The sequence below is a fragment of the Lagenorhynchus albirostris genome, chromosome 5 (genome assembly GCF_949774975.1).
Source record: "Lagenorhynchus albirostris chromosome 5, mLagAlb1.1, whole genome shotgun sequence".
NCBI classification, from domain to species: Eukaryota; Metazoa; Chordata; class Mammalia; order Artiodactyla; family Delphinidae; genus Lagenorhynchus; species Lagenorhynchus albirostris.
Window position 1 is genome coordinate 49,520,845 of NC_083099.1, and position 221,182 is coordinate 49,742,026.

At 38.7% G+C, this 221,182-nt stretch overlaps 3 protein-coding genes, 1 long non-coding RNA gene, 2 other non-coding genes and 1 pseudogene across 17 annotated transcripts; 4 read left to right on the plus strand and 3 right to left on the minus strand.

Annotated features, from left to right (window-relative positions):
* Positions 1 to 3,995: 3,995 nt before the first annotated feature.
* SEC62 (SEC62 homolog, preprotein translocation factor) lies at positions 3,996 to 33,321 on the plus strand. Of its 2 annotated transcripts, none has more exons than XR_009540677.1 (9): positions 3,996 to 4,122; positions 12,951 to 13,059; positions 14,083 to 14,188; positions 20,095 to 20,299; positions 20,545 to 20,637; positions 23,685 to 23,745; positions 27,937 to 28,056; positions 32,098 to 32,755; positions 33,156 to 33,321. XR_009540677.1 is itself a non-coding variant. In XM_060149969.1 (9 exons), exons 1-8 carry the CDS (start codon positions 4,087 to 4,089, stop codon positions 32,565 to 32,567), a joined length of 1,200 nt encoding a protein of 399 aa, XP_060005952.1. In that variant the 5' UTR covers positions 3,996 to 4,086; the 3' UTR covers positions 32,568 to 32,601; positions 33,156 to 33,321. The 2 variants fall into 2 exon arrangements, 1 of the variants encoding a protein (XP_060005952.1); XM_060149969.1 differs by having other exon boundaries at positions 32,098 to 32,601.
* Positions 33,322 to 38,801: 5,480 nt separating this feature from the next.
* LOC132520476 (DNA-directed RNA polymerases I, II, and III subunit RPABC5-like) lies at positions 38,802 to 38,978 on the plus strand (annotated as a pseudogene).
* A 43,609-nt stretch (positions 38,979 to 82,587) lies between these two features.
* On the plus strand, positions 82,588 to 114,121 carry GPR160 (G protein-coupled receptor 160). 5 transcript variants are annotated; one of them, XM_060149989.1, is made up of 5 exons: positions 82,588 to 82,843; positions 83,564 to 83,704; positions 86,906 to 87,060; positions 107,085 to 107,199; positions 112,170 to 114,121. In XM_060149989.1, exon 5 carries the CDS (start codon positions 112,239 to 112,241, stop codon positions 113,253 to 113,255), a length of 1,017 nt encoding a protein of 338 aa, XP_060005972.1. In that variant the 5' UTR covers positions 82,588 to 82,843; positions 83,564 to 83,704; positions 86,906 to 87,060; positions 107,085 to 107,199; positions 112,170 to 112,238; the 3' UTR covers positions 113,256 to 114,121. The 5 variants fall into 5 exon arrangements, with proteins under 5 accessions (XP_060005972.1, XP_060005971.1, XP_060005970.1 ...); XM_060149988.1 differs by lacking the exon at positions 86,906 to 87,060; XM_060149991.1 differs by lacking the exons at positions 82,588 to 82,843; positions 83,564 to 83,704 and adding an exon at positions 105,195 to 105,228 and having other exon boundaries at positions 87,042 to 87,060.
* On the minus strand, positions 103,686 to 103,810 carry LOC132521421 (small nucleolar RNA SNORA40). Its single transcript, XR_009540871.1, has one exon. It is a non-coding gene; the product is annotated as a small nucleolar RNA SNORA40 (small nucleolar RNA).
* PHC3 (polyhomeotic homolog 3) lies at positions 113,989 to 200,058 on the minus strand. 7 transcript variants are annotated; one of them, XM_060149971.1, is made up of 18 exons: positions 200,036 to 200,058; positions 197,323 to 197,488; positions 192,955 to 193,110; positions 191,757 to 191,834; positions 175,763 to 175,921; positions 173,594 to 173,692; positions 166,944 to 167,190; positions 159,817 to 160,688; positions 159,472 to 159,519; positions 155,123 to 155,276; positions 149,609 to 149,859; positions 138,882 to 139,041; positions 133,219 to 133,333; positions 129,845 to 129,977; positions 129,522 to 129,753; positions 123,575 to 123,784; positions 116,595 to 116,735; positions 113,989 to 114,576 (listed from the first exon to the last, which is right to left on the minus strand). In XM_060149971.1, exons 1-16 carry the CDS (start codon positions 200,047 to 200,049, stop codon positions 123,630 to 123,632), a joined length of 3,039 nt encoding a protein of 1,012 aa, XP_060005954.1. In that variant the 5' UTR covers positions 200,050 to 200,058; the 3' UTR covers positions 113,989 to 114,576; positions 116,595 to 116,735; positions 123,575 to 123,629. The 7 variants fall into 7 exon arrangements, with proteins under 7 accessions (XP_060005954.1, XP_060005953.1, XP_060005957.1 ...); XM_060149970.1 differs by lacking the exon at positions 113,989 to 114,576 and adding an exon at positions 114,882 to 115,563; XM_060149974.1 differs by lacking the exons at positions 113,989 to 114,576; positions 175,763 to 175,921 and adding an exon at positions 114,882 to 115,563.
* Positions 130,631 to 130,737, minus strand: LOC132521454 (U6 spliceosomal RNA). The gene has a single exon (XR_009540901.1). It is a non-coding gene; the product is annotated as a U6 spliceosomal RNA (small nuclear RNA).
* Positions 199,674 to 213,052, plus strand: LOC132520994 (uncharacterized). The gene is made up of 5 exons (XR_009540678.1): positions 199,674 to 199,849; positions 205,445 to 205,691; positions 207,087 to 207,260; positions 212,403 to 212,512; positions 212,915 to 213,052. It is a non-coding gene; the product is annotated as an uncharacterized LOC132520994 (long non-coding RNA).
* The last annotated feature ends 8,130 nt before the right edge of the window (positions 213,053 to 221,182 follow it).

Below are 221,182 nucleotides of genomic sequence, written 5' to 3' on the forward strand. Positions count from 1 at the left end.
AGTACGAAAGATGAAGCAGGAAAGGAGTGACTCAGGTGATTCTAAGGAAGAAGATGATGGTTGGATATGGTCAGCTGGCACATGGCAAAGGATAGAAAGCTAAAGTCTTCATTTCTCAGACTCCCTTGCAGCTAGAGTCTGGTTCTAATTCAATGCACTGGTTGTATATCGGAAGGACAAAAGTGATGAGGAAGCCATCTTTCTGCTGCTGGCTGGCTTTCACTTTGCTGGCAGGCAAGGTCATGGAGACACAGGGTTCTTCTACAGCTCCTGTTCAGCCTTGATTGTGGGAGTTGAGGCAGCTGCAGCAGTGCTGGCAACAACTTCTGATGCTGGCTTCCCAACAGGTTGATCACAGCTATCTGGTAATTTCTTGAACTCAGCGTGGCTATCGTGGACTCCTCACTCCTCCAAAGTAGAGATTCCCCTGAGTGGTTAGTTCTGCAGGGTCTGACAGGCCCAGGCTTGATCCTGCTTTTGCAAACTTTCAATGATTTTGGAAGCATCTAATTCCCCTAATTAAGTCTTTACAAACAGCAACATTAGTAGTACAATCTTCATTCACATACACGGTACTCATGATTTCCTTATCTTTGTTCTATTAGTTAGGGTTCAGTGCAAAAAAAGAGAAACTAATCTCTGTATTTTAACAAGGACTTAATTAGGGGAATGACAAAACAATTACCATTTCGGTTAAAAAGTTAAAGTGACTTTTAAAAATGTTCTTAGTCTAATATTAGCGTACTAAAAATCATGTATTGTGCTTTTTTCAAAACAAAATATTTATGCTCATTTTTCAATAATACATATTCGTTGTCTTATTTATGCTGTTTCCTGAGTGGAAGTCTAAAGAATCAACTCAATTTAAAACATTAACTGAAATTTTAAATAAAATTAGGTTTACTGTATTTTATTTTATATTAAACATATGTATATTAAATTTTTTTTTCTTTGTGATAACAGCATTAAGTCACTGACATTGTCAATTAACATATTTTAAAGTGCTTTTATAAAAATAATGCCCCAAAAGGCCTGGGCGTTATTTGCTATACTTCCCTACAATTTTTTTCTTTTCAATTTAGTCACACATATATATTTAACATACAAGATGGACCCAGAGAAAGTGTTATTTAAAACAAAAACCTAAATGTATCAGTTTCCAGTTTGGATAAGTCTGATCAAGGGAAATACATTTCTATGTACTATTCCATTCCACTTACTGGGATGGTAGATCCCAGGAAACTGACTTTTTCAAGTCCGCACCTAATCATCAGTCCTCAAGAGAGGGGAACCTGATCAGAGAACACTTTGTTTAGCAGAGCATGGTAATGAGTTTTTATATATTTATGCATCCCAAGGAATCCAGTAAAGAGTAAAGACCTCAAATTCTCTATATAGCAAGAAAAATTCTGAGTTTCAGCCCCAGGGAGAAGAAGTGACAGAGTCCAGGGATAAACAGAAGTTTTGCGTTGGCAAAAGAAAGGGAGAGGGGTAATGTGCCTCCTTTGGGTGAGAAATAAAAGTCAAGTCACGGGAATGAGATTGCAAATTCATAAGGAAATCAGAGCAAGAAGTGGCCAGGAGAAACTCCCCACTACCACCATCAAAGATATAAATGGGGTGATGATAAGAGTGCTTGAGCTATTTTTATATAAATATTAAATGGAGGTAGGACCCAGAAACGTGCCATTTGGGTTATAGGTGCAAACATTAGCCATCCTTAATGTTGCTGTACACGCTGGGGAGCAATGGTGCCTGGCAGGTGGTTAACAAGGGAGTGGAGGATGGTCTGGAGTGTAGAGAGGGTAGAGTTGGGGCGGAACGATTAGCAGGCTTTTGCAACAACATTTCAGGTAGGAAATGATAAAAACCTAATCAAAGCAATGGCAATAGGAATGATGAGGAAGGGAAGGATTCCAAACATCTCAGTTGCAGAGTCAACAGGATTGCTTACTGATTGGCATGGTTGAGATACCTCCAAGGTTTCTAGCATGAGTGACTAAGTAAACAGTGATGCAGTTACCAGAGTTTAAAAATACAGTAAAAGAGACAGGTTTTGTGGGGGGGAATGGTGATTTCTAGTTGGACATTCAGTGGAGATATCCAGAAGACAACTAGAAATAAACAGTAATGCAGTATTTTGGAATTAAGCTGTAAACATGAATAAGAATCCCCAGAATGCATGGAGAAAAGGGAAGAAGATGAGAATGGAAACGTGGTGGCCAGGAACATTGAAGAGCTAGGTAAAGAGAGAGGAGCCAAAGAGAAATCAGAAGGAACAACCTGATATCATGAATGCCAAAGAAGGAGAACAAATTAAGTGCATGGTCAATATTGTCAAATCCTTAATAAGATGCTACAATTGGACATGAATTATTAATGGATGGTAGAGGTAGAAACCAAATTGTTGTAGTCTAAGGAGTGAATGTCAGTGAGACATGGGGAGAGTAAATTAAACCTCTTCTGAAGAAAAAGGTGGTAGGGCAGTAGTAGCTAGAGAGGTAGTTATTTTCCATGAAGGGCTTTCATTCCCCATCATAGTCCTAACCTAGGATTTTGCATCTAGTAGGCACTCAACATCTATTAAATACAATAATATTTTCATTTATAAACTAGCTTTCCTATGAAGAGAATCCAGTGTTCTCCAAATAAAACAGTACAAAACAGATCTACCCTCATTTTGGATGGGGAGGACTGAAGGAAATAAACACATTTCATATTCTGTGTTATGTTTTGGGTTAATTGGTAAGAATCATCATTTTTTCTCACCCCTCTCTGACTACACACACCCTGATTGTAGATTATAGAAGGAAAAGGAACCAAATGACTTGCTGATCCAGTCCCCAGACTGCAGAATTGCATAGTCCAAAAATGAACTTTAGCTATGTTACTTTATAAAAGACTAGGCATCAAGATGCCACTATTTGCCTTAATTACATATTTAATTGCTATTAGGTTACTTACAGGGAATGAAGAATTTTTTAAAGATATATGCTCAGCATAACATTAAGTGAAAAAGGCATTTATGCAATATGATCTCAATTAGGGGGAAAGGGGGAAATATATGCACACAAAGTATGAATAAATACTAGAAGAAAATAAACTGTTAACAGATCTTTGGACGGTAGCGTTAGGGATTTTTATTTCCTTCATCTTACTCTTCTGTAAATTCCTAATTTTCTATTATTTAAAATCTCCATCTAAAAACACTTACTAGCAATTTAAGCCCATTCTCTTTGATCTAAGTAGCTCTAAAATAACAATAGTTATAATAGTAATTCACCAGACTCCAAGTACCCTGCAGTCTTCTTAATTCCAACTTCTTAGAATCTCTCTCCTTACTCATCGTATTAGTTGCTTGTACTTCCCTGAGTTCTCTGACTCGGATTCTAAAGGTGCGTTTCGAGAAGCAACGTGGAAAATGGAATGGGGAATCCAAAGTTTGTTTCACATAAGCCCGACTACCCCCTACATTGTACGGGGAGATAATTTGGCTTAGGTCTCGTCTGTGCCATCTACCAACTGTGGAGCCTTAGATAAATCTGTTCATATCGCTGCACCTCAGCTGTCTCGGCTTTCCCATCTTCAAAATGGGATTAGGAGAATTTACACGTGGGGAATAGATGATGCAGGGCTCACTGGCAAGAAAAGAAGTGCCACACTTAGAGACGTCTAGAATTCCATAGGTCTCAGGAAATCCTCTGTAAAAGGTTCCACCCCAAACCTACTGACTCCGAGGAGCATGGGGCCCCAGGAATCTGTATTTTAATAGCTTCCCAGGTGACTCAGATGCCCAGTCAGGTTTGAGAACCAAGGACTCTTTCCAGTCCTCCTGTTCTTTGATCCACTTCTCAACTTCCTTCTGGTCCCAGCGATTTCCAGTTCCTGCAACAAAAGGAGCCAAGGAAAGAGGGGAGAGAAAGCGCAGCCAAGACCCGCCGAGCCCGCCTAGTACCGGCCTCTCGCCAGCCTCCCCGCTCCGGCGCCAGCCGGTAGATTACATAACAGCCCCGAGGCGCGCTATCGCGATATTTCCACCGCCCCCGCCTACTTCCACGTCAGAGGGAACCGGGCGGAGCGGCCAACATGGCGGAACGCAGGCGACACAAGAAGCGGATTCAGGTAGCAAAGCCGAGCCCTGGGATAGGGGACTCTCGGAAGTGGAAGACGCAGGGAAAGCTCCCGGGAAGGGTGGGCGAAATCGAGGACGAGGTGGGGTGGGGTTCCCCCGCGAGGTCGCCGGTTGCGGGCTGAGTCGTTTTGAGGGGCCTGAGGAAGGGCGGTGTTGGCGACGGCGGAGACCGAGGCGGAGGTGCTGGGGCAGCGGCGGAAGGCGGGAGGCGCGGCCGTCAGCCCAGGGTGGCGGTGGCGGCGGCGGCGGCGTTGTCGTTGTCGTTGTCGTTGCCGGCCTGGGCCTGTGCTGGGAGGTCCGCGTCCTCCGAGCTCAGACACCGACCCTCCCCGGGCTCCTCCCCTTCCTTCTCCACGCCATCCTTTCGCCTTAGCTGTCCCGAAATTAAGGCCGCGATAATTAGGGTAGAAGGAGGCGGAGGACTGACCTAAAGCTGCCCGTTCTTTGTGCGCAGATAGAAGGACCGTAGGAGGGGGCAGTGATCGGGGTTTGGTCAGCTGCCCCAGGGGCCCAGGCGGCGATCTGCGTATCCAGATGTTCGTTTGCGTGCAGCCTCCTTTTTCCTCACAGTTATTAACTTAAACGTCCAACTGAAGCTTTCCGGCTTTCTTTCAGCGACACAGTGTAAATAAACAAAACTCCCTTGGTACTGCAAAGAGCGGGTCCCGCCCAGAAACCTTTCACATGCCAGTGTGTCATCCTCATAACCTACATAGCATCCCTCCCTCATTCCACATGCATGTCATCTGTGTATTTCTTCCTTGCAGTTTTCCCCCTGTTGTTCTTGCTCTTTGCCGAGAGGATTAAATATGGGGAACATCTTAGACTCAGGATGTTTTGTTGTCTCCTTATTAGCTCCTGTGCTTAGAAACCTTCATATGTCGTCATAAATTGATGGCGTGTTGTAAACTGTTAATATACTAATCACAAATTGTTACACTCGTCATTGTCTTTTTGTTCCTTACTATTTCATTACTTAGATGAATGTTTCTAATGTTTTTTCCCCCATTTTTATCACTTAACTGACTTACACCACAGGTGATTTGAGCTATGCAAGTTAAAATTCTCCTGAAAACTTTGAAGTACTAGGGAAAAAAAGATGCCAGTGATCAGTAAATTTAGAATTTTAGAATTAGTCAGAAATAAGAAAGTAGTTTCAAAAAGAGTACAGAAGGGGACCAGAGACAATTGCCCCCCAAGTTCAGACAGGTCATAAAACCAAGGCTTAAGGTTATTATGGAAGAAGTTTCTAATTATACTGTTTCTAGTCTTTAAAAATTTAGTGTTATTGGCCAGGTATGGATACAAAATATACTTTTATTAGAATTTGTATTGAAGTTATCAAATTAGGACTTACTGGACTTATATTTACACACATGGTATATTTTATGGCCTTAAATAAACATTGTTTTTACAGTTTCAACTGTTGTTTAATATTGTTGTAAAGGTGATCCTAATTCACTTTGAATACCTGCTCTATTTCAATTGTGATCTCATATTAAGCAGAAAGATAGATTTAAAAACCTGTATAGTAGTGGTAGTGACTGGGAGCTAAAACTTGTGCCTGTTTGTACCCCAGTGTCAATAATTATTGGCCGTGTAACTTTGGTCAAGTTACTTAACTTTTTTCCTCTATTTCCAAATCCATAAGAAGGAATATTTACCTTAAAAAAATATCCTCATTGGGTTGTTGTGGAAAAAATAGGTGCGTGGGTGACTTGTTATTAAAGGTTATAAAAGCTATTGAAAGAGTGCTTAGCACATAACTCCTTTTTCCCCTTCCCCAGGGATGAAGGCTTTAGGATAATTTGTTTTGGTTTTTGTTAAGCACGCTGATATGCTGAAGAAAAATTAACAGTTATCTATTCAGTAAATAAACCTTTGAGTTGTGAGTTCCATAAAGAATGGCTATTTACTTACTGTTGTTTAGTTGGGGATTAGATAAGTGTGTGAGGATCTGATTGTTAAAAATCAAGTTGGTATACTGCTAAGTGAAAATAAATAACATTTTTCACCTCCTCCAAGTTTTCTACATAGCTGTGCTATGTAAAATGTTGTGGAGATCTTGGGAGTGCTACCTGGAGTACTACTGTGCAGTGTCAACAGATTAATAAAAGTGTACAATACCTTATAAAACTCCTTGGTTTTTTTCCCTCCAGAGAATCAGAAACTCTATAATATTGGCATTACTTTAGACAAAAAGATCAAACGTAATGACCAAATTCAGAGTTGAAGTTACAGAAAAAATTCTATTGTGAGACTCTGGGCAAAAAGATCTGTAATATTAACTCAGTTTCCTGTTGCTACTTGATGTTTCATGTTTAGAAAAGATTTTTATGTTTAGTAGATTTACTGACCTTGAATTGTAATTTGTATATTGGGGGAAATGATTGATACAAACAAGTTCAGGGTTTTAAAAAGTAGTTAATTTGTATGCTTTTTCTTTTTTTAAAAATTTATTTTATTTATTTTTGGCTGCATTGGGTCTTTCGTTGCTGCACGCGCACTTTCTGTAGCGGTGAGCGGGGGCTACTCTTCATTGTGGTGCACGGGCTTCTCATTGTGGTGGCTTCTCGTTGCAGAGCATGGACTCTAGGTGTGCAGGCTTCAGTAGTTGTGGCTCACAGGCTCAGTAGTTGTGGCACGCGAACTTAGTTGCTCCGCGGCATGTGGGATCTTCCCGGCCCAGGGCTCGAACCCATGTCCCCTGCGTCGGCAGGCGGATTCTCAACCACTGCACCACCAGGGAAGCCCTGTATGCTTTTTCTAATGTAGCCTAATTTTAGATTCTGGTATTCCATCAAAGTTGGAAGCAAGAAGACTATTTTGTCACATTTCCTTCTTGGACTTACTTTACTGGTCACTGAAAACCAAAAGTGAGCTGCGTGTTCACTGACGTTATATTGCAAAGTTTTCATGATTGAGATTCTCAAGTGAGAGTGATCTCAATTCAAATTAATAAAACATTTGAAAGTAAATAATTGTAAGTTTTCTAAGAAATGCAATTATGTAAGTTTTTAAGAACATTAAAATCAGTGCTTATAGGTTAACAAAGTGCTGCTTACTAGAAGGGTTAATTGAGAATCCTAGTACCATGAAATTTTAGAGTTGAAAACGACTTTCAAGCAGTAGGGGTTTTTGGAATCTTTTTGCACAAATGCAGCTCTTATGTAAAAGCAGAGGGGTGGGCCCAAAGCCCTATCACCTCAGTACCCCACTACTTCACTACCATTATCCCTCATCCTTAAGCTACTTTTAGGACCTAGATCTAAAAGCATTACTAGGTATAAAACATATTGATCTAAACCGTTATCATTTTACAGATACACTGAGGTTCAGTGAGGATATGTGGCTTGACCCAGGGTCACTCATCAAGATAGTAAAACCAGATTTAGACCAAGTCTTCTAATTCCAGTTGAATGTTCATTCCACTGCACCATTGATAAAATAAAAAATAAATTGTTTTGACATACTTTAATCTTGCCATCTTTATATTAAATTGTACAACAAAGACTTAACGAGACTTGTCCCTGCTAAAGAGGCTCATCCCGTTTAGTGTTCTGCTTATGTGTAAAGTTTCTAGTTGAGTTTTGGGACATTGAAATGGCTTATTCATTCCTAGAAATTTTATAATACCTGCATCTCAGTTAACTTTGTTGCACCCATCTGTCTCCCTGTCAGTAAAACCCTGACATATCACGAACCAATATGCTAAATTTCAGAAAAGGCCAAGTTTAGGAGTATGCGCTCTGACTCTGGGACTTTCTGAAGAAAAGAGATGGAACCCAGGAAGCCAGTCCTAAGTGGAAAAACTCCCCCCAGAGGCTTAATGAAGGGCTTACAATGGCAGGGGCTGGGTGATGTTAGAAGGGCACTGCCAAAGTCAAGATACAGAGACTCTTGTAAAGCTCTGTTAGTAACATACTGTGTGACTTTAAGCAAAGGATTTATCTAAGATCTCCTCCAGCTTTCAGATTTTAACCTGTTAACCTATTTACATTTTCACGAATATTTTATACTGTTTGTATAAAGATACAAATTGACAGTTGGTGAACTAATCTTTTTCTTTTGCTCAGTTCATTCAACAAGCTTATTTATTACCTAAGCTTATTTCTATTGAATATAACAATTTTTAAAAATTCTAGTCGTTTTGGGGATGGGAGGATGGGGAAAACAAATTCTAAGTCAAAAATTCTGTGAGATTGAAGTCCATGGCTTACTGACTCTTGATCTAATATTTTTTTTCTCAAAAAGATTATCTTAAGTACCAAAAATAATATATAGTTAGAAATGGTAACCCCAGTTTCATTGTAGTATTTGAGTGTTGAAGTATTCTAAAATAAAAATATTTGTTAAGTAATTTAAAAAGAATGTTCTACCCAAACTTTCAATTTTTGTAATTTTGGATTAAGGGTTGCAACACCCGGCATCTTGGTGTTTGGGTTGGCAGTCCAGCCTCAGAACGTACTGGTTCTTTGCTTCCTCATTCTAAGACATTTGAGCTCATTCACTGAGCTACAAAGTTCTCTTCATTCAAGGCTCGATGAGCTGGTTTCTCTTGGTTAGTGGGTGATGTTATTCGCAAAAGGCCTTCACTTTTTGTCAGAGGGTTTCTAGAAAAGTTAGGAAAATATTCTGAATATTTCTTCACATCAAAAGGGAACAAAGAGGGGAAGTACTTTAGTCTAATGTATAAACAGGAAGAGGATAAGACTGTTTTAGCCTGCAGCAGGGGAGCAGTGAGAATGAAGATTCCATGGCAGGCTCTTCTATATTACTAGCTTCCCAAGGTCATATTCTCTTGCTGCTCTTCTGTAGCAGTCTTTCTTTCTGACTTTAAAGCCCCAGCAGATGGCACAAATTCTATACTGTTAGAGACAGTCTACAGTATGTATAACTTATATGTGGTATAATGAATATTTCATAATATTTCACAGAGGATAATAGAAACTTTTTAAGGATTTGAACTTGAAGGAGGAGCAAGGAAGGAATCAGTTCTGTTGTACCAATATGTTGATAGAATTCACTACTTTTCTAGTCAGATGTTTAAGGGAAGTTAACTGATACTTTAAGAAAGTATCAATGAATAAGTAACTGTGTCTGGTTGGGAGAGATTATCCAAGTCCATGTTTTCTGGGTCTGTTCACTTCATTCTTGCTTTGTAGTGCCTTTACCAAGGAGGGGGAAGGGAATGCAAAGAGAATACTTGAGTCTGTTTTTGCAGTTGTGGAAAAGAGTTTGGTGAACTTGAAGTTAATTGTTAAAATGAGGTTTTAAAATGTGGATTCATGTATTATCAGATTCCCTATTATATAATAATAGAATGGACTTTTCAGTTTCTTGGGTATTCTAATAGATTTTACGTCTGATGCCTCTTATCAACAATCAGTAGATTAGTACCTGTATGCCTGTGTTCAGTAAATGGTTTGAGTGTTAGTATGAGTGTAGACTTGTCATGCCTAAAGTTGATGTGATTGTTTTTCCCCCAGAATCACCTTCCTCCCAAATTTCTGTTAATTGAAAAACTGTCCTTTCAGTTGATCAAATTAGAAGTCTGACATCTTTTACTAAGCCATTTCATTCATCTTTTATCATTGAGTCCTATCTGTTGTACATTTGAAATGTTTCAAATGTCAAAATCCTTCCCATTCCTAGTCTAGTATCACATCACATCTTACTTGAATACTAAGTAGTTTTCCTGCCTTGTGCTTTTTTCCCCCAGTTCATTCTACATACAGGCTCCAAAATAGTGTCTAAGTCATTTTTTTTTCTCATTTTGTCCTCCTTCTATTCAAAACCTAGTTTCTGTGACTTAAGGAGTAAATTTGAAATTTCTTAGACTGCCTTGAATACTGTTTAGCCCTATTATACATACTTAACCTCACAATTCTTCCTAACTTGTCTCTACTAGAGCCAAATTTTATGCTCATTTTTAGCCACAGTATGTTTATGCTATTCATTCAGCTTATCCCAAATTTGTTCATCTTTCAAAATCCAGGTCCCTCTTCCAAGAGGTCTTTCATAGCTGTTCTCATCCACATTGATAATCTCACTCCTTTTGTACTCCTAAAATATTTTTTCTACCACTCATTTTGGAAAATAACAGTAGTTGTTTTGGAAGGTTGTAACAAAGTGGAGGTATCATGCCTTAACAAATTTTTGGTATTAACAGTAGCACCCAGAGTTATTATAGGGTAAACACTCAGTAAGTATGCATTTGAACAATTTATGTTTATTGAGACTTCTCCCCCACATACCATTTTTAATCAGGCATATCCCAGTAACAAGTTATCAGTTAATTGGATAAACCTTTAAATTGGCAACAGTTGTATCAACTGAGGGAAAATTGAACATATATGGGTGTGATTATAAAATAGAATTGGTTTCTATAAAGCCAATTATAGTATCTCATTATTTCCATCTATTTATATAGTATTACTTTTTAGGCTGTACGTGACTATATAGGATATTATTTATTAATAGATGAGCCTCCTAGAAATGCAGTGCGTTACACAGACATAATTAAATGCTATCGTTTAACATATACTAACATGTATGTTAATAATTTTAGTGTGATTTCAAAAACCGAAATATAGAATTTTTAGTTTGTCAGAAACTATATTTTGTGACTAGGACCCAGATTAAATAATTATGAACATTGTAGATGTTACTGAACTTGGAGTGTTAAATTTTGAATTTACAGTTTTTTAAGATTCTATTTTTTTGTGATATGTGTTTTTATATATAAAACTAAAGGTCTTTTAATCACATAAATATTTGGTTTTTACTATAGTTTTCATTTGGATTGAATGGTTTGGGCTTTTTTTCTTTTTTAAAATTTTTATTGTATATTGGAGTATAGTTGATATACAGTGTTGTGCAGGCTTTTAATTTTTACTGTCACAAATAGTAACCCACAAGTGGGGTAATACGAGAGTATAAGAATCATGCATTGTTAATTGGCTGTTGGAAGTAGAGGAGTTGGGAAGTGCAAAGAAGGAAATACGAGAAGTAGCTGCCAGGTGATCCAGCAACCACGGCACAGATTTTCGCTTCATCTCACAAATTACTCCTCTTCAGGATAAAATTAAAGTTGAAACTTTTATTTGTTAGTTGTTCCTTATTTTCAACAAACATAACTGAATGCAAACTAACTTGAAATCTGTGGGAAAACTGACGTAAAGATAGATGATTTAGAGAGTTTATTTTTCCTGTTTTGTGTTATTAGAATGTCTTGCCTAAAACATAACTGTCTTCAGCATTAATTTTTCTCGGCATACTAGATTCTTGGCAGATAATTCTTTACTATTATTTGGCACTTTATTCATCTTAAGAAATAGCCTTTCCTGAAATCATTCACATTTAAATTGTATATTGCTAGAAATATTGCTTGAGTGCTCTGTGTACTGTGCTTAAACATGTAATTAAAGACTACTTTTATTATGATAGCTTACAGCAATAAGACAACTAAAAGTATATATATAAAAGATATATGCAAACATAGACTGACCTAATTTTCTTCAGTATATGAGTGGGGAGAATAAGTAGACAGGAACATAAGTTCAGAATGTAAGGAAATAAAAGCAAGATGGGGAATGATAAACAATGAAGCTGGTAGAAAGTTTGGAGGAGGGAATGGAAAAAAGAAAACAGGGAAGGATTGAAGCAGCCTTTCCAAAACTCTTTGTGCCCTTCCATTAATCAGTTCTTAAATGAGATTGTAATTTATTTGTCTGTTGCTTTTTTTTTTTTTTTGCTGTACATGGGCCTGTCACTGTTGTGGCCTCTCCCGTTGCGGAGCACAGGCTCCGGACGCGCAGCATCAGTGGCCATAGCTCACGGGCCTAGCCGCTCCGCGGTATGTGGGATCTTCCCGGACCGGGGCACGAACCCGTGTCCCCAGCATCGGCAGGTGGACTCTCAACCACTGCGCCACCAGGGAAGCCCTGCATCTTTATTTTTGCTTTACCCCGTTCAGAAAGAAAAGAAGAAAGGCAAGGTGAGAAAAGATTCCCTGACAGTATCTAGAATCTGTAACCACAGGGGAAAGGGAAGAGAATACAAATCTTCAGCATCTCTGATAGTAGTTTGTATCTGGGACCACACTGGGACAGCTGTCTTTGGTTAATTTGAGAACTCCTCCTGCAATCTGTTGTCCGTTGTTCAAGGTACATGGCTTTGGCTGTTATTTAACATTTATTTATGGCACCTGTTTCTACTTACTTTGACATTTGGGCACTCACTATTGACAACCTCTTAATATTTTGAATTATTGCATTACAGCTTTTAAAAAGAGACCAGGCAAGAGTGAAGGTGAACTGGTACAAAATGATTACCATACTGGAAAAACAACTCAAAATAAATGCCTTGTAGCTGAGGCCAAGAGGCAGACAGGTTTGGGCCCTATCAACTTGTATTTGAAAAACATGATTTTAAAAATCTCCATTCCAGGGGCTTCTCTGGTGGCACAGTGGTTGAGAGTCTGCCTGCCGATGCAGGGGACACGGGTTCTGCCCCTGTCCGGGAGGATCCCACATGCCGCGGAGCGGCTGGGCCCGTGAGCCATGGCCGCTGAGCCTGCGCATCCGGAGCCTGTGCTCCGTAACGGGAGAGGCCACCACAGTGAGAGGCCCACGTACCGCAAAAAAAATCTCCATTCTGTCTTCTGTATACATTACCAGGTCTGCTCCAGCAAAAGCTTGAAAGAAAGGCCTGTACTAAACTTAAAAAGATTTTCGGAAGAGATCTGTAAATTATTCTTCAGTATATCAATGTCATAAGTAAATGATTACATTAAATTAATATTCTTACTTTGCAGGAAGTTGGTGAACCATCTAAAGAAGAGAAGGCTGTAGCCAAGTTTCTTCGATTTAACTGTCCAACAAAGTCCACCAATATGATGGGTCACCGGGTTGATTATTTTATTGGTAGGATTACATCAATAAAATTATATTTGTGTGCATATCTTATGAAGATACCTAATTTGGGGATAGGTAGATATTTTAAAAATGCTCTCCAAGCATGATTGGTGAAGCTAGATGATGAGCATATGACAATTGATTATCCTGTTCTTTCATTTCATGATTGAAAATGTAAATAAAAATAAAAGAAAGTGCTTTTTAATAACGTTTCTTGGAAATTTTTAAAATAGGATTTATTTTCAGTACTAACACTAACTTCTATTCAGATAGTACATGTACTTAACGATACTCTTTTTGTAAAACTCTGGCATAGAATTCAGTGTGAAACAAGTGTGTCAGAACCAACTTAGGAGTGTTTGTTATTCACATAATCTAAACAACTTCATAATAAGCTAATATTATCTGTAATATTGTCCCATAGCTTATAAATCAATAGTTGTTGAGTTTGCCTGTCTGATCAATTAAGGTTGAATTACCTATTATTGGGAAGAAATTTATTTATCATCTCTTCAGTGTTATGATTAATGATTTTGATAGTCCTTAAAAGTTTATAAAAATAGATATGCTGGTTTTTTCACGTCTCATATATTTAGCTTCTTCCAATGACAGTAGATTGTTTCAGAGCTTATTCCTCAGTGGGTTACAATAAAGCTTGGTGACAGAATTTCTGTTACTGTGGTAGAGGAAGATTTTTGGTTTGTTTATCCCATATTATGATTATTTGATGAGTGTTATTTACATTTATTTTGAATTTTTTAAAGAACATTTTCTCATTAATTTATCTTTAGTTAGTATTTTTGAATGTCATTTATTTCAGAGCATTACTTTAAGAAAGGTGCTTAATCAGTATGTTTCACAAATTGAGGTTTTGAGGAACTATTTGTCATCATTATGTCAGACTTAAATTTTCTGTTGAACTTGGTTTTATTTTCGGATGCCAGAATGTTGAAATTTGCCTTATAGAATATTGTTTAGATAGGCACAAATCCTGCTGTATACTAAATTTAAAATAATAAATTTCTTCTTTAGCTTCAAAAGCAGTGGATTGCCTTTTGGATTCAAAGTGGGCGAAGGCCAAGAAAGGAGAGGAAGCTTTATTTACAACGAGGGAGTCTGTGGTTGACTACTGCAACAGGTAGTTTTTATTTCTTAGTGAAGGATAATATAAATAGTAATTTAAAAATATTCTCCATGGTCCTGAAGCTCCTTCCCTATTTCATCATTAAGTATAGTGCTATTACAGCATAGCTCAAGTATAGCTTTTACATGTAACCTGGATTTCTTCAGTACTTCTGGAAATGAATTTATTTGGTGTTAGGCTATCATATTTTTATAACTTTTATTTGTGTTCTGTTACATTTGTACATTTGCCAGGCTGACTGAACTGAAGGATCAGCAATAAAAATCATATACCAGTGCCTGTCGTGAACAAAAAAGTTCTTTCTTTTCTAGAGCAAAAGTTGGGGAATCTTTTCCAAAACTTTGTCAGAGATTCCTAATAGACCTGTTGTCCCTGTTTTGTTTTGTTTTTTCAGCGCCTACTGAGCCATTAGCCAGGTACCCTTCCCTATTTTGTTTGTGATTACTAATATATTCCTTGTGAAATCAAGGCAGCTGAAACATCTGTCTTTTCTTCATTCCAAGATGAAGTATAGACAGTTCAGTAACATATCCATGTTTTTTATAGTAAGTACTTCTCCTTTGGGAAAAACTTTTCATGGTGAATGGTGTACAAAAAAAAATCACTTTTCTGGGGAATTCCCTGGCGGTCCAGTGGTTAGGACTTCTCGCTTCCACTGCAGGGAGCACAGGTTCAATCCTTGGTTAGGGAACTAAGATTCCATATGCTGCGTGGCGCAGCCCAAAAAAAATCACTTTTCTCTTGGAAAGAAGTATGCTGGGTTTTTTTTTTGTTTTTCCAACTTTTCCCTTGGTTTATTTACTACTTAAACATATTTATTAAGATGTTAGTATATCAAATTTTGTTTTTGTGACACTAAATTTTGTAATTGGTGGGAATTTGACATTTTAGATTATTTTATATGCTTAGCAGGGAGATACACATAGCATTTACTAATATATTGCTTAATGGCATTTAAAGTATCAGCCACATGAGACCCCTCTTAAAAACCACTATTTTACAACCTGGTTTCTAAAACTGTAAAGTTGAAGAATTATTAACTAGTTCTTAAAATTCTTAGCTGCCGGGGACTTGCCTGGCAGTCCAGTGGTTAAGACTCCACACTTGCACTGCCACGGTCCCAGGTTTGATCCCTGGTCGGGGAATTAAGATCCCACAAGCCACATTGCACAGCCAAAAAAAAAAATTCCTAGCTGCCAAAATCTAGAGTCACTAATGGACCTTTCAGAAACAATGGAAATTTTATTGTCGGGGCAGGGATTAGCTAACAGTGGTGTAGTCGGTATTTTCCTTTACAGCCATCTGTGTATTAGAACTCCAAAGTGCAAATTTCCCTGCCTGCCTCAAAACAGACTTATTTTTTATATATATAGTGTAAAAATTAAAAGATGCTATAAATGCAGAAACAGAGAAGTTAAATCACTTACCCAAGGTCACACAGCTAGTAAGTGGCTGAGCCAGAATTCTAAATCCAACAATCTGACTTCATAGTCCATGCTCTTAACCACTGCACTATACTGTCTCCTCCAAAATGATGATGGATTTAATGAAGCAAAAATTAAAATGAAGGATTAACCTGTCAATACTATTTGAATATTAAATCTGAGCCCAAATCTCTGAGGAGAGCAGCCAGTATTAATACACTTCACTTGGCCTTTTAGGAGACTTGATACTTCGTTATATGAAAAGCAAAAAAAACCTTAGTACAGAGATTGTCCTAGCAATACACTCACTTTTTGTTGTATATGTTATTCCCATTCATATCAAGCTTTTTGTGTCCTTTTTGCACTAAGAGAGAGAAGCATAACTACCTAAAGTTTTCAAAACCACTTCTAATAATAACCATGGTGACCTCATGATAGCCAGCCCTCATGGGTTCCTGCCTGACTACAGGCAAAACCACAAAGGGACACTTGTCCTGTCTCATTTTCTGAAGTCTTGAGGGAGTCTAAGGAAAAACAAAGGAAAACAGGAAACTGTAGGATGTGCCTCTTTATGGCCTATTTCAAGTACAGACTCTTCAGCCTTTTAGCTAGCATCATCCTAACCCTCCTAGTGACTTTGCATCTCCAACCCCCCAGTCCAGTAGTGTCCTTCTCACTCTCATTCATATACCATACTCATTCTCTCTTCTGGGCTTTCTTTGATAATAACTTGCCATTTTCTGCAAACAGTTCTTCCTCTGTCCTGCCTGCCTCTCAATATAAATATCTCTCAAATTCCATCTCTACCATCTAGTATTCCCCAGATCCTCTGGCCCACATTAAACTAATGTTCTACAGAATTTATAAAGGTAATAGCATACAGTTTAGTCCTTAACTATTTAAATAGAATTGTTGCATGTGTGTTAGTTTTTCTAAATTTCTTGCCTGCTAAATCTGAAGGCAATTGGAGGACTGTTTTATACTTCATTGTAACTCCACAGCAATTAGCACAATGTGGGCATTCACCATTGTCAGATAAGTGAAGGTCCTAAACATATGTCTGGCATTTAATAAACATTTATTAAACCTGGTAAAAAAAATTAAGAGGTGAAGAAGAATAATAAGCAATTTAATAACTTTTTACAAGCTGCTTTTAATCCATTCATTTATTCTAGAAATACTTATCAAATATCTATTATAGGCCAGGCCTCAGGAATACAGAGAGAATTGTGACTTGGTTTCTGCCTCCAAAGCACATATTTTCATCTGTTAGAGAAGATTTGTGACTAATTACAATACAGTGTGTTCTGTAAGAAAGACAGAAATGGGGAAACTTCAAGAATGGCCTCTCAGGGAATACGTTTTAATCAAATTTTGAAACAGAAATAGGTGATTACCCAGCAAACAATAGGAGAGTGGACATTTGATCCTGGCAGAGGGCACAGAACATACTGAGATAGGAAAGTATGAGTAGTCTGTGAAAATGTCAGAGTTTATGTAGATGATCTGTACTATACAGTGTGTTTAAAGCTAAATAAATGGAGGCACTGATTTTATTACAATAGTAAATGTCATCTCATTTTTTGAGGCATAGAGTGAATTGAAGTAGGCATTCTCTAAGGAACTATCAAGGAATAAGTGAATGATTCTACTTATTAATGAATGGAATGAGGGTATAATGTAACTATTTATAAAACCAAATGTGTTTGTGTTTTCCATAACTATCAATATTAAATGAAATTCAAGATTTTGCTACAGCAGTAGTAATGGCTAACATTGAGAACATGCATGCCAGGCACCACACTAAACAATCTACATGCTTCTCATTTATACCCCATTTTAGAAATACACTAAAATTAAGTAACTTACCCAATACTACATAGCTCGTTATGTGGTAGAGGTGATATCTGAACCCATCTACTTGAATGTGAACTTCTCAAGACCAATTTGATTGGTTAATAGTCTTCTTTTCTCTCAAGGGGTTGGGGCAGCTGTACAGGAGGAGTAACAGAAGCAGGTGTACCTGCTGATTCTGTGCTCTTCTGTATCTGCTTGTCAAGGGAAGGATTTTTTTTTTCTCCTAAAGTTCTATGGTTTATATTTTTTAATTGTTTATTTCTTTATTAAGAACAATTTTTTTCACTAAAGTAAATTTGAGAAAATTTTGAAAATGATACAGAAGAAAATCCAAATTACCAATAATGTTGCTTCATGGATAATTATATTACCATTTGAGACTATATACTCAAGTATCTGTGTTTGTGTGTACATGTACTCTTACTATATGGAGAGCTATAATATGAACTGTAGTATGAAATGCTGGTTTTCAATTAACATACAATGAATAAGATGTATTTTTGTTTTCATATTAACACATTATTGACTGGGGTGGGGGGTTTTGCAGAAACTAGTGCTGTGGTGTTAGTACATCTGCGGTCAGTAATGTGTGAAGTTGTAATGAATGATCCTGATAGAAAATCTGGAAATCATCTAAGTGCAAAAATAGAGATTAGAATATTTTCATTATAAATTTTTGTAAGAAGTTCTGAAGTAGTAAAAATTAAAGATCCCCCTTCATATTCAAATACCCACCACTACTCTTTAAGTCTCACTTTCTACTCATAAGTAGTTAATTATTAAGGGTCTCATTTCAGATTTTTGCTTGTTTATGTATATAGGTATATGTGTAGCAGATATTAATGATGGATTCTTTGGGGGCATTTCAGACAGTGGCATAATTGTATATGCCATATAGATCTTCTGAACAAGTAAAAGTCCAAATGAGGAGACCTAGAAGTTAGCTTTGTGAAGATGTTCATGGGGTGGACCTAACTGAGCAGCAGAAAGAAGCCCAGCCAAGCAGGTCAAAACACAGGTGGGCACAAGATAATGATCAGAAATAAGTTGTCTTTAGGCAAGAAGGAGGCATCTAGTTAGCAAGTGGTATGATGTGCTGGAGTAGGCACCAGTGAAGGTACTAAATAGAAAGGTGGATAGTTACCATTAACAGGCACAGACGGTGGCAGTGGGACCTAGCTTCTAGTTGTGTTTTGATAGTTGTACTTTATCAAGGCAGGAATAAAGAAATCAGGAACTCTGAAACTGGAACATAAGATTTGAAAAGATGGCTTTTAGATGACAAAGGTAAGGTTAAACCAGTTTCTTGAGTAGGATTAGAAAAGATTGAGGCAGCCAAGGTTGACTTAATTTGGGGTCAGCTGAGCTTCTAAATTCATCAGATAAAGAAGTGAATAAAGCAAGGATCTTACTCTTAAGAAGTTTACAGTCTAGTGAAGGCAAACAAGCATGTTATAAATTGTATATTAAACTAAAAGAATAAATGCTGTGGATAGGATAACAGGAAACAGGAGGAAGGATGGGGGATAGATTTATAATTTTAAACAGGGTAGGCTTAGTAGAGAGGGTAACATTTGAGGGAAGACTTGAAAGAAGTGAGGAAGTAGACCAAAAGGACATGCTTATTTGGGAGAAGAGCATTCTAGATAAAGGGAATAGCCAGTGGAAATGCCCTGAAGTAGGAATATTAAAAAAAACAACAACAACAAAATAACCCCTGCTAAATAGAAGAAAGATCAGTTTATTGAGAGAAATTAGTGAAGCAAGGAACACATGGTGTTGTTCTGCTACATATATTGTACAGTTTTCAACTTGATACTGTGTTGTTTTCAGAGTCCAGAAATCTCACCTTAGCATATTTAATTATTCCTTAGTTAATTGGAGATACTTAATTATAGTGACAGGCTGAATAGTGAAGTACATGGAGGGAAGAAAAATACATCAAGAAGGACAGGTGAAGACACGATTTGGATCAGTCAGATCATGGGCACATTTTTTTTTTTTTTTTTTTTTGTGGTACGCGGGCCTCTCACTGTTGTGGTCTCTCCCGTTGCGGAGCACAGGCTCCGGATGCGCAGGCTCAGCGGCCATGGCTCACGGGCCCAGCCGCTCCGCGGCATGTGGGATCTTCCCAGACCGGGGCACGAACACGCGTCCCCTGCATCGGCAGGCGGACTCTCACCCACTGCGCCACCAGGGAAGCCTGGGCACATTTTTAATCTGCTAACATTTCTTAAACTGTTACATTTATTTTCCCCATATATTTATATACTACTTATGTCTGCTCTTGAATTTGAGACTTAACTTTAAATAAAGCAGTCTTGATTACTCCTAATGAACCTAGAGAAAAACTTGAGGATAATTCCAAACCTATAATCTCATTAAATTATACAGTTAAAAAATGAAAATTAGGTTGACAACTTTCATATAATCAAATTGGCTACACAGGTTTTCAGTTAGACATTTTTGATTGTTCTTCAATGGGCTTACTAGCTGTAATTTCTTTTGTGAGTTGCCAGTGTGTCTTCCTTTGCTCATTTTATTCAGGTCTTGAAATTTTTGCTTTTCAGTCTGTATATAATTTATAGGGAATGTAATGTCATATCTTTGTTTCCAAAGGCTTTTAAAGAAACAGTTTTTTCATCGGGCACTAAAAGTAATGAAAATGAAGTATGAGAAAGACATAAAAAAAGAAAAAGAGAAAGGAAAAGCTGAAAGTGGAAAAGAAGAAGATAAAAAGAGCAAGAAAGAAAATCTAAAGGATGAAAAGACAAAAAAGGAAAAAGAAAAAAAGAAAGATGGTGAAAAGGAAGAATCCAAAAAGGTGATTTCAACTAAAATTAAGTAAAAATCAAAAAATTATTACTTGCACATTAGCACTACTGGTGTATCAGCACTTTAAAATATTGCGCAACGACCACTTAAACCACATTAGGATTCTTACAAATACTGTGGTTGAGAATTTTGATTTCTGTGTCTCATATAGTGAAACTTTGACTATATGGATGTTACATTGCTTTTTGCTTCTTTGCAAACGTGTTTTCTTCTATTCAACTTGTTTTTTAATAGGAGGAAACTCCTGGAACTCCCAAAAAGAAGGAAACTAAGAAAAAATTCAAGCTTGAGCCACATGATGATCAAGTTTTTCTGGATGGAAATGAGGTGAGAGTATCTAGCTTATAAGTAGAAATCCAATTTTCCATAGGAGTTTTTAGAATTATCTTTGATGCCTTCACTAAGAAAAGAAGTAATTCAGATAAATTTAACCATGTAGATACAAAATCTACTTTTTAAAAGTGAATGTCTCTGAATTTAGATTTATAAAAATTTTTTTAAATCAATCTGAATCGGGTTCAGCTGTCTATGATAGATAGGAAACATGAAATAACAGTGGCTTAAAACAGATACTTGTTTCTCTCTCATTAATGAAATCGGAAGGTAAGCAGATATGGCAGCTCCAGGGTGGATCTGAACTTTTCCGCCTGTGTGAGGCAGTTAGTAAAGATTACCTCATGGTGCAAAATGACTGCCAGCCTTATATCTGCATCCAGAGGAGGGAAGGAGAATGAGGGACATGCTTCCTTTTTAAGGATACTTTCCAGGAAGCTGGCGATTTTATTTCTGCATGTATTCCATTGGCCGGAACCTACTCATATGGTCATGCCTACCTGCAGTAAAGTCTTAGAAATATGCTTTTTATACTGGATGGTCATTTGCCCAGTAAAGTATAAGATTCCCATTAGAATCAAAGGAAAAAAAGTACAATGGTTAAGGAGGGACACCTACAGGTTTCTGCCTCTTATAGTTAGACACACGACTATCAGGGTCTAAAATTTTCTATATTACTTGATGCTTTACTCAAGGAGATCATTTTTATTTATTTAATTTAGTGGCTTATTTTTATGGTTGTAGCCTTCCATGAAGACCACTTAATTTAGTCATTTAACCAATACAAAAACATTTACTTATATACTGGCCATTGAGTTGTTGTGAATTTCTTGCTATACCTAATACAAAAGTAGTATAAATAGAAAGCAGTGGTTCCTGGAGCTATGAGCTTGAATATCTGGGAAGGCTTTTCACAAAACATGTGCACTAGGCTCATTCCAGGCATACTTGCATGAGGATCTCTAGGGTGGAATCTATAGTAAGTGAGTGTGTATATGGATGTGTGTGTGTGTTTTGTATAATGTATCCCTGGGTGATTCTGGTGAACCCCTGCTTAAGAACCAATGTAATAGAAGACCACAGGTCTTTCTTAATGTGAAAGCGCAAATACCTTCAGTTAAACATCAGGCATTGGCTATATGCGAAGTCGTTTTTATAGTTGTTGGGAATAACATGATAAATAGGATAAAATTATCTTCTTGGAAGCTCTTATAGTCTAGCAAGCATACAAGCGTTTAAACATGGTATGGGCATACCTCATTTTATTGTACTTCTGTTTATTGTGCTTCAGAGATAAAGTTTTTTGTTTGTTTTTTTGTTTTCAGCAAATTGAAGGTTTACAGCAACCCTGCATTAAGTCTATCAACTCCGTTTTTCCAACAGCATTTGATCACTTTGTGTCTGTCCCATTTTGGTATTTTTCACAATATTTCAAACCCTCCTCCAGCAAAAAAATTAAGACTCACCAAAGGCTCAGGTGATGGTTAACATTTTTTAGCAATAAATTATTTTTTACTTAGGGTATTTACATTGTTTTCTTAGACTTAATACTATTGCACACTTAATAGACTATAGTATAGTGTAAACATAACTTTTACATGCACTGGGAAACCCCAAAAAAATGCATTATTGCGGTGATCTGGAGCTGAACTGGAAATACCTCTGAGGTACACTGTATATATTATATAGTACAGTATAATATAGTCCATGCCTGTACTATATTACAGCATGGTGAGTATTATGATGGGAGAATACCAATTAGGGATAGGTAATTTAATCAAGAGAGGATAAGAAGCGTCTGGAGATTCTGGACACTTGACCTGAGCCTTGAAGGATGACTGGTAGATTGCCAGGTACACTGCAAAGGAGTTATAGGTCTGTTAGACAAAGGAAGCTTTTTCCTGAGCAAAAGCATGGGTGCTTGCATTCCCAAAAAGGCTAAGATTTTATTCTGTAGAAAGAAGCAGGCTTTGAAACTTTTGAAGATGGGAAACATCTTTAAAAACTTGTTTCTTTAGAATGCTAAATGGCAGAAGTGATGTCTGTGGATCCGATTTCCAGGATAAATGTGCAGCATTAAAAAAGAGAAATGTTAGAAAAAGAAGCAAATCAAAAAGCAGTAACCAAGAGCGCTAGTCAAAATAGAACCAGGAGGGTTTCCCTGGTGGCGCAGTGGTTAAGAGTCCGCCTGCCGATGCAGGGGACATGGGTTCGTGCCCCGGTCCAGGAAGATCCCACATGCTGCGGGGCGGCTAGGCCCGTGAGCCATGGCCGCTGAGCCTGCGCGTCCGGAGCCTGTGCTCTGCAATGGGAGAGGCCACAACAGTGAGAGGCCGGCGTACTGCAAAAAAAAAAAAAAAAAAAAAAATAGAACCAGGAAATGGAAGAGTACTGTTATTTATAGAAACTGAGAGATAAAACTAAGAGTTTTATGGATGATGAACAGAGTTCTGATTATTCTAAATGAAGTAAATTTCTGTTTTCTAAAGTAAGCTTTAAAAGCAGTGGTTCCCAGCTTTGCAGCTACAGACCCTCCGTGGGGAGCTGGCAATGAACTTATTGCAGGGAGTCATAGAATCTTTATGTTCACTGAGCAAGATCTTTAATAATGGTTCTTTGCTTCTCATCAGTTGGGTGGAATTGAGAGCTGCTGGATCTTTAATAGGGCCTGACTGGAATCTATCATAACTGTGCTCTTAGACGGGTTGGTTCTACTCTACTCAATGCCAGTATACATCATTACATTAGGGGCAAAAAGGCTGTACAATTGCTGGTAATTAGGTTAAGTAATTGTTTGCACACAGGAGTAAACTGTTAAAAGCATGCAAGTACATAGAAATGTACTTAACTGTGTTACGTAATTTATAGTTTTTAAAATAATTTTCTAACTGAATGGATACCAAAAGAAACACTGCTACTAAAGGAATAGTCTTTGGAATTTGTTTACCTTTAAAAGTAGTTCTTATATGTTAAGAGGTTGGAAGTAACTGTTCTAATGTAACCTTAGAACTTTAAGCACTGAGGTTTCTTGATTCTTCTAGGTATTTGTGTGGATCTATGACCCAGTTCACTTTAAAACATTTGTCATGGGATTAATCCTTGGTAAGTACAATCTCTAAAATTTAGAAAGGGATATAAACAACGCAGAAGCCAGAAAGAAAATATTTAACATAAAATAGTTATTTTTTTAAAGTACATTTTAAATAAAGCCAGAAGATAAATGATAAACTGAGGAGAATATTTGCACTACATCTTTAAGAGATTAGCAACCTGCTAGAAAAATGGTAAAGGTAACTCACAGATAAAGAAATACAGTGACTGGACTTCCCTGGTGGCTCAGTGGTTAAGAATCCGCCTGCCAGTGCAGGGAACACGGGTTCGAGCCCTGGTCTGGGAAGATCCCACATGCTACAGAGCAACTAAGCCTGTGTGCCACAACTCCTGAGCCTGTTCTCTGGAGCCTGTGAGCCACAACTACTGAGCCCACACGCCTAGAGCCTATGCTCCACAAGAGAAGCCACCGCAATGAGAAGCCCACGCACCCCAACGAAGAGTAGCCCCTGCTCACCACAACTAGAGAAAGCCCGCATGCAGCAACGAAGACCCTACGCAGCCAAAAATAAAATATAAATAAATAAATAAATTTATTTTAAAAAAGAAAGAAATACAGTGACCAATAATTGTGAGTGATACTTAATCACACTCATATTAAATACGAATTAAAGTAACAGTGATTATCAAGAGAATTACAAAGTTTAATAGTACCTACTCTTAGTGAAGGTCCAACACTTAAGAAAAACCAGTACTCTCCAATAATTGATGATATGTCCGTTATTTTATTTTTTATGGAGGGCAGTTTGGCAATATCTTCCAAATTTTAAATGTATACACATGGACTCAACTATTCTACTTCTAGGAATTTATGTCATGGCTGTTCCTAATATAGTTGCACAAAGTATCTATTCAGAAATATACATTGACACTTTATTCTAATCCAAATCCCTCAGACTATATTTAGGAGGGCCATTAGCAAATATCTTTCAAGTTTTTATTTTTAATTTTTAAATTTTATTTATTTTTTTATACAGCAGGTTACTAGTCATCCATTTTATACACATCAGTGTATACATGTCAATCCCAATTGCCCAATTCAGCACACCACCATCCCCACCCCCCCGCGGCTTTCCCCCCTTGGTGTCCATACATTTGTTCTCTACATCTGTGTCTCAATTTCTGCCCTGCAAACCGGTTCATCTGTACCATTTTTCTAGGTTCCACGTACATGAGTTAATATACGATATTTGTTTTTCTCTTTCTGACTTACTTCACTCTGTATGACAGTCTCTAGATCCATCCACATCTCAACAAATGACTCAATTTCGTTCCTTTTTATGGCTAATATTCCATTGTATACATGTGCCACAACTTCTATATCCATTCGTCTGTCAGTGGGCATTAGGTTGCTTCCATGACCTGGCTATTGTAAATAGTGCTGCAGTGAACATTGGGGTGCATGTGTCTTTTTGAATTATGGTTTTCTCTGGGTATATGCCCAGTAGTGGGATTGCTGGATCATATGGTAATTCTGTTTTTAGTTTTTTAAGGAACATGCAGCTGTTCTCCATAGTGGCTGTATCAGTTTATGTTCCCAGCCAACAGTGCAAGAGGGTTCCCTTTTCTCCACACCCTCTCCCGCATTTGTTGTTTGTAGATTTTCTGATGATGGCCATCCTAACTGGTGTGAGGTGATACCTCATTGTAGTTTTGATTTGTGTTTTTCTAACAATTAGTGATGTTGAGCAGCTTTTCATGTGCTTCTTGGCCATCTGTATGTCTTCTTTGGAGAAATGTCTATTTAGGTCTTCTGCCCATTTTTGGATTGGGTTGTTTGTTTCTTTAATATTGAGCTGCATGAGCTGTTTATTATAGTTTGGAGGTTAATCCTTTGTCCGTTGATTCGTTTGCAAATATTTTCTCCCATTCTGAGGGTTGTCTTTTCGTCTTGCTTATGGTTTCCTTTGCTGTGCAAAAGCTTTGAAGTTTCATTAGGTCCCATTTGTTTATTTTTATTTCCATTGCTCTAGTAGGAGGTGGATCAAAAAAGATCTTGCTGTGATTTGTGTCCAAGAGTGTTCTTCTATGTTTTCCTCTAAGAGTTTTATAATGTCCGGTCTTACATTTAGGTCTCGAATCCATTTTGAGTTTATTTTTGTGTATGGTGTTAGGGAGTGTTCTAATTTCATTCTTTTATATGTAGCTGTCCAGTTTTCCCAGCACCACTTATTGAAGAAACTGTCTTTTCTCCATTGTATATCCTTGTCATAGATTAGTTGACCATAGGTGTGTGGGTTTATCTCTGGGCTTTCTATCTTGTTCCATTGATCTATGTTTCTGCTTTTGTGCCAGTACCATATTGTCTTGATTACTGTAGCTTTGTAGTATAGTTTGAAGTCAGGGAGTCTGATTCCTCCAGCTCCGTTTTTTTTCCCTCAAGACTGCTTTGGCTATTCGGGGTCTTTTGTGTCTCCATACAAATTTTAAGATTTTTTGTTCTAGTTCCATAAAAAATGCCATTGGTAATTTGATTGCATTGAATCTGTAGATTGCTTTGGGTAGTATAGTCATTTTCACAATATTGATTCTTCCAATCCAAGAACATGGTATATCTCTCTATCTGTTGGTATCATCTTTAACTTCTTTCATCAGTGTCTTATAGTTTTCTGCATACAGGTCCTTTGTCTCCCTAGGTAGGTTTATTCCTAGGTATTTTATGCTTTTTGTTACACTGGTAAATGGGAGTGTTTCCTTAATTTCTCTTTCAGATTTTTCATCATTAGTATATAGGAAAGCAAGAGATTTCTGTGCATTAATTTTGTATCCTGCTACTTTACCAAATTCATTGATTAGCTCTAGTAGTTTTCTGGTGACATTTTTAGGATTCTCTGTATAGTATCATATCATCTGCAAACATCTTTCAAGTTTTAAATGCCTTTACCCTTTGACCTAATAGTTACACTTCAAGGAATTTATCCTGTGCTGTAATCACAGTTGCACACATGTACATGTACATTGGTATTTGTTGCTCTCTTGTCTGTAATAGGATAAAACTGGAAACAGATCAGGTCCCTCAGTAGGAGGATGGTGAAATAAATTTCAGTGCAACTGTGTGCCAGAATATCATGCAGCTTTTAAAGAATTAGATAAGACTAATTCTTATTAGTACTCACGAAAAGATATCTAGAATAGATTAAATGAACACTGTAAAAGAGTAAGAGTGTTATAAGCTCATTTTTGTAAAAAAAAAAAAATTCTGTGTAGCTAGTTTTAATTGTATATAGGCAGTTTCTGGGAATACAAATAAATCATAGTAATTAACCTCTGGGGAATGGACCAAGAATTGGATGAAGACTTCACATTATACCTTTTGGTTTGTTTTTTATTGTTTCTTCTTTTACTGTTTTGGGTTTTTTGTTTGTTTGTTTGTTTTGGGTTTTTTTTGCTTCTTTTGTTACCATAGGTATGTGTTATTCCTGTAAATTTAGTGGGGCGGGTATAGGAGTAGAGGGAGGGAATGATTTAACAAGTAGAAAAAAATAGCAGTTAAGCAAGTTTGATCAATATGATCATAGGATCCCATTCAAAATAATAAATCCAATCCTTAGCTTATAAATGAAATAGCTAGAATTTGAATTTGAATCCTGATCTCTTTTGCTATAAATACCTAAAAACCAGATCTTTCTTTTGATTGTTCCATATGGTTCCACTGTACTTAGAAAAAAACTGGAGATGCTTGTATACAGCTTCCCTAACTACCAAAAATGATCTGTATCAGAATTTCCTGGTGAGCTTTTCATTTGGTAGATGTCAGAGCTTCACCCCAGAACCAATCTCCAGGGAGGGATCTTTGGAATCATTTTTGGTTAGTTCTGTTGTTTGGTTGCTGTTTCTTTAAGCTTCCCTATTTGATAGACAGATATCTTATAGTCAAAAAGTTAACAGCAGCAGCAGTTGATCATTTAAGGAGCTAACAGTCTCACATTTTTAGACAATACTTTTTTCTAATTATATATAATTTATACTAGAAAAATCCTAATCTAATTTAAAAATAGTAGTTAAACTATGAAATGGTTGATAATCCACCATTTTTTACCTATAAAAATGGCAATTTTATATGTTTCAATATGGTTTTGTTTTATTTCTCCCCCTAGGAGTATATTCACTGTTATGGCAACTAAGCCATTTAAAATTTTAATCTAAAGGTTATGTATGTAACTTTTTCATTTCTTGTTCCAGTGATTGCAGTGATAGCAGCCACCCTCTTCCCTCTTTGGCCAGCAGAAATGAGAGTAGGTGTTTATTACCTCAGTGTGGGTGCAGGCTGTTTTGTAGCCAGCATTCTTCTCCTTGCTGTTGGTAAGTATTGTTATTGATAAGACTGACCTCGGTAAGAGGTAGATATTGAGCAGTTTGGACTATAATCTGGAGCTTCAGTAAAGTTTAACAGCAAAATTAATGTAAGTGAATCAAGAAATATATGGGCCTACTTTTTGGGTCATATCCCAAAACTGACTCAGGCTTGAAGTAGTATATGTGCTTGATTAGATTTGGTCTGTTGTGTTGAAAGGGTTTAATATGTCTCAGTCTGCAAATAGTTATGCTTTAAGATTTAACTACCACAAGGACTTCAATATTTTTACAGTGGTTGATCATTTATTAGGCATAATCTTTTCAGTAAACACTTTTTTTTTACTTAAGGCAAGTGAAACTTATTTTAAACATTTACATTTTATACAATAAATGATTGTAAACAATTGATATGCCATTTTTAGTAAAAATCAGTTTGTACCATGTACCAAGGTAAATTCTTGATGCATTAACAGGTTGTAGAATGCTGTTTAAAAATCAACAAGAAAATGTAAATAATGTTATTTTATGTTTCTGGATGATTGGGGTCTTTCATGGCTAAAATAACAATATAAAAATAACCCAATTCGAAAGAGGAAATTCAAAACAATTGATTAATAAATATATGAAAAATACTCATCACTAGTTATCAAATGATAAAATTAGGATAATGTGGTATTTTTTGCTTATATAATTAGGAACTTAAAAAATTTTTTTTGTTTTGTTTGAAATGGAAATGGTGCCAAGGAGGGTTTGACTATAAGGAAGTATGCCTAGGGCTTCCCTGGTGGCGCAGTGGTTGAGAGTCCGCCTGCCGATGCAGGGGACACGGGTTCGTGCCCCGGTCCGGGAAGATCCCACATGCCGCGGAGCGGCTGGGCCCGTGAGCTATGGCCACTGATGCTGTGCGTCCGGAGCCTGTGCTCCGCAATGGGAGAGGCCACAACAGTGAGAGGCCCACGTACCACAAAAAAAAAAAAAAAAAAAAAAAGGAAGTATGCCTAAATATAAATGGTGGTGGTAGTTTTGAATGATTTTAATGTTCTTCTTTACACTTGTCTGTATTTTTTACAATGAACATGTTACTATGAGAAAAAACAAGTATTATTTTGCTTAAAATTCTAGTCTTTGAAGATTTTCCTGTATAGGGTAAACTGGTCTAATTTAGTTTTTCATTTTGGGAAAGAAATAGGAATTTTTTTATGCTTGTCTAAAGCTCTTTAGTGATTTTTTTTTTAACCTTATATATAATTCTTTGAACCATCGAGAGCTTATGTTGGTATATGGTACTAAGTTCTGATTATTTTCCTCAAATGACAAATAAGCTTTTCCACCAGAACATATGGGAGTACTTCTTTATAGAAATGTTTTTAAATATCCACATTAATGATTTAATATCTGTTTTTAGAGGACATGATTTGGCCAAGATTATCTGAGGAGGGTGTGTGTTACTCTGAGATTCTATGATATGTAATGTAATAGATTCTTATGTTTATAAAGCATTACTGCTATAGCCCTAAGCAGTTTCCCTCTGCACATCCCTTCACCCTGGACATCAAAGTGTCCTGAGTTGGCGCCACCAGCCATGGACCTAGGAATTCATTGAGTATTTTCATTCAGTTCATCTTGTTTATGGGCCTCCATTTTTTTCTGGGATCTCTGACTGTGTGTGAGGCCTTTTTCATCCACCTTTCAGTTTTTCCTTCCTCTAGCTTAGTCACCTTGAAAATAGCCCTTGAAGTTTTTGCATGTAACAGCACACTTGTAGGCCAAGAAATAATATCTAAGAGTGTGAAGCAGGTAATTCGTGGTAGTGTACTACCTGCATCAAGAATTAGAAGCCATAAACTTTTATCTGCCATTAGATATACTAATCAAGTTGGTGTCTTCTGGTTCCCAAATCTCTGAAAATTTAGAAGCTCTTTGAAATTTTTCAGCAAAGGTTTAACTCCACTGAATAGAAATAACCCACTTGGTTATCTTTTATTTAAACCAATATTTGAAATAATTTATGGTTATTATCTTGTTTTGCTTTTTAAAGTATTGTTTGTTCAGTAATGTTTTCTATAATTTTTCATTTTAAATACAGTATGGATTTAAGTAGCATTGTGCATTAAGTAGTCTTATGAATCAAATCAGAAAATAAACCCAATGTTTTCATTGCTTCTCTTAGAAAATGTTGTTTCTCTTGGAAAATTCCAAATATACTTTCAAATGGTTTTGATCTGTACCCCACTTATAAATTGGAGATTTTTTTAATATTATCTCATGAAGTATTATATATTGGTCAAAGTTATATTTGGTGCTACTTTGAATACATATTCTTAGTATTGCCATTTAAGATAAGATCTTTGCCGATTTTCTAAATATGTCACTTTTAGTATAGAAGTGGTATGACAATACATATCACAGCGGTTTTCTCATGATTCCTCTCCTTTTGCCCCTGATAATAATCTACTGCCACATAGAGAAAAACTGTAAAAAATGTTAGAATTCTGCTATACCCAGTTTATATATGGCATTAGAATTTGGATTTTATTTGCCATTTCGATATTGCTCTTTCTTGGATTTGAGGCAAGATTTCATATTATGAACTGTCTGTCTTAACAACCCTTCAAAGCCTATCATAACATCATAATTCTATTTGGAGAGAAAAATAAGCAGCCTCCTTAAGAGATGTTCATTATTTTTTTCAGTGGGGTTTATTCACTGATTATTCCATAATTTCAAAGCATATTTGCCTTTTCTGTTTGTACCACAAAAGATACTGATGTATACACACACAGTCTTTCAGAATATTTATGTTCTTTTGTGAAAATAGAAATTACTGCTTTATAAAAGTCAGGGCAGCTATAACCATTTTATTTGTCCAAAGCAATGTAATGGAAGAAACATAGATGAGCTTTTCTCAGGTCTTATTTGAAAACAATGATATAATTATCAGTAAAGAAAACAAAAAGTAAAATAAAACCAAAAACCTGTCATAATTGATAAGTCCATAACATTCACATAATCATGACCTTAAAAAAAAAAAAGAAAAACCAGGCAAATCACTCACTCAGCTCTTCAATATGTTTGGTAAATTAAGAGAAAACTATATGAAATATTGGGGTTTGTGTTTGTGATAGCTCATTACTATAAACTTTAAAATTCTCAATTTCTTCCATTATCTAAACCGCAGTTTTGTCATATATTGCTCTAAAAGAGTAACTTCAAACCTATTTGTTGAAGCCATCTGGCTTTCATTAGCATTGTATGTTTCCTAATATTGGGAGAAGGTTGGTCCTTAAAATAAACAAATTATATACTTATTTAAGAAACTCGTAACTTCTGGTAAGACATTATCTTATTGTTCAAAAGTATTTTTTCTTAGAAGACTTATCCTTTAGGCAGGGTAGGCACATGCCTTGAACTCAAGATACATTTAGGGGCCCATGGAAATTGTTTCATTTTCATTTCTTTTAAAATCAAAAGTAATAATATATACACATATATCATAGTGAACCTGTGCAGGATTATATTTGTATTTGTACCAGTATGGTCGGAAAAGCAGAATTTTTAATATTTTTTAATGAAGGAATTGCCTTACAAAGGCAAAAGTGTCTGGGGTCTAGGGAAGTCATGGTGCAGCCCTGCTTTCTCCTTTTTAAGGCTGCTTAAGGTATCCTTCATCCTGCATTTATTTCCTTTTTCTTCTACCATGATCTCATGTACTTCAGGGTCCAACTGGCAGCTGTGCTTATTGAACTATAACATAGCAAAGTGCATAAATCATAAGTATATCCATGAAACAGCACCCGAATTAAAAAATTATAAAAGCAATTTTTTAATGGCATTGTAGCGTTATGCCCTCAAGTTCAGAGAAGAATGCTCTGTGCCTAGAATACTGTTGATAGCTGCTAAACTAGGATTTAATTGTTTATACTTAAGGTGCATGTAATATGCAAATAATAAAACTCTGAATGTTTTCCCACTTTTGCATTAACAAATACTCTGTGCTTTCTGAGTCAATGCTTGAATTATTCAATTAGAGAAATTTTTCTCCCACAGCTCGTTGCATTCTATTTCTCATCATTTGGCTCATAACTGGAGGAAGGCACCATTTTTGGTTCTTGCCAAATCTGACTGCTGACGTGGGCTTCATTGACTCCTTCAGGCCTCTGTACACACATGAATATAAAGGACCAAAAGCAGACTTAAAGAAAGATGAGAAGTCTGAAACCAAAAAGCAGCAGAAGTCCGACAGTGAGGAAAAGTCAGACAGTGAGAAAAAGGAAGATGAGGAAGGAAAAGTAGGACCAGGAAATCATGGAACAGAAGGCTCAGGTGGAGAACGGCATTCAGACACAGACAGTGACAGGCGAGAAGATGACCGATCCCAACACAGTAGTGGAAATGGGAATGATTTTGAAATGATCACAAAAGAGGAACTGGAACAGCAAACAGATGGGGATTGTGAAGAGGAGGAAGAAGAAGACAATGACGGAGAAACAACTAAATCTTCACATGAAAAATCATAATCTGACTAATTTGGGGACTAAATAAGTGCAAGAGGTTGGATTTTCTAGGTTGGCTGATCATCATAATGTACACGTGACATTTGTAGCATTCTTTAAATCCATTTACTGAAGTGGATTTGTCATCCAAGCAGTTATATTCAGCCCCTCATTTCATGTAATACTATTATTGGTACAGTCTAAAGCCATTTGTAAGTTTTATCTATTTGATAATTTTACAGTAAAATTTAGGTCTCATTTATTTTGATAGTTATCAAAGGTGCACTTTCCACAGTGACATTTACATTAATGACATTTTTTGATAGTTGTATGGCTTTTTACTGTTAGACTAATCAAAATAACTAAAAGGGATAAAAACAAACACCAACATTTCAGATTATGCATAGTTCTGTAGCCATTTCACAGTTTCTTTAAGGTGAAATGCTTAAATTATTGTTCTTGATAGTTTAGCTTTTGTTGATTATAAAATTATACCAGAAAATTTCCAAGATTCTGAGTTAGCAAGGTTCAAAAGCATTTTGTGGAAACAAGCCAACTAGTAATAATGCAGCAACACTTAGTTTAACTACAAATTCTCCTTTTCCAACTTAGGAAATCCAAATTGATTTGTACGACTGATTCAGAGTAAGGTGGTCATCTCCAACAGAGGAAGCAAGAAGCATTGGCTGGAAGGTGATGGCTCTTCTTCCCATTTCCTTGTCGTAAAGTAAAATGTATTCTGTACATAATTTACAAATAAACATTTTATTTTAATTGACTTCTTATTTAGACATTTTCTCAGAACTTAAATTTGTAAAATTAAGACCATTTAAGCATATGTTTTTAGAGAAACGGAAGTTTCAGTAACCCACAAAACATCTGTGATCTTTCTGCAGCAGCTTCAGTTTTGTGCCAACATTCCATGTATTTGAATATGAATTAAAACGATCCTTATTAAATAAGAGCAGACTTAAAGTAGCTGTTTGTACGCCTTAATGTTCATTTTGATTTATCTTAAATCTCTACATTCAGAAATGGGGTGCTGTATTATCAGACCAGGAGGACTGCTATGAAAGATAATTTACTGTTCTAAAATATCAATTTAAAATAAAGAACATAAAAGCAAACATAAGAGAACCATTGGACTCTAATTGCTTTAAACTAGTTTCGCAGTTTGATTTCATGTCTTGCAAACCTTAGTTACAAAAAAAATCTTTAGGAAAAATCATGTGTTTACTTATGAGCATAATCATTCCCTGGAGTTACACTCTTATAAAATGATAATGAATATTAAATTATTTTCCTTCAGTCACAGTGAGAGCATTTTGCTTTGTAGTTGAAATAGGTGGTGTGTATAGGTCTTCATTTTTCTTAGGCAGTTTCCCACCTAAGTGTTAGACTAAAGGTGTTAAATTTTTCTAATTGTGAAAAAGTACACTTTCTGTATACTGACACACTTCGTTAAACATGGCTTGTTTGCTTCTTTATAGTATTCCTTGTTAAGTGGACAGAAATGTGGCTGTTGGATGTTAATGCAACTCTATCAAGGATGCAGTCAATCAGTTTAAGTTTCCTCCTAGCCAATGTTCATTGATTTAAGTGCCTGGGTGTTTTCCCCTCACATTTTCAGAGCTCTTCTGCTTTATTTCCCTAAAAGGGATGCATAATTATAACTTCTGAGCTTCTTAATCACCAGTAGCATTAATACCTATTTTGGGATATGATAATGGTACCAAAAGTGTCTTTCAGAAATAAAAATGATTTAACCTTTACTGTTGTGATAATGCCCAGGCACTCAATATTTATCCTTAAGCTCTTTATAATATATGTACTGTGTCTAACCTTTAAGACATTTGGAGCATGGCAGGAAAGTCAGCTTCTTATTGATATGTGTGGATTCTTAAAGAATGTTAGTACAAATTTTTATAAATATTTGGTGGTCCCTGGGGGAAAATGTCATTCTTACTATGGTTAGAAAGCAAGTTAGAAATTTCAGCTCTTTTACTATTCAAGGTTGTATACTTTAAACAGAAAATCAAAAGACTGCCACTGTTACATTTCTCAGAATAATAGATGGCTGTCTTTGTTGACTAACATTAAATATTCTTATGCCAGAGCATGGAAAATTGTTTACATTAGTCATTGGAATCGTGATTTAAAAAAAAAAACTTCAAGTTTGCTATGCTACTGTAAATAGAAGCATGAAGCTTTTGGATAATGTAGGATTTATTGTGGAGTGGGTATAAATTGACTTAACTAATAAGCAGGATTGAATTAATGAACTGAGTCCAGATAATAATAATAATGCATTTGTGATTGTAAAGTCAATGTATTAAATAGGTTGTTTCTCCTTTTCCCTCCCACTGATTTCTTTAATTTTCAAACTATATGGCCTTCTAGATGACTTTAATTGAAATAATTTGGATTTAGCCAAATACTATCAAAAAGTAATAAATTTTAATATGTCACATTAAAATTACGCAGTGGTGATGGGTTTTAATGTTTTCCCCCCTTCTGGTTTTACATTATGAGTACCAATTAGCTGCTAACTATAGAAAAATCATCTTGTATCTTTTATAAATTGAATTTTCTTTTTTGAATCTTTATGAGGAATTGGAAAACAATAAGTACAGTTGATCATCATTATTCGTGTAGTTAGGTTCTGTAAAGTCACCACCAACACGGAATTAACAAATACTGAATCATTGCTCCTAGGGGAAATACTGGGGTTATTGTGTGAGCTTCTGGCCACATTTTCACCAGCTAATCAATACATAAATTTGTTTTAGGTGTCTTTCTGTTTTGTTGAGTTAAGTAACATTGAACTCATGGTCAACAGCACCATAACTTCATGCCCGACCCAAGCTTATCTAACACACGTGCTTTCTCCATATGGTCTATTACAGCCTTCTAGTACTTAGGAACACTAGACAGCATTTCAGCACTACATTTGGGGACCATTTTAAACAGTAAAATCACCAGTAAAAAAGCACAAAAATGCTAAAAACAATGCACTAAATAGAGCAAACGATGCTTGTTTAAGAGAGCTGAACCAAGGGCACAGCATGTCAACTTGTCACCCTCAACTGGGAACATATGCATTGGGCAAGTCAAATTTTTCACCTCTATGCATGATTGTGAAAGCACCACAGAAGTTTTAAACAACAGGCAAATTTACAAATACAGAATCCACAAATAAGGAACAATTGTACTTAACTGTATTATAAAGCTGTGACATATCTGTCTGATCTACAGAATAGGATTTATTGCTGAATCATGCTCTAGTATTTCCGTAACATTTTAAATATCCATTCTGTCTGAAAGTAAATATTTAGTTCCTACTTGTATGTAGTAGTTTCCTTTTACTCTTTGTTTTAGCAGTATTTCAGTTCTTTGTCCATTTGTTCAGTAATACCAAACACAGCGTGTCAGAATTTTAGGTGTAGCCATGAATTTTTTTTTTTTCTTTCTTAGCGGTACGCGGGCCTCTCACTGTCGTGGCCTCTCCCGTTGCGGAGCACAGGCTCCGGACGCGCAGGCTCAGCGGCCATGGCTCACGGGCCCAGCCGCTCCGCGGCACGTGGGATCTTCCCGGACCGGGGCACGAACCCGTGTCCCCTGCATCGGCAGGCGGACTCTCAACCACTGCGCCACCAGGGAAACCCTAGCCATGAATTTTATAAAAAGTTTTGTGGGGCTTCCCTGGTGGTGCAGTGGTTGAGAGTCCGCCACCAGGGAAACCCTAGCCATGAATTTTATAAAAAGTTTTGTGGGGCTTCCCTGGTGGTGCAGTGGTTGAGAGTCCGCCTGCCGATGCAGGGGACACGGGTGCGTGCCCCGGTCCGGGAAGATCCCACGTGCCGCAGAGCGGCTGGGCCCGTGAGCCATGGCCGCTGAGCCTGCGCGTCCGGAGCCTGTGCTCCGCAACGGGAGAGGCCACGACAGTGAGAGGCCCGTGTACCGCTAAGAAAGAAAAAAAAAAAAAGTTTTGCCCTCTTGGACCATCAGGTAGTGTGAAAAGTGCTATGGTAGGGATTTGCCAAATGTGCTGGATATCTCTGCCTTTCCAGTTCCACTCTGCTCTCTGCCCTCAAGAGACTTATGAGTGGACCACAGCAGTGGGCTGCCTCGCCTCCTGGCTTCTGGGTGGGTGTGGCTAAGGAGTGTCCTAGCTGGAGATCTGAGGATGGTCAGGGTAACCTCTTCTCTCTGCTCTCCCACTATGGGCTCCCTCAATAGTCAAAGGTTACCACTTCCTCTAAACTTCTCTTCACTCCTTTCCTTCAAGTTGCCACTTCCTGTTCTCTTCCCTTCTGGCCAAGGGGTGATGTCAGCTCTGCTGATACTGGCCTGGAGTTGTTGAAGCTATTGTGCCTCCTCTTGTGGCTCCCCTACACCCCACATCTTTGTTAGTATCTCCTCAAAGTATCTTAATTTAAGAATCATCTGCTTCCTATTGGGAACCAAGACCAAGTAAACCAGAGAAATTCCTAGAGAACAATTCTGATGAAGAGTTTACCTCTTTGACGGGTCCTTGTCCCCAAACATTATTAGAAAGTATCTCACAACCTTACAGAGCATGCCCTAAGAGTTTCGTTTTGTTTTTATTTTTGTTTTCTGGGGAGGTTTTTTGAATTTTATTTATTTTTTATACAACAGGTTCTCATTAGTTATCTATTTTATACATATTAGTATATATATGTCAATCCCAATCTCCCAATTCATCCCACTCCCCCTTTCCCCCCTTGGTGTCCATATGTTTGTTCTCTACGTCTGTATCTCTATTTCTGCCTTGCAAACAGGTTCATCTGTACCATTTTTCTAGATTCCACATATATGCATTAACATGTGATATTTGTTTTTCTCTTTCTGACTTACTTCACTCTGTATGACAGTCTCTAGGTCCATCCACGTCTCTACAAATGACCCAATTTCGTTCCTTTTTATGGCTGAGTAATATTCCATTGTATATATGTGCCACATCTTCTTTATCCATTCATCTGTCGATGGGCATTTAGGTTGCTTCCATGACCTGGCTATTGTAAACAGTGCTGCAATGAACATTGGGGTGCATGTGTCTTTTTGAATTATTGTTTTCTCTGGGTAAATGCCCAGTAGTGGGATTGCTGGGTCATATGGTAATTCTGTTTTTAGTTTTTTAAGGAACCTCCATACTGTTCTCCATAGTGGCTGTATCAATTTACATTCCCACCAACAGTGCAAGAGGGTTCCCTTTTCTCCACACGCTCTCCAGCATTTGTTGTTTGTAGATTTTCTGCCCGAAGAGTTTTGATAACCAAAATCCTATTCTGGTAGATACCTATGCAGATAACCACACAAAGAAACAAATTTGTCTTCTTTAGCAAACTCCTAAGCCAATGTTTGCAGCATTTAGTTATAAGTTTTTGAGTAGGTCCAAATGCATTTACTCCACTCTTCTAACCTAGCCCAGAGACCCTCTGAAACTAAAGTAAATCACACATAGATAGGTCTGTAGTTTTTGGATTGTCCAAAGGCTCGTCATCTCTATTTCAGCATGGCATTAGAAAGAGTAGAGTGGGCTAAGGTTCTCTGGAGTCAAATCATCACACTTTGGTCTCATCTTGTTTTAAGTGAATACCTAGATCACTTCAGCGTTTTGTGCCATGGATCCTTTCTCAGAATAATGTTTTTAAATGCAGAAAATAAAATGCATAGCGTTACAAAACCAATTATGTTGAAGTGTAAGTTATCAAAATATGTACGTGTGTGATACAGTAATATATGTTCATTTAATAACCAGATCTAGCAGAGTTTAATAACTGCTATGACATTGAAGTAGCATGAACAATATATTGAGATCTCTGCAACTGTAATGTGATATGAAAAGACCTGATTTCTGTTAGTGACGAAGTCACGTTACTGCCTAAAACAGCTCTGCATTGTTGTATGCATTTATAATCAAAGGAAATACTAAATTTCCGTTACAGTCTATTGAAAAAAAAGTAATTTTTTTCCCATCCAAGTTCACATATCCTCTGAATTCTATCAAATCCCTTAGAGGTCTGTGGACTCCAAGGTAAGACCCCTTTACCTAGCTAATCAGATACACCAATATCAAGTGAAACTATAACATTATATTCAAAGGCTAGTGATACTTAATTTAGCATAATTTAGTATTTAATGTGATTCACAGCTCATGTCTACTTCATTAACACATATTTAGCAAGTTCCATGGTGGGACAGCCTACGGGACCAGCCAGATGCTGTGCTGTTGCCATGATCATACCTGTGCACTGCTTCACGTGTAGCAAGATCGCCAGCAACAAGTGGGAGGGGTGCCTGGGGCTACTGCAAGCTGAGTACACCTAGAAGGACTCCCTGCAGCACTGCATGCCGCTGGCCCACATGGACCTGACCGAGAAGCTGCTCAATTATGCACCCCTGCAGAAGTGATGCTTCTGGAGCCCAGTCATGGTTTGCCTAAAATATCTTCCTTTGGGGAACATTCCTTCCTCTTCTGTAGTCTCCTCATTCCATTCTAGGGTGACTGGCCCTATGGAAGAGCACATGACCCAACCCAGACCAATCCAAGTCCTCTCTTCAGGATCTAGAGTTCTAAGGACCAAGTGGGCCTGGAGACACCAATGGCTGTGTTTCCTTCAGGTGGACCAAGCCTGCCTAGAAATAAAACCAACGTGAAAAAAGCAGAACCAGGAAAGACAAGAAATAATGCCATCTTGGAACTCCTAGATCTAGCCCTGCCTGGATTTTTCAGTTACATGAGTGAACGGATTCCTTATTTTTGCTTAAGCTATTTTGTGAGGCTTCTGTCCCTTGGAACTGAAAGGTGACCGACTTACACGGGATAATGATGAACAGTGACACTGAAGTACCTTTGGAGGGAATTAACAAGTGGGGAAGTGCCACAATCAAATTTGCATCTTAGACTATACTAACCACATGGAAATGGGCTCATGAGGGGCAAGTCTAGAGGGAAGGAGAAGATGTGGCTCTTGGAGCGACCATCAGATTCTCTGAATATTTCTAATAGTTCTTAAATTTATGTGTTCTAACCCAAACTTCCCTCTTGTTTTAAAATAGAGATTATTTTCGTATTACAGAAAACTAAGAAAATACTTAAAAGCAAAAATAAGGAAACAGAAAATCCCCAAATCTACCCTGCAGGGACAACCACTGTTAAAACTTAACGTTTATACTTCTAAACACTTAGCTGTGTAACTGTGTTCACTGAGGTGGGAAAATGTATTAAATAAGTGCAAGTACCTTGCACTTAGAATATGCAAAAATTGCTGATCTGGAAAAAGAACATGTGCGAAACTACAGACTTAACATTTTTTCCAGAAGAACAAATCATTGACCAGCTTATGATTTTAAATTGTATTTCTGTTCATCAACTTCAAGCTTCAAATTGTGAACTTAATGTTAACCTGAGACTAAGTATATGCCAAATGCATGTTACAAAGATTTCACATTAGGATGTGTTTGATGATCAACATAAGAGGGATTTAGATAAGGAAGATTTAATGGTTAACTTACCCATATCTTTACCTCTTACAATTTTAGCAGTTTGTACTGCAAAGAAAAAGTAAAGATTACTAACAAACAAATTAGTCTACAACTGAAGAAAGTAGCAATGAGTATGTAGAGACTGGTCTGCATTTATTGAATATATAGTCTATACAATATCTGTCAGACTTCACGACTAGAAAGAGCTGTTAGATGCTACACAAGTAAGAGATCACATCTCCATCCCTGCTCTCTAGTTGCATATACTCTGCAAGGTTTACAAGATTGAAACTCTTATTCTTAATAACTTTGTTCTCACTGTTTAATAGAACCCTCAGAGTTCTCCACTTCTCAAACTCCTATACATTTGCTTCTACCTCTCCTTCCAGCCTGCCTCCAATTCAGTCTCTTTTCTAAGGACAGATTGTAAATTTTATTTCTTAAAAACAGCATATGCAAGGACTCTGAAGATGTCTAGTGATTCCCTCAGGCTCCAACCAAAGTGACTTATTAAATAACAGTACTGGAAGGCAGCATGGAATGTTTGTTTTAAAGTTTCCATCAATACCAAGGCACAATTATAAACAGTTTCCCTATAGCAAGGGGACAAATTCCTGGGAAATAAGCTCAGATTTTCAGCCCCATTGCCTACTCACATTCTTTTTTTTTTTTCGGCCATGCCGCATGGCTTGCAAGATCTTAGTTCCCCTACCAGGCAATGAAAGTGCTGAGTCCTAACCACTGGACCGCCAGGGAATTCCCCCAACTCACAGTCTTTATTCCACCCTATACAGATTAAGAGGAGTGTGGTGACCAGTAGGGACAGAAGGAATGCCATTCAGACTCCCAATATAGACCATAGACTGCTTTTCCACGAGGCAATTACAGTTTTCTGCAGCGCTCAGGAAGTTGGTCATCTGGAGAATCTTGAAACTGGGAGACCCGATCCACCTTCCCTTCTTTCCTTCGTTCGGCCAACCGAGCCCCTGCTATGTACCAAACAAGGAAGATACAACATGAGGAACCTGTAGTCCCTGCCCCCAAGCAGCTCACAGTCCAGGGAAGGAGCATGCAGCAAGCCTCTGCCCATGCAAGAGCAAACACGGTGCAGAAGGAGATCCATCCTCTACCCTAAGAGCACAGTCTCTGCCACCTGAAAGTTTCCAGCCTTGTGGGGGAAGATAATGCAAATACAGAGTCAAACCCTATGTGCCATAGAGACAAAACATTGGTGCTGCGGGGCTTAGATCATGAAGGAAAGACTGGGGAGGCAAAAAAGGAAGATGGTTGGGGTAGCGCTTCTGTGACAAGCAAGGGTTTTACCGCTGCAATCACTCATTCCCTGTGCTTCCTTTTTACCATCAACAGATGTTTTCCAGAATTGGGAATATTGCCCTCCAGGAGTTTACAGATCCAAGTGAAAAATAACCGTGAACTGTTGGAGTAGAAAGGAAAGGAACAAAAGAATAACTCCTTGGGCCTCTGTGATGGGGGCTTCCAGTACACAGCCTTAACATCTGGGACAATGTCAAACAAGCATTCCACTTACTTCTTAAGTATCTTGTGCTTATCATAGTTAAACCTGCTTAAAATAAAATCCACCAGGATGCTCATTTTGTTTACCTTATGCTGCACTACAAAGAGGAAGCAACCCAAGACATTGTTCTGTGCTGCTGAGAACAATTCCATTTCCTTCCTGTTGGCTGATTTTATTTTTCTTGATACAACATGTAATTATGGGAATTCTTTTCAAACAGATTTGTACTATAAAATTCAGTCTCTTGGGCGTCCCTGGTGGCGCAGTGGTTGAGAATCCGCCTGCCGATGCAGGGAACACGGGTGCGTGCCCCGGTCCGGGAAGATCCCACATGCCGCGGAGCGGCTGGGCCCGTGAGCCATGGCCGCTGAACCTGCGTGTCCGGAGCCTGTGCTCCGCAACGGGAGAGGCCACGACAGTGAGAGGCCCGCGTACCGCAAAAAAAAAAAAAAAAAATCTCTCTCTTAACTTTGCATCTGCCCAGTTTCTCCTCCCACTCCACCCCCTCCCCTATAAATATCCTTCCAGAGTTTCTTTATGCATATATAATAAAGTATGAATAAAAGTTCTTATTTTCACTCCCTCCCACCCTTTGTTTCTACCCTAAAGGCACATACTATATCCTTTCTTCTGTATCTTACTTTTTGCCACTTAACAAACATGTGCTGGTAAAACTTTGCATATCATTGGATAGTAGAGAGCTGCCTTATATTTTTAATTTTTATTTTATGTAGGAGTATAGTTGATTTACAACGTTATATTAGCTTCAGGTATACAGCAAAGTGATTCAGTTATACATATACATGTATCTATTCTTTTTCAGATTCTTTTCCCATATAGGTTATTACAGAGTATTGAGCAGAGTTCCCTGTGCTATACTGTAGGTCCTGGTTGGTCTTTTATATACAGTAGTGTGTATGTGTGAATCCCAATCTCCCATTTTATCCCTCCCTCAACCTTTCCCCTTTCGTAACCGTAAGCTTGTTTTCTAAGTCTGTGAGTCTTTCTGTTTTGTAAATAAGTTCGTTTGTATCAATTTTTTTAGATTCCCCATATAAGTGATATCATATATTTATCTTTCTCTGTCTGAATTACTTCACTTAGTATGATAATCTCCAGGTCCACCCATGTTGCTACAAACTGCATTATTTCATTCTTTTTAATGGCTAATATTCCATTGTATATACATACCACATCTTTATCCATTCATCTGTCAGTGGACATTTAGGTTGTTTCCATGTCTTGGCTATTGTAAACAGTGCTGCAATGAACATTGGGGTGCATGTATCTTTAATGAATTTATTTATTTATTTATGGCTGTGTTGGGTCTTCGTTGCTGCAGGTGGGCTTTCTCTAGTTGTGGCGAGCAGGGGCTACTCTTCGTTGTGGTGCGCAGGCTTCTCATTGCGGTGGCTTCTCGTTGTGGAGCACGGGCTCTAGGCACGCGGGCTTCAGTAGTTGCAGCACGTGGGCTCAGTAGTTGTGGCTTGTGGGCTCTAGAGCTCAGGCTCAGGAGTTGTGGCACACAGGCTTAGTTGCTCCGCGGCATATGGGATCTTCCCAGACCAGGGCTCGAGCCCATGCCCCCTGCACTGGGAGACGTATTCTTAACCACTGCGCCACCAGGGAAGTCCCATGCATGTATCTTTTTGAATTATGGTTTTCTCCGGATATATGCCCAGGAGTGGGATTGCTGGATCATATGGTAAGAGAGTTGCCTTATTTTAAGAGTATTTTCCTAACGTGCTGGTGTCATAAATGCCTGGAAAGTTTATTATATGTGTCTTTTCATTCAGTCTGGTTGAATTGCCCATCAACCATAATATTTAGGCACTACATTTTTTTAATTGAAGTATAGTTGATTTACAATGTTGTGTTAATTTCTGCTCTACAGCAAAGTGATTCAGTTATTTATATATATATATATTTATATATACACGTTCTTTCTTATATTCTTTTCCATTATGCTTTATCACAGGATATTGAATATAGTTTCCTGTACTATACAGTAGGACCTTGTTGTGTATCCATTCTATATATAATAGTTTGCATCTGCTAACCCCAAATTCCCAGTCCATCCCTCCCCCACCCCCCCTTCCCCTTGGCAACCACAAGTCTGTTCTCTGTATCTGTGAGTCTGTTTCTGTTTTGTAGGTAAGTTCATTTGTGAATACTTCAGATTCCACATACAAGTGATATCATATGGTATTTGTCTTTGTCTGACTTACTTCACTTAGTATGACAATCTCTAGATCCATCCATGTTGCTGCAGAGGGCATCATTTCATTTTTTTTATGGCTGAGTAATGTTTCATTGTGTAATATATATGTGCCACATCTTCTTTATCCATTCATCTGTCAATGGACATTTAGGTTGTTTCCATGTCTTGGCTATTGTGAATAGTGCTGCTATGAACATAGGGGTTCATGTATCTTTTTGAATTATAACTTTGTCCAGGTATGTGCACAGGATTGGGACCACTGGATCATGTTGGCAACTCTATTTTTAGTTTTTTGAGGAACCTCTATACTGTCTTCCATAGTGCCTGTACCAATTTACATTCCCACCAACAAGTAGGAGGGTTACTTTTTCTCCACACCCTCTCCAGCATTTGTTATTTGTAGACTTTTTAATGATGGCCATTCTGACTGGTGTGAGGTGATACCTCATTGTAACTTTGATTTGCATTTCTCTAATAATTAGCGATATTGAGCATCTTTTCATGTGCCTGTTGTCCATCTGTATGTCATCTTTGGGGAAATGTTTATTTAGGTCTTCTGCCTATTTTCCTATTGGTTGTTTGTTTTTTTATTGTTGAGTTGTATGAGCTATTTGTATATTTTGGAAATTAAGTCCTTGTCGGTTGCATCCTTTGCAAATATTTTCTCCCATTCTGTAAGTTGTCTTTTCATTTTGTTTATGGTTTCCTTTGCTGTATAAAAGCTTGTAAGTTTGATTAGGTCCCATTTGTTTATTGTTGCTTTTATTTCTATTGCCTTTGGAGACTGACCTAAGAAAACATTGGTATGATTTATGTCAGAGAATGTCTTGCCTATGTTCTCTTCTAGGAGTTTTATGGTGTCATGTCTTACGTTTAAGTCTTTAAGCCATTTTGAGTTTATTTTTGCACATGGTGTGAGGGTGTGTTCTAACCTCATTGATTTACTGCAGCTGTCCAGCTTTCCCAGCACCTCTTGCTGAAGAGATGTCTTTTCTCCATTGTATATTCTTTAGGTGCTTCGTTTTTTGAGTACAGCAGGTTTGAGAGCAATTTGCTAGAAATATTAACCAGTTCTCACCTTTTCTCTATTCTAAATCAGCTATAAGAATAACTGAAATTTAAACACACATCAAAGATTATTACTCCACATGAGAAAGCAGGATGCTGCCACTTTTCAGAATAAATGCCTGCTGGGGGTAGAGTAGCAAAAGTGTAGAAAAATCTGTTTGGGGGTTAACAGCAGGAAATCAGCAGACCTACAGAACTGATAGTGGTCAGAAACTTGGGAGTTTGGAGGACTGGGATGGAATGGCTGATTCAGGTGTAGCAAAAGGAAAATGTCACCATTGGCTAAAGGCAAATGCAAAGGTGGATCTGGTGTCCTCCAGAAGTGCAGAGCTGAGCTCTAGACATTAACTCTCTCTCACTTCCTAGACTGATGACTTGAAGTGATTGACTTGAAATATAATAAGCAAACTACAAATAGAAGAAAAATTTCTAAATCTGATAAAGAGTACCTACAAAAATCTATTACAAACATCACATTTAAAGATGAATTACTGAAAACTTTGCCACTAAGACTGGGAATGAAACAAGAGGGCCTCCTATTCAATATCATACTAGAAGTACCAGCTGATGCAATAAGGAAAGAAAAAGGAATAAAGGGCATAAGAATTGGAAATAAAGAAATTGTATGACATGATTATATACAAAGAAAATACAAAAGAATTTACAGACAAGCCACTGGAACTAGGAAAGCTACTGGATAAAGGTTAACATAGACGAAAAACTCAATGGAATTTCTATATACAAACAACAAACAAGTAGAAATTGATTTAAATGATACCATTTACAATAGCATCAAAAAATGTAAATTACCTAGGATTAAATCTAACAAAATGTGCACAGAATGTTATTGTGCTGAAGTAACACTTCTCTACCCTGAAAGCTGAAAATATTAAGATGAACTAAGACATATTAAGAAGACACAAATAAATGGATTAATATATAACATGTTCCTGAATTATGAGAATACTATAAAGATTTCAGTTCTCCTCAAATTGATTTATGTGTTAAATTAAGTTCTAATCAGTATCCCAACAGGGATTTTTTAAATAGAAATTGATAGGCTGATTCTAAAATGTAGATGGAAATATAAGGGCCAAAAATAACCAAGACATCCTTGAAAAAGATTAATACTCACATGTTTATATTCACTTGATTTACAATAAAGATGATACTTCAGTCTGGTGGGGAGTGAATGTGAGTCAACTGGATATCTATATAGAAAAAAATATATTGACCCCCTACATCATGTCATACACAAAAATGAATTCCAGATGACTAAAGGTCTAAATATGAAAAGTAGAATAATAAAGGTTTATGAAGAAAGGAGAGGAGTATATCTTCATGACCTTGGGTATGTAAAAATTTCTTAAACAGGTCACCAAAAGCATACAGATCATAAAGGGAAAAAAATAAATAAATTTAACTACAGTAAAAGTAAAAACTTCTATTTATCAAAAAATACTATTAAGAAGGTGAAAAAATAAGACACAGAGTAAGTGAAGATATATATAGTACTTATATCTGACTTGTATCCAGAAGATATAAGGAACTCTTATGAATCAGTAAGAAAAAAGCAGATAACCCAAATAAAAAGTAAGCAAAAGATTTGAGCAAGCATTTCTCAAGTAAGCACCTGAAATGTTTCTCAAATAAACATGTGCAAACATCCTCAATATCAGTAGTCATCAAATTAAAACCACAGTGTGACACCACTACATAACCACTAGAATGGCTAAAATAAAAGATAGAAAATTCAAGTGCTGGTGAAGATGTGAAGCAAATGGAATTTTCATGCCTTGTCAGCAGGAGAATAAATAGATATAATAATTTCAGAAAGCTGTTTGGCAATATCTTCTAAAGCTGAACACATGCCAACTCTACGACCTAACCATTCCAGTCCTAGGAATATACCAAACAGAAATACATCAAAAGATGTTTACAAATTCTTTTTTAAGATGAATCAAAGCAACATTATTTGTGATAGCTAAAAACTGGAACCAATACAAATGCCCATCAACAGTGGATTGGATATACACATTGTGAGATATTCACACAATGGAATACTGTGCAGCAGTGAGAATGAATGAACTAAAAGTACAGGCAACAATATGGATAAATCTCATGAACATAATGGTTGAGCAAAAGAAACCAGACACAAAAGGATACATATTATACAATTCCATTCATAAGTATCCAAAACCAGCAACACTAAGGTACACTGTTAGAGGTCAGAATAGTGGTACCCTTGATGAGGGGACAGTGACTGAAAGGGCGGGGGGCTCAAGGAGGTCTTCTTTGGTGCTGATGGTGTTCTGTTTTTCAATCTGTGTGCTGGTTACCCTAGTGTAATCAGTTTCTGAAAATTCATTGAGCTGTACATTTATGATATGTGCACTTTTCTATATGCAGATTATACTTCAATAAAAAGTAAAGCAAAAACACAAATTGTGGAGTGTTAGAGAATATGAGAAAAGAAGTCTTTTTTTTTAATTGAAGTGTAGTTGATTTACAATGTTATGTTAGTTTCTGCTGTACAGTAAAGTGATTGAGTTTTATATATATATATATATATATATATAAATTCTTTTTTATATTCTTTTCCATTATGGTTTATCATAGGATGCTAAATATGTTTCTCTGTGTTATGCAGTAGGATCTTGTTGTTTATCCATCTCTAGCTGCATCCATGTTGCTGCAAATGGCATTATTTTGTTCTTTTTTATGACTGAGTAGTATTCCATTGTATATATGTACCACATCTTCTTTATCCACTCATCTGTTGATGGACATTTAGGTTTTTTTCACGTCTTGGCTATTGTGAATAGTGCTGCAGTGAACATAGGGGTGCATGTATCTGAGAAAAGAAGTCTTTAGTCAAAGATACTATGGGCTATTTACTTTGATATCTTTTATGTACTTTGAGATAATTGAGAAAAGAATGGACTGTTCCTTCCTTGAAGGTACTGGGCTCTAGATCATGCATCAGGCACTGGTAGAAGAAGACATATTCCTCCTTATCCTTAAAGATACTCTTGCCTATGGCTTAGACCAGTGTGCTACTCAAAGTGTGGTCTGAGGAGTGGTGCTGGACTGTGACAGTTTTATTACTAGACCACAATAACAAAGAAAGCTTGTGTAAGAATGTAGTCAACATACTGCTTATTTCATCAAGAAAGTCTTGATCTGAAAAAAAGTCAGGTACTAAACAATGTGCTTAGTGATACAGTTGATTTATATTCTGTTGCAAACCTCATCTGATTGCAGACCAATAGCAGCAACAACAAAAAAGCCATAATATTATTTGAAAGTACACTGTGTTAAGATCTATAAGATCTATATTGTAAACTTTAGGGCATCCACCAAAAAATTTTTTTAATGCATGATTAGTAAGTCTAGTGAAGGTTAAATAAAAACATAATAAATACTCAATTGATCAAATTAAAAGGCAGGGAAAGAAGGGGAAATGAATTAAGAACAGATCAGATGAACAGAAAGCAACTAGAAAGATGGTAGGTTTAAGGCTAACACTAAGAGTAAGTGGTCTAAGTACCCCCACCAAGTAAAAGGCAGAGGTTGCCAGCTTGGATAAAAATAAAGGTATAGATAGGCTAAAAAGAAAAGGATGGAAAAAGATATACCATGCGAATGAAAATCAAAAGAAAGCTGTAGTGGCTTTATTATAACAGTGGACAACAAGAAAGAGGGACATTACATGATGATAAAGGCATTAATTCATCAAGAAAATGTAATCCCAACTAAGTATGCACCTAAGAACACCGTTTCAAAATACAAGAAGCAAAAACTATTAGAACTGATAGGAGAATTGTGTTCTACACAATTGTGTTCTACAAACACAATTAGAGACTTTAACACTATTGTCTCAGGACAAGTAGACAGAAAAATCAAAAAAGATATAAAACTGAATTACACTATCAACACTTTTGACCTAATTTCCATTTATAGAACATGCTACCCAATCACAACAGAGTACATATTCTTTTCAAGTGCACATGAAACATTCACCAAGATACACCATATCCTAGGCCATAAAAAATGTTTTAAAGAATTGAAATTGTACAAAATTTTCTGATCACAACAGTTAAAACATAAATATAAAATAGAAGGTATCTGATAAATCCCCAAATGTTTGGAAATTAAACAACATGCTTCTAAATAACCCATGGGCCTAAGAGGGTGTCAAATAGACAATCAGAAAATATTTTGAATCAAATGAAAATAAATACAAAACATATGGGAATTTTGGGCATATAGCCAAAGCAGTGCTTAGAGAGAAATTTGTAGCCCTAAATGTTTACATTAGAAAAAGAGAAGGTTTTCAAATTAAGAACCTAAGATTCTACCTTAAGAAACTAGAAACAAATAAACTAAGTCCAAATCAAGCAGAAAGAAACCATAAATAGAAAAAGTAATATCAATGAAAAGGACAGAGCAAAATCGATGAAACCAAAGTTCTCTGAAAATATTTTAAAAGGGTATACTTCTAGCCATACTCATCAAGAAACAGAAAAAAGACACAAATTACAAATATGAGAGCCTACAGACATTAAACAGATAGTAATTTTTTAATTGTTTTATATAAAAATTGGATAAATTAGATGAAATGGACAGATTCCTTGAAAGAATCAAATGATCAAAGCCCACTCAAAAAGAAATAGATAGGGAGGAGTCAAGAAGGCGGTGTGGGAAGACGTGGAGTTAGCATCTCCCCACAACTAGGGTACCTGCCGCCTGCTGGTGGGGAACTCTGACCACCAAGGATCAGTGCCCCTGAGGGAGGAGAGATCAGGAGAGCAGGTGGGAGCGACTCTCTGGGAAGAGCAGGAAAGGAGTGGAGGGTGGTCGCCTGGCCCACTTGGGCCGGGGAGCCTGCTGAGCTCCCAAGCTGGTCCCCTGCCCTCCAAGGTGCCCCCTCCCACCCCACCCCACGCCCTGGGGGCATAGGAGAGAGGCCAGGGAGATCAGGAGAGGGAGAAGGGAGGGGCCCTCCCAGACCCCAGGCCCAAGGAGCAGGAGAGGAGGGTGTTTGCCCCACCCACTCAAGCCCAGGAAGCCTGCTGGCTCCCAGGTGAGGTCCCCTGCCCTCTGAAACCAGGGGTGGGGGGCACACCTGGGCTCCTCTGTTCCTTGAGCCTAAGCCCCAGCCCCCACAGCCCCCAGGGCCTTTTCCAGCCCTGTGGGTCCTGAGCACTGGCCCAGCCCACCGCCCAAACCTTGCCCTTGCTTAGGCCCCGCTCTCCACAGCCAAGGCCTTCCCTCCCACCCCATTTGTTTTTCCTTCCTCTTTTTTACTACTGTGGCACCAATGTAACTTCCAGTTGTTGATTCACCTATATTTTTATATTTACATTCTTTCTAACATATCTGTTAGTTTCCTAATCTAATTTTATTTTTATTTTGTTTTTTTTTTGCCACCTCATGTGGCTTGTGGGATCTTGATTTGCAATCTCAGGGTCACGTGGAAGCTCCTGCAGTGGGAGCTCTGAGTCTGAACAACTGGACTAACAGAGAACCTCAGACCCCAGGGAATATTCATCAGAGTGAGGTCTCACAGAGTTCCTCATCTCAGCACCAAGATCCAGCTCTACCCAATAGTCTACAAACTCCAGTGTTGGAAGCCTCAGGCCAAACAAGCAGTAAAACAGGAACACATTCCCATTCATTAAAAAAAAAAAAAAATGAGACAGCAAAAAATATGTCACAGGTGAAGGAGCAAGGTAAAAACCTACAAGACCAAATAAATGAAGAGGAAATAGGCAATCTTCCTGAAAAAGAATTCAGAGGAATGATAGTAAAGATGATCCAGAATCTCAGAAATAGAATGGAGGCACAGGCTGAGGAAATAAAAGAAATGTTTAACAGAGATCTAGAAGAACTAAAGAACAAACAAACAGAAGTGAACAACTTAATAACTGAAATGAAAAATACACTAGAAGGAATCAATAATAGAATAATGGAGGCAGAAGAACGAATAAGTGAGCTGGAAGACAAAATGGCGGAAATAACTGCCGAGAAGCAGAATAAAGAAAAAAGAATGAAAAGAAGACAATCTCAGAGACCTCTGGGACAACACTAAATGCACCAACATTCAAATTATAGGGGTCCCAGAAGAAGAAGAGAACAAGAAAGGGTCTGAGAAAATATTTGAAGAGATTATGGTGGCAAACTTCCCTAACATGGAAAAGGAAATTGTCACCCACGTCCAGGAAGCACAGAATCCCATACAGGATAAACCCTAGGAAAAATACACCAAGACACATATTAATCAAACTAACAAAAATTAAAATCAAAGAAAAAATATTAAAAGCAGCAAGGGAAAAACAAAAAATAACATACAAAGGAATCCCCATAAGGTTATCAGCTGATTTTTCAGTGGAAACTCTGCAGGCCAGAAGGCAGTGGCAGTATATACTTAAAGTGATGAAAGAGAAAAACCTACAACCAAGATTACCCAGCAAGGATCTCATTCAGATTCAATGGAGAAGACAAAAGCTTTTCAGACAAACAAAAGCTAAGAGAATTCAGCACCACCAAACCAGCTTTAAAACAGATGCTAAAGAAACTTCTCTAAGCGGGGAAACACAAGAGAAGAAAAAGACACACAATCACAAACCCAAAACAATTAAGACGATGGTAATAGGAACATACATATCGATAATAACCTTGAATGTAAATGGATTAAATGCCCCAACCAAAAGGCACAGACTGGCTAAACGGATAAAAACAAGGCCCATATATATGCTGTCTACAAGAGACCCACTTCAGACCTAGGGACACATACAGACTGAAAGGGAAGGGATGGAAAAAGATATTCCATGCAAATGGAAATCAAAAAAAAGCTGGAGTAGCAATACTCATATCAGATAAAATAGACTTTAAAATAAGGACTGTTTCAAGAGATAAGGAGGGACACTACATAATGATCAAAGAATCAATCCAAGAAGAAGATATAACAATTATAAATGTTTATGCACCCAGCATAGGAGCACCTCAATACATAAGGCAAATACTAACAACCATGAAAGGTGAAATCGACAGTAACACAATAATAGTAGGGGACTTTAAAACACCCCTCTTACACCAATGGGCAGATCATCCAAACAGAAAATAAATAAGGAAACACAAGCTTTAAATGACACAATAGGTCAGATAGATCTAATTGATATTTATAGAACATTCCACCCAAAAGTGGCAGAATACACTTTCTTCTCAAGTGCACATGGAACATTCTCCAGGATAGATCACATCTTGGGTCACAAATCAAGCCTCTGAAAACTTAAGAAAATTGAAATAATATCAAGCATCTTTTCTGACCACAACGCTATGAGGTTGGAAATCAATTACAGGAAAAAAACTGTAAAACCCAAAAATGTATGGAGGCTAAACAGTGCACTACTAAATAACCAAGAGATCACTGAAGAAATCAAAAGAGAAATTTAAAAATGCATAGAAACAAATGACAATGAAAATATGATGACCCAAAACCTATGGGATGCAGCAAAAGCAGTTCTAAGAGGGAAGTTTATAACAATTCAATCTCACCTCAAGAAACAAGAAAAATCTCAAATAAACAATCTAACCCAACACTTAAAACAACTAGAAAAGAAGAACAAAACCCAAAGTCAGTAGAAGGAAAGAAATCATAAAGATCAGAGCAGAAGTAAATGAAATAGAAACAAAGAAAACAATAGCAAAGATCAATAAAACTAAAAGGTGGTTCTTTGAGAAGATAAACAAAATTGATAAACACTTAGCCAGACTCATCAAGAAAAAAGGAGAGGATGCAAATCAATAAAATTAGAAATGAAAAAGGAGAAATAACAACTGACCCTGCAGAAATACAAAGGATTATAAGAGACTAGTACAAACAACTATATGACAATAAAATGGACAACCACGAAGAAATGAACAAATTCTTGGAAAGGTACAATTTTCCGAGACTGAACCAGGAAGAAGTAGAAAATATAAACAGACCTATCACAAGTAATGAAATTGACACCATATTTTAAAATCTTCCAATAATCAAAAGTCCAGGACTAGACGGCTTCACAGGCGAATTCTATCAAACATTTAGAGAAGAGCTAACACCGATCCTTCTCAAACTCTTCCAAAAAATTGCAGAGGGAGAAACACTCCCAAATTCATTCTACATAGCAACCATCACCCTGATACCAAAACCAGAAAAAGATTTCACAAAAAAATTTATAGACCAATATCACTGATGAACATAGATGCAAAAATCCTCAACAAAATACTAGCAAACAGGGCTTCCCTGCTGGCTCAGTGGTTGAGAGTCCACCTGCCGATGCAGGGGACACAGGTTCATGCCCCAGTCTGGGAAGATCCCACATGCCACGGAGTGGCTGGGCCCATGAGCCATGGCCGCTGAGCCTGCATGTCCGGAGCCTGTGCTCCGCAACGGGAGAGGCCACAACAGTGAGAGGCCCACGTACTGCAAAAAAAAAAAAAAAAAAAAAGCAAAAAACTAGCAAACAGAATCCAACAGCACATTAAAAGGATCATACACCAATGATCAAGTGGGATTTATCCCAGGGATGCAAACATTCTTCAGTATACACAAATCAATAAATGTGATACACCACGTTAACAAATCAAGGAATAAAAACCATACGATCATCTCAATAGATGCAGAAAAAGCTTTTGACAAAATTCAACACAAATTTATGATAAAAACTCTACAGAAAATGGGCATAGAGGGAACCTACCTCAACATAATAAAGGCCATATATGACAAACCCACAGCAAGCATCATACTCAATGGTGAAAAACTGAAATCATTTCCACTAGGATCAGGAACAAGACAAGGATGTCCACTCTCACCATTCTTATTCAACATAGTTTTGGAAGTTTAAGCCACAGCAATCAGAGAAGAAAAAGGAATGAAAGGAATACAAATTGGAAAAGAAGTAAAGCTGTCACTATTTGCCAATGACATGATACTATACATAGAAAATCCTAAAGATGCCACCAGAAAACTACTAGAAGTAATCAATGAATTTCGTTAGGTTGCAGGATTCAAAATTAATGCACAGAAATCTCTGGCATGCCTATACACCAACAACGAAAAATCAGAAAAAGAAATTAAGGAAACACTCCCATTTACCATTGCAACAAAAAGAATAAAATACTTAGGAATTAACCTGCCTAAGGAGGCGAAAGACTTGTACTCAGAAAACTATAAAACACTGATGAAAGAAATCAAAGATGACATAAACAGATGGAGAAATATACCATGTTCTTGGATTGGAAATATCAATATTGTGAAAAATGACTACACTACAATAGCCAGGACATGGAAACAACCTAAGTGTCCATCAACAGATGAATAGATAAAGAAGATGTGGCGCATATATACAATGGAATATTATTCAGCCATAAAAAGAAATGAAATTAAGTTATTTGTAGTGAGGTGGATGGACCTAGAATCTGTCATACAAAGTGAAGTAAGTCAGAAAGAGAAAAACGAATACCGTATGCTAACGTATATATATGGAATGTAACAACAACAAAAAAATGGTATTGATGAACCTAGTTGCAGGGCAGGAATAAAGAGGTAGGCACAGAGAATGGACATGATGACATGGGGTGGGAGGGCAAAGCTGGGGCGAAGTGAGAGTAGCATTGACATATATACACTACCCAATGTGAAATAGTTGGCTGGTGGGAAGCAGCAGCACAGCACAGGGAGATCGGCTCGGTGCTTTGCGATGACCTAGAGGGATGGGATAGGGAGGATGGGAGGGAGGCTCAAGAAGGAGGGGTATGGGGACATGTGTATGCATATGGCTGATTCACTTTGTTGTGCAGCAGAAACTAAATGGTATTTTGAAGCAATTATACTGCAATAAAGATCTATTTTTAAAAAAAGAAGAAATAGATAACCTGAGTACTGTTATATCCATTTTTAAAAACTAAATTTGTATTTTAAAACCTTCTCACAAAGAAAATTCCAGGTTCAGATGGTTTCGCTGGTAAATTTGAAAATGTTATCTACATAATGATTCCATTTATGTGATATTCTCAAAATGCAAAACTACAGAAATGGAGAATGGTTTAATGGTTACCAGGAGACAGGGATGGTGGTTGAATATAAAAGGGTAGCACAAGGGAGTTCTTTTGTGGTGATGAAACAGTTTTACATCTTTATTGTGGTGGTGGTTACATGAATCTATGCATAAGATAAAATACATAGAACTATACACACAAACACAAATGATTGTATGTTAAAAATGGTGACGGGGCTTCCCTGGTGGCGCAGTGGTCGAGAGTCCGCCTGCCGATGCAGGGGACACGGGTTCGTGCCCTGGTCCAGGAAGATCCCACATGCCGCGGAGCGGCTGGGCCCGTGAGCCGTGGCCGCTGAGCCTGCGCGTCCGGAACCTGTGCTCCACAACGGGAAAGGCCACAACAGTGAGAGGCCCGCGTACCGCAAAAAAAAAAAAAAAAAAAAAAAAGGTGAAAACGAAACCTTATCTGTATTTTAACAGATACAGATAATTGGTAAATTAACAGAATTGTACCAATGTTACTTTCTGGGATTTGATACTGCTCTACAGTTATACCAGTGGGAGAAACTGGAAGAAGAGTACAAGGAACTCTATGTATGTTTTTGCAACTTCCCATGAGACTATACTTATTTTAAAATAATTTTTTAAGAAAGAACTGAGCACTAGCAAGCTGTGGAACAACCTCAACTTTTAAGATGCTAAGTGAGTAGATCTTAAAAGTTCTTATCACAAGAAAAAAAGTGTGGCTATGTATGATGATGGACATTAACTAGACTTATTGTAGTGATCATTTCACAATATATACAAATATCAAATCATTATTTTGTACACCTGAAACTAATGTAATGATACATGTCAAATATACCTTAATTAAAAAAAAGAGGGGCTTCCCTGGTGGCGCAGTGGTTGAGAGTCCGCCTGCCGATGCAGGGGACACGGGTTCGTGCCCAGGTGTGAGAAGATCCCACATGCCACAGAACGGCTGGGCCCGTGAGCCATGGCCGCTGAGCCTGCGTGCGTGTCCAGAGCCTGTGCTCCGCAATGGGAGAGGCCACAACGGTGAGAGGCCCGCGTTACCAAAAAAAAAAAAAAAAAGAAACAATGCTAATGAAAAGACAGTAGGGCAACATCTTTAAAATACTGAATTAAAACACTGTCAACTTAGAATTGTACTACCCCAGTGAAAATATTTTTCAAAAACTAAGACAAAGTACACTTTTTCAAATATACAAAAAGTTGAAAGGATTCATGACCAATAAACCCACATTGCAAGAAATGTAAAAGGAAGTTATTATTCACATGGGATGAAAAGATGCCAGGTGGAAGTATGGATCTACACAAAGGAATGATGAGCTCCAAAAATGGCAGCGGTTCTCAACGTATGGTCCAGGGGAGCTCCTGGTTGTCCCCTTCCAGGAGATCTGCAAAGTCAAATTATTTTCATAATAATGCTAAGTAAGAAGTTATTGCCTTTTCATGCCTGTTCTCTCACAGTGTATAGTGGAGTTTTCCAGTGTGATATGGCAACAGAATAAATGCAGAGGCAGATATAAGATCCAAGCTTTCTTCTATTAACCCAGACATTCAAGAGGTTTGTTTAAAATGTAAAATAGTCACTCCTCACAAGTTTTTTGAAAAATATATTTTTCATGATAACATTTTATTGTAATCTGTAATCTCTTTACTGTAATCTCTTTCATCGTTATTTTTAAATTAATAACTATTTTAAAAATTTTTGTTTTTTAAATTTATAATGCAGTAAAATATTGACAGAAATAATCCACAAAAAAAGCTTTTTAGCATCCTCAATATTGTGAAAAGAGTATTTAAGGACTCTAGAGACCAATAGGTATGAGAGCTGCTGTTCCAGTGCAGCTTAGCCTTTAAAGGCCTTGGAGAAACATGACTGAAAACAAAGAGGGTTTGATGACACACAGCATCATGTGGGTTTAAAAAAAAAAAAAGGATGAAGGAAGGGCTTTAGAAATGGAGGCAGACAGAATAGGACTAGAAAATCCAAGCTGGAGGTTTACACCAAATGGAGGAGGGTCAAAAGCCCTGAGGACATTGTCTCTGGGGTGTAAATCATTTACCTGCTCAGGATGGACCAGTTGCAGCCAGCAAACAAAACTGCCAGGCACCTTCAGCAATTAGTTGTTTGAGACACATGTATGAGTGCAGATTGTGGCTGCATTTAATAACGATGCCATTTAAATTGCATCTGGCACAGAGGGACACTGCCCAAGTCCCGGTGGCATCCTTATTCACGGCTACCTTTCTGCCATCATCAGTCCTTTTACTGATGAAGAAATTGCAAACTTGCAGAAGGAAGAATGAGGGACTTTGGATTCAGGGAGCCCTGGACTCAAAATCCTGTCTAATCCCGCCTTCATCTAGAAATTGCTGTGTGATCTTAACCATTTCAAGCTTGACCTGCTGACAGTGTGCGCCTTGGAAACAAAGCATAATTCCGTGACTCTGGCCCTGGCTCTGACGCGTGGCTTCTCTGGCTGCAGCTCAGTGCTTGAGCCTTGTCCTCCAGCTTTCCCAGTAAGTCTCAGAGCCACTCAGACTTTAACAATCACTTCATCTTCTTTTATAAATGAGGGTTCCAACCTTCCATGACCTCCTTAACCCTTGTTGCTGTCCATCTGTTGTTACTGCTGTATAGCCATCCTAGCCTGGGTTGGTTTCCATTGTTTGCAGCTAAAACGACTGCGGATAATCTCAAAATGAACTAAATTGTAAATACTTCATGGAAAGCCCTCACTACATAACACTTCATCTTCCAAGTTGAGGGACTACTTTTGACTTGTGTGAGGACAGAGCAGGAAGAAGTCAATACTGTATAACCCTGGAAGGCAAGTAGCATTGGCCCATGAGCCCATAGGGAACTCTCCACACTTTCGGAATGGATAGTTCCTAAAAATATTTAGGCCCAACTTCCATAGTGGCAACTCTTGCACAGGCTCTCTCTGGCTCCTGGAGTCCACATATGAATCAGGCCACAAGTTCCAAGGAGTTAAATACATCCCAGGAGCAGACTTCAACCAATGACTGCTGGGAGCAGGTAGATAAATATTCCAGCTCCCTCCTCCCTCAGGCAGGACAGTATTTTTAAAGATCTTATCTCTCATTTTTTTTAATCAAGATATAAATTACACATCATAAAACTCATACTTCTTTTAAATATTTATTTATTTATTTATTTTTGCGTGCGTTGGGTCTTTGTTGCTGAGCGCGGGCTTTTCTCTAGTTGTGGCGAGCGGGGGCTACTCTTTGTTGTGGTGCACAGGCTTCTCATTGCGGTGGCTTCTCTTGTTGCGGAGCTCGGGCTCTAGGCGCACGGGTTTCAGTATTGTGGCGCGCAGGCCCAGTAGTTGTGGCTCGCCGTCTTAGTTGCTCTGTGGCATGTGGGATTTTCAGGAACCAGGGCTCTAACCTGTGTCTCCTGCATTGGCAGGCAGATTCTTAACCACTGCGCCACCAGGGAAGTCCCAAAACTCATATTTTAAAGTGTACAATTTAGTAGTTTTTAGTATAATCATACAGTTGTGCAACCATTACTCCTATTTAATTCCAGAACATTTTCATCACTCCAAAAAGAAACTCAGTACCCGGTAGCACTCACTCCTCATCCCATCCTCTCTCCAGCCCCTAGCAATCACTAATCTACTTTTGGTCTCTATGGATTTGTCTTTTGGGGAATTTCATATAAATGGAATCATACAGTATGAAGCCTTTTGTGCCTGGCTTCTTTCACTTAACGTTTTTTCAAGATTCATTCATGTTGAGCACATACTAGTATTTCATTCTTTTTATTGCTCAATAATATTCCATTTTATGAATAAACCACATTTTGTTTATCCATTTATCAATTGATGGACATTTGGGTTGTTTTCACTTTTGGCTATTATGAATAATGCTGCTATAAGCATTCGTGCTTTTGTGTGGACATATATTTTTGATTCTCTTGGGTAAATACCTACGAGTGGAATGGCTGGGTCATATGATAACTCTGTTTAACTTTTTGAGAAACTGGTAAACTGTTTTCCAAAGCAGCTGCACTAAAATTTTCACCAGCAATGTATGAGGATTCCAATTTCTCTATATCCTAACACTTGTTATTGCCATATTTGTTTTTTAAGAATAAATTTTTGGGGCTTCCCTGGTGGCGCAGTGGTTGAGAGTCCGCCTGCCGATGCAGGGGACACGGGTTCGTGCCCCGGTCCGGGAGGATCCCACATGCAGCAGAACGGCTGGGCCTGTGAGCCATGGCCGCTGAGCCTGCACGTCCGGAGCCTGTGCTCCGCAACGGGAGAGGCCACAACAGTGAAAGGCCTGCATACCGAAAAAAAAAAAAAGAATAAACTTTTTAAAAAATAAATTTTATTTATGGCTGTGTTGGGTCTTCGTTGCTGCGTGCAGGCTTTCTCCAGTTGCGGCGAGCAGGGACTACTCTTCATTGTGATGCACAGGCTTCTCATTGTGGTGGCTTCTCTTGTTGCAGAGCACGAGCTCTATCTAGGCGCGCGGGCTTCAGTAGTTGTGGCACGCGGGCTCAGTAGTTGTGGCTCACGGGCTCTAGAGCACAGGCTCAGTAGTTGTGGCACACGGGTTTAGTTGCTCCATGGCATGTGGGATCTTCCCGGACTAGGGCTTGAACCTGTGTCCCCTGCATTGGCAGGCGGATTCTTTTTTTTTTTTTTAATTTTTATTCATTTATTTATTTATGGCTGCATTGGGTCTTGGTTGCTGCATGCAGGCTTTCTCTAGTTGTGGTGAGCAGGGGTTACTCTTCGTTGCGATGCATGAACTTCTCATTGCGGTGGCTTCTCTTGTTGAAGAGCACAGGCTCTAGGCGCACGGGCTTCAGTAGTTGTGGTTCGCGGGCCCTAGAGCACAGAGCTCAGTAGTTGTGGCTCATGGGCTTAGTTGCTCTGAGGCATGTGAGATCTTCCCGGACCAGGGATCTAACCTGTGTCCCCTGCATTGGCAGGCAGATTCTTATCCACTGCGCCACGAGGGAAGCCCTGGCAGGCGAATTCTTAACCACTGTGCCACCAGGGAAGTCCTTGCCATGTTTTTTATCATTAGCCATCCTAGTGGGTGTGAAGTGGTATCTTGTTGCTGTTTTGATTTGCATTTCCTTAATGACTAACGATGTTGCTATGGACTGAATGTTTGTGTTCCCCAGAATCCATATATTGAAGCCTTAATATGATCGTATTTGGAGGTGGGGACTTTGGGAGGTAATTAGGTCATGAGGGTGGGGTCCCATGATGGGATTAATGTCCTTATTAGAAGAGGAAGAGAGCTAGCCCCCTCTCTCTCCTCCATATGAGATACAAGAAGACAGTCATCTGTAAACCAGGAAGAGGGTCCTCTCCAAGAACCTGATCATGCTGGTACCCTGATCTTGGGCTTCTAGCCTCTAGACCTGTGAAAAATAAATATCTGTTATTTCAGCCACCCAGTCTATAGTATTCTGTCATAGCAGCTGGAACAGACTAAGACAGATGTTAAACATCTTTTCTTGTACTTTACTGGCCATTTGCATGTATTTTTTGGAGAAATATCTATCCTTGTCCATTTTTAAATTGGGTTGTCCTTTTATTGTTGAGTTGTATCTGGCAGGATAATTTTGAGTTCTACACTGTCTGCAGAGTACTTTCTCCATTTGGTCACACTGGTAACTTGCCTGATAACACATCCTTTATTGACACCTTCCCTTCTGTATTAGTCTGCTAGGACTGCCATAATAAAGTTCCACAGACTGGGTGGATTAAACAACAGAAATGTATTGTCTCACAGTCTGGAGGCTAGAAGTCCAAGATCAAAATGTCAGCAGTGTTGGTTCCTTCTGAAGGCTGTAAGAAAAAAAAAAATCAGTTCCATCCCTTTAACCTATTATCTGGTGGTTTGCATGAAATCTTTGGTGTTCCTTGGCTTGTAGAAGCATCAGCCCAGTCTCTGCTTTCATGTTCACATGGTGTTCTACCTGTGTGCATGTCTACGTCCAAATTTCGCCTTTTGATAACGACATCAGTTATATTGGATCAGGGCCCACTCTACCTCATATGACCTCATCCTAACTTAACTAATTACATGTACAATATCCTATTTCCAAATAAGGTCGCATTTTGAGGTATGGGGTGGGGTTTAGGACTTCAACATACGAATTTTGGGGAAATACAATTCAACTCATAGCACCTTCCTTGTCTTTCCTACTCCCCAGTTGGTGTTTCCTGAGATCACTGCCCAATGAACTATATACACTCAAGTCCTTATCTCAGGGCCTGCTTCCAGGGGAACCAAAGCCAAGACAGAAAACCAATCAGGGCTTTAGTAGGTTTAAAGGCAAATATCACTCCCAGGTCCAACAGCGTGGAAACTTCCAATGACACTCTCCCTTTCAAAAAGGACCAAGGGTTTGGACTGGAAATGTGAACTCATTGCCTACTTTTCCTAAAAACTTAATATAACTTGTTAACCCTGAGGGTGGCAGTCTTTTTCAGTCAAGCTTCTGTAGTTTATTTGGTGACATTTTCAACTCATAAAAATAATTCAAGTGATGTAGGTCGATTAGAAGGAAAGGAATGGGGTACGGATGCTGCCTAAAATTCTGGGTAAAAATTGGGCACGTCACTGTTCACTTCCCCTAAGGCCCACCACGCGTGCTTCTGACGAACTGGAGTTTTGGATTTCCCTAAACACACCAAGCTTTCATATAGTCTTCTGCCTTTGCCTGGACTGTTTCCTCTGTCCCACCAATGACTCATAAGTTCTCACAGTTCATTTAAGTTCCAGCTCAAATGTCACTTCTTATTTTAAGTCATTCCCAACTTAGTCTAACCAGAGTGAATTCCAGGACCTGTGTGGCAGCTATTAGTGCAGATCGGCTGAGGCTGGAGCTCCTGGCACCATTTTGCCAACATATGGAGCCTGAAAATGATGCCAGCATGGAGAGGAGCAGACAAGAGAGATAGAGAGAAGCCAAGTCCTGGGGACATCACTGAATTCCTGGATCAAAGTATGCCAGACCCTGCCAATCCTTTGACATTTCAGTGTCATGTGCCAAAGTTTTTCACCTTCTTGCTTAACTCAAATTGTGTTGGTTATTGATTTTTTTGTTTTTTTTTTTTGCGTTACTCAGGCCTCTCACTGTTGTGGCCTCTCCCATTGCGGAGCACAGGCTCCGGACGCGCAGGCCCAGCGGCCATGGCTCACGGGCCTAGGCTAGCTGCTCCGCGGCATGTGGGATCTTCCCGGACCAGGGCACGAACCCGTGTCCCCTGCATCGGCAGGCAGACTCTCAACCACTGCGCCACCAGGGAAGCCCAAGTTATTGATTTTTTTTTAATGAATCCAGAGATTTAAGACTGAATTATCCATGAGATATGACTTCCAAGACATGGGCAGGACAGCTGTGGGGACTCTCAGCCCTCTGCTTCACTTTACCAGGGGTCCTAGAATGACACAACACCTAACTCCTGTGTCAAGTCTCTTCCAGGTGGAACATTTTGTTAATTAAGTCACATAATTTGGAAGTCCCTTTTATGTTATAACCTCACAAACAATATTACCTACTGTTTTAACCAAGGAATTTGAGGAACCTAACATTTTCACAGTCTCTTGCACTTAGTGGATATTCAATTAAAATCTCTAGATATGATCTTTCTACTTCTTAGAATCTAGAATTGAAGAACTGGAGGAGATTTTAAAGGGACAGAGTCTGCTTCTCTCATTTTACACATGAAGAAACATTTGCACAGACAGTTTAAATGGATTTCCCAAAGGTCGTGCTACTAGCTAATGGGGGAGCCAGAGGGATAGTACCCAGGTTACGCAACTCCCATTCTAATGCTTTTTTCACTATACTTCTATCCAAAGCATCTAACACAGTCCTGAGCACATAGGACGTACCTAATTAATAAGGAAATGACTGATCATCCACAGGGCCTGCTGCTCAACTCAGGTGGAGGTCTGAGAGCACCAGCTATGAGACTTCTCCAAAATGACCGGATCAACGTCTGAAGAGCCGCCTAGCTGCAGGATTCCTCAGCGTAGCTGGCCTGCATTAGCCGCCTTAGTGCGGTTTTGGATAGTAGCTCAGATCTCAAGTAAACTGGTTTCTTGTAAGCCAGGGAGATGATTCCTCCAGGGTTGCTGCCAGCAAAAGCAAGTATCCTGGAGGTGACTTGGGTTGAACCGGTGTTGTCTCAAGCCGGTGTCTTTAATTGCTACAGAAAATTCGAACAGCTGTGTCTGTCACTCTGAAATAGTAACTTCCTGTCTTTGGGGGAAAAAACACATGGTCACCTCTAAGACTTTGGATGTTCAGATGGAAGACAAGCTGGCTTACAACATGTCCCACACTGAAGGATTTGTTTTTTGTTTTCTGTTTGTTTTTGCGGTACGCGGGCCTCTCACTGTTGTGGCCTCTCCCGTTGCGGGGCACAGGCTCCGGACGCGCAGGCTCAGCGGCCATGGCTCACGGGCCCAGCCGCTCCGCGGCATGTGGGATCTTCCCGGACCGGGGCACGAACCCGTGTCCCCTGCATCGGCAGGCGGACTCTCAACCACTGCGCCACCAGGGAAGCCCAGATTTGTTGTTTTTAAGTCAACCTCTCCTCCAAGCAATAGGAGATCACACCCCCCTGATTAAACAGTCCTAGCTCACAAAACTACAGGGACCACCCACGCTCTATACCCATCCCTTCCTTGCTATGCAGCTATCACCCTTCCTGCCATAGTTGCTGCCCCTGTCGTCACCCTCCTGATGTCACGTTGTCTTGCCCTGGCTGCCCTTCTGCTTGGCTCCAGCTGTCACTGCACCACCCCTTGGAGCCTCCTCCGCTCCGTTCAGTCAACTGTCACCAACGGACTCTGTTTCATAAGCCATCTCCTTCTTTTTACAGGAAGGGGACACGAGGCACCTGGTCGGCTGGACTAGAAGGTGAGGTGAGCGGCACTGGCAGGGACGCATCCAACACTCTACCAGTGTCCACCCAGGTACTGTGTGCATGATGAATTCCTTGCTCATCAGGTACCCTCAAAAGGCTACCCAGTCACATGAGGATCTTAATCTCTGGTCCACCTTCAGCCCTACTAGCCAATCATCTATCCATCCATCCATCCATCCATCTGTCCATTGTTCAGTAAATATAAATCGCTGATAAATACAAATGAGACAGGCAATTGCAAGAACTGTGGGTACAGCGAGTACAAGACAGACAAGGCTCCCAGGCCCTCAGAAGCCTATTTTTCGGTGAGGTGAAATAGACAGTAAACAAGCATACAAACAATAATTTTAGAGAGCAATGTGTTCTTGAAGAAATTAAGATTGCACAGAGAGCAGGAGGAGGGTGAGACCAGAGCTTCAGATCAGGGTTCCGGAAGGTCCCTTGGAGGAAGTGACATTTAAATAGACACCTGATTGGGTCTAGTCACGCAAAGATCCTGGGAAATGGCTCCAGACAGGGGACCAGCGGTGCCAAGGCCTGCAGGCAGGAAGGAACTCTGCTCAGAATGCGGCACTGTGAGGGAGGTGAGCATGGTATGGGTGAGGCCAGGTGCAGACGAGTCTGTGCGCTGGTGGCAAGCCCTCATCCTCACCCCAGCAGCTCTGTGGACAGTGGACTGCCGTCAGGAGGTTGTAGCACAGGAGAGGAGGGGGGTGTGCGTTAGGGGGCAGCGTGGGGACGGGAAACGGGGCAGATTCAGAATATGTTTTTAAGGTAGAGACAACAGGATTGCCTTAGGAACATATTCTAAACAGGTCAGAGTTCTGCAGGTCGGAAGTCTGACATGGGGGCTAAAATCAAGGGGTCAGCAGGGCTGTTTTCTGGAGGTTCTGGGGGAGCATCTGTTTCCTTGTCTTTTCCAGCTTCCAGAGGCTGCCTGTCTCCTCCATCTTCAAAGCCAGTACTCACCTCACTCCAACTTCTGCTTCTGTTGTCACATCTCCTCTGACCCTCTTGTCTTCTTCTTTCCTTTTAAGGACCCTGGTGATTACATGGGGCCCACCCAGATAATCCAAGATAATCTCCCCACCTTGAGATCCTTAACCTTTCACGTCTACACAGTCCTTCTTGCTGAATAAGGCAACGTATTCCCAGGTTCTGGGGATTGGAATGTGGACACCTTTGAGGGGGCCGTGATTCTGCCTACCACGCTCTCCATAGATTTTCTTTCTTTTTCCTTGCTGCTTGGTTTATTGTCACCTTTAGCCACTTCTAAAACTTCGGCATTCTTTCAGTTAGTTGTTCAGGCCTTCCTTCCTCCCTTCCTTTATTGGACAACCATTTTCTGCGCACTTACTATGTGCTAAACAGTCTGCCAGGTATTATGCGGAGAAAACTGTGTATCCAGACTCTACCCTCAGGGAGTTTACAGTCGGCTTTCCTGGAGAGCCTTATTACTGGTCCCATTAAAGCGAGCTGGCCGTACTGCAAGGACAATGCAGATGAGACAGGTACTTCAAAAGGCAGTCACTGAATTGCCACCTCTGCTGAGTTTCTCCCATGGGGGTCATTAAAACACTAACTAAGACTCAGGAAGAAACATCAGTAAATTCACCAAACATGGAGAGAGCTAACAATGAAGAGTGGAGGCCGAGAGCTGAAGAACTGACTCTCCCTGAGTGGGCCCTTTTGCTTCCCTGGCTGCTCCCACATTCACCCAAAGCCTCCCTGCCCACCAGCCATCTCCTCTGACCTCGCTCCCCACCTCTCCCAGTGCAGCTTTCTGGAAAACATCTGAGCCCTTTCTTGGCAAATGTTCCCACAAATCAGTCTCAGGAAATGCTCGACAAAACAGTCAGCCCCCAAAGAGTTCTTATCTCTTAAAGGTACATACTGAATCATCTACAGATGAAATGATACCAAGTCAGGGATTTGCTTCTGAACAAGCATGTGGGAGGAAGTGGGTGGGTACAGATGAAACAAGCGTGGCTGTGAGTTAATCATTGTTGAAGCTGGGTGCCGGGAACATGGGGGTTCATTATAATCTTCTATTTTTTGGCCTGCTTAAAACTTTCCATAACAAAAAAAGTTAAGAGGAAAAAAGCCCCCACATTTTGCCTTATGTCACTGAAACAAACTTAACTTTTGCATATATTTTACTGCCTAAATAATTGCCTAGACTTAAAAAATAAATAAGTGCAGGCATAGGAACATTTGACAAACATTTTGTACAGTCTCTGAAGTCACAGCAGGGAAGAGAAAGTACTAGATATCTTGCCTGCTGCTCATCTTGAAACAATAATGGTCCCGTCCCCCAGGGAAGAAACACATAAAACTCTGGAACATTATTCCAGTAATTGGATTCAAAGGGCTAAAGATATCATCTGGGAAAAGATAGTTGAACTTGATTAAGAGATCACTGTGGATTCTTTATGATGGAGGTGATGAACTGGTTTGATCTATCTCAGAATTTTCACACACTAATTTCCAGATAGCATATTAGCATTCTAATCCCTTTGAATCATGAAACTGTACAAGTCTGAGAAAAACAACTGTGATGTGGATAGAATTGTCTTTGGAACGTCTCCACCTGCCTTTTCAGCACTCCCATGAGGCAGTGTTATGTAGTGGAAAGACCGCAGACTTTGGAGCCAAAAAAGTTGACTTAACTTCCATCTCACTCCTGCTGCGAACTTGGGCAAGTTATATAAGCTCTCCAGACCTCAGTTTCCTCATCTGTACAATGGGCCTAATAATATCTGCTTTGCAGGGATGCTGTGAGGATTATGGGATACGTGTGTAAAATGCCTCTCTCATCACAGATACTCAGTTAATGGTAGCTTATTGTTTTTATAATTGCATATTCCTCTTTGCCCCACTCCACACCCCCCAGTATAGTGCCTAACACGTGGAATGCAGCAAATATTTGTTGAATTACATTAAACCTTGAGGAGGTAGATGGAGTTAATGGGAGGAAATATTAAGACTCTACCAGAATCTGCCCTTTGCAGGCCACTCATCCTCAGGAGAGCTTCTCTACCTAATTGCTCAGAGCAGAAAACAAGGACCCATTCATGATAGCTCCCACTCTCCCTCCCTCACATCTAATCAATTACCAAACTCCATCTATTACAGTTCTCGATTATCACTAGAATCTATTCACTTCCCTCAAATCCTACTGCTACCACCTTAGTTCAAGACTGTCTTCTTTTTCACCTGGTCTATAGCAAAGTCAGGTCTCCTCACATCTGTTCTTTTTTTACATCTTTATTAGAGTATAATTGCTTTACAATGGTGTGTTAGTTTCTGCTTTATAACAAAGTGAGTCAGTTATACATATACATATGTTCCCATACCTCTTCCCTCTTGTGTCTCCCTCCCTCTTACCCTCCCTATCCCACCCCTCTAGGGGGTCACAAAGCCCTGAGCTGATCTGCCTGTGCTATGCGGCTGCTTCCCACTAGCTATCTGTTTTACGTTTGGCAGTGTATATATGTCCATGCCACTCTCTCACTTAGTCACAGCTTACCCTTCCCCCTACCCATATCCTCAAGTCCATTCTCCACTAGGTTTGTGTCTTTATTCCTATCTTACCCCTAGGTTCTTCATGACATTTTTTTCCTTAAATTCCATATATATGTGTTAGCATACGGTATTTGTCTTTCTCCTTCTGACTTACTTCACTCTGTATGACAGACTCTAGGTCTATCCACCTCATTACAAATAGCTCAATTTCGTTTCTTTTTATGGCTGAGTAATATCCCATTGTATATATGTGCCACATCTTCTTTATCCATTCATCCAATGATGGACACTTAGGTTGTTTCCATCTCCTGGCTATTGTAAAGAGAGCTGCAATGAACATTTTGGTACATGACTCTTTTTGAATTATGGTTTTCACAGGGTATATGCCCAGGAGTGGGACTGCTGGGTCATATGGTAGTCCTATTTGTAGTTTTTTAAGGAACCTCCATACTGTCCTCCATAGTGGCTGTACCAATTCACATTCCCACCAGCAGTGCAAGAGTGTTCCATTTTCTCCACACCCTCTCCAGCATTTATTGTTTCTAGATTTTTTGATGATGTCCATTCTGACTGGTGTGAGATGATATCTCATTGTAGTTTTGATTTGCATTTCTCTAATGATTAATGATGTTGAGCATTCTTTCATGTGTTTGTTGGCAGTCTGTATATCTTCTTTGGAGAAATGTCTATTTAGGTCTTCTGCCCATTTTTGGATTGGGTTCTTTGTTTTTTTGTTATTGAGCTGCATGAGATGCTTGTTAATTTTGGAGATTAATCCTTTGTCAGTTGCTTCATTTGCAAATATTTTCTCCCATTCTGAGGGTTGTCTTTTGGTCTTGTTTATGGTTTCCTTTGCTGTGCAAAAGCTTTGAAGTTTCATTAGGTCCCATTTGTTTATTTTTGTTTTTATTTCCATTTCTCTAGGAGGTGAGTCAAAAAGGATCTTGCTGTGATTTATGTCATAGAGTGTTCTGCCTATGTTTTCCTCTAAGAGTTTGATAGTTTTTGGCCTTACATTTAGATCTTTAATCCATTTTGAGCTTATTTTTGTGTATGGTGTTAGGGACTGATCTAATCTCATACTTTTACATGTACCTGTCCAGTTTTCCCAGCACCAATTACTGAAGAAGCTGTCCTTTCTCCACTGTACACTCCTGCCTCCTTTATCAAAGATAAGGTGACCATATGTGTGTGGGTTTATCTCTGGGCTTTCTATCCTGTTCCATTGATCTATACTTCTGTTTTTGTGCCAGTACCATACTGTCTTGATTACTGTAGCTTTGTAGTATAGTCTGAAGCCAGGGAGCCTGATTCCTCCAGCTCTGTTTTTGTTCTCAAGATTGCTTTTGCTATTCGGGATCTTTTGTGTTTCCATACAAATTGTGAAATTTTTTGTTCTAGTTCTGTGAAAAATTACAGTGGTAGTTTGATAGGGATTGCATTGAATCTGTAGATTGCTTTGGGCAGTAGAGTCATTTTCACAATGTTGATTCTTCCAATCCAAGAACATGGTATATCTCTCCATCTATTTGTATCATCTTTCATTTCTTTCATCAGTGTCTTATAATTTTCTGCATACAGGTATTTTGTCTCCTTAGGTAGGTTTATTCCTAGGTATTTTATTCTTTTTGTTGCAATGGTAAATGGGAGTGTTTTCTTGTTTTCACTTTCAGATTTTTCATCATTAGTGTATAGGAATGCCAGAGATTTCTGAGCATTAATTTTGTATCCTGCTACTTTACCAAATTCACTGATTAGCTCTAGTTGTTTTCTGGTAGCATCTTTAGGATTCTCTATGTATAGTATCATGTCATCTGCAAAGAATGACAGCTTTACTTCTTCTTTTCCGATTTGGATTCCTTTTATTTCCTTTTCTTCTCTGATTGCTGTGGCTAAAACTTCCAAAACTATGTGGAATAAGAGTGGTGAGAGTGGGCAACCTTGTCTTGTTCCTGATCTTAGTGGAAATGCTTTCAGTTTTTCACCATTGAGGATGATGTTGGCTGTGGGTTTGTCATATATGGCCTTTATTACGTTGAGGAAAGTTCCCTTTATGTCTACTTTCTGCAGGGTTTTTATCATAAATGGGTGTTGAATTTTGTCGAAAGCTTTCTCTGCATCTATTGAGATGACCATATGGTTTTTCTCCTTCAACTTGTTAATATGGTGTATCACATTGATTGATTTGCATATATTGAAGAATCCTTGCATTCCTGGAATAAACCCCACTTGATCATGGTGTATGATCCTTTTAATGTGCTGTTGGATTCTGTTTGCTAGTATTTTGTTGAGGATTTTTGCATCTATGTTCATCAGTGATATTGACCTGTAATTTTCTTTCTTTGTGACATCCTTGTCTGGTTTTTGTATCAGGATGATAGTGGCCTCATAGAATGAATTTGGGAGTGTTCCTCCCTCTGCTATATTTTGGAAGAGTTTGAGAAGGGTATGTGTTAGCTCTTTTCTAAATTGATAGAATTCGCCGGTGAAGCCATCTGGTCCTGGGCTTTTGTTTGTTGGAAGATTTTTAATCACCATTTCAATTTCAGTGCTTGTGATCGGTCTGTTCATATTTTCTATTTCTTCCTGATTCAGTCTTGGCAGGTTGTGCCTTTCTAAGAATTTGTCCATTTCTTCCAGGTTGTCCATTTTATTGGCATAGAGTTGCTTGTAGTAATCTCTCATGATCTTTTGTATTTCTGCAGTGTCAGTTGTTACTTCTCCTTTTTCATTTCTAATTCTATTGATTTGAGTCCTCTCCCTCTTTTTCTTGATGAGTCTGGCTAATGGTTTATCAATTTTGTTTATCTTCTCAAAGAACCAACTTTTAGTTTTATTGATCTTTGTTATTGTTTCCTTCATTTCTTTTTCATTTATTTCTGATCTGATTTTTAAGATTTCTTTCCTTCTGCTAACTTTGGGGTGTTGTTGTTCTTGTTTCTCTAATTGCTTTAGGTGCAAGGTTAGGTTGTTTATTCGAAATGTTTCCTCTTTCTTAAGGTAGGATTGTATTGCTATAACCTTCCCTCTTAGAACTGCTTTTGCTGCATCCCATAGGTTTTGGGTCGTCGTGTCTCCATTGTCATTTGTTTCTAGGTTTTTTAATTTCCTCTTTGATTTCTTCAATGATCACCTCGTTATTAAGTATTGTATTGTTTAGCCTCCATGTATTTTATTTTTTACCTATCTTTTCCTGTAGTTGATATCTAGTCTCATAGCATTGTGGTCAGAAAAGATACTTGATACAGTTTCAGTTTTCTTAAATTTACCAAGGCTTGATTTGTGACCCAATATATGATCTATCCTGGAGAATGTTCCATGAGCACTTGAGAAAAATGTGTATTCTGTTGTTTTTGGATGGAATGTCCTATAAATATCAATTAAGTCCATCTTGTTTAATGTATCATTTAAAGCTTGTGTTTCCTTATTTATTTTCATTTTGGATGATCTGTCCATTGGTGAAAGTGGGGTGTTAAAGTCCCCTACTATGAATGTGTTATTGTCGATTTCCCCTTTTATGGCTGTTAGTATTTGCCTTATGTATTGAGGTGCTCCTATGTTGGGTGCATAAATATTTACAATTGTTATATCTTCTTCTTGGATCGATCCCTTGATCATTATGTAGTGTCCTTCTTTGTCTCTTCTAATAGTCTTTATTTTAAAGTCTATTTTGTCTGATATGAGAATTGCTACTCTAGCTTTCTTTTGGTTTCCATTTGCATGGAATATCTTTTTCCATCCCCTCACTTTCAGTCTGTATGTGTCTCTAGGTCTGAAGTGGGTCTCTTGTAGACAGCAAATATATGGGTCTTGTTTTGGTATCCATTCAGCCAGTCTGTGTCTTTTGGTGGGAGCATTTAATCCATTTACATTTAAGGTAGTTATCGATATGTATGTTCCTATTCCCATTTTCTTAATTGTTTTGTGTTTGTTATTATAGGTCTTTTCCTTCTCTTGTGTTTCTTGCCTAGAGAAGATCCTTTAGCATTTGTTGTAAAGCTGGTTTGGTGGTGCTGAACTCTCTCAGCTTTTGCTTGTCTGTAAAGGTTTTAATTTCTCCAACAAATCTGAATGAGATCCTTGCTGGGTAGAGTAATCTTGGTTGTAGGTTTTTCTCCTTCATCACTTTAAATATGTCCTGCCAGTCCCTTCTGGCTTGCAGAGTTTCTGTTGAAAGATCAGCTGTTAACCTTATGGGGATTCCCTTGTGTGTTATTTTTCCCTTGCTGCTTTTAATATGTTTTCTTTGTAATTAATTTTTGACAGTTTGATTAATATGTGTCTTGGCATGTTTCTCCTTGGATTTATCCTGTATGGGACTCTCTGTGCTTCCTGGACTTGATTAACTATTTCATTTCCCATATTAGGGAAGTTTTCAACTATAATCTCTTTAAATCTTTTCTCAGTCCCTTTCTTTTTCTCTTCTTCTTCTGGAACCCCTATAATTTGAACGTTGGTGCATTTAATGTTGTCTGACAGGTCTCTGAGACTTTCCTCAGTTCTTGTCATTCTTTTTTCTTTATCCACTCTGCAGTAGTTATTTCCACTATTTTATCTTCCAGGTCACTTATCCGTTCTTCTGCCTCAGTTATTCTGCTATTGATCCCTTCTAGAGTATTTTTAATTTCATTTATTGTGTTGTTCATCATTGCTTGTTTCATCTTTAGTTCTTCTAGGTCCTTGTTAAATGTTTCTTGCATTTTCTCTATTCTATTTCCAAGATTTTGGATCATGTTTACTATCATTATTCTGAATTCTTTTTCAGGTAGACTGCCTATTTCCTCTTCATTCGTTAGGTCTGGTGGTTTTTATCTTGTTCCTTCATCTGCTGTGTGTTTTTCTGTCTTCTCATTTTGCTTATCTTACTGTGTTTCGGGTCTCCTTTTTGCAGGCTGCAGGTTCATAGCTCCCGTTGTTTTTGGTGTCTGTCCCCAGTGGCTAAAGTTGGTTCAGTGGGTTGTGTAGGCTTCCTGGTGTAGGGGACTAGTGTGTTCTGGTGGATGAGGCTGGATCTTGTGTTTCTGGTGGGCAGGTCCACGCCTGGTGGTGTGTTTTGGTGTGTCTGTGGACTTATTATGATTTTAGGCAGCCTCTCTGCTAATGTGTGGGGTTGTGTTCCTGTCTTGCTAGTTGTTTGGCATAGGATGTCCAGCACTCTAGCTTGCTGGTCGTTGAGTGAAGTTGAGTGTTGGTGTTGAGATGGAGATCTCTGGGAGATTTTTGCCGTTTGATATTACGTGGAGCTGGGAGGTCTCTTGTGGACCAGTGTCCTGAAGTTGGCTCTCCCACCTCAGAGGCACAGCACTGACTCCTGGCTGCAGCACCAAGAGCCTTTCATCCACACGGCTCAGAATAAAAGGAGAAAAAGTAGAAAGAAAGAAAGAGCATAAAAGAAAAGAATGTAAAGTAAGGTAAAATAAAATAAAGTTATTAAAATAAAAAAATAATTATTAAGAAAAGAAAAATTTTTTTAAAGTAAACAAAAACAACAACAACAAAAAAAACGGACGGGTAGAACCCTAGGACAAATGGTGAAAGCAAAGCTATACAGACAAAATCTCACACAGAAGCATACACATACACACTCACAAAAAGAGGAAAAGGGGAAAAAAATAATAAATCTTGGTCTCAAAGTCCACCCCTCACTTTGGGATGATTCGTTTTCAATTCAGGTATTCCACAGATGCAGGGTACATCAAGTTGATTGTGGAGATTTAATCCGCTGCTCCAGATTTTGCTGTGAGAAATTTCCCTTTCTCTTCTTTGTTCGCACAGCTCCTGGGACTCAGCTTTGGATTTGGCCCCGCCTGTGCGTGTAGGTGGCCAGAGGGTGTCTGTTCTTTGTTCAGACAAGACGGGATTAAAGGAGCTGCTGATTAGGGGGCTCTGGCTCACTCAGGCCGGGGGGGGGGGGGGGGGGGAGGGAGGGGCACGGAGTGCGGGGCGAGCCTGCGGCGGCAGAGGCCAGCATGACGTTGCACCAGCCTGAGGCGCGCCGTGCGTTCTCCTGGGGAAGTTGTCCCTGGATCCCGTGACCCTGGCAGTGGCGGGCTGCACAGGCTCCCCGGAAGGGTGGTGTGGATAGTAACCTGTGCTCACACACAGGCTTCTTGGTGGCGGCAGCAGCAGCCTTAGCGTCTCAGGCCCGTCTCTGGGGTCCGCGCTTTTAGCCGCGGCTCGCGCCCGTCTCTGGAGCTCCTTTAAGCAGCGCTCTTAATCCCCTCTCCTCGCGCACCAGGAAACAAAGAGGGAAGAAAAAGTCTCTTGCCTCTTCGGCAGCTCCAGACTTTTTCCCGGACTCCGTCCCGGCTAGCCGTGGTGCACCAACCCCCTGAAGGCTGTGTTCGCGCCGCCATCCCCAGTCCGCTCCCTGGGATCCGACCGAAGCCCAAGCCTCAGCTCCCAGCCCCGCCCGCCCCAGCAGGTGAGCAGACAAGCCTCTCGGGCTAGTGAGTTCCGGTCGGCACCGATCCTCTGTGTGGGAATCTCTCTGCTTTGCCCTCCGCACCCCTGTTGCTGCGCTCTCCTCCGCGGCCCCGAAGCTTCCCCCCTCTGCCACCGCAGTCTCCGCCCGCGAAGGGGCTTCTAGTGTGTGGAAACTTTTCCTCCTTCACGGCTCCCTCCCACTGGTGCAGGTCCCGTCCCTATCCTTTTGTCTCTGTTTATTCTTTTTTCTTTTGCCCTCCCCAGGTACGTGGGGAGTTTCTTGCCTTTTGGGAGGTCTGAGGCCTTCTGCCAGCGTTCAGTGGATGTTCTATAGGAGTTGTTACATGTGTAGATGTATTTCTGATGTATATGTGGGGAGGAAGGTGATCTCTGCATCTTACTCTTCCGCCATCTTTCCTCCCTCCCCACATCTGTTCTTAATCCTTTCTCTATTGTAGCTGGAGGGATTTCTGTTTTTTTTAATTATAGAAAAATTTAAATATTCACAAAAATAGAGTATAATAAGCTTCCATATACTCATCACACAGTTTCAACAAATCAATGAATGGCCAATTTCATTTCATATATACCCCACCTACTTTCTCCAATGTTCTTGGGTTATTTGAAGCGAATTCCAGAAGTCATAGCTTTTAGGGAGGATGTTTTCATGCATTCAGAATGAAATTCTAAATCTTCCAGTGAACTGCCATGTCCTGATCCCTGCTGACTCCTCCAAATACAGATCACAATTTGCTATTCCCCCTCCCCAGACCCAGTCATACCAGCCTCTCTCAGTTCCTCTAGCATTTTATGTTGTCTCCTTACGACCCTGAGGCCTTCAGGCTGGACTGTATTCAGGGCCCAGAAAGCCCATTCTTTATCCTCTTTCACCCTCTTTGCTCAGGTTCAGCTACTCCTGCTCTACCATCACCCTGCACATCACTTCTCAAGAGGTCCCCACGCTAAGGCTCAGTGCCCCATCGTCTGCTCTCTCAGTCCCCTGTGCTTCTCCTCCAATTATATATATGTAATTTTGTAAGTGGTCATGCAAAGGTGTCTCTCCTGTTAAAAATAAATTCCGGGCATAAGAGTTGTGTCTGCCTTCTTCCTTAATGAGGCACCCGGCACACGATCCCTTCCTTACAGGAGGCACTTAATAAATATTTGTTGAATGAGGTCCCCAAGAAAGGTAAACACAAAAGCCACATCCACTTCATGTTATAAATTGCTTATAAACCAGTGTCCTAAACATTTTATAACCGTAAGAGCAATGCTTAGACCTTAAATTGTAAGTGTATTTTGTTCTATTCAAGATTTCAAAGATTATGAGCTCCATTATGCTAGACACTGAGGGTTCAAACTGAATAATACATGGATCCTACCCTCAGAGAGCTGAGTCTAGTGGAAAAGACAGTCGTTTAACTATTTAAAAATTGGTAATTTCTCATGTTTTATATATAGGAACCAGAATATTTAATTAGTTAGACAATTTGTAAAGTGTCAAACAGCTAAGAATAAACAGGAGTTTGCTGTAAAAACAACAGCTACCATTTACTGGGTCCTTCCTTTGGGCCAGGTATGGTATAAAGCATATTTCACACATGATTTCATTTAATCCTTACGACACCCTTTGAGATATGCCTTATTATTCCCATTTTACAGCTTTACCTTAAAAACCACCAAGGCATTAAAAACGTAGGCAACTCTCAGTCACCCAGGATTCGAAACCGGGGAGTCTAACTTCAGAGGGAGCACCCCTACACTCTATGCTGGGGCTGAGTGGTACTGCAGGAAACATACAATAAAGAACACTTTCCAATTCATCAATGCTTTCCACTTGACGTCCTGGTTTCAGAAGAGATGTGGGCACACTTTCATGGGAAAACAGCAGCTGTTGAAAAACCTGTTACTGATAAGGCCAGGTTCCTGTGGACCCAAGGCACTAGCCACTGAATTTGGACTTTGTACCAAAGCTTTCCTATAAAAAATATAAACAGGAAACTTTCAAGTTGTGAAGCTACTGCCTGCCATGAACTTAGCCTGTCTTCTCAGCCAAATTGAAAGCTCGGCATTGTTTCCTTCATTGTACACCGTATCTTGTCTGCTCACCTCTTGCAGATGGGTTCTGACCAAAAGGAAATTTATTACATTTTAAAAGGGAGAAATTGTTAGGGTAAATTACATGTGTGGACCCTGAACCATGAAAAGAGATTTTGTATTAATTATGCATATTTGCGAATTTGTTTTAAACTTTTTCTTAAGGAAAATTTCAGTCATATACCAAAGTAGACCAAATAGTGTAACAAACCCCCGTGTACCCATCTCCTTGCTTCCAGAATGATCAGCTCATAGCCAATCTGTTTCATTTATATTGCCATCGACTTCTACCCCCTCCTCTCCCCCACCCCGGTTTTATTTTGAAGCTAACATGTTTGGGAATATTTTGAATGTTGTGTTCTGTTGGTAAAGAATATATGGAATCAATAGAATAAATAAATATGACTTGGTCAGCAAGATCCCTGGGGACACAGGAACCAGAAAGAAGAAAAGGCTGTGTGGTTTGACCACAGAAGAGACAGGAGGACTGGCATGGACTATAGGTGGCATTTGCACAGGCAAGAAATAATGCCCACGTGAGGAAAGTTTGGACAAGGGAATGTGATGGTTCTGTCCTGCGTCTTGAGCATACTACCTCTGCCTTTTGTTTCCCTCTCAGCAAGTTCCCGCCAGTATAATTACATCACTTTTTTGTGCATATATATTGCCCTCCCCCCGCTTGCCTAAACCATAGCTGCAGGAAAGGAAACCCTAGAGCAGCACTGCCCAATCGAAATACAATGTGAGCCACATGTATTAATTTTACATTTTTTTAGTAGCCACATTGTAAAAAGAAGAAACAAATGAGATTAATTTTAATACTATATTTCATTTAACCTAGTATGTATAAAATATTATCATTCCAACACGATTATCAATATAAACAATTCTTATCCAGATATTTTACATTCTTTCTTTTGTGCTAAGTCTTTGAGATACAATGTGTATTTTATAGTTCCAGCATATCTCAATTTGGACTACTGATATTTTAAGGACTTAATTCATAGTCATAAGTGACTAGTGGTTACTGAATTGGACAGGGCCCAGGGTAGGGGAGTCAGTAGCTACTTTGCAATTTTCTTGCAAATAATGCAACTAAAGATTTCTGGTAAAGTTGAAGTACAGTGTGTAATGCTGGGCTTCTCCAGGAAATATACTGAAATGAACGAGAGAAAACAACAATAGAAAGCTTAGACAAGTTCATCTATATAAGCAAGGAAATAACTACAACCTCCAAAACCCAGGATATGAAGAAACGTGGCTCTTCAGGTCTTGAGCAAGATTCTTGAGCAGAAAGGATGTTAGCAGCTCCTGAGAGGTTCTCCGTTTACTACAAGTGTGGTAAAGTGTAGTAGCTTTGAATACTCAAATCCTAGTTCTGTTCTGTACAAGCTGTGGGTCTTGGACAAATTCTTTCATCTCTCTGTGCCTCAAGTTCCTCATCTATAAAATGGGGATCATAAAATTTAGGGTGGTTGTAATGATTAAATGAAGTAATACATGTAAAACACTTGGGACCAGATGCCTCGCCATGTTAACCTCTCCATAATTGCTAACTATTAAAAACAAAAATAAGTAAAGACTTGAAAAAGGTGAAGGATTAAGTCATGTGTTATTTGGAAGAAGAGAGTTCCCAAAGGAGATAGCAAGTGTAAAGGCCCTGAGGCAGAATTCTACCTGGCATATTAAAACAGAAAAACAAACAAACCACCGAGGAAGCTCCTCATGGGGCTGTAGCAGATAGGGGAGTATGGAAGGGGATGGTACAGAGAGGTAACGGCAATGGGGACCGACAGTGTAGCTCTATAGGCCATTGTAAGGACTTTGTTTTTTGGGTTTTTTTTAACATCTTTATTGGAGTATAATTGCTTTACAATGGTGTGTTAGATCCTGCTTTATAACAAAGTGAATCAGTTATAAATACATATGTCCCCATATCTCTTGCGTCTCCTTCCCTCTCACCCTCCCTATCCCAGCCCTCTAGGTGGTCACAAAGCACGGAGCTGATCTCCCTGTGCTATGCGGCTGCTTCCCACTAGCTATCTACCTTACGTTTGGTAGTGTATATATGTCCATGCCACTGTCTCACTTTGTCACAGCTCACCCTTCCCCCTCCCTGTATCCTCAAGTCCATTCTCTAGTAGGTCTGCATCTTTATTCCCATCTAGCCCCTAGGTCCTTCTGACCATTTTTTTTCTTTCTTTTTTTTTTTAGATTCCATATATATGTGTTAGCATATGGTGTTTGTTTGTCTCCTTCTGACTTACTTCACTCTGTATGACAGACTCTAGGTCCATCCACCTCCCTACAGATAACTCAGTTTTGTTCCTTTTTATGGCTGAGTAATATTCCATTGTATATCTATGCCACATCTTCTTTATCCATTCATCTATTGATGCACACTTAGGTTGCTTCTGTCCTGGCTATTGTAAATAGAGCTGCAATGAACATTTTGCTACATGACTTTTTGAATTATGGTTTTCTCAGGGTATATGAAGGACTTTGACTTTGAATGAGAGGGAAGCCACTGGAAAGTTTTGACCAGAGAGGGACAATATCTGACTTATATTCTAAAATGACTATTCCAGGGAATTCCCTGGCGGCCCTGTGGTTAGGACTCCACGCTTTCACTGCTGTGGGTCAATCCCTGGTCGGGGAACTAAGATCCCGCAAGTCGTGCAGCGCAGCCAAAAAAAAAAAAGACTATTCCAGCTGCTGCATTGCAGATGGGTTGAAGGAGGACAAGGACAAAAACGGGAACCATTCAGGAGGCTATTCCAACAATCCAGTCAAGAGATGGATGGGGGCTTGGACCTGGGGAGCAAGCTGTGAAGTGGGGAGATGTGGTCAGATTACACAAATGGGCAAAAGTGTAGGGTCAAAGATGTTCAAGGCAATGTCATTTGTAACTGAGATTAACTAGAGGTAACCTAAATGTCCATTAATAGAAGGCAGGTTAAATAAATTACGGTCTTTTTTTTTAACTTAAAAACTTCTGTAGTGATTGAAAGAATGTATTATTTTTAAAATTAAAAGCCAAGGGCTTCCCTGGTGGCTCAGTGGTTAGAAGTCAACCTGCCAATGCAGGGGACACAGGTTCAATCCCTGGTCCTAGAGGATCCCACATGCCGCGGAGCAACTGGGCCCGTGCACCACAACTACTGAGCCTGAGCTCTGGAGCCCACGAGCCACAACTGCTGAAGCCCGGGCTCCTGGAGCCCGTGCTCCGCAACAAGAGAAGCCACCAAATGAGAAGCCCAAGCACGGCAACGAAGAGTAGCCCCCACTCGCTGCAACTAGAGAAAGCCTACGCGCAGCAACAAAAGACTCAACGCGGCCAAAAAATAAATAAATTTTTTAAAAAATTAAAAGCCAAAGTGAATGATAGTAATTTTTAACATTATTCAATTTCAGCATAAAGGGATATGTTGTAGTTTCAACAAAAGCATATTTTTTGGACCATTAAAACATCTTGCTTGGTAATTAAAAATACGAACTTCAAAGCATTGAAATTAGAGTTTCTTATTTAAAAAAAGAGAGTCAAACAGAAATATGCATATGTACCTGCTGAACTAGTGTACCAGTAATTCATGGCTGGTCACTACAAAGTCTGTGCTTCTATTCTTTTCCTTTTAAAAATGTTTGGGAGAGTGTATATTGTCTAGGAGATGAGGAAACAAGACGCTTGGCAAGGGCTGGTTTTTACTGAAACTTTAAGATTGACTTTGCTATTACAAAGCATCTAAGAGTGGAATAGACAAAAGATTTGTCTAAGGGGTGAAACTGGTAAGTGGATATATGACTCTGAATCTACATATTGGCCAGACATCCATTTGGTGGAGGCTCTAAACTGATCATTTATTAATCACTCACCATATGCCAGGAAGCACTATGCCTTGTATTTTGATGACAATTTCTAATTTTACAATACGTAATCTAATTTTATAAAATTGCCCAAGGTCATTAGCTAAATAAATGGAAGAGCTGAAACTCATAGATTGTCTCATGCCAATCCCACCCTCTTTCTGCTATCACACTGTATTAGGTAGAGTTGGTGGATTGATTTTTGAGGCTTTTCTTGGGAAAGAATAGTGTATCCATTAGGATTGCATTCAATTGCTTGCAACAAACCTTAACCAAGAGTGCTTTAAACAAGTAAGGGGGGGACTTCCCTGGTGGCACAGTGGTTAAGAATCCACCTGCCAATGCAGGGGTAAAGGGTTCGATCCCTGGTCCGGGAAGATCGCACATGCCGCGAAGCAAGTAAGCCTGTGCACCACAACTACTGAGCCTGCGCTCTAGAGCCCGCATGCCACAACTACTGAAGCCCAGACCACACAACTACTGAAGCCCATGAGCCTAGAGCCCGTGCTCCGCAACAAGAGAAGCCACCACAATGAGAAGGCCGTGCACCACAACGAAGGGTAGCCCCTGCTCACCACAACTAGAGAAAGCCCGCGTGCAGCAACGAAGACCCAATGCAGCCAAAAATAAATAAATTTATATTAAAAAAAAGTAAGGGGATTATTTTTCTATGTAATAAAAAGTCTGGAGCTCAGCCATCTGCAGTAGGTGCTTTTCCTCCTTTTCTCTTGTGTGCTGTCCTGTGGTCATAAAATGGTTGCTCACCCTCCAAGCTCACAGCAACCTCACAGCCAGAATAAAACAGAAGGAGAAAAGCGGTGGTGTCCGCTTCAGGAAAGCAAAAACCTTCTCAGGACTCTCTAGGCAACTTCCCCCTCCACCTCAGCCGTCGAGCCATGTGACTGCCCCGCAAGGACTTCTGGGAAGGTGAGCATTTCAGCCCGGCTCATCGCCTCCTGGAACAAAATCTGAGTTCTCTTCGAAGGGAAGAAGGGGGATTGGTTATTGAGGAGACAGTAAGCAGTGTCTGCCCCATGAAAAATATCTGACAGATCAAAGATGTTGGGGAGGAAACAGCTGCCTCAGAAGTACTGCTGGATCAAATGGATTCTAGGGGCTCTGGGCACCACTGTTGATGTGTTGATATTTTGCTGCAAGAGAGGAAGGGAAATGTAGTCTTTGTTCTAAGCAGGCTTGGGCTCAGCTTCAATTCTATTATTATGGAAGAAGGAGAGAATGGCTATTAGGGAACAAGAAAGGGCTCTTCCACAGTCCCTCCACCAGCCCCTGAAACCGAGTACCCCTTGGGAAAGAGTCTGGTGTGCACAGCCGTATACTCTGTCATCTGTTCTAGGCAGGTGCGGGTCTGAGGGCAGTTGCTGACACAGGCTTTGGAATGGAGAGACGGCAGTGGGCACCTGGGGATACTTGAGGATGCTGAGAACATTTGAAGATAATTCAGCCTCCTGGATTGGCCTGGAAAGAGCCATGAAAAGTGCAGGCTAGCTCTTGAGAGTCACCTCCCCCCGGCCCTGTCCGTAGCAAGACACCTCACCTTCCTATTCCTCGTTTTCCTCTTCTTTAAAGGGGAGTAATAACCCGACCACATAGTTTGACGTGATGCATGTCCAGTTCCTGTTTTATGCTATACACTCCATAGACGGCCACTGTTATTATTTTTTATTCAGCAGGTTCTTATTAGTCATCCATTTTATACACATCAGTGTATACATGTCAGCAGCTGTTAGTTGTGATAGGAGCATGATCTGGTCCCCACACCCCCTGCTCTAACTCAGTTCACATCCTCTTCTTCTCAGCTCTACTGACTCACTTGCTATTCCTCTGTCAGAACATGCACTCTCTGGCCAGTGCTGGCTTCTGGCTTTGCTCACAGTGGAATCTTGGCTGAAACACTTCACATCCTGGTGAATCCTGTAGTCCTTCAGGGCTCAGCACACATGTCCCCTTCTCCAGAAATTCCTCTCTGACCTCCCCAGGTTGGGTCAAGCCGCTTCTCAGGCCCTCTAGCAGCCCACACTTATTTCTATCACGGTTCAGTTCTTACTGCACCTTTGGGCGGGCCGTTGCTAAGTTCCTTGCAAGACCACTCAAGCTTTCTGGGAGGTTAAGAAAGGGCCAGCCCACTCCACTTATTGAAGGCTCTTCAGGAAAAGGAGGAGGAGGAAACTGTGCTGGGTTTTTCTTTTCTTGTTTCTTGTTTTTGGCCGCGCCGCTGGGCATGCGGCACTTATTTACCCAACCAGGGATCGAACCTGTGGCCCTTGCAGTAGAAGCGCAGAGTCCTAACCACTGGACTTCCAGGGAATTCCCTGCGCTATATTTTAAATGTTTAAATGATTGGCAAGTCGTAGGTGCTCAACAAATATTTGTTGAATATAACAAATTAGTAATGTTGACACAAAGAAAGGCAATGCAGTATAAGTGTGCTATTTCCAAATATGCAATTTGCGGATTTTTATTTTAAATGTGAATTCATAGTGCATGACAGGTGGTTGTTTATATCAGGTTCTGTCACCCTATGTAAACCCTCATCTGGAGGAAACTGCAATGGCCCCGTGGCGACCCTGCTGAGGAGATGGGAGATCCTTGGGCAGGGCTGGAGGTGGGAGTATCTGAAGGCCCGGCATGCAAAAGGGGGGTCTCATCTTCCACCCTACACCCTCGGGGAATCCCCTGTGCCAGCCTCGACCCAGGCCCCTCGCCCGCGCGCCTGGGTGGCGGCCTGGACGCCTCTCGCCGCCCCGCCCGCAGGCGGCGCCCTCCGGCCAGTCTCCCGCTGGGGTCGCGACGGGGCGTGCGCGCTCAAAGGATTGCATCCGCACTTCCTGGTACCAGCGCGCGGGGCCGTTGCGGGGTTGCTGCGGGGTCCCCGGGGCCGTGCTTTCAGCCCCGGCCTGTCCCCGGTCACCTGGGGCCGGGCGCGGCAGGTGCCCGGCGGCGACCTCGCTGCAGGTCTGGTCGGGCGCCCAGCGCCGCGGACGCGGAGCGCGAGCCGGGAGCCGGGAGCCGCCGCGCCTCGGGTGAGTTGCGGGGACTCGCGCCTGGCGTCTCGCAGCTGCTTCCCTCCTCACCCGGGGCTCCAGGGTGGGGAGGCCGACGGCACCGCGCCGCTCCCCGCTTCCCTGGCTGTGCTCTGCGCGTCGGGGAGGGAGAGGAATTTCACTCCCGGGGATTCAGGGGCTGGGGTTCTTTATTACTTAAGAGATCCTGGAGTGGGTGGTGGCCCTGGACTGAAAGCCGAGGACGCCGCGCTCCGGCTGGGGGTGATCGGCTGGGGGGTGATCGTAGCCTTCGCGCCACGGGTCCGCCCCGGGTTTGGACCCGGGGATGGGGTGCAGGGATGGAACCGGTGGCCTAGGTTGGGTGTATACTCACATCCAGCTCGTACCCCCTTTCCAGGGGAGAGAGCTATTAAACATTGTAAAACATCAGTGTGTGCAACTTTCCTTCCTGAAACACACAGGTGGGCATATAGTCACGGGCACACATGCTCGTGTATTCGTTGGGGCGGACTTTGCGTCCCCTCTCTTGGCCCTCGGGCGTTGGGGACGGTGCCCCCGCGAACGCCGGGCATTGGGATTAAGCCCTGGGGCTTTTCAGGTTGGTTGTTCTCTGAGACCGTGGCGTTCTGGATGGTTCCTCTGTGCCCAGCCTGGATGGCTCAAAATTCTCTCTAAATAACTTGGGACCGCCCCCCGGAATTTGTTGGCTCAGTGAAACTCCTCTTTTCACCTGGGCAGGTGGTCTCGGGAGGTGGCAGCGCGGTCCCCCGCCCCCCGCATTCCGGAAGCGGCCGCGAGGACCCGGCTTGCGGAGGAAGGTCCAGCTGGGAGGAAACGCACTTGCTTCGCACCATTGCTCTGCTTGTGCAAATAACTCGTGTAAGGGCCGGGGCGGGGGGTCGTTCAAACCCCGGAGATAAATCCACCACAGACCAGAATTGCAAAGGACACTTGAGTGAGTGTTTGGATCTCAGAATTGTTCATGGCTTCAGGTCAGATCAATTTCGTTTGTGCTTTTCAGGTTACTTTTAAACTTCTTTAACTATGAAACGACTAATTAACATACACGTTTTTTCTTGACAGCCCCTAAGACTGGAGTTTCTTTGTGGTATCTCTAGAATAGAATTGCTGGGAATTGCAGGTGAGGATCAGCCTGGCTGCTATGAGAATCATAGGGATGGAAGGAACCTGTGGTTTAAAGACTAAGAGACAGAAGGCGGCAATGCTACGTGTAAACCTTGGTTGGGTCCTGATTTGATGAAAATAGTTTTTTTTAAAAATTGTGCCAATAGAGGAAATTTGTACTGGCTGGTTTTTAGTATTAAGAATATTAGTTTTGTTTAGTTACTTTTGGTAACGGTATCATGATTAGGGTTGTTTTTAAACCCTTATCTGTTAGAAATACATTCTAAACTTGAAATATAGGTTGAGGATTTGCTTCAAAATAAGCCAGTTTTGGGGAGGGCTGCTAGCGGAGAAGTGAGGGGGAACAAGGTGAAGGGAGATTGGCCATGAATTGTTAATAGTTGAAGATGGATGAATGGTGGGGGTACGGACTGCCTTGTACTCTTGACTCTGCTTTTGTATGTTTGGCATTTTCCTTTCAACGTAACACCACCTGTGGAGGTTTTTTGCAGAAGGTAGATTTGGAAGGTAACACTAGTGGTTCTAGATTCAAAGCCTTCCACAGATCCTCACTCTTTGTTAGCTGGGTATAAAGGCTGCCTCTGCAGACTCATAACAAGTCTTTTTCTCCCTCCCAGGGGTGCCGCTTTATTTTGTTGCGAAGGCATAGAGTATTTGCTGAGTGTGACAAAGCTGAGAGGATCAAGTTGATGCAGGTGGATGCTGGGTCAGCTTTTTTTTTATACAAAGGGTATTAGCGAGCATAAGGGTTGAGTTGTCTCCAAATGGACAGGTTGTATAAAATGTGTTAGCAATTTTTCTGAACTGCCCAAATCCTTTCTAAGTTATGCTCATCAAAAAACAGAGCTCAGAGTAGTGAACACTCCCGTACACACTTAGGTTTTGTGTACACTTTTGGAAGCACTGTATACATCAGTACAAAGTCAACATTATGAAAACGAATCACAAGGTGAGTGGAGCTCTACTTATTACCCGAGAGAGATCTTATCTGTGTGTGTGGCCTGTTTCCTGTCCTTACCTTGTTTGCTTCAGGTATCATGCAGTGTAAATATTTAGCAAAGAACTGGCTCCTGAAATTTCTGTGTATTCTTTTCCAAGAACCTTGCTTTCAAGAGGAGGGACATGGGAAGTTGTATCTATGTATTCATCCAACTTGCTTATTTTTGGCCCCTCTGGATTTATCATATAATTCCTACTCATTCTATCATGCCTGATTAATAATTTGGAAAAGTGATGATCTTATGAGGGAGCTATTAAAGTTCAATAGAGGGAGGAAAGGGAGGCATATAGTCCCGCAAGATAAACCCACATTTCTTAGTAGATATCGTGGAACTGATTTTAATGCCTCCTTGCTTTTAAGAGAAAACAACGCAAGTAAATGATATCAGTGATAGCTGAAAGTTGAAGTGTTAGATGAATGCCCTCAGCCTAGACCTTGCCCGTGTAGATTCACTAGAATAAAAGAGGTTGTAAAGATGCTTTAAGTCAGATTCAGTTGAGGAAATGCCAGAGCATGTCCCAGTTTCCTCGTAGTGCGTGGGAAAATGAGAGAACCAACCAAAATCCCCTTACTGTTGGGAAATATCCTAGTGAATTCATGATGGTACTTAAGTGAAATTGTTTGGCTTGTGACAGTTTTCTTTGTGTGAATCAAAGAAATACGCAACTGTTAAGTGACTTTATTTTCGACCTCAGTTCTCTGAGACAAGAACATGGAGAGAGAAAAGAAACTTGCCAGGTTCTTAAGTGAACAGGCAGTGACCTCATGTACGCTCTCCTCTGTGAGAGGATGGTAGATTTGGGCGGACTCTGGAGAGTTGATTGTTAATCGCCATTTTAAGGAATTACCACAAATGTGATACCATCTTCTCCCACATCATGCTATGGAAGGGTATAAACACATTAGAAAAGCAAATTACATACTGCTTTGTTGGCCTAGAAACAAGAGGAAAGGGTGTTGGCAATCCACTCAATAATCCTCTTCTAATTTGTAAGCACTCAGCTCTCATCTACATCACTTCATCCCATCCTGTGAAGTTCAGCAGCGGTGCTGGAGGATTATTGTAGTTTTTAGCAGATGAGAAATTTGAAAATCTAGAGAACCGAAGGCTTGCCAGGTGGTTTCTTTGGAGATATGGGGGAAGGAAATTTAACATTCATTAAGAGTTCAAGTCATCTTCACACACGTTTTTAATTCTCACAAAGCTCTCTAAATTGGGTATTTTCAACCCATTTTGTGGATGAAATTGTAGCTAAGAGAGGTTCGTAGTTCACTTGAGGTCTGGCAGCTGGTAAAAATAGAGCCAGGATTCAAATTCAGATCTGTTGGACCTTAGAGTTTACGTTATTTCCAGCCTCTTTCTGGTCCAAACTCTAGCAGACAGCAGAGCTACCATACCCAAGAATTTTTTTTTTTTTTTTTTTTTTTCTGGTACGCGGGCCTCTCACTGTTGTGGCCTCTCCCGTTGCGGTGCACAGGCTCCGGACGCGCAGGCTCAGTGGCCATGGCTCACAGGCCCAGCCGCTCCGCGGCATGTGGGATCTTCCCGGACCCGGGCACGAACCCGTGTCCCCTGCATCAGCAGGCGGACTCTCAACCACTGCGCCACCAGGGAAGCCCAAGGCAAGCTATCTTTTTTGCCACACTCAACTGCCCTGGTTACAAACTGGGGCCGTGTGCCACATCCAGCTGACAAGGATGTTTTATCAGGCCAGCGCAGAGTTTGGGAAAATCAAAAACAAAGCTGAGCCAATGTTGACAATTGGGAGGTTTCAAATATTCTGCCCCCAAGAATTCCTGAAGGCGGTACTGGAGCAGCCTTCTCTCTAGAGAAGGGTAGTGTACTCCGTTTCCCCCTGGTCTCCACCACTCCCTATCGTGGTCCCCATCCTTGAGCCCAGGGACCATCGCACTTGCACTGTTGTTTCTTACAGTAAGAGTTCTTCCTACGTGTGCATCTACCCAATATGGAATAACCCAAGAGAGCTTGAGGGCTCTTGTCCCAAGAAAAAGGGAAAGAGCATATTCCTTTGAGAGAATGAACACTCTTGTGTTTACTCTGCAGTGATTCTGTGACAGAAAATACAAGGTATGTCATCATTTTTCTCACACCCTGTCTGTGTTACTCATTTACATAGAACTTTAGAGCTTACTACCCCTGCAATACAATAAAAATGGAGTACATGTGTGGGCACGCTGCAGCAGAGAAAAGGAGGGCCTCCCAAACCCCAAACTACTGACTCTTTGTGAGCAGGAAGATGGGTCTTGTGCACCTGGGGGGGTTCCCCGGGGTGTCCTGTAGGGGTGGGCCACCAAGAAGCCCTCTGTCTTTAAGCAGCCTGACTTTGGGATCCAGAGGGATCCTGAGATTGTGCCCTGGCTCTCTGCTCTGAGGGCCCCAGAAAGTAATTCCCTCCCCCTCCTCTGCCCACCCCTCTCCAGCTGGTGACAGATCTGTCCTGCACACCACTGAGGCATGGCCCCATCGGAAAGCTCCGCAGGCAGGAGGAACTGAGGCGCCCTAGTCCAGCCTTTGAGAGGTTTCTGGGGTGCAAGTCCAAGAGTGGCCTGATTCCTCATCTTGAAACTTTCGCTCAAGGGTCGTGGGACAGATGTTCCCGCCTCTGTCTGTATGTGGAGTTTCGTTGCAGGGGAGGCTGCTGTTTAGATCTTTGTTTCCTCTCCCTGAGTTCCGCGTACTCGTGGCTGTTGCGTGGAGGTGTGGGCATGGTGAGGCCGAAGTGCTGAGAAGGAAGTACAGATGGAACCTTGCCGTGCGGTTTTGAGGAAACGTCAGGTGTTGTTTTATGACCTTTGTCACTAGAGCTGTGAGTCTAGGTGTGTGCGTACCCCAGTGTGAGAAGAAACGTGGGACGGGGGGCGCTGCAGGCGGGCTGCCTTGTGTGGTTGGAAGAAGGACATTAGAGGCTGAGGGCTTTCCTAAGTGCCAGGCTGGCGGGTTGATCGGAACCTTTCTGGGGAGCTCTGGGCGTGTTCTCAGGTAGGTGATTACTACTCCCTGGTCAAACACACGGCCTGCAAGGAGACTAGGTTGATGACCGGCCTCAGCAAACACAGGTGAAGCGTGGCGCCCCCGAGTGTGGACTCTCGCCAGGTGGCTGATGTCTCCCTGGTTCTCCCACCACCTTGCTGTGTGACCTTGACCTTGACCTATTTTTCTAACCACTCTGCCCTTCGGTTTTCTCCTGTGTAAAATGGAAGTACTGAGCACACCTACCTCACAGGGCTGCGAGGATGAAGCGGCGCATGGAGGGCCCGGCGTGGAGTAGGGGTTCCCTGAGCGCTGGCTGTCGCTGTCGCTGGAGCCCCGCCTTCCTTCGCTTTGGCCTTTATTCGGGGGATTTCCCTCCGAGAATTTTAGAAGGCAGGCTGCAGGGTGGACACGCTTTCCAGCTCTGACCTCCCTGTTTTCAGAGGCCGCCTGGCCTGCCTCGTGGCCTGAGGAAATGTCCTCCGTGACAGATGTCAGCAGGGGGTTTGGCGGGGCAGCTTTGGAACTGATGACGAGAACGGGGCCGGGAACTGGGGCTGTGGCCCTGTGGTCTGGGGATTGAGATGCACTGTGCCTCTGGAAAGGAGATGGGTCCCCCCGCCGGCCCCTGGTGGGGGAGGAGCGGACTGCGTAGATGGGGCAGATGCCTCTGCCGCGGCGGCGGGGCTCCGGCCACCTGAGTCCCCTCCAGCGCCTCTTCCGTCAGCTGGGGACGTGCCCTCCTCACAGGAATGCTGGGAGCAGCTAACAAATACGAAGTCCTGACCCAGGCCCCGTGAAGTACTGGGTCCGACCTGCCCTTTGGTGGCGAAGTCAAAGACCGGGTACCCCAGGGGGTTTACTTTTAACTTGGAGAAATAATAGAGGTGCTGTTAACCTGCACTGGCGGAGCATTTTGTAGTTTTCAAAGGGCTATCCAATTTGATCTTTGACCAGTGCTGCGGGCTTATTTGTTTGCATTTGTTTCTCTTGCCTGTTGCTCTCTGTCAGGAGAGGTACACAAGTGAACTCAGGTTCAGGCCAGAGGGGAGCCCAGAAGTGGGAACGGAGGAGTGGGCTGTGCGTTCTACTTTATCAGAGAAGGTAACCCGTGTTCGTATTCCTTATGCCCTTAAGGAGTCACAGGGAGTGATGACGTCTGGGGAGGGGAAGGGGGAGATTGAGAGCTGAGGTGTTCTCAGGAAGCTGAAAGCATCCCTTGTGTCCAGGGAGGCTGAACGGAGGGGTAGCCCGTCCCCCCCCAGAGTCCCCTGCCAGCAGCCGAGGCAGAGGTCGCCCGGTTGATAGCTCCTGCCCAGACCCATTCATGGAGGTACCAGTGGGGCTCAGGGGGAGGCGGGGCTCTGGGCTGCTGGGCTCCCTCCTCCTCCTGCCCAGGTCCGGACCTTCATGGAACTGTTACCTTTCTCCTCCTTTTTTTCTCCTCCGCCGCTCCCAGCCAGGTGTTCCAGTGAGATGCTGCACAGCCTCCACGGCCCTCCCCACCCCAGCTAACAGCCCACAGAGCTGCTCCCTTCTGACCGTTCTGCAGGGATTTTCCTCCACAGCCCCTGCCATTTCCCATTGGTATCCTTGCCCCTGCTGCCTGCTGATTCTGTGTGTCCTGCAGACCAGCAGCAACGGGAGCTTGTTAGAAGTGCAGAATCTCAGACCCACCCCAGACACAGTGAATCAGAATCCAGCTTTTACCAAGATCCACATTCAAGCTTGAGAAGTATTGGTCTACAAGGCCATGACCTTACCAACCACAGGTGGCCTGGCATTAATTACCTCTGATCTGTGTATATTCGTACATTTTCCAGGTTTACCCAATATGGGAATAATGCTGTATGTACCACTGGTTTTCAGCCTCCCATCCCCTACCATTAGAGTGTCTGAGGATAACAGCTCACGCCTCTCGGTTACGCTGATTCTCAGGGATCAGCAGAACCTCTGGAAGGCATGAGGAATTCCATTACAGTATCGCCCCCCACCCCCCGTGAGAAACCCTGGTATATACAGCTTTTATCTCAGTTCTGTCATCTTACATTGTATTGTCAGCATTTTCTCGTACTTTAATCTTTCTGAAGAGCTTGTCTTTCATGGCTACAGATAGTAGTCCATCTCATGACTGTCATAAATCATTTGACTACTTCCTTATTGTGAGGCATTTGAATTGCTCTGATCCTTTTGGGGTGGGAGAGTGTTCTGTAGGCTATTGTAAGTATGCTGAAGTGAGCTGCTCAGGCCGTAATTACTTCCTTCAGCTCTGATTATTCCCTTATGGTGAATTCCGGAGTGGAGATACTGAATCAAGAGGCATGAACATTCTAAACACTCTTTAAAATGCAGGAGGAGTATAGGAAGTACCCTGACAGATACCCTCCCGGGCACTGGGTAGTGTGGTCTGTAGACAGATTCTCTGGGGAGCAGCAATCACTCCTTGTTCATCATCACACACGTCAAGGCCCAGCTTACAGCAGATTCTGAGGTGTGACTCCCAAGGGGGTTGGCGAGTGGGAGGGAAGTTACCTGAACGGTGGGGGTGGGTAGCTAGCTGCCTGTGATGGTGGCATTTCTTCCTCCTGGCCTGAATCCTGAGTCCACTCACCAGGCAGCAGCTTCCTTCAGGGTGTGTCTGCACGTTTTAGCTTGCCTTCCAGTGGCAGGCGCAGGCAGGACGGGGAGTTTGTGGAGGCCTGAAATGACAGCCTCACTTACTAGTCCTGAATCTGCAGTTCCCGACTGGCACCAAACTTGTTTTTGCTTCATAAGTCTGTGACCGTTAGGTTTGTAACACTTTTTCCTCCCTCGAGCAGACCAGGAAACTCATGTTAAGTAAATTGTATTCTGAAAGGTACACTCAGATTCTGTCATGAAGAAGAAGTGATATATCAACATTGTATTTGTGATTGAGTCATGGTTTGAACTTGGTTGCCAGGAATATATTTTTGGCCCTCTATAAATATGTTTGGAGTAAATGAGCGAATGAATATGCACAGAATGAATGAGTTTGATTATGTTAAATAACATACATATATTAGATATATTTGTGTGTCTCACATGACATAATTAAAACATTTTAAACTGAATATTAACTCATTAGCCATTCATTTATATTAACTATTTGACATGTTATGACTTCCAAATAGACACACACACACACTATACTTGCTGGAAATAAGTGTGGTTGATTCAGAGGTTGTCTATAGCAAACACCAGACTCTTTTATGAATGGAATACAGTGTACAATAGGAAAACAAAAGTGGCTTCTTTTGTCAGCATGTTTTTGAGATTCATGCATGTTGTGTATTTCAGTAGTTTGTTCTTTTTTATTAATAGCTAATATTCCACTCTTGGATTATACAACCATTCATTTGTCCATTCTGCCTGGAAGACCATTTGGGTTGTTTTCAGTTTGGGGCTTTTATGAAGGAAACTGCTGTGACCATTCTTTTACAAGTCCTTTTATAAAAACACAGTTTTCTTGAGGTGCAATTTACATGCCATAAAATCCACCCATTGTAAGTGTACGATTCTATGATTTTTATAGATTTGTACAGCCATCACCACAATCTAAGTTTTGAACATTTCTATCACCCCCAAAGTTCCCTCATGCCAGCTTAAGTCCCCACTCCTAAGCCCAGGCAGCCACTGACCTACTTCCTGTCTCTTGCCTTTTCTGGATATTTCCTATAAATGGAATCCAGAATATGTAGGATTTTTGTGTCTAGCTTCTTGCACTTGGCATAATATTTTTGAAGTTCATCCATTTGCAGCATGTGTCAGTAGCTTGTTCCTTTGTATTGTGGAATAGTTCAGTTTTACGGATGTAACCACATTTCATTTATTTCTTCGCTAGTTGATGGACATTTGAATTGTTTCTGGGTTTTGGCTGTTATAAATAATGTTTCTGTGCACATTCATGTACAGGTGTGTGTGGGCCTATATTTTTATTTCTCTTGGGTAGATTCTTAGGAGTGTAATTACCAGATTATATAGTAAGTTTATCTTTTTAAGAAACTGGTAAACTGTTTTCCAAAAGTGGCTGTAGTGTCCCACCAACAATGTATGATGGTTTTGATTTCTCCACATTCTTGCCAACACTCAATATTGTTAGTTTTTTTAATTATAGCCATCCTAATGGCTGTATGAGTGTATCTTATTACAGTTTATGTGTTTTTTGGTTTGGTTTTTTTTTTTGGCCACGCCACTTTCGGGATTAGTTCCCTGACCGGGGATTGAACCCCTGCCCCCTGCAGTGGAAGTTCGGAGTCCTAACCACTGGACCACCAGGGAATTCCCTTATAACAGTTTAAATTTACATTTCTCTAATGACTAATGATGATTAGCACCTTTCCACGTGCTTATTATTATTAGTCATTTGTATATCTGCTTTGCTGAAATATCTAGTTAAATCTTTTGCCCTTTTTTTTTTTTTTGGTATGCGGGCCTCTCACTGTTGTGGCCTCTCCCATTGCAGAGCACAGGCTCCGGACGCGCAGGCTCAGCGGCCATGGCTCACGGGCCTAGCCGCTTCGCAGCATGTGGGATCTTCCCAGACCGGGCCACGAACCTGTGTCCCTTGCATCGGAAGGCAGACTCCCAACCACTGCGCCACCAGGGAAGCCCTGCTCATTTTTTTAATTGGGTTGTCACCATTGTCATATGGAGTTTCAAAAAAATTTTAATATTCTATAAAATATTCAAATAAAAATAATTGAAGTAAAATATTCAAATATTTTTTTAAATTCTAGAGGCAAGGGCTTTATCAGATATATGACATGCAAATATTTTCTATGAATCTTTGACTTATATTTTTATTTTCTTAATGGCACCTTTTAAAGAAAAAAGTTTTAAATTTTGATGAAGTCTGAGATATCAATTTCTTTTCTTTTATGGTTTGCACTTCTAATTACATATCTAAGAAATATTTCCTAACTGTGTACAAGCCTTTTTTTAAATAGATGTTATCTTTTAGAGCAATTTTAGATTGCAACAAAATTGAGCAGAAGGTACAGTTTCCCGAAGAGATTTCTCATATATTTCCTGTGTCCACATATGCATAGCCTCCCCTATTATCAGCATCCCCAATCAGTGACACATTTGTTATAGTCGTTGACCTTACATTGACGCATCGTAATCACCCAAAGTCCAAAGTTTACATTACAGTTCTCTCTTGATGGTGTACATTCTGTGGGATTGGACAAATGTATAGTGACATGTATTCACCATTACAGTAGCATACAGAGTAATACTAAAAATCCTCTGTGCTCTGTCTGTTCATCCCTTCCTCCCCTCTAACCCTTGGCAACTACTCATCTTTTTACTGTTTCCATAGTTTTGCCTTTTCCAGAGTGTCATATAGTTGGATCATACAGTATATAGCTTTTTCAGATTGGCTTCTTTCACCTAGTAAATGCATTTTTTAGGGTTCCTCCATGTCTTTTCATGGCTTGATAGCTTTTTTTTTTTCTTTAATGCTAAGTAATCACAGTTTATCCAGTCACTTTCTGAAGGACATCTTGGTTGCTTCCAACTTTTGGCAATTATCAATAAAGCTGTTATAAAGACTTGTGTATAGGTTTTTGTGTGGATATAAGTTTTAAACTCCTATGGGTAAATACCAAGGAGGGTGATTGCTGGATCGTATGATAAGAATATGTTTAATTTTGTAAGAAACCGCCAATCTAAACTGTCTTCCCAAGTGGCTGTACCATTTTGTATTTCCACTAGCAGTGAGAGTTCCTGTTGTTCCACAAGCTCACTAGCATTTGGTGTTATCATACAGGTCTTTTTGTGGACATGTATTTTAATTTCTCCTGCATAAATACCTAGGAGTGGAAGTACTGGATCATAGGATAGATGTATGTTTAAATGCCAGACTTTTCCAAGGGGTTGTACCATTTTATACTCCTACGTCTTTCCCAATACTTAGTATTGGTCTTTTTACTTGTAGCCATCCTGATGGATGTGAAACTGTATGGCTATGTGCTTTTAATTAGCTTTTTCCTGATGACTAATGATGTTGAGCACCTTTTCACATGCTGTTGACCATATGTTCATTTTCCTTTTGAACTGTCTTTTCAAGTATATTGCCCATTTTTGTTTTGTCTTTTTTTTTTTTTTTGCGGTACACGGGCCTCTCACTGTTGTGGCCTCTCCCGTTGCGGAGCACAGTCTCCAGACGCGCAGGCTCAGCAGGCTCAGCAGCCATGGCTCACGGGCCCAGCTGCTCCACGGCATGTGGGATTTTCCCGGACCGAGGCACGAACCCGTGTCCCCTGCATCGGCAGGCGGACTCTCAACCACTGCGCCACCAGGCAAGCCCTGAGTTGTTTGTCCTTTTACTGTTGATCTGTAGGCATTATAGATAGATAGGTAGGAAGGTAGTTAAGTAGGTAGGTAGATAGATAGATAGATAGATAGATAGTCTGGTAGTCTGAGCACAAATCATTTGTTAGATATATGTGTAGTGAATATTTTCCCCCAGTATATCTCTTGCTTTTTCATTTTCTTATAAGCAAAAGATTTTAATTTTAATGAGTCTACTTTATAATTTTTTCTTTTATGGTTGGTGCTTTTGTGTTTTGCTTAATAATTCTCTACCTACCCCCAGGGCTGCAAGATTTTCTTCTTTGTTATCCTTCTAAATGCTTTAGTCTTAGCTTTTACATTTAGGCCTGTGATCAATCCTGAATTAATTTGTGAGTATGGTGTGAGATGGGATTGAGCTCCTTCTTTTTCATACAGTTATCCATTGAGTGCAGCACCATTTATTGAAAAGACTTTCCTTTCCTCCATTGAATTGCCTTGGTACTTTCTTGTAAATCAAGTGGACTGTCGGAACTCTCTACTCTGTTCTATCTGTTTGTCTGTTCTTAAGCTAGTACCACACTATCTTCAGTTCGGTAGTTTATCAGTCTTGAAATCAGGTAGTGTAAGCCCTTCAACTTTGTTCTTTTTCAAAAATTTTCAACTATTCTGGCCCTTTGCATTTTCTTTCTTTTTTTTAAATTAACTTTTATTGGAGTATAGTTGCTTTACAATGTTGTGTTAGTTTCTCCTGTACAGCAAAGTGAATCTTTTGCATTTTTCACGTACACTTTAGAATCAACTTGTCAGTTTCTACCAAAAAGCCTGGTTGGATTTTGATCAGGACAGCATTGAATCTACCAATCTAGAAAGCATTGTCATCTTAACAATATTAATCTTACATAGACATGGTATATCTTGCCATTTATTTAGGTCTTTAGTTTCTCTCAGCAGTGTTGTTGTTGTCTTCTCAGCAGTGTTTTATAGCTTTTAGCATCGATGACTTGTACATTTTAAAAAAAAAATTATTTACTTACTTATTTTGGCTGCTCCAGGTCTTAGTTGGACCTTAGTGCGGACTCTTAGTTGCAGCATGCGGACTCTTAGTTGCGGCATGCAGGCTTCTTAGTTGCAGCATGAATGTGGGATCTAGTTCCCTGACCAGAGATTGAACCCGGGCCCCCTGCATTGGAAGTGCAGAGTCTTACCCACTGGACCACCAGGGAAGTCCCTGATGATTTGTACACATTTTAAAAGATTTATTCCTATGTATTTTATATTTTAAAGTCTACTGTAAATGGCAATTTTTACATTTTCAAATTTTGTTTTATATATATGCTATATATATATATACACACATACATATATATGTGTGTGTGTGTGTGTGTGTATATATATATATATATATATATAATTTAAAAAATTGATCTGCAACCTTAGTAAAGTAACTTAGTAACTCCAGTAAGTTTTGGGTAGATGCCTTAGCATTTTCTGTATGTATAAACATCATCTGCAAAGAGTTTTACTTTATTCTTTCTAATCTCTATGCCTTTTTTTTTCCTTGCCTTGTTCCTTTAAGGGAAAAGTGGTCAGTTTCTCACAGTTAAGTATGATGATAGCTGTAGATTTTTTTATAGATGTCCTTTATCAGGTTGAGGAAATTTCCCTCGATTCCTACTTTGCTGAGAGGTTTTTATCATGAATGGATGTTGAATTTTGTCAAAAACTTTTTTCTGCATTTCTCAAGATGATCATATCGTTTGTTTTCCTTTATTCTGTTCATGTGAATGTGTCTCTTTTTCATCTTTTGGCACTTTTTCATTATATCAAATTAGGGAAAAGACCACTGTTACTACTTCTGACACTCGAACATCTTGGCATTATTCACTGAATGTAGGTTCAGGAGCATGATTTAGACAGTTTGAATCTGATCATCTCCATAAAATACTTTATAAACTAAAAAGCACCATATATATTTAGGTAGAATTATTTGACTTAAGGGGCCTACCTGTCCCCCAAAACTTCTCTTAATCTCTGAAACTTCTGCTGTTCGTCTCATGCCTAAAAAAATCAGTATGAAAATAACAGAACTGTACACAATGAGATTTTGACCTTAAAAGGTCTTACTTCCTACTTTCTGAGCTTGGGAGACCTAACTTATGGATATGACAAAGTCCTTCCATTTAAGTGTCCAGTAATATTTATCAAAAAAGAAATTCTCAAAAAAATCTGTATACTTGTTGCCTATGTCCCAATTCTTCATTGACCTGAAAATCCTGGGGGACTAAGAAGTCTATGGTCCTTGGTCTAAACACTGGAGAAATCAATGACTTAAAAGGAATTTCAGATGATTTGGGGTGGAGCTATCACCCTCCCAGACTTCAGACTATACTACAAAGTTACAGTAATCAAAACAGCATGGTAGTGGCACAAAAACAGACACATAGATTAGTGGAACAGAATAGAAAGCCCAGAAATAAACCCACACACCTATGGTCAATTAATCTATGACAAAGTAGGCAAAAATATACAATGGAGAAAAGACAGTCTCTTCAATAAGTGGTGCTGGGAAAACTGGACAGCTACATGTAAAACAATGAGATTAGAATATTTCCTCTCACCATATACAAAAGTAAACTTAAAATGGATTAAAGACCTAAATGTAAGACCTGAAACCGTAAAACTCCTGGAAGAGAACATTGGCAGAACATTCTTTGATATAAACTGTAGAAATACTTTTTTTGGATCTGTCTCCGAAGGCAAAGGAATAAAAGCAGAAATAAACAAATGGGGCCTAATTAAACCTAAAAACTTTTGCACAGCAAAGGAAACCATCCACAAAACAAAAAGACAACTTACTGAATGGGAGAAAGTATTTGCAAATGATATGGCTGACAAGGGGTTAATATCCAAAATAAAGAGCTCATACAACTCAATATCCAAAAACAAACAATCAAACCCAATCAAAAATGGGCAGAACACTTGAATAGAAATTTTTCCAAAGAAGACATACAGATGGCTCAACATCACTAATTTTTACAGAAATGCAAATCAAAACCACAATGAGATATCACCTCACACCTGGCAGAATGGCTATCGTCAAAAAGAACACAAATAACAAATGTTGGCAAGGGTGTGGAGAAAAGGGAACCCTTGTACACTTTTGGTGGGAATGTAAATTGGTGCCACCATTATGGAGAAAAGTATGGAGGTTCCTCAAAAAACTAAAAGTAGAGCTACCATATGATCCAGCAGTTCCACTCCTGGGTTTATATGTGAAAAAAACCAAAAACATGAATTCAAAAAGATACATGCAACCCAGTGTTCATAGCAGCACTATTTACAATAGCCAAGATATGGAAGCAACCCAAGTATCCATCAGCAGATGAACGGATAAAGAAGATATAGTCTATGTATACAATGGAATATTACTCAGCCATAAAAAAGAATGAAATTCTGCCATTTGTAGCAATGTGGATGGACCTAGTGAAATAAGGTGCTTAGTGAAATAAGTCAGAGAAAGACAAATACTATATGATATGATGTATATGTGGAATCTAAAAAATAAAACAAACAAATGTATACACCAAAACAGAAACACATTCACAGATTAAAAAAACAAACTAGTGCTTACCAGTAGGGAGAGGGAAGGAGGGAGGGGCAAGATAGGGGTATGGGATTAAGAGACACAAACTACTATGTATAAAATAGATAAGCAACAAGGATATATTGATAGCACTGGGAATTACAGCCATTGTCTTGTAATAACTTTTAATGGAGAATAATCTAAAAATACTGAATCACTGTGCCATACACCTGAAACCAGTATAATATTGTAAATAAACTATAATAAAAATAATGAAATTAATCAATATAAGGAGATGTGTATGTTATATTTTCTGAATCCTGAGAGAATGGAAAAAACAGGTGGGTGTTTAAGGTAGTAGTGCAAGCTGGCATAGGTCTGGGATGCTGTTGTCGATGACTTATAGGACAGCTTGACCCTGGTTGACTGGGGAGGCTATCCCAGGTTGTGTGAAGTTGAAAAAAGGATCTCCCTTAGGTGATTGGCCTGGTTCACTTTCTCAGCAATGACCAACAGACCCATAGTTTTAGAAACTATGGACAACTGAACTTGAGCAGTGTCGTCATCTCTCTGATTGTTGAGTCATCCCAGGAGCCATGTTCAGTAGCTTGGGACTGCCAGTGAGGTCTCATTGAGCAGGGGTTTCTGATTGGTACTTTCCAGATCACTGTATGCTTAAACCCCTTCCTTTGCTTGAGAGCAGGACTAAAGTTGATGATAATCATTGAGAACTAGGAAGCAGTCTCTAGTTCAAATGTCCTTTGAGGACTAAACCTCTATAAACACGTTTACTAAGCAGTTGTCCCATATGTATTTGGACATTTCTGGTGGTGGTGCAAACACTAGCTCCCAAACTAACATGTCCTCCTTTTGAAGAATTCCCAATCTGGTAACCCTTTAACTATTACTCTTGTGAATCCCTTTCCCCTATGTGTTGACTTCTTTAGGTATATTCCTATTTATTGCTATCTTTCTTAAAATTTGGTGGCAAAAGCAATTAATTCAAGGTATGGAACTCCCTTCTCCTTAATTCTGAACACTGTACTTGTATTAATCTGTGTGTTCACACCAAAATGATGAAGAGATGAATATATATGTGTGGAATTTGCAATAAATAAGATACAGTCACACTGGGAGGGAGGGATACGTGAAAATATACATCACCAGAATATTAATTTATAAGCGAACCTAGGGCATTGGGTAAAAATTAATGATAGCTGTATGGAAAACCAAATCTCATCAACGTAACCTAATTTTTTCAAGAACATAGTAAGGATCTGGAGGAAACAGGGCACATATGTCTTGACTTTCTCATGCTGTTGATTTAATTGTGAATAACATAATCAGCAACAACCCAGGGAAACATAGTTTAGCTTATATGATACCAGTCAGATGGTGGGAAGGTCAGAGACATCAAGGATATGGTGCTGGTGCAGGATAGCGCTTACCAGTTAACCCTTCAGAGGTCAGTCTGGGACCCAGTCCCATTAAATAAACTTTATGACTACTGATGTATTGTGTATATACTTGTGTGCCAGAATACTGGAAACAGAAGTCGAAATAACCTGGATAAATTAGGTACTTAACAAACTGGACAATGTCAAATGAAGGCTAATTTTGTAAGCAGGAAGTTCAGATCGGAGAATGATTGGCTCTGTGCCTAGTCTGGCAGAACAAGCCCCTGGGCCGTGATGAATCACAAGGTAGCTGAGCCATCAATGACTATAATACGAGTATGTGCACAGTACCACATCTCGTAAGCCAGTGCTCTGGCTAAGGATACTTTTAGGAGGCTGAGAAGTAGGCAAAACATACAGTGAAGGCTTACAGTGGATAAAAATTTTGAAATAGAAGCAGAAACATAAATGCAGCAAGATGGGAGGGATATGAAAAAGAAGCAATTAGAAGTATTTTGTATTAAGTAGGATAGGCTAAAATGCTGTAAAAATAGGTAAAAAATACAGTGGCTCAAATTCAGTACAAGTTTATTGCTGTCATATAACAGTCCTGGGCGGATATTTCAGGTCACTGGGGGTCTCTCTATACTCAGGGACCCGGCTGATGGTAGCCCGGCTGCCTTCACCATGTGTCCTGCAGAGTTGCTCTGGTTGCCCGTAGGAAGGCGGAATGAGCTTTGCCCAGAAAGGGCTACTATCATGTCTGCTCACATCCCATTGGCTAGAAGTCAGTCATGTGACCATACCTCACTGCAAGGGAGACTGGGAAATATAGGTCCCCTGTGGGCTTCAGGAAGAGAAGAGAGCGCAGGTTTTGAAAACTACTAACCGTTTCTGCCATACCTCTAAGAAACAGCAGTTGACAACAGATTTCTCATTAACAATAACATTTAGAATACAAAAGAGTACATACCTTCAACTTAGAATTTAATACTAGTTAAACCATCATTCAAGAATGGTCAGCAGTCCCTATGGAGGAGAATTTGGCAATATATGGCTATGTAAAGATGGAGGCAGAGACAGGTGTTATGCTGTCACAAGCCAAGGAATGCCAGGAGCCTTCAGAAGCTGGAAAAAGCAAGGAAGCATGCTCCTCTAGAGCCTTCAAAGGGAGCATGGCTCTGTTGAGACCTTGATTTCAGACTTCTGGGCTCCAGAACTGTGAGAAAATTAATTTCTTTTCTTTTGACTACCCGGTGGTAATTTGTTATGGCAGCACTAGGGAACTAATACATCTACCTAGGACCACAACGATTTTCTCCTGTTTTCTTCCAAAAATTTCAGTTTCACTTTTACATTTAGCCTTATGATCCATTTTGAGTTTACTTTGTGTATGATGTGAGGTAAGGGTTAAGGTTAATTTTTCCCATATGGATATATGGTTTCCAGCACCATTTTTAGAAAAGACTATCCTTTCCCCCATTAATTACCTTGTACTTTTGTTGAGAATCAATTGACCATAAATATGTGGGTCTACTTCTGGATTCTCTTCTGTTTGATTGATTTATAGGACTATCCTTATGCTAATACCCCCTCTTTATTTCTATACCTTTATAGCAAGTCTTAAAATCAGGTAGTGTAAGTTCACCAACTTTGTTGCTCTTAAAAATTATTTGGGCTCTGCTGGGTTCTTTACATTTCCATATAAATTGTACAATCAGCTTGCCAATTTCAACAAAAAAACTGGCTGCGTCTTAACAATCCATCATATATGTCTCCATGGATTTAGATCTTCTTTAATTTCTGTTTTATTAAATATTTTATTTATTTATTTGTAAGTGTAAAGGATTTTTTTTAAAAATTGTATAAAACAGGCAAAATTATTTAGGTCAATACATTCTGAAGGAATTTCACATGTTGTGATTCCTTCCACTGCCAGTCACTTAGTTCCTCCAAGGTTTGAGTCATAATCTTCAAGATAAGATAGCCCTTTCAAAAAGAACTTTTGCTCAGTCCACAGTTGTCATGTCAGTCAGTCCACAATTCTTCTAGGTCACCTTCTTTGACCTCCCATAGAATATGGACACACTTTAAAAATTCCCCATCTGTAATCTTTGGGATCCAATTTCCTCAAGCAATTTACTTTAGGACCATGTTTAGGGTCAGAGGAGATGGCTCTGACTGGTTCTGAATTTTAGACACCCTCTAAACATGCATTAAGTTGAAATCAGATTACTCCTAAACTATCACACCCTAGAACAGTACATATCATTGGGCTATGCCACTACCTTTTTTTTTTTTTAACATCTTTATTAGAGTATAATTGCTTTACAATGGTGTGTTAGTTTCTGCTGTATAACAAAGTGAATCAGCTATACATATACGTATATCCCCATTTCTCTTGCCTCTCCCTCCCACCCTCCCTATCCCACCCCTCTAGGTGGACACAAAGCACCGAGCTGATCTCCCTGTGCCATGCGGCTGCTTCCCACTAGCTATCTTACATTTAGTAGTGTATATATGTCCATGCCACTCTCACTTTGTCCCAGCTTACCCTTCTGCCTCTCCGTGTCCTCAAGTCCATTCTCTACATCTGCGTGTTTATTCCTGTCCTGCCCCTAGTTCTTCAGAACCTTTTTTTTTTCCTTTTAGATTCCATATATATGTGTTAACATATGGTATTTGTTTTTCTCTTTCTGACTTACTTCACTCTGTATGACAGACTCTGGGTCCATCTACCTCACTACAAATAACTCAATTTTGTTTCTCTTTATGGCTGAGTAATATTCCATTGTATATATGTGCCACATCTTCCTTATCCATTCATCTGTTGATGGACACTTAGGTTGCTTCCATGTCCTGGCTATTGTAAATAGTACTGCAATGAACATTGTGGTACATGACTCTTTCTGAATTATGGTTTTCTCAGGGTATATGCCTGGTAGTGGGATTGCTGGGTCGTATGGTAGTTCTATTTTTAGTTTTTTAAGGAATCTCCATACTGTTCTCCACAGTGGCTGTATCAATTTACATTCCCACCAACAGTGTAGGAGGATTCCCTTTTCTCCACACCCTCTCCAGCATTTATTGTTTGTAGATTTTTTGACGATGGCCATTGTGACCGGTGTGAGGTGATACCTCACTGTAGTTTTGATTTGTATTTCTCTAATGATTAGTGATATTGAGCATCCTTTCATGTGTTTGTTAGCAATCTGTATATCTTATTTGGAGAAATGTCTATTTAGGTCTTCTGCCCATTTTTGGATTGGGTTGTTTGCTTTTTTGATATTGAGCTGCATGAGCTGCTTGTATATTTTGGAGATTAATCCTTTCTCAGTTGCTTCGTTTGCAAATATTTTCTCCCATTCTGAGGGTTGTCTTTTGGTCTTGTTTATGGTTTCCTTTGCTGTGCAAAAGCTTTTAAGTTTCATTAGGTCCCATTTGTTTATTTTTGTTTTTATTTCCATTTCTCTAGGAGGTGGGTCAAAAAGGATCTTGCTGTGATTTATGTAATAGAGTGTTCTGCCTGTTTTCCTCTAAGAGTTTTATAGTGTATGGCCTTACATTTAGGTCTTTAATCCATTTTGAGTTTATTTTTGTGTATGGTGTTAGGGAGTTTTCCAATTTCATTCTTTTACATGTAGTTGTCCAGTTTTCCCAGCACCATTTATCGAAGAGGCTATCTTTTCTCCATTATATATTCTTGCCTCCTTTATCAAAGATAAGGTCACCATAGGTGCATGGGTTTATCTCTGGGCTTTCTATCCTGTTCCATTGATCTATATTTCTATTTTTGTGCCAGTACCATACTGTCTTGATTACTGTAGCTTTGTAGTATAGTCTGAAGTCAGGGAGCCTGATTCCTCCAGGTTTGTTTTTCTTTCTTAAGATTGCTTTGGCTATTCAGGGTCTTTTGTGTTTCCATACAAATTGTGACATTTTTTGTTCTAGTTCTGTGAAAAATGCCATCGGTAGTTTGATAGGGATTGCATTGAATCTGTAGATTCCTCTGGGTAGTATAGTCGTTTTCACAATGTTGATTCTTCCAATCCAAGAACATGGTATATCTATCTGTTTGTATCATCTTTAATTTCTTTCATCAGTGTCTTATAGTTTTCTACATACAGGTCTTTTGTCTCCTTAGGTAGGTTTATTCCTAGGTATTTTATTCTTTTTGTTGCAATGGTAAATGGGAGTGTTTCCTTTATGCCAGTACCTTTTTAAAGTCCAGACACTGTGTTCTCAAGATACAAGCCTTAAAAAAGAAGCCACTTTGTTTCATGTCAACATTAAAATTAGAGTACTAAATCAGTATAGCTGATAATTTCCCTTATATCTTATGCTTTTAAATTATCAATTTTATAGTCCTGGAAGCAACCTTTATGTTTGTAAATACCCCCATCACTTGAACCTGTTTTAAGTATCATGTTCCTTCTTCTGTATCAAAACTCATACTGAAGAATGAGCTCTGGGTTACAAAGGAGGATTTATTTTTGCATCTGTCTGTAAGTCTTTGTCCACGAATTACACAAAAGCAAACACAAGTGCCATTTCTGCAATGTTTAAAATATTCAGAATACTGTGCTTGCCTGTGCTTTGGCAAATTTATCCCTAAATGTTCCATAGTTTTGATGCTATGGCAAATGTTATTTCATTTTCCAATTATTTATCACTGGTATATAGAAATACAATTTTTAAAAAATTAACCCGCAACCTTGCTAAATTCACTTGTTACCTTATGTAGCTCTTGTTTCAGACTTTCTAAGTACATGATCATGTCACCCATGATTAAAGACAACTTTACTTCTTTCTTTACAGACTACAGGCCTTTTATTTCTTGTTAATGACTTACCGCACTGGCTAGGACCTCTAATAAAATGTTGAGGAGGGTTGTAGGGTGGACATCCTTGCATTGTTCCTGATTTTAGGAGGAAAAAGCCCACTCTTTCATCATTTGAGCTTAGATGTGGGTTTTTCATAGATGCTTTTTATCTGGTTGGGAAGTTCCCTTCTATTATTTGTTTTCATGAGAGTTTTTATCATGTTGGATTTTGTTAAATGCTTTTTCTACATCTGTTCAGATGATCATATAGTTTTTCTCCTTTATTCTGTTAACACGATGAAGTACATCGATTTTCTAATGTTAAACCAAGATTGCATAAACTGTGGTGTATTAGATTATATTATTATTTTCATATATTAATGAATTTAATTTTTTTGTTAAGGATTTTTGCCTCTATATTCTTAAGGGATGATGCTTTGTAATTTAGTTTTCTTGAAATGTCTTTGGTTTTGTTATAAGGGTAATTCTGGTCTTGTAAAATGAGTTGGAATGTGTTTCTCTCTTCTGTTCTCTTTAAGCTTGGTATTTCTTCCTTAAATGTTTGGCAGAATACATCAGTGAAGACATCTGAGCCTAGAATTTTCTTTGTGGGAAGGTTTTTAAGTACAAAATCAGTTTCTTCAATAGGGATCTTTTTGTTTGAGTTTTGGTAGTCCATGTCTTTCCAGAAATGTGTGTGTCATCACAGTTGTCTCATTTATTGGAATAAAATTATTCTTTTAAAAAAATATTTATTTTTGGCTGCATTGGGTCTTTGTTGCTGCGGGCGGGCTTTCTCTAGTTGGAGCGAGCGGGGGCTTCTCATTGCAGTGGCTTCTCTTGTTGCAGAGCACGGGCTGTAACAGGCGCACGGGCTTCAGTAGTTGTGGCATGGGGGCTCAGTAGTTGTGGCGCACGGGCTCTAGAGCGCAGGCTCAGTAGTTGTGGTGCACGGGCTTAGTTGCTCCACGGCATGTGGGATCTTCCCAGACCAGGGCCCGAACCCATGTCCCCTGCATTGGCAGGCGGATTCTTAACCACTGCACCACCAGGGAAGTCCCGGAATAAAATTATTCTTAATAGTCCCCTATTATCTTTTTAATGTTTATAGGATCTGTGCTGAGGTCCTCTCTCTCCTAATTTTGGTAAGTTCTTTCTCAGTTTGGTTGGAGGTTTACAATTTTATTGGTTTTTAGAAAGAAGCAGCTTTTGGTTCATTGTGTTTTTTTGTTATTTTTGTTTGTTTTTAAAATTTCATTGTTTTCTGTTCTTTAGCTTACTTCCTTTAGCTTACTTTAGGGTTTAATTTACTCTTCTTTTTCTTTTTGGCCACAACACGCAGCTTGTGGGATCTTAGTTCCCTGACAGGTATTGAACCTGGGCCCTCAGCAGTGAAAGCGTGGAGTCATAACCACTGGACAATGAGGGAATTCCCTTACTCTTCTTTTTCTTAAGGCAGAAATTCAGGTCACTGAATCAAGACCTTATTTTCCAATACAGGCAAATATAAGAATCTCAGAACGATACAGTCAAGAGCAATTAATGTAGTGGAAATTAAAACTGAATTTTGCTTTTGCTGGTTTTCTTATATTTGCTTTGCTGCTTTTCAAAGTTCTTTTTTCTACTGTAGATTTATAAATTCTGGTAATATAAATAATACATGCTAATTCTTAAAGAAATGTTAAGGGTACAGAGAATTATAAGGAATTTTATGCATCAGGATAGGCCGTAACATATAATCACAAAACCCTTCCAGCTTGATACAACAAACTTTATTTCTTGCTTACACTGTACATCCATTCTGAATCACCTGGGGCTTTGCTCCACTGCTCCACACAGTCACTCAAGGACCCAGATTGACAGAGGTCCCACTGTCTTGAGCTGTACTGTCTGGAACACATCCTGTTTATTCCGTGTGGCAGGGGAAGAGAACACTGAAGGGGCTCTCATGGGATCCTTTGGGTGCCAGTAATCTACACAGTCACTCTTATTTGGAAAGCTCTTTCATATACATAAATTGGATCCCTTTCTACATTTCCAGTTGTGAGTTGAGCCATAATTGTGTCTTACTGAAGAGCTCTGAAATGAAACCTGAGGTTGAACTTCAAGCTTCAACGCTTAGCGGTCACACATCCTAGGGAAATGAGCTTGTTAACCCCCGAGCACTTCCTCATGCAAAAAAATAATATCTACCCTTCATGATTGTTGTAAGGATTAGATAAAAGGCACATAAAATCCCTGGACAAGGCTCAATACATTATTTCTCCCAGAGGCTTTCTTCACTTGTGAGGCTCAGCAAATACAGCTACAGTGCTAATCCCATTTTCTGTGTAATAGTTGACCAGAACGTTAACTGTGCTCATCTTCCCATCCTATTGTTTAATGCAGATGGTTTTGTTAGGAAACTTTTCTATGACTGCATAACACAACTATTTGATTGTAATTATGCTATGAAGTTATATACCTCTTTTTTACTCTCAAACTCTCATGAATGTACAGTGGATTTTCCAAAAGCTACATGTGTGATATCACAGCTGATTTTATAGATGAGAATCCAGCTGTCTGCCGTTGAGCCAGATACTAATTTGCGAAATGTGAAACAGTGCCATTCTGCTCACTCCATTTTTTTGTTTGGGAAAACAGAGTAATTTTTCACTTTAAAAAATGTTACTCACGTTAACATGCACCAAGTGTCAAAAGGTCCTGAAATGAAAGTTTGAGAGCTGCTAGTTTAGACTCTGAACCTGTGGGTGAAAACTGCAGTGTAGGCAGTATTTCTATAAACAGATACCATGTTATCTGCACCCATATCTCAGGGTCTTTGGTGACTTTTAATCTAAGTATCCCTTTCCTTCCTTTTGCTGGAAAAAAGAAGTTACTTGCCGTAATCCTACAAATAGTTACAGTTTCTCTAAGCAGAGATCTGGAGGCAGTTACACTGAATTCCAGTTATTTAGGTGGCTATTAATGACGGTTATTTTATTTTCTATCTTTCACACAGAGCTTATTCACATGGCATTTTGGTATGCCAGGAACCAGAAGTGAGATACTTAAAGGCAGTAAAACTGAAGTAAAATAGGAAGATCAGCTAAGAAAGACCTACTGGAGAAAGCAAAGTAAGTGTGGTGTGTTGTTAAGAATTAACTGGGTTATAAGTGGAAAAGCAGAGACTGTGGGTCAGTGAAAAGAAGTCGTGGTTTGTTTCCCTCAGGCCCTACTAATACTTCTCAACTGGCCAGATCACACAGCAAGCCCAAAGATGCCCTGAAAAGGACCTGCACATTAACTTCTTGAATTGTATATGAAGCATGACTTGATTCATAAGTAGTTTAAAACATCATGCAGGAAAAGGATCATATCTTCATAAATCTTTGCATCCCAGTAGGTTAATGTGAACATTTTTCAAGGGAAAATTGGAGGACGGGTAGCCCATCAAAGGCTTTTTGTCTTCTACAGGGAGGTTTTTTTAAAGAACAAAATAGTGGAATTTTGAATACTTTCAGTGGTTTATGGAGTAAGTAGGGTTTAACATTTTCATCTAAGAAAGTTTTCATTGGTTTCCATGATTATGGTGTTCAGGAACCATTGTAAAATGACCAAAACCTCATTTTCCAACATACATTTTTCCATACAGTCCCTTTGACTGCTTTTTATTGCCTCAAGTTGCATATCTTCCCTAGGCCTTGTCTCTGAAGTTTCTTCCAGGTTTGTTTCTCTTGCATATTCCATTTCAGATTTGTTGTCTTCTTTCTCCCCATCTTCTTCTGAAGAGGTTCTTGGTTAGTGCCTCGGTGGCTGTGGCTGACCCTCTGCCCCCGACCCGCTTCCTTGGCCCCTGGGAGACACTCAGGGTTGCTTCCCTCCTGCAGGGACAGGCCTGCTGTCCTGGCCTTCCAATCAGCTCCCCTGGGAGAGTCAGTGGTGAAATGGAAACTGAGGAAACATCCCTTGGATGTCGCTTACTTAAGTACGATTCCTTAGCTTTTATTTTGGATAGGACTGTAAAGGGTACAGTCATTTTATACTGATAATCCTTTCTTTTATCTTAAACATGCTTTTTTTGTTTTGTTTTGTTTTGTTTTTCCGGTACGCGGGCCTCTCACTGCTGTGGCCTCTCCCGTTCCGGAGCGCAGACTCCGGACGCGCAGGCTCAGCGGCCATGGCTCACGGGCCCAGCCGCTCCGTGACATGTGGGATCTTCCCAGACCGGGGCACGAACCTGTGTCCCCTGCATCGGCAGGCGGACTCTCAACCACTGCACCACCAAGGAAGCCCTAAACATGCTTTTTTAATAAGTGGGTCTTTATAAATATGAACCCACATCGTTTCCCTTCCCCACCCCCATTCTGAACCAACATTTGCTATTTAAAACTAAGCCTGTTTTTTTTCTTGGCACAAGGATTTCATATGGTCTTAACCATTCCACCCAGGTTTCCTTATCCAAGGCCAGTAGTGTTTGTCAAGGTGGCAGCCATGATTCTGTGCCCCTGTATATCAAATCTGGAATGGAACTTTTTCTGAGAGGGAAAAGTTAAACTATATAGTATATTTGAGTATAGGAAAAAAATTGAGCGTACAAAAGAACTTGTTTCATTTGTTCTTTTATAACCTATAGTTATGAAAATAGGTATTGGATGCTTTTTTATAACTCTTTACATATACATGTGTGTGTAAATAGATGCATTATTTGTGTGTCTTAATAACTTAGCTAATGACAAGGTACATTGATGGCCATGAGAATATGTTAAAGAAAAAATTATTTATGATCCTTGTTAAAGAACAATGAGGCAGACTTTATTCAAGATGACTGCAATAGGTGTGGGGACCACAATAATGGGATTTTGCAGTTGGGGTTGGGGGGGTATAGAGACTGGACTCAACGCCAAGTACAACAAGGAAAAGGGGGAATTTATACCCAAGGAGGAAGGTGGGAGTCAGGTCAGTGAATGGACTGTTACCAAGTAAACATCAGGGGTTAGAGGGGATTCTGGTGGAACTGACCTACCAGAATTCTTGCTGAAGGCAGGTCAAGGTGATTAGACATCAGCTAAACTAAAGGATGATGAACCTGGTCAGCTATTAAGAGAGATCAGATATTGAGAGTGAGAGATCGTGCCTAAACCGACTTAGCAATATTCTTGCTAAAACTGGACAATGAAAAGACAAATACAGAAGCTCAAAAGTTGGCCTAGTTGAAGAGAGTTGAATTCTCTTCTCAACTAGGAGAGACTCTTTGTCAACTTAGGGTTCATTCTGTCAACAGAACTGGTGGTCCTCTCCCTCTCTTTTCTTTACCCTCAGACAGTATCCTCACTACTTCCTTGAAATTAATCATCAGTTACCTGTAGGCAAATTGTTTTTTTTACTTTTCAGACTTGATACTCCCTTACTTTTTTTCTGTAAAATTTGAGAAAATCAGAAAAACCTATAATACTACCATATTAATAACCCGATATGTATCTTTTCAGTTTCTTTCTATACATGTATAATATCTGTAAAAAATTAGATGACATGTTGCTGCATAATTTTTTATCCTGCATTTCACTTAAGTAAACATACTGTGGAAATTTATCATGGTATTTTTTTTTTTAACATGTAACAAAACCACAAGGCATAACAATATTTAACAAGTATAGAAAAGGCAGAGTGAAAACTAAGTCTTCCTATCCCGAGAAACTTTTTTTTTTTTTAATAAATTTATTTATTTATTTTTGGCTGTGTTGGGTCTTCGTTTCTGTGCGAGGGCTTTCTCTAGTTGTGGCAAGCGGGGGCCACTCTTCATCGCGGTGCACGGGCCTCTCACTGTTGCGGCCTCTCGTTGGCTGAGCACAGGCTCCAGACGCGCAGGCTCAGTAGTTGTGGCTCACGGGCCCAGTTGCTCCGCGGCATGTGGGATCCTCCCAGAGCAGGGCTCGAACCCGTATCCCCTGCATTAGCAGGCAGATTCTCAACCACTGTGCCACCAGGGAAGCCCCCGAGAAACATTTTTAATGGCTGCATAATACTACATCGTAAGGATGTATCACTTTATTTTTATTTTAATTTTTTAAATTTTTGGTTGTGTTGGGTCTTTGTTGTTGTGTGCGGGCTCCTCACTGTGGTGGCTTCTCTTGTTGCGGAGCATCAGCTTCAGTAGTTGTGGCACATGGGCTCAGTAGTTGTGGCTCACGGGCTCTAGAGCGCAGGCTCAGTAGCTGTGGCCCATGGGCTTAGTTGCTCCGCGGCATGTGGGATCTTCCCGGACCAGGGCTCAAACCCGTGTCTCCTGCATTGACAGGCGGATTCTTAACCACTGCGCCACCAGGGAAGCCCCAAGGATGTATCACTTTTTTTTTTTTTTTTTTTTTTTGCGGTACGCGGGCCTCTCACTGTTGTGGCCTCTCCCGTTGCGGAGCACAGGCTCCGGATGCGCAGGCTCAGCGGCCATGGCTCACGGGCCCAGCCGCTCCGCGGCATGTGGGATCTTCCCGGACCGGGGCACGAACCTGTGTCCCCTGCATCGGCAGGCGGACTCTCAACCACTGCACCACCAGGGAAGCCCAGGATGTAGCACTTTTAATGCATCCCTAATTGTTGACATTCATGGGTAGGTTTTTGGTTATTGTTTGGGTTTTGTTTTGCTGTTATAAACACTGGTTGAACAGTCTTGCAGAAACAACTTTGGGTCAACTGTGTTTTGTTTTTTTTTTAAGGCTAAATTTGTGTGGGTTTTTCTTTTTTTTTAGGCTAAATTTCTTGAATTTCCCTCCTTTTCTTCCATCCTTTCCTGATTTCTTCCTCTTTGAACTTTCTCTTTCATCATCTTTTTCCTGCTTTGAATGCATTTTTCACTCAAGCTCAGCTCCTGTTCCTTTGCCCTTACCTAGCAATTCTTAACGTTCTCAGGTATCCCTACTGCTTCCCTGTATTCTTTCATCTCTCCAGGTGCTACACCTGATGAATCTTTTTCCTCAACCAATATTTTCATGATTTTCAGCTGAACCGTCTGTTTTATATCTTTGAGCTTCAGAGAGTTATCTGAATGATGATCCTGCAGCTAAAAAGATTTGAAACCAGCTATACTAAAGGGGACTCATAAGCATTATCTAAATTTCACGGACAGAAAGACAAAAACGGGTAATGTCTGGTGTCAGAGTGGGACTGAGTCAACAGCTATCAGTGGATTGTTCTGAGTATTCCTATCAGGCTGCTATTTGAAGCCTATGTGTATATATATATATTATATATATTATATATATTATAGATAATATATATTATATATAATCTATAATATATATATATTTTTGTATTTTCTTGGAATGTATTTTATTTTTAGAAGTCAAACTTGCTAAATGTTTTTTTCCCAAAGGAGAAAATTCAAACCATCAATGTGATATCTTATTCACAACATAGTTAATAGTAGAATGATCTCATGATTATGTCATGACTTAATGCAGGAACCTTCCAGTTTTTTGGAAAGAAGGATCTCAGTTTTTATTTCCAAGGAACTATTCTCTTTCTAGGAGAGTAAGGGAGTGAAAATCAGGTATCCTAGATCCTCTTTCTAGAGCTACACAGAGTTTCTATGCCTTTTTTCTGAATTATTCCCAGTTCTTCAGTTATAAAATTGGATGACATAAAACATGGCTTGTTTTTACAGTAGATGTATTTCTAAGAGTGTTTCATTTTTTTAAATTAATTTTTATTGGAGTATAGTTGCTTTATAATGTTGTGTTAGTTTCTGCTGTACAGCAAAGTGAATCAGCTATATGAAGCCTATATTTTGGCTCTGGTAGATAAAAGTGTTTTTCTACCTTTTTTCAACAAGTTATTAAAACCTGTGCTTCTGTAGAAGTTAGTAATTTATATAAAACAGTTTGGTTATAGATCTGAGAGCTCTGGACCATCTGGGTCTCAAAGAATGACGAGAGTATACACATTAATTCTTCTTGATCATATTCTGTATTCTAAGTACAAGAAATATGTTTATTTGGGGAAATGATTGGATTAAAATAGATTTTTGAGATGAGGTGCTTGCTTTGTAAAGTTTTAAAACAGTGATAGCATCAAGATAACATCAAGGTTTTCTTTTCACTTTTCTTTGCAGGGATGGAAAATAAAGTGAAGCACTGTTTTATTGTAGCAGCAGGCCTTTGAAATTGAACTGAAAAAAAAAATGACTGCTCTTACTTCAGAGAACTGCTCTTTTCAGTACCAGCTACATCAAACAAATCAGCCCCTAGATGGTAACTCTCTGTTATTCTTGATTACACTTGGGAAAATATTATTAAATATCCTCACACTAGGAATGAGAAGAAAAAACACCCATCAAAATTTTATGGACTATTTTTGCATTTCACTAGCATTTACTGATCTTCTACTTTTGGTGAATATTTCCATTATATCCTATTTCAGGGATTTTGTACTTTTAGGCATTAGGTTTACTAAATACCACATCTGCCTATTTACTCAAATTATTTCTTTTACTTACGGCTTTTTGCATTATCCAGTTTTTCTGATAGCTTGTATAGATTATTACCTGAATTTCTGTAAAGCCACCAAGCTTCCATTTAAGTGTCAAAAAGTATTTTATTTCTTTGCAGTTATTTTAATTTGGATTTCAGTCCTTACTTATGTTTTGGGAGATCCAGCTATCTACCAAAGCCTGAAGGTACAGAATGTTTATTCTTATCAGTGTCCTTTCTACATCAGCATTCAGAGTTACTGGCTGTCATTTTCCATGGTGATGATTTTATTTATGGCTTTTATAACCTCTTGGTCAGAAGTTATTACCTTGGTACAGGCTGTTAGGATAACTTCCTATATGAATGAGACTGTCCTATATTTTCCCTTTTCATCCCACTGTAGTTACACTGTGAGCTCTAAAAAAACACTCTTGCCCAAGTTGATTATCTGTTTTCTTGGTACCTGGTTACCATTTGTACTACTTCAAATCATTATCCTTTTACTTAAAGTACAGATTCCAGCGTACATCGAGATGAACATTCCGTGGTTATACTTTGTCAATAGTTTTCTCATTGCTACAGTTTTTTGGTTTAATTGTCACAAACTTAATTTTAGAAACATGGCATTACCTGTGGATCCATTTGTCAACTGGAAATGCTGCTTCATTCCACTTACAATTCATAATCTTGAGCAGATTGAAAAGCCTATATCAGTAATAATTTGTTGACATGTTGCCATGTTAAAACTAAAACTAACAGCTACAAGAATTATAATTTTACAAATGGGAAAGAATGATGACTTGGGACATATAAAGAATGAACTGAACTGAAAGCTCTCCCCCACATCCCAAACTTTCATACCTTTTCAGAATATGTCTTTTTGGGATTGTGATTTTTTTTTTTAACAAAATACTTCCAATAAGAAATATTTATACCTGTTGACCATATTGATATTTGTGTTACCCAGAAAACTACTGGATACAAACTGTTAGGTAAATCTGCGATTCACTGCCAACTTTTCAGATTTAAATAAACATTTTTATTACACTTAAAGCAAGAAAATCAAGATTGTTTTCTTTAAATAATTTGGTGTAAATATTCTTTAACATAAGGGGAAAGATTAGTGCAATTTAAATTTAGCTAATTTTAGGACTTCCCTGGTGGCACAGTGGTTAAGAATCCGCCTGCCAATGCAGGGGACACGGGTTCGAGCCCTGGTCCGGCAAAATCCTACATGCCGCGGAGCAACTAAGCCAGTGCGCCACAACTACCGAGCCTGCGCTCAAGAGCCCACGAGCCACAACTACCGAAGCCTGCGCACCCTAGAGCCCGTGGGCTGCAACTACTGCAGCCTGTGCACTCTAGGGCCCGCGTGCCTCAACTACTGAGCCCATGTGAGGCAGCTACTTAAGCCCGTGCGCCTAGAGCCCGTGCTCTGCAGCAAGAGAAGCCACCGCGATGAGAAGCCCGCGCACCGCAATGAAGAGTAGCCCCCACTTGCCGCAGCTAGAGAGAAAACCCACGTGCAGCAATGAAGACCCAACGCAGCCAATAAATAAATAAATAAATTCTTTTTAAAAAATAAAGTGGTTAAAATGGTAAATGAAAAAAAAAAATTCAGCTAACTTAAAAAAATGTATCTCTGTTTTTAGTGCAAATACTCCTAAAAGAAAAGTTTTGGTTGCTCACCTTACAGAACTGGGAGTGGTGACTAGGTCTCTTCCCTGACATAACAGATCCATCTTCAGTTGTAACTTATCATCTGTCATATATTTGCATGACAACCCGTAATCACATGGGCGACGTACCATGGTGTGAAGGTAGGGTTTCTCACCCTCAGCACTACTGACGTTTTCTGTCGGATAACCCTTCGTTGGGGGAGCTGTGCTGTGTGCTGCAGCACGTTTGGCAGCATCTCTGCCTTCTATCCACTAGGTGCCAGTAGAACCTCCTTTCCCAGTCACTACAATCACAACGTCTCCGGAGACTGCCGTACTCCCTTCAGTGGGCAAAACTGTTCCCGGTTGAGAACTACTGGAGTGAAGCAATCTAAACGGCAGAAAAATCTGAAATCACTCTGTGAGTTAAGCTACACAGATACCGTCTAATTTGTCAATGTACAAACCTACTCTACTTCTCTGTGTTACTTTCCTTCTGAATGTAGTGGCTTTCTAATTGGCCATATGTGGAACTGATACTTAAGAATATATTTTACTTAATAAGTAAAGACTTACCCTCTCTGCAGATTTTAAACCTGGATAATGTATAACTATTTCAAGCCCCACTAAGCTGTCTGTTTACTTAGAAGATGCCCCAGGCCTCACAAGCTTAAAGGAAAAAAAGAAATTATTCAGTTGACCAGCCAAATGGAAGAGGCTTTTATTTGTAAAGAAATGAACTTACAACTGGTCTACAATATATTATTGTAATATAAACAATATAAATAAATGATCCTGTAGGCCCACTAACCTTCCATCCAGACCCACATGAAGCAATGTTACAACAATATTCTATGTGAAAATGTGCAGGTAACAAAGGTGCAATTACAAGCAAGTTTAAGCAGCAGAGTATAAGGTGCTTTAATTTAACAGTTAATGTTGCCATCAACAAACATTTGAAATGTTCAATTTTACTTCACTGAATACAGACACAACAAATATGAAAATCTAAAATTCATACACATGCTACTGTTAATATGAAAGTGCTTTCTCTTTTTTAAAAAAATACACCAAATGGACAATCTTTTTACATAGATCATGGTGTGCTCTCATAATGCAAAATTAACTTCATTGTCAGGTTATACATTTTAAAACTGCAGCTATAGACACCAATCTAGGACCGCTAATGCTAAGAGTGCTAAAACTATTTCATTCCCTGCAAGGAGGACTCTAGTACAATATCCAACATAAAGAATACATCTATGTATAATCTTAACATTTGTTTTTTGTAAAGATAAAAAAATGTTTTCTTTCCCCTTGGTGATTCTTTGTTCATCCTGGTTGGGTCAGTGTTTGAGGTTTTAATAATATGAAAGTCCTATTTAATTAGAACAATGGGAGGAAGCAAAAGGAGGAATTAAAAAATTAGTTAACATGTGCATAAGGCATCAAAAATAAAAATTTTTTAAAGTTTATCGCAATTTGCCTTTGTTAAGTCAACAGCAAAAAATGTTTTCAACAAGCAAGCAGACAAAAAGCACTAATTCAACAAAGAGGCTTGAAATGCCTGACACCAGTGTCGGTATCCATCCTGCACACTGCTGTCTACAACTCCAACCTACACCACAAGCTCACCCCTTACTTTGAGGAGTTTTTTGGAGCTTACTTTGACTTTTTTTTTTCCTATGGAAAAAACAGAAAGACCAAGCTTTTGAATGAGGTGATTGGGAATCTAGTTAAATGTCTTAGAAATTAGATGTCCAAAATTATACCATCTTTGCACACTCCCACTGATTTTTTAAAAATTTAGAATACACATACAAAAAGTATTTATGTAATAGATATTTTAACAGCAAAAATATTTGAAAAATTACATAAGTTAAAATATTTTAAAAGTTTTAACCAGTACCATGGAAAAATTTTTTTAAACCCAGACTATCTGGTCACTTGGATGTTAGTGTTCCTGTTTACAAACACTTTATTATAGATTCTAGTCTAACACGTATTTGGACATTTTCCTGCTTTAAAAAGCTGTGACTATGATACATAAAAGATCTTTTTAATATATTTTCATTTTGTATCTTTATGGAGAAGGTTAGTATCAAGTGATATTAATATGTAAAGTTGTGTCAACAGGAAATCACAATGTAATTCACAGAATCCTCGTGTGGTAAGGGACCTTCTTCCCAGTTAATCAATCCTCCCATTCTATATTTACTCCCCAAATACTTGTAAATTCAAGCTCCAAGCGCAAAACTGTTTTACTGCTTACCGGTTCTGCATTTTAAAGGAAACCCTTTTACTATGCAATATATGAGTGCTTTCTAAAAAGTAGATATTTGTGATAACAGTAAAATTTTATGTAATCTTTCTTGCTTTAAAAAGACAAAAACAAAATAAAAACCAAACCTGTTCAGCAAGCTCTTCTGAGATTTTTCAGTTTTCAAAAGTTACTGCACTGTCAATACTGGGTGTAGTTCAAAATGTATAGTAAATCAGCACCAGCTTCTCTGTATTGTTCTGTCACACACCCTGCATATAGCAACACCTCTGGAATAGATTCAAGTGTCAAAATAATTCTGAGAAATATGGGCTGTCACAACAGTTTCAAAATATAAATCCTAATATTAGGTACCTTTAATTCTGTAACCTAATCAGATATATGGATTAGTATGCAAAATGTTTTATAGGAATTATGATGTGATTCACTCAGCTCCCTTAGATATCACCTAGCCTAATCCTTTACCCAATGCATAAAAATTCCCTCTCAGTTCCAACTTTACATTCAGTACATTAAGTAATAATAATTACATCCATGTTTGTTCAAGCCACAATCAAAAATGGGGGGAAGAGAGGATTTTGTTTACTTATTACTAGTTCCTTAAGTATACCACACACTGCACAGTAAATGTTCAAATGGTTTGCTAAATGAATGGATAAATGAATGAATGACAATGTTCTGATGTATTCATATGTTCAGTGGTTTAGCAAGAGGTGTTTAGAAAAACGTCCTCATTTGCTCATCTGTGTGAATTCTCTACCTTAATCCTTAGGAGAACAAAGACTGTGGGTGACCCAGGAAACGGATGCTTAATAAATAATTATCTTTTAGCAAAGGCTCTTAAGTGTGAAATGAACCATTAAGAAAGGAAATTAAGAGAATTAAGATAAAAGAGAATTAAGTAGGAGCAACTTTAAAAAATACCCCATTATGTGGCCTAGAATCGTAGTTTTATATAGCTTAAAGATGATTTTAAACAAAATCAACGTTTTGAGTAGTACAGGCTCCATGCTGTATACTCAGAAGAGGAAACAGGTTAAAAGCTAAGTAATGGCCTAAGGTGTCACACAGCTAATTCACCAACTAGAAGTAAAACCCCAGTCTCCCAGCCAGTGTTTTATCTTCATTTATCATGTTAATTTAATGATTATGTGCATCTCTTATTTACTATTGAAGTAATTATTTAGTACTACCTAAAACAAAATTATGGCTTTAACATAAGCATTCTAAAAGATTTTAAGCAATGGATACATCTGGTTTGCTTGAGGCAAGACTAAAAAAGTTCCTTTTTCTAAAATATGTTGATGTTCATTTCACTACCATTCCCCACCGCTCCTATAAACCCCCAATTTTTCACCTCCATCAATTAAAGCTCCACAAAATCAAGGATTTAACACTGATAATAGTCCCTAAAGTATAACTTTCAAGTCAATAAGACGGCTACTGTCCATCCTTAAGATTACTGGAGTGAATTTAAATAGGTGGTCTAAAAGGACTTACTTTTTTTACTCTTACATTTAAAACTATACCATGTTAGCATAATAGTGCTTTAAATTTATATAGATTTTTTTCCAAATTAAAATTCATTTATTACTTCTTTTAAACAATACATTTTAAGACCTTTACACACAGGTTTTCTTTTTCTATGGATTCATACTGACGCCACCAATGTCACTGAGAGCAACTGTACTTTTCAAAGGCAGTAGAAAAAAATACTTTTTAAATGTACCTCTTCTCTAATGTCGGAGGTTGAAATTGTCACCTTTAAGTAAAATTAAATGTTCGCAAGCTATACAAAGGGAAAAAAATGAAACATTTGTGGAAAACATTTCCCAAAGCTCCCATGAACATGGCACTTCAGAGGTGTGTGTTCATGTGGTAGAGCAGAATGGGAGAGTTTTCATTAGAGAAGCTGAGCTTCGGATCTGAGAAGGAGGGCAGGTCTCCCTTCTCATGTACGTGTACTAAAGTGAAAGTTCAGGAAAAGCCAGATGTTTTGCTCTGGAATATGATGGTAAAAATTATATTTGTGTTAGTGCTTTACAACTTCCAAAAAAACACCTTTACCATAGTATTATTTTAAAGTAGATTAAATAAGCTCTGAAAAATAATATGTAAAACTTTATAATTTTTAAAAATTTAGGAAACTTTTTCCAAAGAAGATAATATAATTTTCAACATTTTTTTTATTGAAGAAATGGCTTATATTAGTGCTATGAAGGAAACTATATAATGATACAATTTATGAACTTCTAACAAAAGAGGAATATCTTCCCAAAGAATTTTTTTAAGATGTACAGCTTATAATAGGTTGAAATTAAATTTTAATAAGATTGCATATTTACTTTCCCTAATATTGTATTTGTGCTTATTTAATTGAATCACAATTGTTAAGATGAAATCAAATGCTCTAAACAGATTCAGAAAATACCAATATTGATGAATGTAGATTAAACAGTTCATTTCATGATCCACACTATTGTGCATCAAAGAAATAGAGGTAGGCTTGTGTTTACTGAAATCCACGCTAATAAACAGAACCCTACAGCTCTTAGTCATCCAACTCTTAGACTGAGACACAACCTAACAAAACACTATCTTAAAAATCTTAAAAATGCCTTTGTAACAATCCACAAGGTTGATTCAACTGTAGTATCTGACAATGGATACTCTCTCCTCTATATAATTCTGATAACTCAATTATAACAATCTTTGAGTTCTTGACAAATATTCTCCAACTATAATAATTGTCACCTTTTTCAGAAGTCAAAAATCACCAATTTATGTATCATTGGAACTATTAATATGCTCCTAAGGGCAGAATCTCTTGATAAAGAGAGTAAAAGAATGAGTTTGATTACAGGTAAATCTTGACATAAAAAAACCTATACTGTTTATTGCTATAACTGGGACCCAACCATTACAATTTATTATTCTGAACTACTGATGGCCATATCTATACTACACAACCTCACTCAGTTAACCATATTATCCTCTTGGGTCTGGAATGCTTTTCCCCCCGTTTGTCTCCTCCTCCACTTCCCTGTCCTTTCCCCTAGAAAACCTTCCCCAAGGCCCCGTTATAGTTACATGTCCTGCAAAGGAAACAGACTGAGCAAATATTGTACATAAATGGCCAGTTTCCACTGCCCAGAGGGTTTACGAAGACATGACTGTTAGGTATTAGAAATTCCTGCCCCAGTTACCTCCCTAAAATTAACCCGACTACAAAGTCCTCTGTAGGGATTTTCAGGCAAAGGTCTCTCTAAGAAGAAAGTTTTCACACTGTTTCCTTGGGGCTTGAGGAGGTAAGGGGAGTGAGGCTCTTTCATCCTATTAGGCAGTAATGCTCAATGCCCATTGCCCAGAGGCAGCATGAGTTCCTGCCATTCACTAAGGGTGAGGATCTTCAAACCACAAAATATAACCAGGCTGTTCTGGTGGAAAATATGTCTTTGAAATGTTTTAACAGTGTGTCCAGCCAGGGATTTCTTCCACTCCATATGGCTATGAGGATAGCATCATTCCCATATATGTGCAATAGTTTACTCTTTCCAAGACTGTTTACACACATGCAAACATAGCCTAAGACTATACTCAATCTGTATATTGCCTCCTTACCATACTTGTGCTATGGTGGTACCAAAACCCTGCAAATGCAAATAATGGGACTTCATAACATTTAATTGAACAAGCCAGTGATATGGGGCACTCGGACAGATTTCAATCCAAGACTGGTATTTGAATAAATGTCTGACTATAATATTACACTGGATATGGGAAGATAAACTATGTCAAAAATTAAAATAAAGTCGGCTACCTACAAAAAATAATTTCTATTTGGAACTAGGTAAAACATGACTATTAACTTCAAAAGTGCAGAAGTTTGTTCAGCGCTGAAGTGGGATAAACAAAGTGCCAGGTCTCTTGTCTGCTTCTCCACCATTCTCAAGCTCCTTCACTAATATTTCCTTCCTTCTATTCCACATTCTCTATTCTGAGGGGACGGCCCTTAAACTGGGACTTTAAAAAATGTCTGTTTAGAGGATGTGCCAGCAAATTAAAAGTACCATCATGGAAAAATTACCAGCCACCTAAAAAGTGACAGCTTGTGGGACAGCACTCTTACACTGATTATATAGCAAAGCTGCACAGCTGTGTCAGACACATGCCTACACAAGGCTTGATGAAAATGCACATCATGTAAGAAACAACTTTTATAAACCAGCTCTCTGTGTACTTTCTTAGGAACACATGGCTTAAAGCAAATAAAATTTCAAACTTGTAGGGATTTTCTTCCTCAATGGGAAAAGTGCATCAGTATAAAGAAGTCAGAAAATGCAAACTTAGGTAGCAAAAGTAGGAAGAACTTCCCATGTACCCTTGCTGTTGTCATTCCTTCTCCTCAATCAAAATCCTAAAACAACTAGTAATATGAAGGAAAACGAAAATGACAGCACCCTCCCCACCTATTTCATACTAAAACTGTGCTTTAAGCTCAGGAGAGAAGTGGACACCCAGTGTTATCGTCTATATCCATTATACATAACTGAAAATTTGAAATTCAGATAGTTAAATCACCCAGAAAGAAACAGCTGCATCAATGGGAAAACTACTAGTTAAAAGCCAATGAGCCATTTCTAAATAAAATAACTTGAAAAAAGCAAGTATATTTTCTGGGTATGTTTTGAGTAGGGACAACAGAAGATCTGGTCTGTTCTTAAGATTAGTATAAGATTTAGGATTATAAGGTGCTCTCCAACGGAAACCCCTCTTGTAAGCTTTCTCGGATACTTAACACAGTGCTACGCACAGGGGCTTTCAGTAAGTACATAATGACTGATATCAGAAGAGGGACCACAGTTCCAAGTTAATACCTTAAAGGCTATATATAGATAATATAGTTATGGGAGGTAATCATTATTGCCAGGGGAGTCTATCCCCAAAGAATCAATTCTGTATGAATTGTTTGTGGATCATCTGTGACAAAGTTTTAATTCCAGGGGAGACTTTCCATTGTGCCCTTCAGCCCTCATACAGTGGACCATCTCCTACTAATGCTTAACCTATACTTGTGTTCTGAAATTACAAGATGAGGGGAAAAGTCAAAGCATATGACAACTCTGTCATAATGATTAACTGCTAATAAATGAAAATTAACTGTAGAGTACCTACCTTTCCTTGAAACTGTAATCCAATAATTAAAAATGTGATATACAGAAATATGTGACATAGACTACAAGCTATTGTAGGTCTGGAACATGAGCCTTACACTATATTACATATTCTAATCCTACACATAACTATCAGTAAATGTCTTTTCTTTAAAACATTACTACACAAAAGAATCCCACAAAGCATACATTCAAACAAGAGGCATCTAAAGGTTAAAAAAATTACCCGCTGTATTTTTGTATAAAAATAATCAACATTCTCTAATGTACACAAAGCCAAAAGATAAATATCTGTGATGTCTTTAATGACATCTTTAGTCTTCTACTAGCGTAACACAATCTTTTTTAAAAGATCAGTGACAATGACTGAAACCCATGGACTCTTCCTCACTTACTGAACTTCTGCCAAATATCTGTGTATGTTCCTTCAATTATTAAAACATTTCCATTGTATGGTAAAGATAAGATAAAAAGAGATTAAAACATTTTTGATGTCCAGGACTATAAAGTTCACAGGCCTGCCACAATTTTTAGTGCCATAATTCTAACAGAACGCTAACTGTTCAATGAAAGGTTTTGCTTTAAAATCTTTTTTCCCTAAAACGTGTACATACAAAATTAGATCCAATTATCCAAGAGAGATCAGTTGGATAAGTGCTTTGCAGGAAGCATACAAAGATTTAGTCAAGGAAAAAGGAATGTGCATTCTAGCTAGATCCAGCTTGTTCAACACTAGAAAAATCCAAAGACCAACCACATAGCCACTACAAAGTATCGCCCTGCCAGCAAAGGCTGTGCACTGGTTCATAAGGCATAATCATATTATGCCTTCATCAGTGCAGAGAGATATGAAAGAGAATTGTTATTATGACTCAATACTGAGAGGCAAAATTCTAAGTATGCTAGTTCTCATTTTACAGGCAGATTTCCCCCCTTTTTCTAGAATGCATAAAACTGGGAAAAATACTCTAGCAGAACATTAATGCTATCTGAAATACTTCCGTTGTACAATGTATTCCTTATTACATCCCTTTTTAAATTTTTTTCCTCAAAATATCCCTCTGGGTGAAAAAGAGCAACATTTATCCCTCCTATGTTACGGTTTCTCAACCTTGGCACTACTGACATTTTGGACCAGATAACTCTTTGTTGTAGAGGGCTGTCCTGTGCATTGTAGGATATTTAGCGACATCCCTGTCCACGCTTCAGATACCAACAGCAACCCCCTGCCCAACCCCTAAGCTATGACAACCAAAATGTCCCTTGACATTTTCAAATGTCCCCTGGGGAACAAAACTGACCTCTGTTGAGAACCACTGCTCTAAGAGAACAAAAACTAAGAGGAAAACTAACTTCCTCAGTCACACCAAATTCTTGGTCAAGTTTGGAAAAGAAACCAAATCTTCTAACTTCCAGATCAGTATTATTCATGCTAGAATGCAATCCTTTTTATAGACAAAGCAATTGTCTACAAGACATGTTTTTTAAAACATACAGTGATATCTCACTGCATACAATTCCAGTCACTGGACTCCAAAATTATTCCTAAATCACTCCTAAATTATCTCTCTCACGACAACCCATAGAAAAATTATAGGGTAGAAAAATGTATAAGAAAACCGAATCAAAAGAGGAGAAATGTAAATCATTAAATTACTTTCAAAAGGATTTTTTATATTAATGATAAACATCACCTTTAAAAAAATTATCTAGTAAAACACTTTGAAAAATATCATGGCCCTCTATAACAAGTCTTTCAATGTTGTGTGTAACCTGTAAAATTAATTCACCAATGTTAGCTAATTATGAAAATGTATCAATATAATGAATTATTTTATCTGTAGAAGAAATGTCAGCCTTAATGCAGAGATCCCAATGTGCTTGGCTATCCATCACAGTAAGTGATAATATTGTAGGCCAATTTGAGCCTTTACCTTACAAGTTTGTTTAAGAATAAAACTGCTGTTATCTCAGAGCCTCATGATCCCGTTAAGATTCCTTCAGAGAGTTGATGCGTGCACAGATCTTTAGGGCCGGGCCTAGCTTGATATTCATTGCACTCATAAGATGGTCTTCTTTTAGCAAGAGAAGAGCCTGTCCATCAATCTCCTGTGCTCTGAACTCATCTGCAATATCCTGGCAGCCTAGAATTTGATCAGAGGAAGGATGTTAGAATTAATACACAACAATCAGAGGTTACTCCTAACAGTCACAATTATGCTCTCACTGGGTCTGAGCATCTGAAATACAGGCTGAGAAACAAATGAAATTTATTGATGGTCGTCTTGGGTTCACTCTTGAAGAAGAGAGTATTTCCTGACATTCTAAAAAGTAAGAATTCGAAATCCAGGTAAAGCAATTTACTTGGAATTCTTGTTCTAAAAATAATATTGCAGAAATAATTGTAAGTCAGGTAAAATGTACAGATTGTTCAGTCCAGATATAACATACCTTCATGAAAAGGGCAATGCTGTCACCTGAAAGCATGCCACACATACAGCAAGTTTGGATTAACTAGTCATTATACCTCAAGAACTTTACTTTGTATAACATATCCTTCACATACAGGTACAAAAGAATAAAATATAATGTTCTGCCATTTAAATAATAATTTAGAAATATTTTCTCAAGTACCACTTTCATTATCATTTGTATCTTTATTCTGATTTACAACCTTCAATGTGCCAGGCATATCCAAAACATTTTTATTATTCACTCAGGACAGAACCAATCCATCAAAATTATAGTATCAATCTATTGCTGAAATGTATTACAACGATCAACTTGTAATTTCAACTTCAAATCTTAATATCACTGGACTAATCTCCACTTCTGATAAGAAAACATAAATTCTCATTGAAATTTTGAGCTTGCTGGCTAATCTCTTGACAAATAACCAATATTTTACCTCTCTGTGTAAACCAAGTGCTTTAAAGCAAGTAACAACGTGAGCACTCTACTTGAACCTCAAACGTTTCTATTATCTACCAAATTTTGCACAGCCAGGCTAATAAACTTCCCCACTCAGGGTAAAGAAACCAGCAGGGAAGGTAATGAATTAACGAACCATGAGAGGAGACAATGCAAAAATATGGAAGCTTCCTTATAAAAGACAAAATTATAAAAGTGAATTTAAGAATAAAAACTAACAGCTTAAAGTCTTTCTTTTCTATTCAAATCAGCATTCTAAGGGAGAACACAAAGAAAAAGATAATGGAAATGGTTACATTATACCTTTGGATACAACTTTGCTGGAATGATTATTCTTTCTACTGCAAATGTATCATCCTCTTGTTTATATAAGAGGATGTCATCCTCTTATATAATGTCATCCCTATAACCCCAGCACCAAGCACAAAACATTGTAGGTGCTAAATACGTATATTTTTGGATAAGGGAAGGACTGACTGAATGAATAATGAACAAAACCAGAACCTTCTAAAAAGGAGCCATCTGTAAGAGTAACACAAACTTTTTTTTCTGTATTCAGCTGTGTGGCCAGCTTTTCTCTTGGTTATTTCTTTTCCATCTTCTCTGTTGGTTGTATCCTTCCTATTTCCTATATAGCAAACAGCTTTTCAATTTCTCTATTTTAATAATTTCTCAGATTTTTAAAAACTGACATTTCAAAAGTACCCTATGCAAAATTTTTATGCTTTTGGCCACTTACCATATAAAAGAAACTATATAGTTAAAATGGGATTACTCACCATAGAAAAGCCCCTTTTCTTTTCCCAGAGGTAGCTCTCAAAACTGGGCAGACAAAACTGACTAATCTTGCATCTAGTTGTGACTTCATCCTTCTTTTTATGAAAGAACTAAATGTTCTTCTCTCTTCAGTCTTACAAGAACACAGGAAAGAAAAGAAGAGAGAGAAAGATAGCGTAGGACTTACTTAGATTCAGAAAACAGAAGCAATGAGAAGTAATGAGGACCATAAGAGCTACATTTGGGAATAGAAACAAGGAGTTCTCCATGAAGAAATTCATAGCATGTGCTTGTTCCTCGGGATTATCAGAGCGCTCTTCAAATGTCTTCTTGTAGACAGACAGTAAATGTATCAGCAAAATAATACAGAACAAAAAGTTGGGAAACAGCATGATCAAACAGGAATGAATTAGCTTCAGAATTTTAGATCACAACTTTCTTAAGCAAACCACAAAAAGTGTATTTATACCATACATTAGTATAGAAATGAAAAAATAAAGTGACTTAAAAAAGAAAAATGGAAAAAAAAGGCAGAAGCAAATACGCTTTCCTGAAACATATTAGAGAAAGATGAATTTTTTAAAAAAACCTAGATGCTCAAGGTATACGGAGCTATAGTTCTATCAATTTCTGACATATTTAGAATCTACTTCTGTAAAACAGCTGGCGCCCCAGGAACATTACAGAACATATCCCAACTGCAGCAACCAGTCAGCTCAGCTGGCTTTACATCACCACAAGCAGACATTAGAATGGGCATGGACCTCTGCACATGGACATGGGTCTCAAATGAACCTTACAAATGTCCAGTCACTTTTCCAGCTAAACCTAAAACAAAACACCCCACCCCAAAACTAACATCAGTAAGGATGATGAAAAGATATTACCTGCACTCAATACTACAGAATTAAAAAGTCCCAATATCAGTATTATGAAAACCAGTAAACCGTCATATGTTTTTAGACAATACCTACTTTATATGCCTACAGGGAAACCAAATCTACTGCAGATTCACAGATCAACAAATACAGACTAAAGTGATCTTTGCAAAAGGCAGTTCACTGTATCAAGGAAGAGTTAAGGAAGATAACTGCAGTAAACTGAGAATAAAAAGAACCGTTCCTATAGAGAACTTTTTAATGTACAAAAATTTTGAAGAAAATAATTTTCACTCGGTAACAGCTCTGAGACTGGTCTGCATACCAGCTCTAACATGGTCCCACCAAGATGGTTCACAAGATGACATTATACGATGAGAAGAGAAAACGTTAGGAATAAATATAGGTGCCCTGATGAAAGAGGGAAACCTAGCCTCAACTGGAAAGAAACAAAATACAAGAGATTACAAAATTTACAAGTTTGTTCACTCCATGAGAAAAGCTCAGGGAAAAAAAAAAAAAATCCAGCCCTGAATGAGCTGAAAGCGGCTCAAAAGGAAGTTTACAAAGGCCAGGGGAACATAGAGAAATAAAGATAACGGCTTTCTGGCTGAGATTTACCTTAAGCTACAGGCATTATTCAGAGAAAAACTTTGAGAAAGAAGATGTTCACTGAGCACACAAATAAGCTTGTTATTTAGCCTGTCAAAGCAGTTTAGAAATACTCCCATTTAATCAGGTAAAAGAAAAGCAGAGTTATATTCAGCAAACTCTTAAACAGTACCAAGCAATCCTAAATTATAAAGCAGTCTGCTTTATATATAATGTTTTCTAAACAATCAGCAACAAAATTAAGTGTCTTGATGAACTCAATAAGACAAGCATCTCAAGTTATAAGAAATAATTTTTTTCAATTCAAATGAAGCAAGAGTAAGACAAAGGAGTTAGCCTTTGTTCTAATAAAGCAGCCAAGAGTAGTCTCATGGCAAATGGATGCTGGGGAAAATTAGAAAACTAGTCCTAAAAAAAAAAAAGCATATGAAGTCATAGAAGAATCAGCAGTATCTATTATTTGTTAATTATTTGGCCAACTACTTTCCTCCTCCCCAAAGGAAAAGAAATATTTTCCCCCTAATGAGAAATCAGGCTGACAGCTCATGTACTCCATTTGGAAGACTATGTCTGAAGATGACAGAATCAAAGTCCAGCCTCAGGGATTAGTGTCAATTCCAATGTTAATTCTCAAGATATCTAGACTGGTATAAAACTTAAAATTTTTTGCACTGAGTATTAAAACCACACCCAGTGAAGACTCACCATTCTCTAATATGTCAGCTTTTTAAAGCAGATTCTAAACCCACATGGTCAGCACTTAAATCACACCTAAGTTTTCCTAGATGCATGCTTAAAACTCTTCCCATGAAAAATGTATCCCTTCTTTAAACAATTTCATCTTTCTTAAAAGTGACCATACCTTGTTTAAAAAAAAAAGAAAAACTTATTTAACATTTCTAAAACAAGCTATTGAAACAATAATTTAATAAAATTTCAGAGTTCTGTACATATATCTTCCTCAACTTACATCCTGACAAACCCATCGTAAGTTGAAAACATCAAGTCGAAAATGCATTTAATACACCTAACCTTCTGAACATCATAGTTTAGCCTAGCCTACCTTAAACGTCCTCAGAACACTTACATTAGCCTACTGTAAGTTGGGCAAAATTTTCTAACACAAAGTCTATTTTATAATAAAGTGTTAAATGTCTCAAGTAATTTATTGAATACTGTGCTGAAAGCGAAAACCAGAGTTGCGTGGGTACAGAATGGTTCTATCAGCTATTTACCCTCGTGACAGCGTGGCTGACTGGGAGCTGCCCTACCCAACCTGAGGAGAGAGTACTGTGCTTCATATCACCAGCAAAAGATCAAAATTCAAAACTAAAGCACAGTTTCTATTGAATGTGTATCGTTTTGTACCACCATAAAATCGGAAGTTCATTAAGACAACCCATCACAAGCCAGGAATTTTTTAAAAAGCAGAATACTTCTGAATATACTTTCTTCACTCATACAACACTTTATTTAATTAATTTATTTTAATTTTTATTATTATTATTTTTTGTATTTTGGCCGCACCACACGGCATGTGGGATGATTCCCCAACCAGGGATTGAACCCAGGCCACTGCAGTGAAAGCGATGAATCCTAACGTCTAGGTCACCAGGGAACTCCCAACACTTTAGCTGTAAGTTTGCTTCTGAGACAGTGGTCACCTTCATAGAAAGATTAATTAGCAAAAATAGCTGGATTAATTTTAATAAGTCTGTAGACAAGTTCAAAGGGGATGTATTTTTCTGGAAAGCTTGTGTCAAGAGATATGATAGATTCACTGAAAAACCAAAATGGAACAAATATTTTTAAAACCTTATTTTCTATATTCATAAGGTCAAAGTGAATGATAAAGGTTTGCTGATTTAAAATATATTGTCTTAACATATATAGCAGTGTGAGTCTCATGATAAGCAAAGGTGCAGCTGTCTTTAGTAGCCAGCCCCTTAGAGAAAGTGGAAATAAAAGATTATTGTTGTAGTAAAGAAAACAGATAAAGAACATAATGACTTAAGCTGATGGAAAGAGTACCAAATGAGAGAGCAGAAAACATAAATAAGAAAGTAACCCTACTGGAATGGAATATCGTAACTGAATTTCAGTTGTCTACTTAATTTCAGAAGTATTCTTGATGTCTATTTACTGCAAAGAATCAAAGAATGCAGCCTCCTTTAAAAGAAACAGCTTGTTTTTCTTTTTTTAAAGAAGCCAAACTTTTATATTATAAAAGGTGCTGATTAGCTTTCAAAAAAGTAAAAAAAAAAAATTATAGTCTCTCTTACTTCATTTAAAAAAGGTTAAATTAGGAAATAAGGAGGAAATAGAATAGAAAACTGGAAGAGCAGAAGGGAAGAAGTGTCTGACTCAATCTCTCTACTGACCTCTCGAGAGAAATCAGACTGAAGAGAAGAGAGCACCTTTAATCTCTTCACCGGCTGAGGTGTCACAGCAGAAGCAGGACTAGTCAGTTTTTATCGACTTGGGGGGTATGAGAAAATACCCAGTTGTGCTGAGGGAATAAGCAAGAGGAGACAGATCACATTTCAATACCAAATGCCATTTAATGAGTACATATACATAGAACTTCTCTAACCCTTCTGTGCAATAGGTGTGGATGGATCTAATGTCATTCCTCTGTGTGTGCACAAGACAAATATGAAGGCCAAAGTGGTGAATCACATACCAGGCAAAGAATGGATGAAGGCCCAGACGTCATCAACTGTCCATACAGATGGCTCCGTTTGTGCAACTGGTAGCAAGTCACTGTTCTCAGGCATTTTCCTCATTCTCACATCCCGAAGCTCACGCTCTCTTTCCCGCTCACTCTGCCTGCGCAGGCGTGTTGTCATAGCAGATGGCACAGAATCTTCATGAGAAGCCAAGTCTTCTTCTGCAGATGGATAAGTAATTGGAAGCTGGAAAATGTAGTACAGGTAAAATACAGCATTGCACTTTCCTTGTATTTCTGAAAAGGGTATTGTACATTGAATCAAAGTTTCTACAGACCTGCCTAAGGATATGTTCTCTTGCTGCCCCATCAGGGCCACTTGGACGACGGCCACGATGCCCAAGACTTTGATTATCAGGCTTACGATTCCAACGACTAAGTGCAAATTTTTTAGAACAGCTAACATTGTACCTAAGAAATTCAAGTAAGAAAAAAAATTAAATGATGTATGGGACACTCCATTTAGTAACTAATTATGACCTTAAAGTGCAGTTGTGAATCAGTAAGTGCCATTTATTTCATTATGGTCTGTAATACCTCAGAAAGTAAACCATAGTGTTCAATAGATTTACTTATGCTAACAGTAAAAAAAAAAAAAAAGTGGCCTCGTTTTACATCATAATATAGCTTTCAATATAATACTGGACACCTATAACAAGGTATTGATATTTTCTCCTAATAACAGCGTGATAGAAACTCTCTGCAAAATACAGAGGATAACTCATTTTTCTAGCTGCAAAATAATTCAAGATTCCAGGAGAAAATAAATTATGAATTAATTATTTAAACATTCAAATTGTTATTTTTCCAGGTAATCATTTCTGAAGAGATTAATAAAAAGAGGTTAATATAGTAGAGAGGGGGAAATCTCAAATGGCTAGTAAAATATTTTTCAAATATAACTAAAATCAAGGAATGAAAAGGTAAAGTTGAGATTTCAAAGTTCCACAAGGAATTCATGGGTCTCAGGAATTCAGGAAATTCAAATATATATAATTCTTTAAAATTGGCTGAAAGATTACTGTCTAATATTTTTAAATATACATTTTTAACATATATATATTTAATATATGGAACACTTTATGTATTTGCCTATCATCTTTGTGCAGGGGCCATGCTAATCTTCTTTGTAGCATTCCAATTTTAGAATATGTGCTGTCGAAGTGAGCACTCTAAAATTTTTTAATGTAGACCTTTGTAAAGCATGATGACAGCTTATAAGAGTCCTATGCCATTTACTTAGTTCCAACACCCTAGAACAGGTGCTGGCAAACTTCTTCTATAAAGGGCCAGATATTAAATATTTTAGGCTTTGTAAGCCACACAAGTTTCTGGCACAACTACTCAACTCTGCAACTGTAACATGAAAGCAGCCAAAGACAATAATGAATGAGCATGGGGACTTCCCTGGTGGCACAGTGGTTGAGAATCCGCCTGCCAATGCAGGGGACACGGGTTCAAGCCCTGGTCTGGGAAGATCCCACATGCCATGGAGCAACTAGGCCCATGCGCCACAACTGCTGAGCCTGCGCTCTAGAGCCCACGAGCCACAATTACTGAGCCTGCACGCCACAACTACTGAAACCTGCACGCCTAGAGTCTGTGCTCTGCAACAAAGAGAAGCCACCGCAATGAGAAGCCCACGCACCGCAATGAAAAGCAGCCCCCGCTCTCGCAACTAGAGGAAGCCTGTGAGCAGCAACAAAGACCCAACGCAGCCAAAAATAAATAAATAAATATATTAAAAAAAAAATGAATGAGCATGGATGTGTTCCAATAAAACTTTATTTAATAACATTTAAATTTTATGTAATTTTCAGGTGTCACAAAACGTTATTCTTTTGATTCTTTTTCAACCACCTAAAAATTTAAATACTATCCTTAGTTCAGGAACCATATAAAAATAGGCTCCAAAAAGGACTCAGCCTGGGCATAGTTTGCCAACCCCTTCCCTAGAAAGAAGAGTGAAAAGAGATGATCTAAGATACAAATTTCTGAAAAGCTACACAAAGGCTAAGAAAAATATACACAGTTCCTCTTTTTTTACACATAAAACTGCCATTGTAATTTCTTATTTTCAAAACTCTTTTGCTCTAAGATGATTTTTCAGGGAAATGACAAGAATTTCCTCACCTATGTTTTATGAAAATATCAGGAGGTAGAAGGACTACTATGAGAGTGAATAGGCTATTTTTCCACTAAAAATATAAAAAAGAAAAGTGTCCTGATGGTCACTTCATTTTACTCTAAAACAATTCAACAAGCTCCTCCTGTGTTCATTATGCCTATCCGTGGACTCAGCTCTAAAGGTTTCTGATTTCCATTCACATCAACTGACAAAACTTCTTTCCTAGCTGACTACAGAACAGAGAAGAGAGACTAACTTTACACTTGCTATTTAGTCCCTAAATATTTAGATATCTTAGACAGATAGCTAGGCAGACATGTAAACTGCAGTTCTCAGGTGAGACCTAATTTATCCTCTCCTCCTTGCTCTTCTCTCGTCTGCATTTTCAGGACCCCTAAACCTCTAAAGAGCTTCGCCTAAAGGTATAATAACAGGACAACTGAGCAATCACCTCTGGGAGAAGAGTGATCGTAGTGTGTTAAATGTCCTGAAATATTTCTAAATAGTCAAGAAGTTTAAGATATTCTGAAAGGCAATCCTTCTCCCTCAGTTTTTAATCCCTTAGAATCAGAGAGCCACTATTCTTTCTTGTAGTACATGCAAACTGGAAAAACTCCTAAGTTAAAATAGGAGTTACATAATTTGATTAGGACTATCAATAACATGAAAGAATATCTGAGTAACAGACTGACAATTGAAAAACCAGTAACTCATTTTTAGAGGAAAATACTTCTACTAGTTATTTAACTTAAGTTTTACTAAGTATATTTTTGGGGCACCATACTAAATAATGTATTCAAGCAAGAAATTCCCTGGATGAATCTTTAAGTTCTTAAATTCTTTGAGAGAATAATAACTTTTGGAATAGAAAACAAATTTCAAAATAATCAATCTGTGCATACACTTCACCTTTGGTGGGAAATACCTATAATTAGGATTTATAATCAGAATTAGAGGGGTGTTCTTTAATGTAAACTAAACTTGCGACTAGATCAATGAAGGTACTAAAAATTTTGATAGTAATACTATTCACCTATAACATTACTATTGAAAATGCAGGTTTAGAAGACAGGCCATTTTGTTGTCAGATAATATAACAATGTGGAGAACTTATGCTATAGCTGTCCCACTTAGAAACCTAAAATAAACAGGATATGGTTAAAAGAAATGAAACATTTAAAAATATAACAAAGTAAATCCAGGTATTTCAATATTGATAAAACACATATTGTTTTGACACCTTAAGGACTAGTAGTCTATTCACAGGAGGGGTTCTCCTAAGCATATTCTTACCACCAGAAGATTGCCACTTCAATATTAGATTATGCTGTATGTGTTATGAATATGCAGTTTTCACGGAGCAAAAGTTAACAACTAAATAGCAAAGTAGCTCCAAATAATGCCTATTTGATATCATTCCTCTATAATATCTAGTTTTGACTAATGGTAAACTCTACAAGTTTTTTGGTTTTGTTACAGCAGTTGTTGGCTTGTGCTCTAGGAAATTCAAGAGAACAGAAATACCTTTTGGCACACGACATAGTGCAGAATCGTTTTGACCGCAGAAATTCATTAGCATACCCCATCTTTCCACAGAATTCACACTTGAGCAACTCACTGTCCATTTCTTCTAATGCCTCTAAAAAGAAGAAAACAAAGAAAAAACTTCCAAAACTTTAATCGTGGCAAATTTTCTTTCAGCTTCTACATTGGTTGGATGCTGCTAGAGTTCAGGCCCTCCAGGAAACTTAAAAGGAATGGTCTTTTAACTTTTCAATCCATAGCCACTTTGGCAAGGCAAAGCCCCCCAAAACAACCACTTCCACCAATTCCCTCTTGCTCCTGCATAAAAATATTTTATGGAGTTTTCTCTATATAAATAAGCAATACATTTTTAAAGGTTCATTTTGCTAAGAATCCAACCTACCTAAAATGTGCAAAATAAAACAACGTCACTACCTTTCAAAAAGCATCAGGTAGTATATGAATTTTGATACATTGTGCTATGTACAATATATATAGCAAAGAACACACTTCTAACTGGAAAAAATGAGGATGAATCCAAAAAGAAGGTAAAATTTTGATGTCTGATTTCAGAGGAGCATTTAAAACAGTTAACACTCTCAAAGATCTGCAATGTACAACAGAATATATAAAGATGTATTTATGTAATTATAAAACAGTCCCTTTTAGTTTTATCATATTAGAACAAAGTAATTTACATTTACCTTCAAAATCACCATTGGTTTTGTAACTTCTAACCTCTGCTCCTTTTTGTCAGGGTGCTTCTCTGTTAAATGAGAATGTCCTTCCCTCCACCTCTATATCCATAACTTTCAAGTCATACCACAGGACCCAAAGAAACCTCCCACCTAAATCCTCAAGTATTCAGCAGCAGCAGTCACCTGTAAGTAAGCAACTTAATCTTCAGGACCCACAGTTTTCTCATCTGTAAATTGGAGTTTAAAATACCCTTCCCGAAGAATTGCAGTGAAGATTACATGAATGCCCAATAGGTAGCAGGCATAAAAAAGTGACAGTTCCATTTCCTATTTTCCACATAAGAACTAAGAGTACTAAGACCTGTAATAAGTGCTTAAGAAATACTTCAATGAAAACTGTTAAATTCTTAAATCCACCATATTTTGCCATTTTCATGCATCATCATGATTCCTATGCCGAGTCACATAAAATATACAAAAAAAGAACTCCACTAACTAAAGCTTTTAGCTATGAGCTCCATATGTGCTTTTCTATGTTATTCATTTAAGCAAGACTTGTTAAGATGAAGAAAGGGGCTCTGAAATGTAGACATGGATGACATGTACTCAGTACATTCAAGCATCACATTATCCCAGTGTTACTGGAGAAGCAAAGTGCTAAATTAAGTGAAGGCAGCAAGAACTAAAAAACACACTGTGAAATATTTGAAGTTCCAAGGGACATCCAAATACACTGTCATGACCAATCAAATCATAAACTAGCAAGTGATCATCTCAAGGAAATTCTCAAGACTGTCTTCATAAACAAAACTCATCTATTTAGTAGCAATGAGGAACAAAAGAGTCTCAAAGCAAGTAAAGTAAAAACTGCTCCTTCCAATGACCTAGAGATGGCTTTCACACAGTTGTGCCCCTCACCACATCCCTGGGACCTAGTGTCATACTTCCAGGAGTATTGCTTTTACGCTGTCATGCTTGTAACCAGATCTGACCTTGATAAGCCTGTACCGGAGACAGAACCTCTCATTCGACCACCACTGCCACCAATCCAGCCCCAAAGAGCCCATCTGTCAACTAGTTCCGTTTTGACTTATACTGAAAGCTTTATTTCAAAAGTTTGTATTAATTAACATAATAATATGCAACACTTGATTAACAGGTTAGAATACCTTATGAAGGAGAAGGAAATGTTTTTGCTGGTGAGAGAGGGGAGATCCCAAACAGGTATAGTCTAAGGGTTAACAACCTGACAAAAATAGAACATCAGTTTTACTTCTCATAAAGAAGAGAGGAATATTAACAGATTCAAAAAAGTCCAGTTCTAATATCTGGTCAAAACTTCAACAAATCTGGTAATGTTACCAAGGCTACTTTTTCACATTTGTAAATAAAAAATTACAGAGCCAAGTAAGTTTAAAAAACTATTGCTTTAGCTAATAAAGATGGGATTCTACGGCAGAGACAGCTGGCACTTCCCCACTATCCAGTCTTCACTGTTCTCCCACAGTAACAAAATCCTAGTATTTAGCTAGGCATATGGCCACTGAGAATAAAAAGTACAGTTTCTGCCCCATGTGTGGCCAGTTTCTGACCAAACTCCAGGCAGTGCCCTTTCTCCCATCTTACAATTAGAATGTGATCATGAAGATTAGCTATCTTGGAAATGTGAGCAACGTTCTAGGGATGGCAGAGCCACTGACAGCTTAGCTGCCCAACACAATGGAGCCCTGCACTGCTTACCTTTAGACTATGTCAGAGAATATTAAACTTTATTTCATCAGGTATTATTCTGGGTCTCTAATGGAGTGGCCAAACACATATCCTAACTAACAGAGATCCCCAATTTTTCTGTGCAAGGAGGAGTTACTTTTCAATTTTCCTGAAGACTTGAGATCATGTGATGATCAGCAGCAAAGAGAGGCAATGAGATAGAAACCATGATCAGTGTAATGATTTACCAGGGAAGACATAAGGTATTTTGGTAAATCACATTTTGGTTGGAGATTCTGGTTATAGAACCAGTCCAAATAGAGACACAGTTTATCCTTTAAAAAAAGAATAATCCTTACATTGTTTTTCATACTGAATTAAACTGTATATACTACTACAACCAAAGCCACTAAATAAGTGACCTCACCATTTCACCCTGTAATACTTCCCATAAACACCGAAGTATACAGTAACAGAAACACTTTATAAAATTACCTTGGGAAATCATGAAGTATTTTAAAATTTGACACATTTTCAGTAAATATATCTCTACTATGAAATAGATTAATCTTTCTTTAACTGAATATAGTTAACATAAAACTGTGTAAATTTAAGGTGTAAAATACATTAACTTGATACATTTATATATTATAATATGACTGCCTTTGTAGCAATATTGAGCACTTCTATCACATTACATTTTTATCCTATCATTTTAGTCACTGGGATAATTAAGTTTAAGTCTCTTAGCAAGGTTGATGATTATAGTATAATATTGTTGTCTATACTCATTATACCATGCATTAGATCTCTACGGCTTATTTATTATTCATTGCATAGATTAATCATCTTTAAATCTCCCTTTTCCTTACTCTGGTATCTTGTCCTTTAAAACTACCCTTTGCCTTGTCTTCCTCTTCCCACCATGACTACAGGTATCAATTACATGCCAAACCTCTACACTGCTCCTACCTGTGACCAGCAGAGTTTCCAAAAACACTCTTTTTTGTGTCATCCGCCTAAAAAATCTTCAGTAACCATCCTCTTGACAGCAAGATAACTCCTAACTCCATAGTCGAATATCAAAGTATGCTAGAATCTGACTGCCTTACTACCCACTACTTCTCTAACCCAACTGTCTACTCTTCACTGCCCCCTCCTGAAGTTACCTAGCACTTGCACATCTTTTGTGCATTTATTCATGGTATGCTAACCTGAAAGGTTATTCCTGTTATCTTAAATCTATGCTTTACCAGCCAAGACCCAGGTCAAATCCCATCTCTACAGAAAACTCACCAAACTGGCAATAATCTCACCCAGTTTTAAGGTGCCAAGTTCTTACTGTCTATAATAATTCATTTAATACCTACCATATGTTGCTCCTTAGTTATCTTTCTGTTGTGGAGATTGCTACTTCCTACTAGATCAAAAGCTCCTCTAGGTTCCAGCATAGTCCAGCATATGTTTTAATTGTATTATAAACCATGAGCATCACAAAATATGCTATGAAGCTTCCTAAGCAGTTTTCCATTTTTCTCCAGTATGTGCACACAAGAGAGCACATTACATATGCTTATTAGCCTAGAAAACTTTTGTTTATACACTTATTCTATAGACAAGAAAAAAAAAAAAACCCTGCACATTCATCTTTACTACTCTTTATCTCAAATGAAAAATTTTCTCAAATAAATAGTATGCATAACTAAAAGCAAGTATTTAGGAATTAAATGAAATTAAATTCATAACAACAAAGGGCAAAATGTAGACATTGTTTGGATCTTGAACAAAATAACTATAAAAGAACATTTATACAATTTAAGCAATTATACAACTGAGGAAATCTGAATATGGACCAGGTACTAGATGACACCAAACAGTTATTAATGTTGTTTTGTGTGACACAGCATTAAAATGTACACTTTTTATAGATGCACACTGAAGCATGTACTAGCAAAATACAATAAGAACCATGATCTTTTTTTAAACAGAGGAATAAAGGGAGAAAAGGGAAAGAGAAAAAGCAACAGAGAAAGAGATAAGGGGGGAACATAGGGAGAAAAAACCAAAAGGGATGGATGAAGCTGGTGTGGCAAAATAATGTTTAAAATTGGGTAATGTTGCATCTGGGTGAGTTGGGATTCATTATACAGTTCTCTCTAATTGTATGTATGTTTGAAAATTTTCATGTTTAACATTCTTTTAAATGAAAAAAAAATCAAATTGAACTCAACGTAAGTTAGCAGTAAAAAAATTTTATACTACTATCATACTCTTCGCTATTCAAATAAGAAGTAAAACAGTGATAAATACTTTGCAACAGTTCATAAATTACCACAATGACAGAGGTGCCTTCCTCTTAAGAATTAGGAAAACTGTGAGCCAAGTCAGTATCTATTTTGCTTACCAGCATGCTCTTTTACTTAATTTTAGCAAAGTACAGGCACATAATATATGCTAAATAAATATTTACAAAATGAATAAATTAATTTTAGATGAAATATATTAATATATTGAGGATAATTACTTAGACACAGATATTAATTAATTCACTATTACAGAGCTCTGACTATATTAAATGCTATTTAATTAAAATGAATGGTATCAACTGCAGAGCCATGATCAGAATCAATAAAAAGTAAAATATATCATTTTTGCATTTATTTGTGTTTGTTTTCTTGAAGTCACTTTGCATTACCACTTGACTTTTATGGAATATTCACTATTAGAATAAGGTCTATAAAAAAAATTCTTTGACACTGAGAAGATTTAGTGATATTTTCCTCTATGAACAAACTTAATCGCCTTTTGATTGAAGACTATGTCCTTAACACAACTGTAATAGCCACCTGATATCAAACATCTGAATACATAAAGTCTAAAACCAAACAACCCAGAAGCTCTAAATTTTTAAGCAAACTCAGTAAAACAGTCATTTACTTAAGTCTGCTTAAGAAAGAGAATTGGTTGTTTTGATCCTAAAATTCTGAATTAGTTTCATATATAATGGAGCTTTTCCCAACCACACTCCTTCAAATGTCCAACTGATAGTATACAAATTAACACCAATCTTGCTATTTTAATTATATGACCATTAAGAGTCTGATTAGCTTTCCCACTATTTTAGTCAAATAATACATTATATGAGAAAAAAAGTAAATACTTCCAAGTGAAAATCTGTGTGGAATAAATATCCATGTCTTATTTCAAACAATCAAAGTCAAAGTTAAAGGGCATCTTAAAGAAAAATCCACAAACCTTCAGCAATCATGTCTTCCATCTCCGTGTCAGATGAATTATCTGCATGCTTTGCATTATTCTGTAGCTCTGGCTGAACACACACGGAATTTATCACCTGATTATCCAAAATAGGCCTTTTTTTCACAGGCTGTTCAATCAGCAGAGATGAACGACTCACCTTTAAAAGACAGACAGAACAAAATAAAATAATCTTTTAAAAGATTTTCAAAAACAACTTAGTTTAAAAATCTCTTGAAACGAATGGTATCTGTGATAATTTACTTGTACGACTGATCAGATCCATTCATTAAGGGCTTTATTCCTTGAGAAAAGGTTAGGCAACCTGAACATAAATGCTTTATACTGCAGTCCATGAGCAGTATGGACGCTTCAAAGTCTCAGTCAAATGGAACCAAGGGTCCTAGTTTAGGCAGGTAGGCTAAAAAGTTTTTTAAAAAATCAGTAATAAATTTTGATGAGCCAGTACCTTTAATATATTTTTTTCCTGCAATAACTTTTAAGATTTATTTTTCATGCACAAAGCTTTTTATTTGTAGGATTATCTCCTCAGGATAGATCATTATCATATGCATTTTAAAGATAAGGGAACTCGACTCCCCTGGTGGCACAGTGGTTAAGAATCCGCCTGCCAATGCAGGGGACATGGGTTCAAGCCCTGGTCCAGGAAGATCCCACATGCCACAGAGCAACTAAGCCCACGTACCACAATTACAGAGCCTGTGCTCTAGAGCTTGCAAGCCACAACTACTGAGCCCATGTGCCACAACTACTGAAGCCTGTGCGCCGAGAGCCTGGGCTCTGCAACAAGAGAAGCCACCTCAATGAGAAGCCCACGCACCACAAAGAAGAGTAGCCCCTGCTCGCCGCAACCAGAGAAAGCCCGCGCGCAGCAATGAACATCCAATGCAGCCAAAAATACATACATACATACATACATACATTAAAAAAAAATAAAGGGAACTAATGTTAAAAGTATGCAGGTGGAGGAGGAGACCTTCAAGATGGCGGAAGAGTAAGACGCACAGATCACCTTCCTCCCCACAGATACACCAGAAATACATCTACACGTGGAACAACTCCTACAGAACACCTACTGAACACTGGCAGAAGACCTCAGACCTCCCAAAAGGCAAGAAACTCCCCACATACCTGGGTAGGGCAAAAAAAAAAAAAAAGAATAAACAGAGACAAAAGAATAGGGACGGGAACTGCACCTCCAGATGGGAGCTGTGAAGGAGGAAAAGTTTCCACACACTAACACAGAATTAGGGGCAAAGGGCAAAGCGGAGAGATTTCCGCACAGAGGATCAGTGCCGACCAGCACTCACCAGCCCGAGAGGCTTGTCTGCTCACCCACCGGGGCAGGTAGGGGCTGGGAGCCGAGGCACTGGCTTCCGAGGCCAGATCCCAGGGAGAGGACTGGGGTTGGCTGAGTGAACACAGCCTGAAGGGAGTTAGTGCACCACAGCTAGCCAGGAGGGAGTCCGGGAAAAACTCTAAACGTGCCTAAGAGGCAAGAGACCATTGTTTCAGGGTGCACGAAGAGAGGGGATTCAGAGCACCACCTAAACAAGCTCCGGAGGCTGGCGCGAGCTGCAGCTATAAGGATGGACCCCACAGTCGGGCATGAGACGCTAAGGCTGTTGCTGCCGCCACCAAGAAGCCTGTGTGCGAGCACAGGTCACTATCCACACCTCCCCTCCTGGCAGCCTGTGCAGCCCGCCACTGCCAGGGTCCTGTGATCCAGGGACAACTTCCCAGGGAGAACACACGGCACGCCTCAAGCTGGTGCAACGTCACGCTGGCCTCTGCCGCCACAGGCTCGCCCGCACTCCGTGCCCCTCCTCCCCCCCGGCCTGAGTGAGCCAGAGCCCCCTAATCAGCTGCTCCTTTAACCCCGTCCTGTCTGAGCGGGAACAGACGCCCTCTGGCGACCTACACGCAGAGGTGGGGCCAAATCCAAAGCTGAGCCCCGGGAGCTGTGCGAACAAAGAAGAGAAAGGGAAATTTCTCCCAGCAGCCTCAGAAGCAGCAGATTAAAGCTCCACAATCAACTTGATGTACCCTGCATCTGTGGAATACCTGAATAGACAACGAATCATTCCAAAATTGAGGTGGCGGACTTTGGGAGCAGCTGTAGACTTGGGGTTTGCTTTCTGCATCTAATTTGTTTCTGATTTTATGTTTACCTTAGTTTACTATTTAGAGTTTATTATCATTGGTAGATTTGTTTATTGATTTGGCTGCTCGCTTACTTTTTTTTTAAATACATATTTTTTTTCCCTTTTTCTCTTTTTGTGAGTGTGTATGTGTATGCTTCTTTGTGTGATTTTGTCTGTATAGCTTTGCTTTTAACATGTGTCCTAGGGTTCTGTCTGTCCATTCTTTCTTTCTTTTTTCTTTAGTATAGTTTTTAGTGCTTGTTACCATTGGTGGATTTGTTTTTTGGTTTTGTTGCTCTCTTTTTTCTTTCTTTCTATTACTTTTTAGTTTTTTATTTTTAATAATTTTTTAAAGATTTTTATTTTAATACCTTTATTTTATTTTATTTTTTCCTCCCTCCCTCCCTTTCTTTCTTTCTCTTTCTTTCTTTCTCCATTTTCTCCTGAGCCATGCGGCTGACAGGGTCTTGGTGCTCTGGCTGGGGGTCAGGCCTGTGCCTCTGAGGTGGGAGAGCTGAGTTCAGGACACTGGTCCACCAGAGACCTCCCAGCTCCACGTAATATCACACAGTGAAAGTTCTCCCAGAGATCTCCATCTCAACGCTAAGACCCAGCTCAACTCAATGACCAGCAAGCTACACTGCTCGACACCCTATGCCAAACAACTAGCAAGACAGGAATACAGCCCCACCCATTAGCAGAGAGGCTGCCTAAAATCATAATAAGGTCACAGACACCCCAAAACACATCACCAGATGCAGTGCTGCCCAACAGAAAGACAATATCCAGCCTCATCCACGAGAACACAGGCACCAGTCCTCTCCATCAGGAAGCCTACACAACCCACTAAACCAATCTTAGCCACTGAGGGCAGACACCAAAAACAATGGGAACTATGAACATGTAGTCTGTGAAAAGGAGACCCCAAACACAGTAAGTTAAGCAAAATGAGAAGACAGAGAAACACACAGCAGATGGAGGAGCAAGGAAAAAACCCACCAGACCAAAAAGATGAAGAGGAAATAGGCAGTCTACCTGAAAGAGAATTCAGAGTAATGATAGTAAAGGTGATCCAAAATCTTTGAAATAGAATGGAGAAAATACAAGAAACGTTTAACAAGGACTTACAAGAACTAAAGAGCAAAGAAACAATGATGAACAACACCATAAATGAAATTAAAAATTCTCTAGAAGGAAATCAATGGCAGAATAAATGAGGCAGAAGAACGGATAAGTAACCTGGAAGATAAAACAGTGGAAATAACTACTGCAGAGCAGAATAAAGAAAAAAGAATGAAAAGAATTGAGGACAGTCTTAAGAGACCTCTACGACAACAATAAATGCACCAACATTCGAATTATAGGGGGTCCCAGAAGAAGAAGAGAAAAAGAAAGGGACTGAGAAAATATTTGATGAGATTATAGTTGAAAACTTCCCTATTATGGGGAAGGAAATAGCCAATCAAGTCCAGGAAGCGCAGAGAGTCCCATACAGGATAAACCCAAGGAGAAACATGCCAAGACACATATTAATCAAAAATTAATTATAAAGAAAAAATATTAAAAGCAGCAAGGGAAAAACAACAAATAACATACAAGGGAATCCCCATAAGGTTAACAGCTGATCTTTCAGCAGAAACTCTGACAGCCAGAAGGGAGTGGCAGGACACATTTAAAGCGATGAAAGGGAAAAACCTACAACCAAGAATACTCTATCCAGCAAGGACCTTATTCAGATTCAAAGGAGAAATTAAAACCTGTACAGAGAAGCAAAAGCTAAGAGAATTCAGCACCACCAAACCAGCTTTAAAACAAATGCTAAAGGAACTTCTCTAGGCAGGAAACACAAGAGAAGGAAAAGACCTATAATAACAAACCCAAAACAATTAAGAAAACGGTAATAGGAACATACATATCGATAACTGCCTTAAATGTAAATGGATTAAATGCTCCAACCAAAAGACACAGACTGGCTGAATGGATACCAAAACAAGACCCATATATATGCTGTCTACAAAAGAGCCACATCAGACCTAGGGACACATACAGACTGAAAGTAAGGGGATGGAAAAAGATATACCATGCAAATGGAAATCAAAAGAAAGCTGGAGTAGCAATTCTCGTATCAGATAAAATAGACGTTAAAATAAAGACTACTACAAGAGACAAAGAAGGACACTACATAATGATCAAGGGATCGATCCAAGAAGAAGATATAACAATTGTAAATATTTATGCACCCAACATAAGAGCACCTCAATACATAAGGCAAATGCTAACAGCCATAAAAGGGGAAATCGACAGTAACACAATCATAGTAGGGGACTTTAACACCCCACTTTCACCAATGGACAGATCATCCAAAATGAAAATGAATGTAAGGATACACAAGCTTTAAATGATACATTAAACAAGATGGACTTAATTGATATTTATAGGACATTCCATCAAAAACAACAGAATACATTTTCTTCTCAAGTACTCATGGAACATTCTCCAGGATAGACCATATCCTGGGACACAAACCAAGCTGTGGTAAATTTAAGAAAACTGAAATTGTATCAAGTATCTTTTCTGACCACAACAGTATGAGACTAGATGTCAATTACAGGAAAAAATCTGTAAAAAATACAAACACATGGAGGCTAAACCATACACTACTAAATACACTACTAAATCTCTTGGTTAAGAGATCACTGAAGAAATCAAAGAGGAAATCAAAAAATACCTAGAAACAAATGACAATGAAAACACGACAACCCAAAACTTATGGGATCCAGCAAAAGCAGTTCTAAGAGGGAAGTTAGTAGCAATACAATCCTACCTCAGGAAACATCTCAAATAAACAACCTAACCGTACACATAAAGCAATTAGAGAAAGAAGAACAAAAAAACCCCCAAAATTAGCAGAAGGAAAGAAATCATAAAGATCAGATCAGAAATAAATGAAAAAGAAATGAAGGAAACAACAGCAAAGGTCAATAAAACTTAAAGCTGGTTCTTGAGAAGATAAACGAAAGTGATAAACCATTAGCCAGACTCATCAAGAAAAAAAGGGAGAAGACTCAAATCAATATAATTGAAATGAAATGAAAAAGAAGTAACAACTGATACTGCAGAAATACAAAGGATCATGAGAGATTACTACAAGCAACTATATGCTAAGAAAATGGACAACATGCAAGAAATGGACAAATTCTTAAAAAGCACAACCTTCCGAGACTGAACCAGGAAGAAATAGAAAATATAAACAGACCAATCACAAGCAATGAAATTGAGACTGTGATTAAAAATCTTCCAACAAACAAAAGCCTAGGACCAGATGGCTTCACAGGTGAATTCTAACAAACATTTAGGGAAGAGCTAACACCTATCCTTCTCAAACTCTTCCAATATATAGCAGAGGGAGGAACACCCCCAAACTCATTCTATGAGGCCACCATCAATCACCCTGATATCGAAACCAGGCAAGGATGTCACAAAGAAAGAAAACTACAGGCCAATATCACTGATGAACATAGATGCAAAAATCCTCAACAAAATACTAGCAAACAGAATCCAACAGCACATTAAAAGGAACATACACCATGATCAAGTGGGGTTTATCCCAGGAATGCAAGGATTCTTCAATATACACAAATCAATCAATGTGATACACCATATTAACAAATTGAAGGAGAAAAACCGTATGACCATCTCAATAGATACAGAAAAAGCTTTCTACAAAATTCAACACCTGTTTATGATAAAAGCCATCCAGAAAGTAGGCACAGAGGGAACTTACCTCAACATAATAAAGGCCATATATGACAAACCCACAGCCAACATTGCTCTCAATGGGGAAAAACTGAAACCATTTCCTCTAAGATCAGGAACAAGACAAGGTTGTCCACTCTAACCACTATTATTCAACACAGTTTTGGAAGTTTTAGCCAAAGCAATCAGAGAAGAAAAAGAAATAAAAGGAATCCAAATCAGAAAAGAAGTAAAGCTGTCACTGTTTGCAGATGACATGATACTATACACAGAGAATCGAAAAGATGCTACCAGGAAACTACCAGAGCTAATCAATGAATTTGGTAAAGTAGCAGGATACAAAATTAACGCACAGAAATCTCTTGCATTCCCAAACTCGAATGATGAAAAATGTGAAAGAGAAATTAAGGAAACACTCGCATTTACCACTGCAACAAAAAGAATAAAATACCCAGGAATAAGCCTACCTAAAGAGACAAAAGACCTGTATGCAGAAAACTATAAGACATTGATGAAAGAAATTAAAGATGATACAGATAGATGGAGAGATATACCATGTTCTTGGATGGGAAGAATCAACACTGTGAAAATGTCTATACTACCCAGAGCAATCTACAGATTCAATGCAATCCCTATGAAACTACCAATGGCATTTTTCCCAGAACTAGAACAAAAAATTTCACAATTTGTATGGAAACACAAAAGACCCCGAATAGCCAAAGCAATCTTGAGAAACAAAAACGGAGCTGGAGGAATCAGGCTCCTGGACTTCAGACTACACTACAAAGCTACAGTAATCAAGACAGTATGGTGGTGTCACAAAAACAGAAATATAGATCAATGGAACAGGATAGAAAGCCCAGAGATAAACCCACACACATATGTTCACCTTATTTTTGATAAAGGAGGCAAGAATATACAATGAAGAAAAGACAGCCTCTTCAGTAAGTGGTGCTGGGAAAACTGGACAGCTACATGTAAAAGAAAGAAATTAGAACACTCCCTAACACCATGCACAAAAATAAACTCAAAATAGATTAAAGACCTAAATGTAAGGTCAGACCCTATAAAACTCTTAGAGGAAAACATAGGCAGAACACTCTATGACATAAAGTACCAAAAGTTCCTTTTTCACCCACCTCCTTGAGAAATGGAAATAAAAACAAAAATAAACAAACGGGACCTAATGAAACTTAAAAGCTTTTGCACAGCAAAGGAAACCACATCAAGATGGAAGACAACCCTCAGAATGGGAGAAATATATATGCAAATGAAGCAACTCACAAAGGATTAATCTCCAAAATTTATAAGCAGCTCATGAAGCTCAATATCCAAAAAACAAACAACCCAATCCAAAAATGGGCAGCAGACCTAAATAGACATTTCTCCAAAGATATACCGACTGCCAACAAACACATGAAAGAATGCTCAACATCATTAATCATTAGAGAAATGCAAATCAAAACTACAATGAGGTATCACCTCACACCAGTTAGGATGGCCATCATCAAAAAATCTACAAACAGGGCTTCCCTGGGTGGCGCAGTGGTTGAGAGTCCTCCTGCCGATGCAGGGGACACGGGTTTGTGCCCTGGTCCGGGAAGATCCCACATGCCGCAGAGCAGCTAGGCCCGTAGGCCATGGCCGCTGAGCCTGCGCGTCCGGAGCCTGTGCTCCGCAACAGGAGAGGCCACAACAGTGAGAGGCCCGCGTACCGGAAAAAAAAAAAAATCTACAAACAATAAATGCTGGACAGGGTGTGGAGAAAAGGGAATCCTCTTGCACTGTTGGTAGGAATGTAAATTGATACAGCCACTATGGAGAACAGTATGGAGGATCCTTAAGAAACTAAAAATAGAACTACCATACGACCCAGCAATCCCACTACTAGGCATATACCCTGAGAAAACCATAATTCAAAAAGAGTCATGTACCACAATGTTCATTGCAGCACTCTTTACAATAGCCAGGATATGGAAGCACCTCAGTGTCCATCGACAGATGAATGGATAAAGAAGATGTGCCACATATATACAATGGAATATTACTCAGCCATAAAAAGAAACGAAGCTGAGTTATTTGTAGAGAGGTGGATGGACCTAGAGTCTGTCATACAGAGTGAAGTAAGTCAGAAAGAGAAAAATACCATATGCTAACACATATATTTGGAATCTCAAAAAAAAAAGGTTCTGAAGAACCTAGGGGCAGGACAGGAATAAAGACACAGATGTAGAGAATGCACTTGAGGACACGGAGAGGGGGAAAGGTAAGTTGGGACGAAGTGAGAGAGTGGCATGGACTTATATACACTACCAACGTAAAATAGATAGCTAGTGGGAAGCAGCCACGTAGCACAGGGAGATCAGCTCGGTGCCTTGCGACCACCTAGAGGGGTGGGATAGGGAGGGTGGGAGTGAGATGCAAGAGGGAGGAGATATGGGGATATATGTATATGTATAGCTGATTCACTTTGTTATAAAGCAGAAACTAACACACCACTGTAAAGCAATTATACTCCAATAAAGGTGTTAAAAAAATAAAACAAGGAATGCCTATCCAAAAAAAACAAACAAACAAAAATATGCAGGTGATTTCTTTACAAAAGCAGAATCAGGAACTCAAGTCTCCTGACTCCCTAGTTCAGCAACCTATTATAATCAAAAAAAGAAAAAATGGAAAACTCATTGCTGAAAAAACTGTAATATTCAGTGCTGCTAAGAGTATACACTTCTGGTATATGAATAAATTTAAATAATCTTCCAGAAAATAATTTGGCAATATATATCAGGAGTCTTATGAATACATACGTTGAATACATATGTAATGTGATCCAATACCTATACTTTTAGGAATTTATGCTAAAGAAATTATTTAAAATGTGGATTTCAAATGTGGATAATTTACATACAAAGATATTCCTTTCAGGGCTATCTGAACAGCAAAAAAAATGGAAACCTGAATGTCCAACAACATAGTTGTCCCTCAGTACTTGCAGGGGATTGGTTCCAAGACTCCAGAGGATACAAATTCCGCAGATGCTCAAGTCCCTTATGTAAAATGGAGTATTATTTGCATATAACCTATGCAACATTCTCCCATGTACTTTTTTTTTTTTTTTTTTGGCCACACCACATGGCATACAGGATCTTAGTTCCCTGACCAGGGATTGAACACAATGCATTGGGAGCACAGAGTCTTAACCACTGGACCGCCAGGGAAGTCCCATCCCATATACTTTATATCATCTCTAGATTACTTATAATACTGAATACAATGTAAATGCAAAGTAAATAGTTGCCCGTGCATGGCAAATTCAAGTTTTGCTTTCTGGAACTTTGTAGACTGTTTTTTTTTAATTCTTGATCTATGATTGGGTTGACTGACTGATGTGAAACCTGTGGATATGGGAGGCCAACTGTAATGGAAGGATTATATAAATTACAGTTGACCAGAAAGTGAAATATTATGTAACCTTTCAAAATGTTTCCTAAGTACTATTAATCAAACTAGAAAATAAATGCTCAAGATACACTAAGTGAAAGAAGCTGAACTGTATATATAATAATAACCTTGATCATATGAAAAAATATATTAAAATATACTCTGTGGTATTGCTGAGGATTATTTGTTCTCTACATTTTCCAAATTTTCCATTAAAAAAATAATACATATTACTTTTGTAATCTGAAAAAAGAAGTTGTAACTGTCACTAGTAATAATTGATAATCATAGCTATGGCCATTAAGTGCCAGGCACTACACAGCAATTTATGCACATTTATTCCTCACAATAACCCTAAGAGCAAAGTATCACCTCCATTTGCTGGATGAACAAATGAATTTCAAAAAGGCTGAATGACTTGACAAAGGTTACACAGTCTATATTTGGCAGGGCCAGATCCAATCACCGAGGAATAGGGAGAAAAAAACCTGTTCCTCCACTCACTATATATCAGAGATTCTTAGATCCAAGCTTAATATACACACAGTAAACTGAAAGCAAAGGCAACTGATTAGACAGTCAACTATCACAGTGCAATCACAATGCACTACCTGTGAATCTGAAAAATCAGATAGTTCAAAGTCCTCCAAAATACATAATTTTGTTTTCTTGTCTTTGATTTGGGCTTTGATTTTGGCCACTTGTCTTGGTATATTTTCTAAGGGAAAATGTTCATCTCTGGGTATTAGTATGTAATGTATCTAGTATAGCTGTAACGTACAGCTAGTCTCAAATCACAATACTCTTAGTGACAGATATAGCACCTCAATTTTGAGGTGAACATTTTGAAGCATTTTTGAAATCTGACTGAAGGCTGAGATTTAAGAATAATGAAAAGATGTATTTGCTAATTTTAAAGCATCAACTGGGTAACATCAGAAGTATGAGATCACTGGGAAGTCATTATTTTCTGTATTCAAGTTAAAGTTCACAAAGTATCATATTATACAAGAAACACCATTAAAAAGAAACTAATGAACTTTAGGTATCATTTCAAGCCCCTTAAAAAAAATAGAAAGTTTATTTCATTGGAGTAAACATATAATTGCCTTCTCTAAAAATTATAAAACTAATATCCTTATATCCTGAAAGTTTTCTTCTTAGTTTATACATTTAAATAGCTAGCATAAAATTCTAGAAGTATATCTGGAAATATATAAAGGATATATATAAAGAAATTCTAGATAAAAGATTAACAACTTTTGAGATAAAATTACAAGCTTTTTATTGGATAACAACAGATTATACACTGTAAGATAATGCTACATGAATAATTGTAAAAATACAAATTTGCTTGCTACTTACAGGAAATGGCTCCAATCCCTCCTGAATTACAAAGCCTTCAATAACATGGGTCAAGATCTGTGGCTTAACAATAGCCTGTGGAGGTTTGTTTTCTACACTGGGTATGCTGCTAGGCACAGATGTACTATTACTCCTTGTGGTAGCAGCTGGAAGTAAGAGTGGAGGTGGAGGAACAGACACATGTGAAGGATCTGATGGAGATTTAATTACTGAAGCACTGACTGATGCCACAACAGGTAATTCTACTTGCTCTGTGGAACAAAAAAAAAAAGTCATTTTTTTAATCTTTAGCATTCTGCCCAGGCAAATATGAAAGAAAATTCAAGAATAAATATTAGTAACAATAACAGCTAATATCTGGTGCTCTAAAAAAACATTCTAAGCAATAATAGTTAATATCTGGTGCTTTAAAAAAAATTCTAAGACCTTTATATTTATTATCTCATTTAATCTCCACAATAACCTTATGAGATACATACTACTATTCCCACTTACAGAGGAAGGGGGTGACTTGCTCAAAGTTGTCATTCCAACTTTGGTTACAAAGAACTGTCCCATAAGACATGAAAATGTTTTAGAATGTCAATTTAAGAATAATTACTAAAAAAAATTTAAAATTTTAAGCTATACAGATATTAAATTCCCTATGTTTCTGTTTATATATTCCAAATGATATGGGGGGAAAAAAGTACTTTGAAAACACGCTTAAGAAAAAAAGAATCATGAAATCCACAGAATAAGTAGAAATTTTAATGAATTATACAGGGCATTACCTTTATTTCAAGCTAATTCACATCCATGCACAAATGTTCTTTGTTGTTGTTATCTTTAACAACTCTTCATTGACACCGTACATGTCAATTTGGGGGAACACTGTATACCAGGCAATTGCAAAATGTTGGGCTGGATCACTGTGATTCCTCCCCTTCAAACTCTGAGGACCACAATAAGACAGACCCACAGCCTACAATGGAGACTTTACCTCCCCATTCGGTAGCAATAAACCTTTACTAAGCTGTACCAAAGTGGAGAGGCGGAACCAGCTGATAGCTAGGAATACCAGTGAGTACAAGATGTCTGAGAAAAATAACAAAAAAAGAACGTGGTAAAGATAATATTACTACTTACTGAGCACTTTTGTGCCAGGTACTGTATAAATGTCTTACATGTTATAACACATTTAGCCCTCAAAACTAGCCTATGGGTAGGTACTGTTATTATCTCCATTTTATAGATGTGGAAACCAAAACACAGAAAGATAAAGCAACTTGCCTAGAGGCACACAGCTAATAAGCAGTGGAGCTGGGATACTAACCCAGGCAGTCAGGTTCTGGGTTCCGGAGACAATGCTTTTTTCATTGATACAGTAACTCCTCTCCACCATCAGTATGAAAAGGATTGATATCACTATCAAAAATGCTCAAAATATAGCTCAGTTAGGTAGAGAAGAAAGAAAAGAAATCCCTATCGAATAAAAATTTCAGCTAACAAAATAGTGTAGTGATAATCGGTGTAGTGTCAGAAATGGAAAAGCTAACAGTTCAGACATAGTAACTCTGACATAATTAATAACACTATGTAGCTTATCACAGCAAGATTACAGCCATAACTTAACCTAGTTCCACCAAATAATCCACCAGGATAAACTGTACTGGAAAAGCTATTTAAAGTCACACAATCCCTCATTAAGAACTACAAAAGAAAGTCAGCAGAGGACTTCCCTGGTGGCTCAGTGGTTAAGAATCTGCCTGCCAATTCAAGGGACACGGGTTCGATCCCTAGTCCGGGAAGATCCCACAAGCCGCAGAGCATGTGCGCCACAACTACTGAGGCTGCGTGCCACAACTACTGAAGCCTGCACGCCTAGAGCCCATGCTCCGCAACAAGAGAAGCCACTGCAATAAAAAGCCTGTGCACAGCACAAAGAGTAGCCCCCGCTCGCCACAACTAGAGAAAGCCCATGCAGCAACGAAGACCCAATGCAGTCCCCCCGCCAAAAAAAAAGGAAAAAAAAAGAAAAGAAAAAGTCAGCAGGAAATACTGGCTTGCTTATTTCCAGGAACAAATACACAATTGTACACATGCATTACCAGACTGAAGAACTCCATAAAAATCCTACCCCACATACCCAATTTTCACATATACTCCTAGAGGAAAAGGATAAAAGATATAATCCTGAACTGGGACTAAAAAGCAATTTTTCTGTTGGAAGGAAAATATAAATCTATGGAGAAGTGAAAAATAAGATAAATTTTAATATCCCTTATAGATTTATAAATATTTGGTTACTTTAGAAATATAAAGCTGCATTAAGTATATTGTGGCTTATTCAGAAAATACTGCTTAGTATATGTTCTAACTAATTTTTGGATCATACATACAAATAGATCTAAATTTTGTTGAAAACAAAGTTGTAAGTTACTGACTTCTTAAAAAAGTTATTAATAGCTATGACTTGCCAGTTTATAATCAGCTGTTAAAATCAAAAACACAAGAAACATTGACATATTATAGCAGAACAAAAACACAATTATTGGGGACTTCCCTGGTGGCGCAGCGGTTAAGAATCCGCCTGCCAATGCAGGGGACATGGGTTCAATCCCCAATCTGGGAGGATCCCACATGTGGCTGAGCAACTAAGCCCATGCGCCACAACTACTGAGCCTGCACTCTAGAGCCCGTGAGCCACAACTACTGAGCCCGTGTGCCACAACTACTGAAGCCCACGTGCCTAGAGCCCGTACTCCGCAACAAGAGAAGCCACCGCAATGGGAAGCCCACGCGCCTCAACAAAGAGCAGCCCCCACTTGCCACAACTAGAGAAAGCCCGCGAGCAGCAATGAAGACCCAACGCAGGCAAAATTTAATTAATTAGTTTTTAAAAAAACAAAAAAAACACAATTACTACACTCTCTAGATTTAAGACAACTGTGAGAGAGAAACCCCAAGTTAACTGATAAGACTTTGCCACAGGTTACTCTGCCTATTCACAGTCTCATTTTCTGAGCAAGATCTATGAGCTTTTTCTACTCTTTTTTTTTTTTTTCCTACTCTTTTTTATGGATGCTTTTTTAAGAATTCTTATAGATTTATGAAGACCGAATCCTGGGTGGAAACAAGTCCCTCTATTTTTACAGGTTAGTTTATTACATGATTTGATGAGCAACCTGTGCTTGCTTTTCCCCCCTCATATACTACAGAAACTAGTTAAGTATGAAGTAAATTAAAGGAAGATTCAAAAATCTACATTGTACTTAGACAATTTAGCCAGAGGGATGGATATGCCTGCCAGGATCTCAGACTACATTCCTGAGGAAATAATGTGAAGATATTCTTGAGTTTCAATATATCAAAAATGTTTAAATTTTCTTGAGTATCATTAGTAATGCTTATTAGGTAATTAAATCACAGTCACAATGCAAGGTTAGTATCCAATTAAACACATATTTCTGCCTTTAAATCAAAATTCCAAGAAATCTGCAGCAACATAAATCCATTTTCAGTGTATACAAACTACAAAGATTTAATACTATAGTTAGATTTTCTTAAATCTATCTTTTGAAGTATTATTTTGAATAAGCAAAGGCAATAATATTGAACTTGTCTTAAATATTTTATATAATTTTATTGACTAAATGTTTTCTATTTTTCAGGAAGGGGAAAAAGTTGGAGGAAAATTGGTTTTCCCCCTCCATGCTTTCCAGAGATTCATATTGGTAGTAAGGGATAAAAGTTAGAAAGAAGAGAAGGGATAGAAATGTGGCATGCTGAAGAAAAGAGAGGACAAGGGCTGCTTTGGTAGCAAAGTCAGTGCCCCGTTACAGTCTGTTTCCATGCCTGTTACAGTGGTTCGTCTTAACTGAAAGTGATCATGAAGGCCATGAGATATTCAATAGAATAAAATACTTACGACAAAGCCTGAACCAAGATTAGTATTATCTGGATAAGTGGTCAGTAAACTTTCTATAAAGGACATATGGTCTCTGCAATGACTCATCTTTGCTGCAGTAATGCAAAAGTAGCCATAGATAATATCTGAACAAATGAACTGTGTTGCATAGAACTCTATTCATGGACAATGAAATTTGAATTTCACATAATCTTCACATGACATGAAACATTACTCTTCTTTTGATTTTTTTTTTCAAACACTTAAGAATTTTAAAACCATACTTAGCTCATGGGCCATACAAAAACATGCAGCAGGAAGGCTCTGAAGCGTGAGCTATCATTTGCCAACCCCTGATCTAAATAAAATACTAAAAAAAAAAAAAAACCCTAACACAGAATATATCTTTTTTAGGACTTAGATACCGGGCTACAGATTATAATGTTTTAGTAAAATACCTAGGATTCACAGTCGCTTTGATATTATGAGGAGGAGTATAGAGAAGATTTACTTGAACTTGTAAGTAGTTCTGAAGTAGTGAATAAGAATTTGAATGCTTAAACTCAAGAATTTTTTAATCCACGTCCCTACTAAGAATTAGTGAGGCTTAATTTAAGTACTGTCTGGGAAAGAACACTTTTAAAAGCATTTACTCAGTCTGGGTCACAAGCAATTATGACAAATGTCAGATGTGACTTCAAATGCTTTGTGATTTTTTTTTTTTTTTTGCGATACGCGGGCCTCTCACTGTTGTGGCCTCTCCCGTTGTGGAGCACAGGCTCCGGACGCACAGGCTCAGCGGCCACGGCTCATGGGCCCAGCCGCTCCGCGGCACGTGGGATCCTCCCGGACCGGGGCACGAACCCGTGTCCCCTGCATCGGCAGGCAGACTCTCAACCACTGTGCCACCAGGGAAGCCCATGTTTTGTGATTTTTGGAAAGTATAATTGAAATCTTCTGATAGAACTTTGATTTATTCTAGTTTTTAAGCTAGAAATAGCTTGACACATAAATCTGAATGGTCATATGAAACACATCTGTACAAACTACTAGAAATTCAAAGGCTGAAATACGTTTTTGATTTGGGTAGTTCCTCAACAACTGTTCTAATTATTCCTCATCAAAAAAAAAAAAATCTTGGGACTTCCCTGGTGGCGCAGTGGTTAAGAATCTGCCTGCCAATGCAGGGGACACGGGTTCGAGCCATGGTCCAGGAAGATCCCACATGCCGCGGAGCAACTAAGTCTGTGCACCACAACTACTGAGCCTGTGCTGTAGAGCCTGCGAGCCACAACTACTGAGCCTGCATGCCACAACTACTGAAGCTTAAGTGCCTACAGCCCATGCTCTGCAACGAGAAGCCACCACAGTGAGAAGCCCGCGCACCACAAAGAAGAGTAGCCCCCACTCATTGCAACTAGAGGAAGCCCACGCACCGCAATGAAGACCCAATGCGGCCATAAATTAATTAATTAATTTTTAAAAAGTCTTGAATTCTAATCTATGTTTTGCAGCAATTAATTACACAGCAAATTAGTTTAATACCACCTCTATTGAAAAAAACCTTTTTCCGTTACTAACATTTCTCTAATAGAAAATTTCCCCAAATTCAGGCATTTTCTCACCTAACAAAGGATGCTCAGAAGTCAAATCTTCTCCTCTCCCCACAGTTATAGCTGCTGGAGACAATGTGGGTGGTGGTGGAGTTCTATCCATTCGGACACATTCTTCTGACTCCTCTGGCATTTCTTCTTCACATACATCTTCTACTTGATAAACCTGCAACGACAAACCACGCTGCCTAAAAATGTTTCTAAAATACATTTGATAAGGTGTTCTTAATTTAATTAACAAAATAAATTCCGAGTGTTTTAAAAATTAAAAGGCAAAATGACTATTTGACAGATTGAAAGGAAAACTTTAAAATCATTCAAATGAAGTTTTTCATAATCCTTGACGATTCATGATACTTGATGATATTTCACTGAAAGCAAGCTGTGGATCAGTACCTAGGCTATAAATCACTAAGGTTTCCCAAAGGTGATAGTCAAGTCAGGACATATTTTTAATTTTGTTAATTTTTTTAAATGTGTTGATTTTATACACTCAAACAACTATTTGGGGAATTTACTATAGTTTCTGTTAACTTCCACTGTCATAAATCAAAATAGATACTAATATTTTTCACAAGCATGTTAAGTAAATCTCCAAAATGACACATATTATATAAGGAAATGCACTGTTTAAAGGACTACATCCCAGGTTTTTCTTTATTATATTTATGTGAATTAAAGATTAAATTTTGAAAAGTAATGTCTGAGTACCCACAAAAAAGGTATGTGATTACATGTTTAATCTTCTGATCTACTCAAGAATCTAATGGATTTTTATAAGCTAGTATCAGTTAAACAGAAAACATCTGTCCTTGAAATAACACACACACACACCCCCATCCTAAACCATTTGACATAGTACTTTTAGTTCTTTAATATTGTTCCATACTTATAGAAGAAAGTTACATCTTTAATTTAACTACCTTATTATCCAATGGTAAAGATAATACTTAAGAAGAAAACATGGACTCAAAAGTACTCTGAAAAGGAACTTTAAAAACGTCTAACCTATTATTGATTTTTTATTAAACTTAAGGCTGAATTTTCAAAGTCCACTTGTAGAGACTGACATAGGTATTTATTTTAATTTGTCATCGTTTTTTATTTAATCATTATTTTTGAAAGATGACAGGTCACCAAAAACAAAGCCACAAAGCAATTTACCCCCTTCTTATATGTACAAAGTTTATTACTTACATTTATAAAAGTTGTGAGTTTTTAAGATAACCTACCCAAACTGATTAATATTTCTAATAAATATCAAAACAAAAAATGTTTCAACATTCACAAAAAACTTTTAAATGATCTAATATTGTATATATTTTTAATCAAACTATTGAAAAAGTTTGATTTGAAATTAAATATAAAAACAATCAATATTTCTGAAACCAGCATAAACAATGTGTGATAAAAAGGACTTGAAGTTTTACCTACAAAGGCATATCTAACAACAGCAATAGAATTTAAAAACCAAAACAAACAAAAAAAACCCCTAATTTTTCAAGATAATCTATTAAGAAAAAAAATAGCTTTTTTTAAAATTAAAAAATCCCTTTGTTACTGATAATTTTATATCAAATATAATATCCAGAGCTGTGATTCCTATCAGCTACTAAGTAGGCAACATTTTTAAAAGTTATTTGCTCACAACCCTGAATCTGGAAACCTGTTTCACTAAGAGAGAGTCCTTGCCTCATGTCTGGATCCTCAGGAGTGAAAGCAGTCGTTCATTACTGTACAGCGCAACAATGATAGCTGCTAGTATCTGTTCATGATAATTTTTTTTAAATGATGATAATGTCCAATACAGGGAAAGTCATCCAAAAAAATGTCCTGGGGGTTAAAGGAAAAACAAAAAACAAAAAACTTCTAGTGAGGGGCACCTGCTGTAGTAGTGATTACCTTAATTTGGCAGAGTGGTGGGGATGTTGATTCAGAGGTAATTAGGCAAGTAATGGTTGTATCAACCAGCTCAACTGTATCTATGTAGCATTCCTTTATTAGATATTACTTTTCTTCCAAAGATCATCTTTTCATAAAATGCTGAAACTCTCTAATATTAATGCTGTCACAAGTTTTTCAAACACCTACTACAGTACCTTTTAAGGAATCAAAGATCATGCATGAGCATGCATAGTATTCTGATTTTTAAAATATAATGAAAGAGTTTTAAAGGATTAAAAGAGGCAAACACAAATAACATATTCTGAAATAATCCAACAAAGAATACTGTAAAATATTTTTCGTTCTTTACAGGTAAGCCTAACTGTACATACTTTCTTCCACATCCCCCATGTAAAGGCAAAGTAAGTTAAAGAATAAAAGAAGTAGGCAAAAGCAAATCTGTCACAGACATCTGGCACCATCAGCATAAAAAAATCTAAGTGCGACAACTAAAAGACTGAATAAAGCAAAGAAGTGAAGGTTTTGCTCACAAGATCATTTGGAAACTGTACATCACAATTTCTCTTTAGTTCATAACTACGACTATTCTAAAACTAACACTGGCTGCCAAACTTACCTCAATAAAGTACATTAGTCCCATCTGTCTCCTTTCCCTAAATAAACTGTGGGAAACATTTATTAGTTCTAAATTATCTACACTTACCATATCTTACTTATCATACCTAAATGTCAATGAAAAATCTTTTAAAAAAACATACTGATGTTACTTTGAAAATTCACTTATCTTTGAAAATTTCACATCTCTTAGAAGTATCTCTCTACCTTTGAATATTTGAAACAACCAGGAAATTGTGAACGAATGTGTAATTCATGAAGAAATGGGATGGTTAAAAAAATTGATTTGATAAAGGTAATAACAGAAAAATACAGCAATTTAATAAATAGGCTATGGTACTCAAAGAAAGGTAAAAGATAAGAACAATAACATGGAAACATCTGTAGCAAATATGACCATACCAGTGATAGCAGAGAAAGTTATTCTTCTCATGAAAAAAAACAATTCCAAAAATGAGGTAACATAAATTTTAAAAACACCAAAATTAATAGAGGGCAGAAAATAATAAGATCCTAGATATTTTTAACTTTAATCCGAGTGTTGTTATGTTTTTGATATTTCTATCCCAAACATTTTCCTCCAAGGTCTGCCCTAACAAAAATAATTAGAAAAATATAAGGCATATAGAGAAATTTTACTTTTTTACTTGTTAAAAACCAATTCATTGAACTAGAAAGTGAGAATATAAATTCAAATTAAATTTGATTTCTTTGAAGGTACTGTACACTTTTAAGCCTGTGTTTTTATATTACAATATCCATTGTAAACTCTTCAAAAATACATTAAAAGAAAATATAGAGACATAAAAATTGAAATACAAACTTATTTCTAGATGCCCATTGTTGTCTTTGTCAAATTCTGTTCTTAATAAAAGTGAGTAGGAAGTGGAATTCAATCTCTTCATGCCTATTAAGATCAGTCAGAATGACAAGAATAAAGAATCTATAAATTTGCATCCTGAGCACCAAAATGTTTCCCATTAAGGAACAGACTTTGAAACCCCTTTCCTTTCTGAGTTTATGGTTACTAGCCTTTAAGTGATAAAATCTCTTTAGTGAGGTTTGATATAAAACCTCCTTTGGGGGTGGTGGTGGTGGTGGGATGAACTGGGAGATTGAGATTGACATGTATACACTAATATGTATAAAATAGATAACTAATAAGAACCCACTGTATAAAAATAAATAAAATAAAATTCAAAAAAAGTAAAAATAAAACCTCTTTTGAGAATATTGTTTTCCTCAGTTATAAATTAATTATGAATTTGATCATTCTAACATTTAGAGACCTTATTTCAATTTTTATTATAAATTATTTTATAAATTTAAAAGTCCTTTATAGAATGTTTAAAAGAAAAACATTTTTCAGGATAATTTTCCTCTGTAGGCAGTATGTACCATTTCTAGAGGTTTATTTTGATAAATTTCACCACAATCTCAGTTACTCAAAACTTTTACTCCTCCTAGTGGATTTTTTCATCCTCAGTATTCAACTCATCCGCTGAGATTTTCTTAGCTTTTTAAATGAGAAATATTTTAAGTATATATTCTCCCTTAGTAGAAATTTAAAAATCAGTTTAATAATTCTAAAAGATGGCCTACAGTTAATGTTGTTTTTGCAAAGTTGGATTCTTTCCTAGAATAACTGGTTTTTACAAAGTTTTAATTACAAAATACAAGTTTACCAAAAAATTACATCATACAAGCATACCTCCACCTTGAAGCAAAAGCCCCATAAAGGCCTGGTACTTCAGAATGCATACAACCAAAAAGGTTAGCTAGATAAACCATACGTTTAAGAACATACAAGCCAACAGAAGGGATCTATGAAGGATAATCACCTTAAGAGAAAAAACTTTGTGCAGATGACACTGGTTCAAATGCATTCCCTTGGGGAAAAAAAATCAACTCTGTAAAGATAGCAGATGGATTTGTTTAAATAGTAATAAAATTAACGAGGGACTTTAATAACCATTACAAATTATCAAGCATGCAACCATACTACAACAAAAGGTATTTTTTTTTTTTTTTTTGCCCATACAGCATGTATGTCAGATACTGACAGATGGAAATTTCAAGCTTTTTAAATTCATTGGCATTTAGATCTAATGATATAACATAGCGTGGGAGAAAACTGTTTTTACTTTCAGGTCGGCAAGAAAGTCAAAGAGCTTCCAAGGGCTTACCACTGGTGGATCAACGGATGCTGGTGGTTGTACTTGTAGGTTTACCGCAACAGTCTGTGGAGGAGGAAGAGTCTGAAATGGCAACTGGACCAAAGCTTCTGCAGCTGGAAGCTCCTCTTCTGACACCAAAGCATTCTGCACCAAAACCTGGCCCTGGGACAGAATTTCAGGCTGCACTTGTAAAGACTGCATAGACTGCAAGGGCAGTGGTGGAATCTGAGCTGGAGGAGATGTCGACATCTGCGGAGGGGTTGCAATTGGGATTGGAGAGGACTGCAGGGTTGAATACTGCTGGTGTGATGCTGGAGACACAATCTGCTGACCTGGGGACACCAAGGTGGACTGCTGCACTGGGCCAATGTGTACAACAGGGGAAGCTGGAAGTGGAAGATGGGATGGAAGGTTCAGCTGTGCTGTAGGTTGCACCTGATTAGCAGTGGACTGCTGCAAGTTTGACCCTGGCTGGAGAGCTGATGACACAAGTGGGTGTGGCTGAATAAGTGCTTGTGGATGAATAATTATAGTAGGAGACTGACTTGGTGAATGAGGTGGTGGAGGAGACACCACTACAGACTGCTGTGCTGACTGTGACTGGCTGGGAGACACTGGTAAAGGAGGGGGATGACTCTGAATTGGGGAACAATGCTGTGACTGGGCACTACTGGGAGCTGGAGGCAGGCCGTGGTTTTGGAGTGGTAAACAGTGCTGGGATGGTGGTGGGTCTTGAGTTGGACTTTGAAGTGTGATTGGCTGAATTTGCTGTTGCTGCTGCTGTAGCATCAGCTGATGGTGGGAAACTTTGGGAGGTGGTGAATGAAGAGGAATCTGCTGATGTTTTATTAGAGGATGAGGCTGAATTGGAGGATATGAAGCTGTGAGAGAAAAAAATGACAATTAGTATTTATTTCAAAAGTAATCACATAAATTTTAAAATAAATCTAAATGAGGAACGTTTTCGCATCAGAAGGTCATAATCATCAGAAATCTATTACAAGTCTTCCCAACAAGAATGGCTCAAAAATGTAATGACAAACAACTTTTCCTTGGAAAACTACATAATTTCATAAAACAAACTGTACTGTGATAAGTTCCAAAAGAAAACTGCCTAAAACAATTGATTCATAAATCTGAATCTACACGATTTATTCTTATTAAATTTTATATGTCACCAGAATATTTCCATTAACTTTTAACAAAGTTTATCCACTTGAATTCCTTCTCTGGGAAGAAGAGGAGTGTAACTGAACAAGTGTAATATAAATAAAGATAACTTCAAAATCATAAAATAAAGGTCTCATCCTTTCTAATCCATGTCTAAACATTCTTCCAACTAACAGTCAATGTAATTACCTAGAAAGCTTCCCAAATAAGTTCCCCAATTTGAACCGAGATGAATAGTTGGTACTATTTGACCCAGGAAAATATTTTGTATAAAAAGTTAATTCACTTAAGCAAAACACATGTGTGAATCCTACAGCATGGTTAAATAATCACAGTAACTAAGAAATGAAATTTCAGGGGCCATTCCAAATCCAGGAGAGCAATAGTTTTGCTTGCAGAAAAAATGACGCAATCAGCCATGCTGTCTAGACAAATGATCTTGTTTTACTTCTCTCTCCCACATACACTAAAAGAAACCTACAGTAATCTATAAGTGATAATACCAGTTTTCTCCACAAGGGAACCACTCATAACAGGAAATATGTATGTAAGAATTAGCAAAATCAAGTAGAAAGTAGTTTCCACATCATTATGCCTCTTCTGCATACTGACTGGTGCATATGTTCACACAGAGGGAGATGCTGGTGAAATCCTCTCTATCTAAATAAGAATGGAAACTGGGTTCACTAGAAGATAAACTGAAGATTACTTAATATTAATATCATGTAACATTATCACATTTAAAATATACCTAAAGACAGGCAAAACTTTTTTCTTAATCTCAGACTGTAATGCCTTGTATCTATTTTTACATTCAACCATTATTTGTGACAAAGACCTTATAAAAAATTCTAACAACTTTTTTTCAACCTTTCTGTATCTGGTTCGTTATTATTTGAAATTCTGGAGATTCTTTAAGGAAATTAACATCTGATTAACATCTCAAGAAAGAAGCATTTAGAAGGTTCAACAAATACCCACGAACTGTTAAAAACAAAATGGAAATTAGATCTAAAATTTCATCTAACGAAGTAATTTTCATATAACTAGACTAGCATTTCAAACTAAGACTGAAAATTTTATGTCAGCACTTTATAAATGTGTTGATAAAGACTCTCTATTATAGAGTATTCAAAAAAATCTTGGACTTTTATAGAGTACCTTTCCACCAAGGGGCTTAAGATGCTTTCACATCTCTCTCCTTTGTACTCACAAAATGCCTGTTGAGTAGGTACCCTTTTACAGATAAGGAAATAGAGGTTTAGCAAAGGCCCACTTTAATTCAATTTTTAAGTTATAATTAAAATTTACCATATTCTTGAAGTACAATGGAGATTATATTCATGGGAATAAAAAGTCTTTCTTTGCTCTAGCAAGTAAGCAATCTTTGCCTTCTAGAGCTGGTAATTCAATACAGTAATAGTAATCCTTTCACCTAAATAAAATTTTTCTTTGATCAGAAATCAAAATGAGTCTATATATTTTATATTAGTCCATTAAGTCCAACTGACAAGCACATATACTACAGAATAACTGAGGATATCTTAAACAATACTTCCATATAAGAAAAGTCCTAGTGTTCTGGAGAATCATGACATGTGTTAATTTCTCTGATTTTAATAAACACTTTAGTATTGTCAGGGTGGCCTTATAACTGGAGAATTAATGATTGGCATCATCTCTCACATATGCAGCAGAACCTTTTATTATTGCAAATAATTAAATATATTATTGTAAATTATTAAATATATTATTTCATTCAGTAGTTACTACAACCCCATGAGGTACACAGGGTACTATACTAATCCAGTATATTTCAAGTGAAGAAACTTTCAGTAGTGAAGTGACTTGCCTAAAATCACCTGGCTATTAAGAGGCAGCATTGGGTATAAAAGAATCCACAGTCTTAGCTGAGTCTAGGTTCCTATTATGGTCTGAATGTATGTGTCCCCCAAAATTCATGTTGAAGCCCTAACCCTTAATGTGACTGTGTTTGGTAAGGGGGCCTCTAAGGAAGTAATTATGGTTAAATGAGGTCAAAAGGGTGAGGCCCTGACCCAACAGGATGAGACAGAAGAGAACTCGATATCCTCCTTCTTGCACTCAGATGAAAGACTGTATGAGGACACACTAGAAGGCAGCCATCTGCAAGCCTGAAAGAGAGCGCTCACCAAAAACCAAACGCTGCCAGTTCTTGATCTTGAGCTTCCCAGCCTCCAGAACTGTGAGAAGATAAATTTCTGTTGTTTAAGCCAGTGGTCCCCAACCATTTTGGCACCAGGGACCACTTTCATGGAAGACAATTTTTCCAGGGACGGGGAGGGGGGCAGATATGGTGGTTCAGGCCGTAAATGTGAGCAATGAGGAATGGGGAGCGGGAGATGAAGCTTCACTACTCACTCGCCTGCCGCTCACCTCCTGCTGTGTGGCCTGATTTCTAACAGGTCGAGGACTGCTACTGGTCCGTGGACTGGGGGTTGGGGACCCCTGGTTTAAGCTATCTAGGCCACGGTATTTTTTTATGATAGCCTAAGCAGACTAATTAGTCTTTTCACTACATACTGGATTAATGTCTGCAAAAAAAGATGCATATTTTTTCGAACTTATTTCATAAAAGCTCTAAAGACTGAGCTCTAATATAGTTCATGATAATTTCCAGACATTTGGTTAAAGTTTGCCTTTATTTTATAAATTAAAAATAGGATTAATAAATATCAAGTGGGAATTCCACCCTCAAGAAGAAATGATGAAGAAAACTAAATGATGTTAGCACCCTAGAAATACATGTAAGGAAATACTAACCATGTCTGTTATATGTCTATTATAATAATTACTAGACTATACTATGTTAGAATACAAGCAGATTTTTTAATACTTGAAAGTGACCTGCAGGAGCAAGCATTTTTCTAATTGAACAAAAGGACAAATTACCAATTCAAGAATCTCAAAAAAAAAAAAATCTTAGCTTCAGATTAACTCCATACCAACAAGAGCAGAAAAACTAAAAGGGTAGAAAAATTATAACTGCTGCCTTGCCAGAAGATACAAATTGCTTTGAATAACTGCATTTTTAAGTTAAAATTGAATTTTTAAGTTTGGAAGCTGCAAAGGTTTATGTGGCTTAGGGTGTTCCATTTGGTTTTATTTCTAAAAAGTAACACCACAGAAAACCGGAGTTTGGTTAATACACATAAGCTCTAAATCTGGAATTGCAATTGTCCTGAAGTCTCAGGATGGTGTAAGGCCCTCTTACTCTTAGATGGTTTTAGCTTACTGGTCTCCTCCATACTTACATAAAATATTGGCCATCAGAGGAAGGCAACTAGAAAGATATTATCACACTATCAATGAAAAGGGGAAGAATAAGTGTTAACTTAGAACCAGATATTGTGAGTTCAGGGGGAATGAAAATCCAAAAGCAGATCCCTTTGCTTGAACTAACCCTGAAAGAGTTCCTACCTTTCTCTTTGAAAGGAAATTAACCTACCCTCCATTATAATCTATCAAAACTATAGAAATCAATATAAATTGTCCCCTGAGCAGTCATTCCAAGCACAGTGGGTCCTGCCTCTCCACACTAACTCCTTCCATCAACACTGGCCAGGGAACTCCCTGGCGTTCCAGTGGTTAGGACTCTGCGCTTTCACTGCCGAGGGCATGGGTTCAACCTCTGGTTGGGTAACTAAGATCCCACAAGCCATGGAGTGCAGCCAAACAGAAAACAAAACAAAGAAAAACACTGGCCAGAGGCTGGTTTGAGGCTAAGAATACTCTGGACAATACAGTACAAAAATCCTGTTATCATGCCATATAGATAGCAGGACCTTGCGCACAGATGTTTATAAAAAAGAATTCACATCTAACCATACTATGAGTGGATTTATTATTTATACATTCTAACAAACCCTTCACTTATCTAAGATTCAGATTGAAGAATTCTAACCAGTGATACCTAGTTAGTACAAATGGAAAAAACTGTGCTATAACTTCCAAAATCCAAATGGAAAAAAAAAATCAACTATTAATCCAACAAATATTTACTATTATCCACCTATTATAGATATAAGTACATATAAGGCATAACTTGGTGCTGTCAAGATAAAAGAATGAAAAGGTTAATCTGAAAAAGGATTAAAAGACTTAATAAATGTAAAGTACCTGACACTACCCTCAAAGAGCTTACTTACTGTCTAGTAGAAAAGCTAAGATCAATAAGTATATAAATAACTATAAAAGAAAAAGTACCACAAAGAAATATAAAAATGCTATACAAGGGACTTCCCTGGTGGTCCAGTTAAGACTCCGCACTCCCAATGCAGGGGGCCCAGGTTCGATCCCTGGTCAGGGAACTAGATCCCACATGACACAACCAAGAGTTCACATGCCGCACCTAAAGATCCCACATGCTGCAACTAAAAGATCCCCGCATGCTGCAACTAAGACCCAGTGCAGACAATTAAATAAATAAATATTTTTTAAATGCTATACAAGTTCAGAAGGAGAGATTTCTAACTAGGGGAATCAAACAATTCCAAGATCTTGAGATTGCGTGATACAGAGAATGTTGGCAATATCAGCACAGAAGAAACATAAAAAGAGAAAAGGCAACCTTCAGCAGTGTAAAATGAATCTTTAAAAAGTAATACAAAAAAAAGAAAAAAAGTAATGCATAATTATAAAAGGATAGAAAGAAGATGCTTACCTGATGAGGCTGGATCAAAGGAAGATTTTTTTTTTAATGTAACATATGTGAGGTATCTAGCCCAGTGTGTCACACACAACACACACACACACACACACACACACACACACACACACATTCAATAAACAATAGTTAAACTGGTATAAAAACATATGTAGAGGGCTTCCCTGGTGGCGCAGTGGTTGAGCGTCCACCTGCCAATGCAGGGGACATGGGTTCGTGCCCCGGTCTGGGAGGATCCCACATGCCGCAGAGCGGCTGGGCCCGTGAGCCATGGCCGCTGAGCCTGCGTGTCCGGAGCCTGTGCTCCGCAATGGGAGAGGCCACAACAGTGAGAGGCCCGCGTACCAAAAAAAACAAAAACAAAACAAACAAACAAACAAAAACCATATGTAGATATATTAAGAATAGGAGAGATCTAAGTATGCTTAAGAAGCAAAAGAAAGGATCCAGCATGAGGGAGACAAAAGATGCTATAATAACTATGAAAGAAGGTCAGGAGTCAGTAAAAAAGATGCAATCAATGACACAAGGAAATAGTGCTAACTTTAAAGAAGAAAGCAGATAATTCCTTATCCTATTAGAAGTGAAGAAAGCTCAACACTGAGAAATTCTGAGATGAACAGAAGACACGGTAAGGAAACTCAGTCTGCACGGCCCCAGAATTTCCAGCATGAGAACCATGAAGCAACATTATCTGTAGATGGCAGAGGGAGCACACATAGGATTCAAAGGCTGATGAAAATGAAAACGACTTAGTTGATTCCTGGACATTTGCCTCTCAGAGATGAAATCAAAGATGGAAAAATAGCAACATGGTGAGGAAAATAATTATGCATAATCCTTATTTTTGGAAACTGATAAATTCCTTCCACTAATGACAATGTTAAAGAAAAATACATACTTGCTTTTTTTAAAAAGCTTTTAATTTTGTTCCACTAAAGCACATTAAACAAACCACAGGCAAATTATTTTAAAGCTAAAAGGTTTAATCGACATAACAGCAGACCAGCACATGATGAAGATGTTAATCAAATGTCAACTGACCCAAAAAATCTATTTTATTATTATAATTTGTTTTAGCTGTTGGGCTCTTTTGATTTCTCTTTTTCAAGCTACACTACTGTTCTTTTGTTAACTTATAAAATTCACATTTTAAAATGTTTTAAAAGTATTCTCGTTCAAGTAATGGACATCTTTTGTTTTGCTCTGCCTGCTAAGAAAATGAATAATGCAACTGTTTTCAACAAAAGCTTTATCCCACCTGGTGCTATTAACTGGTGAATACTTGATGTCCGGGTGACAGCTGTGCTTCGTGATTCCAGACTTGGACTTTCTCCTTTCTTATTACTTTCTGGAGAAGGATCTCGTTGGCTGATTTTAGAACTGGTCACTGTTGTTTTGTTATGACAAATTGTCAATGACTGAGTTTGACTAGTACTTTTTGGCGGACCATTTTGTGAGCTAGATAATACACCCAACTTCTGGCTGCGTAATGTTAAATTCTGAACCTAAGAACCACATAACAAAAAATAAGGATGAAACAGATGGTATTAATTGATGTGGTAATCACTACCATTATAACAACAATGACAACACATTTATATTATGCTTTTTATATTATGCATAAAGCTACAAGCACTTGAAACAACTAATTAACCCTGAAGGAAAGGGGAGCTATTCTTCTAAGTAATCATATCTTAAACATTAAGTGGCAATTTTTTAAAAAAGACATTAAGGAAAAGAATCGTTAAGAACTAAATGAAAATAGAATATATATATATATACACATATATATATTGCAAATGAACTATCAATATGAGGAAATTACTCTGCAACATACTGCATTTTAAAGTTACCAGGTCAGAGACAGTCAAAAGGAAGGAGAACGAGGAAGAGCATTCCAGGCAAAAAGGAAAACTTGAGCAAAGCTGCAGAGGTGGGAGAGCCCAGGGTGTGGAGGGAAGAATGAGCAATTCCTTCTACTTCACTGAGTTCTCCATGACAGGATTGTGAAACATTTTAAGGCTACAAGTCCCTCATAAACTTGTGAGAAATTACTACGCACAATTAGGATAGTGTGGATATAATATTGCTATCTTAATAAAGATCAGAAAGATAACAAAAAAAGCAAGTTAATAGGTCTATAGAGATTATAAGGGAACATTAATCTTCTAAGTAAGAAGACAAATTCATGAAATCACCTACCCCATTGTGATAATTATGAAAAGCATTTCCTATTAACTAACTTTAAAGAGTTAGTGAGATTTTGTTGTGGTGGTTATGAAACACTCATTTGCCTTTGAGAACTAGATCCCATGAACTAAAGACATTGTGCATGGCCTTGAAATGGTTTACGTGATGACTCCTATCTACACCGGGGCTATTCTAAACACACTGCCAGTCTGGATGGTGGCAAGGATTATCCCAATTACTCTCACCTGAGGTCTATAACATTTCCAAACAGCAAGGCAAAAATGCCTCTCCAATAGCTTCCTAACCTTTTGCCTCAGAAATGAATGCACCTAATACATTTATGCTAGCACTGGCCCTGGGAGGGAAACTGAAGTAAAAGAGATTCTAAAGTAACAAATATATTGCTGCTTTATGAATGTTCTTCAGTTTCATGTGTGTTCTGTCTCTACAACTGTATCATTAACTGATGCTCTATACCTTCTCTTTCCAAGTGCCAATGCAGTGTTCAGCCAACAGCAGATGCTAAATAAATGTTTACTTCAGGGCAGCTGAAGTTTTAATCAGTTCTATTCTAAGCTACTGAAAGAATTTTCTAAGTGAGATCATATGGAGCATCTTCTCTGATTTTTGTCAAATATTTCACAGCATTGTAAATGGACTAATTACTGCTGTATTACTGAAATTTAATGCAAAAATAAAATATGCTAAAATCCAGATTTCTCAGCTTGCCACTCAAAGCCCTCCACAAATGCTCAAACTGCTTTGAGCCCCTTTTTCCACTATTTATTTCACAATCCTCATACTCTAGCCAAACTGTTCCGCTCACCCTTCTCCAAACATACCTTGCACTGTCTTCATTTAGAGCCCTTGCTCAAATTCCTCTTTCCTCAACGCTGTCTCTTGAAGCCCAACACAGTGCTCAAGACCATTAAAATCCTACCCATTCTCCCAAAGAAACCTCTTGAAGTCCCTGGTTAGAAATAATTTCTCCTCCCCTCTATGCTTTTCCCATAGAATTTGGATCATAGTGGCCTATACCAATGACAAACATCTAGCTTGGTTTAGAATTACTAATGTCTGTGTCTGTGAAATACTGGGACTCTGACTGGCAGGCTCTCATCTCTGACATTCATTTTTGTACTCCCCGCAATTCCGGCTGCAGACATAACAGAAACTACACAAGTCTGAGGTATTCTCCTATATCTGATTCTGAAAAATGTATTGCATGGATTTTGTTGCTCTTGTTGTTGTTAAGTATCTTGTTTTATTTATGGTTTTCTTAAGCTAACATTAAAATCTGTTCATGTTTTACCAAAAGAAATCTCAACAAATGTCTAGCAGAGGAATATTAAAATCTCTCAGGAAGCAAGGGAAAAACAGCAAGAAATTTAACATCTGCCATAAATAATGTATAAGGTGGACCACAGAATGATGGTAATCAAGGTCTGAACTATAACCTGAAAAACAAAAGCTTTCCTTCAAAGGAAAAGATATTCAAAGTAAATGAAGATCTGACACAGTGAACCCTTAAGCTGTAGCAGTCCATTTCTATAGAATAATATATTTTTCTTCTAATTTTCCTTTTGTTTTCTGGAATTCTGAAAGAAAACGTATGCATGTGCGTATTATATACTATATGTTATTTATATGAATAGATAAATTTTACACTATGGCTTTACTATCTATGGTCATCTTGGCTTAAATATTTACAATAAATTTCAAACATGTAAACTATCCTCCTAAAGCGTATACAGAGCTAACTGAGCTGTTAATAGATCACATATTCAGATTTCCTTGACAGAGCTTCACTTTTAAAAAGAACCCACCCTTTCTAAGATAAAGAATATTATGGCATCTAATGCCCAACTTTAATTTCATCTGAACTTTTCCTGTGATCAGTTTGGGGAAACTTTCTGACTTTTGAAAAAGTCTAGGTTTCCCACAAAGTATTTTTGCTAATTTCACACCTTACATTTTTATAGTGGATTATCCAAATACCCTCACTTCAGTTTTTTAATTTGGATCTAACAAATAATGTGTGAATTATCGTAGGATCTCTTCTTTGTACATAAGGAAATTAAGAGTTCATGTCACACTGCCAGCAGTAGAACTGTTTCTAGCTTTTAAATTTAAAAGGCTGTTTTCTCCTCAATTCTTACAGAATTGCCCCGAGAGCCTTCGTAAGATTTCTTACTTTTCTATAACATACTTTTAGTCTTATGATATTTTTCTGAAAGTCACATTTCTTTTTCATGATAAGGAGAAGAGATGGAGCATTTAAAATGGTAAGATATTCCAAATTTCTCATTTTTTTACAGTATGCTATAAATTTTAATACTGAGGAAAAATTAACTGTTATACTGACTTTTGTCAGTTAAAGAGTACTAAAATAAAACTTCAAATTTGGTATTTCTCAATTACAAACAAATTAAATGTTTTAAAAACTGCAAATATATGTTTAAAAATTAACAAAGTGGAGCACAAATTTTTCAAAACTAACAGCCCTGAACTTGAGGAAAGTTACCACTGGAATATTCAAAATATTAGCATCACCTACCACTGTCAGCCTCATTCACTGCCACTTCTAAAGCACAGCAAAGAAAAACATTAGTAGAGAAGTTCCTAAAGGTCAATCCATCCCTCTAGTTCCTCAGTCTATCCTTGAATTGAGATCAGATTATTAGAAAGCCACATACCTATACACATCAAACTGGACCCCAAAGAGCTAATTCTACAAATTACTTTGACTATGAGAACCCACAAAACAGACTGTGCTCTAGAGAGTTTGTTAGTTGTATTTTCCTAATAACTGGTTCATTTTACCTTGGAAACTGCAAATCCTTTAAATGGTTGAGCTTCTCTCTTCCCTATTAGCTACATGAAAGCTAAGAACCAAATTCATGACTCATCTTTAGACAGTGCATAACAAAAACAGTAATTAGTAGCATGTGATATCTTATGTGCCAGGCACTATGCTGAGTGCTTTATTTATGATTACTGTCTCATTTATTCCTTATAACAACTCTGAGCTATTACTTCCAGTTCACAGTGAAGAAACTGAGGCTTAGCATAAGTAATAACAGCTAGGTAACAGACACTGTTCTCTTTTTCATTTATTAACCTATTTAATCCTCATTACAACCCTACGAAGCAATACATTTATTTTATTTTATATTGTTGAAACTGAGGTTTAAGGATATACAATGAGAAGGTGGTAGAACATGTATTTGAATCCAGAGAATCTGGCTCCAGAGTCCAAACTTATAAACACCATGCTATACCATGACCTATCCAAAATCAATCAACTGGCAAGTGACAAAGCAACTGTTGCTGAAGTCAGAATATAAACCCAGGTCTTCCTATTCTCCCCTTTGCAGAAAAAGTACTAATGAGTACCTACAATATTCTAGACACTAAACATATATTACTCACTCTTCAACTTACCCTGCAAGTATATATGACTATTAGAGATGTTTGGTAACTTATCTCAAGTCATACAACTAATAAATGACTGCAGTGGGAGTTGAACTTAAGCCCATGCAGGCTTAATTCATGCATATAATTTCATATAATGCATATAATGGCAACCACACGCCTAGCTCCATGGCACTTTATCATTCTGGAAGTTGACAGGTTTTATAAAACCAAACCAAACCAAACCAAAACAAAACAAACAGGAAGATAATATCTTCAACAAATTCATTCCACAAAGAGACATTTAAAGTTTAGAGCTGAAGAAACCTTAAAGTTAACAAAAGTCTCATTTTGTAAATATGGAAACTGAAGCCCAAATAAGTTAGGGAACTATAGAGGGTCACAGAGCACATTATGAGAAACCGGAGTTTAACTGATCACCATCTTTATATGCTGATATATGAAAATTGGACTTTGTTATTAAATAAAATAGAGATTTATGAAAAATACCAAAGAATATTATTGCTATCTCATTTTTTACTTTTTACCAGATGACTGAGATTATTAAATTAAAAATTCGAAGCCAAGGATGACCTTGAGATATACCAATTTCTGCCATATGCAATCCAAAACATTATCTATGGAAAAATATCAAAATGGTATCATACAATATAAAAGTCTACTCAACTGTTTTAATTTAAAATTTACTCAATTTCATTCATTTTTATTAACTTTACTGAGGTGTGACTTACATACAATAAAATGAATGAACCAGTTCAATAAGTTTTGACCATTATGTATATACCATGTTACCACCACCCCAATCAAGATATAGAACATTTCCATCACTCATACCCCTTCCCAGTCAATCGCCCCCACCTTCTGTCCCAGGTAGCACAAATCCATTTTTTTCACTATAGATTAGTTCTGCCTGTTCAGAAATTTCATATAAATAGAGTCACGGAGTATTGCACTCTGGATGTCTGGCATCATTTACTAATTATAATGTTTCTGAGATGTACCAGTAGTTTCTTCCTTTTTATTTCTGAGTAATATTCCACAATATGTTTATCCATTCACCAGTTAAAAGACAGTGGTTACTTCCAGTTTGGGGCTATTCTCAATAGAGCTGCTACGAACATTCATTTAAACATCTTCATGTGGATATATGTTTTCAAATCTCTCAGGGTAAACATCTAGAAGTGGAATTGCTGGGTAACATGTTAAGCATATGTTTAACTTTATAAGAAAACTTTTTCAAAGTGGTTGTACTCTTTTACACTTTCACCAGCCACATATGATAGTATGGTTCCTCCACATTCTCGCCAAAATGTGGCATTTTCAGTCTCCTTCATTTCAGACATTCTAGTGAGTGTGTAGTGATATTCACTGTGGTTTTGATTTATACTTCTAGGAAGATTAATCATGTTGAGCATTTTTTCATGTGCTTCTTGGCCTTTCGCGTATCTTCTGTGAAGTGTTCAAATTTCTGCCCATTTTTAACTGAACTGTTCATGATCTTATTACTGAGTTGTAAACCCACTTTATATATTCTGAATACAAGTCCTTTGTCAGATATATGTATTGTTAACATTTTCCCTCAGTCTGTGGCTTTGCCTCTTTGTTTTTGTAGCAATGCCTTTTGAAGAACAGTTTTTAAATTTTGATAAAGTCCAATTTATCATTCTTTTCTTTTACAGTTAATGCTTTTTGTGTCCTATCTGAGAAAGCTTTGCCTACCCTGGAGTTGTAGAGATATCCCCTATGTTTTCTTCTAGAGGTTTTATAGTTTTGTCTTTTGTCTTTAGGTCTACATTACTTCTGGTTTATTTTTGTGAATGGTGTAAGGAGAAAATTAAAGTTCATTTTTTCCAGAGTACCAAACAAAGTATAAACAAAAAACTGAGTAACATTCTGCTCAATTTTTTAAGTTTAAAGTTTACCCAGCTCATTTTTAAATTTAAAAGCCATCGTGACACGGTTATTACCTAACTGCTTACAAAGGAATCTAGAGAATACATCTCACATAATAAATCTGCTTTACAATAAAACTAAACATACAATGTCATAGCAAAACGTATTAACTTTCACTAATGTCAAATAACCTAAATATCCCTGTTTAATGGCATTATAATTTCTATAAAACCAAAAAATTTTCTTGAAGTTCTCACTGGATTAAATGTTGATCTGAAATGTGTGACAAAGAGCACTGAAACTATCAGTAACTTAAACACAAATGTATGTTTACCTTTAGCCTGAAGACCCAGACCTTAAGTACCACATTATGAAGCTAGACAAGCTCACCTGAGTAGCTGCAGACTGACAGGAAGATGACGATGACGACGAGACAACAGGAATGTCAGACTGTACAGCAGCCACAGTGGTAGCGGGTGTGAAAATCAGCTGTACAGACAGAAAAACCAAAAAAATACCCTAAGACAAAAGAACATGTCCCACACACAATGTATAGCAGGCAAGAGAGACTGAAATTTGTGACAGAAAGACAATGCAGTTTAGGATTGTCTCCTAAGCAAAAGGTCTTACACGACAAGGAGAACTTTTTAATAGAGAACTCAAAAGGAAAAAAAAAAACCGGAAACATTTTTGAAACAGCTCATGATTCTGATGAGTAGAAAAATAAATCAGTGCTCAAAAAAGAAAATGTATTTTGGCAATATGAAATCCTCATACCAAATTTTTCCCCAAATAAGCTATTATACTTAAACTTTTCCCAGCTCAAAACTATTGTGGCAGGATTCCTAAAATGGAAGTTAGAATAGGCAACCATAGTCACTGCTCTTGAATGCAAACTAAATTTCAGTGAGAAACATGAAAAGAAACACCAAAAAGTCTTTTCAGTCCTCTTTACCCCAAAGGATAACTATGCCACATGCTACGTTACAATATTTCACTCAGCTACACAGGATCTGTGTAGTACAAACCTAGGTTGCTCTTGATTTTAAAACTATTTGTAAAGAAATATTCATTCTAAATGTAAATGCCACAACATGTTAAAAGTCAACAACAAAGCAGCCTGCAAAAAAAAACTTCACATCAAAAAAAAAAAGAAAAGAAAAAGAAAGGAAAGACATACTTGATTTATTTATCACCATCTCTTTTCAAATACTTTTTTTTAATACTGAAACAGAATGCCATTAATTAAAAAAGGCAATACAATCCACTCAGAGATTATCCAATCCAATTTAGTAAATTATGACAGTTGTTTCAAAGAACCTGTGAATACTCTATCTCAAAATTGCATCAAGTTATACAGTTCCTCAAAAGCCATTTCTGTTTAAATTAAAATTACCAATTAAAGGATCATTTAAACTTCAGTTCTTTACATACTAAATTTAAGTGAATTAAATAACAAGTATAACTTTCACAAGAAAGTAATTTCCAGTACAAACAGCTAAAAGCACTATACCTAAAAAGATGTTCTATCTAGCGTGAACCATATGAAACTGCCAGTTTTAGAAGTCAAAAACGGTCCAGTAGCAACCATTTCAAATGGTTCTCCCTAATTCTGAAGTATATTACTGATTAAATAAGATCTCATGGGGAAAAAACCCAGAAATATGGTAATGTCTATTGAATAGTCTGTAAATAAAAAGAGGGTCATATCATTGTTTCCTATTAGAAATATGATGGAAACCTTCTTCGCAATTTTAGTGTAGAACTGGGGATCCAGATATATATTCAGTTCACTGGATAAAAAAGAATATAAATAAATACATATCAGGGACAAAGTTCTTCTCTAGCTACCTGTAAAGACATCAAATAAAGTAAATGTCAACCAATTTTTACATTCCTTAAAGAAGGCTCAACAAGTAAATTAGGAAATCAGTAGATAACACAATAGCCAAATTAACATTCCTGTATTAACAAAAGATCAAAGTGAGCATAGGAACACAAATCACCTTGCAGATTTTAAGACGGGAATAACCAAAGCTAAGACTCATCTGGTAAATTATCACGAACTCCAATCCAGATTTCAGAAGATCCCACAATATAAATTCTAATTTATAGTTAACAACCAAGTTTTTTATGTTTCTAACAATTTCATCAAATCTAAGATGTCAAAGATATACGGTGATTTTATGTATCACTACAAGCACCAACTACAACCGTAAGATGCCATCAATTATAAAATGCATCTCAGTTTCAGAGATGTTAAAATATGAAAAAGGGTTTGAAATCAAAGAAATTTGATATTAAAAATTAATCACTCCTATGTTACAGAATCTGTTAGCTCCCTAATGCTGCTAATTACTATTTGATACACCAAGAAGGCCTACCAATTAAAGGTAGAATTTTTCATGACATAAATGTATAAGAGCTAGGCACATACACAAAAATTTTGTTAAACATTTCTTAAATATTAAAAATGCCTCCTATTGCATCAAATCAAGAAACATTTTGATCTCTCTCAAGTCTTTAAACACTGAAAAAATCTGGTAGCTCATATCTTACCATTTGAGCTCGGAGATACATTTGAGCTTGGCTTGCCGTTAGGGTAGGGGAGGTACTCCCTAGTAACATAGTCTGTTGGGTAATACTGCCACTGGTAGAACTGGAAGCCTGGGAACGGCTTATTAACTGTGCAGGTGTAGGAGAAGTAGAGAGGTTGATCTAAGGAAGAAAACATATCAGGTCATAGGCTTCCATTTCTTGCTTCCATGTCACTGAATTTCACCAAGCTGCAGTTAGGCAATCAATGGTATATATTGTGGCTGAGGAACCTAAGAGAGGGCTTCACCTTTGACAGACCCATCATTTCTATAGGCGATTATTTGCGCATATGCAAACAATAGCATGTACTGGTTAGTAATTAGGACAATTTTTAAGGATATCCTTATTGTGTTTCATAAGATTCCAACATCTTAAAATATCATTTCTACTATCTCCCCAAAATTAGGGCTATTGTTCCATTATTTTAATATTCCATGTAGTGACTTAAAACATTTGAATCAACAGTCTACATTATTTTGTCATTTTCTGTCACATTTCGAGGGATTTCTGAAATGAACAAAAGTTAAAACACAGATAATCCATGCACATGTATATAAACATACACGTAACATATAACTAGTATAAAATTCTCCTTCAAAAGCTCTCAGAAAAGAAGAAAATAGAATTGTTACTGGTCAAACAGACGGAAAACTCCTGAATATTGGTTACAAGATTAAATTATAAACACTAAAGCTGCTGTTAAAGAATAAACTAGTGCATGGTCTATCTCTAGGATATATAAGAGACTGGTAACTGGTTGTACCTGTGAAGGCAAACTGGGTGGGAACAGGACAAAGGGACACATGTAGACTACCACATGCATACATGCATACATGCATTATCCATTTTAAAAATAAATAATATTTTTAACAAGAATAACATAATGCAACCTCAAATCCTTTTTATGGACAATGTAGAGAATAAAATTAAGAAATAAGAAATAGTTTATTAGACTTCTGATTCAAGGAACAAGGCAGATTGAACTAATACATCCACGTGCCCAAATGCACTCACTGAAATGCAAGATCAACATGAAAAATTATAAAAATATATAACTGAACTCAAAAAAGGGGAAGGGAGGGGGAATTCCCAGGTGCCGGAAAGGAAGAAACTCAAAGATGTAAGCTCCAGCTGACACCAAGGCAATCTAGGGAGATACTGGCCCACAGAGATAGAAGACCTGATTTGAGCCTATTTCAGGGGGGACCTAGAAGTAAAACCTGTTTTGAGCCAAGATCCTCAAAAGGGCTCCTCAATATGTGAAAAGGAGCTGGAAAAGCTCCACCTATGCGTCCTGAGAAGCAGCAAGAAAGGTTGCTATCTGCCCTGCCCCAGGTGGAAGGAGAGAGGCTCTTATGAGAATCAAAACTCCAGGTCTGCACCACATAGGGGTACAGAATCCATATTCACATACCTGCACAGTTCCATAATATATTCCAAAACATTAGCATTTGTACCAGTCCAGGTCATTTGTTAAACTGAACAAGTGACTGGAGGAGGCTGAGTGAAGGCTATACAGAAGGACCTCTCTATACCGTTTTCGTAACTTCCTGAGTCGATAATTATTTAAAAATAAAAAGTTAAATAAACTGCATAGTGGGTACACAAGTTGGTTAACTAATTATATTTATCTGTATCTTTTAAGTATTTCTTAATTTTAATAAAATACTTAAATCTGTATTTGGGTGCGTTGGGTCTTCATTGCTGCACACAGGCTTTCTCTAGTTGCAGCAAGTGGGGGCTACTCTTCGTTGCAGTGCACCGGCTTCTCAATGCAGTGGCTTCTCTTGTTGCGGAGCATGGGCTAGGCACGTGGGCTTCATTGGTTGTGGCGCGTGGGCTCAGTCGTTGTGGCACGCAGGCTCTAGAGCGCAGGCTCAGCAGTTGTGGTGCACGGGCTTAGTTGCTCCACAGCACGTGGGATCTTCCCGGACCAGGGCTCAAACCCATGTCCCCTGCATTGGCAGGCGGATTCTTAACCACTGCACCACCAGGGAAGCCCTATCATTCCTTCTTAAACCAGCTTCTCCTCAAATGGCCACTGGCATCTTCTAAAAATCCCCCAAGACAGACTAATCTGGAAATCATCCTAACTCCTCCCTCTCATATAACTCACACACAAAATCAGTCACATGTCTTACTGTTTCTACACCTTTATCTTCCTCAATTTCATTTTAATTTTGAATCACATAGTTTGAGATTCTGAGCCCATAGCACTTCCATCTACATTGCTTTAACAGCTGTAAACTGATCTCTCTGCTTGGAATATTGTCTCCTCTGACTTGCCAGACAATCTTTCCCTAATTTTAATTAATAAATATTAATTAGCCATTTAAAAATCTTCTAGATAACATTCAAACTCCCCTAACTACCTCTGCAGTATCATCTCCTTCCACTCCTCCATACATACCCTTCATATTAGCCATATGAAGCTATTTGCAGTGTCATCATGTCTCAGGCCTCTACGGCTCTGGTAACAACTCTGGACTGAACTGAGCATCACCTACCCCCATACCCCACCTCTTCCCCCTCTATGTAGTGTACAACTCTCTCTCAAAAATCACCTGCTAAGCTTTTTCAGGCATCCCAACCCCGTAGTAGAACTGACTACTCCTCTTTTGCCTGTTATCTTCCATGATTTCCATATTCTTCTAGCATAAACTTCTGTCTCACTCGTCTAAACAATAATTTCTTTAAGGGTGGGGACCATGTGTTATTTATCTTCATATAACCAATATCTATGAGAGTGCCTTCATTCAATACGTTTATTAACTTAATGAATGCCATGTTATTTTAAGGCATACTTCATACTTTAAATGTAGTATATAAGCCTTCCACAAAGACTGAGCGTGTGTGTGTGTGTGTGTGTACAACAGCGAGAAGAGAAAACAATTCTGGTCTAGCCCCTAACAAAGCAGAGTAAAAATGCAGATCGTGTGGTGACACTAGTTCAACTCTACTTTTGATGTGCTATACAATAAATTATTAATAAGCACCCCCCAAACATATTCTTTTTCTACACCACTCCACAAACGGGTATCTTGGATAAAGCCTTGCTCCAAAGGTTAAATCACTTAGCAGGGTAAAATTGGACCAGGTTTTCTGACTCATATTTTGGCATGCAGGGTGCTTTCCTATACTGTGAGAGCTTGTTAATTTGAGTCACTCTACAGTAATAATGCCTTGGCAGTTTTTCCAGTCAGTGATTCTTAAAGGGGGGAAGAAAGAAAGAACGATACTCTAGTAAAGGATAGACCACACACTCTTTAAACAGAAACATACAAGTTTTTTGAAAAACTGACTGGCTGATAGCCAAGTGCCTGAGAGTGCTCTGTAAGGAATAAGGAAGTAGAACAAAAATTACAAATAGAATGCTTTTTTTTCTTAAAAAGGAAGTAAGAAAACTAAATAGTAGCCTCCTAGCCACCTGCATTTCACTTCGTCTAAGTTGTGAGATCAAAGAACAAACATCACACTTATTTTTAAGTTCCAAATGGCAAGTGCCATTCCAGACAGTGTCCACTAATGAATGCCAAACCCACGAGGGCAAGGCTATCAGTAGCCAACTCTGCAAGAAGTCCCTTCCTTTCCACAACTGATATGTCTCTCCTCTATTTTCTGCTTTGCTCTGCTGACCTGAACCAGATGCCCTCAACTGTTTCCATTATCTTCTCTGTCAATCCCATCTCAACATGTGTAATTCCCTTTCATTTTAAAGCCTCGGCCAATCCTGTCGTCTCACACCTCAAGCCCCACACTCCATAAAGGAACTTACTCCTTTAGCCCTATTGTTGGAAGCTCTCTCCTTACTGACACTAAGAGTCACCAAAGAAAACCACATCTGCCAAGAAAAGCCATTTAACTCTCAACCACTCCTTAGTGCCCCCACTAGGAGGCTACACAGGGCCTCTGGCCCAGAGTACTCCCTAGAACCAAAGCCCATGTGAGACCCACTGCTGCCATGTAACTGATCAGAATCAATCAGGTATATCTACAGAGAGACATGGTACACAGACATTAAAAGGCTGATTATATCTGTATTCAATGGCATGAAAGTATCTTTATGACCCACTGCTGAGTGAAAAAACTGTAGAATAACATGTAGAACATAATCCACGTATACAATTACATACAAATATCTGCATGTATGTATATATACATTCCACACATGTGAAAAACATGTTGAGAGAAAGATGTCTGCACTGTATACACACACAATAATGCATACTCATAAATTTGTATCTGATTAGATTTGGTATAGAAATATACACATACACACACACACCTGGAAGAACAGTCACCAAAATGCTAAAGATGAATAATGCCTACTAGGGGTAAAACTTGGGAACGGTTTATATTTTCTTTTCCAAAGTTTTTGTCATTTCTATGTAGGTATTAACTTTAGAATCAGAGAGGAAATGATATTTTCCTTTTTTTATATTTACTTCAGTATATTGTTTTGTTTTTATCACATTAAAGCAGCATATAAATTTTCTTGCCTCATTATTCAGTGGGAATTTATGCAATTCAAATATCTAGAAGTGTTAAATATTATATAGAAATTTCAAATAATAATCTACCCATGAAGGATATCCTTTTTAAGAGACCACATATTTTTAACAATGAAATGAAATAAAATGCCTACCTATTTATTACAGAAAATCATTATTTCTACTTTCTGCAATACAAGCTGTAAAAACAACAGCAAAACAAACAAAAAACAACTTCACAACCTCCCAATTGTGTTCAGATTTTGACACCCTAAAAAGAAAAGTTGCAATGCAGAAACAATTAAAATATTGGAAATAACTGTCCAGCAACAAAGATAGTTATATAAGACAAACTGCAGCCATGCTGTGCACAGTAGCTCAAGTGAGTGAGATAGAAAGCTCTGAAGACACACTGTTAAGTGTAAAAACAAAATGCAGAATATCTACGTGTGTTTACAGTGTATTAAAAAAAATTGTGTACTAAACACATAGGCACACATTTCTTTATACTATATATGTCCTTAATGCATAGGTGAAGATCTGACGGGATATCCAGCAAACTGAGAAGACAGAAGGGCTGAAGGGGAAAGGAGGCTGAAGGTGACGACACTTTTTTACTTTACCTGTACTATGGGAATATTTTATAAGAATGCAGTAAAACTGCTCATGACCGGACAAATACGCAGACTACAGTGTTATTTTAAACTGCTATTAAGCTTTGAAATAGGTTTCTAACAATCCTTGAAAACAATGAGTTTTAAAACTTAAAATACCTCCTAATATTAATAATAGAGGATAAGTACCTTGGTTTTAAGCAAGTAATTTTCCCCCAGATAAATTCATAATGAATCCATTTGATATGTAGTTGATCTGATTTAGACATTTTTAGAGAAAACTGATCATTTATAAGGCTCTTGATCTAAAAACAATCTCATTGACCTAATATACTAATATTCCTAATATTCCTAAGAGTATACTCTTAGGAAATTTTTTTTAAAGAGAATTACTAGATATAAAGATACGTAACATTCAATGTAGGTTTACTTATAATAGCAAAAAAAGGGAAAAATTAAAACTGCCAGCAAGAGGAAAACAGGTAGAATATTATGTAGCCATTAAAAATCATGTTTATAAAACAATAAATACTGAAGATAATGGTCTGAGCACACCCATTTGCTTCTCCCTCCTACTAAAACCCACTGAAATAGCAGTTAATACAATAACAAAAAAGACTGGGGGAAAAAAAAGCAATTATACTCCAATAAAGATGTTTAAAAAACAAAAAAAAAGACTGGGGGTAACAAACATACAAATTTAGACTGTGGGACATTCCGTAAGATAAGTGACCTGAGCTCTTTAAAAAAAAAGGTGGGGAAAAAAAAAAAAAAGGTGGGGGAGGAGATTTTTTTTTTTTTTTGCGGTACGCGGGCCTCTCACTGTTGTGGCCTCTCCCGTTGCAGAGCACAGGCTCCGGACGCGCAGGCTCAGTGGCCATGGCTCACGGGCCCAGCCGCTCCATGGCATGCGGTTTCCTCCCGGACCGGGTCACGATCCCGTGTCCCCTGCATCGGCAGGCGGAGTCTCAACCGCTGCACCACCAGGGAAGCCCCGATCTTTTTATATTAAAGGAAAATCGGGCATCCACATGCATGTGTGACCCTTAATTAAATCCTGGGAAAAGGTATTTTGGAGACTACTGAGGGAATCCAAATATGGGGCACATAGGTCAGAAAAACCGTGTGAATAGAGAGGAACTTAACAATTGTTATGGATAGCTACATGAAGGGTACACAAGAGTCAATGCTTACTCTTTCCATTTTTCTGTGGGTTTAAATGTTTTTTCCAAAAAAACTTGGGGGATTAAAAGAACAACATTAAACAAAAAGAAAACACACATACAGCAAAGCGAGAGAGATAAGGGCACCATCTGCATTTCTGTAAGACTTAAAGATGAGATCATACTGAAGGAGAAAACAGAGAGAAGGAAGCTCTCTGTAGTCCAGAATACAGGAAGAAACAGACCAGAGTGGATTTAGTTAGACTCAGAATTTAGAGGTATGAAAGCAGAAGTAAGAAGTGGGGCTAAAAATTGAAGGATTATCTACAGGTCTGTCTAGAAAACAGTCTCACCAGTCACAACCCCACCCCTCTCCCATAGAGAAGGGGTATCGAGACCTAGAAAGAAAGGACACTTCTCTTTAAAAGTCTAAAAACTGCCATGGAAAAGCTAGGCTTCTAGAGTGGGTACTGGTACCTTGAAGTAAAACCCTCCTTACTCCGAAACTGCTGGCTCACCAGTCTAATGGCCAGCTTCTAACCTGCACACCTTCAATTCTAAACCTGCCAAAGATATATCCTTACCACTGTCATCACCACTGCTATTCCCACATGCAAATACAGAAATCTTAATCGGCCTTTCCACTAAGGAAAGGGGTCTGCTAAGGAACAACCTATCTTCAAAGCAGTGGAAGAAACCCATGTTGATTAATTTATATAATCATTTACTCTTAAATATAAGCAGAAAACCAAGCATTTTAAGGGAAAACTTCTTTTTCTTATAAGAGGAAAACCAGCAGCATGAAAAAAAAGACAAAAATAATTTCTAAGGAACATAAATTATTTAGGAAACAACAAAAAAAAGAGTTTTAAAATCTGATAAGTATCACAACAGAGATCTAAAATATTCCAGCCATAACAGAGAAATAGGATTCCAAGGGAAAAGAATAAGAAAATTCTCTTAGAAATTGGAAATACAAAGGCTGAACTAAAATTTTCTTTTAAATGTGAAACGAAAGGATTAAAAAAAAGAGGGTAAGGAAATATGTCACAACAGAATAAAAAGATAAAGACAGAAAATGAGTAAAAAGCTAAAAGAAGTAAAGGATCAATCCAGAAAGACCAATATCCAACTAAGGAGCTCCAGAAAAAGAGAACAGAGAAAATTAGAAGGAAATAAATTTTTGTTAAAACTTTTTTAGTTTCATACACATGAACATTAAGTTTCACACTAAGAGAGTCCAAAAAGTGTCTGAACTCAATGACATCTAGAGAGCCTCATGAAACTCCAGAAAAGCTAAAGAAAACAGGCAAACCCAAAAGACTGAAGAGAAAAAGTACCAATTAGTGATAATAAGACAAAATCAGCCTTTTCTTTGGTAATACTAAAAATTTGAAAACAATGGTTTCAAGTTTCCTAAGAAAAATCATTTTCAATATAGAATTTACATACAAATAATCATTAAAAAGATATGGGGAGGGAATTTTTAGGACTACAAAGATTCCAAATTTATTTTCCACGTACCCTTTACAAGCACGTTATTAGAAGATAACTCCAGTAAAACAAAACTATCACAGTGTCCTTTGACTATTTACATGTCTGTAGACTATATCCACTGTACTCTAAGACGTTTGTTCACTTTGGATTCTTGACACCTAACACCACGCCTGGCACCAAGTAGGCATTCAATAAGGAAATATTGGCACAGATTATCCTCAGGAGTGTGGGAGACTAGCAAAGAATCCCATTCAGGAATGAATCCCTGAAACTAAGCTCTGCTATTTCAGGAGCATGAGCTCAGGATGAGTCCTCTTCTCTGCAAACTCCACATATTTTTTAAAGCTCAGCTTAAGTCCCGTACAAAAAGCCTTCTTCAACTACTCCAATCCCCAAAGATCTCTTTTCTGTTAATTCCCATGGAATTTATCACTTGATTATATACTGTTATGTTGGTTACTGTTTGATATGTCTAGGCACAGTTCTTCAAATGTCTATTACTGTCTCTGAGGGAAGGGACTTTGACTCATGTGTACCCCCAGGGCCACTAGCACAGTGTGGGACAATAGGTAAACCTGATTAACTGGCTGCCTGCTCATAACTAACAACAAAAGAATCTCATCACTGAGGTCAGGACTTAGACTCTCTTCCATAATGCAATTTCAGGCAATCAGAATATATCCTAAAATGATTCTTTGCACTGAAGATAAACCACTTGCGGTACCAAGATAACCAAGAATTAAAATTAATACGATGTATTACATGTTCTAGTTGATGATTATAATTAAACTTCATCTTTCAACAAATATTTATTACACACCTACTATGTGATAGGCTAAGTCCCTACAGAATCTTAGATTAACATCTAAACCACTGGTTCTCAAATTTTTTTTTTTAATAGAACCCTTTCTTCACACACCGTCTTATTCAGAACTCCCAGATTCAAACAGATCACAGAACTGTTCTGTCTAAAGTTTAAGGTAAGGGGGCTTCCCTGGTGGCGCAGTGGTTAAGAATCCACCTGCCAATGCAGGGGACACGGGTTCCATCCCTGGTCCGGGAGGATGCCACATGCCGTGGAGCAGCTAAGCCCATGCACCACAACTACTGAAGCCCCCGCGCCTAAAGCCCATGCTCCACAACAAGAGAAGCCACCGCAATGAGAAGCCCGAGCACCGCAACGAAGAGAAGCCCCCACTCGCCACAACTAGAGAAAGCCCAAGCGCAGCAACGAAGACCCAATGCAGCCAATAATAAAAATTTTTTTAAATAAATAAATAAAGTTTAAGGTAAGGCTCAGAGCCCTATCTATCTTAGTCTGCTCAAGCTGCCATAACAAGGTGCCACAGACTGGGTAGCTCAAACAACAGAAATTTATTTCCCACAGTTCTAGAGGCTAGGAAGTCCAGGACCAAGGTGCCAGCCAATTCAGTTTCTGGTGCAAGCTCTATGCTGGCTTGCAGATGGCCACCTTCTTACCTCTCAGCAGATAGAGGGGAGATCTCTGATGTCTCTCCTCTGATAAAGCCACCAGGTCTACTGGATCAGAGCTCCACACTTAGGACCTCTTTTAACCTTAACCACCTCCTTAAAGGCCCTGTTTCTAATATAGTCACATGCGAGTTTAAGGCTTCAACATACGAATTTGGGAGGGATGCAATTTAGTGCATAGCACCATCTACTGAACCTTCTCCTTGATCTAGGCCCAGGGACACATGGATGAAAAGACTAAAAACCATCCAATTAGACAACTTAATTTTACATAAAAGAAAACAGGGGTGTAAGGAGGTTAAATGACTTGCCCTAAGTCACACCACCAGTCAGTCACAGAATTAAGACCAGAAGCCAGGTCCCTTATGTCCTCCTTTCTACCAAACTTTCTCTCATAATATTCTACAATTGGTAGTAAAGTCACCATGTACTCTTCTGACTTGAATTGTCAATGAGATGCACAAGACATCACTAATCACCAGACCTGCCACATGAACTCCAAACTCATATATCCAACATCTACTCAACATCTATAGGTGGGTGTCTAACATACATCGTGTTGAAAACCAAACTCCTTATTTTCTTCTCCAACACCTGCTTTAGCAGATTCTTCCAGGTGTTCAGGCCAACATACTACAGTTATCGGTGATTCTACCTTTCCTCACATCTCTTATTCAATCCCTCAGCACATACTGTTAGGTCTATTTTCAAAACATCCACATTTCTTTTTTTGGCCACACCATGAGGCATGTGGGAATCTTAGTTTCCCAACCAGCGATCGAACCCATGCCCCCTGCATTGGGAGCGCAGGGTCTTAACCACTCGACCGCCAGGGAAGTCCCAAAACATCCAAATTTCTATAATAAAATATTGGAGAAAAAAAATTCAGAATCTGGCTAACCACTTTTTACCACATCTACTGTCACCATCACGGTCCAAGCCCCCAATATCTCTCTCTTGGATTATTACAGGAACCACTTAACTGGTCTCCCTGCTTCTATCACTGGCCCCTAGAACTTACTCTCAACATTGTACCTAAGTTAAAGCCTGTGTGAGATCATGTCACATCCCTACTAAAACAGCTTTCCAGTAGCTTCCCAACTCACGCAGAGTAAAACCCAAGGGTTTAATAATCTCCTCGTGATTACATTACAATTACCTCTCTAAAGTCATCTCTAAACATACTCCCACTCTCTCACATTCCACTCCAGCCACACTACCCTCCTTTCTGTTCCTTAAGCATGTTTGCCTCCCTCACCCCCCTTCAAATGCCATTTTTATTAGCAATGCTTTCCCTTACCACCCTAATTAAAAGAGCAAATTCCCTCACCCCATTCCCCTTCCTTGCTTTATTTTTCTCTATAGAACTTACCACCATCTAACATATTATATACTAGTTTACCCGTTATCTATCTATCCCTAGCTCCATAAAGAGGTTTTATCTGCTGTGTTGCTGTATTCCCTGCACCTAGAACGGTGTTTAAATGCTCAATAAATATTTGTTGAATAAATGAGTTAATGTATGAATGAATAAAGTCATAAAACTAACTGGGCTTCAAAAGCTCATCTTGGGACTTTCCTGGTGGTCCAGTGTTTAAGACTCTGCACTCCCAAGCAGCGGGAACGGGTTCAACCCCTGGTGGGGGAACTAAGTTCCCACATGCCGTGGCACCCCCCACAAAAAAAAAAAAAAAAAAAAAGAAAGAAAGCTCATTTTGTCTGACACCAGAGCCAGAAAGCTATCAAAAAATAAGGTTTTTCCTTCTTGACAGAATAGTACAGTGAATTAAAGTCAAAACATCTGGGATTAATGTAGATTCTAGGGCCAAAAAACAGCAAAGAAAGGGAAAGGGAATGAGATACAAACAGCCTTTGAGTCATTTATAGACCTATGACTGCAATTTCTAGCCACATAATCCTTTCCAGCTGAAAATGCCCAAAGACTTAGAAAAGAAAGATACAGAATGATCGCTTACAATAAAACAAACAAATAAAATTAACCATAACCTATCTATTTACATTTATGTATAGAAATGTACAGTAATAAGATAGGAAAGCTTTACATAAAACTTTGTCAGGGCAAAAGGGACTACTGAAATGGGATGTCACTTTTACTCTATATTGTCTGTACTGTCAATATCTTAGACAACAAGAGTATATTCATGTTTTATTTAGACAAAATAAAGCTCTTCAACCTACTTCCTCAAAGATAACCACTGAGTAAATTTGTTGTGTATTACAGATTTTCTTCCTACATAACCAGACAGACATATAGATATAAATTTTAAAAAATAAGTTAAATGATAGGAATTCTGTTTCCAGGAAAGTGGAATAGACATGCTTCTCCCTACTCCTCCCCCTAAGTATAACTAAAAATCCCGAATGTTACATATAAAATAAATGTAAGAGGATCCTAAAAGGTGGAGAAAAGCAGACTCCAGGACCCAGTGAATGATGTGCTTGCAAGCTCCCTGGGTTTCCTTTTTAAATCTCATATAACCCAAACATAAAGGTGAACAAGTCAGTAACCCAGAAACAGCAGTGGGTACAGACCAAAAAAAAAAAAAAAGCTCCAATGGGCTGCTCTTTCTAGCCAAGGATCAGAAAAGGGACAGCCTAGCAACACAGAAAACTTTTAGGCAATAATTGCTCTACTCCAGCCAAACGCCACAGAAAACACTATGGCCCCATCCACATCCACATTAGCAAAGACCTAGGCTTCTACCCTCGTCAGGCTGTAATGAGGCACCCGGATCCCACAAATCCTTCCAACAGGTTAGTGCCAGAGAAGGCCAGGTAGAGAGCCAAGACTTTCATACCAGGCAAGCAGTAAAACATCACGAACAACAAACCACCCCATCCCTGTAGTATCAGTGGAGACCACGTGGGGAGCAGTAACGCAGCATTCCCATGCCTCCTAGCCAGAGATACCTCAGTAGAGGCCTAGTGAGCCAGAATTCATGCTCACTTAGCAATTACAAGGAGCATCCCTCAGGTATCAATAGAAACCAACTGGGGAACCTGGACTTCTACCCCCAAATGGCAGTAAGGATGTGGCAAACGCTCTTTCAGAAGCCAGCCAAAACAGAAAATTTAAATAAGATTCACAATCTCATAACATAATACTCAATATGTCCAGGTTTCAATCAAAAATCACTCATTGTACCAAGAACCAGAAAGACCTCAAGCTGAATGAAAAAGACAATCAATAAACAGATGCCAACACCAAGATGAAAGAAGTATTTTAATTATCTGACAAAGATTTTAAAGCAGTAGTCATAAAAATGCTTTGAACAAGCAATTATGAGCCCACTTGAAACAAATGAAAACATAAACTCTCAGCAAAAGAAACAGAAGATACAAAGAAAAAGCAAATGGCAATTTTAGAACTGAAAAATAGAATAACCTATTAAATAAGTTAAATGAGATGATATATTCTTGTTTTCACCTAATAACTAATGAAAACCTAAGTCTCTTTATATACACACATAACATTTTTAAGCAGCTATAGTATTCCACTGTATGAATTAACTATCTTTTAACTAATCCTCAATTACTGAACATTTGTATTGTTTATAATTTTCCACCATTACAAACCATGCATATTTGCATAATTATGTCATAATTATCTCTCATATTTAGTCAATGACATCACTAAAAATCAGACTGCTATGTGAAAAGGCACGCATAGTTTAAATTTTCATACACACTGCCAAATAACCCTCCAGAAAAGTTGTACCAATTATTATACATTCCCACCAATAGTGTATGAGTGTACCATACTTGCCAACAACTGTTACTGTCTCAATGTTTTTCCCTGTTTTCTAATTTGACAAGTGAAAATAGAACATTATTGCTATTTTTACATACATTTCTTTATTACTAATATGGTTAATATATTTTCATGTGTTTAAAACCCAAAAGTAGTCTTTCTTTTGAAAATTACCAATGCAGGTCTTTTGTGTATTCTCACTGTTTATCTTACTAATGTAACAGAGCCCTTGGTATTTTACAAATATAAGCTGGGTGACACATATGGTGCAAATACATTTTCAACCATTTTGCTGGTTTTTAACTTTGTTGATTTTTTTTTGCATAAGAGTTTTTAACTGGCTTAGATTTCATTTTAGCAAATCAAATTTAAAGACTAAATCTTAGTCCCACTAAATTGAAGTACAGACATCAACCTAAAGACTTGGTCCCAACTAGTTTTAGAGACAATCAATCATACACACACACACACACACACACACACACACACACACCCCAAAAACAAAAAAACCCACCACTCTCACTACTGGTAAGAGTCTAGAATTAGCCTTTCTGTTCTCATGACAGTAAAGAAGAGGATGCTGGCACCACTAAATACCTATACATTCAATTAACAATAGTCTCCTCCACACACACAGTTTCCCCAGGTGTATGACTGGACTTCTTACTTCGTTTTTTAAAATACAATATTCCATTTCCCCGTTGGCATTCCACTCCTACTCTGAACCCCAACCTATCTGGCTGGTGACTTGACAACCTACCTTGTAGCCCTCTTATCTACTGGAGGCTGGACCCTTCCCTCATGTCATTCACTGTTATCGGAAACCTATTTCAAAATAACCAAAACTCTGAAAACCAGCAGACTGCCACCTGACGGCTCATTATTATCACTACCTAGAGATTTCTGCTACCATGCTCTGCCCCTCTTTTGGAGACTAAGCTAAATTTTCTAAGCTACCTTGAGTATCATAATTTGGACTGCAAGTCCACTCACTTGATCTACTGCTCAGCTGGGACAGAAAACAGAACAAATGCTATGTATTATTCCCGTGTTTTTTCTAGACATCTATTCTCCCTACTTCTTTTCCCCCACCAGCCAGGCACAGGTTCTGGCATTCTTCATCATACAAGGCTACCTGGTTTATGACAAGTAGCACTAGCAATTTCATAAAAAATAAGCACAATCACTGCAACTGTGATTGTAAAAGTCACATACATAAAATCATAATGAAACAAAAATGGTTTAAAAGGATACCTTTTAATAATGTGAAGGGAAAAAAATTCAGACCACGTATCTCTATACATATATACCCTAATGCCATTCCAGTACTTCACAGAATAAAGAATTTATCTATAATTTTTTTAGCCAGTTTACCACTCCTTTCCATAACTACCAATGTATTAGTTAACGATATTATCTGACATCAATATCCCTAACTATAACATTAATGCTTAGGGCTAAATTACATTACTTAAGTTTTTCATTTTCTTCAGTCTAACATTTTCAAGTCGTTAAGTAATTTCTTTCGTAACTAATTTTATTCACATTCCAGGATACTTCCATGCTAAAATGTAATTTTTTAATTAAAAATATCAGCTCAATAGCCCAAAAATAACAGTATGCTCATCATACACGTACTTAGTAAAGATCACAACCTTAACTAAAGAAATACAGCACAAGTTCATCTTCAATTCCTCAGCAATCTATAAACTATACTCCATTGGATTCAATTTTACAAAGCTTCAAAGTATTACCATCCTGGATCAGGAAAAAACAGCTAAAGAGGATGTTATTAGGTTAACTCAATGGTTCTCAACAAGGGGCAATTTGGCCCCTCAGGAAACATCTGGCAGTGCCTGCAGACATTTTTGGCTGTCACACTAGGGAAAAGAGGAGGGCATAGCCTACTGGTATCTAAGCTAGGCATGCTGCTTAGTGTTCTATAACGCACAGGATAGCCCCCTACAAGAATTATCTGGTCCATAATGTCTATAGTGATGAGGCTGAGAAATACGGGACAACTGATGAAATCTGTATATGAACGGCACTGTATCAATGCTAAACTTCCTGAATTCGATCCACTTCATGTGGCTTCATAAAAGAATGACTTTGTTACTAGGAAGTACATATCAAAGTTATTTAGGAGTAAAGGAACATGTCTCAACTTACCCACAAATGGTTCAGAAAAAGGTAACTGTATATATGTAGATAGAAAGAATGCATGATAAAGTTATGAGCCAAAATGCTAACAACTGGTGAATCTGAGTAAAGGGTATACAGAAATTTATTTTATTATTCTTTCAACTTGAAATTATATCAAAATAAAAAGTTAAACAAGTATTACCACACCTGTAAATTTCTTTTAACTGGGATACTCTGCACAATTTCCCAGTATATATGTGCAATATAACAAATCACCTTTCTTTTACTCCTTTCTCAAAATAAATAACACTATCTTGAATGGATACTTGTAAATTTGACCCACATAACTCAAGTAAGCATAAACTGAAAAGTAAAATTTCTAAAACGTGAATTGCACAGAAAGAGCTAGAAACATTTAGATGTCTACCAAGGACATGACATTCTTCAGTATATCACAGTAAAAGTATGACTTAATTCCCTGAATTATATGTTTCATGCTTTCAATGCACACTGAAAACTGCAATCATTCAGAATCACGGAAGATGTGAACACAGTCAGTGGGAAAACATACATAAGAAATAATACAAAAACTTTTTTAAGACTCAGATTTTCAGAAGTTTGACATTACTTCCAAATTCTTGAAATGTATCATTCTTGTTTCTAGACACTTGTTATTTCAATAATATTAAACAGATAAACAATAACAGTTTTGTAAATATTAACAGTTCACTTCTGGAAAGCAATAATTTAAAATTTTAAAACCAGGAAAAAATTTCGGGCACTTACAGATGTCTGGGACATACTTGACTGCTGTGTGACACTTCCTGTGGGGGATGTAGGTGGTCTTCCACTGGACAAACTTGCCTAAAATAATAAAATCTTTATAATATGTCTATAAAAGCCTGAAGTTAAAAACTTTCTGGTACCAGGATACCATAAAACCACAATAAAAGTCAAAACATCTATTTTACAGTTATTTTACAGTCAACGTGGATTAAGCTTTAGCCAAACAGATTAAGAAAAAAAGAAAACACTGAAAACAGAAGACCCAAAGGCTAATCTTATTTTAATAGCCGCAGTCATTGTCAGTTTTACTCTACAGGTCTCAGTCTTCTTTGAAGTGAAACCACTACTCTAATGTTATGAAAAAGAAATTGGAGCTATATCAAGTACCAGTGGGTTTCGGTTTCCTTACTCGTATCATGTACACGACGTTATTTAAAATTACACTACCGAGAAGAAGTAACAGCTGGGGAAGTGTTTATAACAGAAATAAACCTTTTTTCAGGTTCAGTCAACTGAGATTCTCCTTTGGTGAGGACATTTAAGATTAAATCTCACATACAGTTTAATTTAAATAAACAGTGCAATAATAATGAAGATCTTTTTAAAAACATAAGCATTTAATCATAAAATCATCCTGTTAGCAGTAGGAATCATATGAGTGGATTTTAGAAAAGTGTACATACATATTTTTATACAGAACATTCCTGGAGGGATACATATTAAACTTTTAGTGGCCACCGCTGAAGAGTGGAAAATAGCAGGGGATATGGAAAAGGAATACCTCTATACTTTACCTCTTATGGTCAATTTTATACTGTTTGTTTTTTTTTTAATGAGTGTAAATTACTTATGTAATTTAAAAAACCTTTTTTGTTAAAATGTAGATAAGATTCATGTAACCCTAACTATTCACTGTTGTACCTAAAATTTTACACACAAAACCATGACATTAGTATAGCATTTCTGCAATGTAGATTAAAAAGCAGAGGGACAAAAGTTAGCAATAGGGTAACACATAAAACACACTCATTTGTTTTTAAACTAACCTCAATCTGGCAGCCTATTATATTTCCTTAAGAAAAAATAATCACAGGACACCTGAAAACTCTAAAATAATACCAACATATTTATTTTCAGGAATTATCTGCACGTCATGTCAACTTTGGCCTCATAAGTTCTTAATTCAGTTCCGTCTCACCTGAACAGCAGCAAGGCTCTGAAGCTGGGAGCTGCTTAAGTGCTGCTGCTGGAGAGCTGCTGTGTGCAGCATTAAGTGCTGTTGCTGAGCGGCATACATTTGCTGTAGATACTGAGCAGCTGAGCTGGGAGGGCGGTGCAATGCCTGTTGAATTACCTGTGATAAGTCAATTGAACCAATGTCAAACCATAATCTTAACCATAAAATAAAGTATTAAAAAAGCAGCAGTTTAAAATTTCACTACTTTAAGAGAATGGACTTGAGGACATGGGGAGGGTGAAGGGTAAGCTGGGACCAAGTGAGAGAGTAACACTGACATATATACACTACCAAATGTAAAACAGATAGCTAGTGGGAAGCAGCCGCATAGCACAGGGAGATCAGCTCGATGCTTTGTGACCACCTAGAAGGGTGGGATAGGGAGGGTGGGAGGGAGACGCAAGAGGGAGGGGATATGGGGATATATGTATACATATAGCCAATTCACTTTGTTACACAGCAGAAACTAACACAACATTGTGAAGCAATTATACTCCAATAAAGATGTTAAAAAGGGCTTTCCTGGTGGCGCAGTGGTTGAGAATCTGCCTGCCAATGCAGGGGACACGGATTCAAGCCCCGGTCTGGGAAGATCCCACATGCCGTGGAGCAACTAGGCCCGTGAGCCGCAACTACCGAGTCTGCGCATCTGGAGCCTGTGCCCCGCAACGAGAGGCCACGACAGTGAAAGGCCCTTGCACCGCGATGAAGAGTGGCCCCCCGCTTGCCGCAACTAGGGAAAGCCCTCGCACAGAAACGAAGACCCAACACAGCCAAATATAAAAATAAGTAAAAAAAAAAAGAAAAAAAAAAGTATAGCATTGTCTAGAGTCTGTGCATGTACTTTTAAAAAAAATGTTAAAAAATAAACTAAAATAAAATTTCACTACTTTAATGTTCAATGTCATCAAATGTATTAACATAGTTCTCTCCTAGTTACATATCACTAGGATTCACTAATCTGTACAAATTAAAGTTACCCAGTAGAGGCAATTCACAAAAGGAAAAAGTGCTAAGTAAGCATGTGAAAAGATCTTCAATCTCACTAGTAGGCAAAACTTACAAATTAAGACACTATTTTCCAACTTTCCAATGGATAAAGATTTAAAATACTACTACTACTACTGGAAAAACAGATACTCTCATACACTGTTAGTAAGAATGTAAATTGGTATAACCATTTTGGATAAAACTTGGTAGGGTTTGCAGCTTGTGTAGCGAGGATATGTATACCCTGCAAGCATTACGAATATCAATGTAGATCAGTGCCATCCAATACGGCAGCCACGAATCTACTGAGCACTTATAAGGTGGCTAGTGCAACTAAGGAACTAAGTTTTTAATTTTACTGAATTTTAATTATAATTTAAATATAAAATAGCCACATGCAGCTAGTAGCTACTATATTGAACAGAGCAGATATATCTATTAACAAAAAATTCCCAAATATATCATTAGGTGAAAAAGCAGGTTACTAAATAGTGTATAGAGTAAGATATGATTTATATTAAAATATTTTAAAGAATATTCAGGAAAACATTAAAAGACTACTGACGGGTAGCTAGATTAGAAGTGATTTTTACCTTCTCATTTGTATTTTTCTTTAAATGTCTGAAAATACTTAGCTTCATTATATTAATAACCACTTAAAATTATAAAGCTTTTTTTTAGGAAATTACTAAATAATCACTTTTTAAAATGTTTTTAAATGTTTTTTAAACATCAGATTCAACTGTTTCAAAACAGAATAAAACTGTTCTTACTAAAAAAAAGTTCCTGGTAAAGTGTTAATGACTGTGACTATTGAAAACTATGAACCTGAACTTCATAAATCGATAAGTATAGAAAAGCAAGTATTCTAATAAGAGGAAAATCCTTTATCTGTCCAAATGGTAAGTCAGACTTACCAGTACTCTGCAAACACATCCTAAAGTCACATCATGCCCATGATGACTGTGAAACAGCACCCTAAATCTCAGCATCAAACCAGAGTTTTCAAAGAGCTAAGGGAGTAATAGAGCCATAATCCTACAGCTTGAGCTTCTGAGTCAGGACACCTTTACCACAAACCTATGAATCTCTTTATCCAAATTCCAAGAAAGCATATTTCCTTGTGTTTTTTACCTTCGTGTGTTCATATCTCAATTCCCCAACAAAAGACTGCTATACCGGGCTTCCCTGGTGGCACAGTGGTTGAGAGTCCGCCTGCTGATGCAGGGGACACGGGTTCGTGCCCCGGTCTGGGAAGATCCCACATGCCACGGAGCGGCTGGGCCCGTGAGCCATGGCCGCTGAGCCTGTGCGTCCAGAGCCTGTGCTCCACAACGGGAGAGGCCACAACAGTGAGAGGCCCGCGTACCGCAAAAAAAAAAAAAAAAAAGACTGCTATACCTACTGCAGACTCCTGTCACAAAACCAATGTAGGCTTTTGACACCTAGTTGCAGGGGACTATAGATCTGCATTGTGATTTAGAATCACAACAATATGTCTTTTTCGTCAGGTAAATCTATATATGTTCTTCTAATTCCATAACAAAATTCTAAAATCAAACTGAAATAAAAAATGAATAACCTATTTGGCACATATTTCTGTCAGAGTATAGTAATTTTTTTCTATTGTCAGCGCAGTCTTTCATTACGATTCAACACTATACTCATGGGAGAGAGACTCTTTAAATGCAAGTTAAAGATACAGCATATTGTTTTATTTTGTTCCTATGAAGGAGCAAAGAAGGGGAAGAGGATTCTCAGGACTGAAAAAGAAAGCTGAAAGGTATTAAAGAACTACTTAGGTAGTTCAGTAAATATTAATTTGATTACATTTAAAGGGAAGCAATTCTATGATCTCATAAGAATTAGTGTTAGTGCTATTTGTGAGATATACCTGTATCTACACATCTTCAATAACTTTTTTTTATTAACACATCCAGCTTAGGTAAAGCTAGAGAACAAAATGGCATTTAAAATGTCACATCATCTGTATGCTCAAGCTCTAGATACTCTTCCCTATATCCCTTGCCTCAGAGAAAGGTGAAAAACATTAAAAACACACTCTCCATTCCAGTTTGAATTCTTACTGAACTGACTAGGTCTCCAACAATTCTGATTCTACTCCACAGTAGCTTCAGAATCCTAAGCCACAGAACAGCTAAATAGCCAGTATACTGGGATCTCCACTCTAGAAAAATGTATCAGGGAGATGACTCCATCACAAACAAGTAAGTCAGCCAAGGCATGCAGGATCTTCGCTGCGGCATGCGGACCTCTTAGTCGCGGCATGCATGTGGGATCTAGTTCCCCGACCAAGGGTCGAACCTGGGCCCCCTGCACTGGGAGCTCGGAGTCTTACCCACTGGACACCAGTGAAGTCCCAAGGGCACAACTCTAAAGCTACAGTACCAACTAGTTATGTGAGTTTAGGAAAGTTATTTAGCCAATTTACAACATCAGTTTTCCCATTTGTTAAATGGAGAAAATCCATATTAAGAACTTATCAAATGCTTGGCACATAGCAAGTATTCAATATATATTAGCTATTACTGTTTACTGAGTATATATAACGTGCCCCACACAATTCTAGATGCTTCCTTTAATCCTCATAACTAACTAAGCAGGTGGTCTCATCCTCATTTTTCAGTTTCCTGAGGCTTAAGGAGATTATGCCTCTCACCCAAGGCTACATATCTACTAATGATAAAGAAAATGGAATTCAAAGAGCACATCAGATTGCAATGCCCATGCCCTTTTCATGCTATACCATATTGCCTCAACCTCCATTACTATAAAGGTTAACGACGTAAACTTTATTTTCCCAACTAAGTGAAGCGCCTAAGACTTTTCCTAATTAAATATTCCCTTCCTCCTCTGCCCCTTAGAGCTCCTGAATGGATCCTCCTGTTTAGGGTTCTTAGGCCCCTTGGGTTTAAAATGAACCTCTTAACGTATCTACAGAGCTGAACAGATCTGAATAGATCCTAAGTCCATATTTTGGGTTCAAATGTAAAATAATCAGAAAAACCTAGAGCCATTCTTCATGTTGGGGCTCTTGGTTGAGTTTGTCAATTGTTGTAGCAGTACCTAGAGACCTTCCAATTATAATTTTCCCAACATATTGTTTTATAAGCTACACGCTGACAAATGTAGGCCCTCTCAATAGAATGATTATTCCGTAACTCTGTTGGTTGTTCCAAACATGAACAATTCTAACTGTACTCATTTAGAGGGTATCAAGTAACTCATTTGAGGACATGAAACAATAGATTCATCTGGCTTAAGCAAAAAGTAATGACATCCTCAGTCTTAGCCTACGCATCATGGTAACTGAAATACCTGTACAGCATGTCGGTCTGAGCCACTATAGACAGAGATCTGTGGTTGCTGCATTCGAGAGGAGGAAGTGGTGATGGTGGTCGTGGTAGTGCTACTGGTTGTTGTCGATACCGAAGATGTTCCAGGGTTTGGTTCACTATCCATAGCTGTACTGTGGTCCTTAAACCTAGCAGATAACACAAAGGATTTATATTGGCAAAAGCATTATCTTATGGTGTTTAAAGAATAATTATTCCAAGAAATAATCAGCAACAGTCTAAATTTCTAAGAAGGCCCTCATTAAATACAGAGAGCACACAGTCACCATAAATACGTGCCAGGGAAAAATACTTCACAAATATATAGCATATTTAATGGTTCATACCTACTAAATTTGAATTCAAATGACTCAGGATATGTAATTCAGATAAAGCCTGGCCTAAAGTTTACCTTTTTATTGTTGAAGGAGGATGAGTGTTTTGAAACCAAAACAGGTGATGACGGAATACTTAACTACCTAGGAAAATTAAAACTGAAGCAATGTCAGAGTATTGAAATATTTCTTTATAGTCTTGTGACCATACTAATTACAAATTAAAGTCATTCTTATCTAGACATTAAAATAGGATGCCTATGGACTTGTGTTAGCTTAGTTTAGTAGTTTAGCTTAGTTTAGTCAATTAGCTTAGTTTTTGGTTACCATATATACTTTATTTAAAAATAAGCTCTCTTAGAAAATAATTTAAAAAATAATTTATTAACTCACACTGCTTTCCCTCTAATTATTCTACAACATTGTCCTCACTACATGTAATAACTTAGTAATACTCATAAGCACATTACTCTGGGTAAATAAGAGAAGCAGCTGAAAACAATTTCTCCACTTCCTTACAAAAATCTCTTTTTCACAAATAATAGCTCCAAATTTTGAAAACAGCATAATTATGTCACTTTCCTCATGTATGGACAGTAAAGTGCAGTTTTGTACCACACTGATTCTTTTCCCTACAATATTACAAACTCATTTCACTGCTGTGGTACAAAATTCCACTAAATACAGAATCTGTATTTTAACAAGTTCAAACAACATATTAAGTCAATTCTGAGGGGCTTAATATTGTTAGAAACGAGACCTACAGTATTTTTTTGAAGGGTCAGAAATGCACCACAATGGTGAAAAGCACACTTGAGAATATACTGGCTTTATCTGCTTTTCTTATCAGTCTTTTCTTCTGAGAGACAAAACCTGACCCACCTCATAGAAGCAGCATTGACAAGAATGTAACAAGAACACTTTCTACTTCATGAAAAGACAAAGGAATTTGGCACTAACTGTGTATGCACGCACTATTCCCATACGGTGTCCTTTTATGTACAAATTTTCTTTGTTCTTTATATCATGTATGTAAATAGAATTTATGTGCTCTTTCAGGAATCAAATGGTTAAAAAAAATCCCGATTTAATAAGAGGAAAAGTGAAAGGAAAAAGTGTGGGGGGGGAAGCTGACTCTTACTAATTATTTTGATTAGTAAATACCACATCTTTATGCTTCGCTGGGGTTTTTTTTGGGGGGGAGGGCGGTTTGTAGTTTTGCAAACTGCCTTCCAATCATCAAATCACAGCATCATATGGTAACTATTCAACAGCATACAGACATAGCGGTAGATAAACTTTTTACCAAATTACTACCTGTCATAGCACTTCTGAACCACGTACCAAAGATATGCAAAAAGCCAGCTTAAATTCTGGTCCTTTTACAGTGCTATTCTGCTCAGCCATGTGCCCAACCTCAAACCCTACGGTAAGCAGTACAGTAACTAAATATGGTCACAGAGAATCCAAATGCGAGACACAGGTCTAAACATCGGTGGGTAGAATTGGCCAAAACAGTGCACTGCATTTGGAGACCTGGCACAAAAGAACAATTTTGGTAACTCCGCCGTCTACGCACAGTTTTGCCTGCAAAATACAAACGGCAGTTCTGCTGCACCAGCGGCCTACCCAGGAAACACTAAGTTTGAGTCGCTAACTAAGCATACCATCACACCGCCACACAGGAATGTGGCCCTCTAGGGCGGCATCAACACTGCAGCCAGAGACCCGAAGGAAAGGAAGATCTTTCCTTGCAGGGTGTTTTCAGCCTCGTCAGACTCGCAACAGACCCCGCCGCTGCAAGGCCGGCGCTGCGACACCTCCTCCAAGCCTCCCGGGGGAGGGCGGTGAGCAGCCCCACGTCTCGCGTTCTCCCACTGAGAAGCAGTGGGGTGGCGCTGGGCGGGGTGGCGGGGTGGGGGGGGGGGGGAAGGAGGCGAGCGCGAAGGAGGCCTGGCAGTGCCCGCCCAGCCCTACCCAGCCTCCGCGGGCCCCCGGCTCGGCAGCCGTCACAAGGCTGCCCGCGGGGCCCACTTGCAGGGATGACAGCGCCTGAGGGGTCCAGTCGGGCTCATCTTCCGGAAGATTCCTACGGTCTGGGTCCGAGGGACAACCCTGCGCACAGGGCCCGGCAAATCCGGGGACAGACGGCGGAAGGGGCGCTCCCGCCTGGAGGTAACTGGACCCTTACAGTTCTCCTCCGTCTCCCTACAAGGGCCAAGCGGGGTCCTCCACGATAAGAAAGCTCTCACGTCCCCCTTTCCCCGCACTGCCCGCGAAAGAGCCCTGAGCTCAAGGGGACGTGTCGCTGCCCCCCACTCGCCCCCCGGTTACGACATTAGTCACCAGCAAGTAACTCACTCCGCTTCCGCCATCTTCTCTCCTCCATCACTACCATGGGCTGCGCATGCGCCCCCCGGCGGCCACGGCGGCGGCGAGGGAGGGGGCGGGGTCGGCTAGCCTCGGGCCCCCGAGGTCACGTGGGGTCCTTGTCTTCCAATCCCCCCTCCCAGTACAAGCCTTGCTTGCTGTGGAAAGTGACCAGGTTTCCAGTTTAGATACCAGTGTCTCACCTTCCCCAGTGCTCGCTTTCTTTTGCTTAGGGTCTTCTTCCTCTTGGGGAGGGTGTCTGTAACTAAGATATGAAAAGTTCTGATTAGGCTGTTAAAATTTTTAAGAACATCTAAAATATATCAAAGCCTATGTGAACTGCAAAGAGTGAGATGGAAGAGAATACCACGAGGATTGGATGATGAGGTGTCAGTGAAAGGAAATGCCATGGTAGCTGCAGGGTTTGTTACCTGGGGCGCATGGCAGTTTGGGGATGGAACCGGCAATTCCTCTCTTGGGCTCAAAGACAGTGTTCTAGATCTCCATAAGGTGGACGGTTAAGGAATCGTCATGATTACCCTATGAATATCATTCATGTGTTTGACATGAATTTACAGAGTGGTCAGTGGAGATTGCAAACTTGCATACCGCAGGGAACAAGCAGGAATGGCCACCAGTTTGCTAATGTAATTTACTATATTCTACGCGTATGGCAACTAATCTGAAGCAGGATGAGACAAACATGCAAATTTGAGTGAAACAAGTCCCTGTCTTCCAACAAATCTTAATCTGGAGAGTGAAGTGGGTTTTACAGAGATAGCCACACATTCTAAGTGATCTGACACATCCATCGAGTGCTTTGGCAACCTTAAGTTCAAGGAATAATAAATCTTTACTGTCCTTCACCAAAAACAACGTACTGATCACAAACAGTGCCTTCTTTTTCCACGTTTTAAGATGGTGGAGTCTCATTTCAAGAACTGAGAAATGAATTAGTGATATAAATTCATCGCAAAGTGTAATATGGTCTAATGAAAAGTATACTTAATCTTATAAATCCTGTGATCAGGATGTCCCTAGGGAAGGTAAGAGACCACTGCCTATGTAAGGTAAATTGTCCTTTACCACTTCTCCCTGTATGTTAACATTGTTTCTTTACCTTATTTTCTTATCTAAAGCAGTGACCTTCCTCCTACTCCTGGGAGAACTCACTGAGAAAGTCCCCTTTGAAAAGTCCCTGTAGATGCTTAAAAATAAGATATTACTACTTTTTCTTTTCTGAGCTGCTCATATGATGCCATTGTCATTTAACTCTCAAGAATCAACTGTTGGGACTTCCTTGGTGGTCCAGTGGTTAAGAGTCCACTCTTCCAATGCAAGGCGTGTGGATTTGATCCCCGGTTGGGGAACTAAGATCCTGCATGCTGCGTGGCCAAAAAAAAAAAAAAAAAAAAAATCAACTGTCTATTGGTATTGCTGACATTTTTGTTTAGTAAAACAAAACTGAAGAAAGCAGTCTTAGACCTAAACATGAAAAATGCGTAATCCAAAGGAATGTTTGGAATAAATGGGCCAAAATTATGCCTTTTCATCCCTCTTTCCTTTGAACATCTAAGGCCTATATCTATATTGTCATCTCATGCAGATTGGCTTTAAAAGTCAGAATATATATTAGGTAAAATCAGGCCAGTACTTCTTTTTATTTATTTTATTCTATTTTATTTTTTATTTTTTTTGGCAGTGGCTTGCAGGAGCTTAGTTCCCGGACCAGGGATGGAACCCAGTGCCGGCAGTGAGAGTGCCAAGTCCTAACCGCTGGACCTCCAGAGAATCCCCAGTACTGCTTTTTAGAAACATTTCAAAACCCAATATTTATTATAACAACAACTAGCATTTGTATAGCCTTTTACTAAAAGCAGAGGATTTCCACAAACTCATTTGATCATCACAACAATCCTAGTTATCATTTTCATTTAGCACAGAAATATAATGAGGCTCGGGCTTCCCTGGTGGTGCAGTGGTTGAGAATCCGCCTGCCAATGCAGGGGACATGGGTTCGAGCCCTGGTCTGGGAAGATCCCACATGCCTCAGAGCAACTAAGCCCATGCACCACAACTACTGAGCCTGTGCTCTAGAGCCCGCAAGCCACAACTACTGAGCCCGCGTACTGCAACTACTGAAGCCCGCGTGCCTAGAGCCCATGTTCCGCAACAAGAAAAGCCACCACAATGAGAAGCCCGTGCACCACAATGAAGAGTAACCCCCACTCGCTGCAGTTAGAGAAAGCCCGTGCACAGCAACGAAGACCCAACACAGCCAAAACTAAATAAATGAAATAAATAAATTTATTTTTAAAAAAAGAAATATAATGAGGCTCAAGGTGATTAAATGCCTGTGGTGACTCTGCTAGACTGTACCAGAAATGGGGTTCTAACTTAAGCTTTCCATGGGCAAAATCAAGTTTTCGTTCCTGCATCATTCAGCAAGCCACTGTGTGAAATGTTAGTGGAGACAAAGTATGATAAAGGACTACCCTCAAGAAATTTATCATCACTTATCTGATGAAACAGAGGAAGGTGTATTACCTCTTTGTGATTTCCTAATGAAGAGATTTATGTGTCATGCTAACAGGCTGAACTTCTTTCTGAAGTTTCCAGGAAACATTGCTTTGGAGAAGTGCCAGCATCGTATATTTTAGAAAAGTCCCTCTAGCAAGGATGGATTGGAGGAAAGTAAAACCGGAGACAGGGAAACTGGTTGGGAAACTGTATTAATCCTTAAAGAAATGGTAAAAGGCTCCAGGAATGAAAAAGAAGGATAAAAATTTTTGCTCCTTTGTTGCACTAGTCACACTTCAAGCGCTCAATAGCCATATGTGGCTAGTGGCAACTATATTGTACAGTGTAGATATAGAACATTTCCATTATTACAGAAAGTTCTATTGGACAGTGCTCATCGGAATGCTAGATTAGGGATTGGCAAACTACTATTTCTGTCTTAGTCAGTTTGGGCAGCTATGACAGAGGCCATGGACTGGGCAGCTTAAGCAAACATTTATTTCTCACAGTTCTGGAGGCTGGGAAGGCCAGGGTCACAGTGCAGGCAGATTCGGTGTCCAGTAAGGGCCCTCTTCCTGATTTGCAGACAGCCACCTTCTCACTGAATCCTCACATGGTGGAGAGAGAAGACAGGATAGCAGGAATGGGGACCATGGGCATTTGGGCCACTTCTTCATGTAACTCACTTGTGCCTCAAGGCCTGCTCAGCCCTATCATGTATAGTCCACTTCCATTTGATGGTGGAATGCTGCTATGCACACCCAACTTTATGGTCTGGTGGACCAGATGACACTCAGTTCACAATGAGCAGCTTGCGTGGTAACTTGGTGACCCATAGTTAAGCATTCAGTCTCTACTAAGGTCCAGTAACAGGCCAAGAGCTGTTTCTCAAAAGGAGAGTAGTTATCTGCAGAGGGTGATAGGGCTTTGTTCTGAAATCCTGAGGACCTGTGCTGTGATTTCCCCATAGGGCCCTGCCGGAGGCTCCAAACAGCATTCCTATCTGCCGCTACCACTTGGGATGGAGTAACACACCCAAATGAGGAGTATGTTGCCTCCAAAATCCAAATGGGCCCTCTAGGTATTAGACTTCTTTTTTTGTTTGTAGGAGGGGCCAGATGCAACAATTTATCCCTCACCTTAGAAGGGATATTTCAACATGCCCTGCACCTCTGGACCTCCTAGAAATTTCACTGACGTGGAAGAAGAAATGTCGCTGAATTTTTCTCAGATTTATTTCCCACCTTCTGACACACAAATGTCTTACCAATAAGTTGAGTAGTTGCTACTTTTTGCACACTACGTCCGATCAGCATAATGTCTTCAATGTAATGGACCAGTGGACCAGTGTGATATGATGTGAAAGAAAAAGGTGATCAAAATTCTTGCAAACTAATTATGACATAGGGTTGCAGGGTTGATTTAGCCCTGATGTAGGATTGTGAAGGTGTATTGCTGGCCTTTCCAGCTGAAAATAAACTGCTTCTGGTGGTCTTTACTAACAGGTATCAAGAAAAAAGCATGTGTCAGATCAATAGTTGCATACTAGGTACCAGAGGATATATTAATTTGCCCAACCAATAAAAACCACATCTGGTACAGCAGCTGCAACTGAAGTCACCAACTGCTCAAGCTTAGAGTAATCCACTGTCATTCTCCAAAATCTGTCTGCCTTCTGCACAGACCAACAGGCAAGTTGAGCGGGGATGTGGTGGTGCTAATCTCTGCAATCCCTCCAGGAATACGGTATTGCTTTTGGTTTACTATTTTCCTAGGTAGAGGCAGTTCTACTGGCTTCCACTTGACCTTTACCACCATACTAGTCCTCACTCCACAGGTCAAGGAACCAATGTGGTGATTCTGCCAGGTGCTCAGTGTATCTATTTTTTATTTTTTGGGGGGGCTGTGTCGGGTCTTAGTTGCGGCATGTGGGATCTTTCGTTGAGGCGTGTGAGTTTCTCTCTAGTTGTGGCGCGTGGGCTCCAGGACACACGGGTTCTGTGTTTGCGGCACGTGGGCTTAGTTGCCCCACGGCACGTGGGATCTTAGTTCCCCCACCGGGGATCGAACCTGTGTCTCCTGCATTGGGAGCGGATTCTTTACCACTGGACCACCAGGGAAATCCCTCAGTGTATCTATTCTAATTCCTCATTCCAGGACTAGGGAAATAACCATAGGATGGGTTTGGGCACCCACTGGGCCCACTGTGAGACAAACTTGAGATAAAACTCCTTCAATCACCTGATTTCCATAAGCCCCTTCCGTAACTGGTAGACCACAGTGATGTTTGATCTCCTGGAATTAATGTCAGTTCAGAGCCAGCATCCAGTAGTCCCCAAATGGTCTGATTATTTCTTTTTCCCCAGTGCACAGTTACCCTGCTAAAAGGTTGTAGGTCCCTTTGGTGAAGTCTGGAGAAAGATTAACTGTATAAACTTTGGCTGGTGTACCAGCGTCCTTTCTGTCGGGGATGTAGCCTCTTTATTTAAGGGGTACTGAGGTCTGTAAACCAGCTCAAGTCTGGGAATTGATTGAAGGGATATGACTCTCTTTTTATGATTCAGGTTAGACTTTTGTTTACTTGACCTAGAACTTTTTCTACTGATACTATTCAAGTAAGAATTTAGGGCTTCCCTGGTGGCGCAGTGGTTGAGAGTCCGCCTGCCGATGCAGGGGACGCGGGTTCATGCCCCAGTCCGGGAGGATCCCACATACCGCGGAGTGGCTGGGCCCGTGAGCCATGGCCGCTGAGCCTGCGCATCCGGAGCCTGTGCATCCGGAGCCTGTGCTCTGCAACAGGAGAGGCCACAGCAGGGAGAGGCCTGCATACCGAAAAAAAAAAAAAGAATTTCGTAGGTTTCCTATCTGTTTCACTTCTAGGAATACTATGATCAACTAGCCAATGACATAGGTCTGCACAAGTCGGACTATCCAGATTGCTGCTCTGACTCTGCTGTCCACCAGTGCTGCCACTTGGTCCCTGCAACCCTAGGATCCAATTACTCCTGTTGCATTTAGGTTCCCCAATTCCGTGGCTACAGTTCCCACTGTAAGGTCTGGCCTACAGAGAAGAGCGATCACAGAGCCTTTCACGGATGCTGGAGCTCCCCTCACAAACTGCTATGGAGTGAGTATTTGTGTCCCCCCCAAATGTTGAAGCTCTAATCCCCAATGTGATGGTATTTGGAAACTTTGGGAGGTAATTAGGTCATCAGAGTTGAACCTTTATAAATGGGATTAGTGCTCTTAGGAGAAGAAAGATGAGAGAGATGATCTCTCTCCACCATGTGAGGATACAGCAACAAGGTGGCCATTGTCTGCAAACTGGGAAGAAGTTTCTCACCAGACACCACATTTGCCAGCACCTTGATCCTGGATTTCCCACTCTCTAGAACTGTGAGAAATAATTGTTTGTTGTTTAAACCACCCAGTCTGTGGTATTTATTATAGCAGCCCAAACTGACTAACACAAGCCCACAGGCCAAATCCAGCCTGGGCTTGTTTTTATACAGCCCTCAAGCTAAGAATGGTTTCTACATTTTCTAATGATTGAAAAAAATATCCAAGGAAGAATATTTTGTGACAAGTGAGAATTATGTGAAATTTATATTTCAGTGTCCATAAATTAGGTCTTATTGGAACACAGCAATACTCACTCGTTTATGTATTGTCTACAGCTACTTTTGTGCTTCAAGGGCAGAGTTGAGTAGTTGCAACAGACACTGTAATGGTCCACTTGACAGAAAAAGTATGCTGACCTGTGTTCTAAATACTGATCACCTCGTGCTGGACACTTGCAGGGTAGTTAATATAGTACATACACTGTCCTACACCCCATCTAGACTTGATTGCTGTCCTAATATCCTATATGGTGAGACAGAAGGTCAAGTGACCCAGATTTGAATTCTGGTAAAGTACTGACCCTCCTTGGGAAACTGCTTCACGTTTTAGTTTTTTTTGTTGTTTTGTTTTGTTTTTTATTTATTTATTTGGTTGTGCTGGGTTTTAGTTGCTTTTTTTTTTTTTGAGGTCTTAGTTTTATAATGTGAAAAAAAGAGGGACAACACCTTACAAGATTGTTGTACAGCCTTAAAAAACCAAATGTAAAGTCTAAAAAAGTTCTCTTTTTTCTTCTTTTAACTTTTTATCAAAGTCTTCCGTCACCTGAATTTGTTCAATAAATGTTACTGAGTATGCCTAATACTCAATAGGTTTTAAATGCTTGTCGAGGGAATGAATGCTTGAATATTTGGATGAATGAGGACTAAAATTCTAGTATATCCCGTAGGTTGGAATGACGCAGTATATGGACTTGCTTCCTCTTTTCCTTGAAAGTAATACAGTATACTAAAACCAAATACTTTGACTAAAGCAAATAGTACTGAAACTGAAAAGACAGTCTAGTCCTGCCACCTCTCATCTACTCTTACAATAATCAGTATGTTAATCATATGCTTATCAATCTTATCTTCCCTTGTATACCTGTGGTTGGCACTGTTACTAGTTGGCTATGTTTCCCCAGGGGCTGAATAGCACAAACTGGGAGCTTTAAAGCTTAAAGGGACATTAGACATCACGTGACCCATGCTGAGGAAGAATCCGTGGCAAAAGCAGAATCTGAACTCTGATCTCCTAACCTCCTATCCATCCAGTCTGGAGTTTTTTGCCTTGTGCCACGAAGCCTTCCTTCAAGCATGTAGGTACTTGATAAACACTTGAAGCTGCTATGGACTTTCATTTCCATTCTGCTTTTTGCTTAATGTTTACTTAGCATGGTGGCAGCCTGGAAGAGTTGTGCTACGTAGAGCTGTAGAAACAGACAAACTTAGATTTCAATCCTGACCTTGCCATTCTCTAGCTGTGTGACCTCTTGCCATGCTATCAGCTCCACCTTCAAAATATAACCTCATCATAACTGAATCACTTTGCTGTACACCTGAAACTAACACAACACTGTAAGTCAACTGTTTTCAAGAAAAATTTAGATATATATACAAATAAAACCTCATCTCTGGCCACACTATCATGAACACGCATGAAATTATCAAAATACAAACCAAGTCAACCTGACACTTCTCACCACCTGCACAGTTATCAGCCCAAGCCAGGCCACCATCATCTCTCCCCTGGACCACTGCCATAGGCTCCTGACACGTCACCCGGCTTCTATTCTTGCTCCTCTGTAATTTACTCTCTGTAGAGCAGTCTAAGTAAGCTTTATAGCTGTAAATCAGATCACATCACTGTCCTGCTCAAATCAGCCAGTGCCCATCACACAGCAGAGAGTTTTCTCTTGTTCACTCTGCTCCAGCCGCTCTGGCGTCCTTGCTTTTCCTTCTCACACTTGCTACTTCCCAGTTGGGAAAGCCTTTTACACAGGTCTCACTTCCTCACTTCATCCAGGACTCTGCTCAAATATCTCCTCAGAGCTCACTCCCCACCACCTAACCCAACGTGGGCTTCTCGTCACCTTCCTTCCCTTATCTCACTTTACTTTTCTTCATGACACTTCAATGCTCCACACATTATGTTATGTACATATTTGTTTGTTTATTTACTACTCCCATCAACCTCCAGGTTATAAACTACACATTTTGTTTACTTCTACATTCCTAGTTCTTTAAACATTAAGTGCTCAATAATTATGCATTGAATAAATGAAGTTTACTTAACTGCTCTAATCCCCAGTTTGCTAATCTGAAAAATGGGGACAGTATTTACCACACTTATTGTACAAGTTGAAAAAAGATGAAATAATGTATCTAAACAGTAGAGCATAATAAACGCTCACTAAGCATAGCTGTAATTATTTTAAAATTTTGCCACAAATTATTATGCTTAAAGTAAAGGAAAATAATCCTCCTATTGTATTTCCAAAAGTTATGCAATTTTTATGAGGCCATCCTTACTTTTTTCTTTTTAAGATTTATTTATTTTATTTATTTTTTGCTGCTTTGGGTCTTAGTTGCGGCACACGGGATCTTCTTTGTGGTGCACGGGCTTCTCTCTAGTTGTGGTGTACGGGTTTTTCTCTTCTCTAGTTGTGGTACGCGGGCTTCAGGGCACATGGGCTCTGTAGTTGTGGCATGAGGGTTCCAGAGCGCGTGGGCTCTGTAGTTTATGGCACGGCGGGCTCTCTAGTTGAGGCGCATGAGCTCAGTAGTTGTGGCACAGGGGCTTAGTTGCTCTGAGGCATGTGGGATCTTAGTTCCCTGACCAGGGATCAAACCTGTGTCCCCTGCATTGTAAGGCAGATTCTTTACCACTGGACCACCAGGGAAGTCCCCCTTACTTTTAAAAGTTAGTTAGCAGATACATTTTTTAATATGCATATGCTGTAATTTAAAATATTTAGTGTCAGTATCTGAGAATAGATTTTTGCCTGTGTGCTCCTAATGTATTAAAATAAACAGTGTCATATCAGTTTCATATTAAATCTTAATTGTAATGTTCTATTTATGGTAGATAAGTCTCTCTTAATTACGTAAAATGCCAGAGACAACAGGAGGCAGAACAAAATACATTATAGGGAACAAGCAAAGCTAGTGAACAGGAATGAAAAGTTAGCGAAGTTGGGGAAAAGTTATGTGACAGAAGCATACAATGATATAGAACTTAATTTTAATATTTACCTCTAGCAAATCCTGAATACAAAATTGTCCAAAAATCTAAATAATGCAGAAATATATATGAAATAGGAAGTGAAAGTCCACTACAATCCATGTCCAAAAATAATCATTAACGGCTTATTTTATATTCTTTTTGATTTTCTATGTACTAACATACATATAAGTATATGTATCTCTTTATCAAAAATGGTATTGGACTATATACACTCTTTTGCAACCACTTTCACTTAATAGTATATCCTTCCATGTCAGTGTATGTGGTTTTCTTCCTGTTCCTCAAAGATGCCACTTTGCTTACCTCATGGCCTTCCATACAATCCTGGAATATTCTCTCCCATACTTTGCAAATCTAGTTCCTTGTTTCCCTTTAATTCTCTGCATAAACGTCATTTCTTTAGAGAGGTTTTTCCAGATCAATTTATAGAGCTCTCCCCACCATTATTCTCTGTCACTGCACAATATTTATTTCCCTTGGAGCAGGTACCACAGTTTGTAATTGTGGGTTTGTTCACTTATTTTCTTGCCTATTTTTTCTCTCTAAACTGTGAATCTCACAAGGACAGGGAATAAACCTGTTTTCTTCATGACTGTATATTTAGTGCCTTGCACAGTGCCAGGTACCCTAGTAAGCTCTAAATAAATGTGTTGAAATAAATAAGTGTGTAAGTAACACACTGAAAAAAGGGTATTTGTTCTTTCACTCCCTGTCCGTGATGGATAGAGCATTGCTTTCTTTTTTCTTCAGTTCTTTACTTATTCTTAGTTAAGAAACAATACTGTACAGTTGACCTTTGAACATCATGAGTTTGAACTGTGCAGGTCCACTTTTACATGGATTTGTTTTCAGTAAATGCATACTACAGTACTTACATGATATGTGATTGGTTGAATCTGTGGTTGTGGAACTGTGGATACAGAAGGTCAACTGTAAAGTTACACACAAAGTTTTGACAGCACAGAAGTTAGTGCCCCTAACTTCCTACATTGTTCAACTGTACTTATCTTGATTCACACCTGGGATGTGTTTTAATCAGGTATGGTAAGGTGACAGACACAAGGACAACTGCTTTTGAAATAAGAGTTTATTATTTACAGTTCCCAAAGAAAGGGAGCATGCCACACCATGCAGGGCCACGTGGGGAAGAACCAGGGTCAGTCTGGAGGCAGAAGGAGTGAAAGAGAAAGCATGGCCCAGAGCTTTATTGTAGTTTCTGCAGAAAGGAATGGAAGAGGCAGCATATGAAAGTTTAAGTAAATTTGGGATTGGATAGTTTGAATATTTTTAGCAGGCTCTGGTCTATAGCGATGGTGGTCTCTAGTTGTCCAGTACCTGGCCCTGGGTGGGGAGGGGTGATTTAGAACAGGGGAAATACTGGCTTGGTGTATGAGAATTAAATAAAGGAGGAAGTCGAGGATATGGGCTTTGGATTGGTTGGTTTGCATATGAAAGCCACATTCACAGAGGAGAAGTCATTTGCTATCTCTAGGATAATTTTTAGAGATAAAAGCCCTGGGAGGGGCAGCCCCTCCTTTGTCAGTAAGGCCACCAAGCTATCAAAGCATCATAAAATATACAAAATAAAAAGCATGATTAATACATTTCCAACCTAATTTAGGTATCATGAATGCTCATTCCCCAGTTAAATTTTTCAGCTGAAAGATAGAAACCACATCTGTGTATATAAATCTTTGTCTCGTTAAATGCAGGAAGATGGGCAGGACCTGAAATTTGGAGTTAAGAACCTGACTTTAAGCACTGATCCTTCCCATTTCCAGCTGGGTGCTCTTAGCCAATCCAATTAACCTCTCTGAACACCAAGTTCATCATAAGTAAAGCAGGGATAACAGTAATATTTACCAGAAATGTGATTGTATTTGTCAAAATGTTTTGTAGCTACAATGCACCATGTACATGTTTAAAGTTTAACTGCAGTATACTGCAGGGACTTTTTCTCAGAATAAGAATTTAGAAGGTGTTTTTGTTGTTGTAATTGTAGAAATGTTCAAGGGCAAGACTGGAGGGGGAACACTAAAAATTTATTCAGGAAAAGAATAAGATTTCACTGTCTAGTTACATAGTGCAATTTTGGATTAAAGGGTACTTTCCATCAATGGACTTCAAAGAGCTTTGAAACATTTATTTATTTTCATAATATTTTGAAGTCAGTTAGGTTAAAGTTGTCGTCATTTACTCTCTGAAAGGGAAATAAATACACAGCAAGTTACATAACCTGCTTGAGTCAAAATTAGAACCAAGGCTTTCAGTTTTTTGTTTGTTTGTTTGTTTGTTTTTTTTTGTTTTTTTTTTTTTAAGGCTTTCAGTTTTGCCACATAGTGCTCAGACTGGAGCTGCACTGCTCCCCAGAATAAGCAAGCACCTTCTTCTGCTGGAATCATCTAAGGTTTGGTTTTATCACAATGTTTGCTGGATCAAGCAATTTAAGAAAAATTAGAAAATCTGTCATCAAATAATCATTAGCAATTCATTACCAGCAAATAAGCCTCATCAAGTGCTTCTAAGATGTAGGCATTGGTTTTACTTAATGAAGTTAAGAATCTGTGTCCTCTCCTGAGGTCCTAGAATTTTTGTCTCTTCTGGGTCATTCTTCCCTCTGCTCTCATCTAAAGAACCAATGTTTTTACATTCTTCTTCTCCCTAAAATTTCAGGTGATTTAGGACTAAATCCAAAGCTCCTTCTGTGGCTTACAGAGTCTTTATTTTCTGACTCTAAAACACCTTCTTCCTCTGCTTCCAACTGCCTTTATACTTAATCCTCATTAAATTTCTCATTAGGCAGACAAAAGCTAGGCCTTTTCACTGCCCTGCCTTTACACCCAACTTTAATTCACCTAAAATGGCAATAAGGGGAGGCTGAGAGGAGAAAGAGAAGGCTACACTTGTTAAATACAGTTGTCACTCGGTAGCCACCGTGAATTGGTTCCAGGACCCCCTCGGATACCAAAATCCATGGGTTCTCACTTTTTCTCTATAAAATGGCGTAGTATTTCCATATAACCTATGTGCATTCTTCTGTATACTTTAAATCATCTCCAGATTACTTATAATACCCAATGCAATGTAAATGCTATGTAAATATTTGTAAATACAGTGTAAATGCTATGAAATAGTTGCCAGAGCATGGCAAACTCAAATTTTGCTTTTTGAAACTTTCTGAATTTTTTTTTTTTTTAATATTTTCGATCTACAGGTGGTTGAATCTGTGGATGCAGAACCCGAGGATATGGAGGGCCAACTGTCCTTGCTGAGTGCTCTACATACAGTATCCTATCTGATTTGCACAGCAAACCCATGAAGCAGGTATCATTATCCTCCATTTTGCTGATGAGGGTACTCATTTTAGTGGGATTAAGTAACCTGTCCAAGGTCATACTGCTAGTAAGTGGCAGGATTAGCTTTGGAACCGAAGTCCACCTGCAAAATGCATGCCCTGGCCTCTTCCATATGCTGACCCTCTCCACCCACTATTGTCATCTGGCATTATTCTTCAGATTCTGCTCAACCTTTTCATCCTTTGGGCTTCACAGCCTCACCCAGATGGAGTTAGCGCTCTCATAGTACTCTGTTTATACTCCTCTAATAATACTTACCAGGTATTTACTTTTAATTGAGATATAATTCACATAAAATTCATCTGTTTAAAGCATATAACTCAGTGTATATTCACAATGTCATGTAACCATCACTATTATCTAATTCCAGAATATTTTCATCGCCCCAGAAGAAACTCCAAGACCTTTAAGCAATCACTCCCCGTTCCCCCTTTCCTGAAACCTCTGGCAACCACTAATCTGCTTTCTGTCTCTATAGATTTGTCTGTTATGGACATTTAATATGAATGGAATTATACAATATGTAGCCTTTTGTGCCTGTCTTCTTTTGCTTAGTGTTTTCAAGGTTTATCCACATTGTCATGTGTTTCGGGACTTCATTCCTTTTTACAGATGAATACTATTTCATTTTAGGGATATACCACATTTTGTTTATCCATTCTGCAATTAATGGACATTTGGTTTGATCTCACTTTTTAGTTACTGTGAATAATGCTTACATGAACATTTGTGTACTGCTTTTTGTGCAGACATATGTTTTTAATTCTCTTGGTTATATAACTAGGAAAGGAATTGCTGAGTCATATGGTAACTCAATATTTAACATCTTGAGAAACTGTCAAACTGTTTTCCAAAGTAGCTGCACTTCTTCACATTCCCGCCTGCAATGTATGAGGGTTCCAATTTCTGCACACCCTTGCCAACGCTTGTTATCATCCATCTTTTGATTATAGTCAACCTAGTAGGTATGAAGTGATTGAGTTGCATTTCCCTAATGACTAATAATGAATATTTTTCATGCTTTTATGGCCATTTGTATGTCTTCTTTGGAGAAATGTCTATTCAAATTCTTTGCCCACAAAGAGAAATTAAGTTGTCTTTTGTAAGAGTTACTTGTATATCTGAATACTAGTCCCTTATCAGACATATGATTTGCAAATGTTTTCTCCCATTCTGAGGGAAGACTTTTCTCTTTCTTGATTGTGTCCTTTGAAATACCAACATTTTAAATTTTGATGAAGTTCAATTTATCTTTTTCTTTTGTTACTTGTGCTTTTGGTGGCAATCTAAGGTCACAAAGATTTCCTGCTGTGTTTTTTCTAAGAGTTTTATAATTTTAGCTCTTATACTTAAATCTTTGATCCATCTTGAGCTAAATTTTGTAAATGGTTTAGGTAGAAGTCCAACTTCATTCTTCTGTATATGGATATTCAATTGTTCCAGCATCATTTGTTAAAACAAATTAACCCCACCCCCAAGAAAAAGACCTATTTTTTCCCCCACTGAATTGTCTTGGCCCTTTACATTGACACATGTCTGCTAGTGTGAGCTCCTTGAGGGCAAGGTTTTTTATATTACTACCTGCGTGTCTAGCATGGGACTATGATGTAGTAAACCCTCAAAACACGTGTTCAATAAATGAAAAGATGATTTGAAAATCCTAGTGTCAACCTACACGTAGCAAGTGCCATAGACTTTGCTAGATGCTAGGGAAGTTTTATACATGAACTCACAGTCTAGTAAAGTTTTCAAACCAAAAGTTTCCAAGGGGTCCGAGAATCTTACAATCCTACACTGGAATGGGTCTTGGAGGTCGGGATTCCAGTAAGGAAAAGCAGACCTGACAAGGCTAAATAGCAGCCTGTGGCCTTATCTCATGTTAATTTGCCAGAGATCCCAGGTCTCTTTGAAATTACATTATGACTTTACAACTTAACAAAGGATTTTTTTCAGTTAGGCCTCCATAAAGCATTTTTTCAGTTAGGTAGGCCTTGAGAAAGTCCTCTCCAGATGAAAGACAGCTGCTTCTGTTTCATATCACTCTTATCTTCTGAGATAACTGCTATCAGAGATTAAAAAAATCTTTTTCTCCACCCTAGCTGGACATAATCACTCCTTTCTCTGAACTTCTATAGCTCTTACTTGCTCTTCCAGAAAATTAGCAATTTGTTTTGTACTGCCCTAGTGCTTTGGATTTTTATGTAATCTTGAATTATTTATCACCAGTTTATGTGTGAACTTCCTAAGTAGACTGCCCCAACTAGACTCAGGGGCAAAAGTTGCATTTTACATTTATTGTATGAAATATAGGGCTTTGTACCTAGTGGACATGCAACAGGTATTTCTTGACATTATTTGTGTTTTTATAGAATTTATTTTTAAAATAAGAAGCTATTAGGCTTAAGTTTCATTCTGTTTTTCCCTAGAGGCTAAGGGTGTGAGGCTCAAAGGGAGAAGCACCTTCTCTCCTTTGGACAATTACTAGTCACCCTCTACTTGCTTTCCTAGAGGAATGGAGACACCAGAGAACTAATAATTAGTACATGTACATATTTAAATATTTCTTAATATTACTATTAAAGGTTTTAAAATTCTATGAAAAGGATAACAGAGATTGGCAGAATTCCCCCCAGAACCCAGTAAATTAAACTAACTCTCAAGGAAACTCTGAGTTGTAGTTTTTAAATTACCGAGTCAGAAAGTAGAGAAACAGGGACTTCCCTGGTGGTCCAGTGGTTAAGACTCCATGCTTCCACTGCAGGGGGCACGGGTTCGATCCTTGGTCGGTGGAACTAAGGTCCTACATGGCTTGTGGCGTGGCAAAAAAAAAAAAAGTAGAGAAAAGACATCCTGTTTCTCTTCTTTTTTGTGGTACGCGGGCCTCTCACTGTTGTGGCCTCTCCCGTTGCGGAGCACAGGCTCCGGACGCGCAGGCTCAGCGGCCATGGCTCACGGGCCCACCTGCTCCGCGGCTTGTGGGATCTTCCCGGACCGGGGCACGAACCCGTGTCCTCTGCATCGGCAGGCGGACTCTCAACCACTGCGCCACCAGGGAAGCCCCTGTTTCTTTTCTTATCTCAAGCTTGCTTTCTAGTTATGAGGTGGAAGAAGGAGATGGAATAATCTAGCCTCATATTGAACAGTGTCCTGCAGAACATAACCAGAATCTTTGGAACTGTTTAACTAAGGTAAAATAGAAAAGGTGGCTGAATGGAAGAGTGAGTATATCATGACATGATACTCAGTACACTGTCATGCACCTATAGGAACACAGTGAGCCTGTTAATGGATTATGATAAGAACAGGTTATGTATGGATTAAAATGATTCTCTAATAGCAATGAATCTCCACAGCATTTTAGCATGTGGTTAGATCATGGAAAACAAAAAGCAAATCAAAACTAAGAATTTTGTGAAGTTAATATTTTTTCCTCATCTGCCAGAAATCACTCAGTCCTTGTTTCAAACTCATGGTATTTTAAAATTAGGCTAAATAGTGGAAAACATTGGAATAATGATAAAGTCACTGTCATTTCAGTCCTTTGGACTTCATTTGTAAAATGAGGCGTAGATTTTTTGTTCTTCAAACTGTCATTGGGGGACCAGCAGCATCAGACCTTTTAAATCAGAATATGCATTTGAACAAAATCCCTGCCTAATTGGTATGGTTATCAAAGTTTGAGAAGACTGACCTGGATGACACAAAGTAACTTCCAGCTAGTAAATTCAACCATTCCGTGATTCTAGTTGGAAGAGTCCACCTTAGGTAAAAGGAGAGTCACTTTCTTAGGAGTTGTGTTTGACTTGAGTAAACAGATTGCTCAGCGAGTTGAACTAATTTTTCAGGTCATAGCTTTAACAAAGCAAACAGAAAATGAAGACTTGTTCTGCTTATAGGGTGCTGTCAGCTTCCTTCCTATGACAGTAAGATTAATTTTAGTATTTAAGTGGACATAAACCAACAGGAAATTATTTCAATATTAAATTAAATAATTTAATATTTGTCGAATACCAACAATTTTCTAAGTGCCAGAAAGAACTTAGAAGGTAAGATTCCTGCTCTTGAGGCACCTAATAATGCTTTGCTTTAAAAGTCTCAGTGTCTGGAGTCCTTATTAATTTAATTATAGTCTGATTCATAATTTGTTAGTTTCCAGAATGGGAAGCCATACCAATTCAGTAGAATATCTCATGCCTAAGTCGCAGGGTGATAAGCACGGTATACAGGTGAACTAATAGGCAGCTTTATCTCTGGAATGCTGTTCCCCTTGATATTGTACGTGTGGTTAAGCAGCCAAAAAATCATTACAGACTATAAGCTCTGCTTTTCCCCCTTGATTTTTCTGTGGCCCAAAACAGGATGTGGTTTAATTCAAGGTCAGCAGAAATTCAATATGAAAAGATTTGAGTCCAGTAGGAAGTAGGTGGAGGTGGTAGAGAAAATGAGCTAGTCCTCTGTGAGAGGGGTGAAGACGGGTTGACAACCTTGTGTGGGAGAGGAGTGTACACCAGAGGCTGTGAGAGAGAACTAGGTTATTATTTTCTTTTAATATTTATTTATTTATCTTGGCTGCGCTGGGTCTTAGTTGCAGGCTAAGAAGCACGGCATGTGGGCTTCCGAGTTGCAGCCTGTGAACTGTAAGTTGCGGCATGCATGTGGGATGTAGTTCCCCCACAAGGGATCGAAACCGCGCCCCCTGCATCGGGAGCGTGGAGTCTCACACACTGGACACCGGGGAAGTCCCCGAGAACTAGGGTATTAAAGGAGGCCAATGCTGGGGTGGGTGAGCTGCTGGAGTGGGGAGAATTTATTAGATAAGGTTTACATTTTCAATTGGATACGCCATCCTCAAGAACAGGTTTGCCTCTTCAAATTGGAGGGTAGCTTACATTTAATGGTTGACTGCTGTTAGGGACAGCATACTTGGTGTGCCAACATCATTAAACAAATGATACTTCTAAAAGAAGTTTGTGTGTTTTAATGGAGGCTTTTTCAACCTGACATTTTACTAGTCAACTCTGTGCCTTTCAGTTAAGCCAGACACAAGTGGGTTCTTCTGGTTCCTAAAGAAGATGAGGTAGCACTCGGGAGGTGTTGCAATTATTCTTTGTCACTTACTGGCGCACAGTTTCCCATTTTGCATTTTTTTCTCTTTATTGGTACATGTCCTGACATCCTATCTGGATTGTAACTTTCTTGAAAAGAAGGGGAGAGCATAATGCCTGCACCAACTAACCCCATAGGAGTGAATTATGCTGAGGTTTCTCAGACATCTTTTTTTTTTTTTTTTTTTTTTTGCGGTACGCGGGCCTCTCACTGCTGTGGCCTCTCCCGTTGCGGAGCACAGGCTCCAGACGCACAGGCTCAGCGGCCATGGCTCACGGGCCTGGCCGCTCCGCGGCATGTGGGATCTTCCCGGACCGGAGCACGAACCCGTGTCCCCTGCATCGGCAGGCGGACTCTCAACCACTGCGCCACCAGGGAATCCCACTCAGACATCTTTGGCTATTCAGTGACTTTCATTAAGTAAATGTTTTATATTATTTTATTTTATTTATTCATTTTGCTGTCTCTTCAGCTTAATGGAACTCTCCACTGACAGTTCATTAAAACAAAGACATTTTATTTCAAAAGCAAAATAAGTTAAGGCTCAAACTGCCATATGTCATTATCTGTACTGTGGGAGTGAGATTGGGGAACTGCAATGGAAATGAGTGTATGTGGCTGGAGTGAAGGGAGTACCCAGATAAAGCTGGCGGTATCAATGGGGCAGTGAGAGGGCACAGGAGAAAGAAGAGGGAAAGGGAGTCATGGGGGTATTGTTTGCTATCTATGCTAGCTCAGTAAGGTTAATTAACAGAATAAAAACTAAACTCTTACTAACAGCTGTCAGGATTCCAATCAGGAGTTTGGGTCACAACTTTTGCTCTTGAAGGTGAAGTAAAACAATTAATGTAATACTATTAGGACATGATTACACAGGACATGTGTCTACTATTTATTATCTCATTCCATTCACCAAGCAGTTTATTTCTTTGATGCACATTGGGACAAGCACTCTGATAATGACAAAATGAGAGAATGTTGGCCAAAAATATTTTAAATCCCTTAAGCTGGTGGATTTGAGCATTAATTAATTTTTTTTCTATTCAAGTCATCACAGTGAGCCAAAAGCAAGTATAATTTAGCTCAGAGCCCAATATTTATCTCTACAGGTCACAGAGTCCCTCCAAATGATCAGGACTTGCAGTTGAAACACTTCTCTCTCTTTTTAGTGACATGATCAAATGCTTAATGAAACCACAGAAGAATGCTAGGTGAAGGGAGGAAGGCTTACCCAAAGTTGAAGGTACTAGTAAGCACCATTTTAAGTACAACAGAAAGAAAATGGGCTGTGGGAGGCTTTTTCATAATGTTTACCATTGACTTCCCATTTTGTATCATGTGATTCTCAGTTGAGAAACAGGCATCAAAGATCCAGCAGCAGGATTTATTAGATGGCATAAAGAACGTGAAAAACAAATGTTCATATTTGATCTATATACAGCAGGACACACTGGTGAGGCTAGTTAATATTGAATATAAAGGCCTACCTATTCTGAGTAGATATTTTCTTGTTAGAGCAGCTCAATCTGTAGAAAGGAAGCCATATTTTCCTAAAGATATGATTAATATGATGCCAGGTTCCTTTCAAACCCTTTAACAGAGTCCTGTTTTCTTTAAACTAAAGAGATGGCTCAATAGTTTCTCATATTTTGTTACTAAAAATGACATAATTTCTGTGCCCTGATTATCCTATATGCTTAACTGTCTGTGCCTTGTATCTATTTTATTTATTTATATTTTTTATTTTAAAATTTTATTTATTTTATTTTTTGCTGTGTTGGGTCTTTGTTGCTGCACGCACGCTTTTCTCTAGTTGCGGCGAGTGGGGACTACTCTTCATTGCGGTGCACGGGCTTCTAATTGCAGTGGTTTCTCGTTGCAGAGCACGGACTCTAGGCGCGTGGGCTTCAGTAGTTGTGGCACGTGGGCTCAGTAGTTGTGGCTCGCGGGCTCTAGAGTGCATGCTCAGTAGTTGTGGTGCACGGGCTTAGTTGCTCTGCGGCATGTGGGATCCTCCCTGATCAGGGCTCGAACCCGTGTCCCCCGCATTGGCAAGCGGATTCTTAACCACTGCGCCACCAGGGAAGCCCCTGTATCTATTTTAATTGCATCACACTGACTTTAAAAATTAATGTCAGAGCACTTCCAGAATGGAAACATGAGGGGCTCCCTGTATACTCGCCCCAATGAAACCACCATAACTGGTGAAAATTATAAATAAAAAAGGACCATTGGATCAGACTGTGGAACAATTTTATGCCCCAGGGCACTGTCAAAAACACTGGAGCATTCAGTTGCCAATTAGTGGAGGCTAACAGCTGGGAGCTATATCCATAAAGGCAAACCAGCTAAAAGCTTGATAGGGAGATGAGGAAAAGAGACAGTCAAAGAGAACCTGACTAAAACCACTGTCATCCCCCAGGGGAGGGACAAGGAGTCAGGGTGACGGTGTGCATGCCAAAGTTGCACCTTCTGAGGAGAGACATTAGAGGCTGCACACTGTGGAGGAAACAAGAGTCTATTGACCAAGTCTGGCCAACTCACAAATAAACAAGCAAACAACGACAACGACAACCAGACCTAGAGCCAGTCTGGATAGGTCTTCAGAGTTGCTACCAGGGAAATGTACAGTTTGCAACAAGAAAACTTATGAGACATACAAAGAAACAGGCAATGGGACCCATACACACAGAAACTGTCTTTGAGAGGACCCATATGTTGGACTTAGCACACAAAGACTTCAAAGCAGCTGTTATAAACATGTCTAAAGAACTAAAGGAAACCATGCTTATGAGTGTAGATTCAAAATTCCTCAACAAAATATTAACAAACCGAATTTAGCAACGTATAAAAACGATTATATGACATAACCAAGAGGGATTTTTCCCAGGAATGCAAGACTGGCTTACATCTAAAAGTTAATGTAACAGGGCTTCCCTGGTGGCGCAGTGGTTGAGAGTCCGCCTGCCGATGCAGGGGACACGGGTTCGTGCCCCAGTCTGGGAAGATCCCACATGCCGCGGAGCGGCTGGGCCCGTGAGCCATGGCCGCTGAGCCTGCGCGTCCGGAGCCTGTGCTCTGCAACGGGAGAGGCCACAGCAGTGAGAGGCCCGCGTACCGCAAAAAAAAAAAAAAGTTAATGTAACATATCACACCAATAGAATAAAGCACAAAACCACATGATAATCTCAATAGACACAGAAAAGGCACTAAACAAAACCCAACACCCTACATAATAAAAATAGGCAACAAACTAGGAATAGAATGTAACTTCCTCAACCTGATAAAGGGCATCTACAAAAAAACTAAAGCAATAATCACATTTAATGGTGAAAGACTGAAAACTATCTACATAAGACTGAGAACAATACAAGAATGTTAACATACTTCTCTTTATTCAACATAATACTAGAAGTTCTATCTAATGCAATCAGGCAAGAAAAATAAAAGACATCGAGATTGGAAAGGAAGATGTAAATCAATCTGTATTCTAAAATGGCATAATCTTGCACACAGGAAATTCTAAGGAATC

What these genes read in the sequence shown, in the direction of transcription:
- GPR160 (XM_060149989.1), top strand. Translation starts at nt 112,239, where the DNA reads ATGACTGCTCTTACTTCAGAGAACTGCTCTTTTCAGTACCAGCTACAT.
- SEC62 (XM_060149969.1), top strand. Translation starts at nt 4,087, where the DNA reads ATGGCGGAACGCAGGCGACACAAGAAGCGGATTCAG. An exon ending in GTGGTTGACTACTGCAACAG is followed by an intron (nt 14,189 to 20,094) that starts GTAGTTTTTATT and finishes TTGTTTCCAAAG; the next exon opens with GCTTTTAAAGAAACAGTTTT. An exon ending in TGTCATGGGATTAATCCTTG is followed by an intron (nt 23,746 to 27,936) that starts GTAAGTACAATC and finishes TTCTTGTTCCAG; the next exon opens with TGATTGCAGTGATAGCAGCC.
- PHC3 (XM_060149971.1), bottom strand. An exon ending in ACAAAGTTTTTTCTCTTAAG is followed by an intron (nt 155,277 to 159,471) that starts GTGATTATCCTT and finishes TTGTCGTTGCAG; the next exon opens with GTTTATCAAGTAGAAGATGT. An exon ending in GAGAACATATCCTTAGGCAG is followed by an intron (nt 129,754 to 129,844) that starts GTCTGTAGAAAC and finishes TACATTTTCCAG; the next exon opens with CTTCCAATTACTTATCCATC.